This window comes from Hylobates moloch, unplaced genomic scaffold (assembly GCF_009828535.3).
Source record: "Hylobates moloch isolate HMO894 unplaced genomic scaffold, HMol_V3 SCAFFOLD_1, whole genome shotgun sequence".
NCBI lineage: Eukaryota > Metazoa > Chordata > Mammalia > Primates > Hylobatidae > Hylobates > Hylobates moloch.
The window spans coordinates 59305119-59521875 of record NW_026652276.1 but is presented as its reverse complement, the minus strand read 5'-3'; the positions used below and the strand labels follow the sequence as shown (position 1 = coordinate 59521875).

General features: G+C 37.3%; 2 protein-coding genes and 1 non-coding gene across 6 annotated transcripts in view; 1 reads left to right on the top strand and 2 right to left on the bottom strand.

Moving 5' to 3' along the window:
• Window positions 1-22371, bottom strand: part of FRZB (frizzled related protein) — a 39653-nt gene extending 17282 nt beyond the window's left edge. The window contains exons 1-2 of the mRNA XM_032755215.2: window positions 21693-22371; window positions 14175-14222 (exon numbers count right to left, since the gene is read on the bottom strand). Of these exons, the coding sequence (XP_032611106.1) occupies window positions 14175-14222; window positions 21693-22170 (526 nt within the window). The 5' untranslated portion in view covers window positions 22171-22371. The remainder of the gene's footprint in view (window positions 1-14174; window positions 14223-21692) is intronic.
• A 7072-nt stretch (window positions 22372-29443) lies between these two features.
• On the top strand, window positions 29444-29549 carry LOC116809764 (U6 spliceosomal RNA). Its single transcript, XR_004369949.1, has one exon. It is a non-coding gene; the product is annotated as a U6 spliceosomal RNA (small nuclear RNA).
• Window positions 29550-80119: 50570 nt separating this feature from the next.
• Window positions 80120-197123, bottom strand: NCKAP1 (NCK associated protein 1). 4 transcript variants are annotated; one of them, XM_032755210.2, is made up of 32 exons: window positions 196915-197123; window positions 183887-183904; window positions 182718-182828; window positions 162320-162412; window positions 162062-162118; window positions 161215-161357; window positions 161041-161131; window positions 154536-154673; window positions 153676-153724; window positions 147843-147999; window positions 144985-145041; window positions 142046-142142; window positions 141582-141688; window positions 140015-140147; window positions 137613-137694; window positions 135678-135736; window positions 126274-126419; window positions 122949-123081; window positions 120450-120569; window positions 115795-115934; window positions 114794-114925; window positions 111395-111613; window positions 111075-111205; window positions 110687-110784; window positions 100383-100476; window positions 93463-93545; window positions 92930-93010; window positions 88941-89034; window positions 87046-87162; window positions 86395-86504; window positions 82050-82139; window positions 80120-81050 (listed from the first exon to the last, which is right to left on the bottom strand). In XM_032755210.2, the coding sequence occupies exons 1-32, from the start codon at window positions 197020-197022 to the stop codon at window positions 80934-80936; spliced, it is 3405 nt and encodes a 1134-aa protein (XP_032611101.1). In that variant the 5' UTR covers window positions 197023-197123; the 3' UTR covers window positions 80120-80933. The 4 variants fall into 4 exon arrangements, with proteins under 4 accessions (XP_032611101.1, XP_032611102.1, XP_032611103.1 ...); XM_032755211.2 differs by having other exon boundaries at window positions 162320-162406; XM_032755212.2 differs by lacking the exon at window positions 183887-183904.
• Window positions 197124-216757: the final 19634 nt, after the last annotated feature.

The following is a 216757-nucleotide window of genomic DNA, read 5'->3' as shown; positions in this document are numbered from 1 at the left end:
ACACCTAATGCTAAATGACGAGTTAATGGGTGCAGGAAATCAACATGGCACATGGATACATATGTAACAAACCTGCACATTGTGCACATGTACCCTAAAACCCTAAAGTATAAAAAAAAAAAAAGTAATAAGGAGAAGCTGAGTTTATATCCACAAAGCTCAAATATGAAAGAACCTCCTCTCATTTATGCTTATTCAACCCAAAAATTCATATCTTAGGTTATTCATGAAAAGGGTATCTTAGATCAATAGATCTGCAACATAATCCTCATCTAAATTATGTTTACACACATCAACATATACATCCCCACAAGCCCAAGAACTGTGAAATTGTGAAGAATCATAGAGAGGTATGTTGCATGCATTAGCTGTCACCTTTTTTGTACCTGCTACCCTAAATCAGATGTAACAGTTTATTATTATTACCAATAGTTGATTTCTTGATACTCTTTTTGGGGGGCCTGTATCATTACCATCATTTCTTGTTTAATTGCTAGTGATCTTCCTCTCCCAATTTCCTAATGGCACAAGCTTTTTAGAATGGAAAATGAAATCTATTATTTACTGAGCTCTGCACAAAAACCATTAGATACTGATTTTTCTGTATTTCACTGTTGAGAAGAAAAGCTTATAAATGAATTAGCGTCTGCCTTGGTGCTTTATGTAAGGAAAAAAATATTTTAAAAGTTAAAGGAGTTGGTTTTGACAAAATAGGCTAAGAAGTGACAAAGAGATCTTCAAACAGGGACAGTTTTAACATTAGCAATTCATTTATCTCAAAGCCTGGAATTAATACAATACCTTCAATTGTGGGACAGAGTGCAGTGCTACATTTATGAGCAGCCATGGAAAGGACAGAAAACTATTTTCAGCTTAGTTCTTCCTCACATTCCCTCCACTCCTCTTGCTTGATTTTTCTAGTAACTCTCCTAATACTAATGATCTCCTACATATCTGCTAATGAAACTGGAGACTCTTTATTTCATAGTAACATGAGTTTATCACTCTAGTAGAAGTCTGAGTTTGAAAAGTTAACATGCCCAGTACTTCGCAGAAGTTAGTCTGCAGCTCAGGGGAAATGCCGCATGATACATGCAGTGCCCGGGCAGTGAACAGCCTTGCTGCCTCAGAGTAGCTTCTTATAAAAATCAAAATAGTTCAAAGGAGACAAGAATCTTAGCCTTCTTTATTCAGTTTTGCTCACACAAATATGCTCATTTATTTTTAAAAAACATAAGGATACTAGTATTTTTGATATTATCTCAGACGATCTAAAGAAGTCTAAGTCCCTGATACAGCCATGAAATATGATACTGGACCGTCACTATTTAATGCAACCTTGTTTGAGTTCAAGCTTAAGTGTGATAAAACTTTCTATCCCTGACCTTTGTTTGAAATTGAATGCTTTTGGGTCTTATCCAGAGCTGTAAGACTATAATTAACTTCATCAGATCCCCAAACTCTCATAACCTTTCATGTACCATGACTTTGGAGGACTACTATGTTTGAGTGGATATTTTTCTGTTTTGTTCTAGGAAAAAAACCCTTAGATCTGTGCTCAGGATTTATTGTCAAAAACTATGGGGAAGGAGAGAAGAAAATACAATTGTATTTGTGTTACAATTTCCTTTATAACTTTTTCAAGACTGACCCTTTCTAATCAGATCAGAGTTTAAATCATTTTAATTTTTACCAGATGCACTGTATGTCTTATATCCTGGCATTTGACCCCTGAAACCCAATTGTCCTCTTTTCCTCCATTTTAAAACACACAGGAGCAAAACACAACACATTTTAAAAGATATAAAAAATAAAATCTTATAATTTGAAGATCCAGGTCCTTAACTATGACTTTTTTACTGAGCTCTAGATCTATATTTCCAACTGCCTGTACGAGGTGTCTATGAGCAGTTTCAAAATTTTTAACAGTTCCATAATTTTTAACATCTGGTAACATCCATCACACCATGAATTTGTCTTTCTTCTATAGAACTGATAGTAGTATCCTCTGACTCCACAACTCTGGTGTATCCATGCTTCTGTAAATATGAGATGAGAAAGGGAAAGAGAACTAACATTTGTTGAGCCCTTTCAGTCACTTACATATGAATTCATTCATTCTGCAAATACTGGGCATCGGCTACATTCCAGGCTCTGTAATAGGCATGTAGGACACATGATGGGCACTACAGACAATCCAGAAGAGGATAAAGACATTGAACAAAGAAATTACACACAAAATAATTTGTCATATGTGATACATGATATGAAATTAAAACACAATGTATACGTGTAATAAGAACATATAACTTAATGACCTAAACTAGTCTGGCCTCCAATATACTGTGAGAAAATGATATTTAAAGCTTGAAACCTGAAAAGTGAGTTGTAGTTCTCTAGGCAGGAACTACATCTTTATATATAAGACAGAGAATATGGAGTCCATAAAGGAGACTGAGAAGGAGCATCCAGTGATGTGGAAGGAAATATAGGAGAGTGTGGAATTGAAAAATGGTCTTCCAACATAAAAGCAGGGTAGTCCTCTGTGTCAAATGACCCTCAGAGCTAAAATGAGTTCAGAGAGAAAAGGGTCCACTAAATTCAACTGGCAACGTGATGACTGGACCCTGAGCAAAAGAGAGAATAGGACTTTGAAAGCTAGAAGACTTTATCCACTACACAAGAAGGAAAAGGAGAGAAAGGTACTGATATTGACAAGTTTATAAATTGGTTGGTGGAATAATGAGGGTGTTCTTTCCAATGGCTTTTACCTTCTCACTGAAGAATGAAGTGAAGTCATCAGCTATGGGGAATGAGGGGCTATGAAAAGCAGGATGTGGGCATGTAAGTAAATAAAGTATAAAGCATCAAATAGAAAGGCAAACCTTATAGTGGGTAAGAATGCTTGGCAATCTTGATTGTCTATTTGAATTTTCTATCTTGAATTTAAAGTGAAACTAGTCACCTCAGTTGAGTAATTTTCTCAAATAACTGGAGTTGGGATTTGCCAGATAAGTATGGAAGAGGAAGAGAAAGCAAAGAAATTAAGAGTATTTTCAAGGGTATCAGTATTGCAGTAGACCATGATATCTCACATAGACAAGAAGGCCAGAGGCTTAGCAGATAGTAAGCGGTAGCTGATGGATGGGTAATCTCAACATGGTAAAAAAAAAAAAAAAAAAAAAAAAGGCAGCAGTGATGATACTGCAACAAATCATCTGGAAGGAAAAGAGGCAGCAGGCAAAGAGTGGGATTCTTAGAGTTAATATTACAATGCTAGCACCACTGAAAGGCCCAGAACTGCCCATGGAAGTCAGTGGCTGGGGTAGAATAGACAAGCAGGTTAGTAAAGTGAAGAAATTAAGGCACTAGATGGATCATCTACCTTATCATCGCAGCTATCAAAACAGCAGCAGGAATGGATGCCATTGTGGAACTTGTTCAGACAGCCGTTAAACAGAAGATGGGCAATATACCACTTGGCCATTCAGGAGGTCAGTTCCACTATCCTTCTAGAAACAAGGCGATGGTAAAACATCCCTAGACTCCACCCCATGGAACACATTCCGTCTTCCCAAAATTGCAAGCCATCAAATGGACACTTAATGGAAAACCAACAGGGTCTTATTGTTCCTAGGGCATTAACAAACAAACAAAACACCAGAACTCTAGAGTCCTGATGTCAATGATGAAAGGGAAAAAAACGAACAACAACAACAACAACAACACAACTCCTGCAGATTCAGAAATCACCTATATTAAACTAGGAACCATATAGAAGTCATATGGGTATAATGTTCATACAAGGGTGTACTTTTACACAATTAGAAATAAAATAAAATGATGCACAGAACTCAAAGTCTCAAAAATGCCATGGTATGCCAAAGCAACCAGTCCCAAGTGTGTACAGTATGCTTCCATTTACTTGAAGCTGAATAACGACACCAATCTATGGCAATGAAAATCAGAACTGTGCTTGCCTCAGGGCAGAATGGGTGATAGGACACCAGACAATTTAAAGAAATGTTCTTTAGGCCGGGGTACGGTGGCTCACGCCTGTAATCCCAGCACTTTGGGAGGCTGAGGCAGATGGATCACGAGGTCAGGAGATCGAGACCATCCTGGCTAACACAGTGAAACCCTGTCTCTACTAAAAATACAACAAATTAGCCGGGCGTGGTGGCGGATGCCTGTAGTCCCAGCTACTCGGGAGGCTGAGGCAGGAGAATGGTGTGAACCCGGGAGGTGGAGCTTGCAGTGGGCTGAGATTGCGCCACTGCACTCCAGCCTGGGCGACAGAGCCAGATTCCGTCCCTAAATAAATAAATAAATAAATAAATAAGTAAATGTTCTTTATATTGATCTGGATGATGGTTACATAAGTATATACATTTGTCAAAATTTAAATGCAGCATACACTTAAGATTTGTAGTATTTTACTGTAAATCATACCTTAATAAAGTCCTATTAACATAAAAAATAAGACATTTCTTTCATTTTTTATAAAATAAAGTGTGTCTTGACTTAGTAACCACTCATTACATATGTAAAACAATATTTATTTCCTAAACCTATACACAGGACAAAGAATATCATATTAAATTTTATTTTGGATTACACCAGTATGTGGAAAATGTGATGAAGTTGACTGGTGAACCTAGGCGATATAATAAGGCTTTACAAAGTAAAAGTAACATTTGCTCAACTTAGCTGTAAAAACAAACCTCAAATATTATAATAAAGGACTCAATTCATAGTAATTTGCACTTTGTAAAAGAAATTGCTTAAGACTGACAGAACTTACGCTATATTAATAAGAAAAGGAAATTCAGTTTATTCCTTTTTGTCTTTGGAAAATTTCAAATAAACTGCCTTTCACAAGTTTTCTGCATCCAAGAGTTATTCAGAATATCCAAAATATAGAAAGAGTCAATACAATTATGCTTGTTTTCCCTCATGACTTCTGAAGTGTTGTTTTGAGACAGACTCTAAAGAAATCAATTAACAAAAAGAAAAGGGGGCTTCAGAGCCTTTAGAAGATCATGTGTCCACTCAATGCCAAGTATTGAAAAGAAGTGAAAGAAAAGGGAGTGCCAGTCACCTATTTGCTCTTTCACTCCATGTCATTGGCACATATTGTGCCTGATACAAGTAAGTAATACATAATAGATGGACATATTTTCAGGGTACATTGATATTTTCATACATTCAGATAATGTGTAAATATCAAGTTAGGGGAATATCCACCACATTAAACACTCTTCTTTATGCTATGAACATGTGAATTATTGTATATATTGAAATGTACAAATAGATTATTGTTAAGTGTAGTCTCCATACTGATCTATCAAACACTAGGTCTTCAAACACTAGATCTATCAAACACTAGGTCTTCCTCCTAACTAACTGTATATTTGTCCTCATTAATCATCCTCTCTTCATTCCCTCCTTCACACTATCCTTCCCAGCCTCTGGTAACCACAAATCTACTCTCCAGCTCCATGAGATTCACTTTTTTTTGTTTCTAGCTCCCACATATGAATGAGAACGTGTGATATTTGTCTTTCTGGGCTTGGCTTATTTCACTTAACATAATGACCTCCAGTTCCATGTTCCTTTGAATGACAAGATTTCACTTTTTTTTATACCTGAACAATATGTCATTGTGTATATATACCACATTTCTTTATTCATTCATCCACTAATAAGCACTTAGGTTGACTCTACATTTTGGCTATGGTGAATAGTGCTGCAGTAAACATTGGAATACAGATATTCTTCAATGTATTAATTCCCTTTCTTTTGGATATATACCCAGTAATGAAATTGCTGGATCATATGGTAGTTCTATTTGTAGTTTTTTGAAGAACTGCCTATTGTTTTCCATAGTGGCTATACTAATTTACATTCCCACCAACAGTATACTAGAGTTCCCCTTTTTCCACAACCTCGCTACCATCCATTGTTGCATCTTTTTGATAAAAGCCATTAAACTGGGGTGAGATATCTCACCGTGGTTTTGATTTGCATTTATCTAAGTCGTGATGTTGAAAATCTTTTCGTATACCTGTTGGCCATTTGTAAGTCTTCTTTTGAGAAATGTCTACTCAGATCTTTTGCCCATTTTTAGATTAGTTGTTGTTTTTTGTTTTGTTTTTGCTATTGGATTGTCTGAGTTGCTTATATATTCTGGTTATTAAGCTCTTGCCAGATAGTTTGCAAATATTTTCCCTCATTCTATGGATTGTCTCTTCACTTTGTTGATTGTTCCCTTTGATGTGCAGAAGCTTTTCGGCAGGACTAGTCATTACATTTCTAATGAATGGTGAGCTCGATGGACTAAAACCAAACAAAGTTTCAGTACTAGGGACTTAGAAAAGCAATGTGTCACATACTTAAATGAGAAAGTTACAAAAAAGAAAGTTTTAATTAAACGATTACTTCAGGGCTGGGCGCGGTGGCTCACGCCTGTAATCCCAGCACCCTGGGAGGCTGAGGTGGTTGGATCACCTGAGATCAGGAGTTAGAGACCAGCCTGGCCAACATGGCGAAACCCCGTCTCTATTAAAAATACAAAAATTAGCCAGGCGTGGTGGTGGGTGCCTGTAATCACAGCTACTCGGGAGGCTAAGACAGGAGAATTGCTTGCACCCAGGACGTGGAGGTTGCAGTGAGCTGAGAGCGTGCTATTGCACTCCAGCCTGAGCAACAGAGTGAGACTCCGTCTCAAAAAAAAAAACAAAAAAAAACCAACTTCAGAAATTAAATACATTATTTTTGAAGTACCCAAAGAGTATCCAGGTAGAAGTGTTACAGGAGGGAAACGTGGTCCTAGAGAGTAATCACAACTAGAGTCATGAAAGTGATAATTCAGCCTATGTAGCTTGATGAACTCCAACAGGATGAATCCCTATGAGGAGAGAGGAGCAGAAGCCAAGCACAGAGCCTCAGTGACTGTCTATAGCTGAGGGACAGGCGGAGAAGAACTAGGACAATTTGGGTAATAGCTCAAGGAGAGAAATGCTTAGGAAAGAGAACTGGTCAAAAGTATCAGTTGTTGCAAAGTAACGGGGAAAAAAAAATCCTATAGTTTTAAGCTACTGTATAATCACAAAAATACTATTTGTCTATCCTTTTTTTTCCAATAAGGTGTGGAAGTTGGCTCTACAGTCAGTAAACATTTGTACCAAAGAAAAAAACTGAATTCCTTCCCAAAATTGGTAGTAAGCCAAAAGGGAGGAAAGAAGTGTAAGAGAAAGAAAGAGAGGGAATGGGTCTATACTACCCAAGCTAAGCTTAAATCATGTCAGCAAAAGAGGGAGTGGCTGGGCAGGCCTGGCAGCTGCAGTCACCAGGAATCTCCAGTTGCTCAGTGGCCACCGGGCAGCTACCCAGAGGAGCTTCTCTGGAGCACCTTTGGAACAGGGCCAAGAAAAGGTTAGTGAAAACTCTGGGAGAGTATCTGACTTACACTGATGTTCCCTAATTTAAGATAAACCAGAAGGGAACTCCGATCAATACAATCTGATTTTATATTAGGAAACAGGCCCCAAGAAATAATTTGGTCGCACTTATATATTTAGTGTCAGAATTTACCAACTCTATCTCCACTCTGGAGTAATTTGTGTTTTTCAAATGTACAAGTTCATAAATTGGTCACCATCACAAAGCAGAAAATTGGAAGAATTACTTTTTGGAATTATTTTAATAAAAAAAAAACCTTTACATTGGACCACTTGAATATCTGCCTTAATTTTCTGTGTGCTGATTTGATAGATCAAGTGACTAGGTGAAATAGAACAAAAATAGTTTTCCTCCATGTTACACACTATGGAAATAAAGAGCATCTATTCCTTATTACAATAGTGGATTTGCAACAGTAAAACATACAGTTGGATGCTGTTCAGAGTCATTATCTCAAAAAAAGAAAAAGAAAAAATTGTTAAGCTTTGAGGCAAAGAATAAATTAAGTAGAGTGAAAGAATTTCTTTTCCAAATTCCAGACAGAAACAGCTTGACACTTTGGAAAGAGGTCCTTATGTGGGTTATAGTGTTTTCATGCCTTCCTCATTTCCTGTTTTATCATGATCAACCTCAGCTGTTATAGTTCTCCAAAGCATACATTTTTGAGTGTGAACAAATTATAGTTTCTTTTCAGAACATGTGAATATGTTAGTGTTTTTTTCACAAACAGAATGAGCTTTGGTTTTGTCTATTTGTTTTCATCACTCTCATTATACCAGAGAACTGGAAAACATTTTTAAAAGAGGAACAGTAAACACTGACTCCGAGAACACCACATTCGTTCTAGGTAGTTTTACATGTTGAACTGTTTTTTGTATATTGTTGATAGTGTTGTTGAAGTGTTTTCTTTCTTGCGTACATTGAAGTGCCATGTTACTCTAACCATAACTTTGGAACAAATTGGTAACATATACATGTCCTTGGCCAGAAATTTTGACTCACCAATTGCAGTTTTATACAAATGAGCTTTTCAGTTCAGGTTGAGAAAACATAATAGAAGGAGTGACTCTTCAGATAGCAACATTACTGGACAGCAATGATTTCCAACTGATTTTATGATATTGAAAAATATTATCAATTACATAAAGTAACAAAACAATTCTAAAATAATTTTAATTTACCTAAGTTTTTAATGGGATAAATATTTGTTGGGACACCTTTGGTAGACAGTCCCTCAGATCAAACATATCACCATGATAAGATTCAGTAGAAGTCAACAGAGAAAACTGTCCCAATGTAATGAAAGTTGATATTTCAAACTCATTTACAACTTAATAAATGTTTCATTTCCACAGATAAGACACCTTATAAAGCAGGACATACTCACCAAAATCAGTGCAAAATACTAGAGGAAAGTGAAATGGAATATATGGTACTCATCACAGCTATCGTATTGTAGAAACAAATGCAGCATTAGTCATAGTAACAAAAACTGAAAACGATCCAAATATCCATAAACATTAGAATGAATAAAGTGTACCACATTCAATGATAGAATACAATATAGCAATTAAAGTGAAAAACTACTGCTATACACAGCCTAATGAAAAGCAAAGGAAGTCACATGCATACACAAAAATACATACTGTAGAATTCCATTTATATAAAGTTCAAGATCAGGCAAAATGAATCTATGGTACTAGAATTCCTGGGAGTAGTTACCTTTGAAAAGAAGGGTGGGGGTAGTGACTTGGAGGCTTCTGGAGTGCTGGTAATGTTACATATCTTGGTTGCAGAGAGTGGTTACTTTGTGAAAATGCACATTTATGATTTGTGCACTTTTCTGCATGCATGTTATACTTTAATGGTTTATTTTATGGTAAGATGGAATAAGTAGATTCTATCTTGTTTCTCTCACTGAAAGCATATCTGAAACCTGAACAGAGTGCATGAAGCAGCAACGTAAGAACTCTAAAGGGTAATACAAGCATAACAGGAAGACTGGAGGGAGAAAATAATACCATAAAACTGATAGTGGGTTCATCATTTTTTCCCTCTGGTATCCACCAGTCTGGTGTCAACACAACCTGTATCCTAGAGGTAAGCATTTTGCAGACAGAGTACACTCCAGGAGAAGCCCTCTAGTTCTAACTCAAGAAGTGGAAAGGATCTCTAACATATCAGCCTCTTGCATTCCATTCCTCAAGGCATCCTGGGATTGTGGTAACAGCAACAGCTGCAACAAGGGAGACCCTCAGGAGCCCAAACTTTGATGAAGGAGAGAAACTTACTCTCTGATTGGAAGACTTGTAGTTCCAAAAGACTGGGGCAAATCCCCATTACTTTCTCTCTCTCTCTCTGTCCTCCCACCACTTGGCCCCATAGGAAGGAGCAGTCACAAGAAGCAAATCACAGAGTGGGATAAAGCTCCAGCGTTCTAGCCAAAGGACCAAAACGGGGGAATTCCAAGGAACTGAAAAGTGCTAGGGAGATCAGAGAGATAAAGGAGCCTGGGAAAGGATTTTGTAAAGTTGTTTATGAACTACTGAACTCACCCCTGGTCATGTGTGACTCTGACATAAAACAGTGTATCACAGATTTCAAAAACTGCACTGTAGGATCAAGTATTGCTCTGACCTCATACTGGCCACTGAGTGGTGTACACGTGGGATAGATATGGAAGGTACTTCAAAGGCTTTGGAAATCGAACTGACATTGAAATCACAACCACAGAAGACTAGTCAGAATTTGCAGCCTAATCCTAACTAGGTTAACTGTTGCTAAAATTAAAAAAAGAAAATCAACATTTTCCATATAACTTTAAGTAAACAATACCCAAAGCTTTATTGCAGGATATTCAAAATATCCAGGATTCAACCCAAAATTACTCTACACATGAAGAATTAGGGGAAAAAATGTTAACTTGAGTGGGACAAGACAATTAGATGACACAGATGACTTTACGGTAGCTATCATTAAAATGCCTCACAAGGCCGGGCGCGGTGGCTCACGCTTGTAATCCCAGCACTTTGGGAGGCCGAGGCGGGCGGATCACGAGGTCAGGAGATCGAGACCACGGTAAAACACCGTCTCTACTAAAAAATACAAAAAATTAGCTGGGCGTGGTGGCGGGCACCTGTAGTCCCAGCTACTCGGAGAGGCTGAGGCAGGAGAATGGTGTGAACCCGGGAGGGGGAGCTTGCAGTGAGCCGAGATTGCGCCACTGCACTCCAGCCTGGGCGACAGAGCGAGACTCCGTCTCAAAAAAAAAAAAAAAAGCCTCACAAATTAAGGGTGAATACCCTTGAAATAAATGGAAAGATAGAAAGTCTTACCAAAGAAATACAAAATATAATGAAGAATCAAATGGAACTTTTAACTTTGAAAAATATACTAACAAATAAAAACTATCTGGATGTGCTTCAGAGAGTAGGAGATTGAACAAGACCAACGAAAGAGTCAATGAACTTGTAGCTAGGCCAACAGAAATTACCTAACCTAAACAAGAGAGAAAAAAGGTTAGGAGAAAAAATTAACAGAGCCTCTGGGGCCTGTGGAACAATATCAGAAGATCTAACATTCATATCATCATGGAAGAGACTATTGTGTAAGAAACAAGTATTTGAAGAAATAATTCCTAAGCACTTCTCAAATTTGGCTAATATTATAAATTTATAGATTCAAGAAGCTCAGTTAACCCTAAACAGGGTAAACTCAAAGGAATCAATGCCCAGACATGTAATAATTAAAATGCTAAAAACTAAAGACACAGAAAAAAAAAAAATCAAATGCAACCAAAGAAAACTGATGTATTACTTACAGGGAAACTATTACTTGCAAGACTGCCAATTTCCCATGAGAAACATTGAAGCCAGAAGGAAGTGGAATATTTTTTATGTGCTAAATGTACTGCAAACCTAGAATTCTGTATGCAGTGAAAATATCCTTTAGGAATGAAGGTGAAATGAGGATATTTTCAGGTAAAGGAAAAAAGAAGTTTTTGCCAGCAGAACTGCTTTAAAACAAGTACCAAAAATACTTAAGAAAGTTCTTCAGAAAGAACATCTGTCTGAAGAACAGAAGAGAAAGAATACCAGAAGGAAGCGTGGAATGTTGGAAAAGAAGGAAGAATAATAGAAATTAAAACATCTGTATAAATACAGTAGGCTACTATTCTCAAGTTGTTTAAAAGATATGTAATTGTTGAAAGAAAAAATATAAAATTATCTCATGAGGATATATATATATCTCATATACATGCGTGTGTGTGTGTGTGTGTGTGTGTGTGTGTGTGTGAGAGAGAGAGAGAGATTTAGTCCAAAAGAAAGAAGGGAATGTGAATAAAAAGGAGACGGCACAAACAGAAAATAAAATAGTAGATCTAAATATAAATATTAATAATTACATTAGCTGCAAATGGTCAAAACATACCAATCAAAAGACAAGATCAACAGTATGGATTTTTTTTAAAAGACCCAATTATATGATGTCTACAAGAAATGTATTTAAAACATAATGACTTAAGTATGTTAAAAGTAGGATAGAAAAAGATATGCCCTGCAAACACTAATCAAATGACAGCTGAAATAGTTATAGCAATATTAGAAAAAATAGAATTTAGAGCAGAGAAAATTACCAAGGATAAAAGGACACTACATAATGAAAACATCAATTCACCAATAAGACATAAAAAATATTAAACAAGTATGTACCAAACAGAGCTTCAAAATACATGAAGCAAAATTGACAGACAGAAAAAAGAAATAGAAAAATCCACAATATTTGAGACCAAATCACCCTTCTCTCAGTAATCAATAGATTTAGTAGACAGAAAATCAGCAACAATATAAAAGAACTAAATAACAGTATTAATCAACTAAATTGAATTGACATTTAAAGGACATTCCACCCAACAGCAAAATACTTTTTTCTAAGTGTACATGGAACATTCACCAAGACAGATTATATCCTGGATCACAGAATAAACCTTAATAAATCTAAAAGAATTGAAATCACACAAAGTATATTCTTCAACAGTAGAATTAGAAAAATAGCAAAGATAATAGGAAAATCCTCAAAAAGCAGCAAATTAAACAGCATAATCCCAAATGATGCACAAGTCAAAGGAAATATCAAGGAAAAATATAAAGTATTTTGAACTGAAGAAAAATGAAACTATCAAAATTTGTGAGATGCAACTAAAGTCATTCTTAGATGGGTATCTATAGCATTACATTATATTAGAAGAAAGGTCTCGGCCGGGCATGGTGGCTCACGTGTGTAATCCCAGCACTCTGTAAGGCCGAGGTGGGTGGATCACCTGAAATCAGGAGTTAGAGACCAGCTGGCCAACATGGTGAAACCTTGTCTCTACTAATAATATAAAAATTAGCTGGGTGTGGTGGTGCATACCTGTAATCCTAGCTAGTTGGGAGGCTGAGGCAGAAGAATTGCTTGAACCCAGGAGGTGGAGGTTGCAGTGAGCTGAGATTGCATCACGGCACTCCAGCCTGGGCAATAGAGCAAGACTCCATCTCAAAAAAAAAAAAAAAAAAGGTCTTGAAACACAATATAAGCTTCTACTCTAAGAAACAAAAGAAAAAGCAAAATAAACCTCTAAAGCAAGCAAGCAGAAGGAAAGAATCAATAAAATTGAAAACAGTAAAACAATAGAGAAAATGAATAAAACCAAAAGATGTTTTTTGTATCCAGAATATGTAAAGAACCCTCAGAACTCATTAAGAAAACAACCCAATTTAAAACGGGCAAAAGAATTGAACATTTTACCAAAAAGGATATATGTGGATAGCAAATAAACACATGAAAATGTATTCAGCGTCATTAGCCATTAGGGAAATGCAAATTAAAACCATGATGAGCTATTATCACATACCTATTAAAATGGCTAACAATAAAATATATTGATAATACCAAGGGCTCGCAAGGATATGGAACAACTGGAACTCTTATACATTACTAGCACAAAATTGAACAGCCATCTTGGAAACAGTTTGGCACGTTTTTACAAAGTTAAACATATACTTACCATATAACCCAGCGATCCTATTCCTACATATTTAGCCTAGAGAAATGAAAACTTACATTCCCACAAAAACCTGTACTGGAATGTTTATAGTAGCTCTATTCGCAATTACTCCAAAGTGGAGACAACCCAAATTTCCTTGAAGGAGTGAATGGGTGAACAAATGGTCATACATCCAAGTAATAAAATATTCTGTAATAAAAAGGAATGCACCATTGATATATGCAACAATTGGATAAGTCTCAAAAGCATACTGTCAGTCTGTCTATATGGACAATCCAATCTCAAATAGATAAAACTATAGTGATAAAGAAAAGATGAGTGATTGCCAGTGGATGAAGATAGGGGAAACTTGTAATTATAAAGGGATACAGCTTGAAGGAGTTTTGGGAGGTGATGGAATTGTTCTGTATCCTGATGTGGTGGTGGTTACATAAATCTATACATAATATTAACATTCATGTGTACCAAACTATATGTCAAAATAAAAGGCCAATTTTACTACATGCTAATTTTAAAAATAAAATTAATATAAATGAGGGAATTTTAAAAAGTTTACTTGTAAAATGTAGGGCACGAGCTTCCCCAAGAATGACTTGAGTATCTAAATTACATCAATGACTAATCTGACCACAAATGAAAACCAGGAAGATAATGATATACTCACCACTGCTTGCCCCTCTACAGTTTCCGTTACTAGAATCCATAGGAAAATCTGAAAGGAGGTGACAGAAAAAAGAACCATAACGTATTTATTTCAAGAATTCCTAAAGATAAAAATCTAACTCAGTCACAGGTTTGATTTGGGTAAGAATCCAGTTGTCTGAAGGAAGTAGATTTTTGTTAATGTCATGAGGTCGGCATTCTTATCATTCGTGGGTTGAGTATGAATGAGACCTATTTTTTCATGTGGTTATAAGGAAATACTCTTCTGAATACTCAACTGTGCATAAAATTTTAGAATTTAATAATTTATTTGAATTTCACAAAATTTGTAAATGATAAGCATCCTATCATAATAAAGCCTATGCAAATATCAGGCACTCATCCAACACTTATGACTTGATGACAAAGAAAAAAACAAATGCATCTTCAATAAATAGACATATCACACTGAACTGGTATATATTTAAATCCTTAGTTCCTAAATGAACACTCAGAAATCATTCTCATGTCCTTTAACTGCAGGCTAAATAGTTCTTCAACAGAAAAGAAACCTACTATTCAGGGACTATTCAAGCCAGTGCAATTAATAGATGTGACAATAATTAGAAATTGCTATTGATTCTTTTTAGGATGCCATAATCCCAGAAAATAGTAATGATAAAGGTTTTCTGTGTTCTAATTAAGAAAGCAGCCTCTAATGAATAACACTTAGTGCACCAGCAGAACACCATGCTGAGAGATGCTGTACCTAGCAATATATCCTTATCGACACTCCAATTTAGTACTTTTATATAAAAGTTTTACATTTGTAGTAACACTTTATGCTAAACTAATTTAATGCCTCTATTTATTCTAAGAGAAAATAGTATTCGTCCTTTGTCCTTTTTGTTTATAGGTCCTATCAAGAATAAATTAAATGAGGGGTTAATACTATTTTAGGACAGTAACACCCACAATTACAATTAATGAATTACTTTCCCAGGTTTAGTAATCATCAGCAAGTATTTAAAAAGCAATATCCAGGAAAAGATAGTAGTCAGTAAACAAACAGACAAGCAGGTAACAAACACTAATTCTGAAACATTTGGCTCAACTTGGGCATAAACTATTAATTACTAATACTTTCATTATATTCAAACATTTATTCATGATAAATGTACCCAAGTATTACAGTAACGTGCCAGTGGTTTTTCTATTTCTGAATAATCATGTGATAAACTACATACAAAAATAATGTCTTCATAAAGGAAGAAATTATATTGGCTCACATTTGAAATGTTTATTGTTCAAAGGTAGAAATAAGAGTGAAAAATAAAACTTTGCTTGGTAAAAGGGAATCACTTCAAAATAGCTAAGCCAAGGAGAGTGTTTTACTTCTTTCATTCTTACTCAAAGGAAAATGTTTCTACACTTTTACAAATGCTTAGAAGTCAGTTGTTAGAACTGTAAGACAGAAAACAAAAATTTTCTAATAATTGATCAAAAAATTATTGTCAGAAAGTTAAACTTAGGAATTCTAACAACAAATTACCCTAAATGAAAATAGATATTATTAGTAAGTTTTATGCCCCAGGATTTCTAGTGGAGGTCACAGAGATTTCCAGAGGAGCCCTAAGGAGTTAGGAAATGTGGGGAGAGTTTTCCAGATAGAGAGTAGCATTGCAAAGGTACTGGGGTGAGATGCCTGCAAATGTGGCCGAAACGAGAGCAGTGTAAGCAGAGAGAAACAAGCTAGAGAAGTCAGAAGGGTGAGATCACGCAGGCCAGAGGCAGATACCCAAGGATTTTAAGCAAAAGATTTGCATTTCAGAAAAAATATCTATTGGAATATGGAGGGGAAATACTGGAGATAAGAGAGACCATTGTCATCCTATGACCATAACCCGGTGAGAAATGGTGGGGTCCAAACTAAGAAAGTAGCATTAGAGAGGGAGGGAAGGGAATTTGAGTCAGAGTAGACTCAACAGCATGTGATACCTATTGAGTGAGGGGAATGAGGGAAAAAGGTAGAATCAAGACTGCTTCCCACAGCCAGGTGTGGTGGCTCACACCTGTAATCTCAGCACTGCGAGGCCAAGGCAGGCAGATCATCTGAGGTCAGGAGTTCGAGACCAGCCTGGCCAACATGGCAAAAACCCGTCTCTAACAGAAATACAAAAATTAGCTGGGTGTGGTGGCATGCATCTGTAGTCCCAGCTACTAAGGAGGCTGAGGCAGGAGAATTGCTTGAACCTGGGAGGCAGAGGTTGTAGTGAGCAGAGATCTTGCCACTGCACTCCAGCCTGGGTGACAGAGCAAGACTGTCTCAAAAAAAAAAAAAAAAAAAAAAAGACTGCCTCCCAGGCCTGGAATACTAAGGTATGGTGGTACCTTTCAACAATATGGAAAATACTAGAAAGAAACAAGTGTATGACGATGGGGAAATGATGAGTTCAAGCTGGAGCATGCCGAGACCAAGAGACTAGGGACATGAGAATCTGGAATGTATAATCTCTACTATCTCAAAATTGTAGTGAAGTCAAAATCTCTTATCTCTTTGAATCCATTGTCTAGAAACCACCTTTTATTCTCTTAAGCCATAGATAAGTGTGCTTCAAAATACAATGAGAAAACCTTTGTTCCTTTAACTGCAATCTGCTAGGCAAAGAATAACAGATTCTCTAGAAAGTTAGGAATTACATTTCTTAAGGGAGGAAGTGTAGTGTAGAACAGGCTCTGCTTTGAATTCTCCTTTTCTTACTAGCTCTGCTAACTTGGACAGTCACTTAGCTTCTCTATATGCCTTGGCTTCCTTTTCTCCAAAATGGGAATAATAGTGAATGTGCAAAATGCACTCAAGACAGCACCTAGAACATAAGTGTTGGTTGCTTTTATTGTGTTGCTGATGGTTCCTGTCCTGAGGATGACACGTCCTCTCCCCAGTGACGTTGTTGTTAAACATTTATATTGTGCTTTACCGTTTATCAGTAACTTCATATTACTATTTCTTTTGTTCTTCACAATCCCTAATGAATGTCAATGTAAAGTGACTAGTTCACTGTACAAAATTAATGGCAAATCTAGAATTCCAACTAAGGGCCTGTAACTCTAAAACTGTGGTTTTCTCTAAATTGAGGAGATGCAGCCAATTCTTAATTATTCAAAACTATGTCTATCTGTTGGCTCTTGGTCTCCTCATTCTAGACACCAAGTAGAACTAGAAGAGCTAAATATAACCTAGTCAGTTTTGCAATTTGTAGCAACAACTATTTTAAGGTTTAGTGGGAATGAGATAAAAAGTAAATTATTAAAATAAGATTTGGAGACTACCTAAGATTACATTACTCCTGATAATGGGGGTTGCTCTAAATAAAGTTAAATACTACTAACATAACACTGAGATACTCTTCCCTAACCCATCCGAGTGCCTTTCAGTATTTTACACAATGAAGGATCCTCAGAAGCATGTTTTCCCTTTAATTCTAATCTAAAATTTCCATTTCTCCTTTCCATTTTCCTCCTCATATCACACTAAATAATTCTTCCTTCTTGGTACTTGGCCCCTCAAATATTTGTAGACCAGGGCTAAAGAAAAGACCGCCTGTTTCTCTGAGAGTGGAGAAATGATTAAATGGCAGCTCCTGCATATGAAAGTTGGCATAGCTCTGCCAGGAGAGAGAAGGCCTGCAGAAACGTGTTGAGCAAGAGCTGGGGAGAAAAGTTAACACTGCCACAGAAGCCAGCACTGACTGAGGAGTGATTATAAAGCCCTTGGCACGGCAAACTGTAGGTGTTGTGGAAATAGCTGTGAAATATCATATCATAAATTTTCTTAACTGCTTGATTCCTGGGTTTCTGAGATAAATTATTTGTAATTAACTCCTCCACCAGACTCATTCTTTTTTCTGTCACTCCCAAAGGGATCTGCTCTTGAGCGTGAGGTCTAGGTCAATTTGTGTAAAATGAAATACTAACTTTATATATTTAGAAGAAATAAGATTTGTTTTTCCAGTTAGGTCCCAGGTGTAAAGCTTTTTTGTTTTGTTTTTCCCCAGAGATGAACTAATAAAAGTTCTAGGCTGCATCTGCATTTACCAACATAACCATTTCAAAAACAAAATAGAAAATGTTAGTCAATTCGTTATAACAGTGATAATAGTAAAACAGCAGCAGCACTTTTTTCAGTGCTTACTGGGTCCTAAAGCAATGCTTTATATGATGTTTAATTTCTTTTCTTTTCTTTTTTTTTTTGAAACAGAATCTCACTCTGTCGCTCAGTCTGGAGTGTAGTGGTGCCATCTCAGGTCACTGCAACCTCCGCCTCCGGAGTTCAAGTGAGTCTCTTGCCTCAGTTTCCTGGAGTAGCTGGGACTACAGGCATGTACCACCATCCCAGGCTAATTTTTGTATTTTTGGTAGAGACAGGTTTTCACCATGTTGGCCAGGCTGGTCTCCAACTCCTGACCTCAACTGACCCACCCGCCTCGGCCTCCCAAAGTGCTGAGATTACAGGAGTGAGCCACTGCACCAGCTTTAATTTCATCTATATCATGCCCTTGGGATGTAGATAGTTTTGTCCTGATTTTACAGATAAGAAAACTTTGAATTACAGAGGTCATATAATTTTCCTATAACAATAGTTGATGTGGGGGCAGAATCATTCAACACCTGGTGTGCCCCACTCCAAGCCGATCCTCTTTACTCACCACACAATATTACAGATTTGACTGAATGTCATCACTAACTTGCTGAATGACTAAATTGAGCTGAGTTTTCAAATAATCAGTTGTACATGTAGTCACACTATAGCAAATATAAAATGTGTAAGATGAATAATAATGGCCAGGATGGAACCCATTCTTTTCAAAAATATGTTTACCCTTAGTATTTTGAAGGCAAAAAGTAGTTTCAAGCATTTCTCCATTTCAGTAAGACTGCCTTGTAAAAGGTCCTAAGCTTGTTTGTGGAGTCATGATATACTACGAGAGAACAGATCCCCATGAATGGGTAGGATTTGAAAATCCTCTTGGCATCAAAAGAATGTGAAAGATTGTCCTATTTTATTCAGGGAGACCTCATTTTTATATCTAGTTGGACAGATACTAGTCAAAAGACACAGGGATTCTGTTTATACCCAATTGAACAAGAAAAAATCCTTGCTTTGTGAACTATCACCTCCTACCGAACCAAAGAGTATATTGGATATTGCATGGTAAATCACACTGGCCACATGTGGTTGTTCCTAAGTAATTCCAGGTGTCTGACAGTTTGACCCAGCACAGGGAATGTAATTTTCAACAAGCTGGCCCTGGAAGCCAGGAGACCCTTCAGGCTACAATCTACCCACTTCATTCCCAATTTCCACCTCCCCCCACCTTTCAGCTCCCACTACCGTCACAGCCTCTGGTTCACACTGAAGCTTATGGAAGGGAGCAGGGACGCCATCACTAACTATGATTCCAACTACTACCTATTTTTCTAACAAGGATGCTGTCAGTACAGCAAATATTCAGGCATTTTAAAGAAGCTTAGAAATCAGGTCCCATGAACTGATAAATTGTTTCCATGCATGTCCTATTTGAGTGCTTCAATGAGGCAACTGTTTCCATGTTTGTTCCACAGTGATTGGTAACTCAGGGACACTTAATGAAACTGCTTCCCATCCATATTGACTACGGCTTTTTGAGAGCCATTAACCTTGCCAAACCTCACTCACTCTAGGTCCACCTCTAAGGGAGGTTTAAGAGCAAGTTTTGTGCTTTACGGGGTGGAATGCATTTCAGCCTGAACCACTGCCACCTCATTCCTAGCCCTTGGTCTGAGAGGAGCACCTGCATTTAACTGATTCTAAGTGCCTGGCAAGCCAGAGTGGCAACAGCACTGAGCACTTCCAGACTCTGCAGTCTGTGACTTTGGTGAGCACGAAGCCTCAAGCATGCTGTTTTAGCAAAGATTAATAAGGAATACATTTCTGTGATGATTTTACACAATTAGCTTTTGGTTCTTGATTAAAATCAAGAAGACAATAGGTATATTCAAAAAGTGATAAACTAAGTGAGGTCACCATTAAAAAGTTCTTGAAATTTTTCTGTTCATTTTTTTTCCTTCAGCTATTTTTACAATTACTTCTCCTTCTCTCACTTTGTTAAATGAGTCAACGTACACAGAAAGTAATTTTTCCAAATCAATTTCCTGATAACTAAGAATTACTACCTGGAAATGGACTGGGGACATGCTCCTAGACTGTGCAAGTTGAAAGAGGAAGGAAAGTTGATGCCCAAGAAATAAACAGATGGAGGCAACCAAGTCAACACATCTAACAACAGAATTGTTGGGGGGTGGGGGTGTGGTATGAAAGAGGACCACTCATGAAAAAAATTGTCTTCTTTATAAAATATATGAAGGGTAAAATTTGAGGTTTGGGTTAGTTGGTAGAAGTAATACTAAGTTAGAATTAAATGGACCATAATGAAGTAGGTTTAGTTGGGGTCTTAAAGTTACAAATGTCATAATTAGACTAAACACTAGTGAGAAAACAACTTGTGATTGACTCCATTAAATTTAGAGCTGCAATAAAGTTTTATGGTAGGGAAAGATTGAAATGACTGTGGCTGGTGCACACACGGAAAAGGAGCATGAAATAAGGTATTAAAGACAATTTTTTTTGCAAAATATGAGAGTGGAATAAGGGGTGAGATTTAAAATAACATTACGTGAGTGTATGATAACATGCCTTAAATATAACTCCTTTCATCTGTATGCCACTTATAAAATGACTTGAAGGCATGTGGGCATGTGAAAAGAGCTCAGTAATTTCAGTCTGCCAGCTCTATGGCAAGCCACAGAAGCTAATTAACAGTGCATAGCAATGTTTCACAGTTGTTTCATTCCTGAGTGGAAGAACAATTTATCTCATTGAAAGGAGGGGGAAATTTAAGGTGAAGGTAATTGCTCAAATTGGATCTTGAGCAAACACATACCCCTAACATCGGTCGGTTAGAGTAAGGTTATTGAAATTATCTTGGCATTTTTAATTAGAAGAAAATGGGGCTTCAGTTTTCTGTTTCCTCCATACAATCTTAACAAGCATCTAAGACACTAAAGATACAGAAACCTGGTGACTGAGATTGCCTGAGAATCAGCAAAGAAAACCCAATGATTATAAACAAACTTTAAAAGAAAAAGAGCCTCACTTTACAAAATGTGGCTACTTCCACATGTAAAGAGTTGAAGTGAAGGATTCCTGTGGAGTAGAAGTGTGATGGGTTTGGAATGCATGGATTGTTTTAGAAAGATCGCCTATTGGGACAGAGTGCCAGAGTGCATCAGTTTGGAAGGTGATAAGGTGAGGGTTTTTTTGTTTTTGTTTTTGAAAAAAGAAGAAGAAAGAAGAAGGGTCTTTGATAGAGGAGCAGTTATGGGAGAGATTAAGATAAGTAATCCGAAGGGAAAAAAATTAGAGAGTAAAGTCTAGTAACAAGGACTCCAAGAAGTGAGGAGGCTGTAGGGTAAGGGAAGAGTGGGCCGTGTCAAAACTCACCAGCTCCGTCCGCAGTAACGATGGCCTCGGGAGAGATGCACACGCCCCGGTCGTACACTGGCAGCTCCTCGCAGGCCAGGCTCTCCGGCCACGAGTGGCGGTACTTGATGAGTATGGGCTCGCAGCCCTGCCGGGCCCGCTCGCACACAGACTTACAGGGCTTGATGGGCTCGTGCTGGAAGTCAATGGTGCAGATGGGCGCGTACATGGCACAGAGGAAGAAAAGCAGATCGGGGCTGCAGTGGGTGCCCAGCAGACCTTCGAACTGCTCGATGGCCAGGATGGCGTTGGCCTGAGTGCTGTGGTGCAGGTGGTTGGGCATCTTGGTCATGTTCCAGGGTAGGGACTTGCACAGGGGGATGCGGACGGGCTCACAGGCTGCAGCCCGAGCCCCGGGCACCCGGAGCAGGCAGAGAGCAGCCAGGGCAAGCAGCCCGGCCCGCAGCAGCAGCATCCCTCCCGGGCTGCCGCAGACCATGATCCCGGCAGGATGGGGCAGGGTGCAGCCGCGCAGTGGACGCCGAGAGGCCCGCTCCGCCGTCTCCGCCTCCCCCAGTGCAAGTGGACACAAGGATCTGGGAGCTTCTCCTCCCCCGGCAATCACCGCTTCCTTGGATCAAATTCCCCCAATGGGGTCCCACGAGCTTTACCGAGCTCCAGCCACCGCCCCTGCCGCCCAGGCTGCTCTTTCCCAACGTCTAAGCCTTCGGAGGCAGCAACATCTATTTATTCCTCTCCCTCTGGCAGAAGTATCAGACTTCGCAGATCAGTCAGATAAGAGGGACACGAGAGGAGGCGAGGCAGACATAAAAACAAAAGTAGAATTCAGCTGAGATAGTTGGAGCTCTGGGGAGTCACGTCCCCCAGATCACGCACACAAAAAGATGCTAAAGAAAGCATTAAATTCCCCAAAGTGAGGAGGACAGAGGGGTTAGGGGAAGGAGGAAGGAAAAGCTCCTAATGGGAGAGAAGGGTGCAGTAAGAGTTTGCAAGTCCTGTGGGCTAAGAGCTGCGGCCGCCGCTGCGGCTGCGACCCTGGCTGGCAGGAGGGACGCTCGGGAGGAGCCTCGCCGGGAGGTCTGTGCCTCGGCCCGGGCAGCTCTGCACTTTCCTACCTCCGGCCCGAGAGGGAGCTCCGCCCCTGGGGCAGTCTCTGCCCTCCAGTGCCGGCTGCTCTTCCCAACAATGGAGTGGGCGCCCGGGGAAGAGAAGGCCTGGGGGTCGCAGGCGGTGGGGCGCGAGGCCATGCGAGTGCGAGACCCCAAGACAGCGCCGAGTCGAGCCGCGCCCTCACACTAGGGAACCCGTCTTTGGCCCCAGAGACGAGCCCCTAGCCCCTTACTGAAGAGCCCATCCCAATTCCCTACGGAAAAGTCCCCCTAGTTTCCCACTTGGGAACCCACCAGAGACCTCCTTCCTGGAGGTATTTCCCTTAAGCAAACTACAGCTTTTCCTCTGCAATCACTGGCTCTGCAGAAAGTCAGACCTGGTGTGGGGAAAGGCTTAAGCAATGTTACTTTGTCCAAGTAGCGGAAAACACAGACCCCTGCGAGCAGCGGTGGAGCCATATCAACCCAGAGCTAGTGACTACAGAGGTCTCAATGTTCAATAACTGCGGGGGAGGAGGTGGGGGGAGGATTGCCTTTCAAAAAAAAAAAAAAAAAAAGATAGAAAGAAATGCTGCGCATGATTACAAATAGGCCACCAGAAGCAAGGAACAGGGGTTTTTTCCTTCTATTCCCCCACCCCCCACCCCCCGCCGCCCAGCGGAATTAGAACTTTTGAGCTTTGCTCCTTAAGGGTTAACGTGGAAACTAACAGCTCTAATACACTTGGACTTTTTTTTTCTGATTTTGCTCACGAATAACATGGCAGATATTATTTGTTATTCTCAGCAACAATTTTGCCCGACACTTTAAAAAAAGTGTAGGAAAACGACATCACGCAGGTAATAATGATGATTATAACAACAATCAAACCCTTTCCATCCAGATGAGTTCAATCTGGAGGAGAAAATGGAAAACAGATCCCCTCCTGGTCTGCTCCTTCCACTAATGAGCTCCCTCTTCCCCCCACCCCCGCCCCGCCCTACCCTTTCAGCTTATATTGTAAATCGAATGACCTGCAGAGGCCTTCACACTATGCCCTCTCAATGGGAAATCACTGAGCAAAAGGATTGCCGAATGTCAGAAAACACAGCCTTCATTGAGAGGAGAAGGAAACAAAACCTGAAACAAAACAGGAAGTCACCTTCGCTCTGCATCACTGAAATATTTCTCTGCTTTAATTTAGCCATCTCTCACCGTCCATAACAAGCAGAGAAATATGTCCCCACTTCAGAGCACATAGTGAGATGCTCATTTCCATTCCCTAGAGTGACTTGACAGCACTTATAAAATGTCAACGCTAACTTGAGTTATGGAATTTTATCTCTAAAATGACCATAAACAGCAGTTTGTGATTGCAGTAAATTTTTTTGGAAGGAAGTTTGTTCCACTTATGGTGGCGGGGGCGGGGAACACCAGATGGTAGACAGGGAGTCAGTTAGTATACAAACTTTGCCTGGTCTACAATTATCTAGTGTCATATAAGAGAACAAATTCAAAAATTGTACAAATGAATTTAAAATGATTTATCAAGTAAAATTTAGAGAAAAAACAACTTTAAAAGACAGTCAACATTAGAACATTTTGGGGCTATTTTGTATAAGAAAAATATAGCTGAGATTTTCAATAAATTAGAAGAAAAAACATCAGAAGTAGATGTAGCAGATTGTTTGCTAAATACATTTTTCTATTCATCTTAAGTCTTACAGTGTAAGAAGAAATGTGCCAATAGTTTTAAAGGTTCTACAACTATTTGAAACAAAGTCTGTTTTCCTTCTGCTGCACAAAAGTCAGCTATCCTCTTTGTCTAATAGGTCCCCTTACAACTTTAATCCAAATTTGTTTTTATAAAAGCCCCAAATAAATGTCACTGTCTTGAGGAAGCCTTTTGAGTACCTTGTCTAGTTGTGTTCATTTTTCTGGTTGGTTACCCTTGAACAGTGTTTGTTTTTACAAATTATTCTTTTATTTATTTATTTATTTTGAGATGGAGTTTTGCTCTTGTTGCCCAGGCTGGAGTACAGTGGCACTATCTTGGCTCACTGCAACCTCCACCTCCCGGGTTCAAGAGATTCTCCTGCCTCAGCCTCCCTAGTAGACTCACAAGCTCCCCACTTGTGAGTCTCCAAAGTCTATTATACCACTCAAAGATATGCCTTCTTGTACCCATAGCTTTGCTCTCATTTGTAAGTGAGAACATACAGTATTTTGTTTTCCATTCCTGAGTTACATCACCTAGTATAATGGCCTCCAGCTCCATCCAAACTGCTGCAAAATACATTATTTCATTCTTTCTTATGGCTGGGTAGTATTCCATGGTGTATATACACCACATTTTCTTTATCCACTCATCATTTGATGGACATGGACACTTAGTTTAGTTCCCTATCTTTGGTTGATGGGCACTTAGTTTGGTTCTATATCTTTGCAATTATGAATTGTGTTGCAATCTTTGCAATTATGAATTGTGTTGCAATAAACATATGCATGCAGTTGGCCTTTTGACAAATTGATGTCTTTTCACTTGGGTAGATACCCAGTAATGGGATTGCTGGATCAAACTGTAGATCCAGTTTAGTTCTTTGAGAAATCTTCATACTGTTTTTCATAAAGGTTAGGTACTAATTTACATTTACACCAGCAGTGTATAAGCATTCCCTTTCACCACATCCACACCAACATCTATTGTTTTTGTTTTGCTGAAACGGAATCTTGCTGTGTCACCCAGCCTGGAGTGCAGTGACGTGATCTCAGCTCACTGCAACCTCCACCTCCTGGGTTCAAGTGATTCTCCTGCCTCAGCCTCCCAAGTAGCTGAGACTATAGGCATGCACCACCATGCCCAGGTAATTTTTGTATTTTTAGTAGAGACAAGGCTCACTATGTTGGCCAGGCTGTTCTCGAACCCCTGACCTCACTCAGGTGATCCACCCACCTTGGCCTCTCAAAGCGCCGGAATTACAGGTGTGAGCCACTGAGCCCAGCCAAGTTTTGCCACGTTTCCCAGGCTGGTCTCAAACTCCTGGGCTCAAATGATCTGCCCACCTTGGCTCAAATGATCTGCCCACTTACAGGTGTGAGCCCCCACCAAATTATTAATTTACTAATACTCTGCTGGAAACAAAAAATCTATGGACACCAGATTCAAGGACTTCAAAGGGCTCCACACAATGCATATCCAGGTGAGGACACCTGGCTGTCTGAGAGCTGCAGCATAGCGCCCCCTAGCACCTAGCTGGGACTGACTATGGGTTAATTCTAGGCTCAACCACTGCTTAGGAAGTGCACCCAGATCCAGTGATGGCCAGTCAAGCTTCTTAGGATGAGTAATGATACCAGGACCATTGACATTTGGTTTAACTTCCTGACAGGTAGGTGTTCCTGTGGCGATGTCAAGAAAAAGATCATGCTAGAGTATATTACTTTGAGATAGCCATATTACCAAAATTCAAATTTGGCCAATTTCCCCCTCCCTGCCCCAATTTTGCAATGTCTTATTTTGTCAGTAATTTAAATATTCACATTATTTTTTCATCTGTTTAAATAAACTGTAAACCTATCCTAGGTTTGTGTTAATAAGTCTGCCCACATCTTTCCTGTAAGAAAATGTGTTTGCAAAAAATAAGAAAATATTGTTACATTTTCACAAGCGGAGCTGATATGCAGAATAGTTAAAAACTGGTACAGTTGAACTCCAGTGAGTCAGAATGGCTGTGGCCAGGCCCATTCTGTACTATCAGGGTATCAAGGAGCAAGGAATTAGTGTTTATTGAGTACGTGCGAGTACTTTATGTGAGGTACATAAACCACTTTTTAAGCACATAAACTGCTCAAGGTATTAGTTCCAAAGACGAAGAAAATAAGGCTCCATAAGATGAAGTTTCCCAAAGTTCTCACAGATAGATAAGGGCCTGGCAGAGCGGGATTTGATTCCATGCTCTTTTAACAATTCCAATCATCTGCTTCATAGGCAGAAAAGAGCCAGGGAAAGGGAAATACCAGGGATCTCTGTGAGCTTGGGTCTCAGCCTGCACCCTGACCACACCAACTGTCAAATATTGGCTCTATCTTCTTAAGAATAGAAAGATGTTGGCCGGGTGCGCTGGCTTACGCCTGTAATCACAGCACTTTGGGAGGGCGAGGCGGGTGGATCATGAGGTCAGGAGTTCGAGACCAGCCTGACCAACATGCTGAAACCCCGTCTCTACTAAAAAAAAAAAAAAAAATTAGCCTGGCGTGGTGGCGCATGCCTGTAATCCCAGCTACTCAGGAGGGTGAGGCAGGAGAATTGCTTGAACCTGAGAGGCGGAGGTTGTAGTGAGCTGAGATTGAGCCACTGCACTCCAGCCTGGGTGACAGAGGGAGACCCCGTCTCAAAAAAAAAAAAAAAAAAGAATAAAAAGATGTCAAGCCCAATGAGAAGCTTTGGTTTTCGGATGGGAAGACCTCCTTGCTCATAGCCTCTCCCTGAGGTATCCTGCAGACCTAGTAATTCCTTGAGTTCTGCCTTAGGAAGAAGATCTTACCCTTTCCCATCTCCACACAAACCAATAAAAGCTTCCCAACTGTTCAATGCAGCAACATTAGGGCAATGATTCTCAAACTGAATCATGCAGCAGAATCCCCTGGAAGGCTCCTGAAAACACAGGTTGCTGGGCTTCATCCAGAATTTCTGATAAGGTAGGTCTGAGAATTTGCATTTCAAGTAAGTTATCAGGTGACCCTAATACTGCTGTCCAAGAACAACACTTTAAAATCACTCTTTTGAACTAGATATTAAGCTCTGATTTACCCCAAGTAAATGCTTTTCATGCTATAAAGATTTCATGATTTTATCTCCTTTTATCTTTTCTCATAGGAAAATTGGAAACAAATTTTTAATAAAGCAACCTAATAGCTAAATGACTCTCTAAAGTTTGTCTAGATAACTCTACCACTCAAAGGTCATAATAATAGCCCCAGTGAGACTCGGCCTCACAATCAGCTGGCCCTCTGACCTTTATGTACCGTCCTAAGGGTCACAGCATCACTCTACCTCCATTGTAGAAGAAGAACGATAGATCCAGCTTCAAAGAAGTTCCAGAAGGAATCTTAATATCTTAGTGGTGGAATGAACCTCAACAATCTAATCCACCCACCTCTTTCACCTCTGCAACTTCCTAGCCCTCCACTCCATACCTTAATTTGAAGAGAAGACTCGAGATAAAATCACTTACCCACAATCATGAAGTTATGGCACGTATGGCAGACGTACCTACCAGCAGCAATAACTCAACTTAAGCATACCCTGAGAATGACCCTACGGTGTAAAAACAATGTGTGTTCAGAGCTGCAAGGTAAGGAATTCAAAAGTGACCAATCCAGAGATTAATTCATTATTTATGAGGAACATATGAACCCTCAGTCCATCCCATGGAATGCAGGCCATACAGGGGATTGAGGCTGTTTGTTTCAGGTTAAATGAGGGTTGTTAGGTAGGTGTTCCTAAGGAGAGGGTGCCAAGTGAAAATTCTGTATAAACAGCGTGCTTTCTACAAATAGTAGTGGTTCTGCTGTCCAACCTACTACCACTGGACTACCCTGTATGTAAGTTCCCTCAATAAACTCCATGTCTCATTTGCTGGCTCTGGGTCCCTTCTTCAGCTTCTTGAACATGGTACCATCCTTACTGAAGTCAATAGGGGCCTGGCATGACAAGGCAACTCATATGGTTTGGCTGTGTCCCCTCTGTTCCCAGCAAATCTCATCATGAATTGTAATCCCCATAACCCCTACGTGTCAAGGGCAGGACCAGGTGGAGGTAATTGGATCATGGGGGCAGTTTCCCCCATGCTGTTCTCATGATAGTGAGTGAGTCTCGTGAGATCTGATGGCATTTCCCCTGCTTGCGCTCATTCCATCCTGCCGCCCTGTGAAGAAGGTGCCTGCTTCTCCTTTGCTTTCTGCCAAGATTGTAAGTTTTCTGAGGCCTCCCCAGCAATGCAGAACTGTGAGTCAAGTGCTGGGATTACAGCAAATTCTATTTAATTTTCTAAAAATATCTGCATTTATTATTTTAACTAAAACATAAATATTGCCCCCACCATAACTAGAGACCATTCAGTGGTACCATAGCTAATCTGACAAGAGATTAAATAAAATTTTGGTGACTAATTAAAAATAGGATTATCCTAGATTATCCAAATAGGCACAACATAACCAACAAGGTCCTTAAAAGACTCATGAAGTAAACCTAACAATGCCATAAGTGTGACATTCTGGGACGAGGGAGAAATGTCAAGAGGCATTTTAGGCAACTTTCTACGTGATGTGTGCTATGTAAAACTTAGTATGGCCAGGCGCGGTGGCTCATGCCTGTAATCCCAGCACTTTGGGAGGCCGAGGTGGGCAGATCACATGAGGTTGGGGGTTCAAGACCAGCCTGACCAACATGGAAAAAACCTGTCTCTACTAAAAAATACAAAAATTAGCCAGGCGTGGTGGTTCATGCCTGTAATCCCACCTACTCAGTAGGGCTGAGGCAGAAGGATCACTTGAACCTAGGAGGCGGAGGTTGTGGTGAGCTGAGATTGTGCCATTGCACTCCAGCCTGGGCAACAAGAGCAAAACTCCAGCTCAAAAAAAAAAAAAAAATTACCCAGCTTTGTGCTCGCTTCACCAGCACATATACTAAAATTGGAACAATGCAGAGAAGATTAGCATGGCCCCTGGGTAAGGATGACACGCAAATTGAGAAGCCTTCCATATTTTTATGAACAGAAAGGAATAGCATCAACATTAACAAAAAGGATGTCCACACAAAAACCCCATCTGAAGGTCACCAGCATCAAAGACCAAAGGTAGATAAATCCACAAAGATGAGAAAAAAACAGCTTAAAAAGGCTGAAAATTCCAAAAACCAGAATGCCTCTTCTCCTTCAAAGTATCACAACTCCTTGCCAGAAAGTGACAAAAAAACAGGATGCAGACTGAGTATGATGAATTAACAGAAGTAGGCTTCAGAAGGTGGGTAATAAAAAAACTCCTCCAAGGCATCACGCTACCTGACTTCAAACTATACTACAAGGCTACAGTAACCAAAACAGCATGGTACTGGTACCACAACAGAGATATAGACCAATGGAACAGAACAGAGCCCTCAGAAATAATGCCGCGTATCTACAACTATCTGATCTTTGACAAACCTGACAAAAACAAGCAATGGGGAAAGGATTCCCTATTTAATAAATGGTGCTGGGAAAACTGGCTAGCCATATGTAGAAGCTGAAACTGGATCCCTTCCTTTCACCTTATACAAAAATTAATTCAAGATGGATTAAAGACTTACATGTTAGACCTAAAACCATAAAAACTCTAGAAGAAAACCTAGGCAATACTGTTCAGGACATAGGCGTGGGCAAGGACTTCATGTCTAAAACACCAAAAGCAATGGCAACAAAAGCCAAAATTGACAAATGGGATCTAATTAAACTAAAGAGCTTCTGCACAGCAAAAGAAACCACCATCAGAGTGAACAGGAAACCTACAGAATGGGAGAAAATTTTTGCAACCTACTCATCTGACAAAGGGCTAATATCCAGAATCTACAATGAACTCAAACAAATTTACAAGAAAAAAACAAACAACCCCATCAACTAGTGGGTGAAGGATATGAACAGACACTTCTCAAAAGAAGACATTTATGCAGCCAAAAAACACATGCAAAAATGCTCATCATCACTGGCCATCAGAGAAATGCAAATCAAAACCACAATGAGATACCATCTCACACCAGTTAGAATGGCGATCATTAAAAAGTCAGGAAACGACAGGTGCTGGAGAGGATGTGGAGATACAGGAACACTTTTACACTGTTGGTGGGACTGTAAACTAGTTCAACCATTGTGGAAGTCAGTGTGGCGATTCCTCAGGGATCTAGAACTAGAAATACCATTTGACCCAGCCATCCCATTACTGGGTATATATCCAAAGGATTATAAATCATGCTGCTATAAAGACACACACACACATATGTTTATTGTGGCACTATTCACAATAGCAAAGACTTGGAACCAACCCAAATGTCCAACAATGATAGACTGGATTAACAAAATGTGGCACATATACACCATGGAATACTATGCAGCCATAAAAAATGATGAGTTCATGTCCTTTGTAGGGACATGGATGAAGCTGGAAACCATCATTCTCAGCAACCTATCACAAGGACAAAAAAACCAAATACCGCATGTTCTCACTCATAGGTGGGAATTGAACAATGAGAACACATGGACACAGGAAGGGGAACATCATACACCGGGGACTGTTGTGGGGTGGGAGAAGGGGGGAGGATAGCATTAGGAGATATACCTAATGTTAAATGACGAGTTAATGGGTTCGGCACACCAACATGGCACATGTATACATATGTAACAAACCTGCACATTGTGCACATGTACCCTAAAACTTAAAGTATATAAAAAAAAAAAACTCCTCCAAGCTAAAGTAGCATGTTCTAACCCAATGCAAGGAAGCTAAGAACCTTGAAAAAAGGTTAGAGGAATTGCTAACTAGAATAAACAGTTTAGAGAAGAAAATAAATGACCTGATGGAGCTGAAAAACACAGCAGGAGAACTTCATGAAGCGTACACAAGTATCAACAGCCAAATCAATCAAGCAGAAGAAAGGATATCAGAGATTGAAGATCAAATTAATTAAGTAAAGCATGAAGACAAGACTAGAGAAAAAAGAATGAAAAGAAACAAACAAAACCTTCAAGAAATATGGGACTATGTGAAAAGACCAAACCTACGTCTGATTGGTGTACCTGAATGTGACACGGAGAATGCAACCAAGTTGGAAATCACTCTTCAGGATATTTTCCAGGAGAACTTCCCCAACCTAGCAAGACAGGCCAACATTCAAATTCAGGAAATATAGAGAACCCCACAAAGATACTCCTTGAGAAGAGCAACTCCAAGGCCCATGATTGTCAGATTCACCAGGTTGAAATGAAGGAAAAAATGTTAAGGGCAGCCAGAGAGAAAGATGGGATTAAACACAAAGGGAAGCCCATCAGACTAACAGTGGATCTCTCTGCAGAAACCCTACAAGCCAGAAGAGAGTAGGGGCCAATAGCCAACATTCTTAAAGGAAAGAATTTTCAACCTAGAATTTCATATCCAGCCAAACTAAGCTTCATAAGTGAAGGAGAAGTAAAATCCTTTACAGACAAGCAAATACTCAGAGATTTTGTCACCACCAGGCCTGCCTTACAAGAGCTCCTGAAGGAAGCACTAAACATGGAAAGGAAAAACTGGTACCAGCCACTGCAAAAACATAACAAATTGTAAAGATCATCAACACTATGAAGAAGCTGGATCAATTAATGAGCAAAATAACCAGCTAGTATCATAAGGACAGGATCAAATTCATACATAACAATATTAACTTTAAATGTAAATTGGCTAAATCCCCCAATTAAAAGACACAGACTGGCAAGTTGGATAAAGTATCAAGACCCATCCGTGTGCTGTATTCAGGAGATCCATCTCACATGCAAAGACACACATAGGCTCAAAATAAAGGGATGGAGGAATATTTACCAAGCAAATGGAAAGCAAAAAAAAAAAAAAAAAAAAAAAAAGCTGGGGTTGCAATCCTAGTCTCTGATAAAACAGACTTTAAACCAACCAAGATCAGAAAAGACAAATAAGGGCATTGCACAATGGTAAAGGGATCAGTGCAACCAGAAGAGCTAACCATCCTAAATATATATGCACCCAATACAGGTGCACCCAGATTCATAAAGCAAGTTCTTGCAGACCTACAAAGAGACTTAGACTCCCACACAATAATAGTGGGAGACTTTAACACCCCACTGTCAATATTAGACAGATAAATGAGACAGAAAATTAACAGGGATATTCAGGACTTGAACTCAGCTCTGGACCAAATGGACCTAATAGACATCTACAGAACTCTCCACCCCAAATCAACAGAATATACATTTTTCTCAGAACCACACTGCACTTATTCTAAAATTGACAACATAATTGGAAGCAAAACACTCCTCAGCAAATGCAAAAGAACAGAAATCATAACAGTCTCTCAGAGCACAGTGCAACCAAATTAGAACTCAGGATTAAGAAACTCACTCAAAACCGCACAACGACATGGAAACTGAACAACCTGCTCCCAAATGACTACTGGGTAAATAACGAAATGAAGGCAGAAATAAAGAAGTTCTTTGAAACCAATGAGAGCAAAGACACAATGTACCAGAATTTCTGGGACACAGCTAAAGCAGTGTTTAGAGGGAAATGTATAGCACTAAATGCCCACAGGAGAAAGTGGGAGAGATCTAAAATTGGCATCGTAACATCACAGTTAAAAGAACTGGAGAAGCAAGAGCAAACAAATTCAAAAGCTAGCAGAAGACAAGAAATAACTAAGATCAGAGAAGAACTGAAGGAGATAGAGACACAAAAAAACCTTCAAAAAATTAGTCAATCCAGGAGCTGGTTTTTTGAAAAGACTAACAAAATAGATAGACCACTAGCCAGACTAATAAAGAAGAAAAGAGAGAAGAATCGAATAGACACAATAAAAAATGATAAAAGGGATATCACCACTGATCCCACAGAAATACAAACTACCATCAGAGAATACTATATACACCTCTACGCAAATAAACTAGAAAATCTAGAAGAAATGGATAAATTTCTGGACACATACACCCTCCCAAGACTAAACCAGGAAGAAGTCGAATCCCTGAGAAGACGAATAACAAGTTCTGAAATTGAGGCAGTAATTAATAGCCTACCAACCAAAAAACGTCCAGGACCAGATGGATTCCCAGCCGAATTCTACCAGTGGTGCAAGGAGGAGCTGGTACCATTCCTTCTGAAACTATTCCAAACAACAAAAAAAGAGGAACTCCTTCCCTAGCTCATTTTATGAGGCCATTATCATCCTGATACCAAAACCTGGCAGGGACACAACCAAAAAAAGAAAATTTCAGGCCAATAAGCCTGATGAACATCGATGCAAAAATCCTCAATAAAATACTGGCAAACAATCCAGCAGCACATCAAAAAGCTTATCCACCATGATCAAGTCAGATTCATCCCTGGGATGCAAGGCTGGTTTAACATACACAAATCAATAAATGCAATCCATCACACAAACAGAACCAATGACAAAAAAGCAGATGATTATCTCAATAGATGCAGAAAAGGCCTTCGCTAAAATTCAACACCCCTTCATGCTAAACACTCTCAATAAACTAGGTATTGATGGAACATATCTCAAAATAATAAGACCTATTTATGATATCATACTGAATGAGCAAAAGCTGGAAGCATTCCCTTTGAAAACCCACACAAGACAAGGATGCCCTCTCTCACCAATCCTATTCAGTATAGTATTGGAAGTTCTGGCCAAGGCAATCAGGCAAGAGAAAGAAATAAAGAGTATTCAAATAGGAAAAGAGGTAGTCAAATTGTCTCTATTTGCAGATGACATGATTGTATATTTAGAAAACGCCATCATCTCAGCCCCAAAACTCCTTAAGCTATAAGCAACTTCAGCAAAATCTCAGGATACAAAATCAATGTGCCAAAATAACAAACATTCCTATACACCAATAATAGACAAACAGAGACCCAAATCATGAGTGAACTCCCATTCACAATTGCTACAAAGAGAATAAAATACCTAGGAATACAACTTACAAGGGATGTGAAGGACCTCTTTAAGGAGAACTACAAACCACTGCTCAAGGAAATAAGAGAGGACACAAACAAATGGAAAAACATTCCATGCTCATGGATAGGAAGAATCAATATCTTGAAAATGGCCATACTGCCCAAACGAATTTATAGATTCAATGCTATCACCATCAAGCTACCATTGACTTTCTTCACAGAATTAGAAAAACTACTTTAAATTTCATATGGAACCAAAAAAGAGCCCATATAGCCAAGACAATCCTAAGCAAAAAGAACAAAGCTGCAGGCATCACGCTACCTGACTTCAAACTATACTATAAGGCTCCAGTAACCAAAACAGCATGGTACTGGTACCAAAACAGATATATAGACCAATGGAACAGGAAAGAGGCCTCAGAAATAACGCCACACATCTACAACCATCTGATCTTTGACAAACCTGACAAAAACAAGGAATGGGGAAAGGATTCCCTATTTAATAAATGGTGTTGGGAAAACTGGCTAGCTATATGCAGAAAACTGGAACTGGACCCCTTCCTTACACCTTACACAAAAATTAACTCAAGATGGATTAAAGACTTAAACCTAAGACCTAAAACAATAAAAACCCTAGAAGAAAATCTAGGCAATACCATTCAGGACATAGGCATGGGCAAAGACTTCATGACTAAAACACCAAAAGCAATGGCAACAGAAGCCAAAATTGACAAATGGGATCTGATTAAACTAAAGAGCTTCTGCAGAGCAAAAGAAACTATCATCAGAATGAACAAGCAACCTACAGAATGGGAGAAAATTTTTGCAATCTATCCATCTGACAAAGGGCTAATATCCAGAATCTACAAGGAACTTAAACAAATTTACAAGAAAAAAAACTCCAACAAAAAGTGGGCGAAGGATATGAACAGACACTTCTCAAAAGAAGACATTTATGTGGCCAGCAAACATATGAAGAAAAGCTCATCATCACTGGTCATTATAGAAATGCAACTCACAATCACAATGAGGTACCATCTCACGCCAGTTAGAATGGCGATTATTAAAAAGTCAGGAAACAACAGATGTTGGAGAGGATGTGGAGAAATAGGAATGCTTTTACACTGTTGGTGGGAGTGTAAATTAGTTCAACCATTGTTGAAGACAGTGTGTCAATTCCTCAAGGATCTAAAACCAGAAATACCATGTGACCCAGCAGTCTCATTACTGGGTATATACCCAAAGGATTATAAATCATTCTACTATGAAGACACAAGCACATGTATGTTTATTGCAGCACTATTCACAATAACAAAGACTTGGAACCAACCCAAATGCCAATCAATGATAGACTGGATAAAGAAAATGTGGCACATACACACCATGGAATACTATGCAGCCATAAAAAAGGATGACTTCATGTCCTTTGCAGGAACATAGATGAAGCTGGAAACCATTATTCTCAGCAAACTAACACAGGAACGGAAAACCAAACACCACATGTTCTTACTCATAAGTAGGAGTTGAACAATGAGAACACATGGACACAGGGAGGGAAACATCACACACTGGGGCCTTTTAAGCAGGGTGGAGAGCTAGGGGAGGGATAGCATTAGGAGAAATACCTAATGTAGATGACAGGTTGATGGGTGCAGCAAACCACAATGACACGTGTATATCTATGTAACAAACCTGCACGTTCTGCACATGTATCCCAGAACTTAAAGTATAATAAAAAAAACTTACATTTTATTTAATTCTTTACTAAAAAAAATGAAGTCCATATAAAACAAAAAAAAGAAAAAGAAAATAAAAACAAAAATTACCCAGCTTTGGGTATTTCTTCATAGCAGTGTGAAAATGAACTAATACAGTAGTTAAGTGTGTTTGCCAGTTTGATCTAGTTACACAATTCTCCTTCTCTATTGGTAGTGTGTGTTTTTCTTATATACCTGGAAACAAAATGCCTATAGAAATATATCTGATAATTAACATAATGGTATTCAGTTTATGTAATACCTTAAAATAATCTAGACTTTTCAAGCAGTCCAAAAGGTTTCAGGGTCTGGAAGGAGACGTGTGGGGCACATCCAAGAACCCACACTGTAGGCTCTCCCCATGTCAATTGAAACCCCGATGATTCTGAATTTCTGTCTAATCTCCCTTTGACAAGATATAATTACAGATAATTTCTAAAACACCCTTTCTATCATCTTACTCTAGAATAGACCTACATGTTTTGCCACATCTTCTGTATTATCGTATCTTTTAAAGCCTTATTTTATTGCTCATTTCTCCTTATGGTAACAGAGGAGCAACCAAGTAGCATACAGGTCATTCCAACTGAGTTTTATGCCTCAGTTATCATGTAGACACCTAAACAACTCATTGTGACCAAGGCCTAATTAGGAACTAGCCTTAAAATGATCCCTCACAAGACAATAAATCCAACAGAACAATCAAAAGGGCTGGGCATGGTGGCTCACGCCTGTAATCTCAGCACTTAGGGAGGCCAAGGCAGGCGGATTACTTGAGGTCAGGAGTTCAAGACCAGCTTGGCTAAAGTGGTGAAGCCCCGTCCCCATAAAAATACAAAAATTAGCTGGGTGTGGTGGCATGCACCTGTAATCCCAGCTTCTTGGGAGACTGAGGCAGGAGAATCACTTGAATCACTTGAACCCAGGAGGCAGAGGTTGCAGTGAGCTGAGATTGCACCACTGCACTCCAGCCTGGGCAACAGACCAAGCCTCCATCTCAAAAAAAAAAAAGCAATAACCAGGTTAATCCTCATTCATCTATGATTTGTTAAATGTGAGTCATACATCTTACATTTAATCTGGAAGGCGAATCAGTCTCTTTCATTGATATATAAATAATGATAAAACTAACCTGCCAACTTGGCAACCGCATAAAGTATTAAATCCAATGCATTTTTTTAAATCTAAACTTTTGTCCTCAGTCTTGAAGTATAAATGCTAATCAGAATGTCAGAAGTGCCTATTGAAAGATTTTTAGGGGTAAAGTGAGACATTTCAAAATAAATTAGCCAATGTAAAGGACCTACATCTTAAGATGGATCCTCCTAGTGCTCACAGAACCTTCCCTGGGAATAGCTTTAGTGCCACTATATCACTAATCAACAAATTGGCCCCACCTTGGAATCCTGACCTGCTGCTCCTCTTGCTAATCCAAGAACATTAACCATCCTGTGCAATTTTTCCTCCAAGATATTTTCTAATTGAGGCCCTGATCCTCAAGGTGGCTCTCAGCTATCTATCTCATTCTTCCCATCACTGGGTAATAACTTCACCTCTGGCTAATACTCTTTCAATCTTTCTGTCCATTCTTCCATCACAAGGAACTGAATTATTATAATGTAACTCAGGCCAGAAAAGTGGGATCCACTCAACGCTAACATCCTTAGTAACTCAATAGTTAATTTAGTAGCTACAGAATTTCCTAATTATAAGTCTCAAAAGGTGAATGCAGACATCTTGCCTTTTTCTTGGGGTATATTTAATTGTATTTCACAGATACAAGATAATAATTCTTAAAATGTAGCTGTATGAGAAGGCAAATACAAATATTTTATTCTTCCTCTGTATTTTATTAACTCTCTGAAATCTACTCCTTAGAAATCCATTTTTCCTTATTAAAATTTTGGCTCCTGTTTTTCATGTGATTACTCACTCGTGTGGAAACAGAAAGAGTTGAAATTAAGTCAGCTCCAGAGGGTTATGCTTTGAATTTGGTAGCCTGTATAACAACAGCAAATACTTATATATTTAGGTTGGTGCAAAAGTAATTGTGGTAAAAGTAATGAGAAAAAAATGCAATTACTTTTGCATCAACCTAATAGCATTACTACGATTTATTATGTACCAGGCCCTGTTAAACCTTATATTTAATCACCACAACTCTAAAACATAGTATCATTATTATTATTCCCATTTTGTGAATGAGGACATTAGGCCACAGAATAATTTTCCCAAGATCCCATGACTTAATAAGAGGTCATGTCAGGATTAAAATCCAGACAATCCGGCTGCAAATTCTGTGCTCCCCGTCACAACACTGCATTTCCTCTGCATGGAAATTTACTCCTTCAGTCTTAACCCAGTGCCCACTAGAAAAAGTCTGGCATGTTTTAATATAAATGCCTCACCTACTAAATTGCTGCCAATCCCTCAGATATCTTTTTTTGTAACAGCTGCATTGAGACGCAATTTGATTTTCATAAAGTTTACCCTTTTAAAGTATATGATTCAGTGGTTCTTTGTTTATTCACATAGTTGTGTAATCATCACCACAAACAATTTCAGAACATTTTTATCATCCCCAAAATGGAACCTCATACCCATTAGCAGTCACTCCCATTTCTCCCCTGTACCTCCAGCCCTAGACAGCCATTTATCTATCTCTATGGACTTGCCTATTCTGGACATACACATATGCCTATTTATATAAAGAGACTCACTCATACAATTTGTTGTCTTTGTAAATAGCTTCTTTCACTTTACATAGTGCTTTTAGGTTCATCTATGATGTAGCGTATATCAGTACTTAATTTCTTTCTATTGCTAAATAAGTTCTACTGAATGGATATATCTCATTTTGCTTATCCATTTATCAATTGATAGACATTTGGATTTTTTCTACCTTTATGGCTATTATGAATAATGCTGGCATGAACACTTGTGTACAAGTTTTTGCATTAATACATACTTTCATTTCTCTTGGGTATATACCTAGGAGTGAAATTGCTGGATCACATGGTGACTCTATTTTAACATTTTTAGGAACTCTCAAACTGTTTTCAAGGTGATTGTGCCATTTTGTAGTCCTACTGGCAAAATATAAAAGTTCCAATTTCTCCACATCCTTGTCAACACTTATAGATACAACATTTATATAATCTTTTTTTTTATTATAGCCATCTTGGTGTAAAGTGGCATTTCATTGTGCTTTGATTTGCAGTTTCTTAATGACTGATGACGTTGAATATCTTTTCAAATGCTCATTGGCTATTTGTACAACTTCCTTGGGGAAATTGCTATTCAAATCCTTGGCCACTTTTTTTCTTTTTGGTCTGTGTTATTGCTAATACCTTTGCCACTTTTTAATTGAGTTACTTGTCTTGTTTTTGAGTTTTAAGAGTTCTTTATATAACCCACATACAAGTCCCTTATTAGATATATGATTAGAAAATATATTTTATCATTTTATGGGTTGTCTTTTCATTTTATTAATGGTAACTTTTGAAGCACAAAAGTTTTTAATATGGGTGAAGTCCAATTTATCTTTTTTTCTTTTGTCTCTTGTGCTTTTAGTGTCATATCTAAGAAGCCAAGGTCACAAAGATTGGCTCCTTTGTTTTCTTCTAAGAATTTTTAATCGTTTCAGCTCTTATCTTTAGGTCTATAATCCATTTTGGCTGAGTTTTTATGCATGATGTAAGGAAGTGATTCCACTTCATTCTTTTACATGCTACTATCTAGTTGTCTCAGCACTTACTTGTTCAAATATTGTTTCCCTTATTTTATTGTCTTGGCACCATTGTCAAAAATCAGTTTACAGGCCAGGAATGGTGGCTCACACCTGTAATCCATGCATTTTGGGAGGCTGAAGCAGGCTGATCGATTGAGTCCAGGAGTTCAAGACCAGCCTAGGCAACATGGTGAAACCCTGTCTCTACAAAAATATATAGAAATTAGCTAGGCATGGTGATGCATGCCTATAGTCCCAGCTACTTATGGGGTTGAGGTTGGAGGATTGCTTGAGCCCGAGAGGTGGAGGTTGCAATGAGCCGATGTCATGCCACTGCACTCCAGCCTGGGTGACAGAGATGGACCCTGTCTCAAAAAAAAAAATCAGTTGAACATATTTTTGGACTTTCAATTCCATTCCATTAATTCCTTAGATATCTTAATTCAATCTGATGATAATTCATAAAGACCTTAACACCAAGATTTGTTTGATCTTAGGAAATGTGTCTTGCAAAGCCTGTCACCCTTGAGCAATCTCTCAGGAAAGGAAAGGAAAGACAGGAAGATTGCAATTTCCAAATTCTACCTTGAACGTATGACTGATATGAGATCAATGCAATATTATTAACTGAATGTAACAATAAATAATTTCTTGAGCCTAAAGGAAAAATATCTGGTCAAATTGTTTAATTACTACAACATTATGATGTTACAGAATACGTCTAGGGGAGGATTATATCTTCCATCTTTAAATAAAAATCTGCTTTTACTTATTTCCTTCCTAAGAGATAGTTTCCAAGGCTCTCTAGAAAATTATATCCATGACTATAATTTATAATAAATATTTGTTTTGATCCTCAATCTTGGCTGTCAGTCTGATTATTATAATGTTGAGTTTGACAGAATAAAGACAGTAAGGACAAGTGAGAGTCTCAATTCTTTAACTGACTTGATGAGTCTTAGAATTTGATAGGACTTTGCACATAGGTCTTCTGAGAAACCTCCCCCTTCCCCCACAGTAACATGTCATGTAAAAGACAGCATAATAGGAGAGATTCCCAGAGAGAGAATCAGGAAAGAATGTTACCTGGAGTGACATCACTCAATTATTCTCTCTGAGGTGGAAAGAGAGATGAGGACAGAACATCAGCCATCCTTTCTCTTGGCCTGCTAAAGATAGAACCTGGCAAAGCTTTGAAAATAACACCCACATGAAGATAAGTTAAGGCCATATAGATTCTTTCAAAGTGACTGTGCCATTTTGTAGTCCTACTAACAACATACAAAAGTTCCAACTTCTCCACATCCTTGTCAACACTTAAAGATACCACATTTATATAGTCTTTTTTATTATAGCCATCCTAGTGGGTGTAAAGTGGGATTTCATTGTGCTTTTGATTTGCATTTCTTTTGCACTTTGAAGGCCATACACAATTTCTTTTTCTTTTTCTTTTTTTTTTTTTTTTTGAGATGGAGTCTTCACTTTGTCACCCAGGCTGGAGTGCAGTGGCACAATCTCGGCTCACTGCAACCTCTGCCTCCTAGGTTCAAGTAATTCTCCTGCCCTAGCCTCCCGAATAACTGTGATTATAGGTGCACACCACCACGCTCAGCTGATTTTGTATTTTTAGGAGAGACGGAGTTTCACCATGTTGGCTAGGTTGATCTCAAACTCTTGACCTCAAGTGATCCATCCCCTCCGCCTCCCAAAGTGCTGGGATTACAGGCATGAGCCACCACGTCCAGCCTGCAGTACACAATTTCTATAAATTCTTCATCTCACTTGATAGAAGTTCCAGTGTTGACATATCACTAGTAATTGCCAAACAAAAACAATTTGAATTCTTTAAATATTTTGCAAGAGTAAGAAATAGCATCTCTTTTTTTGGATTTCCTTTTTTCCAGTTTTGAAACTAGAACAAATTTAATTTGTAAGTAAAAATAATCTGCTTTGAATGAAAACATTCAAAGGTCTCCCAAGAGGGTATTGGAGTGGAACGTCCACTGGAGTCCATTTATACTGTTTTATTTTAATGTTTCTGATGATGATAATCATGGTGATTAACACAATGAAAATACAGCTATTAAGGTCTAGAATACTGTGTCTAGTAGGACCAAACTGGACAGGATACAGAAGAAACCATGAAGCCTCTTTGGGGAAGGAAGTGGAATATACTATCTGAGGAAGGTTTAAAATAATATTGTTATTCTGAAAAAGATAATTCACCCAATTCATTCATTGAACATTTATTGCTCACCTTCTAATTACCAGACAATTTTAGGTTGCTGAGATAAGGCAATAAACAAAGCAGGGTCTGGGCCATCATAAAACTTAAACTCTAATAAGTTTACTTTACAAGATGGAAAGAACTATAAACAGGTTGGTCCTATATCTTAACTGAGGGAAAACTAAGTTACGACGTTGTTTATGTTACAGTGGAGAAGATTTACACCAGATTTGAGGAATGTTCTAGTGTAGAGGTTGGTAAATTCCTGAACTTGATTTTTTAAAAATTAAGTTACATAGAATTAGAGAACACTTTTCTCTTCAAAGGGTTCAGACGACACCACCCTGCGAGCCAGGCCATATATATCAATCAGTATTCTTCAGAAAGGCCATAAACCTAATGTGCAAGGAGGGAGGTTGGGAGACAGGGCTTTAAAAGAACTGGCAGGTGGAATACAATTAATTGGGCATTTTTGATAGTGCCTATAAACTGCTTTTGAAAAACTGCTTACATTTCACCAACGTATGTCAATGTTGGCATATATTTATTTAGTCATTTTTCATTTAGTAAGAGCCTAAATGTGTATATTTGAAATAATTATTTGTCCTGCAGGTGACATATTTGATGTTTCATTTCACCAAGTTATAGGTCCATATTTTCATTTTATTTTTGTTTCTCATCTCACATTATCCATGAATATGCATTTTGCAGAAAATTGCATTTCCCCTTTCTAGGTAGAAACAATTTTTAACTGCAAGTAACTGTAAAACCACTATTGCCAGGTTTGCGTAGGCTTCAAGGAACTCTCTGTCATTTGGTGCCACATCAACAATTGGTGCTGCCTAGTGTTAAAAATATCATTTCTGGCGGAAGATTCAATGGGGGACTCTACAGTGCTTTACACCTACTGTGCATTTTGTTTTCGAGCCTGTTTTTCTCTGAAGAATGGGGTAAAGCCAACAACAGGCTAAAATTTTCCCTAAAGTATTTAAGAAGAACCAAACAGAAGGCTGGAAAATTATAACACTTAATTCACAGTAAGACTATGACAAAGGAACTAAAAGCAGTCAAGAAACGACTTTACATAGAAAAGGGTTTGGTCACATGTAGAAAAGAAAAAATTATGCAAATAGACTGCCAATCAATTGCTACTATCTAGCTATGACTACCTCTAGGTTCTGTTTATAAATGAATTTATTCTATCTTTTTAATAAATGTAATGTTCCTTAGGTAGTCACACATTCCATGTTTCAACCTAAATGCAAATTTACTTTTTCTTTCCTGAATACAGAGAATGACGATTTGTTTCATTTCACATATAGATCTAAAAATTTATAAATTACATATTTTCTTTGCTCTGGTAAGTGGGTGTAACCAATATTACTATTATATCACTATGGTTACTATACATGATTGAAATAAATTATTAAGAAAAAGGGCAGAGAAAAATGTTTGATGGCTTCCCATGATCAATATAGTATGAACCCCCAAGACAGAGAAAGACAGATGTGGAAAGAACAAAGGAAATGAAAAGAAGTGTAGCAAAACAAGATTGAAGAATGCTAGGGATGAGCTTAACGTTAATGAGGAAACAAGAACATATTTCCACAGAGGAGGAAACGTCCACTCTTCTCCCCAGGACTGAAAACAGCATGGGAGGAACCTGAATGGAGGTTTTTTCAGACCTGTATATCTGAGCGAAGGAAGACATCTGGGTTTTCTTCTCTCCTTTGGAACTCTTCAACACTTTTCAGGTGCCCTGTGTGGTCACTTCTAGGGGTGGCTTAGCCTGCAGAGGAGCCCTGCAGTGGTCCAGCACACCCATGACCGGGTACTTAACTCTTATGAATCCTGGGATCAAAAATTAGCAAGACCCGTTAGTCACATATCTAAAGCCAGATTCTCCAACCAACTTTATATTAGTAATAACATCAATAGTTAATCTGCTGTGATTTTTGTTTCAATTAGTTTTTAATTTGGATTGGTAAAAGAGGTGTTTGTTTACTGGGCCCCTTCAAGATTTACCAGGAGTCTAATTTCATCCCATTGCCCTCAGGGACTGCTGCGTACCCCTAGAGTCTAGTTCCTTTATGGTGTGGATGGTAATGAGACCTCTGTGCAGGTAATGAGGCTCTATGCAGGCCCTCTTAGGGAGACGGCACCAAAAAGGATACAATTCCAAAGAGATGCTGTGATCCTAAAGTACTATTCTTTACAATAATATTGGTTACTTTTTCTGAATCTTATTTTTAATTGACAAATAATAATTGTATATATTTAGGGTAAAATGTGATGTTTTGATATGGATATACATTGTGGAATGATCAAATCAGGCTAATTAACATATCCATCACCTCAAATACTTATCATTTCTTTGTGGTGAGAACATTTCAAATGCATTCTTTTAGCAATTTTAAAATATACAATGCATTATTATTAACAATAGCCACATGCTGTGTAATAGATCACGAAAACCTATTTCTCTTGTCTCACTAAACTTTGTACCCTTAGACCAAGTGCTCCCCTTTCCCATCTACGCCCGCCTCCCCAGTCTCTGGCAACCACCATTGTGCTCTCTACTATGATGACATGGACGTTTTTAGGTTCCACATGTAAGTGAGATCATGCGGCATTCGTCTCTCTGTACCTGTCTTATTTCACCTAACGTAATGTCCTGTAGGCCCATCCATGTTGTTGCCAATGACAGAATTTCTAGTTTTTTTAAAGGCTGAATAGTATTTCATCGTGTGTGTATATATATATATATATAATTATATATATATATATCACATTTTTAATCCATTCATCTGTTGATGAGCACTTTAGTTGTTACCATATCTCGGCTGTTCTGAATAATGCTGCAATGAACATGGTAGTTCAGACATGTCTATGACATACTGATTTCAGTTCCTTTGGATATATGGCCAGAAGAGGAATGGCTGGATCCCTAGTGGTTATTTTTATAAATAGTATCACAAAGAACAAATAAGTCACAGAATAATAGAATATAAAATACTGTTTACTAGGGCATCAACTCTTACAATTTTTTTTCTCTCATGTATGCCACGACCCTTCCCCAACCAATTTTCCTCTCTTATTACCGGTTCTTTGCTTTTCTATAGACAAAAATGCCCTGGAGATTAAGTACTACATACATATAAGATAAAACAGATGGTGCACTGAATAACCCCCATTCCCTGCATCTCTCAGAAAACCCAGGACTAAAGTTGCTTTTGACATACTGTATGTTTTTTATAAGGCCAAAGGTGTATTACACATTTTTATAATATGAGTATTGTTGGGAACCTGATATGTACTGTGGTTAATGCCAGTAAAATATTCTAAGATTCTGAGGCAAGGTCCATGAAAACGGCTGAGCGTTTCAGTGAATCTGCTTGTAATTCAACATGTGTCCTTCCAGGTTTGTAATACTGTCACCAAGACTCTCCTGCTTGTTTTATTTGCAACTCCCCACTGATAAAAATAATGAATTCCAAGCGTGTTCACATGAGCCTGTGAACCAAGACTTAAGTCATAAATATGTTCCCTGGTGATGTGGAATGGTTACAAAATCGTTATGTTTTGGGGTAAAAATGTCTATATACTTCCATTATTAATTAGTATTATACAACATTTATGAAGATTTATATCTGGGTAATCACTAACTGATTTCTCCCAATTTCTTTTTTTTTTAAGACCGTGTCCACACACAAATACATATTTACTAGGTAACAATAACATGTAATCCCAAAGGGAGTGGTGATCAGCATTAAGGCATTCTAAAATCCTTCATTGTTTGAAAGGATTATTTGCTTGTCTAATTATTGACATTAGACTGTGTGAGGTGAAATATGTCCTTCAAAATGTGTCTCAAGTAGCCACTACAATAGTGCACATAACTTAAACTAATAAAGGAGAACATACCTGAGGAGCAGAGAAAAACTGAAAGTAAAAACTTCAAAATGAATCTTTTTTCTTGAGAGTGGGCATGGTCTGGAAATGATTTACAGTTGCAAATGTTCCAGAGGTTGCAAAAGCCCTCCACCCTTGTGACCTTCGAACCCCATTTGCTCACCAAACCCAAGGTCTCTCTCTCTCTCTCCTCTTTCTTCTTTTTATCTCACTATGCATACGTATATATATACACAGATCTATATACTCAGTTGTTTTTATGGTCTCTACTTATTTTTAGATCAATACTATATCTACATTTTAAGTTCTTAAAAGACAGAAACAATTTACCCATTTCTATGATTGACTCTATATACTAATAAAGAAATTTGACTAGTTAACAAAAAGCTAAGCTGAATATAACTGAATTTTTACCCACCTGGTCGTTTGCACATGGTGTTAGGATTTTAAAAATTTATTTTCAATGGTAAACCAACTCTCAATGAAATTTTTGTAGCTTAAATCACTATTTGATCAGAAGTATATATTAATTTTTTCATTGGTGATAATTTAGGGTAAAAAGAGGAAGGAGAAAAAAGGCAGGTCATGGAGACATAGAGAAACTGTCCGGGATTGGGAATTAGTTTACAGCAGAAACAGGGAGAAGGAAAAAGCCTTCTCAGCCAGTTTCATCAGCTATTTATCAATACTGCCTTCTTCCTTCTTTCTAATTCTCATTAGATGGTCCTGATTTGACAAATTAATCGTCATAAGGTTAGAATTAGATTCCATGTCTCATTACTATGGCCTCTAGGAAAGACAAGACAGTCTATACTTGTGAATGATGCAATAAACTATAGCTAATATCTGCCTGTAGCCTTTATTTATGAAGCACAGTTTGATAGGAAGAGAAGACAGGAGCAAAATTAAATGAGCAAAAACAACTCTTTAGACAGATGTTCTATTCTAGAGAAAAATATTTTTAATGCTTAATTTATAAAACTCTTCAAACTCTGTGAATATCCAGCAACAAATTTTATACCTATTTGATTGATTTAAAGTAAATTAATTAGAAAAGCTTTAGACTTAGACTTCCCATTGCAGTATGATTAATTTACCAATCTTAATTTAAGATTCTGTAATAAATTATTCACATTAAGTATTTCTCCAAAACCCATTAAATATTACGTTGACTTGAAAATTCTCCTAGACTGCCGTTTTGTTTAACATGCCATATTTTTGTGTATGGAATGAATGCTCTTTGGTGGATGCATATTATGCAGTTTTTTTTCACGTAGACATAAAATATCAAATGGCTAAACTTAAGTAAAACCTGATTGCTACTAATTAAAGGTTCTTTAGTGTAATGTTTTGAAAATGTTCTAGAATTTAAAACCTCTAAAAAAATAAGCTTTTTGCCAAAGTCAGTATTGCTGAATTTGCCTAGTCCTAAAGGGATAATGTAGGGGTTATCTCCCTAAAGATTCAGAAAGCAAACAAACAAAAACTTAGATTAATTATACCAGAAGTTCTGGAGCTCATTCACTTCCTTTTAGTTTTGTTGGGTGGCAAAGACATGAAGTGAATGTTAAAATTTATGAAAACAGTCATAGAGTTTATCTTTTTTTTGTGAGAGCAATTATGACACTTCAGATACGTTCTGATGTTCAACTTAATCTTTCCAAAAAAAGGCTTTTGGTGTATATGTGCCACATTTTCTTAATCCAGTCTATCGTTGTTGGACATTTGGGTTGGTTCCAACTCTTTGCTATTGTGAATAGTGCCGCAATAAACATACATGTGCATGTGTCTTTATAGCAGCATGATTTATAGTCGTTTGGGTATATACGCAGTAATGGGATGGCTGGGTCAAATGGTATTTCTAGTTCTAGATCCCTGAGGAATCGCCACACTGACTTCCACAATGGTTGAACTAGTTTACAGTCCCACCAACAGTGTAAAAGTGTTCCTATTTCTCCACATCCTCTCCAGCACCTGTTGTTTCCTGATTTTTTAATGATGGCCATTCTAACTGGTGTGAGATGGTATCTCATTGTGGTTTTGATTTGCATTTCTCTGATGGCCAGTGATGATGAGCATTTCTTCATGTGTTTTTTGGCTGCATAAATGTCTTCTTTTGAGAAGTGTCTGTTCATGTCCTCTGCCCACTTTTTGATGGGGTTGTTTTTTTCTTGTAAATTTGTTTGAGTTCATTGTAGATTCTGGATATTAGCCCTTTGTCAGATGAGTAGGTTGCAAAAATTTTCTCCCATTCTGTAAGAAAATGTGGAACATATACACCATGGAATACTATGCAGCCATAAAAAATGATGAGTTCATGTCCTTTGTAGGGACATGGATGAAACTGGAAAACATCATTCTCAGTAAACTATCGCAAGGACAAAAAACCAAACACTGCATGTTCTCACTCACAGGTGGGAATTGAACAATGAGAACTCATGGACACAGGAAGGGGAACATCACACTCCGGGGACGGTTGTGGGGTTGGGGGAGGGAGGAGGGACAGCATTAGGGGATATACCTAATGCTAAATGATGAGTTAATGGGTGCAGGAAATCAACATGGCACATGGATACATATGTAACAAACCTGCACATATGTATCCATAAAACCTAAAGTATAATAAAAAAAAAAAAGGCTTTTAGAAGAAAATCTAACACTGCTAATAATGAAATCAGATGCTTTGAATAGAATAGTCTTAAAACGACCTATTGCACCAAATGCCTTATGCTCCTTTCCTGCTCAATGGAACACATCACTTGTTATTGGAATAAAATTATAGCTAAATAACTTTAACACTAGGATCTTCTATAGATCTTTATCCTTAGGATAAGCCCATGGACAATTTCAGCCCTGTAACTGACTGCAATAAAAAGAACAATTTGGGCCAGGTACGGTGGCTCATGCCTGTAATCCCAGCACTTTGGGAGGCCGAGGTGGGTGGATCATGAGGTCAGGAGTTCAAGACCAGCCTGGCCAAGATGGTGAAACCCCGTCTATACTAAAAATACAAAAATTAGCCTGGCACAGTGGCAGGTGCCTGTAATCCCAGCTACTCAGGAGGCTGAGGCAAGAGAATCACTTGAACCCAGGAGGCGGAGGTTGCAGTGTGCTGAGATGGCGCCACTGCACTCTGGCCTGGGCGACACAGTAAGACTCTGTCTCAAAATAAATAAATAAATAAAATAAATAAATAAATAAATAACTATTTGGCTTATTTAACAAAGTGTTTGGTCATTACTTTCTCCTTTGAGGCACACAGGAGCAGAGAGTAGCTGTATAAAACTGAACCCACTCTTTGAGGTTATGAAAAATGAATGTGATGGGACACATACCCAAATGATTTTTATTTTCCTACAAGTGATAGGAAGGAGACAGGAGACAGACACATTCCTAGGTAGGCAAGGACAGGTTCCCAGTGAAACCCAACATTCAAGTTAAAGAGAGCCTGAAGCCAGAAAACCGAGCTGCCAGTTTCAGGTGGAATACACCTGAAACTGAGTGAGTGAGAATTTCCTCCATGCATTTTAGCCAATGGAATGGTGCTTTTTCCAGGCCTGCCTATGGACCGATCAGCACGCACTCCCCCATTCTGAACCCATAAAAACCCTAGACTCAGCCTCACAGATGGCTACCTGCTTTCGGGCTTCCTCTCACACAGAGGGCTACCCACTTCAGGTGCCCTCTCATGTCAAGAGCTTTTCTGTTGCTCAATAAAATTCTTCTCTGCCTTGCTCACTCTCCGGTGTCCACATACCTCATTCCTCTTGTTTGTGGGACAAGAACTCAGAACAGCCGAATGGCAGGTGCAAAAAGAGCTGTAACATGCATTCCTGTTCCCCAAGCTAGGAAATGGAAAACCCACTGGGCACCATGCGTCACCATTCAGCAAGCAGTGGGTGGCAGGAACAAACAAGCTGTCACACACCCCCATCCGCCAAGCTGTGGGCATCAGAGAGAGCTGTAACACGCCCCCGTTTGCCTAGCTGTGGCATAAAGAAGTGAAGCAGTTGGGAGCCATTCCCTCCTGGCTGGCTTGCCAAACTGCAAAATCCACATTTTTGGGGGGCTCAGATCTCAGGACTCCCTGAGCGAGAGGTGTGACACCCACTGGGGCTCTGTGGTTGCTGGCATCTCTGAGTTTTCAGGTGCCACCGCATTCCCTGCATCTAGACTTTTGCACCCAATGTGAAAGCCACCCATGGCACACCTAGTCCAGCTGAGGGCTGCAGGCAGAGTCCCTGTTTGGAGGCAGGATCTGGGCAGGGGCACAAGCTGAGCACAGCCTGCGGGCCGAGTGGGTAGAGTGAGCCCCAGGCGCCAAGTGAGGCCCTGAGCAGAGGTCACAGCAGCTGCAGAGATTTCTGGCTGGTGAATTGGCACTGAAGGAATCCTGCCATACCAGGAAGTGTTCCAACCATAACATAACATGATGTGAGCACCAAGTCAGGGACCTTCAGAGAAAGGAGAGACTGAACTCCATCTATCTTGTTTCTTCAGTATGGTACCTTAAATACCATGGATGTTCAATAAGTGTAGATTGTAAGAATGAGTGAATGAGAATTAGTGAGTGAATGAAAAAATAGAACATGTGCCCTTTTTTGTTTTTTAGTTTAGCAACTTTCGTTCTTTCAGAATATTTCGAGGTACAAACTAATGCTTGTTTAAATTTCACAACACATTTTCCTAGTGAGGTGAAATTCAAGGTAAAGGGAAGAAATAAAGCAGCCCTTGGAAGTCACCATCTGTGCCCTTCATAGCGCTTCAGAGAGGACCCAGAAGGTCAGAGGGGCTGCTCAGACTCAATCTCCAGCATGAGGAGGTACCCAGAGTCTTGGTGTCCAGCCTTCCCCAAACTCATGCTTCTTCAAAGAGGCATAAGAAGTGGGCTGGGGCTGAAACTTATTTTTTGAAGTTTTAATCAAAGCCCTGTAGAGAGTTGGCTCAGGATCCTCAGACCCCTAACATTCTTTCCGTTTAATCCATGCTCCCCAGCCACCACCACCACACCAAGGGTCCTTCTGCTCTTCCATAGAACCCATTCTATGCCCCTTCCATAGAACCCATTCTATTCTTCTCTCCAAGCCAACACACAGCTGTTTCTCAATACTGCTAAATTAAACTAAATTTGGCCAAGGCCACCTCTTTACTTTGTTTCTGCTTCCTTACTTTGTTTCTCTGTAGCAAACTGCAGCCTAACAGCACACAAACAAAATGCAGGCTAACACTTGAGTAGCAAATAGCTGAATCTCAGCAAATCATAGTAGCCAAACTTCAGCCAATTACAGGCTGCCAACTAATCAGTCCATGCCCAAATAAGGCAAAAGCCAAGCTGTAACCAATCAAGCTGTTTCTGTACATTATTTCCTTTTTCTATCTATAAATATTGCCTGCCACGTTGTTCCACATTGCTGGATAGAGCTCTCTGAATCTCCTGGAAATCCTCATCTCCATTATTTCTAATTTTTTTTTGGGGGGGGGACGAAGTTTTGCTCTTGTTGCCCAGGCTGGAATGCAGTGGAATGATCTCGGCTCACCGCAACCTCCATCTCCCGGGTTCAAGCAATTCTCCTGCCTCAGCTTCCCAAGTAGGTGGGATTACAGGCATGCACCACCACGCCCAGCTAATTTTGTATTTTTAGTAGAAACGGAGTTTCTCCATGTTGGTCAGGCTGGTCTCAAACTCCCCATCTCAGGTGATCCTCCTGCCTCGGCCTCCCAGAGTGCTGGCATTACAGGTGTGAGCCACTGTGCCCGGCCCAGGATTTCTTCATGTTGAAGGGCCTCATGGTTCAGTCCTGGTTCTGAATGCTGTCCAATTCATGAATCATTGCTCAAAAAAACTCTGCTAAATTTAATTTGTCTAAAGATTTTCTTTTAACAACACACACTGTCTGCTCTGGCCAAGCTGATATATAAGCATGATCTTCATGAACTCTTCCCCAACCCTGGAAGCCTGCAGTAATTGCACTTACCACAGCTATGTTACTTAATCATATTAACCCTTAATGTGTATGCATATATTAATTTCTGGTGCTTCAAGGTTGAGGGCCATACTCTAACTCTTCATGTCCCACTATTCTTTGCAGTGTTTTGTTCTCATAGTAGCTTATTTGTATTTGCAATCGAAGTGAGAATATATTCTTTTCCTCTGGAACTGCCTTCTGTATCTTTTTTATTTGAGGCATGTTAATTCAAAGACTTTCTGAAACAATATGTGATAGTTGTAGAACAAGAGGTAGCCTCCTTGTTATGCAGAAGAGTCAGCTAAGTAATTTCTCCACCCAGAAAATTCACCACTCTCATAGATATGAAGGAGGTCAAGTGTAAATTTTCTCTGTAAAACACAATTACAACAAATTCAGTTCACATAACCAACATCACATAATAGTCATGTGGTCATGGAGGTGATGATGATGGTGGTGGTGGTGATGGCAGACCATTTGGATACCCTAGAAGATGACCCTCAAAATCCTCATCTCCATAATTTCTTAATGTTGGAAAGCCTCAGAGTTCAGTCTTTGATACGCTTCTTTTCTCTATACTCACTCCCTTGGTGACTTCATCCAATCTCACAGCTTTATATTCTATCTAAAAACTGTTAACGTCCAGATTTATGTCTCTAGCCCAGATCTTGCCCCTGAACTCTACTCCACATTTCCACTTGGATATCTAATAAACATCTTAAATTTAACATGCCCTAAACTGTGCTCCTGATCTTTCACCAGCACTTCCACCCCAAAACAAAATAATGAAAAATTTAAAAACTGGCCCACTAACAATCTTTCCAATCTCAGTTATGGTACTTCCTTCCTTTCAGTTGTTCAGGCTGAAATCCTTGGAGTCATTCTTCCTTTTAACTCCACCTTCAAAATATGTAAAATTCTGGCCATCTGGCCATCTCTCCATCTCTCATTACTCCATGTTAGCCCAGTGGTTCAAGTCTAGATTATTGCAGTAACCTTCTAACTAGTCTCCCTGCTTCCATTTTCAGCTCCTTACAGACTAATCTCAACACAGAAGTCAAATTGATACTTTAAAAACATAAATTAGATCAATGGGACTCCTTCAATGTCCTTTACTTTCACTTAAAGCAAACATCAAATTCTACAGTGGCCCGTAAGACTCTACATGACCTACCTCTTCCCTCTGTTCTCTGACTTCGCCCCCACTACCCGTCCCCTCATTCATTCCACCTTAGCACATATATTTCTGGCTGTGTTTTGAACACATTGGGAATGAGAATGCTCCTGAGTCATTGATTTTTCCCTTGCTGATCCCTCAGTCTGCAGTACTCTTTCTCCAGATGTCCATGTGACTCATCCCTATACCTCTTTAATGTTTTCACTTAAATGTTAACTTCTCAATGGAACCTACCCTGACTACCCTATTTGAAAAGGTAAACGCCCAATCCCTTGGCCCTCTTTATCCCTCCTCTTCCACTGATTTATTTTTCTCCATAACTCTCATCACCTTCTACATAATTCATGTATTTATTTTGTTGTCTACTTTCTTCCCCTAGAATGTAAATTCAAATGAAGACAGTGATATATCCATTTTGTTCTTGTGCCTATGAAAGACCCAGGCACCTTATAGGCATTCAAAAAATATATGTTGCAAGAATTAATTAATGAATGGCTGAGTCATTCATTAATTAGGTCATAATAGAGTCTTAATTAAGTCATAATACAGTCTTTACTCACTGTAACATAAAGGAACAGCAACATTAGAAGTTACTCAAAACTCCACCAAATATATAACATCTTGACCTTGGGTAAACCATTGAACTTCTCTGACCCTCGGTGTTCTCATCTGTAAAACAGACATAATAGTCCTTTCTCATTCTATATCAAAAGGCTGTTTTGAGGGTAAAATAAGATAAATGGTAAGATGAAAATGGTACAAACCTTAGGTAAGTTCTAGGCTTAACAATGTCAAACAAGTAATTTTAATAATAAAATTTCAGGGATAAGTCAACTCAATTCCTGAATTTCCTTACTGAACTTATTGTCTGTTTGACTTACTTAGCATTTTATCACATAATAGTCTAAAAAATTTCCATTAATTTCATTTATGTTTACTCCTTCAACTTTTCAAGCTTGTCCATTAAAATGAGATTTTTATTATTGCCTTTATTCTTATTATAGTAATAGTAAAATTTCTGAAGGACAAATTTTGTGATATATATTTTTATACTTCTCTTTTATATAGGTTGTCATACACATTTGATTGTTACATTTTTGTCAAGTGAACTTATTAAATAGATCCCTAGAAAAGTGAGCCGTGGTGAAGGTGGCTCATAAATATCGGCTTGCAGAACTCAGGTCCAACTGACTTAGACTTGAGATACACAGCAATATATAATTAACATTATAATATTACATAATTATGTTATAATTATATAATTAACTATAAATGGAAATAGAATATCAAACTGGTTGTAATCTTACATATTATTTTGTCTTGCCTTGAAGCAACACTGTGTTCAAACCATCATAAGACTAGTAAAAATATAATGAAAGATCATTATGTTTTTATAGCCCTGGGCAGACCAAGATATACATTTACATCAAGTTAATTACATATACCAGACTTATTTGATAATTATCTCACTCTAATTCACCCATAATTTTCAGGAGAAAATGCAGAGTTTTGATCTTTGTAATTATTTTCTGTCAGTTTTCAGGACAATAGCTTTGCACAACTAATGCTTATCCATAAAGATCATAGAAAAAATTATATTATCTTTCATTAAACCCAGTCTTGGCAACACTTCAGAAGCAAGTCTAGGGGAAGCAGCTGCTTCTGTTAGGCCAAAGTACCCAGGTTGGGAGTGGCAGCAGGGGTGGGCAGAGACCTGGAGGTGCTGTGGCCACAAGACAGGAAATCACACCTTCTTCTTAGTGATAACATAAAAACACAAATCTAGGAAACGTAGCCTAGGAGCTTCCAAAGCCTGAACATCTTCAGAAAAGAACGTTCCACACCCTCCTTCAGTAATGACTAGGGTCTGTTCCACAATTTAAATAGTCTGCATTTCCCGGAATTATCTGCTTATCTGCAAGACTTCCATGTACACCCAAACCTGTGCTCCGTGGGACCCTAGGGACACAGCCATCACCCCTGACCTATTTCTTGGTCCCAACTTCTATTCACTTCACTATCCCCAGAAATAAGCACCCAAGCTCTTTTCACTTAAAATGTGGTAAAGAGAATTTTTACAGGGAAATTGAGAAGAATGATGAGGATGGACAACATGGGAGGTAACAAAGTTGGCAAACTGCTCAAAGTCACCCTCCCAGGGGTGAGCTTCTGACTCCTTTTGGAATGGAAGCAGATGCCTGCTAGGATTTTAGACCTCCATTTTTTTTTCCTGAGGCTGGGACTCACTAAATTGGTTCCATTTCCCTTCCCCATCATTAGAGAAGGCTACCAGCTCCGTGTGTGACTTGAGCAAGTGTCTTACCCTTTCTCAGTCTCAGTTTTCTTCCCTATAAAATGACAGTGATAAAGCTACTAGACCCCATGAGGTTGTTGTGAAGATTAAATGTGTTAATACATATAAACGCTTAGAACAGTGCCTGGCACATAGTAAAGCCCAGTAAGTGTTAGCTATTGTTATTACTATTTGTCCTGGCAAGGATCTCTTCCCACCCTAGAGTCTCTCACACAGCACACCTCTCTCCCTTCTTCCCTTTTCCCTATCTTCTTTTCTCCTTCCTTCCTTTCTTCCCTTCCACCTTCTCTCCTTGACTCTCCTCCTCAGTACTGTTTATTACTCTACTTCTGTCTTACCAACACCACCTAATAATTTGCCCCCTCAATCTACTTTTTTTCTAACAAGTTCTAAGTGAATCAGTCTTTCTTAGCTCTAGTATAAATAACTGAGCTGATGAGCTCTGCCAACATAGGATTTAGGCGGCAGGGGTGGAGCTGTCCTTACTACATGGTAGAAATGCTGGTCTTCAACAAATACTGATAGGTTACAGCTTATTAGATTTAGAAATACCTGTCATTTTGTTTTTCCTTTCAAGGAAGGTAAAATACAAGGATATTTTAGTAGTCAGACAACATCAAGAAAATCAGAATAGGTGTGAGAATAGGAGAGAAGTTGTCGAAGCCACAGGTTTTGCAGATGGTGAGGGTTGGTTTTTGAGTGCTAAGGAGTACATAAATGTCATCTTTCTTTTTTTTTTTTTTTTTTTTTTTTGAGACAGCATCTCACTCTGTCACCCAGGCTGGAGTGCAGTGGTGTGATCTCAGCTCACTGCAACTTCTGCCTCCTGGATTCAAGTCATTCTCCTGCCTTAGCCTCCTGCGTAGCTGGGATTACAGGCACCCACCATCATACCCGGCTAATTTTTGTATTTTTAGTAGAGACGGGGTTTCACCATGTTGGCCAGGCTGGTCTCGAACTCCTGACTTCAGGCGATTCACCCACCTCGGCCTCCCAAAGTGCTGGGATTACAGTTGTGAGCCACCACGCCCAGCCTAAATGTCGTCTTTCATATAAAATGTTCTATTTTGGGCCTGAGGCGAGTAAGATACCTACAAGGTTATTTAAAATGCCAAATGCATCCAAAGCTAAAAGGAAAGGCTCAGCTAGACACAAAAAAGGAAAGCATCACCTCCTCTCCGATCCCCACAGGCCCTGCCTCTGCAGCACACCTAGGGCCTCCTGCTGCTGTGTCGGTGCACGTCCTATGCAGATAGACACACACTCACACACACTCGCACAGGCAGACACAGGCGTACACACTGGCACACCTTCCAGACTACCTGCTCCAACAGCAGGTCTCCAGCATTTGGGTTGCTGGGAACTGAGCTTTCGTGAGGCATTCCCAGAATGGCCCTCTGCCAGTTGGCTCAGCTGGGGCACGGTCTCTCCATCTGACCGTCATCACATCTTCCGCCCCTTCTATGTTGGAGTGAATTAAACCTTCCATACTATCTTACAAGATTGCCTGCCCTGTTTTTTTTTTTTTTTTTTTTTTTTTTTTGATTTTTTTTTTCTTGGGAACTGAATCTATTCAGTATGCCGGTATGCCCACAGAACTCAAGGGAACACATTTACTGCCTTATTACATAGTAAAGGATATGATAAAGAATACAGATGGGCAGCCAGGTGGAGAAGTATTATACATAGGAAAAGATTTGGAAGGGATGCAAGCTCAGGAACTTCTGTCCCATGAAGTTGGGGTGCACCACCCTCCTGGCTCATGGATGTGAGTTGGAAACTCTCCAAACCTGATACTTTAAAAGCTTCTGTCCTGTGGAGTTGGGGTGCACTGCCCTCCTGGCTCACGGCTGTGGAGTTGAAAACTCTCCAAACCGCATACTTTGGGGACTTTTTTTTTTTTTTTTGAGATGGAGTCTCACTCTGTCATCAGGAGTGGTGTACAGTGGCGCAATCTTGGCTCACAGCAACCTCTGCCTCCCGGGTTCAAGTGATTCTCCTGCCTCAGCCTCATGAGTAGCTGGGATTACAGGCACCCACCACTACTTCCAGCTAATTTTTGGTATTTTTAGTAGAGATAGGGTTTCACCATGTTGGCCAGGCTGGTCTCGAACTCCTGACCTCAAGTGATCCGCCCGCTTTGGCCTCCCAAAATGCTGGGATTATAGGCGTGAGCCACCATGCCTGGCCTAGGGACTTTTATGAAGACTTCCTTATGTAGGCGTGGTCGATTATTAACTCAATCTGGAGCCCCTCTTCCTTCCCCAGAGGCCCGGGGCTGAAAGTTCCGAGTCTAATCTTGGCTTGGTGTTTCTGGTGAATATGCAGAAGTCCACCAAGTCTTGCCTCATTAGAACAAAAGATGCTCCCCATCATCCAGGAACTTCCAAGTGACTTAGGAGCTCTGTGTCAGGAACCGGGGTCAAATATCAAATATGTAATTTTATTATGCCATATTATTATATGATAATAGAGCAAAAATTGGGGATGAGTAAATTCTGGAATATTGTAGACTTGGCAGAAACTTTAGGCTATTTTTTCCAATGTTTTGTGTTTATCAGAATGCTTTTACAAACAGTACAATTCCTTGAAGTCAATGAGTATTATCAGAAAATTTCATCTATATTTTACAAATTAATTTATGTTTTACTCACCAATTCCATTTCAAAGGAGATTTTGATATCGAGGAATTTATTTCAGTTTCTTTTTACAGGTCTCTTTTAAAACTTATTTTCTCCTGGTGACAGGAAATTGCCCGGGCAGCACTGAACTCTAGTAGATTAGAATTTGTTAGAAACTCCGAAATTTCTGAACAGCGTGACAAAATTAACCAGGCCATCATTAACCAAAATGACAGTTATCTTATTATATAGTTAAATGAAATTTTGGCAATATAGCTAAAATAAAAATAACTGGAAAGTCAGCTGACCAGGAATCAATTCTTGGTCTTTGCTCAACCCAATCTTAGTTTCTTACTTCAGCCAAATATTTAGTATTTTACAATACACCAAGCGTAACAACCCTTTTCACTCTCCTGCCTAATATAGAAAACATTGTTAAGTGGATGTCTGTGTGGCACTTTGAGCTGTTCAGATTTAAAAAGCTGCCTGGAAAAACTTAAGTAATGTTTGGTGTGAGGCAAGAAAGCAGGCCTACGGGTGGAAGTAGAAACAGGAACAGACTGTCTGGAAGACAAAGTGTCACTGAGAGGCAGAATCCTTATAATTTTGACTCATAATTCTACTTCTCCAAATTTATTCTAATAAATAATAGGTTATTGGTAAAATTATGCTAGTGGAATACTATACATTAAGCCATTAAAAATGATTCAGTAGACTGTACAATAGAAGAAGAAAATGGCATGGAAAAATATTCATGATATGTCATTTTTAAAAGTTATCAAACAGTGGGTATGGCATGATGGCATGTAAATGTATATATAGATATAAATACTGAGAGAGAGGCTGGGCGCGGTGGCTCACATCTGTAATCCCAGCACTTTGGGAGGCCGAAGTGGGTGGATCGCTTGAGGTCAGGAGTTCGAGACCAGCCTGGGCAACATCGTGAAACCCCATCTCTACTAAAAATACAAAAATTAGACGGGCGTGGTCGTGATGGCGGTGCCTGTAATTCCAGCTACTTGGGAGGCGGAGACACAATTGCTTGAACCTGGGAAGCGGAGGTTGCAGTGAGCTGAGATTGTGCCACTGCACTCCAGCCTGGGCAACAGAGTGAGACTCTGTCTCAAAAAATAATAATAAAAATAAATAAATAAAAAATAAATACTGAGAGAGAGAAAGAAAATTAGAGAGCTAGATGTGTATATACAGATGTAGATGCAGTTGTAGATATAGATGCAAATATAGCCATAGAAATACATATGGCTCTAGAACATATATATGTATGCATGTATATCCATATATAGATACATAGATTTCAATGGTTTAATGCATAGTATTCCATATTGCACACTTTTACATATACATATAAATATGATGGTAAAATATTAATAAAGACTTTCAAAGGTATGAGATTTGGGGTGATTTTTACTTTTTTTGCTTATCTCTATTTTTTCTGAATAAACATGGATTTTCTTCAATAAACATACAAGTTTTCTTCAATAAATATTTTGAAGAACTATTTTATAATATAAAAAATCATTTAAGTGAATGGCACTAGGAAAAAATAACATATATAAACTAATTACTAGACTGTACCATACTTACTTTAAAAGAAACAAGCAAATCATTATGCATATTTTTATGTACTCACACTTTTCAAGGTCAAATTCTACAGATGTCAATTTTTGACCTTTGGGCTTTATTGCAGGCTGGAGCTGTCTCTCCTGAGCCATATCGCCAGGTGATAAGGGAAGTGCATCACAGCCACCATCCCAGGCCACGGTCTCAAAATTACTCGAGACAACTGCACCAGCAGCTTTGATCTAGGGCTTCTTGAGGTGTAGTTGAATTTTCACACAAATTCTAGGTCACTAGGTCACCCATCATCTGAAACATGATAAGTCATTTAATGGTTGCTTGAATGTACTCTAAATTCGTTTGGGAACTATATTCAGATTTTCAAAGGAAAGAGGAAAGTAAGTCCACACTGAACCTTTATTTAGCAAACAAAATGAGATCCAATTTATTAGCCAAAGTACTAATAGCGGGGTAGCATGAGGAACAGGAAAATTTATTCTGGCATCCAACTCCTTCTTGTTTTATCCATCTGGGACTGCCTCCCCAGTTTAATAACAAAGAAGGAAATGTGGTCACCTCCACCAGGGAATATCACCTAGGAGTCAAATATTTCTGGTATAATATCCTCTCTGTAGAATGCTGGCTCTTAAGCAAAATGCTTTAAAGAAATAAATATGGAAATTTTCTTTTTTGGCTTTAGAAGATTGGTATTCAACCTAAGACATGACAGAAGGCCTAGATGTTGTGCACAAAAAACATAGAAATGAACAATTACTGGTATCTTTCTGTTCTTATTTAAGCTGCAGTAGAGTCTCTTTAGAAAAGAGCACATGGAATAGACACATATATATGCTAAAAGGTTCAGTGCAGAGTTCTCACAGGGGAAGATTCTTTCATATTTTTAAATTTTCTTGAATCTGGTTTGTGGCATGGAAAAATAGATTGTTTCTTCTTTGCTTTCTGATTTAAAAGTTAGCTTTCTGGTAACAATAATTAAAGAATATCTCTATCAAATTTCTCTTTTTTTTATTTTTATTTTTTTTTGAGATGGAGTCTCGCTCTGTTGCCCAGGCTGGAGTGCAGTGGCGCAATCTCAGCTCACTGCAAGCTCTGCCTCCCAGGTTCACACTATTCTCCTGCCTCAGCCTGCTGAGTAGCTGGGACTACAGGCGCCCGCCACCATGCCCGGCTAATTTTTTGTATTTTTAGTAGAGACAGGGTTTTACCGTGTTAGCCAGGATGGTCTCAATCTCCTGACCTCATGATCCGCCCTCCTTGGCCTCCCAAAGTGCTGGGATGACAGGCGTGAGCCACCGTGCCCAGCCTTCAAATTTCTCTTAAATCAGCTGAAAGAAACACATCATTCAGAGCACTGGGTATCTCTCCCTAATCTCCAGCCTCAGAAATTAGAGACTCCTTAAAAAAAAAAAAAAAAAAAGTTAAGCTAATGAAACATATTCCTGAAAGATCTAGTTTTTGAGCCATCTATTTTTTCTCTTCAAACTAATAAAATACGAGAAATCTTTGTTGTCTAATTTGCTCAATGGGAAACCCCATTGCATATAACCTTTCACATGCTCAGTGTCAAATGTGTCTTTTCTCTTCATTTCAATATCACAGTTGATTAACTGCTACCTACAGTGCAGACACAAGCTGTTTTTACGAAAAGGTGCTAAATATACAAAACAGCAGAGGCTATTTAGAAATACGTAACAAAATTTAATTTACTTGTTTCTGTTACAAGAGGCTATTGCAAACACCATAAAATATATTCACTTATGGTCATAAAAGGGGGATTTATTGTACATTTCCTGTTTCCACTGAGGTCTGGTTATAGTTCCCACAGGTAGACAAAACACAAGAGAATTTTAACTTCCCTTAATAATTGCTCAAACTGACTTTAGTTAATATAGAAGGAAATGGAAACAGGTTTTCAAAAACATGCTGGGACCTGAAAATTTGCTTTTTTCTTTTCTTTTTGCTTGTAGCTATATTGTACCTTCTGGATGGTTGGGAATCTCTGGTTTGTATTTCTAAGTTGGTATTTTATCCTTTAGGTTTTTTTTTTTTCAGTTGTTAATTGTGAGCTTTCTTTTCCTAAGCGAAAAAAAAATCAGCTACCTTATTAAATTTTGCATAATATATTGAACTACAGCATCAAAGCTAGACTTCCTAAGCTATATTTTAGAGTCTTTTCTCAGCAATGTACACTTACTTTTAAAAAAATAATAAAAATCCTTTTCCCAAGCACCCCCGTCTAAAGTTACAGCTGTATTTGGTTACTCGTTGGAGAGGAAGGCCGGTTGCCTTTCTTCTTGGTTTCCAAGCCTTGTTTCTGAATCCTTTCCACACACACAACTCTTATTTCAAAGAGAAACCCCACTGGGAGACTGGAAGACAGGACTGTGAGGGAAGGAAGTTATGTTAATTCCCCAACTCCAAAGACACCAGTGAGCACTTCAAATACTTAGGGAGAAAAAAAAAGAAGCTTCCTCCTAGATTGATTAAAAGTTTGGTTATCACATTTGCAAGTTTTCACAGCTCCACCATTACATCCCTCCTCCCCCACCGCACCAGTCACTTGCTTAGTCAGATAGTGGCGCTGCTTAAGGAGCCAAGTAAGGCTGAATGCGACCCCTGCTTCCCCGTGGCAGCCTGGGCCCCAAGGTAATTGAAGACATGACGGCTGTTGATTTTGGCTGAGACTCAGCAAGGACTTAATGTTTGGGGAAACCAATGTCACCACAGTAGGCCACAACCCAACCAAGTAGCTTCTCCAGCCTTGAGGAGTACTTTTGCCTCTGAAACTTGAAAGATTCCAAAAAAGGGAACAGGAAGCCCTAAGAAACAATTTTTAAAATATTTACACATCTGACAATAAAACAACAGACTCTTTGTTAATTGGAAGTTACTAATGGAAAAATCTTTCAAGAAGAGATGGTATATAGAGATTGAAAGAAATCTTTGAAGAGGAAATACGGTCTCCTGCAAGCATTCATTCAACAAATATTTTACATGTCATGCAATGCAATTATTCTTAATTTTTTCCCTTCCATTTGACAATCTGATAAGCAATAGAAACTATTTCCCCAGGAAAAGGCACACATGTATATAAATATTAGGCCTAGGCCGGGTGCAGTGGCTCATGTCTGTAATCCCAGCACTTTGGGAGGCCCAGGTGGGCAGATCACTTGCACCCAGGAACACAAGACCAGATGAGGCAACATGGTGAGACTCCATCTCTACAAATAAAAAATAGAAAAATAAAAATTAGTTGGTGGTGGCGCACACCTATAGTAACGCCTACTTGAGGGGCTGAGTGGGGAGGATCATTGAGCCCAAGAAGTCGAGGCTGCAGTGAGGCAAGACCGTGACATGCACTCCAGCCTGGGGACAGAGAAAGACCCTTTCTCAGAAAAAAAAAAAAAAAAAAGAATAAAACCCACATGGGGAATTTTTTTTTTTTTTTTTTTAGACGGAGTCTTGCTCTGTTGCCCAGGCTGGAGTACAGTGGCATGATCTCGGCTCGCTGCAAGCTCCGCCTCCCGGGTTCATGCCATTCTCTTGCCTCAGCCTCCTGAGTAGCTGGGACTGCAGGAGCCCACCACCACGCCCAGCTAATTTTTTGTATTTTTAGTAGAGACGGGGTTTCACCATGTTAGCCAGGATGGTCTCGATCTCCTGACCTCATGATCCGCCTGCCTTAGCCCCCCAAAATGCTGGGATTACAGGCATGAGCCACTGCACCCGGCCAACATGGGGAATTTTTTTAATCTTGAAAAACTGGATATAGTTCGTCTGCCTAACTATTTAAAAGTTCTGTATGGCTAAAAAAAAAAATAAAGACAAATGATAAATTTAGAAAACATTTGCCAAATATATGACAAAAACAATTTCATTAATATGTGTACATTTTTGTTAATATGTGACTTCTTACAAGTCAATAAACATACAAAAAAGATGTTCAACCTTACTCAGACAATATTTTTCATCTATCCAATTGACAGAGGTTAAAAAATTGGGTAATATCCATTGCTGGACCATGAGGACACAGGGATCATACATTGCAGATGGGAGTGTCAACTGGTACAACTGTTATTTGATAATGTACCATATTTCTGGGACTTTTTAAAGCATATATATTTATTCAAGTGCCCAAATATATATATTTAGATGTTCACTACTGTATTTTTTTAAAGAATGTAATCAGACTGTTCAATAGCACACATAACACATTTAGGCTATTTCAAGATAATGGTTTATTTTGACACCACCAAAAGGAATGTAGATCTCTCTGTTTTGACCTGGAAATAGATTCAATATACATTATATAAAATTTACCGTTTTAACCATTTTTAAGCATACAGCTCTGTGGCATTAAGCACATTCACGTTGCTGTGCAACAACCACCATCATCCACTTTCAGAACTTTTTCATCTTCCCCAACTGAAACTCTGTTCCCTTCATACACCTTCTCTTCATTTCCCTCTCCTTGCCAGTCCCTGGCAACCACCATTCTACTTTCTATCAATTTGACTATTTTAGGTACCTAATATAAGAGGAATTATACTATATCTGTTCTTTTGTGGCTGGCTGATTTCACTCAGCGTAATTAACATCTTCAAGGTTTATTCATATTGTCTCATGTGTCAAAATTTCTTTCCTTTTTAAGGCTGAATAATATGCCACTGTACATATATATCTCATTTGTTTTCTGATTCATTTGTTGATGGACACTTGGATTTACTGCCTTTTCTTGTATGTTGTTGTTTTATTTGTTTAAGTAAACAATCACTTTTAAAGCCAAGGTTTCCTTGAGAAGATATTTAGGGCACAGGGCACCAAAATACAAATAAGTCATCTAGAAATGAGAATTTTCTGTGCTCCATTTTGAATTTGATTTGTAGTTCTCAGAATAGAACAGGGAGCCCAACCTGAGCTGAGGTTCAAAATGAGCTTCTTGGGTACTCCTAAGAAAAACCCTTCCCTGGAATCCATTCTCAGCCACTGATTTAGATAAGGGCCAAATAGCCTCCTGATCCAAGGCCACAAATTCTGTCACATTTGGTGTTCAGACATGTATAACCAAGTCTGTTGGAATGGATGGGGTGGGAATTCAGTGAAGGCCAAAATACAAAAGAAAATGATAGGGTCGCAGACAGAAAGTTTTATTCTAAGGAGTTCAACCGCTGAGCCCTAGAGTTAAGGAGAAACAGTGGTTTCTGCAAAGCTGTGGTAGCTGGCTCTTTATCTGGTTCAGACTCTACTATCTTGGAGGCCTGCAGGTGCCCTGGTAGCCAAAAGGGCTCTAAGTTCAAACTTAAAGAGCTGCCTCACTAAACTCTACATCATTTTGGAGTCCAAGTAAAGCTGCTGTGGGACAACCCTCGCCACCCCACTCAAGCTACAGTTTTTGATTGAGTAGGAAAGCCAGCATGATTTGTGTTTCTGCATCCAGGGAAATGTACTAAAATTCTTTGAGAGATGAGAGGAAATATTTTTCAGAAGCTTGGAGGTCTGAGTACACATGTGGGGAAAATAGTAATTATAAATTGGGCATGGATGTTAATGTATCCTCATATGCGCCCACAAGAGTCGGAGCCTTGGGAACAAGGAAGTTACACTTCCTCGGCAAAGAAAGTGCTTTTCTCCACTGGACCTGCAAAGGAGAATCTCAGCTCTAGGACAGCCTCAGACCATTCAGGATTCAGAACCTAGGTAGATGATGCTGTGAGGGCTGCGGCTGTGCTCTGCACTTCTGTGTACATTGAACGAGACAATGGATGTGAAAGAGCAACCCTGAAGTTAGTCCATGTTTGGTGGAAGGGGTCCTCAGCACCCTCACAGGTCAGGCATCCTCAAAACCTTTTCTTCTAGGAAATTCCTGGCAATGCAATCTAATTTCTTCACTCCTCATCTTGAGGGGTAAGTGGGCAAACATCAAGAACATTGGCTTGTCAGCAACCTTCAGAGAAAGTTACTGAGAAGAAGGTGATTGCTAAGTATTTACAGATTAAAGACTCAACCTGTATTCATGCTCTGATGGTCCAACATTATAACGTGGAAATAAAAATAAAATCCTAAGCCCCCCCATCTGACTAAATAGACCCTCTCCTGGCCAAGAGGACTTCAGGGAAACCTTAAAAACTGAGCTCCCAGCCATGATGGGATGGGAGGTTGGGCACATCTCATTATACCCCCTCCTCACTAACTGCCATTAGGTGTTCTTTCCTAAGAGTTAAACAGAAACCAGCCCTTTGGAAAGACCTGTTGCACCTCTGACTACAACCAACCTCATGACTACCCCTCCCTTTTTGCTCTTTGACAAGTGACCAGCATTCCTTCCTGTTAAGGGAGTCCACTGACCATGGAGTGGTTCTGGCCAGTCTAGAGAAGACGCAGTGAGGGTTTTTGTGTCCCCTGCTTCACCTTTTGATATCAGAGGGCTGAAAACCTCACCCTCGGATCATGCTACCACCACCAAGCCTTACATAGTGGGGAATTCAAACACATGGGAAGGGGATTAATTCACAAAACAGCCTATACTATATGAATAAGACCAAAAAATGGCCATCAGTTCATGACTTTATTAACTTATATAGTTAATACGTTTTATATACTGTTATAAACAGACTATGTGAAAAAATTTGAAATATAAACTCTTAAACCATGAAGACATAAGTCAATATTCTGTTACTTCAAATGTTAAATATTTCAGTCATCTGTGAATGGCCATCACAATGATTTGAAGCTAGCAAAGTTATCAGTTAGGTTTGCTACATCCTTTTTTTTCTCCCAAGCTGTTTGAGCTTTTATATTAACACCTATACTACTACAATGAGAAAACAGATTGCTGTTGATGGGAATTATTAAAACAAAACAAACAAAAAGCTTTTAGGAGAAACTTGCCCTTATATACTCTCTTATAATTGCCTCAACAAATTCAAGATGGTTATACTTTTTAAAAAAGTTTTTCATGATTTTATTAGAAAGCAGTAACTGCATTTCTGGTAGGCCTTTCTGATAGGTCACTTGAGAATGACTTTTGCATTATTCATGCATTTTCCACAACAGACACTTCATGTCTTTGAATTCTTTTAGTTGGAGTAGGAAATGCAAACAAATCGGCAAATGGACTTAGCCCTTGAAAGCTTATGTCCAGCTGAGTAGTTATGATATCAATCACATCATGAAAAATTCCTTTTACCTAAAAAACTGCTGAAGTTCAGAGGTTGTAATTTTTTTTCTCAGCATAGGACAGACTGAAAAAGAAAATGAAGACCATCTTAAAACATCTTTGGATATTGGCAAAAATTTAGGGAGATTTTGATATGAGAAAAATACGCTTTTGCCTTTAAGGCAACATGTTGCCTATTACGTATTAATAAACTGGATTCAACAAAGACTTTCTTACCCATTGCTAAAAATCAACCAACTATAAACAGTTACCACAGTTCTGTTTTTGCCAGTGCCAAAAAGATTTCCAAATCTTTTCAGCTAAAAAGCCAGCAAAGATCAAAGAGTTTTCACATGAGCTCTCTATGTGGCAATGAGATACAAATGCCATCTTTTAGCATATTATAATAATCCTGTTGTGCAGTACTCCTTTCCAATGACCTGTAAAAATTATATATTCAGAAACTCATTTTTCTCAGCAAAAGGGAAAAAGTATGAATTAGGAAAGGTACATTTAACAAGCTCAATGATCTATTATAAGTTAATACACTTTTTCCCCATTCTGTGGAGTTCAGAATTATAAATGCTTGGCTAGTTAGCCATAATAAACATGGAATTTGAATGTTAGAGTGCAACCTGACAAAATGATTTATTACTCCTTCGTCATTGAAATAAATACATGTTCTAACCTTTATAGCTTTTCAGTTACTCTGTTATGCATGCCTTGCACCAAATTAAAATATGTGCACTAGCACAATACTATAGCCAGAGCTCAAAACCAAAGAAAGATAGAGGAAGGAAGGAAGGAAGGAAGGAAGGAAGGAAGGAAGGAAGGAAGGAAGGAAGGAAGGAATTCAGCCAGATGAACTTTAGTTAAGTGCAATTTATTTTTTTGCTAATGATATCATACTAATTTTCCAATGCATTCACCTATCCATTGGCCATGGTTACTATCATTGAAACTTTCAGGCCGGGCGCGGTGGCTCACGCTTGTAATCCCAGCACTTTGGGAGGCCGAGGCGGGCGGATCACGAAGTCAGGGGATCGAGACCACGGTGAAACCCCGTCTCTACTAAAAATACAAAAAAAATTAGCCGGGCGTGGTGGCAGGCGCCTGTAGTCCCAGCTACTCGGAGAGGCTGAGGCAGGAGAATGGCGTGAACTCGGGAGGCGGAGCTTGCAGTGAGCCGAGATCGCGCCACTGCACTCCAGCCTGGGTGACACAGCGAGACTCCGTCTCAAAAAAGAAAAAAAAAAAAGAAACTTTCACTTGAGCCTCTGTTCAGTTTTGACATTACCATGTTGAATAATCGTTATTTGTTTTACTGTCTGCCTCCTTCATCAGATGATGAGTAGTGACCCTAGTTTTACAGTCAAGATCAAATATGTAAAGTCTGTCTCCTCCACTATATTATCTCTGTGACATCAAGGACCAAATCTGGTTCGTGTACATGCCAAGCATTTAGGACACTATGTCCTGTGTATTTATTGATTCAACAAATATTTATTGAGGACTGCTGTGGCTTGAATGTGTCCCCCAAAAGTTCATGTGTTGGAAATTTGTTCCCCAGTGCAGCAGTGTTGAGGTGGGACTTCTGGGAGGTGATTGGTTCACAAGAGCTCTGCCCTCATGAGTGAATGAATTTACTTCTAGATTAATGGATTGATGGGCTATCAAGGGAGTGGGTTAGTTACCACAAAAGTGAGTCTGTTACAAAAGTCAGTTTGGCTCTCTCTGGTGAATCCCACCCCCACACCATGTGATGCTCTGTGTTACCTCAGGACTCTACAGAGACCCCACTAGCAAGAAGGCCCTCACTAGATGAGAACCCTTGACCTTGTACTTCCCAGCATCTAAAATGGTAAGCAATAAATTTCTTTTCTTTATAAATTACCCAGTCTTGGGTATTCAGCTATAGCAAGAAAAAACGAATGAAGATAAGGACCTTCTCTGCACAGGGCCCTTTTGATTGCCAGAAATATAATCTAGTCAAATTAATTAAAATGAAAAAATAGTCTATTTCCTAATTCTCATCCTCTCGTGCTTCTTTGCTTCTCTGTGTGTATCTGCCCCATTCTTTTTTCCTGATCAGCACTCTCTGAGGCTCTCTGCCCCCTAGCCTGTGGAAATACAGGAAACTTCACAATGGTGCATAGTTCATACTCCATGAAACTTTCTGCTTAAGTAGCCCCTACAACCCTCAGCCTCTTGGTTCTAACTTAGTGAGAAAACTCTGATAAGAACCCACCATTTACAAGCCATTGGACTAACTCCCCTTGGATCAGTTTTCTTCCCTCATTTAATCAGTTGTAGCCAGGAAGAAGTCACATATTGGTATCAGAGTGTGCAGTCACAGAAGGAACTCCCTTTAGCAGTATCTCCCCTTAAATGAAGTTATAGGTAGGGCAGGTAATCGTAGACAAGAATAGTTAAACTGTTTTTGGTTAGCTTTGTTTTGTATTTTATCACTCTGTTCTCAGTATCTAGCACATAGTAGGTATTTTAAAAACTATATTCATTGAACTGATGTTAGGATATGACATAATATATTATTTCTAACTTTTATAGTTTACGTGAAATGGGGAAGGCAAGTGGAGGGAGCTGACGTTTTGGACTCTGGACAGATACAATACATACCTGCTGCCAGGATGAATAGATTAAAGCGAGCAATTTATATTTCTTTAACTTTCCTACTCAAGCATTGTTTTTAAATGAAAACTAACTCAGCAAATCAAGCTTAAAAAAACCAATTAAAACAATTAAAAGAGGAAATGGAGATACTCTAGTATATAATTTATATGCAACCCATTGCCCACTATAACCATCTTTGAGTACACTCTGCATTTTAGAAGTGCCACAATAGCATATTCTCTCCTTTTCTGATTCCCCTTAAAATTTAAGTCACTTAGAATGACATGAGGGGTTCTATTACTAATTTGAAGAGTAAAAAGCAAAGGAACAAATTCCCCTCTAATAAATTACCCCCACAGAAAATATGCTGTGAGGTGGGAAAGGCTGATGGCTAGACCAACACTGCAGAGTTTCATTGGTAGAGATGTGCTTTGTGTAATGTTGGGAGCAAGTAATGATTTTTCCTCTTTGTTCTTGTGGAGGGATGCTTTGGGTGCTCAGAGAAGCATTGACTACCTTTTCCGCCCCTTCCTTTTTAATAAATCAGATTTTGTAAACAGTGAAAAAACCAAGAGCAGATGTGATCATTTAAGCTGGGAATGCAGCTACACCAGGTGTCAGAGCATGTTGTGAGTGCCTCTACCTGGGTGTCCCCCCTAGGGCTACAGCTGCTCTCAAGGTCACTTCCTCTCACACAGACAGGCAGTGAAACTCATGCTGAGGACTCATCTTCTGTACACACTTTTAGGAACTTCTACTTCCAAAGATACAATGAAGTTAATAAATGAAGCAAAGCAGATTTCTAGAATAGGCTTCACATAGGGTGGCTTGCAGCATTTAGAAGCTTTTCTCTAGACACTACACCTATTTTCCAACTGTAATATTCTGTATAGGATGCAAATGTTCAGACTTTGCTTTTCAAAAATGTTGTATGGTTCACAGCTGAAGAGAGAATAGTTGAGAGTTGAGTGATCTATCCTTCAAACTAGAGGCATGATATTCCTTCACTTGCCAGCAACCCTTGGACCTCTGCAAGGATGTGACAGGAATAGCAGAACTCACTAGAGCAGGTATCAGCTGCTCCCTCTAGTCACTTTCTGGGTGCCGTGACCTCCAGCAGCAGAGGCATTCATTCTCCAAGGGTGTTCTATGAGCCTTATTTGTCCTCCCTGTATGATCAGCTGCCAAAGAATTGCCAGTACAATCTTGAGACTAGATGAGGAGTTACACTGACGGGATAAAATTTCAACGCTTGCTAATCCTTGTGCATGATGACATGAGATCATCAGACCAGCTTGACTATAGGAGGCATTTCTGTAAAGGGGTAAGATTACAGTTAAGTGTCTCACAGCTCCTGTCTTTTCTATGAAGAACTGACTCTAGCTAGGGGTGAGTCACCAGAATAAAATGATCATTTATTTCAGGACAATGACCTGAGTAGTCACTTCGTAATTTTTCTGATGGCCTCTCTTCTTTGCTCTTGGCATTTTAAATTTTCAGATTTAAAAATTATTTTTCTGCTATGTGGAATGCCTTTTTGATCTATTGCCGATGCTTTCACCTTTTGTCTATTTATACAAGGGGCTCAGATTCTGCATCTTCTCCCCCTGACATCCCAGACAAGTGATTTGTCTCATTGGGAGAAATCTTAGAAACCATGTCTTTGGGGCAGTTTCCTCTCCCTCCCCGTCTCTCCGCTCCTGCTCCTCCCTCTCCCTCTCCCCCACTCCAACTCTCCCTCTCCCTCTGCCATTTAAGAAGTACCTTGCTTCCCCTTCGCCTTCTGTCAAAAACAAAAAAAAAAGAAAAAGAAACATGTCTCTGTGTCATCATTGAGCTGTTGCTATTACAGGTGTGGAAATCCCCAGCTGTCTGTATCTCTGATGCTTCTCCACAGGAACAAAAAGAAACAGAACCACTTGTTCCCAACATGAAGCTAAGGGCATCTGTACCAATGGAGGTCTGTAGCATCTGTCCAGCCACCGGCCTTTCCTACCTTAAAGTAAGATTCTGAGAGTTACACAGGGTAGGAAATTTGACTAAACAGACAGAAAGATGAAATAAACCTAGACCTTGACCTCAAGGCAGTCCCAGAATCAAAGGAGTCAGAGATAAATAATAATTACATTATGATTCAATATGTACTATAATAAATGCATTTATAAGGTTTAGAAGAAACAGGATGGCGTGCTAAGGAAAGGGCAAGTGATGTTTGAGCTTACTGTTTACATTATGATCAGGAGTTTGCCAGCCAGAATAAGAGAACATTCCATTCCAGAGATAGGAAACAGCATGTGGAAAAGCACAGAAGCTTCGAAGAGCAATTGTCGCAATTGTTCTGGATACTGCAATAACATTTGAAAACACAAGCTTTACATCTTATACATTTTTGTGTATAGTATATACAAATATAGTATAACATACATATAGTATAGAGCAGTCTTAAAATTAATTTTAGCATCGTTTTCTGTTAAAGTTACATGAGGGGGAAAATAATCTTTCCCATTTAAGATAAAGACTCCGATCAGAGCTAGAGAATAGACTAACATAAAATTGTCACATTTTCATGAATAGAAGTTCTGATATTATAATACTGATAAGAACCATGAAAAAACTCTTTGAAGGCAATTTTATAAGTGAAACCAAATAGCCTAATAATACTGGAGAAACTACCACCATTTAAACTGAATGCCTACTTTGTGGCAGCCTCTTCTTCCCCACCATCTCATCAATTTATATGCATGATCTTATTTTAATGCTCACAATAGCCCTTTAAAGTAGATATTATCCACATTCTACACTTAGGGAAACAAACTTGGAGAAGTTAAGTAATTTGTCCGTAAGTGACAAAGCTGGGATTCAAACCCCAGATTTGTTTGAGGCTGTGGCATCATACTTCAACTCATATCCACCTCCAAAATCCTACCAGGAACCAGTAGCTGTTTATTATTATGAAGACTATTACTGCATAAATATAAGATCAGCATATATGCCGCAACACAGCACAGTAGAAGGAACACTGTATGAGCAAAGAATCAAGCAGTCAGCCTTCTAGTCCCCACACATTGCCGCATATGTTAATTTGGTTAAATTACCTAACTCTTGAATAGGTTGAACCAGATAATCTCTAAGGCTCTTCCAGCTACAAATGACTAAAATGCTCCGTTATTACAATCATTGATACGTAATAGGTTGCCCATTCAAGAATTAGCTATTATCTTGAAAATAAGTTCATCTTTCATAAAGGCAGAATTAATCAATCAATCACATTTAGAGAGCTCTTGGCACTAACTTTAATATTAGACCAAGTATTATATGTTCCAGTGTAGGATCTCACTTCAACAGCTGCATTATCTTCAGAAAATAGTAAAAACCATTCTTGTTGACACAGAGTAAGTACTGTGTGAGCTTGAGATTTAAAACTAAAACAAATATGTTTAAAATTCACAAATATGTGACATACTATCTACTATATATGTGGGATAAGACAGACTAGGAAAGAAATCTGATTTACTAGAGATCAATCTGAGCAGGATCAGAGAGAAAAAGTAAAGAAGCAAAGAAGCAACTTAGAACCATGAAGGACAGAAAGTGGGCATAGTGTCCTTAAGCCCACAGTCATTTACCCAGGAAGTGTTTTTTAGTGCTTTGGGAAAGAACATGATACAGTAGAAAAAATATGGGCTGGAAATCCTAGAGCCTTAGGTTTTAATCTCAGCACTGTCACTCAAACTCAGTAATTTTATGACACTGGGGCAAGGAATTTAAAGTTTTATGAGCTAGTTTCCACATTCATTTACAAAAATCAAGACAACAATCCCTACTGAGTAATTTGGTTGTGGAGTTTAAATGAAGTAATGGATATGAAAATGTCTAGTACCAAGAGTAGCATAATGTAAGCCCTCAGTGTTATTTTTTTGTCCCTCATTGTTAATGTAAAGCAGTTTCAAATGCTACTGGATAGAATTTGATCCAGCAATCCTACTACTGGGTATCTACCTTTCAAAGGAAGTCAATATATCAAAAAAAAATCTGCATGTGTATATTTATTGCAGCACAATTCATAATTGCAAAGATATGGAACCAACCTAAGTGCCCACTGACCAATGAATGGACAAAGAAAGTGTGGTATATATACACACCATGGAATACTGTTCAGCCATAAAAAAGAAACAATGTCTTTTTGCAGCAACTTTGATGGAGCTAGAGGCCATTATTCTAAGCAAAGTAACTCAGGAACAGAAAACCAAATACCGTATGTTCTCACTTATAAGTGGGAGCTAAGCTATGTGTATGCAAAGGCATACAGAGTGGTATCATGGACTTTGGAGACTCAGAAGTGGGAGGATGGGAACGGGTCTAGGGATAAAAAACTACATATTGGGTACAATGCATACTACCTGGGTGACAGGTACACTAAAATCTCAGACTTCACCAATGTATGATTCATCCATGTAAACAAAAACCCACTGTACTCTAAAAGCTATTCAAATTTTTAAAACGTTAATTAAAAAATGCTATTGGTAGAAAAGTCCACACTCACATTTGAGAGATCTGAGACACAGTTTAATGAGAACACAGCTCTGAGGCCAGATTTAAATGTTGGCCTCTGCTACTTCCTTGTAGTGGTAGTTTGTAAAAACTGCTTTGTCTTTCCTGAGCTTCAGTTTCCATATCAATAAATGGGGGTCATCATGATACAGGATTACTGTGAAGACTAAAAGAGCAATATTTAGAGGTTTGAATTAGAGAAAACAGAGTATCTGGTACACAATGGGCTTTCAATAAACATTAGCTCTCATTATTATTCTAGTCAGCATTTTTGGCTTGATAAAACCACAATTATCAGTCAAGGTCAAATTTTCCCCTCCTAGCCATCACAAGTTCTGCCATCTGCGCCTTGCTTCAGACTGCAAAGACCCTTGTACATTTTGGCTGAAGGTTAAGAATTCAGAATGAATTGACATTCAGCATTAACCTGTAAAGTTGTGTACTACCTGCTCTTCAGCTTCAGCTTCAACCTTTGCAAGATCTAACAGTTAAATGGTTAAATGACTACCTACTTCAATGTGCTTTCTGGCAGCCAGAATTTGCATGCAATCAATAACCATGTGACTACATAAGTTATGGTCATACCTAATTAGTATGGCATTCTGATTATTAACTGGATATTTCATCTCAAATAAAGATAAACATTCTATATGTAACTTGGAATGAAACTCTATGTGTTTTATACGTTGAATGCTATCCATCAGTTCAAGGGTGAATATGGCTTTGGAATGCAAGTTTTTTTTTTTTTTTAATGTATTATCTTTTCTTTTTTTTTTTTTGAGACAGTCTTGTTCTGTTGCCCAGGCTGGAGTGCAGTGGCACGGTCTCGGCTCACTGCAACCTCCGCCTCCTGGGTTCAAGCGATTCTCCCGCCTCAGCCTCCTGAGTAGCTGGGATTACAGGCGCGAGCCACAAAGCCCAGCTAACTTTTGTATTTTTAGTAGAGACAGGGTTTCACCATGTTGGCCAGGTTGGTCTCAATCTCTTGACCTCAGGTGATCCACCCACCTTGGCCTCCCAAAGTGCTGGGATCACAGGGGTGAGCCACCGCGTCTGGCCTTAATTATTATTGAGACTGGCTCTTGCTCTGTCACCTAGGCTGGAGCGCACTGGTATAATCATGGCTCACTGCAGCCTCGAACCACCCCCGCCGCCAACCCTCCCCTTGGGCTCAAGCAATCCCGCCACCTCAGCTTCTCAAGTTGCTGGGACTACAGGTGTACACAATCACACCTGGCTTTTCCATTTTTCTATTTTTTTTGTAGAGATGGGGTTTAGACATACTGCCCAGGCTGATCTCGAACTTCTAGGCTCAAATGATCCCTCTGGCTCCGCCTCTCAAAGTGTTGGGATTACAGGCATGAACCACTGTGCCTGGCCACCAGTACTTCTTACATAATACTTGCTGTAGAGAATCTCTTTCTACTCAAGGGAAGATGCTAAAACTGGTGTTCACGCAATTAAAGATGATATGAACACAGACATTCAGAAGCAATACCGTCATCTTGAGAGCCACATCATTCCAGTGTCACATTTCTAGAACCAAAATATGAGTCCGTGTGGGCTGCTATAACAAAATGCCTTAGTCTGGTTTATAAAGTTTATAAGCAAGAACCGTGAACAATAAATTTGTTACTATAAAAAAACTTCTTGCTCATAGTTCTGGAGGCTGGGAAGCCAATCAGTGTGCTGGCATATTTGGTGTTTGTGGAGGGTCTGCTTTCTGGTTCATAAACAGTGGCTTCTCGCTTTGTCCTCACGTGGTGGTTGGGGCAAGTTGGCTGTCTGGGGCCCCTTTTACAAGGGCATTAATACCATTCATGAAGGCTCCACTCTCAGGACCTAATCACCTCCCAAAGGCCCCACATCCTGTCACACTGACGATCAGATTTCAACATATGAATTTTGTGGCCAGGGGGACACGAACATTCAGACCACAGCACAAAGGTTAGGGACAATTTCTTAAGTAACTGTGTGTTGCAGCAAACACATGCAAAAAAAAAAAAAAAAATCAGAAATAATGAAAGTAAACAAGGGCAACATTATCTTAGGTTTGTTTCTGAAAACATTCAGGACGCATTACTGAGTAGTGCAAAGTTTTAGTCTGTGAGCATGCTTCAGTGAAACTGGATCACCACTGACCACAAAATCTTCAAATCCGAGAGTTGAAGAAATACATTTAGTCAGTTACTAATGGAGAAAAAACAAATATAATTTGCTTGCAACCTCATAAGTTGCTTCCTGTTCTGTAATTTAAAATAACTATCTTAGTTTAATAAGTGAGCAATTTAGCAGCTGATAATGCTGAGAAATTAATGACTCTGCACTGCATTAAATTTAAAAAATGAGCTTTAATAAAATTACGGTAAATTTTAAATATGATTTCCTACTTATTCATGGATTCTAGAAGCTTATTTTATGATGGTAATCTTCAGTTTAGGTCTTGGCGAAATATTTCAAGCCTTAGCCATTGGCATTTGGTCAGTATGTGTATGTAAGTGTACTATGAATGTGACTCAGCCATATATTACAACTGAGACAAGGCAATCACCAAGGTCACATACCTAGTACAGCCCCATCTCCAGGCCACCCATTTACCAAGTTTGTGGCCCTCATGTAAGAGGTGACCAAGATGCACCTGCACTAAGAGCACCAAGAGGATTGTCTCAATCCTTAAGAGAAAGAAGAAGGTATGGGCTGGGGATGAGGGGTGCACTTAAACCAGAAATGAGACATGGCCCTCTGTGGCTAGGATCCTGACTTCAGATTGCTAATTTATCCCATTTTACTTAGGCCAAAATGACAGGCTGAATACTTTTACTGGAAATGAAACATTCCAGAGTTAGACATGTTTACTCTGGACAGTCAAGAACAGCAATGTGTATGGAAAGTTTGGTACATGCAAAAATGAATGAAATTTTAATACACTTAAAAGTTACTTCCCGCTCTGAAAATAATACCAAAGTAGAGTCAATAAATATTAAATTTCCTTCCAATTCCACAGGAACAATTAGCGAAAAACATAATTTTTATACTAAAGAATTAAAAATTTTAAATCTCAAATACTTTTTCCCAAAGGCAGAGGTCATGGCAAATCTTCAGATAAAGAGAGCATTTTGTCTATTTGAAAATTCAGGCTCAGGCCTTCAAATGAAATGATGGTTCATGCTGTCATTTCAAGTGACTACAAAGAAGAAATGAAAGAAAGATGTAAAGGAGTCACTACTTTAAGGATTATTCACAAAAGTCTTAGGAATAATACAGGTGAACTCTCAGAAAGGCAAGTCATTATAACAGAATGGGCATGGATCATGTACTAATCAGTAGGTTACAGTTCACTACCTTATAGAATTTGGGCTTCATTTAGAAGGCCTGATGGTGTACAACAGACTTTACATTTTCACATTAATGCAAGAGCCTGTCAGTAAATTCATGTTCATTTCCTTTATTAACCAGGCTATATTAGATTTGATTTGTGAACTCTGGCTATATAGGCAAAGAAGAAAGCAAGCAAGCAAGTGATCAGAAGAGAAAAAGAGCTAGCTAGCCCATAAGGCTCCTAGAGGGAACTCGAGCACTCCTCATGACAGACACAGATGACACACTTCTAACTTCTCAAACATGCCAAGTTTGTGCTTGCCTTCTGGGTCTTTGCCTTTATTATGCCTCCCCTCAGCCCACTTGTGGTTCCTTCTAATCCTTCACGTACCAGCTCAAATGTTTTCTCTTACACAGATGACATTTTCTAAAGTAGTTTCACCACTGCCTCCCCACATTATCCTGCATACTTTCCTGTCACTATCAGAAGTTTGCTCATGGCTGGGCGTGGTGGCTCATGCCTGTAATCTCAGCACTTTGGGAGGCTGAGGTGGGTGGATCACCCGAGGTCAGGAGTTCGAGACCAGCCTGGCCAACACGGTAAAACCCCATCTCTACTAAAAATACCAAAAATTAGCTGGGCATAGTGGCGGGCCCCTGTAATCTCAGCTACTCAGGAGGCTGAGATGGGAGAATTGCTTGAACCCAGGAGGCGGAGGTTGCAGTGAGCCGAGATCAGGCCATTGCCCATTTCCTGAGCAACAAGAGCAAAACTCCGTCTCGAAAAAAAAAAAAAAAAAAAAAAAGGAAGAAGCTGGTTCGTTTATTGTATACCATCATTAAAATCCAAGCTCAACTATAAAAGGGTCACCTTTTTGCTCACCATTACATCCAGGCATCTAAAAATACTTGCTTAAATAAATGAATGAAAAAGTAGTAGAAAGGAAGCAATTTTACTTCTGAAAAATTATTCTAAAAAAAATAACAGGTCAACTTTACCAAGATACAGATATACATTTATAATAATGAAAAGAAATTGTCTAAAAATCTATCCAATCTATCCAAATGAGTATTTTCTTTTTTTTTGAGACAGTCTCATTCTGTCACCCAGGCTGGAGTGCAGTGGTATGATCTCAGCTCACTGCAACCTCCTCCTTCCGGGTTCAAACAATTCTCCCACCTCAGCCTCCCATGTAGCCAGGATGATAGGTGTGCACCATCATACCTGGGTAATTTTTGTATTTTTAGTAGTGTCAGGGTTTTGTCATGTTGGCCAGGCTGGTGTCGAACTCCTGGCCTCAAGTGATCCAACCACCTTGGCCTCCCAAAGTGCTGAAATTATAGGCATGTGCCACTACACCCGGCCATGAAATTGTTAAATTAGTTATGGCATCTATAAAAGTATTAAAAAGAATATCAAAGACATTTTTTCTACTATTGAGTGAAATAAGCAGATTACAGGCCAGTATGTATGGTATGATCACATTAATGTAGAGAAAACAACAAAAATAGTATGTTGTTGTATAAGTTTAGAAGAAAATAAAAGAAAACAAACAAGAAATAGTACTTGTCAATTTACTTTTAACTTTTTCCTCCAAGTTACCTTTGCCACGCCTCCTCCCCCACCTTTGCTGTATGAGAAAAAATTTGGACAAAAACTTCAGGTGACTATGAAGGAGTGATTTTTTTCTCAGCCTAGCAGTGGTAGAGAATGCCTTATTTTCATCCTTATGCCCTTTCACATATGATTCCAAAGTGTACATATCTAAATGCCTACTTTACCTCTCAAGATATCACTGCCAACACAAGTTATTACCCCTCTAAGATCCTAATATTTCAAAACAAACAGCATTAAATCTTAGTTTTCACTGTTCACTGTGTAAACCAGACTATTCAGGTCTGAACTATGCCATTTTAAAATTTCCCTTTTTAAAAAATCTTTATGGAACAAGTACAATTTTTCGACAGATAGTGACAATTACTCCCTACTTTAAATACAGGCTGGACAAATCATACACAAAATAACAGTATAATCTTGTAGTACTTCAATTTCATTCTACTCTCTATGTTTGAAGAAAGAAAAACATTATAACTGAGTTCACAGCAGCTTTATCTTAACACAAGTTACCAGTGTATACATAAGAAGCTGTGAACAGAAGCTCTTTATGATATTCAGATACAAAGCTGTTGAGAAACAGTCTCAACAATGCCAATCAATGAGCAAAACATCGGGTTAGTTTTCAAACTAAATGAGCTGCTTTGCCCTCCATGCCAACTATTAAGCAATCGGCCCTTTTGTCTTTCCCATTCATTACTGACTAATGTAGCAGTTCTCAACATTCTCACTAGTCCCATGATCACTCAATTTTTTTCCCTATTCTTTTAAATAACTCTATTTGGTTACAGATAAAATGAGCAAGTTGACAGCATACAAGTTTTCTTTAAGTTCTTAATTTTTAAGAAGTACGGTGTAATTTTATTTTCTAATTTTGGTATTTTATTCAATAAAATATTTTTCAAAACATTTAAACAAATCATGTAATAGCTGACCTGGTATCGAATGCTGTACTTAGACATTCCTAAACCATTATTTTTTATATTTTAAACTAAGTTTAAACAAAAACTTTTTTATTATTGAACGAATATCCAAGGATCTTAAAGAAATCAATCGAAGTGTGATACAGTCTAGTGTTTATTTTATGTTATGGCAGGTACACTTGAATTTCAAAAATTTAAAACATATATAAAAAGTGGTTAGGGACTAACATTTGTATCAACAGTTGATAAATGTCTAAGATTGTTTATTATACAGCAGGGTACAATGGTAGTGCTAATGCCAACAGGGCACCATGGAAGTTAGTCTAAAAATTATCACTAGGCTTTATACAAGCAACAACATATGCTGCTGTTTTTAGAATTTTGGGAAATGATCTGCTTCTAATACTAAACAGTTCTTTAACATTTTTAAATGTTATACAGTGTTATAGTATGTAGTTTGGCAAATGTTTCAAAATAAAGTAGAAATGTATTCATAACATCACAGAAATGCACATCCAATTTTGTTTTCAGTAAGAACCATAGGTACAGATCAGAACTCTTCCCTATATGAAATAATTTACACACAGATGAATGCTATAATATCACTATCTAAAATAATCACTAAATACAATTCTTTTTCAGAAATAAACAAGCAAAGATTTTTTCATTATCAAATATCAAAAACATGTTGATAATGTATGTTTTTCAAATAAATGATACTTTAAAATTATAGGAATAATCTCAGTGAATTCTGTGAATGTGCAACCTAAATCAACCAAGTATACTGTAGTACAACCATACTAAGAAACCAATGATCAGAAAATACAACTGTATGAAAGAAATTTATAATCCACAAAACTTTTTCAGGTCTTAAGGTAAAATAGTTCCACAGTCTACAGGTAAAACCAAGGCAACAAAAATGCGTGCTTGTCTTGAATAAGTAGGTAATTTTATGCAGAAGATGTAACACTTTGTTTGTAGACAGCATGGTATGCATTTCTCAGCAAGACATAAGGAAAACAAGATTCCAAAAGATCCATTGTAAGGAATGGGGATTCTTGTACAATCTGTAAAATTCAAAAAATGCATCAAAACAAGTTATTTATAACTTGTTTATAAACAAAAATTATAAGTTATTTATAATGGGAACATTTATTGACAACCAGTAAGGCATAATTTCTACATTGTTCTTATTAGAAATAGACACATATTATTTTCCTTTTACTTAATCTAAAATGTAAATGTGCCACAGCGAATGTATATCAAAATGTTTAAAAAGTGCTACTTTTCAATTAAATTTATTTAATCAACAGGAATATATTGAGCACTTTCATTTTCCTCACTGATATGCCAGAAATAAAAGACAATACAAAAATATATTTTTTTTGTACCATCAACTCTACCTGGCAATCCAAGACTAAGCTTGGAAGCAAAACCAAACATAAGACCAACTATAATTAAATGGAAAGCTGTAAATTCTATAAGAATTCAAAACAGAAGAGAGATTAATGTAGGCCAAAGTAATCAAGAAAGACTATCTGGAAAAAGATTTGAGCTGTGGGGTGTGCTAAGTCATTAGGATAAATCCGATTTCTGCAGATAAGGAAAATAACTCTAAGTGGGGAAAGAGCCACATGGTAGAAACAAGCAAGAGCTGGTTCACAGACACTGCAGAGAGGGAAGTGACTAGGCACAGAGAATTACAGAAAATTATGAGAAATGGGCAGAACAGAGTTAGAATGTAGAAAACTCAGAAAACTGGAAGACAGGTGACACCAATACACCAGAAAAATATAAGGCCTAAGTATTTTAAAACAGGTTGAAAAACTGATCATAAAAGAATACCCGTAGTTAATGCTAACCTTTGATTTTGTTATTTTCTGATATTACCGAAATGATAAAATATGAGTGATGTCAGTCTTCTCTGCAAATTTTAGAAAGGTGTGGGTTACGTGAAGTGAACAAAAGGGATCAAAAAAAGTATTCAATGACTAAGATGCCAAGAAAAGATTCTCAGGAATGACTGGAACTTTTTTATTGTTAGTAAAAATTAAAATGAGACTTACCATATCTAGCAGTAAATAAACTGATTCTCTATTTCTTGTTGTAGTTTTATCTGTCTCCTGGCCAATTTTCAGTAGACTGGAGGATGCAAGCTTAAAAGTATACATACACATAAAGTGAGTTTGTTAATAAAAGGTTCATCGGTTACTTATTTTAGCTATGCTTCAACTTCCAACACATTTCAATCATTCAGTGCTAAATATAAAATAATGAGCAATTAAATAATAAGATGAGCTTAGATACCCTACATTCAAGCAGTAATTTAGAGAGTAATTAAGGCATAAAGAGACACTAACATAATAAATGTAATCAAATATTCTTATTGGTCTTTAAAACTGATTTTTTCAGAACAAGTCTGCTTTTTAAAATGATTCAAATTATTTTCTCTTATCCCATCCCATTATCTATACTGACTGTATTTCTTAGTTCCCAAGGAAGAAGACAGTTTCACACTGGATCTGACTTCACAGAAACACTGTAAGATTACGACATTAAACCCTGAGTGAAGGAATTATTTGCAAATGGAAACACTTAAATTTTATTTTAATAGGCTTTCCTTGAAATAGAAGTTATTTTCCCCTCAAGTTAGTACTATATTTGCATTTGTAATTGAAAAATTATTTTTTAAAAAAGCTGACAGGATTTATAACTGAAAAAGAAGTAAATATTCTAGAGTTCAGTATGCCATGGTATATCCTTCCTTTAAATAAAATATAGAAAAGGTTATATTAATAAAGAAAAGAAAGAACTACATTGACAGAGAAACTAAAAACCATGTTTCATGAGGCTACATTTAGCACTCCTCTCTTTTGGTAGTGAGTAGTATTTTTTTAATTATTATTATTATACTTTAGGTTTTAGGGTACATGTGCACAATGTGCAGGTTTGTTACATATGTATCCATGTGCCATGTTGTTTTGCTACACCTATTAACTTGTCATTTAGCATTAGGTATATCTCCTAATGCTGTCCCTCCCCCCTCCCCGCAACCCACAACAGTCCCCGGAGTGTGATGTTCCCCTTCCTGTGTCCATGAGTTCTCATTGTTCAGTTCCCACCTATGAGTGAGAACATGCGGTGTTTGGTTTTCTGTCCTTGCGATAGTTTACTGAGAATGATGGTTTCCAGTTTCATCCACGTCCCTACAAAGGACATGAACTCAACATTTTTTATGGCTGCATAGTATTCCATGGTGTATATGTGCCACATTTTCTTAATCCAGTCTATCGTTGTTGGACATTTGGGTTGGTTCCAACTCTCTGCTATTGTGATTAGTGCCGCAATAAACATACGTGTGCATGTGTCTTTATAGCAGCATGATTTATAGTCCTTTGGGTATATACCCAGTAATGGGATGGCTGGGTCGAATGGTATTTCTAGTTCTAGATCCCTGAGGAATCGCCACACTGACTTCCACAATGGTTGAACTAGTTTACAGTCCCACCAACAGTGTAAAAGTGTTCCTATTTCTCCACATCCTCTCCAGCACCTGTTGTTTCCTGACTTTTTAATGATGGCCATTCTAACTGGTGTGAGATGGTATCTCACTGTGGTTTTGATTTGCATTTCTCTGATGGCCAGTGATGATGGGCATTTTTTCATATGTTTTTTGGCTGCATAAATGTCTTCTTTTGAGAAGTGTCTGTTCATGTCCTTTGCCCACTTTTTGATGGGGTTGTTTGTTTTAGGACCTGATGGATTCACAGCTGAATTCTACCAGAGGTACAAGGAGGAACTGGTACCATTCCTTCTGAAACTATTCCAATCAATAGAAAAAGAGGGAATCCTCCCTAACACATTTTATGAGGCCAGCATCATCCTGATACCAAAGCCTGGCAGAGATATAACCAAAAAAGAGAATTTCAGACCAATATCCTTGATGAACATTGATGCAAAAATCCTCAATAAAATACTGGCAAACCAAATCCAGCAGCACATCAAAAAGCTTATACACCATGATCAAGTGGGCTTCATCCCTGGGATGCAAGGCTGGTTCAACATACACAAATCAATAAATGTAATCCAGCATATAAACAGAACCAAAGACAAAAACCACATGATTATCTCAATAGATGCAGAAAAGGCCTTTGACAAAATTCAACAACCCTTCATGCTAAAAACTCTCAATAAATTAGGTATTGATGGAACGTATCTCAAAATAATAACAGCTATCTATGACAAGCCCACAGCCAATATCATACTGAATGGGCAAAAACTGGAAGCATTCCCTCTGAAAACTGGCACAAGACAGGGATGCCCTCTCTCACCACTCCTATTCAACATAGTGCTGGAAGTTCTGGCCAGGGCAATCAGGCAGGAGAAGGAAATAAAGGGCATTCAATTAGGAAAAGAGAAAGTCAAATTGTCCCTGTTTGCAGATGACATGATTGTATATCTAGAAAACCCCATTGTCTCAGCCCAAAATCTCCTTAAGCTGATTAGCAACTTCAGCAAAGTCTCAGGATAGAAAATCAATGTACAAAAGTCACAAGCATTCTTGTACACCAATCACAAACAGAGAGCCAAATCATGAGTGAACTCCCATTCACAATTGCTTCAAAGAGAATAAAATACCTAAGAATCCAACTTACAAGGGATGTGAAGGACCTCTTCAAGGAGAACTACAAACCACTGCTCAATGAAATAAAAGAGGATACAAACAAATGGAAGAACATTCCATGCTCATGGGTTGGAAGAATCAATATCGTGAAAATGGCCATACTGCCCAAGGTAATTTATAGATTCAATGCCATCCCCATCAAGCTACGAATGACTTTCTTCACAGAATTGGAAAAAACTACTTTGTTTTTTTTTTATAATAAGCAATAATAAATAGCTCAGTTCAGGGAAATTATTCACAAACTAGAAAACTATATTCAAGGAATATATTCTTTTGATACTTGGTCAGTATTATCATCTTAGTTTTTTTTTCTTTTTCTTTTTCTTTTTTATTATTATACTTTAGGTTTTAGGGTACATGTGCATAATGTGCAGGTTTGTTACATATGTATCCATGTGCCATGTTGTTTTGCTGCACCCATTAACTCGTCATTTAGCATTAGGTATATCTCCTAATGCTGTCCCTCCCCCCTCCCCCCACCCCACAACAGTCCCCGGAGTGTGATGTTCCCCTTCCTGTGTCCATGAGTTCTCATTGTTCAATTCCCACTTATGAGTGAGAACATGCGGTGGGAAAAAACTACTTTAAAGTTCATATGGAACCAAAAAAGAGCCCGCATCACCAAGTCAATCCTAAGCCAAAAGAACAAAGCTGGAGGCATCACGCTACCTGACTTCAAACTATACTACAAGGCTACAGTAACCAAAACAGCATGGTACTGGTACCAAAACAGAAACATAGATCAATGGAACAGAACAGAGCCCTCAGAAATAATGCCGCATATCTACAACTATCTGATCTTTGACAAACCTGATAAAAACAAGAAATGGGGAAAAGATTCCCTATTTAATAAATGGTGCTGGGAAAACTGGCTAGCCGTATGTAGAAAGCTGAAACTGGATCCCTTCCTTACACCTTATACAAAAATTAATTCAAGATGGATTAAAGACTTACATGTTAGACCTAAAACCATTAAAATCCTACAAGAAAACCTAGGCAATACCATTCAGGACATAGGCGTGGGCAAGGACTTCATGTCTAAAACACCAAAAGCAATGGCAACAAAAGCCAAAATTGACAAATGGGATCTAATTAAACTAAAGAGCTTCTGCACAGCAAAGGAAACTACCATCAGAGTGAACAGACAACCTACAGAATGGGAGAAAATTTTTGCAACCTACTCATCTGACAAAGGGCTAATATCCAGAATCTACAATGAACTCAACAAATTTACAAGAGTAGTATTTTTAATGATGAATTTATCACCATTAATGGTCTTTCTCCAAAGAAATGGAAAAAAGTAAAATATGTCTTTTTAGAGGGAATAGCCTCTCTCTTGGCCTCAATTTTCCTTTGTTTTTTTCTCTTTCAATTCTAGGAAAATTTCTAGGGCAGTCCAAACATCAGCTTAGGGAAAAAGGGTCATACTGCAGAGCTCTAGAGTTGGGAAAGAGACTTCCGAGTCTAAGGGAAATAACGGACTGCCCCTCGATTTTAATGCCCCACCTTCACCTGTTTCTCCCTCCAAAAAAAGAAAATAAATAAACAAATAAAAATAAAGGGAGACTGAAATTCATATACCTGAGAAAATAATTTGAAAACAAAATGCCATTAGAGGACACTAAATAAAATGTAAAAATAAAGAGAATTTATTCTTACATTTCATAGTTGTGAATTTTAGTTTTCTTTATAAAATGTGATGAGTTTTGTTATTTGGTTATACATACCGCCAGAAATTCTTTAAGACGGTCTTCAATGCTTCCTTTGTGAATTGTAAACAAAGCTGCAGCAATCTGGTTGATGGCTTTGGCCAAGCAATGTATGTTGTTGCAATGCCCTGAGAAAATGCAAATAGGGTTGTGTAGACCCCAAAATAGGAAATAATACATAGAAGGCAAATCTTTAATGACTTCACAACCTGCATAAATAGTGGCATAATTAAGAGTAGAGTTGGGACATGACCAGACTTGCTCTCCTTTGACTTTCATGAATACTGATATTTTTAAAACTAGTGTTAACAGGAGAGTAACAAACGATCGTGTATATGTTAAACAGGCAAACACTTCTGAAAACATCTAAAAGAAATCACACATCACTTTTATAGTAGCTCGGAAACAAAAAGGAAGTGCTTAGCTGCTTTACAACATTTTATCATTCAATCCTTAAAATAATCCTATGAGTTGGATACTCCCTCACCGAAGCACACATGAGCTTACTTACACACATTCCATATATCAGGAAACTGCAGTTTAGGAAAAGGGAAACAGACTACCCCATGTTCCACTGCCAGTTAGTGGCAGAACTTAACTCATATTTTATTATAAAATACCAAAACCCATGATTTTTCCATTGCCAAAACAATTTTAAACCACTATTACCTTCTATAGCAGGGCTGTACTGAGACATCACATTACTGGCCAGTGTTGGCAAAGAAACTGCCACAAACACCATGAGAAGGCAGGCAATTTTATACTCTTCTTCTGGACTAATGTTTTCTAAGGGACAAAAATTAAGAATAAAATCAAGGTATTTCTTCAAGATTAGTTAAGATTTGATAATCTAAACTAAACAGATTTTTATTTTAAAAATTGTTTACTTTTTTTTTGAAATAGTAAAATATTTTACTAGCATTCTATAGAATTGGTCACAATTTTGTTATAAAAATATGAAGTAGAAACAGTTTATATTACAATTGACTATTATCAACTACTTAGGCATATTTCAAGGACGTCTGACAAAACAGTAAGGTAAGATTTTATTTATCTTAATTGTAAGATTATAGAACAAAAAATACAGTTAGGATAACTGCACTCCTACAATTTCCTAATTGAAAACTAATGAGGAATTACTACTTTATGAGACAGTTCTATTAACAATTTAGAAAATTTATCTAATATATTATTCTGCAAAATCACCAAAAAAATCTTACTTTTTGAAAGAGATATGAATATAATTTGAAATTTACTATTTAAAAGACATAAATGTGGAAAGTGGAATGGATTTTCAACCTCTCTATTTTAGAAGACAGAAGAAACTAGTCATGAATAAAAATATCTAGCATTGCTCTAAAGCTTTCAAGACATAACCCTTTCTAAAACAGTTATTGTGATATGTACTCAAATTGTGGGTTATTTAGGCTACTAATCACCATTAGATATAATTAAGAATTGAATGTAAGAAAAAAGCTGCAATATGTTTTAAAGATTTGGTTGACTACAAAAAATACAGCTGTAGCAAATCAAGTAATAATTATAATTATCCATGTGACTAAATGTAATATACTGTATGAATGAGGAAACAAAAAGCATTGTTAAATGAAAACAAAACAAAACAAAACAAAAAACTGATGAACTCAAACACCATGCTGCTGCCTCAAGGGGACAGAAGGGTCATTTCAGTAGTAGAAATAGATGAAATACTGTATTTACTTTGTAGACAAATCAAGAAATATCTACAGGATTCTGAGTACTGCATTTCTAAGGGCTGGTCTTAAAAATTTCTAAATGTTTTATATAACACTGTACAAACTCTTGATGGTAAATAACTCTAGTCCAATAAAAACACAATACCCTTTTCTAGATCTCAATTTTTTGCTATCTACTGGACCATCTCCCATCAGCATACAAATGCTGTAATCTCCTCCATCTTAAAAAATCCTTCTCTTGACTTTGCTCTTGCCTCCAGCTGCTGAGATTTTATTTCTTTGCTCCCCTTTACAGTAGAACTCTTTGAGAGAGTTGTCTTATAGTTATCTCCAAATCCTTTTCCTCCTCTTCTCCCTTAATCTCCCTTACTCACTAATCAGCCTTTTGCCCATAAAACCTCACTGACAGTGATCTTGTCAGTACCACCAATTAACTCTACATAGCTCATCATTTCCTTTCTATCTTCCTGGAAGCTACTCTTTCCTGGTTTTTCTTCTGCTTCATTGGTCCTTTCTTCTCAATTTCTCTAAATTTCTTTTTTGGTGGTTTTTCCTTTTCTCCCTGAGCTCTTAAATCTTAGAATGGCTCAAGGCTCAGACCTGGATCCTCTTCACTGCTGCATCTATACACACTAAATGGCCCAGTAATCTCATCCAATCTTAAGTTCCAGAAGCGGGATGTTTGTGTTTTATGCACTGATATAGTCCAAGTACCAGCAATAACAATAACAAATTTAAAAAGCTGAAGACAAAGCAGGCATTTGAATATATGGTTAAATATCATACCTATACCTATGCTGCCCTGGTAACTTTAACTAAGAGTATTAAATATTTACTAATGCATTTTACCCGATTTTTGTGAAGAAAGAGCTACGACCAATGCAGGATCAATCTCACAAGGTAATCCGGCAGCTGATGATAACTCATACACATTCATTGCAACCTGATAAAAACAAAAGAATTACAGAGCAATAAACAGTCTAACAAATTTCTGAGAAAGCTCACTGTTTATTAGCGTCTCCTAGAAGAACACCAGAGAATTTAGGAAACTTGGCTGAAGCAGAAACTACAGCATAACTAAGTATACTGAACAACTGATTCAATGTAGGTTGAATACTGTGAGGTGTTGCTGGTTCTAACTACATACTGCTAGGCCAAACAAAACTTGTATATTTTCTGTGGCACATTCCAACAGGATAATTCTAAAGTTATCACTTTGCTTGGAAGCATGAATATAAAATATCAAGTCAGAAAAGATGAATAAATGAAGAAAGTGAATCAATATTACTAGACCTGTGTTTATGTCCATAGTAGTTTAACGAAAAATTATAGTGGTTCAATGTCTAATCATATCGTATCTATAAATATAGCAAATTACTTATAATAGGTTTTTTAAGGAGTATTCATTTAAAAATCTGATAAGGGAATTTCTAATAACGAAAGTAATTTTTCTGTATCACACATAGATTTCAAATATTCAAAGCATTCTGACTGCTCAATAACCTCAGAAGAAAACTATCTATATAACTGGTTACCTCTGATATTGTGACAAAAAACCTTAGTATAAAATATGAAGTAAAATAGTATAGCTTAGAAAAACTGGGAACATGGCAGGGATTAAGTTCTAGATTAAAATGTTTGTAATCTATTACTCCACACACAAAAATTAACTCAAAATGAATCATAAACCTAAATGTAAGAGCTAAAACTGTAAAACGCTTAGAAAAAAATACAAGCACAAATCATCATGACACTGCATTAGGCAATGGTTTCTTAGATTGACACCAAAAGCACAAACAAACCCCAAAAACAGATAAAATGGACTTCATTAAAACTAAAAGACACCATCAACCTATATAGAATTAGAGAAAAGATTTGCAAATCATGAATCTGTTGATGGACTTGTATCCAAAGTATATGAAGAACTCACAAATAGAAAAAGACAACCCAATTTAAAATGTCAAAGGCTTTGAATAGTTATTTCTCCAAAGAAGATATAGCAATAACCAGTAAACATGAAAACATGTTCAACATAATTTGCCATCAGGAAAATGCAAATATAAACAATGAAATGCCACTTCACACTCACTAGATGGCTATGATTAAGAACACAGACAATTACAAGTATTAGCGAAGATGCAGAAAAAAGTGAAACCCTCATACAATGCTGGTAGGAATGCAAAATGACACACCCAATTTGAAAACAGTTTAGCAGTTCCTCAAAAGGCTAAACATACAGTTTTCATATGACCCAGCAATTCTCTCCTGGTATATACTCAAGAGAAATAATACACGTTCACACATAAAAACTTGTACACGGATGTTCACAGAAGCAGTGTTTCTAATAGCTAAGAAGTGAAAACAACCCAGATGTCCATCAATTGATGTGAATAAACAAAATGTTGTATATCCATACAATGAAACATTATTCAACAATCATTAAAGTACTGATATATGCCGTAATATGTATGAATCCTGAAAATATGCTAAGTGAAAGAAGCCAGTAACAGAAGACTACACATGACCATTTATGTAAGTGTCCAAAGTAGGCTAATTTAAACAGAAAGAAGATTAGTCGTTGCCTAGGGCTGGGGGTGGGGGAGAAGAAGTGGAATGGGGAGTGACTGCTAATGGGTACAAGGCTTCTTTTTGGGGATGATGAAAATGTTCTAAAATTGACTGTGGTGATGGTTGAAAAACTCTGTCACTACACTAAAAACCACTGAATTGTGCATTATAAATGAGTAAATTTTCTGATAGGTGAGTTATAACTCAATAAAGCTGTTTAAAAACTTTTTTTTTTTTAAAGTTAAGTTCTATTGAAAGTTTGCTGGAAACTAAACATGATTATGTCAGGTGAAAATTGAATGGTTGCTCAGAATATTAATTAGAATTCTTATAATTATGCACATCAGTGTCTTCTCAAGAACTGATTAGTTTTGTCTCCTTAACTTTATTTTTTCTGTAGTGTTTCCACTTAGGAAATCATTTTGAGCTATTTGTACATAGTTTTCAATCACAGAATCACAAGACAATCACTGATCTCAAATGTTTATTCTGTACAAAACACTGTAAGAGAAACAATAGCAACAACACCAAAAAAACAAAGTCTGGGTCTTCAAGATATATACCATTTGGTATAAATATAAGTAGAAAAATATAATTATAATACAAGGCAGATTATATTCAGCTCCACAGGAGATAAACAAGTTCTCTGATAACACTAAGAAAAAAGAAGTTCTTTATCACTGGAGAATCTAGGAATGGTTCTTAGAAAATGGCAATTGAATCAGGCCTTAAAATACAGGCAGGATTTCAAAAGGCAGAAAGAAAAAAGGTTGGTATTTTCAAGTAGAATAAATTAGAAGGTAAAACAGATAGATGTGAGAATGCAACAGAAAGATCTAGTTAGCTCACAGAATACCTAAGAGGGGCAGAGTAAGAAACAGAGTGAGAGAAGGAAGAAAGAAGTGGTAGAAGATAAGCCTCAAAAAGTTTGAGTGGCACCAATTTTTTTTTTTTTTTGGAGATGGGAGTTTTGCTCCTGTTGCCCAGGCTGGAGTGCAATGGCACAATCTCAGCTCACCACAGCCTGCACCTCCTGGGTTCAAGAGATTCTCCTGCCTCAGCCTCCCGAGTAGCTGGGATTACAGACATGCACTGCCATGCCCAGCTAATTTTGTATTTTTAGTAGAGATGGGGTTTCTTCATGTTGGTCGGGCTGGTCTCGAACTCCTGACCTCAGGTGATCCGCCCACCTCGGCCTCCCAAAGTGCTGGGATTAGAGTCTTGAGCCACCATGCCCAGCCTGAATGGCACCAATTTTAGAAGAGTCTTGGTGTCATACAAAGGAGTTTAGATATTATTTTTTTCACTCGGTGTTTTTCAAGATATGTGAAACAGAAACAGTCTCTCTAAGAAATGTGTTGGCTTAGAAAACACAAATGTGAGCCCTGATATAACACTTACTAGATGTATAACCACTGGTCAATCATTACTAGGATTAGATCAAGTTGGATTTCATGGCTCAATAGATTTTCAAAACAAAAACTGTAAGCTCACAGAAGGCTACCAACCTGCTGTTTTATATATATATTACATATAATAGAATACTAAAAATCTTAAAATTACAGCCTACAATTACATCCTTTTATAAGAAATGACTTAACATCTATTTTAAACTTATTGAATTTCATTGTATTTAAAACGACTATTATTTCATTGCCTCATCTTTCTTTTTTTTGAGACGCAGTCTCACTCTGTTGCCCAGGCTGGAGTGCAGTGGCAAGGTCTCGGCTCGTTACAAGCTCTGCCTCCCAGGTTCACGCCATTCTCCTGTCTCAGCCTCCCGAGTAGCTGGGACTACAGGCGCCCGCCACCATGCCCGGCTAATTTTTTTTTTTTTTTTTGTATTTTTAGTAGAGATGGGGTTTCACCGTGTTAGCCAGGATGGTCTCGATCTCCTGACCTCATGATCCGCCGGCCTTGGCCTCCCAAAGTGCTGGGATTACAGGCGTGAGCCACCGTGCCTGGCCACCTCATCTTTCTTAATTTTCTTTATCACCATGTATAAACAGCTATCCATTTAAGGAAAAAAAATCTATTTTTAGTCAATTTTGCATTGCTATAGGTGATCAAAGAAGACTGACTTTCAAAATGCCTAGGTAGTATTTTGGTGCTGAGCTCTCAAAGATTCAATTACAAAGGCAAGCATGCTAACTAACCACTCTAAAACAGAAACTTTATAGTAGTTTAGGATTTATTACATTTTATTGCATATGTAATTTAAATATTTCACTTTAGAGACTGTAAACCCCAACTATAAATGATATTATTACCTTCATATCGGTTTCCCTTGGAATGTGATCCTTAAAATCTTCAATTGAACTTACAAGAAAAGGAATATGGTAGGATAAGACCTAGGCAGGATAACAAATAAGAATACAGAATTATTTTTCAATGGCAACCCCTAAACTTACAAAATATTACCAATTGATTAATTTTAGTTTTCATAAAAATTATTGTACTTTATCTACTTTCAGTGATTTTTCAAAAATTTCAAGACATACGAAAATTAAATGCATTCAAAATTATTCAATTAAAGCCAGTATAGTCAAAATTGAAAATACTGATAATGAAGAGCACTGAAAAAGTAGTGCAATAACCACGCAAGTTATACTCTCCAAGTAGCAGTACCAAAACAAAAAATGAGCTTAAATAACTAATTTTATGTATGTTATTTTCTGTAACTACTAAAACTGGAATTTTAATTATATCATTGCTAAGTATGAATCTGAAACGTACTTTAAATTTCTGAGAAATTAAAAGGGATTGTTTGGATACTGAGTATCTACTTCTAAGGGTTTCTTACATCTCTAAGTGCTTCTTGTGCCAATGATCGGAAGGATAAAATTACACCAATTATTGTCATCCTCTTCAAGACACTGTCAACAGCTAAATTCAAAGAAACAGAAGGAGAAGAGAATAAAAAAGTGTGAACTGGATTCTTTCTTAACCTTGGAAAAAAAATCTAAATTTATTAAAGTAATAAAATTCCCATGATAAAAGGCACAATTAACAGTAATTTGATTACAATAATGATTAAAGAGAGAAAGATATTGATAGCTGATATTTAAACTGGTTAAACTTTTAAGTAACTATAGTTTCCATCAAATGGAGTACATTGTGTTCTTTTAAATGGGTTAGATGGTTCACAAGTAGCTAACTATAAATTATATTTATAATATAACTTTATATAAATTATATTACTATCTTCTGAAACCCTATTTCAGAAAAGGTAGGGGCAGAAAGAAGGGAAGAGAGACCAGGTGAGAAAGAAGCTGATCAGAGTGAACAGGAGTTAAATCCTCAAGCGGCCCAGGAACTCAGCAGTGCTAAATTCTTAAATTGTTAAGGTCTTGAGTTAAGAAACAAAAAATGCCTGTTGAGAACACAAGCAGTTTTGGCAGGACCAGTTTGCTGAAGCTGAACAGATTTGATCACTTACATATTGGTTAGAGAGCATTATTCTAAAAATTGTTAATAGATTTTCAAGGCTGAGCATGGTGGTTCACATCTGTAATCCTAGCATTTTAGGAGGCTGAGCCGGGAAGACTGCTTGAGCCCAGGAGTTCACAAGCAGCCTGGGCAACATAGCAAGACCCTGTCTCTACAAAAAATAAAAAAAACCAGTCGGGTGTGGGGGCATGAGCCTGTGGTCCTAGTACTCGGGAGGCTAAGATGGGAGGAGCCTTTGAGTTCAGGAACTAGAGGTTGCAGTGATCATGCCACTGCACCTCAGCCTGGGTAAAGGAGCAAGACCCCATCTCTACAAAAAAATAAAACTCTGTTAACAAAGTAGGATTGGAAGGGTCAATATGATGGTTCAATACCTTCACATTTTATAAAGCCAAAACAAACATTTATTGCATGCCATATACAAAGGCTTACACTGTGTAGTAAAAGAAGAAATATAAACAGAATAATGATCTAGACCTCAAATAGCAGACAATCTAAATGGGCTGTCATGAAAACTAAGAAATATAACTCCATTTATGTAAACTAAAAAAGATATATATACAGACCTATATTTGTATATACATAACAAATTTCTGGAAAGAGATGTATATACTACAGTAACTGTTAAAGTTACTAGTTGAGGAGTAGGAATAGAGAGAAGTGTTTTATTTTTGACTTTCTACCTTCTGTGTAGCTTGTTTAAACTTTGACCATGGCATCTTTTACTAAACCATACAAACAGGCCTAATATAAGCCAAATATGAATTAAAAGTCATGTTAACAAAATGATGTAAGGCGCAAATTTATTAAAAATTCCATGTGAGCAGGAACTACTCTTAATCTTTTCATCTACCTGTAGCACTCAGCACAGTGTCTGATACCCAGATGACCAGCAGATATTCAATTAAATGGTAATTCAAGATGAGACTAGGTCGGGTGGCTGAGGCGGGTGGATCATTTGAGGTCAGGAGTTGAAGACCAGCCTGGGCAACATGGTGAAACCCCGACCCTACTAAACATCCAAAAATTAGCCAAGCCTGGTGGCACGTGCTTGTAGTCCCAGCTACTCGGGAGACTGAGGCAGAAGAATCGCTTGAACCCAGGAGGCGGAGGCTGCGGTGAGCCAAGACTGCCCTGCCCCACTGCATTCCAGCCTGGGCGACAGAGTGAGATGCCACCTCAAAAGAAAAAAAGAGAGAGAGACTAGGAAATTGCTACTACCCAGAGAAGAAATGATGGTGAAAGAAAAGATTTCTCTGAGAAATGTTATCCAAGTTGGGCATAAAGGGGGATTAAGAAGAAAAAAGGCTTCCAGTCCAGAAAATAAAGCAGTAACAAATTCAGAAAAAGGAATGACAGAGAATAAAGTGAAGAATCAGAGAAGATTCAGTGTGATATAGCCATATATTTTCCAAAGTATGTTACCCAGAAATTAATCAAGTTCTCAAAGACTATACCCTACAACTTCATCTTGAATGTGTACAATAATGACACATTTAAAGTTCTAAGATACTTCACAGTAAGAAACACTGCTTAATGTATTGTGTAATGGATTATTTGCCAAACCATTTGACCACTGGCACTTCCCTTCACCCCACATAACATCCACTAACTTCCTAAGGAACTAACTCTAGAACAGAGGCTATGTGGGTCTTGGACCAGGCAAACAAATAGGTAGTGGGGGACAGGAAGAGAAGTAATGCCGGTCAATTATTTCATTAATCCAAATAATAGCTTTTGAATGTCATGCTAAGGAGTTTATATTGTATCCTTCAAGCAATGAGGGTGTTGTTCAGGGTTTTCAAAATATGAAGAGTTATATGAAAAAGAATTCTGTTTAGAAATGACTCTTCCCATTTTAAAAATAATGACCTAAATAAAAAAAGAATTTAATGTAGTATAGGGCCAAACAATGTATACCTTTGGACCAAATGTGACATACCGATTTGTAAACTCTCATCTATAAGACATAGCTACTGCACACGGAATATGAGGAGTGAAAGAATCAGAGAGGATGCCCAAGTTTTCCACTGTGAGTCACTGGATAGATGGTGAGAGAGGTAACAAAATAGTCAATAAAGAAAACATCAGGATTTTTCTCCCCACCTATTTATACCTGCCATGGAAGAGATACTTCCCATTCCAGGGACGTTGTGAAAAACCTGTGGGTCATATAGCTGAAAATATTTAACACAATGTTTCTAAACTTTTGTATGATTTCAAATGACCCCAAGGACTTGTTAAAACACAGACTGCTGGGTCTCAGCCCCAGAGATCTGAGTCAGCAGGTCTGAGGTGGGGCCCAATAATTTACATGCTTAACAAATGCCCAGGTGGTGCTGTTACATGGTTATACTTTGAGAAGCCCCGGTCAAACTAGTACTTGGTATTAAACATCTGGAGATCAACAGAAGAGAGTTAAGGCTGAAGATAAATATTGGATAAGGGAAGAGAAAATTTGGGATAAAATTTTTCCAATAGGATTGCAGAGTAAAAATGGAAGAGTAAGATATCACAAACTGACACTACGTAAAAGATGAACCTGCAAAAACGAGGAAGAGTAGAGATAAAAGTACTGGCAAATAAAGAAAATAAAGCTTTAATAAAAAGGAGAATAAAAGAGATAAACACTACGGAGAAATAAACAGAATGAGAGTTGAGGAAAAAGCACCAAATCTTGCAAATGAGTAGTCACCAACCTTTCAGAAAGGTTTCAGGAAAGTGGACATATTACAGCATACCAAGAGTGGACAGGTGGGACGATCAAACAGTGCATACAAACTAGTCAAAAAGTTTCAAAGTAAGACAGGTGGTAAGATGAAAAAGAGGCCAGTTTAACAACAGACTTAAAAAGTGTTATTTCACAAGCAGTACTTGGCTTTCAGGGTGCAGGAGACTTTCTAGGGATCAGGAAAACTGCTTTGTGGGAATGAATGTAGCAAAAACTCAAGGGTATGGCAGCATAAAGGAGAATGCACTAACCAAATTTCATAGTCCAGAATGAATAAAATACATAAAGCCAGGAATAGGTGATCAGGAAAGCTGAGAGGCACAAAAGTTTCAATAAGCTAGAACAAGGAGTTCAATCGGTGCAAAGGAATGGGAGAGCTAGAAGACATGGCTACGATCTGAGAGATGAATTTCAAAGTTCAAGATTTTTACTGGTGGAACAATTTCAGGAAATAATAACATCCAAAGTACTGCTAAAGTAAAGATCTTCAGAGGCAACTTATAGGTTTGTAGACGATGGCAGAAAGGTATAAGTGAACAGAATGAGTTTTCAAAAGAAAAAATTGCTGTAGGAAAACTAGAAATATTTTTAGTCTGGAATCAGGGAGTCAGTAAAGCGATGAACCTAGTCCCAGGAAACAGAATGTCAGAGAATAAAAAAATATGAAAGAGACATAAGGAGATTTGCCCAAGTCACACAGAAGTCTTAAAACAGATAATAAGGCCAGGCACGGTGGCTCACGCCTGTAATCCCAACACTCTAGGAGGTTGAGGTGGGTGGATCACTTGAGGTCAGGAGTTCGAGACCAGCCTGGACAACACTGTGAAACCCCATCACTAAAAATACAAAAATTAGCTGAGTGTGGTAGTGCATGCCTGTAGTCCTAGTTACTTGGGAGGCTGATGCAGGAGAATTGGTTGAACCAGGAGGTGGAGGTTGCAGTGAGCTGAGGTTGTGTCATTACACTCCAGCCTGGGTGCCAGAGCAAGGCTCCATCTCAAAAAATTAAAAAATAAAGATAGATAAAATAAAATAAAAATAAAGTAATAAATTCCAGATTGCCTCCCAATTCAGACCTACTTTTAATAAATCATAATGCTTTATCTTTTAAAAAGAATGTGCTTGTTGACTGTGAAAAACTCCTTCAAAAACACATTGACTTCTGGATATGGACATGGGGAGAAGGAAGCACAAAAATAAAAAAAAAGAGAGAATGTTTTGGAAAACAGTTCAATTGCTGAAAAAATAGTTCTCTCTACTCTCCTAAATGAGTCACTCTCAAGTGAATCTTTTCTTTTTCCAAATTATAGGAAACACTTAATAAATTATATTTAAAGACAAATTTGATATATATGGGTCATTAATATTCAACAATTTAGATTTTGGTTTTGGCCAATTCCAAAATGGCCAATGAGTTAGAGGTAATGAGTCACCACTAACTATTATACACAAAATTCAAGTAAGCAGAATCTTGACAAACGACTATGAATTTTATTTTGAAAACTTACAAATTCTGTTTGGAATTTTACCAAATTCCATTGTTTCAATTCCACAAATGAGAGTTAAATAAAGTATTGAACACTGCAGTGGATTGTTTGCTTCTAACTAGATGGTACAGTCAAAAGATTGTTAGTAGGAAAGTAAATAGGGTTAAGGCCAATGGGGTTGTCAAATGAGTATTAAAAAATGGGAGAAAACATGAAAAAAACAAAAATAATAAGAATAAAGGAGTAGAAAATATAAGTAGCTAGTAAACCAATGTACAATAACAAAAGAAAGATGAAGAGAGTTTTAAAAAGTAATTTCCTACTTATTCGTACTCCTTCTCCCTATAATGCTACCAAGTCTATTTTTTTTTGTTTTTTAAACTATCATATAATAAAAATGACCTTTTCTTTTCCTTTTGGTATACAGCTCCATTTTTTTTTCTTTGAAATAGAGTTTTGCTCTTGTCGCCCAGGCTGTAGTGCAATGGTGCTATCTCAGCTGACTGCAACCTCCATCTCCTGGGTTCAAGCAATTCTCCTACCTCAGCCTCCCGAGTAGCTTGGATTATAAGCATGTGCCACCATGCCTGGCTAATTTTTGTATTTTTAGTAGAGACAGGGTTTTAACATGTTGGCCAGGCTGGTCTGGAATTCCTGATCTTAAGTGATCTGCCTGCCTTGGCTCCCAATGTGCTGGGATTACACGCCTGGGCCACCGCACCCAGCCCCAAATGTTATCATGTACAGATTTGTGTTACCACTATGTAACACATAGTGATACGTGTCGTATGACACATATGATAGGTTTGTATCACCACTATGGTGAACAGTTTCATCACCCTAAAAATCTCCCTCATTGCTTTCCCTTTATAGTCCTGGCAACCACGGATCTGTCCTATAAGGTAATCTTTAATTCTTATTCAATAAGAATTAAATAAGTTTTACAGGATAAAATAGCCTAATAAGTGATTCTCTACAGCATTTAAGAGAAAAATGTCAAATGTGAAGTATGTTAAATACATGTATGGCTTTAGTTTTCTTCTGGATTATTTTTTGTTTAGGAACATAAACTTGTCCTCTGGCTTTCTCAAATACAAAGAATATTTTATTAGGGATTTCATTTTTCTTTTTAGTGTTGAGAAGGCTTTTAAATTAATCAAGAAGTATGACTTTAAAATAATTTTTCATTATAACTTTAACAGTTCAAGTAAAAAAAGCAAAAGAAAATAACATTAGATAAAGTATATCTAAAACAGTTATCTGGCTGAACACACTTTAATACTTAAGATTCACTGTTATTTCACAATATACCTCCCACAAAGGATCAATGTCAAGAAGACATTACATTTATTTTTTAAGTTGTAGGTTCAGGTTTTCATCAATCTTAGATAAGAACAAAAAGAAACAAATTACTGATCACTTAACAACATGGATGAATAAATCTCAAAAACATTATGCTAAGTGAAAGCAGCCAGACACAAATTTAATCTATAGTGACAGAAATAAGATCAGTGGTTGTTTGGCCTGGGGCCAGAGACTGGGGTAGGAGACCAACTACAAAGAGATAGCAAACAATTTTCAAACTGATGGAACTGTTCTATATCTAGACTGTGGCAATGGTTATATGAATGTATCCATCTGTCAAAATCCAAAATATCATTTGCTTAAATGGTACATTTTATTGTATGTAACTTATACGTATAAAGTTGATTTTCAGAAAGTTAATAGGCTCAGAAACGAATCCTTTTAGTCTAAATTAATGTAGATTTACTGTATTAAATTTAATGGGTTCAAAACCAAATTGATACTGGTAATATTCATGAACTAGCAACACATAGTAGACTAAGAGTATGGTTAAGAAAAATTGTGAAACAGATAAGCCACACACACACTTATATGATCCTTTGACTGCAAAAATGTTCTCGTTCTCTTCATAAGCTAAAGAGTACTTTTCATAATTTACTACTTGTATTTATGTTACAAATTTTGAGCCAAAGCTAAATACTGAGTATCAAGATCTTCTTATGTTTATAAAAAGTATCATGAGTTACCCACATGATAATCTTTTAAAGAGTGCAGCCATCTGGTCTGGTTTGTCAAAGCTGGTCCTCATTTGTGTTAACACATCAACATTCTCCACCACAAGTTTCTAAAAAAAAGAAAGATCCTAGGTCAGGCACAGACCTCTTTGTGTTAATGAGATAAGAGCATGCTTGGAAATTACAATCTGGCAAGTAGGAAACACAATTCATGAAATCCAGATGCTCTATGCTATATATTTTTTGTTGTTGTTTCAATAAAAGAATCTGAAAATTATTTATATAAACTTAGTGTTTCCCTTCAGTTTACAAATTCAAGAAGGAAGGAGTTCAGGAAAAGCAACAAAGATAAGTAGTAGGATAAAGAATCATCTTATGCTTAGACGTTGAACGGCATCAATAATAAAAAATAGACACTAAAATGGACATAGCAACAAATTCCAGCTGAAACAAAAGAACTTGCTAAAGTTAAACCTGGCCAAAGGCAGGCTACAGTATGTCTGTAGACAATGAGTATTACTGGATACATACAATCAGAGGGAGAATGACTTGTTATGGTATGGTACCACTTGATGGGGATTATATAATAGTAATGTTTCCCAACAAAAATTATAAAATGGAAGTATAAACTATCTACTTGTCTTTCACAGACCACTGAGAAAAGGGAAGAGAAAAGAAGGAAGACATATAAATAAGGGAAGGCTGTGAAGGATAACTATTCAAGAAAAGTATAACTCATTGAAGAATGCTCTCCTCGAAAGAAACATTACAAAGTAATTTAGTTTAAAAATTGTAACACAAATGTAATTAATTTCATTCTGTCAGAGATAAGCCTACACAATAAACGGGGTTTCTAAAACAACAAAGAGAGAAGTGAGAGAGACATTTTGCTCTTTGTTGCACTGTTACCTGTGCGGTCGGCTTTCACCACTAAGGTCACCACTATCAACGCTTCCCAGTTCTTTCAAAACGTAACTGAAGTTTATAATTTAATTTCTGATCTCTATATCTCTACAAAGTTCTTGTAAATCAAAATTTTCTTTACTTTTGTTCTCTATAATGGTTCTCAGCCCTTGTACACATCATAATCACCTGTGATGCTCTTTCCAAATACACATATCCATGCTTCATTCCTGGTTATTTCAATTGAGCAGACCTGGTTGGGAAGGTGCAGCAAGCATATAAAGTGCCATGGTGGTTTTTTACAAACGAAAGGTTGATAACATCTGATTTAAGGGAAAAAAACTATGCAGAAAATCTATAAAAATAATTTTTTTGAAAACGCTAGTATAAGTTTTGTTTAGGTTGCTTGATGTTACTACTTCAGATTGTTTCTTATTATGCTGCTAATCAGAAGTTAAGCTCTAGTCACATTTATTTGCTTTATTTGCTGAATTTAACTTCTATGGTCTCTGATTAGGCTGCCTGCTCTCTCTGGGCCAAAACAAAACTCTAAACCTAAAACTGGATTCAATACACACTCAAACTCTATGCCCAAGCCTGATACTGACCATGCACTTTACACACAGTATCACATATCAGTGAATCAACACCATCGAATTTAAAATGCACCTTATTCTATGTGTCACTAAAAGGAAAAAAAAAAAACAACTACTAACACTATAAGATACATACAATTTCAGAAATATTGATATATGTTTAATAATGAGCAATTATAACCATTTGTTAAGCTCTTATACAAGGTAATTTATAATCATATTTACTATAATCCAATTAAGGGAGGTAATATTCCAAGTTTACAGCTGAGGAAACTAAGGTCAGAGAAGTTGGATAACTTGCCCAAAGTTACAGTGACATTCAACAGTTAATTTGGAATTTGAATTCAGGTATGTCTCATTTTAAAATCCATGTTCTTAATCCCTAAAGAAATGGTCCCCCATCTTTTGTGCGCATCCAAATTCTCTAGAGGACTCCTTACAAACACACATTGCTGGGTCCCAGCCCCAAAATTTCTGATTTAGCAGGTCTGAGACAGAGAACAAAAACCTGCATTTTTAACCAGCTCCAAAGTAATGTTTCTTCTGCTGGTCTGAGAAGTAAAATTTGTGAACCATTACCCTAAATTATTTGCTGGCTTACTATTCTTTGCTCTCTATAAAGTTATTGACTAATCTCACTGACGAATAAACTGAAAGCTGGCAGTAATAATAGGAATTACCAATGAAATGGTTTAGAATAAGTTTAGACAAAGCAAGTGAAATAAATCAAGATTTTTTAAAAAAGTGTTTGATATAATTTACTTGGTATTGTGTTAAAAAGAAAGTGTTAAAATTCTTGGCAAAATTCATATTTAAATTTCCTACTTCATTTGAAAAAATGTCTTTTAGGATCCCATGAAGAACTAGAAGAACTGATCTGTAAAATGCCAAAACAATTCTTTTGGCAGACTGGAAGGAGAAATGGACTCAACAGGCACAACCCCAATTAAAACACCCAAGAATTTTAGTAGAAAAAAAGATGGTTGCTTTCTTCTCCTGAAAGGAATAAACATGTTTCACCGTAAGTACACGTACATAGTGTTGATTATGTCTGGCACACAGTTTATTCACAACCATCAAATATAAAAAAGCTCTACTTCTTTAATTAGCACACAAATTACTCTACAAAACAAAAAGGTCCTCAGCTAAAACAGGAACTAAAATAATTAAGGTCACCTTTAAGATAAAAAGATACAATCAAATGATATTTGGTTTATATCAGTTTAGGTTGGAAATAAAAGCAAAGTGGCCAGGCATGGTGACTCACACCTGTAATCCTAGCACTTTGGGAGGCCAAGGTGGATGGATCACCTGAAGCCAAGAGTTTGAGACCAGCCTGGGCAACACAGCAATATTTCGTCTCTACAAAAACTTTAAAAGGCTGGGCGCAGTGGCTCACACCTGTATCTCAGCACTTTGGGAGGCCGAGGTGGGCGGATCACCTGAGGTCAGGAGTTCGAAACTAGCCTGTCCAACATGGTGAAACACCATCTCTACTAAAAACACAAAAATTAGCAAGGTATGGTGGCAGGTGCCTGTAGTTCCAGCTACTCAGGAGGCTAAGGCAGGAGAATCGCCTGAACCCGGGAGGCAGAGGTTGTAGTGAGCTGAGATCGCGCCATTGCACTCCAGCCTGGGTGACAAGAGCGAGACTCTGTCTCAAAAAATAAAAAAACAAAAAAAAAAGCTTAAAAAAAAATTAGGCACAGTGGTACACGCCTATATTTCTCAGCTACTCAGGAGGGTGGGCCCAGGAGTTGGAGGCTGCAGTGAGCTATGAACGTGCAACTGCACTCCAGACCAGGTTGACAGGAAGACCCTGTATCTTAAAAAAGAAAGAAAGAAAAAAAAAACAGCAAAGAAATTACAGAATAATCTTTAAAATATTACAATTCCCCCCAAAACACAAAACACTGTATATACTAACTCCAAAAAGACTAAGATGCTATTAGAGATATCACAATGTTCTGCTGAGGAGAGTGAGAACTACAATATTTTCAGAGGGATATTTGATAACATAAAAAAAAATTAATGTTTGTATTCTTTGATCTACTTTTAGAAACGTTTCCTATCAAAATGCTCAAACATGCTGGTGAGGTTGCAGAGAAAAAGAAATGCTTATGCACTGCTGATGGGAATGTAAATTAGTCTAGCTACTGTGAAAAGCAGTTTGCAGATTTCTCAAAGAACTTAAAACAGAATTACTACTCAACCCAGCAATCTCATTACTGGGTATACACCCAAAGGAATACAGATCATTCTAGCATAAAGACCCATGCATGTGTATGTTCACTGCAGCACTATTCACAACAACAAAAAAGACATGGAATCAACCTAAATGCCCATTGACAATAGACTCAATAAAGAAAATGTGGTACATATATATCATGAACTACTACACAGTCACAAATAAGACTGAGATCATGTCCTTTGCAGCAACATGGATAGAGCTGGAGGCCATTATCCTAAGGGAATTAACACAGGAAGAGAAAACCAAACACCTCACATTTTCACTTAAAAGTGGGAGCTAAATATCAAGTACACATGGACAGCGCAGTGGCTCACGCCTGTAATCTCAGCACTTTGGGATGCTGAGGTGGGTGGATCACGAGGTCAGGAGACCGAGACCATCATGGCTAACACGGTGAAATCCCGTCTCTACTAAAAAATACAAAAAATGAGCCAGGCGTGGCAGTGAGCGCCTGTAGTCCCAACTACTCAGGAGGCTGAGCCAGGAGAATGGCGTGAACCTGGGAGGCAGAGCTTGCAGTGAGCCAAGATCATGCCACTGCACTCCTTGCCTGGGCGACAGAGCGAGACTCTGTTTCAAAAAAAAAAAGGGCGGGGGAGCAACACACACCAGGGCCTACTTGAAGGTAGAGGGTGGGAAGAGGGTAAGGGTCAAAACACTACCTATTGGGTACTTATGCTTATTACCTAGGTGACAATCTGTATGCCAAACCCATGACATGTCATCCGCCCATATAACAAACCTGCACATGCACCCCCTGAACGTAAAATAGAAGTTGGAAAGAAAAAAAAACGCTCCAACAAGTATGTAAACTATGTAGAAGTGCTGATTAAATGTAGAGAATTTTAAATGTCTAAAACTGCTCCTTTCAGAAATCCACTCAAGTCAGAGGTAAAAAAATAAAGGCATAAACCTACCCCCCCCCCTAAAAAAAAGGAAACAGCAGAAAAAACAAGATCAAAGGAGAAAAGTCAACAAATTTCTGGAAGATGGAAACTAGAGCAAAGAATAAGGAGAGGTGAGAAATCTGATTAGCAAGTTCTTATAATGGAGATACAATGTAGAAGCAAGTTAAATCACACCTCAAGAGGGAGGAAAGGAGGAAGGGATCAGAAATTGAAGGCAATGGCACAGAAAGAAAGGCTTGAGGCTGAAAACAAGACATTAACTTAATCATGGCAGCCTTCCAGATATATAAAACCTCCTACCTCCACTCTGCACTAATCTCCAAAAGACTTCCACTCTCCAGCTGAAGGTCACGTGCTTGATGAATTATTTGCAGGAATCATCTGAAGCCTAGGATGAGGATACCTTTCTCCAGAGAAGATCTGTGTTAGCTTCTGCTAAGTACGTTGGGGTACTACCAACCTAGGACCACATTAATCCAGGTCCAAGGATTGAGATGCCTCAGACAAAGCATACAACATAAACAGGGCTGCAAATCCTGGGGAGGGGTAACTCATTTCCAGTTCACCCTTACCCCGAAGTTAGACAGTGTCTATGTAAAGAGGGCTGGGGAGAAATTATGCAGGCTTCTCATGCCCTACTTTGAGAAGGCTTTACTCCAGGTTTTTGACTACTGACATCCTTGTTTCACAAGGCCACCAGAATTCAGCTTAGTTTTACAAATGTTACTTCTGCTTCAGTACACATGCCTGGGTGAAAAGTGGCTTCCAAAGCTGGGCTTATGTCTCTGATTTCCCAGGTTCTCCTTGGTGTTAGCCTAGAAAGACTTCACTATCTTTTTAGTTCTTCTTTAAAGAAGATTATTTTATAGAGATATATATCTCGCTCCAGCTTTTTAAGTTGTTCTTTGGAAATAAGGAGATCTGCATTACCTAGACTACCAATACTGGAAGCAAAAATCTGTAAGTTCTTTTGTTCCTATAATTTCAAAAATTAGGTTATTCTAAGGAAATTTTACAGGACGCTAAACAAATTAGAATCATCACTGACAGAATAACTTTTAGAGATTTATTTCAATGAGACTAGTATACAACACACTGAATTTATCTATATGAAACATCATTATGATCTGTAGGATTTCTTACGTAATAAAATACAAGAATACGTATGAAGTATGCCTCAGTACACAGAGGCTGAGAAAACAAAGTCACAAATAAACACCTTCTCAAGTTCTTAATAATACACAAGTAGTTGAATACTAAACAATCTGGATTACATCTTGAGGTTATTAGGAGAGATCTCAAACAAAATCACTATAAAACATTATACAATTCCAGAAAATGGAATCCTTACAACTAACCTTGTTTTGAAGAACTAAATGATGAAGGCACAATATTAAAAATATAAATATTTCATAGGAAGCCTTCTGAAAAACATAATCCTTAAATAAGTCAGGATTTAGTATTTGAAAAGCAAAAAAGTAAAAACGAGTACCAAAAATAATAATTACTACAATATTAAATCATTAATAAAATATGGAAGTTATTATGAAGGTAAAATGAAAAGTCAAGTAAGAAAAGAATCACATAGGAGATTACTAGAAAGCTAACATCAAAAGTTTTCAAGAAAAATGTTTTAACATCCTTAACCATCTTGGTTAAGGATATTTAAAAAGTCAACATTGTTTACAGTAGTTCCGCATTCCCTAACTTTAAATTTTAATATCTGAGAGAGAATATAGCCACTCCCAAATATAAGAGAGAAATGTTAAAACATAAGCACCTTCCATTTCTTCTCAAGAATGAGAGTATATTTGATAACATTCATACTTAGAGACAAGGCTAAAAAGTTAAGTTTATAAAATAATTGTTAAAAGACTAGGATAAAATCTGTACTCAAAAAAAGACCCTAGAATAATGGACAATACCTAACAAGATAAACTTTACTAAGAAAAACTACGAAGCACACACTCAGGTCTAAAAATTTCACAAAATATAAGATGTGGAAAGCCATGTGTTTAAGGTTAGCATAAATGAAAAAAAGAGACAATTCATCTGATTGCAAGTTGATTGTGAAAACAGTATGGCATAGCTACCAAATGTGTTCATGCTATCTTAAACTGTGTAAGTACAGTATCCAGAATAGATAAATGTACTCTCACTCATCACACCTTATCTGAAACTCATTCTTGGTTCAGGGCACTATTCTCTAAGAGTAACAACAACAACAAAAAACAGAGTTTGTACAGAGGAAGGAGTGACAAAGATGGCAAAGAGACTGAATATGAATACATTCCACACGAGGAAGAGAAAGATGATACATGAAGGGAAGCAGTTTTTAAATATGTGAAGGGTGATCTCGTCAAAGGCAATCCCTGCCTCTTGATGTAAGAATGAGGACCAACAAAAAATTACTACTTAGATACTAAATCAACATAAACTAGAGATGTACAGTAATTGATAATATGGCCTCATTTTCAAAAAGACCAGATAATATAGCTAGAAAAATGCAACATGTGCTCCTTCATCAGATAAGAGTAGGTCAGATGACTGCTGAGATCTCTCTCAGTTCTACAGGCAGTGTAGCATGGTACTAGCATAATCTGTGGTGCTAGACAGACTGAGTTCAAATTTCAGTTTCACCACTTACTAAAATGTGAGCGTGCATAAGTTATTTAACCTTTCTTGGCCTCACTTTCCTAATTTGTAAAATAAGGAAAACACCTCTTTTAAAAATGTAAAGGAGTTAACAAGATAAGCGAAGATCTTAGAAAAGTCCTTGAATAAAACAGAGTTAAGAAAGCTGGGGCCAGGCACAGTGGCTCGTGCCTGTAATCTCAGCACTTTGAGGCTGAGGTGGGTGGACCATTTGAGCCCAGGAGTTAGAGACCAGCTTGGGCAATATGGCAAAACCCTGTCTCTACAAAAAATTAGCTGGACTTGCTGGCACATGCCTGTAGTCCCAGCTACTCAAGAGGCTGAGGTGACAGAATCACCTGAGCCCAGGGGGGCCGAGCTAGCAATGAGTCATGATCACACCACTGCACTCCAGCCTGGGTGACACAGCAAGACTCTGTCTCCAACAAACAAAGCTAGCTATTTTTATTTTTGCATCCAACAAATATTTACTAAGCGCCTACTATGTGTTAGGTCTGCAGCAAGGTTTTAACAGAGTTTAGAACTGCGTTTATACTCTAGTGAGAGTGACATAAACAAATACACTGCATGAGAGGTCACAATTAAGATACACATACAGCTGAATGAAGAGAATAAAAAGTGATGTTTGCTATTTTAGAAAGCTTGGTCAGGAAGGACATTCTGATATGGTGACATTTGAAAAATACATGAATGTCATGAACAGGCAAGTTATGACCATGTCTTAGTGAAGGGTGGTTTGAAATGACACAACAGCAATCAGGCCAGCCGCGCTGGAAAAGTGAAGGAGGAAGGAAAAGCAGAAGGCCAGATCCTTGCAGTATTAAGGAACTGTTCATATAAATGAATTCAGAGAGACTCAAAATAGGCTAATTTTTATTACTGTACCATGATGCTGTATCCATCAAATTAAATAACAAAAAAGCAAAAAATAATACAGATAATTCTGTAAGTGCCTAGTTTATTCAGTCTGAAATAAAAAATAGCTGGCTAAAGTAAAATTTCAGAGCTGTAATTCTTCTATTATCTCATACTGAAGGAACACAAGAAAAAAACTGGAGATGATAAATTTGTTATTTGAGAACAGTAGGATAGAAAAAAAATTATGTATTTACAGGAGAATCAGTCTAATAAATAAGAATGATACTGCCTGTAAAGAACCAAGACTAGCATTTCAATGTTTGTATATTTACAACCATATAAAGTTTATAAACTTTATATTTTAAGGCATCTAAAAGTTGACTTTTATACAATAATTGCAGAAAACTTTAAAAATAACAATGAGAGGATAATGATATGATGAATACTAAAATAACAGACATTATGCTGAGTACCTAAAAGCTTGACATGCATGATCTCATAAAATTCTCTCAAAGTAAAAGCTTAAACATTTGCCCGAAATCAAAGTTTGTAAGTGATAGGTCTGAAATTCAGGAAAACCTAACTTGAAAGCTTGAGTTTTTTCTTTTTCTTTTTTTTTTTTTTTTTTTTTTGGGACAGAGTCTCACTCTGTCATGCAGGCTTGAGTGCAGTGATGTGATCTCAGCTTACTGCAACCTCCACCTCCTGGGTTCAAGTGATTCTCCTGCCTCAGCCTCCCTAGTAGCTGGGATTACAAGTGCCCACCACGACACCCAGCTAATTTTTGTATTTTTAGTAGAGGGGAGATTTCACCATGTTGGCCAGGCTGGTCTTGAACTCCTAACCTCAGGCAAACCGCCCACCTCGGCCTCCCAAAGTGCTGGATTACAGGCATGAGCCACCGCGCCTGGCTGAAAGCTTGAGTTCTTAACCAATGGGTAATATTGCCTCTCCTTAAATCTTTGACTATACTAAGCTTTTAGTCACACTGACTCTTGCTATTTATTCACTCAGCAAAATACTATTAAGTTTTTGGAAATTAACTTGTTCTATATATTTGCTCAATTTTCAGTAAATCAGATTACCACATTTAGAACTCTATGTGCTACATCTGAACTGTAAGCTACTTACCAGTACCGTCTATCATTTTCTTAAGAAACTAAAAATTGGCCAGGCACGGTGGCTTGTGCCTGTAATCCCAGCACTTTGGGAGGCCGAGGTGGGCGGATCTCTTGAGGTCAGGAATTCGAGACCAGCCTGGCCAACACGGTGAAACACCATCTCTACTAAAAATACAAAAATAACCCAGGCTTGGCAGTGCGTGCCTGCAGTCTCAGCTACTTCGGAGGCGGAAGTTGCAGTGAGTTGAGATCGTGCCACTGTACTCCAGCCTGGGCAACAGAGTGAGACTCCATCTCAGAAAAAAAAAAAAAAACAACACCAAAAAGCTTTTACAAAGAAAATGTTTATTTTAAAACATGACTTCTCTATTCTGCTTGTAAGTTCAAAAGAATTTGAACCCAAGTTCAAATTCTTTCAAAAACTACATAGTTATTATATATACAAATTCATTCAATATAAATCACCTTAGCTCTAGGATATTTCTAAAAGGCTAAAAAAAGGTATTTAAAATGTTGTTGCTTCAGTTGCTTTACATCTTTACTGAAACATTAAGCATTCTAAAGGCATTTTTCATCCAACTTAGAGGGCATAAGATAATTTAAAAGATTACCTAAGAAAAAGCAATAAGCCCGATAATTTTTGTATTATAATCTATGGAAAGCAAATACATTCAAACTGCAAGTGTGAACAAACTTTTAACTTTGGCTGGAATTTTGAAGCTGGTATTTCAAAGGAAACATCATGATTCAATACTATGAAGGCTTGACCACAAGCCAATGACCCTGAGGTTCTGCCCCCTTTACCAAGTCAATTCACCTATTTTGGCTTTCCATTTTCTCACCTACAAAATAGAGAAAACTAAACTTAGATGCCATAAAAAGGCCTTGCTAGCTATTTAATTTCATTTTCATATTAGTACTTTCATGTTGGATTAAAACAATTAACATTGTAGGCTTGTTGCTCATATCCCTGAAATGTTTTTCAGGAATTAATGTTTAAAAGCTAAAATTAATAAAGACTATATTACCTTAAGTTCAGCAACTTGTGATGAAATATGCCACATAAGGCTTTCACTTAGAAACTTCATACCATACGGGCCTAGTAGTTCTGATAGTGACCTCATTTCTGAAAGAAAACATACTTAATTTTATACTTCTGACAGAGCAAATATTTTAAGAAAATGCACATTAACACAATACAACATCTCATTATAAAAACTAATGTAAAATCCTGATAAAAGTCTCTAGAAAGAAAGAGAGAATACAAAATGCAAAAGTAATTCTAAGATACAATATGCAGTTATGCATATAATTGAATGAAATAGTCACAACAGAATCAAAAGTCAAAAGAATCAAGACACTAGCAAAAGAATTAAGTGTTCTTCATTCTCTAAACCGTGGTATAGTATTATTCACCTGATATGTCAGAATATTCTTCTGCATTGAATGTTAATTCATTTTCTGTCGGTAAGTTCACAAATGCTTTCATTGCAGGAAAATATGCTATATGGCCATTGCTGACTTGTCGTAACAAAGTTTCCAAATACCTAAGGAGAAACGTAAACTTATAACTGGAAGAAACTGCTTAATTCAGAATGTATCATGATACACATTCCTGCATATAATTTTAAGTTGACTGATAATATGAATAAGTACTTATTCACAAAAAATTAATTTTCCTAAGTACTTCATTACAAACTTTCTGCTACTACAAAATTTCTAAATGCATTCCTTACCAATTTGTGTATAGACTTGTAATGGTTGGCTCTCCATGACTATCTAAATGTTGTGTTTGTTGAAGAAGCACATTATTAAATACTCTTGTAATATCAATCTGCACATAGTTTTCTATTGACTGGAGTACAGTCATGTATGCTCTTACACTTGTTAGAAGTTCTGAAGGTTTTGCAATTTCCTGTGTGGCTTGATTATACATAGTCATCCCAACAATTGACCTGGGGAGAAGGGGTAGAAGAATAAGAGAAGCCTCTGACTTTTCCATTCACGTAAAATAAACCACTCAACCTACTGTTATCTAATATTAAACAAGCAACAAAATTAACTTTAAAAATAATTTATTACAAAGCTGTAAAATTACTGTCATTATCTTCCCAGGAAACAATGTAAAAAAAGAATGAAGGCCGGGCATGGTGGTCCACGCCTATTGTAATCCCAGCATTTTGGGAGGCTGAGGCGGGCAGATCACTTGAAGTCAGGAGTTCGAGACCATCCTGGCCAACATGGTGAATCCTTGTCTCCACTAAAAATACAAAAATTAGCTGGGCCTGGCACACACCTGTAATCCTGGCTACTTGGGAGGTTGAGACAGGAGAATCGCTTGAACCCAGCAGGCAGAGGTTGCAGTGAGCTGAGATTGCACCACTGCACTCCAGCCTGGGCAACAGAGTGAGACTGCCTTAAAAAAAAAAAAAAAGAAAAGAAAAGAAAAAGAAAAAGGAAAAAAAAAGAAAAAAGAAAACTTAAAAACTACAATGAAATGTGAATACAAATGATTAAAAACATTCTAAGAATATCAGTAACAAAAATGATTTAAGTATAAAGAGGGTTTTACAAATTGCTTTAACATGGTAAGTTGTTTGTAGCAAGGACAATGAACTATTTAGTCTACAGCTTGAATTTATTTGACACTGTTAGGTACCAGTAGTTTTTGAGGTTTTATATAAATTACCTACAATCCTCACATTTAATAAACCTACAATGTACTTATCACTATATTTCCCAGAGGAAAAAAAATAAAGCTCAGGACTCACATAAATTGATAAGGTTTTGTTGGGAAGTGGTTATGACTAGGATTTGACCGCAGATCTACCTGACTTAGTGCTGCCTCTAAACAAACTGTATGACAGTCAAACAAAATAAGGCAACAAACAACTTTATTTTCTTTAATCACTCATAGCACATAAAACACAGTTCTGTTTATATCTCAAGAAACTGTGTAAGACTAAAAAGGAAACACAGATTTTGAAAATACTTCCCTAAATGATCTTATCCTACACTGGCCACCCCTATTTCACTTTCTTTAAAACTCCCTGAGCATTAGATCTGTAAAGATCTTAGGCTTGTATTCGTAAGGATGAATCCTTAAAAGACAACCGACAAATCCCATCACTAGAAACAGGCCAAGAAGAACCAACTCAAGACGAAAACTGCTATCCTAGTGTATAATCCCTAAGTCCTAAGACTGTGCTCAGTTGATTGACAAAAACCAACCCACTAATATTCACAAGCTATCTGGCTAGCCAAAATGGCGAAACCCCGTCTCTACTAAAAATACAAAAATTAGCCAGGCATGGTGGCACACGCCTGTAGTCCCAGCTACTCAGGAGGCTGAGGGGCAGGAGAATTGCTTGAACTCGGGAGATGGAGGTTGCAGTGAGCCGAGATTGTGCCACTGCACTCCAGCCTGGACGAAAGAACAAAACTCCGTCTCAAAATAAATAAATAAATAAATAATATAAAATAAAAAATCTTTCCAAGGTAAACAAGCTGTTCCCCTTGCCTTGATCCTAATCACTAAGTAGATGTTTGGTTAAAAAAAACAAATTGCTTCTCTGTGGATTAACAAAGCAGACTGTTTACAAGGAAAACAAGGGAGCTGTAAACTGAACTCTCCCTTCTACCTACCAATCTCCCACCTCTAACCCACTTGAGAATAATAAACACCACAAGGCACAATGTCCCTTTGGTCTAAGTTCTAGGGCATTCTGGGTTTTACTGTCAGGATGCCTGACTTACTAAGGAGAATAAAAGCCAGTTCATCGCCAGACTCTTCTGAAGTCAACTGATAATTTAACACTCAACTTAGTGCCAAATTATATACTGTCATATTGTTCTCTAATTCTTTTAGTCATCTCACCAGCTACAGTTCTATCTTTATCTCATTATTACCTAGAGTACTTAACACAATGTTAAGCATACAGTAGAAATACAAATACCACCTGTTAATGACTACAGAAACTTTGAAAACCTTTTGGCAAAATTTTGTTTTATAAATTGCTTCAAGGCTTTGAAGAAAAAAATTGTCAAATAAATAAAAATTTTCATGAATAAATATTAATATGTAACTTCAGAAAAAGGTTAAAACAATATCTATAAAGTTGAAAGGTTTCTGACTTATCAATGCACTATTTCATACACATACATAAAATATATATTTATATATAACAGGAAATTCTAATTAGAATTGAGAATTCAAGAATCTAGAATTCTATTGGCTTATTTAACAGCGACATGTGAATTCAGAAAACATGTAAGGGTTTATCTAGTCCTCAGGTCTTCAAACATTTTACTGTGACCTACTGCATGACACGAATCTTAACACTGCAAGTCAACACACATGCATACATGCAACTGAAATATTTCACGAAGCAATATATATATTTAATGCACACAGTGTACTGGGTTTTTTTTTTTTTCCTATTTTTTTCTTCCTCTTGTCCTTTCTTTCCCTCCCACTTCTTTCTCTAAACTTTGACTACAACCTAATAAACTGATTTCATGAACCTATTGGGTTGCCACCTGCAAGCTGAAATACATTGATTTGCTCCAATCTTCTCACTTTGTATATAAGGAAGCTATGACTCAGAGATATTAACTGGTTTGCCTGGTGTTACTAGTTAATACTAATAGGTATGAGAAAAGAATCTGGGTATCTTAAGTAATTTTCAGTTCACTATTCTTTGCATTTCCCAGTTCATTATTCTTGAGACAGAGTCTTGCTGTCACCCAGGCTGGAGTGCAGTGGCACGATCTCGGCTCACTGCAAGTCTGTCTCCTGGGTTCACACCATTCTCTTGCCTCAGCCTCCCGGGTAGCTGGGACTACAGGCGCCCACCACCACGCTCGGCTAATTTTTTGTATTTTTAGTAGAGACGGGTTTCACTGTGTTAGCTAGGATGGTCTCCATCTCCTGACCTCGTGATCTGCCTGCCTCAGTCTCCCAAAGGGCTGGGATTATAGGCGTGAGCCACCACGCCTGGCCCAGTTCATTATTCTTAACACTAATCCAGTTCTACTAATGCTTTTCCTTATAAAACACTGTATAGTCATTAATAATTAAATAACAAACTCATTACTGAGTCAACAAACAAAAAACAGTTAATATTCTTTCTTACTTGGTAAAGCGTATTTCCAGATGAGAAGTCAAATATTCTCGTGGGGTAAAGGTATGTTCCCATACCACCATGTTTGGTACATAATTTATAGAGAAGCATAACTCAGAAAGTGCAGTGTGCAATTTATCAAGGCTGAAAAAAACATTAATAAACAGTTAAGTAAAATGTTCAACATGTCATCATAGGCAATACAAAATTAATTTTATAAATATATCAAGCTTTTTTGGAGATAATGCTTAGAGAATTTCACTTTTTAATCTCCTAAACTGAGAAAGTTCAAAACCTTTAAGGTTATAACTAACACATAAGAGCAATATTCTAAAGATGGCATCATTTGTTTCTACCTTTAGGTAGTAACGAATATACTGACTTAATACACAAAGGTAGAGCTTATTCTGCACTCATAAAGATAATCACTTCCAATTCCTGAAGTACTTTCTGTTATGAGAGAAGGAAAGTTGTCTAAGAAAGGGCAATGGCTTGCTCAATTTAGCAAGAAAGTAGGAACTATACTTTAAGCAAAAAATATTTACCCAATTATTACCCACCTACACCTCCCCTGCAAACAATGAAGCAAGCAAAGATCCCTGAATGCTACCTGGTCTGTTATTTCTTTTTTATAATAATGACATTGGGTATGTTCTAATATATCACAAACATGCCAAAATAAAGTCTCCGCTATCTAATTTTAAATAAATTAAAAATTACAGATTGCTTATAATGTACCACACAAAATTTTTTAAACATATAATTGGCCTTCAGTACTTAGTATAAAAAGACAAATATCACCTATTACATATATTTTCTTCCAAAGGCCAAAATCTGTATTTTGATATGAAATAAGCAACTAACAGGTTAATTAAGCTCAGAAATATTTTTAAAAATGGCTGGAAAATGAAGAATATACAATTATTAGCATTTCCTCAGTACTAATGTCATAGAAAAAAATGAAATAAATATTTTACCTGGAGCAAAAAGGTATAATATAAGTGGACACTTACTTGGTCACAACCAGCCTGTTTTTCCTCATGCTCTCAACACCTGGTTTCTCCCTTTCAGGTTCCCCTTTCTTACCAGTCTGCTTTTTTGATTTCTTATTCACTGCTTGACTGATAGTTTTGGCACAATGCTTGGGCAGCAACTAAATTTAGAAAAGAATGAAATCTTACATTACACCAATTACTCTGAGAGCATACTAACTATTCAAGCAAACATTAGCTGAATCCAGGCTATGTTGTAAATATCACAACAATATTAAAAGACAGAAATATAAGTGAGATACAGAGCTTACTTAGCTAGCTTGGGTAATGCACATAGTTTGGTGGAAAACAGAAATGGGTAAATCTTGTGAAGAAACACATCATAGAGTAAATTCATAGATGCTTATTTAAATTACTATTAAAAAGACAAGTAAAACCATACCAGGCAAGCAAGGAATGAAAAAGAACATTTCACTGGAAAGATTAAATGGCCTTTGGAAAAAAACTATGTAAAGATATGATGGTTCAGAGCTGTAGTTAAACTAGTATGTGGTGGAGCATAACGTGTAAGATAAAGTACAGAGGTTTCAACTATTCGGAAGGGCCTTGAATACCAAGCTAGAGGTTAGATTGTAAACTGCAGGCAAAAAGACAGCTACAATTTTTTAAAACAGCCACAGCATGAGGAGACATTTTCTTTTCTTTTCTTTTGAGACAGAGTTTCACTCTTGCTGTCCAGGCTGGAGTGCAATGGCACGATCTCGGCTCACTGCAACCTCTGCCTCCTGGGTTCTCCTGCCTCAGCCTCCTGAGCTGCTGGGACTACAGGTGACTGCCACCACACCCAGCTAATTTTATTTTTATATTTTTAGTAGAGATGGGGTTTTGCCATGTTGGCCAGGCTGGTCTTGAACTCCTGACCTCAGGAGATCCACCTGCCTCAGCCTCCCAAAGTGCTGGGATTACAAGCGTGAGCCACCATGCCTGGCCATGAAGAGATATTTTCTAAGGATAACTCTGATACTGGCAGAAGAAAACACTGAAAAAGGAAAATTATAACAGAGCTGCTAGAAATAGTTCAGACAAGGCATGAAAAAGGCAAGTGTAATAAAAAAAAATTTAATGGGCAGATCTGAGACAGACTTCTGAGATAAAATTGAAAGGATTCAGTAACTTAGACATGTGAAAGCAGCAGGAATCAAGGATGACAGAGGTTTCTACCTAACACATTGTTAAGACCAATAATTAAAAAAAAAAAAAAAAAACACAGGTACAAATAAGAAATAATTGATTTCACTTGACAGGTAATAAAGCAGGCAAATGAGAAATGAGAAATAACATTTTAGGTAGAAGGAGAGCTTCACTGTACATTACAGTAGCCACATGTGAAATGTGCCCAGTCCAAATTCAGCTGTGTTATAAGATAAACACCAGATTTCAAAGATTTAGCATAAAAACTATATAATATTTCATTCATATGATTACATGCTGAAATAATAACATTTTGGGGTATATCGGGTTGAATCAATGTTTTTAAAATTAGCTTTACCTGTTTCTAAGTTTTGTGTATGGCTACTACAAAATTTTAAATCACATATGTGGTTTGCATAGTATCTCCATTGGACAGTGCTGGGCCAAGGAAAGTTATTTAGTCATTATACCTAGACAGTAACTAAAGCCATGGGATTAGTATTTGGGGAAAAAAATGCATAAGAAATTACACTGCATTTGTATTGTGACAAAGGAGTTCCTTCCTAAAATGAAAATTTCTACGGACATTTGCAACTTCAAGAATATTAAAGAGACCAGAGTGTTGAATATTTATAACACTCTTCATAAGAGACGGAGCTACTAGAAAGGCTGGTACATCTTGTCACACCAGATAACAAGAAAGCTCTCAAATGACTATAACGACTCCCACAAGCTGGGCTTCATCCCTGGGATGCAAGGCTGGTTCAACATATGCAAATCAATAAACGTAATCCAGCATATAAACAGAACCAACAACAAAAACCACATGATTATCTCAATAGATGCAGAAAAGGCCTTTGACAAAATTCAACAACCCTTCATGCTAAAAACTCTCCATAAATTAGGTATCGATGGGACGTATCTCAAAATAATAAGAGCTATCTATGACAAACCCATAGCCAATATCATACCGAATGGGCAAAAAACCAGAAGCATTCTCTTTGAAAACTGGCACAAGACAGGGATGCCCTCTCTCACCACTCCTATTCAACATAGTGTTGGAAGTTCTGGCCAGGGCAATCAGGCAGGAGAAGGAAATAAAGGGCATTCAATTAGGAAAAAGAAAGTCAAATTGTCCCTGTCTGCAGATGACATGATTGTATATCTAGAAAACCCCATTGTCTCAGCCCAAAATCTCCTGAAGCAGACAGGCAACTTCAGCAAAGTCTCAGTATACAAAATCAATGTGCAAAAATCACAAGCATTCTTATACACCAATAACAGACAGAGAGCCAAATCATGAGTGAACTGCCATTCACAACTGCTTCAAAGAGAAAAAAATACCTAGGAATCCAACTTACAAGGGACGTGAAGGACCTCTTCAAGGAGAACTACAAACCACTGCTCAATGAAATAAAAGAGAATACAAACAAATGGAAGAACTTTCCATGCTCATGGGTAGGAAGAATCAGTATCGTGAAAATGGCCACACTGCCCAAGGTAATTTAGAGATTCAATGCCATCCCCATCAAGCTACCAATGACTTTCTTCACAGAATTGGAAAAAACTACTTTAAAGTTCATATGGAACCAGAAAAGAGCCCACATTGCCAAGTCAATCCTAAGCCAAAAGAACAAAGCTGGAGGCATCACGCTACATGACTTCAAACTATATTACAAAGCCACAGTAACCAAAACAGCATGGTACTGGTACCAAAACAGAGATATACACCAATGGAACAGAACAGAGCCCTCAGAAATAATGTCGTGTATCTACAACTACCTGATCTTTGACAAATCTGAAAACACAAGCAATGGGGAAAGGATTCCCTATTTAATAAATGGTGCTGGGAAAACTGGCTAGCCATATGTAGAAAGCTGAAACTGGATCCCTTCCTTACACCTTATACAAAAATTAATTCAAGATGGATTAAAGACTTATGTGTTAGACCTAAAACCATAAAAACCCTAGAAGAAAACCTAGGCAATACCATTTAGGACATAGGCATGGGCAAGAACTTCATGTCCAAAACACCAAAAGCAATGGCAACAAAAGCCAAAATTGACAAATGGGATCTCATTAAACTAAAGAGCTTCTGCACAGCAAAAGAAACTACCATCAGAGTGAAGAGGCAACCTAAAGAATGGGAGAAAATTTTTGCAACCTACTCATCTGACAAAGGGCTAATATCCAGAATCTACAATGATCTCAAACAAATTTACAAGAAAAAAACAACCCCATCAAAAAGTGGGCAAAGGATATGAACAGACACTTCTCAAAAGAAGACATTTATGCAGCCAAAAGACACATGAAAAAATGCTCATCATCACTGGCCATCAGAGAAATGCAAATCAAAATCACAATGAGATACTATCTCACACCAGTTAGAATGGTGATCACTAAAAAGTCAGGAAACAACAGGTGCTGGAGAAGATGTGGAGAAATAGGAACACTTTTACACTGTTGGTGGGACTGTAAACTAGTTCAACCATTGTGGAAGTCAGTGTGGCGATTCCTCAAGGATCTAGAACTAGAAAGACCATTTGACCAAGCCATCCCATTACTGGGTATATACCCAAAGGATTATAAAACACGCTGCTATAAAGACACATGCACACGTATGTCTATTGTGGCTCTATTCACAATAGCAAAGACTTGGAATCAACCCAAAGGTCCAACAATGATGGACTGGATTAAGAAAATGTGGCACATATACACCATGAAATACTATGCAGTCATAAAAAATGATGAGTTCATGTCCTTTGTAGGGACATGGATGAAACTGGAAACCATCATTCTCAGTAAACTATCGCAAGGACAAAAAACCAAACACCGCATGTTCTCACTCATAGGTGGGAACTGAACAATGAGAACACATGGACACAGGAAGGGGAACATCACACACTGGGGCCTGTTGTGGGGTGGGGGGAGGGGGGAGGGATAGCATTAGGAGATATGCCTAATGTTAAATGACAAGTTAATGGATGCAGCACACCAACAAGGCAAATGTATACATACGTAACTAACCTGCACGTTGTGCACATGTACCCTAAAACTTAAAGTATAATAATAAATAAATAAATTCTTAAAGTTGGAAAGGAAAAAAAAAAAGACTCCCAGTGCTGATGACGGGGCAATCTGAGCTTCAATCTGAATTATAAGTACAGTGGATTGAAAATCACCAAATATGCTTAATTCCAGTTCTTTTGCAACTTTCAATGAAATAGCAGAATCAGGTGCTAACACTACACACACATAAAAACTACACGTGACTCCTGATTAAAGAACACAAACAGTACGTAGAGTCTTGCCAAAAAGTTTACATCTAAGAAATTATACCTGTTAATGGAGTTTCACAGTAGAGGTATGAGGTTTACTAACAGTGTGGGAACTAAAGAATGGAAAGTAAAACAACTGGCTAAAAGCACATTTTCTTGCCTTCACACACAAATTTCCTATCTGTTGGAAAACGTTTAAATCATTACCTGGTCACTAAGGGTACACTGTTCTGTGCAAATATCAGTGATGAGATTTCGAGCTTGTTTGGCCATTTCATCTAGGAACATATTACATAAGGAAAGGCTGCGATCTCCTATATGATGTCGCTGTGAAGGCAGAATAATAATAATAATAAAACAAGTTATAAAGAAAGTACTTTGAATTAAAAAGACTTCTAAATAGACATGGAAAATTAGGCTAAAGGTACATTCTGCAATAAGAAGTGAGGGTGGGAGATGTTAAAAATTGCTTTTGCCTCTTCTAACAACTAACTCACCATACGGTATTTGAACATAAATGACAAAGTATTTGGTGATTATGAAAGCAATGTATAGCTGGGAGGAGTCTTGAAAAATCAGTATTTTGCTTAACATGAAAAACTATGTATTTAATTTTCAAATTCCACAAAGTCCTATATCCAGTTCTTAAATGTCAAAATATTAAACATATAATGTGAAAGGAAACAGATTTGGAGTACTGTTTCCAATCTTATTTCATTTAATATCTGTGTCTCTATAAATGTACAAATTGTGACACAACTTTGTAATTGTATAAACAGGAAAGAAGAGCTCAAATATTTAAATAAAATGGTGAGAAATCAATTTGGTAATAGAAAGTCCAAGGCATTCAAATCTCTAAAATCAAACCCCACTGCTCCCAGGAAGAGAGAAAAAAAAAAAAGCTGATCATGCATCCATCTCTACAGGATTCTCTTTTTAGTTTTAGTGGGTTGCAATCGTTTGATGGTTTTTTTCTTACCTATGGTAACTGGAATGTTAAGTATAAAACACTGTAAATTTCTGCACTATACATTTGTAATACTTTACAAAGAAATAAAATTTTTAACAGTTTTCCTGCCCTGACCTTCCATAACCATATATGTAGAGCTTACATACAGTATTTCTATGATGAAATAAATGTAAAATACATAAAATATAAAAATACTTCAGCATATAAAATAACTTTTCCTAGATCTATTATGATATCTAATGTATTTTATTTAAAATGCCCTGTAAAACTTTAATAGAAAGTCAAACCAAAAAAAAAAAGATTTACAACCTGATATAATTAAATATTGGTTCACCTTAGGAAAGATTTCAATTAATAAACACTTAGTGTTTTGTTTAATCAAATTCTGACTCCTGAAAGACATAAATCTTCTGCTATTAATTCTTCCTGAAAAAAGAATACTGAATTAAGACTGCTCAAATTTGTTCTTTACAGATACTAACTTACTTAAAATACAAATCTGATTTCACTACTCCCTTTCAATAGCTCAGAAATGCTGAGATGGAGAAAAACTAAGGTTCAACATGTCATACAAATCTCTCTTATTATCCGACCTCTGCCTTTGGCTACGGTGCTGAGAATAAAGTTTAGGAGAACAATGGCAGAAGTAAAGAGACCACTTAGGTAATCCAGGCAAAGATGAACTCCATTTAGAGTACATATGAAGAGTACCGTAAATCTGAACTGTAATAATGACAATAGCAATGGAAAGTAGAGGATGGATTCAAGACATGACATATAAATAGAAGGATTTTATGGGTAATTTAATGAAAAGAAATTTGATGGTGAGGAAACAATAATACATCTCAGGTGTCAAGTTTGGGAGAAAAAATCTATTAAATCTAAAAAATTCATATATCTATTAAAATTGGTGGTATTAATATCCTCATAGGTAGAAATTCTAAAAGTATTCCCTAATAAACTTCCTGTAAGCTAACTTCTGTCTCAAAGTTGGCTTCCCCTGGAATACTGGCATACAATCTGCAACAGATGTTGTCTAATGCTTAAAGAAACTGACCACGACAAGTTCTGCAATTTTAAGCAAAGGGACTAAACACTAAGTTAAATTATAATAAAGAAATACATTATTTAATCTTTATATTCTTATGACAGTTAGAAAATATTTATTCTTTAAAGATTAGAAGAAACACTGAGTACATTTTTCACAGATACTTGGCATCAACAAAACTACCAAGCAGTTCAATTACTCTGCAACTGTGTGTGTATGCACATGCATGTATGTATCCCACAAGTATCAGCAAATCTGGATTTTGCTTAATATATTTATTAACAATTTAGTAATAAGTTAGTGAATCTCTCTGACTTGTTTATGTTTATTCAGTAATCCATAAATTTAATTTTTGAGTCCTTTCCATGACAGTTTAAGAGGAAAATTAAGTATACAAAATCAATTACTATATACATCTTTTCCACAGATATTAATACCTAACCCACCATTTATCTTAAAAAAGGTAATTCCAAGTGACTTTATGGTATGTTCTTATTATACTTATGTTTATTTATCCATATATATATTAAACCTATGTATCTATTCAAGCACTTTTCTGATTCTGCATAGAGATGTATTTGATGGGAAGCTAAGTTAGGTAATTATGACTGTAAATATTTGGTTGGCTACAGGTTTGATCTAGTTTACTTTGCATACCATATAACTCACAGTAGTACACTATAATTACCTCTTCTGGACACAGTTCATGTGTGCAACTCATAAAATGAGTGCAAAGTAGTGGAAATGCAATTGAGTATCTTGATTGAGAGGGTAACTCCAAACACTGTTGAAACATCTTCTCAAAAGCACGACTATAAAAACTATATAAACAAAAATCAGAATCACAAGTTTTATATTTAAAGTTAAGTTTTCTGATATACTACCTTACAGTTAATTTGATTCAAGTGAATGAATGATAACTGGTAGCACTGATTTAAGAAGAGAATATTTTCCCCCAAAGTATCTTTTACACACCAATAATTATCCCAGAGAAATAAAAATACTATTTGTGTAACATTAACAACATTTTAAAAAATAATAAACCATAATCTATGGCCTCTTACATAATCAAATTTCATCAAAGCTAAGTCACTATAAATAGGAAAAAATACCATTATTATGGCTTGGTGTGGTGGCTCACACCTATAATCTCAGCACTTTGGGAGGCCGAGGCAGGTGGATCACTGGAGCCCAGGAGTTTGAGACCAGCCTGGGCAATGTGGCCAAACACTGTCTCTATTTTTAAAAAATAAATAAAAAAAAAAGAGAAATATTATTTTATGAACCACTAAGAAAAAAAAACATTGCCAATTAAATAATCACATGCCATCAATTTTTTTTTTTTTTTAATTTTTTTTAGACGGGGGACACTTCGTTGCCCAGGCTGGAGTGCAGTGGCACAATCACAGTTCACTGCATCCTTAACCTCTTGGGCTCAAGCAATCCTCCATCTCGGCCTCTCATGGTGCTGAAATTACGGGTGTGAGCCATGGCACCCAGCCTGCCATCAGTTTTAATTTGCATCCACATTTAAAGATGTTAAATCTAAATGTGAAAGAATGTGAGTCAATAAAACACTATATATCTTAGAGTAATAAGACAAACAGAAGTAGTAAACATTTCTTTATTTTGGATGTGACAGGCAAAAATAGAATGCAACTATGAAAAAATATAAATATCATTAAAAAGTCAGGAAACAACAGGTGCTAGAGAGGATGTGGAGAAATAGGAACACTTTTACACTGTTGGGGGGACTGTAAACTAGTTCAACCATTGTGGAAGTCAGTGTGGCGATTCCTCAGGGATCTAGAACCAGAAACACCATTTGACCCAGCCATCCCATTACTGGGTATATACCCAAAGGACTATAAATCATGCTGCTATAAAGACACATGCACATGTATGTTTATTGTGGCACTATTCACAATAGCAAAGACTTGGAACCAACCCGAATGTCCAACAACGACAGACTGGATTAAGAAAATGTGGCACATATACACCATGGAATACTATGCAGCCATAAAAAATGATGAGTTCATGTCCTTTGTAGGGACATGGATGAAACTGGAAAACATCATTCTCAGTAAACTATCGCAAGGACAAAAAACCAAACACTGCATGTTCTCACTCATAGGTGGGAATTGAACAATGAGAACTCATGGACACAGGAAGGGGAACATCACACACTGGGGACTGTTGTGGGTTGCGGGGAGTGGGGAGGGACAGCATTAGGAGATATACCTAATGCTAAATGACGAGTTAATGGGTGCAGCAAAACAACACGGCACATGGATACATATGTAACAAATCTGCACATTGTGCACATGTACCCTAAAACCTAAAGTATAATAATAAAAAAAAAGAGAATATGAAAAATGAAGAAAGAAAGAAAAAAAAACAAAACCTATGAGAAGCCATTACTACTATAAAAAAAAAGAAAAAATATAAATAAAATTTAGGTATGACTGAAAATTACAAATTTCAAACATTATTCAAAGTGCTTTTAGTTCCAAGAAAGGGGATAGGACTTTCTAATTGTTGTATTCTTCTTTTAGAATAGGATCCTTTGCATAGCTAAAAATATCTAAACATATAATGTTCCGTGTTCTACCTAAGGTAGACTTTGTGCCAGATAGACAGTAGTCCTGGGCTCCAAATAATCTTAAAAATTCTTGCAAATTTGACCTGTGATGTGTTTAAATCTAAAAAGTATACTTCCTAATGTGTTTCATTATTTCCTTTAAGAGGCATGCTTTCTCTACCTGGTGATTTGAATTTTTTCTGCAATACTGCTAATTCAAGCTTTCCTAACAAACTGCCAAAATCAACACAGATTATTTTCCAAAATAAATACAGTAAGAAGCTTTTCATGATGATCTCTATCCAATACATAGAAACTACTATCACTATCCACTGAGATCACTTCAGCATTTTAGAAATCAAGAGACATACTAGGTTATTCCAGTCCTCTTCCCTAAAGGAAAAAAAGGGCCAAGAAGCAGAAAACAGAGTCGATATTAAACAGCTTGAAGCAAGAATACTTGAGTTTGAATCCTAGCCCCACTGTTATTTATTTATTTATTTATTTATTTATTTATTTATTTATGAGACAGTCTCACTCTGTCACCGAGACTGGAGTGCAGTGGCGTGATCTCGGCTCACTGCAACCTCCGCCTCCCAGGTTCAGGCGATTCTCCTGCTTTAAGCCTCCCAAGTAGCTGGGACTACAGGCACGCACCACCACGTCTGACTAATTTTTGTATTTTCAGTAGAGATGGGGTTTCACTATGTTGACCAGGCTGGTCTCAAACTCCTGACCTCAGGTGATTCACCCACCTTGGCCTCCCAAGTGTTGGGATTATAGGCGTGAGCCATCGCGCCTGGCCACCACACTGTTTATTAATCTGATCACAACCAAGTTGACTTATTCATTCAAAGATTTATTAAATAACTACTATGACAGACACTAACAAAACAAATTATAGCCATTAAGGACCACATTTTCTGGGAGGAAGAGACGGAAGAAAAATAAACTGAGTATAACAAAAAGACTCTAACAGAAAAAGAGGAAAATGAAGCACAATGCAGGAAGTAGTCACCACACCATCTTAATATTAAATTTAACATCATAGAAGTGAAGTTACCAGGCATTTAATTTCCAACACTTGCTCTATTTGACCCTGATCCACAAGATTTCTTTCCCTTTAGTCTAATCATGCAAAGAAGGGCCTTAAGGTAACTTGGAGTGACCGTTTTCAACTCCTCAAAAAAATGTTAAGAAATAAAAGTCCCATCAGTAAGTTGCTCTTTTAGAGAATTAAAAATAGACATAAAATCCCAACTTGGTTAAACTTCTTTTTGTTGGCACATTTAATAAAAGTCCACTATTCCCTTTATTCTTAAGGGTCTATTACTGAACTGTCTTAAGCACTATGCTAACACAAAAACAATCAAGAAACATATATCGCATACTAAAACTTTCAAATCCAGATTTAGAGAAAATTACAACATACCAAAATATGGAGAGATCTGATGTTTCCACCAACATTTCCACCAAGGAATCTACCATTTTTGTATGAAAAATTATTGTATTCATCATCTTTCCAAGTTCTCTGTGATCTGCAAGGCCAAGTGAAGCCTTAGAGACACTAGTATATGCCTATAAAGTACAGAAAAAACAAAAGTTGTTTAGATAGACATAAATGACTTTGGACTTGTCATTTTACAGGGGGGAAAAAGCATCATTGAAAGATATTTAAACTATCTACTGTGACACTGACAGTAACATCTATTGTGTTAGTTGTCTGTAGTGACCCTACCTTGAAATTCCTATCAAGAATTTATTTAGTAAACTGAAATACTAATGGCCATAAAACAGTGTCTAATATATGAGTCATTCACACTGAACCTCAAAGGAACTGAAGTTACCATATCAAAAGTGTAAAACAATTAACTGTCGTATTAACTATACCAAAAGAAATCTTCAACCTAATTTAAGAGACTAAACACACACAGGAAGCAATCAGATAAAACTAAGTACTGCACATGTTGATTCAATGAGGTTTTAGAGTATACTGATTCACTAAAAACTGGATCATATAATACACTGTATTAATTTGACAAATTCTAGAAAAGTACTGAAGATAGTAAAAATTGGTGTAGTTTGGCCAAAAAAGTGATACAACTAAATGAAAATCATTAAGATAGGTCGTGGGGAAAAAAATTCTACAACTGGGATACCAAATCACAAAAAGCAGATCATGTCCATGGATAGGGGACATTTCAGAAGGGCAGAGAGTAAGAATAGAAGGGGTGCCTACAGAATAAATACTGTTTGTTATGGCTAGAGTTTGAGTGCAAAGAAGAGAAGGTTAACAGTAAAACATGAGATTCAACCAGATCGTGAACAGCCTGTATACCACGTTAAAGAATTTAAACTTTTTAGTGAAGCACTAAGGGTTCTATGTGGTGGCCAGTTTTTGTTTTAGAAAGATTACTCTGTATAGTGAGGAAAATAGGGAAGCATGACTGGGGAAGGGAAAGGAAGCAGAAATCTATTAGAAGGCAGTAGTGGCAATAAGATGGCATTACAATGTTCTGGTTTCAAGTAATGGTAGTTTAAAAGAGTTTACTCTGGGAAATAATTAGATATAGTGGGAAATAGAAGAATTATAGATGATGATCAGGATTTTGGCTGTTGGGAGATAACTCCTGCATGGGTCTCATGCTCCCACACATCTTGCTGGGTATGTCAAGAAGGCAAAGCCTGAGTCACTCATTCTCTAGACCACTTCTTAGGGTTATACTTGCAGCTATCAAATTTGAGGGATGAGGTAATGTCTCCCTTCGAACAAAGAGCAAGTATGCTTATGGCTGATGATAAAATAGAGGGTTCCTCAAATTTAGTGTTCCTTATCTGCAACACAAACAGACTGCATGCACAGAATTCATTTTGGCTCCTCTGTACCACACCTGCAGAGCTTAGGGAAATAGCAGAAATAATGCATATATGCTGATGCCTATGCTGCTTTCTGTGCAGTGAATGAAGTCTTTTGTCTCTTGTCGCTGACCCAGGAGCTCCATATCTTCTTGCCAGCATCCATGAAATAGTAAGAGAGTAAATTATCACCTTTTAAGTAGGATAAAAATTAAATCTCAAACCCTACCATGGCAAGGGACCAATAGGTGGATGATGTTACTACTCAATGAGACAGTGACACCACAAAGGAGACTTTTGTATTTTGTTGTTTTTGTCTACCAGAAAAGAAGAAGGAATGAGGAAGAATGATGTCAATATTCTGATGACAAAATATACTTGACATTTATCACAAACTAAGCCTAAGGAGTTTTACTTACCATTTATCAGCTTTAGAGTATAAACAGGAATTAGCTATAGCTGTGGCCATGAATTCAATAAAGAGTTCCATTAATCATCCCACATTTTTAAAAAGCAGAATTTACTCCTCTCATCAGAACATGGGACATTCTCCAGGAGAGACCGTATGTTAGGCCACAAAACAAAGTTCAACAAATTCAAAAAATTGAAATCATATCAAGTATCTTCTCTGACCACAGTGCAATAAAACTAGAAATCAACAAGAGGAACTTTGGAAACTAACACATGGAAATTAAACAATATGCTCCTGAACAATGTAGAAATTAAGGAAATAAAAAATTTACTGAAACACATAAAAATAGAAACACGATATACCAATACCTATTAAATACAGCAAAAACAGCAGTCAAGAGGAAAGTTTATAGCAATAAACACTCATATTAATAAAGTAGAAAGACCAAATAACCTAATAATGTACCTTAAACTTCGGAAACTAACACATGGAAATTAAACAATATGCTCCTGAACAATGCAGAAATTAAGGAAATAAAAAATTTATTGAAAGAAATAAAAACAGAAACATGATATACCAAAACCTATGGGATACAGCAAAAGCAGTAGTTAAGAGGAAAGTTTATAGCAATAAACACCTACATTAATAAAGCAGAAAGACCAAATAACCTAATAATGTACCTTAAAGAACTAAAAAAGCAAGAATAAACCAAACCCAAAGTTAGCAGGAGATAATAAAGATCAGAGCAGAAATAAAGAAAATTGAGACTAAAAAGAATACAAAATATCAACAAAATAAAAAGTCAGTTCTTTGGAAAAATAAAATTGACAAACCTTTAGCTAAATTAAGTAAGAAAAAAAGAAAGAGGACCCCAAAAAAATCAGAAATAGAAAAGGAGACATTACAACTGATACCAAAAACTTCCAAGGATTAGAGATTATGAGCAACTATATGTCAAAGCACTGGAGAACCGACATGAAATGGATACATTCCTAGACACATACATCCTACCAAGAAGAAACAGAAAACCTGAAAGGACCAGTAATAAGTAATGAGATAGAGGCAGTAATAAAAAGTCTCCCATGAGAGAAAAGCCTGGGACCTGATGGTTTCACTGCTGAATTCCAGCAAATATTTAAAGAACTAATACCAATTCTACTCAAACTGTTCCAAATAATTGAGGAGGATGGAATACTTTCAAATACTCATTCTATGAGGCCAGCATTACCCTGATACCAAAACCAGACAAAGACACAAAACTACAGGAAAAGAAACTACAGGACATCATCACTTATGAACATAGATGCAAAAATGCTGAACAAAATACTAGCACACAGAATTCAACAACACACTGAAAATATCATGATCCAGTGAGATAAATACAAGATGGTTCAACATATGCACATAAGGACAAAACTGTATAATTTTAATAGATGCTGAAAATGCATTCATAAGATTCAACATCTCTTCATAATAAAAACTCTTAACAAACTAGGTATGGAAGAAAACATAGCTCTTAAAAAACTAGGTATGGAAGAAAACATACCTCTTAACAAACTAGGTATGGAAGAAAACAATAAAGGCCATAGATGATGAACCCACAGCTAGCAACACACTGAATCGGGGAAAACTGAAAGCATTTCCTCTGAGATTTGGAACAATACAAGGATGCCTGCTTTCAACACTTTTATTCAACACAGGACTGGAAGTCCTAGCCAAAGAAATTAGACAAAAGACATAAATAACAGGCATCCGAACTGGAAAACAAGTCATCAAATTGTCCTTATCTGAAGAAAATATGATATTGTATTTACAAAAACCTAAAGACTCTATTAAAACTGATCAACCAATTCAGTTTCATGACATAAACTCAACATACAAAAATCAGAGGCATTTCCATGGGTCAACAGCAAACACACTGAAAAAGAAATAAAAAAATCTCATTTACAATAGCTACCAAAAAAAAAAGCCTACGAATAAACTTAACCAAAATGTGAAAGATCTCTACAATGAAAGCTATAAACACTGATGAAGGAAACTGAAGAAGACACAAAGAGATAAAAAGATATCTCATGTGCATGAATTGGAAGAATTGATATTGCTAAACATACCACCCAAAGTGATCTACAGATTCAATGAACTATCTATCTAAATACCAATGACATTCTTTACAGAAACAGAAAAAATAAATCCTAAAATTCATATGGAACAAACAACAACAAAAAAACTAGAAGAGCCAAATCAATCCTGAAAAGTACAATCCAAAAAGTACAAAGCAGGAGGAATCACATTACTGATCGCAAAATCTACTACAAAGCGATAGTAATCAAAACAGTATGGTGTTGGCATAAAAGCAGATACAAATATCAATGAAACGCAATGCAGAACCCAGAAATAAATCCACACATTTACTATTAGCTCATTTCCAACAAAAGTGCCAAGAATATACATTGGGGAAAGGACAGTCTCTTCAATAAATTGTGCTGAGAAAACTGGGTATCTACATGTAAAAGAATGAAACTAGACCTCTATCTCTCATCATATAAAAAAATCAAATCAAAATGAATTAAAGACTTAAATGTAAGACCTGAAACTATGACACTACTAGAAGAAAACACTGGTGAAACATGCCAGAATATTGGTCTGGTCAAAGATTTCTTGAGCTAGACCTCAAAAGCCACAGGGAACAAAAGCAAAAAAATGGATAAATAGGATCACATTAAGCTAAAAAGCTCCTGAACAACAAAGAAGGAAACAATCAGCACAGTGAAGAGACCACCTATAGAATGAGAGAAAATATCTACAAACTATTCAAAAGACAAGGCATAACAATCAGAATATATAAGGAACTCAAATAGCCTAATAGCAAAAACAAAACAAAACAAAAAAAAGCCTGGTTTAAAAAATGGGCAAAAGAGCTAAACAGACATTTCTCAAAAGAAGACATACTGGTGGCCAACAGATATATTTTTAAACCGCTCACCATCAGAGAAATGCAAATTAAAACCACAATGAGACATCATCTCACCCCAGTTAAAAAGGCTATTATCAAAAAACAGAAAATAAATGCTAACGAGGATGTGGAGACAGGGGAACTCTCATATACTGCAGGTGGGAATGTGAATTAGTAGAGCCGCTATTGAAAACAGTAGTGTCTGAGGTTCCTCAAAAATTTAAAAATAGATCCAGCAATCATACTGCTGGGTATATATCCAAAAGAGAGGAAATCAACATACTGAAGAAGTATTTGCACTCCTATGTTTATTGCAGCAATAAGTCACAATCGTCAAGATATGGAACTCAACCCAAGTGTCTATCAATAGATAAATGGTAAATAAATACACAATGGAATATTATTATGCCATAAAAAATGAAATCCTGTCTGTTGCAACAACATAGATGGAACTGGAAGAAATTATGTTAAGTGAAATAAGCCAGGCACAGAAAAACAAATGTCACATGTTCTTACTCCTAAGTGGACGCTAAATAAATTGATCTCATGGAGGCAGAGAGTAGTATGATGGTTATAAGAGGCTGAGTAGGGAAGGGAGGAAGTGGGAATCAAGAAGGATTGGTTAATGGGTACAAAAGTACAGTTAGGAGGAAAAAGAACTAGTATAGCACAATGGGGCAACTATAGTTAATAATTTTCTGCATCTTTCAAAATAACCAGAAGAGTAGATTTGGAATGTTTCCAATACGATGATATGTGTTTGCGGTGATGAAATATTCCCACTACCCAGATTTGTTCATTATACACTGTATGCTTGTATCAAAATATCACATGTACCCCATAAATATGTACAACTATTATGTATTCATAAAAATTTTAAATTAAAAAAATTAAATCAGAATTTAAAGAACATTGTGAAAACAAATTCAGAAGAAATGGATGGTAACAAAACAAGATAATGATTTAACTGCTTGACAACAATGGGGGGAGAAACATGTTAAAAAAGAATAGGTTTAAGTAAAAGAATATGAACAACTTGAATAAATTAGAAGACAGACGAGAAAAGATATTTGAAAGAGCAACTAAAAATGCTTAAGGGACTGATGGAATACACAACAGCATGAGATCACTTAGGAAGTAGAAAAGAATGACAAAAATACAGAGAGAATTCTTAAGAGTAGGAAAAGGACAGAGAAAGATGAAAGTGACCTATAAAAAAGCAACGACCGTAAAACCAAACTAAATAGGACACCAGTGAAGGCACAAAGTACACTACTAAAATTCTCCCAAAGGCTTATTCTTCTGGTCTGCTCTACTCAACCACTACTGGCTATCTATAGAACTCTTTACCACTCTCTGGCCATGTGGTTTTACCTAACAATTCTTGTACATCTACCTGAAACCAAAGGTCAGTGATCAAAGTCAGATCATTCATAGTTCTTGTGAATATTTTCCCCTTCTTACAGTAATATTTTATACTCAAAAGTCTCTTTACTTGCTCTTTACTCATTGTTTGTCCTTTTCTTTTTCCTATTCAAAGCAATTTTAACTTGAAAAATGCTTTATCCCTTCTAAGATTGAAATTAACTGATAAACATATTCTATGAAATCTCTTAATCTTTCAGATTTTCAGCTATTTTTTACATTTTTTATGCTTTGTCTCCATAGCTAGATTATAAAATCCTCAAAAGATGAATGTGCTATTTTTCTACAGGTTATATAATACTGCTCAGTATTTTATCTTCTGTACCCTACAGTCTAATCTATAGGCTTGGAACTTTCACCTTTGAGCTGCTCTTCAACACCTATGTAAACCTTCTAGATTCTGGACCCTGCCTGCTACCTTGCACTTTTGTTCTCTACTTCTAGTGAATACTTCTCTGGCTTAGTGTTATGTCCCATTCTTTCCTTCCTTTGTATGCATTTTCCTGTTGTCACTAAAAAAAAAAAAAAAAACAACAAAAAACAAAACAAAAAAAATGGTCTGTATGCAGTAGAAAGGGTCTGAGTGACTGCATGTTCTAAACGTGGTTAACAGCAATGTTATGCATTGAATTGTATCCCCGAAAAAAAGATGTGCTTAAATCTAACCCCCAGTACCTCAGAATGTGACCTTATTTGGAATTAGGGTCTTTACAGAGCTAAGCACATAAAAATGAGGTCATTTGAATGGGACCTAATCAAATATAACTGGTAGCCCTATAAAAAGGGAAAATTTGAACATGAAATATGCAAAGAGGAAAAATTATGTGAAGAAACACACGGAGAATGCCTTTAGAGTAATGCAACTACAAGCAAGGAACAACAAAGATTACCAGCAAATCACCAGAAGCTAGGAGAGAGAGATTGAAGAGGTTCTCCCTTGCAGTCCTTGAAACAAACCAACCCTGCCAACACCTTGCTTTCAGACTGCCAGCCTTCAGAACTATGAAATAATACATTTCTGTTGTTTAAGCCATCTAGTTGGTACTTTGCTATGGCAGCCCTAGGAAATCAATACAAGTAGGTATAGATTACATGAAAAAAATCACATAGCTAGCTAATAATGCTCTTACAAAAATCTTACAAAAACTTAAAAAATCTACACATAGGAATAATCAGGTCTATATTCTTCATGTTCACTCAATGCTTTTTATTTTGCTGTGATTGAAAAAGGCTAAAATTCTCACGTGAATACTTCAAATGTAAAGGTGCATTTGAAATGCATCTAAATCTCTAAAATTCTCTGAGCCCAAGTATTGGTTTAGGCACTCCCATAAACCAAAAACAGGAGATTGAAGCAGTTCAAGCTTTGTGACAATGACTTTCAAAGTTTTAAACATGTATATCCTTTGGCAGAGGAAATTCCACTTCTTTTTTTACATTACAAGTTCTACTTCTGTATTGTTTCATCGCCTTTTTAAAAACAAAGAGGTGTCAATTTTAAAACTTTATTTGTAATAAGAAAATAACCTATAATATATACACATTTAATATTTTGGGATGCTGGTATTTCAAGTGTACTTCCCTGATCTCCCACTAACTGGTAAGTTATTTAATGCTTTTATTTATAAAAGTCTTCATTTCTAAAAATAAGCTCCCTAGAGAATACAGAACAAACAAGAGAAAAGTGCTCATGCATTTTGAGGTTGCAAGGAAAGAACCTAAGAAAAGCAAAAGCACCTCAGAGTACTAAGCAGACCGCCAGAAAAGTATGGTCATCCTGAGAGTCATTCCTGAGACTGTATCCATCTAAAAATAGCTTCCACAAACAAATACTTCTTATATTTTCTCTTTTTAATTAAACAAATAGAAATTTTATTTATTTATTTTTAATAGCAAAACAGGCCAGGCACTGTGGCTCATGCCTATAATCCCGGCACTTTGGGAGGCTGAGGTGAGAAGATCACTGAGGCCAGGAGTCTGAGATCAGCCTGGACAACATAGCAAGATTCAGTCTCTAAAAACTTTTCTTTTAATTAGCTGGTGTGGTGGCTTGCACCTATAGTCCCAGCTATTCAGGAGGCTGATGTGGGAGCACTGCCTGAACTTACGAGCCTGAGGTTACAGTGAGCTATAACCATACCACTGCACTCTAGCCTGGGTGACAGGGCAAGACCTTGCCTCTAAAATATAAATAAATAAGTAAATATTTTTTTAAAAAGACAAAAATAAACAGCAAAACAGTACATAGTACTATCTAATTTACTTGTTTGAACATCTAAAAAAATATAGGCCAGTTATTAAAAGTGAGTATTTCTGGAGAATGAACTGGGAAAGGGGCAAACTGAATGTTTTGACTTCACAATGAGTCAAATGACTATATTATGATATAATGACTATTATCATTTAAAAATATACAGATTTTTAGAACATGCAGATTATTGAGAACACTGGGCCATTTTCCCATAATTACTTAAAATATTTACAGGGCAACTAATTTTTATCATTAAGGTTACAGTATACACCAAGGTGTTAGGCTTGCATTCTTAATGCCTTTAGGAACTATTTATATGAGACTTATATATTAAATGAACACTCTAAGTCTAATAATATTTATTTGTTTGTCAGAAAATGGAAGTTTTTGGTACAGATCGTGGTGGTAAACTATGGCCTGTGGGCTACCTGCTTGTTTTTATAAATAGTTTTACTGGAATACAGCCATGCCCATTAAGTTATGTATTGTCTACAGGTGCTCTCACACTGCAATGGCAGAGTGCAATCATGATGACGGAGACTATATGGCTGCAAGCCTAAAATTTTTTATCAGCTGTTTCTTTATTAAAAAAAAGTTTGCTGATGCCCATAGTAGATTTTAAATATTTTCTCAGAAAAGATTTTGTGCTTTCACTTTAGAATCAAATATTTGAATCAGGATAATCAAGAGAGATTGGGATTTAAATTTTCAGATATTTTAAAATTATAATAATCTATTCAAAAACTCATATATTGGCTTAAGTTATTAATATATTTATCCAAGTTTAATAATTAGTACAAAATGTTTCTTTTATGGTTAATTATACAAAAGAAATATTTTCGATAGGTATATAACAATGACTACTTTATAGTTCTGTTATAAAATTTTTCATGTTAACTAAAATAACAAAACAGAATGACAATAAAAGGTTATTCTTACCTGTAACCTAAACCAATCTAATCTCATTCCTCTGAAATCAAATACTTCCCCATCTTCAACTGTAGTAGTAGAAAAAAAAAGATCACAAAGCAAATTAATGTTTTCACAATCTATAAGCCCATTTTAAATTTTAAGAGCTAACACAATTCTACTTCTGAGTATAGCTAAAAGAATTAAAGCCAGGGTCTTAAAGAGATACATGTACACCCATGTTCAGAGAAGAATTATTCAAAACAGTCAAAGGTAGAAGCAACTTAAATTTCCATTGATAGATGAATGAATAAACAAAATGTAGTACCTAAATACAATGGAGGCCGGGAGCAGTGTCTCATGCCTGTAATCCCAGCACTTTGGGAGGCCGAGGCAGGTGGGTTACCTAAGGGTCAGGAATTTGAGACTAGCCTGGCCAACGTGGTGAAACCCCATCTCTACTAAAAATACAAAAATTAGCTGGGTGTGGTGGTGTGTGCTTGTAGTCCCAGCTACTCGGGAGACTAAGGTGGGACAATTTCTTGAACCCGGGAGGCAGAGGTTGCAGTGAGCCGAGATTGCACCACAGCACTCCAGCCTGGGCAACAGAGCGGGACCAGGTCTCAAAAACAAAATAAATAAATATCATGGACTATTATTCTGCTAAAAAAGAAAGGAAATTCTGACACATGCTACTATGGCTGAATTTGAGGACATTAAGCCTAGTGAAATTAGCCAGTCACAGAAAGACAAATACTCTGTAATTCCACTTATATGAGGTATCTAGAGTATTCATGCTCACAGAAACAGAAAGTTGAATGGAGGTTGCCAGGGGCTAGCAGGAAAGGAAAATGGCACACTGTTGTCCAATAATCATTAAAAGAATTTGTTTTGCAAGATGAAAATGTTTTGGAGATTGGTTGTACAACAATATAAATATACTTAACACTACTGAACTATACACTCAAAAGTGGTTAAGATGGTCAATTTTATGTGTATTTTACAATTAAAAATAAAAACATTTTAAAATTTAAGAGTGAAGACAGTGAAACAATTCTCAAATCCTGTAAAGATGATGATAAAGGAGACAGTTGTGCTAAGGGAAGTAAAGCCTTTTCTCCTAAGCTCTCTGACTCTCGGTGTGCTTACATGTCAATTTACAGGAGTTTCAATGGAATTTGAGAGCTCCTACGAATAGAAACTTTGGACAGCATGCTGAAGTTCCACAAAATAACTCTATATAAACCAAATATCACCAGAAAAAATTATTTTAGTTTCATTACTTAGATGTGGTAGCAATAAAGATTGAACTAAGAAAAATGTTTATATATTTATTACTCAGAAGTTTTCAAGGTTTCTGATATCCTTTATTAAAAGACTACAAAACTAAAACACACTATGAATCCACTAGAATGGAGTGTCAAATAATTGCAAGGTGATTATATGACATCAATTTTTGAGATTGACAGATTTGAGCTCAAATTCCTACTCTTGCTTAATAGCTATTAGAGCTTGGCAAATTATGCTCAATAACTGAGAGGTTAACCCTCAAACCCAGAGTTTCCAAATCTGTCAAAAGTAATAACAGTGTTGAAAAAAGAATGTGGAGTAAATGGGATAATATATATGTAAAGTGCCTGGCACAGACTAAACATTTTATAAATGGCATTAAATATTGTTATTGGTATGCTTGGACCAAATATATGATTTGCTACAAAATGCAAATGTTTTATCGTTTTTGTTACAAAATGCTTTTTTTCCTGCTTAACTAGAAATATAAAACTGTAATTATTATTTTTGTAAATAGCATCACAAACCCATTTTGGAAATCTTTGCTTCAGAGAACAAAATTAAGATTAAAGATAATAGATCATTAGCCAAATTAATTGGTAAATTATCTTCTTAATAATCAAGTTTGAAAATCTCATTAGAAGAAAATATGCTTTTATTTAAAAGGCTTATTACCTTGTTTTACACTTAGGGAAGTCATAGTGTTAACAAAAGAGGACATGATGATTGATTCATCTTCAGGACAAACAGAAAGATTCTGAAAAACAAACAAAAAGTAACGTTAAAAACATCTAGTTGGGAAACAACTCAGGTCTATCAATTAGTGGATGGATAAACAAGCTGGTATACCCATACCATGGAATATTTTTCAGTAATAAAAAAGAAATGAAATTTTAACACACACCGTAACATGCATCTCAAAACCATTACGTTAAGTGAAAGAAATAAAAAATAAATAATTTTGTGTAAAAAAGTACCTTTTTCATACACTATATAGGAAAATTTATATGAAAAAGTATTTTTAAGGCGAAAGTATAGTGACAAACACCAGTTGCTGTCAGGGGCTTATGAAAGAATGATAAAGGTGTACCATAAGGGTGTATAAGTAAACTTTTAAAGGTGTTGGAAAAGCTCTGTCTTGAATATGGTGATGGTAATAGTTGCACAAATGTATACAGCTACCAAAATTTACAACATGCACTGAAAATGAATGATTTTTGTTGTGTGTATGTTAGGCCTCAATAAAATTAAGACCTAAAAACCCTTTTCAACCTAGCTAAAAAAATGAATATTTGATAAACTGTATTTAAAGTGGATACTAAAAAATAAATTCCTTTTAAAAAGTGGATGCTTAGCTTACAAACAGTATAAATAAAACACATTTTCAAAACTTTACAATGTGAGTGAACTGTACACTTAAAAATCATGAAAATGGTAAATTTTGTTACATATATTTTACCACAGTAAAATATTCACACCTATTGCCATCAACTATGCTAACAGGTTTACAACCTTAGTTCTAAATTTATATGCTAGCAAATGGTGAAAAACATTGTGAATATACTTTGCAACAGAAGAGGGTGGTAAAATGCTCAGGCTTTGGAGTCAAAACTTGAGTTTGACTACTGGCTTTATTACTTATGAGCTGTATTGGTGATAAGGAGCAAATTACATAAGGCATTTCTTCTTCAACAAATAATGATAACTATATCCACTCTCACAGAGGTTTTCTACAGATTTGGTAAGACACACTATCAATAAATCTGGCAATTACTAATATCAGTATGATTGCTGCTGATACTATACTATTACTATAATTTCAGAAGAAATGCTAAGGATTTTCTCAGTATTAGTAAACTCCACTTTATATAAAAATAGATTAAGTAACTCAGGAATTCTGGTTTACTTTTTAAACTGTACGCTAGTATGAATAAATAATAAACAGTAACAAAAGCTTCTGGCTTATCTGGTAAGTAATAACTATTCAAATAAAATTATAGTAAGGCAATAATACCCCAGGTTTTCTGTTCCCTTTTTAAATGACCATGGAAAGGATGTATCTGAGCTCCATCTAGTGGATAAAAGAAGAAATAAACTATAGAGTTTAGAATACTAGCTTGTAACAGTATATAATTCAAGGTAAAAAAAATTACACGAACAATTTTTTTCCTTATTATATTTTTAGGTTGATTTGAAAAAAATGAGAACTTCAAAGTATGGTTATTTCTCTGGAAAACTAGCAGCTTTAGAGTAGTCTTTATATCAAGAGGATTCTTAACTGTTCTTTCTTTATACTATATATTAGCTTACAGTCATTTGAAACGTAATTCTATAAAGTGAAGCAAAATAAAATATTATTTCCTTAGGGTCAGTTTATTTGGAATAAAAATTTTTTTTCATTTAAATAAAGATGAAAAATATTGAATAAATTATGGAAAGCAAAAAAAAGGCTAAAAACCAATTAAGGAAAAAAAATTGGACATTTAAATGGGAATATCTATATGAAATCTTTATTTACCGGCCATCCTCTAACAATCTTCTTCAAAAAGATTTTTATTCTACTTTCCCTCTAATACTTAATTATCAATTATATTGTCTCTATCACCTCTTCTGAATCTCCATAGCTACTGCCCAAGTTCAGACTCTCATCACCTCTCATCTAGCCTACTACAGTCATTTTTCTTCTGGTCTCTCTGCCTCCTCATTTGGTTCCCAGCAATCTATCATCCACACTGAACCAGGGTGATCTTTCTAAGTAGTACACCTGATTTATGACTAACCTCCTCTTTCCCAGGGCCCTCTGTATTTGGTTAGCATGCACCTCCATCTTCGGGATTAAATAATTGTGTCTTTCCTTGTGTTCATTCTGAGCTTTATATACACTTAATGCACAACACCTATCACATCGGACTACAACTGTTTCTTCCCTTCTAGGTAATGATCTCCTCGACAAAATATAAACATGATTTATCGCTTGGCACATGGTATTTCATAAATGCTTGTTGAACAAACAAATCAAATACTATCAAAGGTGGGAAGGAAGGAACAAAAGGGAAATAGTATGAGATAGTTTTTACCTGCACGAGTTCATTGAGGACAACAGCATCAAAGCCAGAAAGGTACTGCACGTAATACCTCTGCATTACAGGTCCGTATTTCCTCACATGTGCTCTAAGCTCTTCCATGTAAAATATTAATTCGGCAATGTGCCTTTTTTAAAATTTCAAGAAAAATATTTCAAATAATAAATTCATCATTATTAAAGAATATATTAGATGTCCTTGATCTATTTTTAAAAGTGTTTTTCTTGTAAAGGGCATTGTTTAATACTTAATGTCAATTACTTCCTTTTTAAATCATTTCATGAATAAAGAAATCATGGAAAGTAAAGAAAAAAAGAAGAAAGAAAAAAAGCTAAGGCTAAAAATCAATAGCAGAAAATCCAAAGTGAAAATAAGCAGGGCCGGGCACAGTGGCTCACGAATGTAATTACAGCACTTTGGGAGGCCAAGGCAGGCTGATCACTTGAGGTCAGGGGTTCAAGACTAGCCTGGCCAACATGGTAAAATCCCATCTCTACTAAAAATACAAAAATTAGCTGGGCATGGTGGTAGGTGCCTGTAATCCCAGCTACTTGGGAGGCTGAGACAGGAGAATCGCTTGAACCCAGGAGGTTGAGGTTGCAGTGAGCCAAGATGGCATCACTGCACTCCAGCCTGGGTGACAGAGTAAAACTCCGTCTCAAAAAAAAAAAATTAATTAAAAAAATAAACAGGACATGTTATAAATACAACATCAAAAAATCTCAAATAAAAGAGGATTAGCAAGAAATAAAATTTTTCTGTAAGCTCTTATTTCTCTGCTCCATTTTTCTAACTCTTATTGAGAGACTGAACTAAAATAAGACAGACATTTTAATGACACACTGAGTTGCAACTCTACAAACAGGATTTTTATTTAAATGTTTTGTGTAGTAAATAGTTTTAAAATATGAATTCCATAAGAAATATTACTGAGCATAGCAAGAAAACAAAAACTTTATCACCACAAAGCATACTACGAGAAAACAAAAGCCCTAATTTAAAACTAAAGTTGATTTTGCAGTCTAATTAATATCATCTAATGATATATTACAAATATTCCAAGCTCTTCAAAATAATTTTGCTTCAAATATAAGTCTCCAGATTCCCCAGCCCATAAATCAGAATACAGATGGTGCACAACTTACAGTGATTTGAATGTACTATCTTTCTAATTTACAATGGTGCAGACGCAATACACATTTAGCACAAATTGTACTTTGAATTTTGACTTTTTTTCCAGGCTAGCAATAGACAGTATGATACTCTCTTATGATGCTGCTGTAGTTCCCAGTCAACTATGTGATCAGAAAGATAACCAACCTATACTCTTCAGTGTACTATGTTGCCAGATAATTTTGCCCAACTGTAGCCTAATAAAAGTGTTCTGAGCACATTTAAGGTAGGCTAGGCTAAGTTCTAATGTTCAGTATATTAGGTGTACTAAATGCATTTCAACTTAACAATATTTTCAACTTACAATGGGTCTATCAGGACATAACCCCATTGTAAATCAAGAAGCATCTATATACAGAAAATAATTTTTTTAATGTTGCTAACTTACTTATCTATAAAGTCGTCTGCACTCTTCTTTGGCATGTTATCTGCATGACGAAGTAGCCAGATGATTTCATCACGGGCAAAGGATAATGCCATAAAAACAAAAAGTGCCTGTTAAAAAAAAAAAAGTGTTTATTCTTATTCAAAGATTAAAAACAAAACTGGTAATCTCTTTCTATGTGAAAAGTCATTGGCAAGAAGTGATAATATCAATTCAAAAGAGTGAAGAGACTAACAGGAGAGGACACAAGAGAACCTGTAAGTATGTATGCGAGAGAGCATGCATATAAGGGAGAAGAATGCAGGGAGGTACGATGTATGAATGTCAAGTCAGCAAATTCATTCTCTACTAAATATAAAAATCCTTTTATGTAGTCCCTGACTCAAATTTCAGTAAAATTTCATTTAGAAATGTTTTTTAAAATTTTAATATGGCACAATTATTGAAATAATAATTAAATGAATTACCTTGGGACCTAGCAATCCAGGTTGATCAGAGAGGACAGTAGCCAATTCCTTTAGTGCAGATCTTAAAAACTTGCGTCTTTCTCTGTGCATTGAACCGCTACGGGGAAAGACACCATAATAGTTTATCTGCTTATACTAAAATTATTATTGGCAGTTAAAGTAACTAGCATTACAGGTTCAACTTCCGAAGTCTTTTTTTAGGAAGCCAAAGTTCCTATAAAAATCATCTTCTATGTGTCTATCGTTAAGTGAGTTTCTAATCTTACATTTATCCTGCCTTTCTTATGTTGCTTTTTAAACTATGTTTCTTCTGTTATTCTCCATCTATCAAAATCCTACCTAACCTTCAAGACCAGCCCTTCAAGAAGCATTTCCCAACATCTAGCTATTTATTTATGAATAATTTCTCCAATTTTAGTACCATATAGCTTTAAGCACTTTATAAACTATGAAATTCTTGATGGTGACCAGGCACAGTGGCCCGTGCCTGTAATCCCAGAACTTTGGGAGGCCAACTTGCACAGATTGCCCGAGCTCAAGAGTTCGAGACCAGCCTGGGCAACATGGCAAAACCCTGTCTCTACTAAAAATGCAAAAAATTAGCCAGGTGTGGTGGGTGCCTGTAATCCCAGCTACTTGGGAGGCTGAGGCAGCAGAATCACTTGAGCCCAGGAGGCAGAGGTTGCAGTGAGCTGAGATCATGCCACTGCACTCCAGCCTGTGTGACAGAGCAAGACTCCACCTCAAAAAGAAAAAAAAAAAAAGAAAGAAAGAAATCCTTGAAGGCAAAAACTGACTAACTGTATACATTTTTGTCACTTCCATATAGAAATTAATAAATACAACTTAAATATCTGGTTATCTATATTCTTATTAAGTTATATTCCTATTAAATATACAAAACTGAATACACAAGAGCTATAGTCAATAAAGGTATTGGGATGAGATCTACTTGGCACTCTTGTTCAAAAATAGAAAGATGGGGAAAGGAAGGGATAATCATAAATATTCATATACTACGTATTTTAAAATTAAGATTAGAAAACATTCTCACATATTAACAGAAGGAAAAAAAATCATAAAATGTTCTAAGTATTCCAACTCCTCATACTACACAAAATATACACTGCTCCAAGTTTTAGAATTTAGATAGGTGCATAAATGTGTGTGTGTGTGTGTGTGTGTGTATGAATGATGCCTATGCCAAAAACCCAAGTATAAAGAATACACAACACTAGTAATTTTGCTGTGACACAGTAGATCAGTTTCAGAGGACTCAAATTAAAATCCATCCTCTCCCTGCATGACCTTAGGTTCCAACTCTAAGTTTCAGTTTTTCATCTATAGAATAAGTATGATGACATCTGTCTCAAAAGATGCACAATCTTTCATGATGCCTGATATATAGTGCTTCTGTTACTTTAATTTCAACAACAAGCTCTTTCTACTGACAATAATAAAGTCATTGTGTCACTTCCAAGAAGAAAATGAACAAATGTTATTGATTATTTTACTTCACAGGATTACTGTGAAGAGTCTGTGATGGTTATTGAGAGAAAATGTCTATAAAGTACTTGGGCCTGGCACATGGTAATGAGTCCTAGAAGTTACTACTGCTTACTACTTATAATTATTTTATTTAATAAACAGAAGAAGGAAAATAAAAATACCTTACTTGTAAAAGATCTTTATAAAAGATAGCTATGCCTATATGTCTGCCTATAGTAGGGTCTATCCCATGAAGAAATAATAATTATGTACATTTCTGCAAGTCTAGAGAGGAATTCTAACAAACTCCAAAGTACGTTATCTGCACTAGAAATCATTTTTGAAAAATTAAGCACATGTACTTCATTCAAGTAAATAAAATATGCATGAGGAATGATATAGCACAGATACGATGAGTAAAGATGGTTTAAATTCCCAATATCTATCTTATAGCCTAAACTGAAATTCTAAAACTTCCTGTGGTTTTATAGTTTTCTCTATGGAGTGATGCTTATCTTCTCTCTGCCTTATATAGAAATATTGATAGATCAAATAATATTATCTGTATATAGTACCTAAGTTCACTGGAGAAAATATTCTACATTAAGTATATCATATATGTAACAAAGTGAAATATCAAATTATTTAGAATTATTTTATGAGAAAACTGGAAAGTTGTTCAAAGATTTAAAAAACACTAATTTCTCGCTTAGGATATCTATATATTTACTAATATAAGAAACTAAAATTGAGAAAGAGGTGTACTCTTAAAAGTAAATATGTGCTGGGCACGGTGGCTCATGCCTGTAATGCCAGCACTTTGGGAGGCCAAGGAAGGCTGATCACTGAGGTCAGGAGTTCAAGACCAGCCTAGCCAACATGGTGAAAACCTGTCTCTACAAAAAATACAAAAATTAGCAGGGAATGTACGGCGGGTGCCTGTAATCCCAACAACGCAGGAGGCTGAGGCAGGAGAATTGCTTGAACCCAGGAGGTGGAGACGGCAGTGAGCCGAGATGGCATCACTGCACTCCAGCCTGGGTGACAGAGCAAGACTGTCAAAAAAAAAAAAAAACAAAACAAAAAAACAAACAAACAAAAAGGTAAATATTATCTGGAAGAGTTATAAGGATATATCAATTTTCATGTAGTACAAAAATCATATTGGTATGCAGAGCATAGTGGCAGTGAGATTATACCCAAAGTAAGAGTCCTTTGTGTGATACTTCCTTATAGCATTTTATCAACACTTCAAAAACATTTAAAACTGACTTCACTAATTCCAAGGTTCTACATATTGAGGCAATATACTTAATATTTCTCATTGACTGAAAGTCCCCCTCTTCTACTACCATATCTTGCATACTATTAATCTGTACTCACTTCAACAAAATGATGCTTTAAGAATTTTTCTTGATTAAAGCTACCACAGATAAAATAAAACTACTTACGCATGTGACACGGCTGCCTCCTTGCATTCTCTTATGTCATTAATACGTTTATTATAGCTAGGTGCAAAAACAAATTAGAACATTAGTTTAATTTGATCAATAACTGTCAAAATGAGTAAGTCTAATACTAGAAGTCAATTAAAAATGACATTATCAATTTAGAAACTGGCCCTCAAACTGGAAGTGCATGGAAGAATCTACCCACACTTTTTCCTAGCACTTAGATGTCTAGTCAAGACTTCCTTAAAAAAAAAAAAAAAGTAACATTGTATTAAATCCAACAATAAAATTAAACTTCACAATGTAGATTTTCATTTTATTAAATGTTATTACTTCCTTAAGCCCCAATGGAGACACTGAAATTATACTTCTGATGTAACTAACATCAGAAGTGATTTCCAAAAATCTGAAGTACTGACAAAGCTATCATTTCTGACTTTTTAATCAAGTCTATCTTTAAACATGAAAAAATTCTGAAAGGATATATATTAGTGATCAAAAGTAGTGACTGTTTGGATAAAAAAGTTTTGTGAAGGAGAAAACTGAGACAGAAAAGCATTTGCCGACTTTAAATTATTTTAAGAGAACTATGTATGATTTTAAGCTATGTATTTTTTTAAAAAAACTTGTTTTTCAAATAAAAAACATTTAATTAACATCAGCTTAAAGACATACAAATGCTAATAAATAATTTCATGAATAGATATAAAAACTCAAAATTCCTAAAATGTTAAAGAAAAAATATCTTCCTGACAACCTCTCTAAAAATCTCTTACACTATGGCTGGGTATGGTGGCTCACACCTGTAATCCCAGCACTTTGGGAGGCCAAGGTGGGTGGATCACTTGAGGGCAGGAGTTCAAGATCAGCTTGGCCAACATGGTGAAACCCCATCTCTACTAAAAATACAAAAATTAGTCGGGTGTGGGGGCAGGCACCTGTAATCCTAACTACTCGGGAGGCTGAGGCAGGAGAATCGCTTGATGCCGTGAGGTGGAGGTTGCAGTGAGCTGAGATCACACCACTGCACTTCAGCCTGGGTGACAGAGCGAAACTCTGTCTCAAAAATTAACAAAAAAATTAAGTAAATAAATAAAAATATCTTACACTAAAATGAACTCCAACTTCTATATTTAAGTGGTCTAAGATTTATGTATTCTTTGGGCAAATTTCCAAAATATAATAATTCTGTAATCATCACTCTCGATAATTAATATACTTTTATACTTATGGTTTGACTACGATAATTCATATTTTAAACTGAATGATCATTCACAATTAAATTAAAAATGGAAACCTCACAACTTTAAATACAGAGATTCTCAAATGATAAATTTATTATTAATAAAGCATAACAAGGACAACTGGTTTCACTGTACCATTAAATTTACTTGCACCATGCATAAGTTCACTCAATATACAGAGGCTAACTGGTTTTAAATGTTTACATATATTTAAATATGATTCTACAATGAGTTTGTCAGTATGCTAGTACATGATATTAAGAGTTTCATGATTTTCAATCTAAATCAATTAGAAAATGACAAAGCCCATCTTGTATATAATATTTCAGGGTATTCCACCATCTAAAATAAGAGCTGAAAAGTACATAGGGCACTATTTATCATATGACTGACAGATCACTGGCATAAGAATATCAGTATGGTGACAGAAATCAGAACGGTAGTCACTTGAGAAAGGAGTGGGGGGAGTGGGGACTAGGCATGGCCGTACTGACCAGAAAGAAGCACAAAAGAATTCTCCAGAGATGACGGAAATGTTCTTACATCTTGATTTAAGTGGTGATGACGCCGGAGTTTTCATTATGCAAAGTCACTGAGTTATACAACTAAGATGTATGTATTTTTCTGTTTGTATATTTTCTCTCAAAAAAGTACTCGGGAAGAAAAGGGCGGATTCCTTTAACCTCTCCAAGATACAGATAGAGGAGGTTAGAGGTGATGCTCAGGAACCTGGATTTCAATTTGCATTTCAGGGTAATTCTTATGTACACTAAAATGTGGGATATATTGGCTTAAATTTAGTGTCAGACATACACACATACATTCAAATATCTAGAAGTTTTATTTCATTTCAATTTCATTAAGTCATTATTCAACTGGATGTGAAATAAATATAGGCAAATTTCATTGTTATCTGAAGCTAGGAAGCCCAACATAAATATTCAACATAAGTACAGCAGATCCTAGATATTTTTAAAAGATTTCATAATTGCCACCAAGTCTGAATTCAGTTTGGCTTTTATATACTGGCTACAGAATCTCAAGTGGAGAGAAATAAAGTTATTAAAAATTTCAAAGAAACACATTTCAGATAATTATTTGCTGAACTGGAAATAAATGAAAATAAATCATGCGGAATACTTTCTATTATTTAAATAAAAACAACATGATTTCCTACATGCAGTGGTATGACTTCTGTAATGGTTACAATTAATCCAATTAACTATTTTTTATTGCTTCATATACTTTTACAAGTACACCCTATTCTAAAATAACACTTATAAACATTTTAAACCTCTAACATGTATATGGTACTTTCGCATCTAAAATCATATATGACTTGCAAAGGAAGACATATCTTCCTTCTCCTATATTACATGTTTTGAAAGATCAGGTAACCTCAGTTTTTTTGTTAATATGTGAAATTACCTGTAAAAAATACGATTATTAACTATCAGGATGACTGTTAAAAACAACTTCCTGGGATCTAAGTCAGATGGTATAGGCTGTATCTTCCTGCACAGTGTGACTATTCCTTTATCCCCAAAACTTCAGTAAAGATAACTCACTCACCACCCTTTTCCAAAAAAGACAAAATAAATGAAAATGCCATACCCTCGTATGTTTACAAATAAGTCTTCTGCAGCTTTGTGAATGTGGAAAACTTCATCCCGAAAGAGAGAGAGGCAAGAGCTACTTTGAAGAGCTAGTTTCCAAAGGTTCAGTGCTGTAGCGTCAGTATTTAGGATCCCATGGCACAAAATAAAGCCAACTTTAAATAAAAAGAAAAGCAAATATAAATGTAAATGTAAAAGTATTCCAATGTTTGGTGACAGTGTAGCTTTTGAAAAATACAGAAATGTAACCACGATCACTAAATTGAGGCTTCTGAGTGACAGTAACAATACATATGTATAAACCATGGTAACAACATGTTTCTTTTCCAATTATAATTTTCTGTATTCTGCAAAACCAGTTATTTGAACCTGCACTGACAAAATGGGAAAAATGTCACTTCTGGGTTATGAACCAAGTCATTTTAATAAAAGTAACATTTATAAAATATTTTCAACCAAAGATCAGAAATTTCTAATTAACTTATAATACAGTAATCATTACAGTTGTTATAATAACTTAAAAATAAAGCTTATCTTGGGGCCCGGTGTGTGGCTCATGCTTTTAATCCCAGCACTGCGGGAGGCTGAAGTGGGAGGATTGCCTGAGCCCAGGAGGCAAAGGTTGCAGTGAGCTGAGGTTGCGCCACTGCACTCCAGAATGGGTGACAGACCCTGTCTCAAAAAAAATTTTTTTAACGGCCGGGTGCTCACGCCTGTAATCCCAGCATTTTGGGAGGCCAAGGCAGGCAGATCATGAGGTTAGGAGTTCAAGACCAGCCTGACCAACATGGTGAAATCCCGTCTCTACTAAAAATACAAAAATTAGCCAGGAGTGTTGGCGCACCCAGCAATCCAGGAGGCTGAGGCAGGAAAGCCGCTTGAACCCGGGAGGCAGAAGCTGCAGTGAGCCGAGATCATGCCACTGCACTCCAGCCTGGGTGACAGAGCAAGACTCTGTCTCAAAATATATATATATAATTTACATATATATATATGTATACATACATAAAGAGAATCTACTTTCCTAATCATGAGAATAAATCATAGCATCTCACATCCTCACATTTTTAATAGCAATTTATAGTTTATTAAGTCTTCTCATATATATTATTTCAAATGATTATCCTGTGTAGTAGACAAGACAGGTGGTATTCTTTCTTTTTTTTTTTTTTCTGTTTTTGGTAGAGATGGGGTCTTGTCATGTTGACCAGGCTGGTCTCAATCTTCTGGTCTCAGGCCATCCTTCCACCTCAATCTCCCCAAGAACTGGGATTATAGGTATGAGCGACCACACCTGGTCCATATGCTTCTTATAGTTGAAGAAGTGAAGGGTCATTTACTTTACTAAAATACTATTAAAGTAATAAAGCTAGGACTTAGCCCCAATTATTCATCCTTAAAGTCCAATACTTTCAATATATTAAGTTGCTCTCTATTACATGAATTCTAAATATCTTTTTTACCTTTTGTTATCTAATCTGGAAATCCTATAGAAATGTATAATTTTATAATGCTGACTGATATCCTCTCTAGTCTTCTATACTAGGACGTAAGACCTCATCTTTCATTCACTGAACATTTACTCAGAGTCTACTATACACAAGGTTCTGTAGTGGGCCAGTTAGAAACCAGTCCCATTTTCTTTGAGACTTCCCTATGATTCTCAATAATCACTCCCATGTTTAAACTCCTATTATAGCTGTACAACTATCTTGACACTTTAACATAAAACTTGCCATTTATCTTTTGATTTTTAGTTCAAGCTTCCTTCTTGGGTCACTAGAGAAGCAAGCTAACTCTGTAGGTAGGCATATATTGTAGAGTCATACACACATATTTAACTTCTTTGACTTGAACTATACAAAAATATTTTTCATATAACAGGGCCCCTAAAACAAGCCAATTATTCAATCTGGCACACAATCAAAGAAACAGAATACATGTATGGAAGATTAAAGAGCCCTCAAGAGAAATTTTGTTTATAAAACATTATCCTCTTATGTACTTGACTTTCCACCCTAATATCAAGTGAAATCAGATTTCACTTAATGTCTTACACCTCTTTGTTCATTAACATTTACAAAATACTTGCTACTACTAATACAAAGTTTCTCTGAAAATTTTTATCACTTACAAGTTAAAAGTGTTTGTTTTTAACATACGTGTTAGGAGTTAAAGTATATTTATTTGTTTAAATTGGACCAAAAAAGGCAAATGAATTTAAAATAGACTGCCCAGGCTGGGTGTGGTGGCTCACACATGTAATCCCAACACTATGGGAGGCCAAGACGGACGGATCACTTGAGGTCAGGAGTTTGAGACCAGTTTGGCCAACATGGTGAAAACCCCATCTCTACTAAAAATACAAAAATTAGCCAAGCATGGTGGTGGGCACCTATAATCCCAACTATTTGGGAGGGTGAGGCAGGAGAAATGCTTGAACTCGGGAGGTGGAGGGTGCAGTGAGCTGAGATCATGCCACTGCACTCCAGCCTGGGTGACAGAAAAGACTCAAGTCTCAAAAAAAATAAAATAAAATAAAATAGATTGCCCAAGATTAGGGGGATGACTTATTAATTAAACTACACATCAATCTCCTTTATCAAAATTAGAATGAAAGGACAAAAAAAAATAAAAAATTTAAAAGTAGCTCTTAAAACAGAAGACCAAGTCTTGACAAGAAAGTTAAAGAAAATCTTTGAAGGCAGAAAACAGATAAAATTGTACTATCAATATAAAAAACAAGGCAGAAATTAGTAATCCAAAACTCTGGAGATAAGGAAAAAAAATCTTTCCTAAGGAGTCTCCCAAGTCCAATCAATAGACCCAAAAATGAACCCTAAAATACGTATCAGGATAATTAATTTTACAACTGTACTTCAAGTGCTGGGTCCTCAACATTCTAGGTCCTGCACAACTCTTAGCATCGGGCTATAATCTAGAGCAGTGATTCTTAAACTTCAGCTTGCACCAGAATCACTGAGAAAGTACATTAAACAGATTGTTAAGATCCATCCGCAGAGTTTCTGTTTAGTAGGTCTTGGGTGGGGAAGATTCTGCATATCTAAGAAGCTCCTAGGTGTTGCTGATGTTGCTGGTCCAGGAACCACACTTTGAACTAATCCAGAACAAAGCTCCAAAGAAAGTAGACTACCTACTGAAGAAAAATCCTAGTCTGGGTAGTAGTTCCAAAAAGAGAAGTGCAGAATTTGAGGCAACTCCTAACCTCCATATTAGCTCTACTCAGGGTTCAAATACATGAAAGAAGCAAAATTCATTCCTTATTTTGGCAACTGTGGTTATCCCAAATCTGCCTTCTCCATGCCCATATATTCCCCATTAGGGTAGCCTGCTTCCTGATCGACCTACTGGCTCATTACACAAACTCATGCCATCAGCATTCCCGTTTAAAATAAAGACTAGTAGGAAGTAATCCTGTGTAACTCCAGAGGTCACTAATGACAGCTAACTCTACTAATTAACTCAATTATTCAGCTGTACATCCATAAGCACAAAACAACTAACAATTACCACACAACTGAGCAAGATCAAAACTCTGAAAGCTGTTTTTCTAAATAAACTATGAGACAAAGCATGAAAATTTCATTTATCTTTATAGAAGAAAATATAAATATCACAAACCTGGTCAATGTAAAAAATAATATAATTAATAAAAATAGCTAAGGCCAGATAGTATTGTTAAATTTCCCCTCTTTCATACTAAAAACAACACTACTCAAAGTATCAATCCATAATGAGACTAAGTATTGGAACAGGGTATTTAGAAATTTTCATAAATATTTCACGGTGATTTTGGAGTAGAAACCTAATAATCTGTTAGACTGAATCTAGTAATAAAAACTATGAGCTTGTATTTTATGTCTTTATTACTTCATTTTTCTGGTAATTCTAGTAATTCATTTTCTTTATTTTATTAAAGGATCAATCTAAAAAATATTAAAGAAGAAAAACTAGTCCTTCACCATAGTTTGAGAAACACTGTAATAAAAAGTCAACAAATACAGTCATCTCTCAATGTAGGGGATTGGTTCCAGGACCATCAACAGATACCAAAATCTGTGGATGCTGAAGTTCCTCATATAAAATGGTGTAGTATTTACATATAACCTACACACTTCCTCCTGCATAATTTAAATCACCTCCAGATTACTTGTAATACCTAATACAATACCTACACATCACTTCAGTTGTGTGAACTGAATGTAATACTCATTATGCAGTAAGTTTTGCTTTTTGGACCTTTGTGAAATTTTTTCCCGTATTTTAATCGGCTGTTGACTGAATCTCTGGATGCAGAACCCCAGGATATAAAGGGCCAACTCTATTCTATAAAGGTTAATAAATCAAAAACAAAACCTGTAAGAATGAAAAAACACAAACACTTCAAAATTATTCCCCTGTGGCAGTGAGCTTAGGGGTGAGTAGGAGGAATTTATCTATATTACAGAAATTCTCATTCTGTATTAAACCTGTATGTCTCCATGGAATAGTACACAGCCATAAAAAAAAATGAAATCATATCCTTTGCAGTAACATGGACGGAGATGGAGGTCATTATCCTTTGGAAACTAAGGCAGGAACAGAAAACCAAATACTACACATTCTTACTTATAAGTGGCAGCTAAACACTGAGTATACATGGGCAAAAGAAAGGAACCATAGACACCAGGGACTACTTGAAGGTTGGAATTTTAAAAAAAGACCTATTAGGTACTATGCTTACTACCTGGGTGACAAAATAATCTGTACACCAAACCCCCATGACATGCAATTTACCTATATAACAAACCTGCACATGTACCCATGAACCTAAAAGTTTAAATAAATAAAATCTCTTTTGAAGCTGATAAACAGCTTAAAAGCAAATACAACAAGCTATTAGAAGTCATAGAAACTTGGTAGTAGATTTATGGGTGTTCACTCTACAATTATTTCAACTTTCTTGATGTTCACAATAAAATGAAGGAAAACAAAAAAAACTTGTGCCTATTTCTCATAGTTTGTAACCTTCTTAGAAGCAGAAACTAGTACTTTTATCTCCTATGCATCTAAAAAAACTGCCAAACATACGAGTAATTTATTAAATTGAAGTGAATTAAAACCAAAAACTTTAAGTGAACAGATGTGATATTTAAATAATCATTAAAAGCAAAACCAAAATTTAGTTTTGAAGGTTACATTGAAAGGCAATATAACGTAGCCCATGAGCCTTGGAGTTAGGCTGGGTTCTTATCTTGTCTTTGTCACTCACTAGCTGTGTGGCCTAAACTTTAGATTCCCCAGCTTTAAAACAGACTACCTGGCCGGGTGCAGTGGCTCACACCTATAATCCCAGCACTGTGGGAGACTGAGGCAGGCAGATCACCTGACGTCAGGAGTTTGAGACCAGCCTGACCAATATGGTGAAACCCCCGCCTCTGCTAAATATACAAAAATTAGCCAGGCGTGGTAATGTGTGCCTGTTGTCCCAGCTACTCGGGAGGCTGAGACAGGATAACTGCTTGAACCTAGGAGGCGAAGGTTGCAGTGAGCCGAGATTGTGCCACTGCACTCCAGCCTGGGTGACAGAGCAAGACTTCATCTCAAAGCAAAAAAAAAAAAAAAAAAAAAAAAAAGAAAAAAAAGAAAAAAAAGAAAAAAAAAACCCACAGACTATCTACTCTGATAGGATCAATATGAGGACTGAAAGAGGTAATGGACATAGATGGGTTAGCACAATGCTAAGCAGAGGTAGTAACCACGTCACCTGCTATTTTTCTCTAAACCATAAAGCCTGGGGAGTAATCATAACACTAACCCATTTTACTTACAGATAATCCACTTTTCCATTGCATCCAAAGAGAGGTATTCACAAGGCATCTTAAAAAGAGAATATACACATTTGCAGTTAAAAGAAATTCTAAAAAATATTCCATATTCAGCCACTCTCCTCTCTTTCTCCTGATAACTTACTACCCAATTCTTCGCCCAAACACTACCACAACAAGTTTAAAGAGTTGGATAAAAGTTTTATTATCTATACTGAAACTTGCAGTCAATAAATAACAATGAGAGGTGTGCCCCTTTCACATCTGCATACCCGCAAACCTCTTTAAAAAACACTGTTGCTAATTATCTTTAATCCGGTAAATGACAACTTATCAATGTCTCAAGCCTATTTCAAAGTTTACAATATTCCAAAAGATAAAATTTTCATCAAGTTAAAAGACATTTATGTGTCTGAATGCTCACTGTCTCACCAAAATCAGTAGCTATGTGTGTGTATTCTCCATATGTGTGACACCTATGTTCATAAATACAGAGAATAGACTGAAAAAATATAATGGAATATAACAAAGATTTTGTCTACTTGGTTCTACTTGGTGAGATTTGGGGTGATTTTTGTTTTTGCTTTATACTTCAAATTTTTCTACCATGATAAAGCAAAACAAACTTTTAAACTTTAAAGAAAAAAGTACTCATACTATTCACCATATTAATTTATCACCAGTTTTCATTAACACTCTAAAGCTAAAAAGTCTGAACATTATGACTTAAGTAATGAACATTTTATAATGAACTTCAACTAATAAGCTAATGCTAATTAGAAACAAACTGCAACAGCACTGCTGAACTATTATTTTTTTAAAGTCACTTTATTTTCATTCAAAAGAGAAAAATAGAACCATACAGTGTCGGACTGCGCTGGATTAAGCATTGTACTAGGTGCACTGATGAGGCTCAATAGCTGGGCATTTCTCCACTGGTCAGCTGAAAGATTCCTTCGAGGATATACCATTTGAAGAGAAATTAGTGCATCTGAAAGAGACTAATTAAAATACGAAAAAAAAGCTGAAGAATAATTTTTTTCCTTTTCTGTTTACATTCCAGCTATAATTGCTGTGTGCTTCTAACTATACCATCATAAAACAACACAGTCTAATTATAGCCATGCTCCTTATAATATCTGAGTTGGGTTGTGGCTCCTCTCTAGAATTTTTTTACTAATGTTATAAAAGCTACACAGATTCTGCGTTTTTGAGCAAAAGCTTAGGTCAGAAACTCATGTGATTTTCTTAAAGGTTAAAATATGTGGCAATCTTGGGAACTTTATTCCAAAAGGGATAGAGAGCCCACTGTCATCTTTTGGTCAATACAAGTTTCCATTCTGATAGTTCTAAAAGCAAAAGACTTCAGGGTTATACGACTAAGCGTTAATAAAACTCAACATGCTTTATATTTCTCTAAAGAATGTCTTATAAAAATAGTACACTGTACCTCATCTTAATAAATTACTTCTCTTTATCAACAGGTTTGTTGATTACAGCTTTATTATCAAGGTATTTAACGTTTCATCTCAACTGTTTCATAAATGTCTTTTGCTATTAATCCCTGCTTCCTAAAAATTCTGTAAAGAGGGATTCTTTTTTTTTTTGAGACGGAGTCTCGCTCTTTCGCCCAGGCTGGAGTGCAGTGGTGCGATCTCGGCTCACTGCAAGCTCTGCCTCCCAGGTTCACGCCATTCTCCTGCCTCAGCCTCCGGAGTAGCTGGAACTATAGGCGCCCGCCACCACACTCAGCTAATTTTTGTATTTTTAGTAGAGACAGGGTTTCACCGTGTTAGCCAGGATGGTCTTGATCTCCTGACCTCGTGATCCGCCCGCATCGGCCTCCCTAAGTGTTGGGATTACAGGCGTGGGCCACCGGGTCTGGCCGTAAGAGTGATTCTTTAATCTGACTGCACACAGAATGCCAGAGAAGTCTGTTCTGAATACAGAATACAGGGCTCCAACTGAAATTTAGTAAACCTGAACCTCTGGAAACAGAACCCCACAATCTACCATTTTATTAAGCTACACAAAGTGATTCTGATGTAGCCAACGAAGAATGTTTTAAAAATTAAATAATGTAGTTTTTTAAATCCTGGGAAATTTGGGAGGTTGTATGTTATGGGAATTTACCACTTCCTCTAGATTTTCTAGTTTGTGTGTACAGAGATGTTCCTAGGAGTCTCTGATAATCTTTTGTATTTCTGTGGGATTAGTTGTGATACTACCTTCTCATTTGATTGTGGTTATTTGCATCTTCTCTCTTTTTTCCTTGTTAATCTAGCTAGGAGTCTGTCAACCTTATTGGCAATCCTTTCAAAGAACTAACTTTTTGTTTCGTTGATCCTTTGTATGGTTTTTGGGTCTCAATTTCATTTAGCTCTGCTGTGATTGTGGTTATTTATTTTCATTGCAGGCTTTAAGTTTAGTTCATTCTTCTTTTTCCGTTCTTATAAGTGCAAGGTTAGGTTATTAATTTGAGCTATTTTTATCATCTTTTTAGTGCCATAAACTTTTAACACGGCTTTTGCCACATTCCAGAGGTTTCAGTATGTTGTGTTGCTATTTTCATTTGTTTCAAAGAATTTTTTTATTTCTGCCCTAATTTCATTATTTACCCAAGTCATTCAGGATAAAATTGTTTAGTTTCCAAGTATTTGTGTGGATTTGAGAATTCCTCTTGGTATTGACTTCTATTTTTACTCCAGTATGGTCTGAGAAGATGCTTGGCATGATTTTAATTTATTGAGATTTGCTTTATAAAACCAGGAATAAACAGAAATCCTGAACAGACCAATAATGAGCAATTAAATTGAATCAGTAATAAAATATCTACCAACCAGAAAAAGCCATGGGCCACACAGATTCACAGCTGAACTCTACCAGACACATAATCCTATTGAAACTATTTCAAAAAGTTGAGGGGAAGGGGTTCCTCCTTACCATTCTATGAGTCCCAGTATCGTCTTGGTACCAAAATCTCGCAAAAATACAACAACAAAAAAAGAAAACTACAGGCCAATATCCCTGATGAACATAGACACAAAAATCCTCAACAAAATACTCACAAACCAAATCCACAGGACATCAAAAAGTTAATTCACCATGATTAAGTGGGCTTTATTCCTGGGATGCAAGGTTGGTTCAACATAAGCAAATCAATAAATGTGATTAACCACATAAACAAAAATTTTTAAAACACCACATGATCATCTCAATAGATGCAGAAAAAGCATTTGATAAAATCCAATATCCCTTCATGATAAAACTTTCAACTAACTAGGCATCAAAGGAACATACTTCAAATAAGCAATGCCATCTATGACAAACCCATAGCCAATATACGAAATGGGCAAAAGCTAGAAGCTTTCCCCTAAGAACTGGAACAAGACAAGGGTGTCTGTACTCCTACCACTTCTATTCAACATAGGACTGAAAGTCCTAGCCAGAGCAATCAAGCAAGAGAAAGAAATAAAAGGCATCCAAATAGAAAAAAAGGAAGTCAAATTATCTCTGTTCACTGACAATATAATTCTATACCTAGAAAACTAAATGACTTCGGTGAAGTCTCAGGATACAAAAATCAACATACAAAAACTAGCAGTATTTCTATACACCAATAACATTCAAGCTGAGGACTCAAGAATACAATCCTGGCCAGGCATGGTGGCTCACACCTATAATCCCAGCACTTTGGGAGGCCAAGGAGGGCTGATTACCTGAGGTCTGGAGTTTGAGACAAGCCTGGTCAACATTATGAAACCCCATCTCTACTAAAAATACAAAAATTAGCTGGGTGTGGTGACAGGCACCTGTAATCCCAGCTACTGAGGAGGCAAAGGCAGGAGAATTGCTTGAACCCAGGAGGTGGGGGTTGCGGTGAGCCAAGAGCCAAGATGGCACCACTGCACTCCAGCCTGGGTGACAAGAGTGAGACTCCATCAAAAAAAAAAAAAAAAAAAAAAGGAAGGAAGGAAGGAAGGAAGGGCAAGCAATCCCACTTACAATAGCCACAAAAAAAAAAAACCAACTAGGAATACACCTAACCAAGGAGGTGAAACCTCTCTAAGAGAAGAACTAGAAAACGGTGCTGAAAGAAATCACAGATAACACAAATAAATGGAAAAGCATTCTATGCTCATGGGCTGGAGGAATCAATATCATCAAAATGACCATAATGCCCAAAGCAATTTAAAGATTCAACACTATTCCAATCAAATTACTGTCATTTTTCACGGAATTAGAAAAATCTATCCTAAAATATATATGGAACCAAAAAACAGCCTGAATAGCAAAGGCAAAATAAAGAGACAACTTACAGAATGGGAGAAAATAACTGCAAACTATGTACCCAACATAGGACTAATATCCAGAATCTATACGGAACTTAAATCAACAAGAAGAAATCAAACCACCCCATTAAAATGTGGGCAAAGGACGTGAATAAACACTTCTCAAAAGAATACATATAACCAGCCAACAAACATATGAAAAAATGCTCAACATCACTAATCATAAGAGAGATGCAAATCAAAACCACTGGTAAAATGGGATACCATCTTATACCAGTCAGAATGGCAATTATTAAAAAGTCAAAAAAATAACAGATGTTGGCAAGGCTACTGGAGAAAAGGAAATGCTTATACACTGTTGGTGGTAATGCAAATTAATTCAAACCCTGTGGAAAGCAGTTTGATGACTTCTGAAAGAACCAAAAATAGAATTACCATTCAACCCAGCAATTTCATTACTGGGTAGATGCTCAAAGGAAAATAAACTGTTCTACCAAAAACACACTTGCACTCGTATGTTCACTGCAGCTCTATTCACAATAGCAAAGACATGGAATCAACCTAGGTGCCCATCAACACTGGACTGGATAAAGAGAGTGTGGTATATATGCACAATGGAACACTATGCAGCCATAAAAAGAAACAAAATCATGTCTTTCTGCAGCAACATGGATGGAACTGGAGGCCATTATCAAAAGCGATTTAATGCAGAAACGGAAAACCAAATACTGATTGTACTCACTTATAAGGGGAAGCTAAACATTGGGTACACATGGACACAAAGAAACAACAGACACTGGGGACTCCAAAAGTGGGAAGGAGGGGGATAAGAACTGAAAAACTACCTATTGGGTACCATGTTCACTACTTTGAAAACGGGATCATTAGAAGCCCAAACCTAGCATCACACAATATACTCATTTAACAAACCTGAACACGTACCCCATGAATCTAAACAAGAAACAGAAAAACAAACCCTGGCAAATAAACAATAGTGTTTTATAAAAATTCTAAGGTATCATAGAATATTAGAAAAAAATCAAGATTGGAAAATAAGTGGTCTAAATTTGAATGAATTGTCCTATGTAATTATCAATAACCTACTATATACTGAATATGTTAATGTGCTAATGACTATATAGAACTTAAAAAGATAGCTGAGAGCCTAGCTTGGAATTTTCAAGAGGCTGTCAAGGAAATTTTCAACACCTAAGTGGATAAAGAACCAAATCTAAAATAGCTAAATAAAAACAAGACCATACATGATTAGGGAAAAATCCTAAACAGATCCAGAGAGAAAAGAGGAGCGGAATAGAAAAGACAGTTCCGGGTGGGGAAAAACCACTACTGATATTAGAGATAGGAGATGACCATAATATGTGCAGCATTTTGAGGAATTCTGATACTTCCAACTAAAATGCTGATTTTTTTAAATTTCAAAACTGATGCCATCTACTAGCTTCTTACAAACTAATGATTCAACCAGTTCCAAGACAGAAAACCTATATAAATTTGTGTATAATGTAGCTATGCAAATCTGGAAAAAATTATTCAGAATTTTCATGGGAGTAAAAAAATTCAAAGAAAATTATTGGTGCTAACTGTATGTCAAGAAAAAAGCACAGTGGCCAGGCGCAGTGGCTCATGCCTGTAATCCTAGCACTTCAGCAAGCTGAGGTGGGTGGATTGCCTGAGCTCAGGAGTTTGAGACCAGCCTGGGAAATATGGCGAAACCCTGTCACTACTAAAAATACAAAAAATTAGCCAGCCATGGTAGTGCATGCCTGTAATCCCAGCTACTCTCGAGGCAGGGGCAGGAGAATCACAAGCCCGGGCGGCGGAAGTTGCAGTGAGCTGAGATTGCACCACTGCGTTCCAGCTGGGGCGACAGAGCGAGACGCTGCCTCAAAGAAAGAAAAAAGCGGCCGGGCACGGTGGCTCATGCTTGTAATCCCAGCACTTTGGGAGGCCGAGGCGGGCAGATCACGAGGTCAGGAGATCTAGACCACGGTGAAACCCCATCTCTACTAAAAATACAAAAAATTAGCCGGGCGTGGTGGCGGGCGCCTGTAGTCCCAGCTACTCGGAGAGGCTGAGGCAGGAGAATGGCGTGAACCCGGGAGGCGGAGGTTGCAGTGAGCCGAGACTGCGCCACTGCACTCCAGCCTGGGCGACAGAGCGAGACTCCATCTCAAAAAAAAAAAAAAAAAAGAAAAAGAAAAAGAAAAAAGCACAGACTCACACAAGGTAAATCGTTTAACTTTCATGATTCAAAGAGAACAATGTAGACCAAGATCCTAGTATCCTGGGCTTCAGTTCTAGTTTTGCCACTATTGTTACCAAATGACTTACCTTGTCATGATACTGCTCCAGACCTTAATCCTTAGCTATAAATAATGAGATTGGATGAGATACCTATGAATTTCCTTGAAGTGTTCAGAAACTACCATTCTGTGAATCAGCCCTTCTGCAGAGAATCCATAATGACAAGACTACTTACAACCAAAATTATTTCATTAAGAACTATTTTTAATATCTCTTAAAAGATAGTCATTTCAAATCATTTTCATAAAACCCCTGTCTTTTTTTATTAAGAGACTATAATAAAGTTAAAATTTATCAAACACTGTACTTTTTAATGAATTCATTTAATTCTCATAAGAACCATATGAAATAAGTGCTATTATTATTCCATTTTTACTGATAAGAAAACTGAGGTATCATGAGGTTAGTTAAGTAACTCGACAAATATTATACTATAATTTGCAGAATTTCTATTAAAACCCATTAGTGTGAGAACAGACCCTCTCAAATACCATATAGTAAATCCTATTGTTTAGTGCTATATTAAAATCTAAAAAACTATAATGAAATCAATCAATATATTCTTGAGTCTCTATATACTATTCTGAATCTCATTAATTAGTTCTGTCTATAATTAGATAAAAGACACATAACTATTACTTATATTCCATTATAGTATTTTTCAAAAAGAAGATTATCCCTTTATCCAACCATCCATCCTCATGCTATGTTATATGCCCACTCTCTCATATGCCTAACAACTGCCTCTTACCTTGCTATGGGGTACAAATTCTTCCATCATCTTCTTTAAAGGGTTTTCATAATCCACAATCATCTGGCCAAGGCGTGGGTATTCTCTGTCACTTAAAACAGACATATCAAATTTCAATGAGTTGTAATCCATCAAACCGAGCATTTTAGAAAGACTTTTATAATGCACATCTACCTTGCTCCATGAGTCATTTCATGGGCATAGTTGTATAATCCAATGATTGCCTTCCTTTCTTCAATTCGAGACAGCAGTATCATTAGTGTTGTATAGGTTATAATTAAATCTAAGTAGTTCTTTGTTAAATCAAAGTTTACAGTCTAGGAGAAAAAAAAATCAAGTTCAACTACTTCCTATTTCTTAAAATTTTAAACACATACAAAATCTTCATAGAAGCTATTGAGAGCTAATAATTTTCTGTATTTATTTTATCCCCATTCTAAAATGCTAATTCCTTTCACTAAAAGCACATCTAAAATTTGACAGTTACAGATAACAGCTTTGTGTTTGACACAATTCTGTGGATGAAAGAAAAAGAGCTTGTATCACTATATTCAAACTGGTAACGGTTCAAAAGAATAAAAGCCAGAATAATAAGGAACACTGGTGTCAATCTCACGAAAGAGGAAAAAAATTATTCTTTTTAAAGTTCACCATTAAGTAAATGGAGACAATTTTCACTTTGACTTCTTTTATCTAAAAATTATCATACTAAGAAAGAGTCCATCAAGTATGCCTTTTACAGAGAAAATATTGTCCACTTAACTTTTCAAAATTGGGCTTATTAAATAAAATACTAAAGTTAACGTGTATTTCCCAATATGTACAAGACTTATACTCAGTGACAATCAAAACAAATAAAAAGAATACATACTTTACTTTTTAAAAAGCTATAAAACAAGCCAAATTAATAATGCTAAAACTTTATATGCTAGTTACATAATCTAGCTAAAGAAGAGAAATTGGTCCCCTGAGCTCTTCTGGAAACAGAATAATTGGACGTTTTTCGGAAAATGATACTTACAATATCAAAGAAGACTTGGCAAACGTCAATAGTATTCAGCAACTCACAAACATGGTCCTGAAAAGAAATACTTATTTTAATCTTTTATCTGTATAAATCTGTTTAAATTCATAAAACACAAACAAATAAGATATGTTTAAACTTCAGTTCTGGAAGAATTTCTATTTTATTATTTACAAGTGACACAGCAATTCACACAATTAATAAACATTTAAATCTACTTCTGAAATGTTAAATATTATATATTACAATACGTACCTTAAATTCCATAACATCTACAAATGTGAAGTAATATAATGCCAGATTTTTCAGAATCTCTGATTTTTCTTTCTGTAGTTGTGCAAGCTGTTGCTGTAAAAACAAAATTAGAATGCATTGCTCATAGAGAACAAAAGTATTTAATTTTACTACAAACTATCTTCTTTTATGACTGCTATATGGAAGCACAAGCTTTTAGAATATTTCTAGATGATTACAGCTTTTTAAAAAACCAAAGTACTCGAGACGGCAACTGCTAATAGTGATCAGCAACTGACAGTGTGAGGCTATAAAACAAATCAAAGCATATTAGTACCAAATTGCGCTACTATTAAGGAAAATCTGAAAGTGTTAGGGAAAAAAGTATCAAATGAACTCTTAAAAAATTAAAAACAAGTCATGAGCATGATCACATTACTAGAAGTGGGAGAAAAGAAGGTGAAAAACATTACAACTCACACTACAAAAAAACAATATGCTATATAAATTTGGAACTTACCAAAAAGAACATCCAGGTAAAGCCACGTTACGCATGCAAAATAAAATGTAGATACAAACATAAAATACGGTAACGGTTCCCTGACCAGATCCACAAAACACAATAATATATTAAACAAAAGCAAAAACCACAACAACAAAAAAGAAATGAGAAAGAAGCAAAACTAGAGTTAAGACATGAAAGAGGGAAATGTGAAAGACAAATAGTATTTTAATCAACTGTATAATTAGATTTACAAAAGTCCCAATTTTTCTTTTAAAATCAACTATTGATATAATTTCTAAAAGAATCTAGCTATTTTTAATGCCTTATAAGATTCTCAGAATTCCAGTAAATGATCTAGAACCTTGACACTCTTGAGCGTAGTTTATTGAATAGCCACTCCCACATCATTTAGGAGCTTGCTAGAAAAGCAGAATCTCAGGCCTACCTCAGATCTACTGAATCTGAATCTGCCTTTTAACAAGATAGCCATGTGTTGTAAACACATATTAAATGTGTGAGAAGTTTATTCAGAACATGAGAAAACTGGAAAATATAAGTGGCTCAAAATAGCAGATTTGCTATCAAAGCCCATACAATGCTGAGGCCTCCATATAGTTCTGAATTACACTCAGGAACATTAGGGGGAAGATGCATCCATACATAATTGTACTGAACCACTATGATAAGTCAGAAAATTTACAGCAGTGAGCCTAACATCAGACGAATATATATATATATATATATTTTAACCACGAAAAGCCTATCTAAAACAGCACAGCAGTCTGGTAGACCCTACTATTATAGGGTAAACCACCCTAAATATTGCACTCCCTGAAGACATTTAAAGAAGTAATTCTATCTAGAAAATATTCACACTCAAGTCTGTAATCCCAGCACTTTGGAAGGCCAAGATGGGTGGATCACCTGAGGTCAGCAGTTTGAGACCAGCCTGACCAACATGGTGAAACCCCGTCTCTACTAAAAATACAAAAATTAGCTGGGCGTGGTGGCGCATGCCTGTAATCTCAGCTACTCAGGAGGCTGAGACAGGAGAATCGCTTGAACTCGGGAGGAGGATGTTGCAGTAAGCCTAGATCGAGCCACTGCACTCCAGCCTGGGTGACAGAGATGAGACTCCATCTCAAAAAAAAAAAAAAAAAAAAAATTCGCAAATGAAATATTTCATTACTACCCCTAAATACAAGACAAATTAAGATATATACTTGTAATGACTATTTTTAGCTTCATCTATGAGAGTAGCTGACTCTATTTTGCACAACATAATCTGTTTCAGAACGATTCCATGTTTATATGCACATTTTAATCATTACTACTCCAAAAACATCAAGTGAATACTTACTACCTTATTCGACAACATTAAACATTTAGAATTGATGCCTTAGTCCTTTTTCCTGCTTTTCAGTACTTTAAACTTGAGTTTCAAAATGCAATAGGTGAAAGTACATTCATAATAGTAAGATATGAAGGGTATAATTTGGTTTATATTAGGCTTAATAATCCCAATTTATTTTAGTTGTCCTAGTGTAATTTTACTAATTGTGTCCCCTTTCCTTCCAACTTCAGTGTCCTAGTCTGAACAATAAATAAATACGGTCACCATCTTACTATGAGCCTTAAATGGTCTTAAATACAAACCTCATTTTCCATATTAAGAACCTAAGACATACAGACCTTAAAAGAACCTTCTTAAAGTTACAACTACTTAATGATAGAGCCAAGATTGGAAATCTCATCTCTTTACTTCTGAAAGTGTTCTTTCTACCATTCTGCATGCCCATTGTCTCCCTTTTTTATAAAATCTCATAGGCTAAATTTCTCATTCAACTTTATTTCCCCCAAAGCCATATGTAACTAGACTCTACTTAGCTACAAACATTTATCAAACAACTACTAGATACCTAAATTCAAAACAGTCAAGCTTTCAAGGCCCTCCAAAATCTGGCCTTAACTTACTTTTCCAATCTACATTTCCCCTACATGTATTCACACACTACATCTGGTAGCCAAAACAATCTATTCACTATTTTCTATACACACCTCCTGCTTTCTTACTGTTTCCTCTACTGGAATGTCAGAATCCCACCATTTAAACATGTCCAAACCCCACTATTCCTAAAGCACTTAGTTTAAATGCTAATCCCATTTTCAGAAAACCACACCTGATTGAACTCCTTCCCTGAAATGCTAACATTTCCCTCCTCTAAACATGTACAATGTCTAACAGCAGCTATCACTTTCTATCTTCTATTATAGCTATCTCCAGCACAATTAGTGTACCAAACTCAAGTTTTAATTTCCCCAGTCCATACCATACAGTTCTGGACACAGGAAGTATCCAATGCAAACATCTATCAGATAAGAGATTATAATGACAAACTTCAAAGACTATCAGTGTCAGACGATATGTTTTGGTAGGTGATGCTAGAAAGCATACCTTATTATGCAACCATGGTTAAATGACTTAACATCTCTAGCCTAACACCCTCCTCATCAAAATGGAAGCTGATGTGGACAATTAACCAAGACAATGTACATAAGAATATGTAGCAATGCCTCACAGCCAGAAGCTGTACATTAAATATTAAGTGAATAACAAAGGAAGCTTGCAGATCACTTCTTCAAAATAAGTATAATAAAACTTTAATATTCCCCAATATTACCCATAGTATTTCTAATAAGAGCTGATATTTACTGAGCATATATTGTGTGTCAGGCATCGATTGTTCCAAACATTTTACAGGTCTCTCACACAATCCTCTCAGTATCTCTATGCAATCACGTTCCCCATTTTAGTGAAAATAAATTCCATAAAGCCAGGGTGAAAGAGGTCAACTACAACAATGAAGAACAAAAGTGTCTACAACTCTCTTGCTTCAACTACAAAAAATGCTACATTTTAATTCCTAAAGTGAGGGAGAGTATACTACCAAAAATTATTAATATCTAGAACAAAGTTTTCTTAATTCAATCTCATCGTTTTATAGAAAATAAAAAGCAGAAAATGGCCTAAGAACATAGGTAACACGTTGTTTGAAGTTATACAGCAGAACATTAGAAAAGTACTACTGTGAGAAAAAACTGATTCTATTCACTACACTAGTATTTTAATTATTTATTTTTGGGATGGAGTCTTGTTCTATTGCCCAGGCTGGAGTGTAGTGGTGTGATGTCGGCTCACTGCAATCTCTGCCTCCTGAGTTCAAGCAATTCTTCTGCCTCACCCTCCCAAGTAGCTGGGACTACAGGCAGGCACCATACATCCAGCTAATTTCTTTGTATTTTTAGTAGAGGCGGGGTTTCACCATGTTGGTCAGGCTGGTCTCAAATTCCTAATCTTAGGTGATCCTCCCGCCTCGGCCTCCCAAAGTGCTGGGATTATTATAAGCATGAGCTACTGTACCCGGCCTCAATACACTAATACTTATAAAAGCATATTCATGTGATACATGCAAATATTTTAGCAAAGAATTTGTATAATGCTTTCCTTAAACTTTCTAGCTATGGGTCATTATTCTAAATATTCAAGTAAAATATGTAAAAACTGTAAATAAACAGGATAAATATCAGGCATGCTTATGGCAAAGAACTTATCTCCATACTGAAAAATCCTGGTAATTAATCTTTGTTCAATTAAGAAGTATTTTCCACACAAATATAAGTATCTAGAAAATTGACTGAAATTTATTATTTATTCTAAATCCTAAAGTATTTCATTCTTCCAAAGAAAAAGCAATGGCAAATTACCATAATGAATCAGTGCCTACAGAGAATACAAAGGAACATGGGTATAGTTTTTATTCACTCATTTCAATTATTACCTTCTATTGTTATTGAAACTGCTTATTCATAAATTATTTTTCTTAATCTAAGTTTTGCTAGTATTTTGTTCCTCTTAAAAAACAACCAAATTCAGAAGTTTGGTTTCAAGGAATGCTTTGTTCAAATTCTTAGTATGATATTCTAGGCCAGGCTGTTTAAAATAAGAGTGTACTGAGATGCTATTTGGGTAAATCTCTGCCTAAACTGTCCCAGCTACCACCCTAGTCATCAACTCTCATGTGGACTCCTACGGTAGCATCCTAACTGGTCTCTGTACTTCTGCTCGTGCCTCTTCAATCTTCTTCACATAGCAGCAGCACAGTGAATGTTTTTTATTTTTGTTTTTGTTTTGTTTTTTTGTTTTTTGTTTTTTTTTTTTTTTTTGAGACGGAGTTTGGCTCTTGTTGCCCAGGCTGGAGTGCAATGGCATGATCTTGGCTCACCGCAACCTTTGCTTACCAGGTTCAAGCAATTCTCCTGCCTCAGCCTCCCGAGTAGCTGGGATTACAGGCATGCACCAGCACACCCGGCTAATTTTGTATTTTTAGTAGAGACAGGGTTTCTCCATGTTGGTCAGGCTGGCCTCGAACTCCCAACCTCAGGTGATCCACCCACCTCGGCCTCCCAAAGTGCTGGGATTACAGGCGTGAGCCACCACGCCCAGCCACAGTGAACATTTTAAAGCACCACACTACCCTAAAAAAACTGATTCCACTGATGTTATGCAAGATGTTAACAGCACGTGAAGAATATAGGAGAATTCTCTATACTATTATTGCAAATTTTTTATAAGTCTAACATTATTTCAATACAAAAATCATTTCTTAATTCCAACAGTTTCACCTCACAATTAGAATAAAATACAAAATCTTTACCAGTGTCTCAGAATAAAGTCTAAATCAAAGCCCTTGTCTATCTCTAAGACCTCATCTTCTTTCATGCTCCTCCACCCTCACTCAGTATAGTTATCATATTGGTCTTCCTGCTGTGTTTGCATTCACCAAGTATGTTCCCACCGCAGAGCCTTTGCATTTGTTCTTTCTCATGTCTGGGGTGCTCTTCAACATTTCTTAGCATAGCTTACTCCCTCACCTCACTTCTCTTCAGTGAAGGAGAGTAGATACTACCAATTTTAAAATTTCATTGCTAGTCATAAATGAATTTGACAGTAGGTATAAATTCATGTCTCAAATGAGTTTCTAAATTGATTTAATCCCTTGAATAAAATCCCCAAAGTTGGGTAAAATACTTCACATTATGTCCTTCCAGCATAGGAAAGCATAAAAGAAATGAGTGGCAACCAAAGAGACTGACATATACATATCAAATATAAGCAAATCTCTTAAGATTACCTAAAAATTCTAATTAACACAAAGAATAGTCATGTTTTAAAAGAACCTTAGAATCCTATTTAAAATCTTTTGTAGTATATTTCTTTTTTCATATACAAAGTGATTTTACTGGCAGTAAATATTTCAAAAATGCATTTTTCTGAGGAAACGGTAGTAAATACATTTTAGGAAAATGTTTCCAGGCCAGGTGCGGAGGATCATGCCTGTAATCCCAGCACTTTGGGAGGCCGAGGTGGGCAGACCACCTGAGGTCAGGAGTTCAAGACCAGCCTGGACAACATGGTGAAACTCCATCTCTACTAAAAATACAAAAATTAGCCGGGCATGGCAGGTTAGCCACCTGTGGTTCCAGCTACTCTGGAGGCTGAGGTAATAGAATCACTTGAACCTGGGAGGTGGAAGCTGCAGTGAGCCAAGATTGTGCCATTGTACTCCAGCCTGGGCAACAAGGGGAGGAGGAAAGGGGGGGGAGGGGGAGGGGGGAAGGAGGGAAGGGAAGGAGGGAAGGGAAGGAGGGAAGGAAGGAAGCAAGCAGGCAAGGTTGTTTATCCTAACACTAGCCTAGTAAAATATGCATTACTGAATTACTGAGTGTTTAAGATGTATACTAAATTGAATCCTCTTAATACTTTTTCAAGGTACATTACTTTTCTTATTGTGGTAAAATAGACATAACATAAAATTTGCCATTTTAACCTTTTCAAAGTGTGCCGTTCAGTGGCTTTAAGCACATTTGCACTGCTGTGCAACCATCGGCACCATCCATCTCCAGATGGTTTTCATCTTCTCAATCAAAATACATTTTAATCCTCATTTTCCAGATACAGAAACAGACCAGAAAAGGGTAAGATGCCAATCCGGGTCTATGAGATTCCAAAACTTGAAACACTTCTTCAATACACTTCAACATTCAAGTTGCTATACAATGACATAAAAGTAGTGTAGGGACAAGCTAAATAAAACATTTGTATTTAATTATAATCAATTACACAGACAAACTTCTAAAAAATCTAATTCAACTCTTTCACTTTATAATTAAGGTTATATTTCTCTAAGTTCACATTGCTAGTCTTCTGTTTAAATTAATTCTGGAATGCACAAAGAGTTTTCTATTAAAGAACTGAAACGCAAAGGAAAAAAAATTTAAATTTGTGTCCATGCCTCCTTGCAATAGAACTCTACTGCCTCTCCCATTAAGCACTGTTGTCTATTTTCCCACCCTTCCCATCTTGGCTGGCCTTGTGACTTGCTTTGACCAATAGAAAGCAGTAGAAACAACGAGTCACTTCTAAGTCCAGGGCAAGGTCTTATAACTTCTGATTTTGCTCTTTTGGAACACTGCCCTGACATGCTGTTATGTGAAGAAGCCTGAGATATCGTATCACATAGAGAAAGGGCACTTCAGCATCCCTGCTGTTCCAGCTGGGCCCATCCCCCAGAATGCACCAGTGGAATGCACTGGGGTAACCTAAAACCAGTGAGACCAGCAGAGGAACTGCCCAGTCAACCCACAGAATCGTAAGAAACAAGCTGCCATCGTTTTAAGCCACGAAATTTAGAGGTGACTTGTTATGCAGCAATAGGTAACTGAAACAATTAATATCAAGTTCAGCAATACAGATTAAAATAATTTCTATTTCACCACCTGAGCACATTAATGTGCCTCAGCTAAAACTTTTGGAAATTTAAGATTCTGGCTATAGATGGTCAAATTAAAACAAACTTGAAATTAATTTTATCATCAGTACTACAAAAATCACTAATTATATACCGTGGTATAGTGGGGTTGGTCAAGTGTAACATTTTTGTATAAAAGGTATCACATTGCATTAATGATAATACAATTTACCTCATTTAATGGCACTATTTTCCATTACGAATAGAAATATAAATAGGTTAGTTCCTTTATGTTCAATTTTAATAATTTTTTAAAACCTTTCTAATATGTGATTAACTTACTTTCAAAACCAGTACACCAGGCATAAATCAAGCTTTTCTTACTGATTAGATGTCATCATTGTAATTGATAATTATACAGATTTATTTATGTCAAGATGGCCTCAGATGCTACTGACTTGTACAAGATAATCTGACATTAAATGGTCCTTGCCTGCTATACTTAAGAGTTTTTATTTCTCTGTCAATTATCATTTGCTCCTGATGAGAGTTCCTTTTAATGTACAGTGTTAGAAAATATACTTCTTACAATTTTGCCTAACTGGACTCAACAAGTTTGGTCATAGGAGAACCAAAATGCTTTTCTCTGAATAAACTTCATTTATTCTAGAATATGTTTCTACTTGTTCAAAATCATTTGGTTTTTTACAGCTTTATTAAGGTACAGTTTACTTACCATGAAATTTACCCATCATAAGTGAAAGATAATTTTAGTAGAGTTGTGAAACTCTTCACTCTATCCAGCTTTACAACATTTCCATCACCCCAAACCTTTGTGCCCATTTACAGTTAATCCTGCTGTTACTCCCAAGACCTTATCAACTACCGATTTGCTCTCTGTATCAATAAGCTTGCCTTTTCTAGACATTTCCTATAAAAGAGAATCAGACAATATGCAGCTTTTTACATCTGGCTTCACTTATTCACTTTATAGCGTTTATCGTAGTTTGTTCCTTTTAATTGGTGAATAGTATTCTGTTAAATGTACACACTACATTTTGTTTATTCATCCATCAGTTAATAGGCATTTGAATTGTTTCCAATTCGGGGCTATCATGAATAACAAATTCTGCTATGAACATGTCTTTGGGTAGACATATTTTCATTTCTCTGCAGATAAGTCCCAGAAGTGGAATTGCTTTCTTCCTAACTCTGAGATGTGATTCAGACAGGCAAGTGACATGAAGAGTACAGATAAGTGAAGAGTTACTGTAATAACATATTATTCATTTAGACAACAAATATCTTAACCTATTATATTACCAGGCATTGTGGGAGAAGCTGAGAAAAACTATGAATAAAGTACTGACCCTGCCCTAAACAAGCTCACTGTCTAGTGAGGGATGTGTATATAGATGTACAGGAAACTCCCAATTGTTTTTTGTTTTTGGTTTTTGGTTTGGTTGGCTTTTTTGTTCTTTTTAAGGTAAATATCCAGTTTTAGAAGCTGATTAACTTCTAGGTGCAAGGTTTAAAGATGGTAAAAACTACTATGATCAATTCCCATGTTCCCTTCAAGACAAAGGTTTTCACCAACTGGCAATAACATGAAAAGGGTAACAACAAAAACAAAATCTACATATTAGTGTGATAAAGACCATAATAAGAAAGGTCAGAGCTTCTAAGAGTGGTGAAAATGCTGAGCAAAACAGGGAAGTTAAAGGAGAGGCTGCACTGAGTAGGTACCCATGAATGATTTTTGGTACATGAATACATACTGACAGAGGGCATGACAGCTGATGTTAAGTTTTCTCAAGCCTGTAAACAGGAATAAAGTTGATGTTTAAATTATCCTGGCTTCTGTCTGGCCTTTTTGGACATCTGTTGTTCTTGGGAGATTTGGAGACAAAGTGAGGTGGCATCACTGGGAGAATAATTCCCACTTAAAATCTCTAATACTCTGCCTCCACAAATTCTTTCAACACAGAGGGACCTCCTATCCATTCACTGTAATCCTCTTATGCCTTTTTTTTTTTTTTTTTTTTAAAGACAGAGTCTCATTCTGTCCCAGAGTGTAGTGGCATGATCTCGGCTTAATGCAGCCTCCGCCTCCCAGGTTCAAGTGATTCTCGTGTCTCAGTCTCCCCAAGTAGCTGGGAAAACATGTGCATGCCACCACATCTGGCTTTTTTTTTTTTTTTTTTTTTTATTCTTTAGTAGAGACAGGGTTTCACCATGTTGGTCAGGCTGGTCTCGAACTCCTGACCTCAAGTGATCCACTCACCTCAGTCTCCCAAACTGCTGGGATTACAGGCATGAGCCACTGTGCCCAGGCCCTCTACTTTCTTATCCATCTTAACTTTAAATGGCCCATCATTATAATTACTGCCTTGTCCTTCCCCTCTCTTTCATAACTCTCTGATAAAACTTACAGTAGCAGAAAAGCATATACTTTGCTGACTTTGATCTCAACCTGATTTCATGATCATTGACCATAACTGAGGAGTAATACTACTCAAATTTCTCCGTCAATTCATTTTCCTACTGTCCTAGATGATTATTCCATTCCTTTCTCTCTCTCTCAAATCCCTCAATAATCTTCTGCAACTTGACAGCTTGAACCTAACCTGAGATCTAGATTCATATAAACAATTGGCTATTTAATATCTGCACTCAGATTTCCAGTAAGCCTCTCAAACTTAACATGTCTTACTATTGAGCTACTGGGTTTTTCCCCCACTGCATTCACTGTACTACTCCCACTGCACTACCCCAAACCTATTTCTCCTGTTCTCTCACTCCATTATATCTTGACATGTGTTCAAGCCAAAAACCTTCAAGTCTTATTTCTCACTGTCCATACACCCAACACCCAATTCATCAGCAAATACTATAGGTTCTGTCTTCAAAATATATCCAGAATCTGAACATTTCTCACCTCAACCACCCTAGTCCAAGCCACCATCAGCTCTCATCTCAATGATGGCAAATTTCCTAACTATTCTCCCTATTTTCACCTTTGCTCTCCTGCAGACTATTCTCTACCGAATAGCCATAGTGATCACAGTCATATCACTTCATTCCTCTACTACTCCCCTCCTATGGCATCTCAACACACTCAGGGTAATTAGCTAAGGTCCTTACTATGGTCCAGAAAGCCCTATATGATCTTTCTATTCATTACAACCAATGGCACTTCATGTCCTACCACCGTCCCCTTCAATCATCTACTCTGCTCATAATGCCCTCCTTGTTTCTGAACATGCCAGGCATACACCCACCTGAGCCTTTGGAGCTGCGGTTCCTTCAGCACAGAATGCTCCTCCCCTAGCTAAATTCACTTCCTCATATCTTCAAATCTCTGCCCTAATGCTTTCTTCTCAGTAAGGCCTTTCCTGGTCACCCTAAGTAAATTAGCATCTGCCAGGCAATAGTCTTATGCGTTTACCCTGCTTTGTTCTTCCTAGAACTCTTTACCTGGTATTATATTCTTATTTGTTCATTATTTATTTCTGTTCAACATAATGTAAGCTCTATAAGAACAGAGACTTCTATTTGTTCACTGCTGGAATCTTCTTCCAGAACAGAACTCGGCTCATAGAAGGTGCTCGATAAAGGACTTATATAAATAAATGAATAATCAGTGGAGAATGTGATGGAAACATACATATGCAGAACTTAAACTAATTTGGAAAGGTCAGGGAAAGCTTCTCTGAATGGTGACATCTAAGCACAGACCTGAAAGACAAGTTAGCCTAGCAAAAGAACATGGGAAAGAGAGACTATTCCAGAGAGTAAAAAAAAGTCCAGAGGCAAAAGAAACATGGCCATTTGTTCAATGAAAGTATAAACATACTTTCCCCAAATACAACACTGCTTTAAAAAAAATAAAGCAAGCAAATATATTTTCCTTAGGTTCCACATTCTATCCTACACTAGACAATGGGAACTAACATAGTATACTAGCCTGCATACTCTTGGCCAGGGACCATTAATGTACCTATTTAAAATATTCTTGGCCAAGATGAGTACTAGGAAGAATAAAAGAAACTAAGTACTCTGCAACATGTGTTATTTATTCCATTGTAGTTTTTACTGTGTTATTTTCAATCTTGGCAATTAACTTTACATCTGACAAAAGGTAGTATTGAACCTGCCATGAAGAAACAATGAGAAGATAACATGCTAAAGGTACTTAAAAGGTACAAGGTTAAAAGTGGCTAAAGGCCCCAAAGAAATGACCAAGGAAACCAAAGTTAAAGGTCAATAGGTGATTAGGTAGTGATAATGTCCTCTGCTACTATGAAGGGCATCAAAATCACCACTGCAGCCAAACGGACTAACAACTGTTTGAAAGCTGAAAAACTATCACTTAGAGGCAAGATATAACTTCAGGAAATTTGAAAAGTATGGAAAAATGATTACAGATGCCAGAAGTGTATACACTTGAAGGCTATGCTATGGAACCCTAGGGTAATGCTCATTGGCAGGCTCATTTCCAGGAAAGCAGAAAGTCTCTTTGAGTTGAAGACGTTATGAATATAGTTTAGTATGACAAAAATATATAGCACATAAGATGCACAAAATAATATTCTGAAACCACAGGTAATTATATAAAAAGGATAAGGAGATGTTTTAAAATAGATGTGTTTTGGGATCATAAGAACCACCCTTGAGAATATGAAAAAAAGCTTAATAATTCATTCACACACAAATTCTATATGCAACTTTAGGGTATTCTCAAACTCACGAAAATTCAGTGGAAAAGCACAGGTAAAATCATTACACTGAAGACAAAAATATAATCCATAATGAAAGCTACACAGCAGGCTTTTACAAATTATCTAGATTGATGTTAGAAGACAGAAGGTTAGAGGAGAGTAGGCACCAGGAAAAAAAAAAAATTATAAAAAGGTGACATGATTATCAGGCCAAATAAATTTAAAGAAAGTAAAAAGGCTTATAACTATAATTTCAGAAAGTCGTGGTATAACTATGAAACTGTAAAATAATTTTAAGTAAACGACAGAATTTAGGAAGAGAGATTCCTTTTCTCTTTAAGGCTAAATATATTATTCATCTTACAGCCCCAAGTGTGACAACGGAATGAAGAAATGCAAACCAAGCACTTAGGCCTTTACTAATATTTAATTTTTTTCAACCAACATATAATAAATATAGTATCAGAACACTGTATAATTACAGAACCAAAAAAAAGCATTAACAATTTTGACAACATGAAAACAAAACGATAAATGGATAAATAACCAGGGATGAGGATATTAAAAAAAAAACTATAATAAAGTTAAAAAAGGAAGTAATCAATGATCCAAAAATACTAACAAAAAACACTGGGAAAAAGGCTTGAGAGGGGAAGTAAGGGGAAGTAAACTGAGCAAGCTAAATCCTCATCTTTTGCTGCATAGGAGAGAGACTGTCTAAAGTTGGTAACTGAAGTTATAAGGGAATAAGCATATTTCTAGCAGTAACCTGTAGAAATTCTAAAAATAGAAGTTCCCTCTGAGGAATATGACTAGGGTGGGAAAAAGTAAACTAGGAGATATTCACTTTTCATCCTAAATTCTTCTGGACTATTCATTATCATGTATTCATGTTCTTTAGGCAAAATAAAAAACAAAAAATTTAAATCACTTTAGGTAGGTCACCAGTGCTGATGCAATTCCCTGCCACTATTTGACCTATTTCAATTACTTTCCAAATATATCAAAGCAAGGCTTACTTGCATCTCCTGAGGAGTTCTTTTATTTATTGTTTGTTCAAGATAGAATTAAAGACTTTTACATGTCTAAGAGTCATTCACAACTCAATACTGATGATACCTTTTTAAAAGAACATTGACATTTCAGTTAATTCTCACTGTATCAAAATTCTTTAAATCCTGGCAATGCTTAATTGGTCAGGACCAAATATTCCTTTGAGTTTCCATTAGGTTATATATATTTATTCATGATGAAGTATGTTGTTACAACTCCCAGTTACATTATTTTACGGTAAGGTGATTCCTTCTAAACCAAACTCTTATTTGTTGGCCTACTACATGCCAGTCAACAGGGATTCAAAGATGAGTGCGTGGTCCAGGAAGTTGCAGATGTGGGGTACCTCAGAGAAAGTGATTGTTTTTTGTTTTGTTCTGCTTCCCCTGGTGGAGGTTGGAGGGAGAGAGGAAGGGAAGGCGAAAGTAGGAGAGATTGGATGGCATAAAAATCAATGTTTGGATTAACATGGCATTTGTCCCAGCAGGAAATGCAGACCTGAAGGGGATAAATTCAAATGACATTATAGTGGGGAACCCGGACAAGTCGTAAATGACCAGTTTGATATTTTTTACAAGTCAAAAGGGATTCTGAAGGTTCTAGTTTAAATAACCAAGTGGATGGTGACAGCTCAAGGGGGGAAACACAAAAGAGAAAAAAAAGGTAGGATAATCACATGTTCCATATTGGATAAAAAGTTTTCTGTTTAGCTTGTAGAGCTGTCCAAAGGCGTAGCTAGAATTCAGTTCTAGAGCAGCAGTCCCCAACTTTTTTAGCACCAGGGACCAGTTTCATGGAAGACAATTTTTCCATGTACTGGGGTGGAGGGGTGGGGGATGGTTTGGGGTGACTAAAGCACATTATATTGATTGAGCACTTTATTTCTATTATTACATTATAATATGTAATGAAATGATTACACAACTCATCATAATGTAGAAGCAGTGAAAGCCCTGAGCTTGCTTTCCTGCAACTTCATGGTCCCATCTGGGGGTGATGGGAGACAGTGACAGATCATCAGGCATTAGATTCTCCTAAGGAGCTCGCAACCTAGATCCCTCGCGTGCACAGTTCACAATAGGGTTTGTGCTCCTATGAGAATCTAATGCCACTGCTAATATGACGGGAAAAAGAGCTCAGGCAGTAATGTGAGTGATGGGGAGTGGCTGTAAATACAGATGAAGCTTACTGTACTACCACTCACCTCCTGCTGGGCAGCCGGGTTCCTAACAGGCCACGGACTGGTACCTATCTGTGGCCTGGGGGTTGGGGACCCTGATCTAGAGCACAGAATATAGGAGATCGTATATGTACTTAGTTGAAGCCACAGCAGTAAGAAGTGTTTTCATACATATACACTACAGGGGGGAGAAGTCATTTAGGAATACCCACATTTAAAGGGTACCCAGAAGAAAAGCCAGCAAAGTAGACCAAAAAGTCAAAGAGGTAAATGTTAACAGCTTCCATTCTTCAAGCGCAATTTGTCACACACTGTACTATGTGCTTTAGGAAACAATGAACTACTCCTTGAGATTGGTATTATCACCATTTTAGAAATAAAAATAATGATACCTGGCCGGGTGCGGTGGCTCATGCCTGTAATCCAGCACTTTGGGACGCTGAGGCAGACGGATTGCCTGAGGTCAGGAGTTTGAGACCAGCCTGGCCAGCATGGTGAAACCCGTCTCTACTAAAAATAGAAAATTACCCGGGCATGGTGGCAGGCACCTGTAATCCCAGCTACTCGGGAAGCTGAGGCAGGAGAATTGCTTGAATCCGGGAGGCAGAGGTTGCAGTGAGCCAAGATCATGCCACTGCACTCCAGCCTGGGCAACACAGCGAGACTCTGTCTCAAAAAAACAAAACAAACCAAAAACAAACAAAGAACAATGATACCTTAAGATGTTAAATAATTTGCCCAAAACCATCCAGCTAATAAGTGGAAAGACCAGAACTCAAATTCTGGTTTACTGAATCCAGAGTCCATCCTCTTAACCAGTATGTTACTATCTTAATAGGAGTCATGACAAAACAAGGAATGCCCTCTTAAAGACAAGTTCAGGAGGAGTTAAATATGCCTACCATTTCCTTCTAAGTCCTTACCAAACCACAGTGCACGCATGTGTCAAGGGCCTCCCTACACCTGTCACCAATTCCATCACCCCACCCCTAAAACACATTTATGTTTTTAGGATCTGAGACTCTTGCTCTATTTCTGGGTTACTTTCAATAATACCATTAATACGATATATTTGAATAGTTCTACCAAAAAGTACAATCTTTTTTTAGCTAAAATTAACTCCATAACTTTTAAAAAGTATCGATAAGTTCAGGTCCTGACATAAATCTAAGGCAATGTTTGAATACAAGTGAAAGCTGGTTATGTTAGAGTGTATCAAATAGTTCCATTCATTAATAGGACATTTATTTAGTGCCTCTTATGTATCAGGCACTAGGGATAAAACATTTTTAAAAGGCTCTATTGCTACGCCTCTGAACCAACTTTACTGTTGATTGTTACACTTAGAGTTGCTTTGTCTTTCCTAGAGTGACTTTATAAGCTACTTAAATAAAAAAAAGTTTTACATAACATCTTATAATTCTATGTTCCTTGGGAGAGGGAATAATACCTATAACATAAAAGATTCCTCTAACTTAGGAAAACATAATGTTCAAATTATTTCAACAATAGCCCGTGTCCTAGTCTAGAATCCCTCTATCACTCTTGTGGCACTCTACTCGCCAGCAATGTCCCTATTCTTAAAGACTTCAAGATCTAATTCAACATATATAGGATAGTAAGTTTTATCATTTTCCCATTAATTTGGAAATCAAATCCAAAATTTTACATTAAAATGTGCAATAGGCTAATTCCATAATAACACTATTGTGCCAGATAATATTTTTACTGTTTTAAAAAACACAAACTACCTTTTAGATGTAACGCAATATAGGAAAGAGAAAAAAAATAAGTTTAAAAAATATTGGAAAAAAATTAGAAAAGTTTTAACATACACCTGAATATTTGCTTACATTGCCTTTTAGGTTTCCTGAGCCAAATAATTTTTATGTGTTAATAAAATAAGAAAGGAGTTTCTACTATTTTCTTCATCCAGAAAAATAACAGATTCCCCTCCATGTACTCTTAAGAAACCTACAGGAAACAAATTTCATTTGAGAGTTACACTTTCAAAATAATGAAAGCATTTATGTTATAGATAAATTAGATAATCTTTCAGCTCAAAAATACTTTGCTTAATCTGAAATTAAATGAGGAATTCTGTTAATACACATAACCTGGCACACATTAGATAACAAGTGGCTGCTATAATTATAAAACTGGTATGGCTTTTATTCATTTTGAATTTCATTTAATCAGCTTGCTTTGAAGCATATGAGGCATTTAGTTCAACATCATGACCCAAGGAAAAAACCTCATTCCTTGGTCCCAGATTTTCCCTAAATCTAGAATTGGAAATACAAAACTTGTTACAACTGGTCACAAACAAGAAAGTAAAAATGACTCAACAGAGTCCAACATCACCACTGTAGAAGTCATGCTATGTACCAATCCTGCTACCTGTCAGCAGTGCCTTCCTTTGTTGCATATCAAATAACTATGTGCTCAAGGATTCTTTAGGGATTAAAAAGCATGGAGGTGAGAGCAGTTACTAAAACAAAACAAAACAAAACAAAACAAAATAAAAAATCAACAGTTTTTTAGCTGCAAGATAAGAGCAGAATTTTGCAAGAATCCATTTTAGAAACTTCAAAAAAAAAATATTTTGAGGCTGGGTGTGGTGGCTCAAGCCTGTAATCCCAGCACTTTGGGAGGCCAATCTGGGAGGATCACTTGAGCCCAGAAGTTTGAGACCAGCCTGGTCAACATAGCAAGACCCCATGTCTACAAAATATACAAAAAGTTAGCCAGATGTGGTGGTTGTGCCCCTGTAGTTCCAACTACTTGGGAGGCTGAAGCAGAAGGATTGCTTGAGACCAGGAGGTGGAGGTTATAGTGGGCTGAGATTGCTCCACTGCACTCCAGCCTGGGCGACAAAGCAGGACCGTGTCTCAAAAAAAAAAAAAAAAAATTATTGCATTTTCACCAGAAATCTGTTTTTATGAGTACCTTTTCTGAAACTGGGGGACATGTGTTACTTGTAAGACATGAATCAGAGTAGAAATAGTAATAACCTAGGTCCCTGAGAAAAAGTAAGCATGTTCTGTTTCACATATTTACATAATAATCCAAAGCACAAGAATAAGAAAAAAAGAAAGAAAAGACTGTGATATCAATACCACTTCTACAGTGCACTTAGTAGCCAGAAATCTGCAACCTCCTATCAATCCTAGACGCTACTATCTTTTCCAGTCTTTAAGCTCTATCAACTAATTCAATAAGTTAAAAAATAATAATAAAACTGAAACCTCACTTCTCATGTCCTGATCAAAGCCAGCTAGGAACTTCTCGCCAAAATTTTAGCAGACCCAGATCAAAACTGAGATCACAAGACTTTATATATGCCCAATACATAGTACTTCAGCAGGTAAAAAAAACAACAGAGTAGCATTACAAAGAATAGTTGTAAAGGCAATGTGAAAAAACTCAGGCTTTGCAAACAAAACAAAGTAAATACTACAAGTAAGTCATAACATTCAACAACATTGTACAATCAATTTTATAGGTTAAGCACAGAATTACCACACCACCCAGCAATTCTTTCATAGGTTTATAAAGCCAAGAGAAATGAAAACATATCCATACAAAAACTTTCACATAAACGTTTATAGCAACATTATTCATAATAGGCAAAAAAGTAGAAATAATCCAAATATCCATCAACTCATGAATGAATAAATAAAATGTGGGATATCCACACAACGGAGTATTATTTGGCAATAAAAAGAAATGAAGATTGGGCACAGCAGCTCACAGCTGTAATCTGAGCGCTTTGGGAGGTCAAAGTGGGACGACTGCTCGAGCCCAGGAGTTTGAGACCTACCTGGGCAACATAGCCAGACCACATCCGGATAAAAAATTTAAAAAATTTTTTAAAATAGCTGAGCATGGTGGTGTGCACCTGTGGCCCTAGCTACTCAGGAGGCTAAGGTGAGAACATCATTTTGGTCTAGGAGTTGGGTGTTACAGTGAGCTATGATGGCGCCACTGCATTCTACCCTGGGTGACAGAGTGAAACCCTGTCTCTTAAAACAAGAACAAAATACTGATACATGCTACAACTTGGATAAACCTTGAAAATACTATGTTAAATGACAGAAACCAGTCACAGAAGACCACATATGATATTATTCCTGATGAAATCTTCAGAATAGGCACAGAGACAGAAAGAAAGTACCTCAGTGGTTGCCTTAGGGCAGGGGTGTTGGCAGGAAATCAGGGGTGACTGCTAATGGACACGAAGTTTCTTTGGGTGGTGATGAAAATGTTCTAAAATTAACTGTGGTACTCGATGCACAACTCTGTGAATGTACTAAAAAACATTGAAACTGTACACTTTGAATGGGTGAATTATATGGTATGTGAATTATATCTCAATAAAACTTAAAAATATCGATTTTGTGCTTCAAAAGTTAGAAAGAGAACTATTAAAAAACAAAAAACAACAGCATGATAATAAATAGTTTGCCTGGCATATCAAGAACAGCACCAGATATTTATAATTCTAAGGAAAGACCTGATATTAAGGAACAATGCATATTCTCACATATAAGTTTACACACAAACACATATGTAAACTAAGCTTCAAAGATTCTCTGAAGAGCTCATGTCAGAAATTTTATGAGCTGTAAGAAAAAGAAGTGTATATAAAATTAATATAAGATAGATTTTCATAACAAAATCTCTCTTTTAGAGTGAGTATATAATCTCTCAGATAAGGTAGCCAATTAATGTCAGTAACTAAAAAAGAGTTCTCCACACAAATAAAAGTGTTAAGAAGTGCAAGTTTTGAATCACCTATTTTGCAATCAGGAACTAATTATAATGCTTTAACATACTGATATAATTATGAAACAATATTGCTGGCTGGGCAAAGGAGCTCATGCCTGTAATCCCAGCACTTTAAGAGGTCGAAGCAGAAGGATCCCTTGAGCCCAGGAGTTCAAGACCAGCCTGGACAACATAGTGAGATCTCGTCTCTACAAAAACAATCTTTTATGAAACCTCTACTAACCTGTACTCCCCAAAAACAGACTTGATTTTTTTTTTTAAATGCCTTAAAAAGCACTTTATCTGACTTATTTTTATTGGTTCTTACTAGCATTTTCTTTCTACATGAAAGTGTTTTTAAGTAAAAGTAGTATCAACAGGCTAAATACAAATCTTCAATGAACATACATGATTTGAGAAAACAAAAAGGTGACAATATATCTTTTTATTTTTAAACTAGTCAAGTGCAGTAGTGAGAAGGGGGCAAAGAGTAGAACAAGGAGCTGGATCTGTAACTGATGGGGAACAATCAATTGAGATAACTCACTATTTTTGGACCAGCTGACGACATATCTTTACAACAGAGCTTCTCAAAATTATGAGGATCATATGTGAGAGGAAATTTCTAAACTAAATTTCTATGTAAAGCAAAAGAGGCAGCAAAGATAGTAACAAGAAAATATCAGAGAAAAAAAATGAGAAGATAAGCAGAAAGATTCTGAGTCAAATTTATATAAAAATGCCACACTGAGGCGAAAAATAAATCTAATTTCCCAAAAGTAGTTATCCGTAGAAATTATTATAAAGATATGTAAACATATCAGGAAGACTCTGAATATGACCATTCTTCAGTATACTAAGAAAAAACTTTCCCACATGAAAAGTAATATGGGGATAACAAAGACCCTAACACAATCATTTACTTGTACTATTTAATCTTTAGAAATCATTCTGTCAATTATGAAAATACTAGAAAAACAAATACATTTTAAAACTAAATACAGCTAACTACTTAAAACAACAGCTCTATGCAGACATTTACTAACTTCAACAGGAAGTTTATGACTATAAGAAACAAAAATATCCCAAGTATTCACAAAAGAATTTGGAATATATACATATCTATTACCTTACTCTTGTTGCAATTTGAAAGGGAATAAATATACAGGAATCTAAGATCTTATCTTTTCCATGTTGCTAAGAGTTATTTTTTCCGGTCTCAGACATAAGAATATTGTCTCAAAAAAACCCTTAAGGTATATAATCTAAATATCAAAATGTTAAAAATTAGGTAAATAAGAGCTACTATAAGCACTGTGTTGACCACTGTTTCTCTAAAAGATGGTTAAAATCAAGTAATAGAAAAATTTAGATAACTTACATTGTTGTTGCGGGTTTCTACAGCAGGGAATTTTCTGACTATGAATTTCACAGCAGATTCCAGGTTTTTGTCGATAAGGTAGGATGGTTTTGCCTTGGGGTCTCCACATGCCTATAAAACAACAGTAATAAAAAAAAAGTGAAATGCACCCTTCTTCTAAAATCAAAAATAGCAAATCTGCAATTAGAAATTAAAGAGATATTTATTGTTTTTGGTGAGCAGGTGATAAAATGAATAGGCAAAGTGCAGGGATTGTCACAGCTGAAATATGCAATGGGAGACAGTACAGAGATGTTCTTCTACTGAAAAAAATGCATGGAAAGTTTCAAAGCAGTTAGCGCAGAACAGCAGTGAAGGAAAAAGCTCAAACCTAAAAAAAAGAAAAGAAAAAAAAATTCTTGGTTTGAGGTAGGATTGTATTCATCTGAAGCTAATAAAATATTACAAAATTAAATATTCAGTAGAGTACTAGACATGTTTCTAAGTGTTATAAAATAAAAGCTTATGTTTAAATGTCTTTTCCAAAATGTTTTCCTCATTCACTTTAAACATTTTAATACAAGAGCCCTAGTTCAAAAGAACTGGAAGCTGCTAAAATTGTCTTTATAGTGCTAAGGTGTGTTGCCTGATTCTCTGGACATCTGAGTTACAACACTGTTTTCCATCATACCAGCAGCATTTCAAACAATGAATCTACATCTGTTCTATATATCATAAGCACAGAACAAATGGATATGTTTACGTTTTGACCATATCAGCAGTACAGCATTCTCTGCAGTAAACTGTAAGGCACTATACAAATGTAAGGTATTATTATTAGAAAGAACTTTCTACCTGAACTATTACAATACAGAATATAATCTTGAATATTGTTCCTGTTTCATTACGTGACATTTAATTAACTGCTTGCTAGCGAGATGCTATTCCTTAGGGAATTACTAAAATTACAACATTTCTATTTAACTTCTTTTTATTGCATTTTAAAAAGGATGTGTCCTTTGAAAAGTTACATCTGTCTGCCATGTGTGAGGAAATACACTACTGCAATTTTATATTTTTCCATTGTTTACTATGGCTATGTTGTGGATTGCAGAAAGAGAAGTTATGAAACATGAAACTGATCTGAAAGCGGGCAAGCGGGCAGAGGGAAGGTGAAAAGCTTTGCAAACCTTCCAAACTTGTCCTTGCTGGGGAAGCATTGTAATAAAAAGAGAGAAAATTACGTGTAAACAATGATTGTCAAACTATGATATACGTTTCAGAAGAAAATTTATGCACTGCAGACTATGAATAACAGAACAAGATTAGAATTATATGGTGCTACAATTTTAAAAGTATTCTAAGTAGCGAGTTTTAGTATAAAATAAATTTATAGAGTTTATACTGTTCATATAAATACTACTGTGTACGTGTACAATCAGGTCAGTTTCTTGGTGCTCTTTCTAAACCAACTTAAAATAATACTAGAAAGAAGGAAAATAAAGACTACATGCAGCTATAAAAACAGGAGCAAAACCATCAGTGAAATTTTACATACCTTAAAAAGAAACGGTAGCCGAGAATAAAAATAAATCGTTATTGGATGACTTTTGTATTTCAGCTCAAATTGTAACTATTTTTCAAACATCACCTAACTTCCTACCATGCCAAAGTATAAAAATCAATGTTAACATTCCTATATTTTCCAAATGGAAATAGGAATGCAGTAAGAAATCTCTTAACTCTCAAATATAATTAAATAAAACAAAATCTTCAGAAATTTAGAACTTCATAATCTTTAACCAGACTGACATTACTACCATGTAAATTCCATTTCAACATCATAAATATTAAAATATATCCAACTTTCCTTGAGTAGACTATCATTTCTTTAAAATATTCTTAAAATCTTCCAATTTATATTCTTCCCCCAAATATTATATAATAGCTAAGAATAATAATCACATACTAAAAATTTGCCCAAATAGCTATACATTAGCATTGCCTTACATAATCACATAATAAAAATCAAGTGTCATAAACATGCTTGAGGTAGTGCCAAATCCTAAAGTGATTCCAAATTATGTTCAGTTTTTTCATATGTATTGTCTTTCATATTCTAACTATTGAAAAATTTAGCTATCCATTCCTCTATTAGGGACTATTACATATAATGAAAATGACAGATCACCATATCCATTTCCCACAATCACAAATTTTACTGTTTAAGAATGTAAACATATAAACAACTTCTTTGGTTGATAACCAAACAAGTGTGTGTGTGCATGTGTGTGTATTCACACATACACATATATAAATGAGCAGCTCTTCCTTCTTACACTGAAAACAAAAAGAACAGAATTTCATTTTGTCCGAGTCCAGTGGCTCACGCCTGTTAATTCCAGAACTGGGGGCTAAGGGGCTTGAGCCAGAAGTTGGAGACCAGCCTGGACAACATAGCATGACCCTGTCTCTACAAAAAAATGTTTTAAATTAGCTTGTAGAGAAGTAAGCTCAGGGCTTTAAGAGAAAAAAAAATTATAAGGGTGCGGTGGTGCACAACTCTACTCCTAGCTACTTGGGAAGCTGAGGGAGAAGATCACTTGAGCTCAGGACTTCAAGGCTACAGAGCTATAATCACACCACTGTACCGCAGCCTGGGCCACAGAGTGAAGCTGTCTCTTAAAACTAAAATCTAAAAAAAAAATTCAGAAAAAAATAAAGGACTATATAATCTGCTTTCCCTGGAATTGATTTACCTTTTCCACACTGCTCAGTGGACCTTATCTAACATACTTAATTGGGAGGCAGTATGTCTGAAAGGTTAAAAACAAATATTCTGGAATAAAACTGGCTGAGTTTCAATTTTCATGACTTACTAGCCATGGGACCTGGAATATATTACAAAATATCTCCTAATCTATGTTTCTTCGTCTGTAAAATGGGGAAATTAGTACTTACCTCACAGGGTTATTATAAGGATTAGAAGAGAGATAAAGAAACCATATAAAGCATTTAGCAAAATGATAAGCACATAAGTGCTCTAAAAATGCTAGCTGCTTTTTAATAATAGCTATAATGATGATAATTATCCAAGTCTAATATGAATAGTAATCATAGTAGTAACAGTCTTTATCATAATATATATAGAACTAGCAAGTTAGTGTTAACTTCCTTATGCAACTATTAAATACAATTCCCTCTCTTAATCAAATATTTCCTTTATTCACTTTAAGCCTAAACATCTAAATATAGCCTAAATACAGCCTAAAGTCTACATTTGTTGTAACTGTACGGAGTTTAACCTAATTGTTAAGAGCCTGAGTTTCAAGACAGGCTGTCCATGTTTAAAATCTTGGCTCCATCACTTAACAGCTGTGTACCCATGAGCAAGTCATTCTCCCTATCTGTGCCTTGGTTTCTTCAACTGTTAAACAGATAATAATTACAACCTATGCTAAAAAGTTTTTATGTTCACTACATGAAAGTGTTACCTGTAGACTTTACAAGAGTATTTGGCATACCAAGAGCTCCCAAAAAATGCCAATTAAAAATAAAAGGTTAATAGATACAGAAGTACTGGGCCCCATCTTATCTTTTTCTAAAATACACTTACTTGATTTATTTGCTTAACAACGAGAGACACTTGTATGGGGAATACTTAGGCAAAAAAGAAGTATATGAAAAAAATAAACTGACATGACTAAAAGTTATCAGCTAGGTAAAATATATCCTGGCAAAGAACCATAACAAACAATTCAGGTAAGAAGGCTGATTGGGCATGGTGGCTCACAACTGTAATCCTGGCACTTCAGGAGGCTCAGGTGGGAGGATTACTTGAGGACAGAAACTAGAGACCAGCTTGGGCAACATAGCAAGATCCTATCTCTACAAAAAAATTTTTAAAAAAACTTTAAGGTTTCCTACTATACTAAAACAGTATAGGAAAATTCCAACTAACCAGAAGTTATAGTTTATAAAAATTCATCTTATTCCCCACCCAAACTCAAAAAACTTTCATTTTGAGGACAAGAAAATCACAACTTGCATTTTCAGAAAACAGCCTGCTACTGGTATACTTGAAACCATATATCTTCCTATTACATCTACAATATTACACAAAATTAATCCTTAACTCAAAAGTTATCACCTTTTGAAGTATCAAATTTTTAAAAACTAAATACATGATTAAACTTAGTTATCAAAACATTTTAGACTAATATATTTCAGAAAGGCTTACCAGAAAGACGTAATCAAAAGATTTAACAAATTACCAATTCAATTAAACATTTGAGCACTTCTATGTCCCCATACTCCCAAAAATAGAAAAAAAGGAAAGGTGAATACAGTGTAAAATGATGTCTAAATCCCTGAATTTTGTAGCCCTACCAAAAAAAAAAAAACTTTTGCAGAGAATTGACTAAAAGAGGTATTTCACTACAGAAAGAAAACTATGTATAAAGTACAGAATTGAAAAAACAAAAACTCCAAGTACCCTGTTTTACTTTATTTGGAGTCAGCATATTTTCATAAAATACTATAATTTCAAATTTCAGAAGATCTAAAATAAATTTAAATATTTATATACTTAAATTTCCAGTTCTCAGAATTGGAACTCTATTCTCCATGAATATTCTAATTATAATATTTTAAAAGTCAGGATTATTTTATGTGGCAGATAAAATTATAGTGATGTTAAAGGATACACTTAAACATAGTAATTAAAACCCTTGTCTCTTGGGTCAAGTGGATAACAGCCTATATGACCTTAGGCAAGTTGCTTAACCTCTCAGCCTCAGTTACCTAACCCATAAATAGAGGATATTACTACTACCTACTGCATAGGGTACGCTGTTAAAATATTTAAAAGATAAGATACACATAAACTGTTTATTTTGGTGCCTGGCACATATGTAGTTAATAAGTAAGTTCCAAATAACTTTTTAACTAAAACTTCTTTATATACATGGATATACATAGTGAGTTCTCAATTATGGAAACAAGATTTTCCATAAAAACAATTCTAGGCTGGGCTTAGTGGCTCACGCTTGTAATCCCAGCACTTTGGGAGCACGAGGTGGGCAGATCATCAGGTCAGGAGTTCGAGACCAGCCTAGCCAACACGGTGAAACCCCGTTTCTACCAAAAATACAAAAAAAAAAAAAAAAAAAAAAAAAAAAAAGCCAGGCACGGTCTGGCGCCTGTAATCCCAGCTACTAGGGAGGCGGAGGCAGGAGAATCGCTTGAACCTGGAAGGCGGAGGTTGCAGTGAGCCGAGATCGTGCTACTACACTCCAGCCTGGGCAAGAAGAGTGAAACTCTGTCTCAAAAAAAAAAAAATTATAGGTCAGTAGTCAATTCAATATCTCTAAGTTCCTTTTAAAATACAAATCTGATGTTATTAGTAAAAATAAAGGACAAGGATGTTTCAGAAAACTACACAATATATTATCCAGGCCACAAAAGAAACATCTTTGATTAGCAACATCAAACCTAGGCCCTATGCCATTTTAAAGTATGACTTTAAAACAAATCTTTCTGCCACTCTACCACAAACCGCCATACTGAGGCCTTTCCTCAAGCTGTTATAGCATAAGATTACATACCACAGCTTAACTTTACATGGTTAATGTTACTATTTTTCCAAGAACTTACCATGATGACAACAAAAAAACACAGATTTTTAAAATTTCTCTATCTAGTCATAAGAGATAAAGCAACAATCAAGACACAAAAAAACCAGACTGCTCAAGAGCTCACACCTGCAGTCCCAGCACTTGGGGAGGCCAAGGCAGGAGAACTGCTGGAGCCCACAAGTTTGAGACCACCTTGGGCAAGAGGGAGACCCCGTCTCTGTAAAATATTTAAAAATTAGCCAAACGTGGTGGTAAATATCTGTGGTCCCAGCTACCTGGGAGGCTAAGATGGAAGGACTGCTTGAGCCAGGGAGGTTGAGTCTAAAGTGAGCCCTGTTCACAACCACTGCAAACTCCAGTCTAGGCAAGAGTGAGACCCTGACTCGAAAAAGAAAAAAAAAAGAGAGAAGAAAAAAAACAACAAAACAATCAAGATACAAAAGGTGTTGGAAGTAATAAGATTTACTGTGCAATTATTGTGTGCAAAACACCTGTGCTTTAGAAATTATCTAAACTATCACTCAACAGAAAGGAAAGGAGCTTCTGAAAAATTAAGTAACTTGATCAAGATTTCACAACTACTGACAGGACCTACAGAGAAATTCATATCTGATTCCAAAACACTATCTAAAAATATATGTCCCCTCCCAAAAATAATGTTTAAAAACATGCTCCACTTATTCAAAACCTCAGCTGCTTAAAACCTCAGGAAGCAGTTGCTATCACGGTAAAAATCTGATCAATTCAATCTGTTTTATTTTTTTGAGACAGCATCTTGCTATATTGCCCAGACTGGACTTGAACTCCTGGTCTCAAGAGATCCTCTGCCTCAGCCTCCTAAGTACCTGGGATTACAAGCACGCACTACTACTGTGCCTAGCTTCAGTTTTATTTTTTAATTTCTATTCTAACTCAGGAATAAAACACATTCCTTTGCTAAAATATGGAAGAACAATTATTTTCTAGTACAATAATTGGAAAAACTGCCAAAATAGGGAAGAACAAAATGATTTTCTAGTACAATGAATTAATTGAAAACATATGAACAATATAATATCTCAGGAGTCAGAGTGAGAATGCAATTTGTGAGGGCACACAGAAACCAGCCCCATCTGAATACTGTCAAGGATGAGGAGAAAAATACAAAATGTAGATTTATTAGTATAAATCTAATTTATACTAGAAAGAGGAATTTGACTTAATAACCAAGAAACACCACACGTTTTGCAAAATTGAAGGAATAAAGGGACAAAGATTCTTCCCTGAGTTTTCAACAAATTGAAATTAATACCTAGAAGAAGAACAGACAGTACCTGAAATTATGGAATGTAAAAGTAATATATACCTATCATTATCTTATGTTCCAATTTTTTAAATAATGAAAATTTTACAGTATGAAAATTGTCCATAAGTACCGGAAAACCTTGTATCAAGAGCAAAATAAGACTCAAATTCATCAGTAGTTAGCTTTCCGATTATTTTTTTCCTCCTGTGTTATGATGTATATTTTGGCCAACCGATCTGCTTTAAGTTAGCACTTTCCCTCTATCTTAGGTAGGTAAAAAGAAAAGAGAGCAATCTACTGCTAATAACTTGGATTAAGAGGCTTGATAACAAAGTATACTGAAATTATTGGAAATGCTTTCAAATTAATGTAATTTTATCAATAACTACCTCTTAATTGGAGCCAATAATGAAGATCTAAAAGTACAGAAATCACAGTTATTGTCCTTTAGACACAAGTTCTGAGAAAGTCATGAACTTGAAAAACTTCAACCCATTATACACTTCAAAATTATTAAAAATTTTAGTGATTCAAAAAAGAAGAAAAAAATTTAGTGATTCAAATGAGTTATTAATTACCATTCCATTTACAAGAAGATATATATGTCGCTGTTGCCTTTAAACAGTTTTCAGCTTCCAATATACAGGATCATCTCAGTTTATGAAGCAAAGGTGTTTCTGCAGTTTTTTTAAGTATATATATTGTCACACCTTTGCGGTTAAAAAGAAATTGTTATTTAAAGGACTACTGTGGAACACATACTTCTGAAATACAAACAATTATTTTGTCTTAGCAGTAAGTAGATATCAAACTGTATCAGGCAGTAAAACAGAATAGTGAGGAATGTTTCCTAAAAGGTAGTCGTGAGCTTAATTTAATCTGGGGGTGGGGGGGTGGGAAATGAACATTTATTAAGTGTCCACTATGTTCCAAGCCCCAGAAATAGAACTAGTAACAACAGCCACCATTTACTCAGCTCTTACGCTTGTTACAAGGCACTGTACTAATACTTCCTATGGATTAACTCATTTAATTCTCCTCTTAAACTATGAGGTTAATAAAAGCGTATTCCAAAAACGTGAGATAACTGGAATATCTATTTAAGATTACAAGAGTTAGAATCAATAAGACTAGCAAGGCTTAGAAAGCCAAAAAATAGAGCTTGAAGCATAACAGGAGCTGAGAGCAAGTAAGTACCATGGAGCTGGTTTTGCTAGTAGAGAGCCAATGTGCAGCCTTCCAGAAATTTAATTATAACCCAGACAACTAAATTAAATCACTACAGTTAATATTAGCAGGAAAATAAATTACAGGTATTTAAGAACTTACATTTCACTTATTTCAGTAGTTAACATTGGAACAATTTCCGGGATTTTTTTCTGTTCAAGTTAAGTTTGGGTCAGCATCCAGATGTATGGAATTTGTAAAAACCTTCCAAGATGATTCTATTATGTATCCCTGGCTAAGAACCACTGATCTCCTCACTTTGTAAGTAAACTACAGCCCAGAAAGGTTAAATAACTTGTTCAAACTAAAAAAAAAAGTATCATAGCATTATCTAGAATCTAGCTCTCTCAACTCACAGAATATTCTGCAAGTACGGAAAATGTTTAGAAAATAAGTGAAGTTTAGAGGTTATATGCCTGCAAGAAGAGCATTACTATTTTATACTCTAACACAGTCACGCATTGCTTAATGTCATCAGATGATTTCGTCATTGTGTGAACATCAGAGTGTACTTACATAAACCTAGATGGTACAGCCTACTATACACCCAGGGTACATGGGATATAGCCTACTGCTTTCACGCTACAAACCTGTACAATGAGAATACTGTAGGCAATTGCAACATAATGGTATGTTTTTCTGTATCTAAATGTATCTAAACATAAAAAAATACAGTAAGAATATAGTAGTATCTTATGGGACTACTGTGTATATGCAGTCCATCATTTAAGTGTTATGTGAAATATCATTATGCAGAATGACTATATTTTGTTATCTTTATACAGATGCTCCTCAACTTAACAATAGGGTTACGTTCCAATAAACCTGTCTTTAATTGAAAATATCATAAATCAGCCAGGTGCAGTAGCTCACACCTGTAATCCCAGTACTTTGGGAGGCTGAAGCGAGTGGATCGCTCGACCCCAGGAGATAGAGACCAGCCTGGGCAACACGGTGAAACCCCAACTCTACAAAAAAAAAATACAAAAATTAGCCAGGCATGGTGGCATGTGCCTATAGTCCCAGCTACTCCGAAGGCTGAGGTGGGAGGATCGCCTGAGCCAGGAGGCAGAGGCTGCAGTGAGCTGAGATCATGCCACTGTACTCTAGCTTGTATGACAGAGCTAGACCCTGTCTCCAAAAAAAAGAGAAGAAAATGCATTTAACACACCTAACCTACCTAACATCATAGTTTAGCCTAGCCTACCTTAAACACTTACATTAGACTACAGTTGAGTAAATTATCTGGTAATACAGTACACTGCAGAGTATCAGATCACAAGAAAGTATCATACCACTTCCTACTGCATGCCATAGCTTCTGTGCCAACAAGAAGTCAACAAATTGTTAAGTCAAACCATCACAAGTTGGGGACCCACTGTATATTCTACTGAATAAAAACTCTGCAATCTGAAATAGTAACTAGTTAGTTTCCATCAGTGCCTGCCTGAAGTTTCTATTCATACTTCAAAACTAAGTACAAATGTCACTCTCCTCTTTACCATCTCTCCCAGATTATAATCTTTAATTCCCTTCTCAAGACTCCCACAATCCTACTTACACACTGCATTTTAGTTAAATATCTATACATCTCTCTCCCCACTAAGACACTAATTTCTTGGCACTAGAGACTTCATCTTAATTTACCTCTATTTCCCTCATGCCAGGGAACACATTCAATAAACGAAGATTAAATGAATAAATTAAAAGGGAAAACCTCAATATTTGAGAGTAACTGAAAGAATAGCTCATATGATGGCTTATAAAACAGTTTTAAAGATGCAATTTTATTACTATCTGAAATAATCAACCATGCAATAACAAAGTATTTTCCAGTATAGGTTCTTCTACTTAAAACAAGAGAATCATTTCAAACTGGCACATATACAACCCTCCTTACAAACTAACAATTCAATAGCTTATAAAGTTATAAAGATGGGCAGAGAGTGAATTTTTGAAGTCACTCATTTATGTTATGTTTGAGTTTTTGACAATAAACATATATTCCTCTGGTAATCATTTAAAAATTTTAAAGTTACTTAACAATTCCATAAAGGAAACAAAAGATGGATTATTTACCATTGCTACTTAAAAATTAAAAATAATTATTTTTCCTAAGCATCTCTGGAAAATGCTTCTGCATCTGATTGACCAAAAGAGAAAATAATGCCCTAAGTGGAAACAAATACAATACTGAAAGGGAAGACTAAAACCAGTTCCCCTCCCTTTACCCTGCACTGCTCCCTTCACAAACATCTTTTCTTCCCCCACTAAATAAGCAGATACCGGCTAAAGACTTTCAATTTTACAATGCTATTCCTGTTAAATTTTTCCTTAGAAAATAAATTTATCCAAAATAATGAGAAAAGGATAGAGAAAAAAAGAAAAATATTCCTCTAATGTTTTTAAAGAAGTAAAACTGCATTTAAACCACCACAATACTCCATTTTAAAAAGTTTGTAATAGTTGTATGGGTTTTTTTTTTTCCTCGTTCTCTGTCCTTTACAGTACAGGCAAAAATTTAACAAGAGGAAAAGATGCAGGTATTAACTGAGATCTTTTTAATACAGAGATCAATCTCATGTTGGTAATGGTGAAGGAAAATAAAGGAGAAGGAAAAAAAGAGTAAACCACACACAAAAATTTAACTCAGCAAAATGTTTTCTTTGGGTATTTGGCAGTTTTGTTAAACAGCCATACAATTTCAGAAAAACAATGTTGCCCAAAAAAGATGCTCAGATTCCTAAATACTATTTTCACATATTATCATCCTCTATCTTCAGAAGCAATTCTGTGAAGTAGGTAGGGCAGGCATTATGCTCCCTACATTACAGAAAACTAAACTGAGTTGTTATTGTTTAAAACGAAACATAATTTCTACTCTACTACTTCACCATAAACTCATAAAGATAGAGCTGGAACAGACTTTAGTGTTCCTTTTACAGTTAATTTTCCCCGTTTTACAGATGAGGAAAAGTGAAGCTCAAGAAAGTCAAATTACTAACCAATGTTACAGAACTCTCAGTGACAGCATGAAGATTGGAATGCAAGTCTGTTAACTTCTGGCCCAGTGCTCTTAATCCCACCACCACACAAGTTGCCATGCTAGAACCTTTAAAAATGTTACAAATCTCTACATAAGTGAGTCACATTATTAGGTCTGGAAAAGGGAAACCACATATTTAAAAAAAAAAAAAAAAGGAATTAAGCAACAGGTAAATTTAAATGTAAAGCTACCAATTACCTTCAAGTCTTTTCCCTAAAACCTGCTTTTATGTGTTCTTACATCCTCCATCAAACTACAAGTTCCCTAAAATTCCCATAAATTGCAAATATTAAGATCTCAAAATTTTTGACTGATGAAATTAAAAAAAAAACATTCTTCAGTAATCATGCTCCAACTTCCCTAATAAGCGTCAAAGCATATTATTGACAATAGTAAGTTATTTTACTTAACTATTTTTCATTGTATACGTTCAGTAAAATATCATTTCCACTGTATACTTCCAATTGAAACAGAGTAATTAGATCTGGTGGACAATCTAATGCACATGCTTTAATGAAAATGTGATAATTGATTGGCAAACATGTATTATGAGGTGGAAGTTTTTTTTTTAAGACTAGAAGAGGTTGAGATTGAAAAGATTATGTGGTTTATAATGCAGTAAGAATGCAGACAGCATGAACCTAATAAACACATGGTGAACAGATCTTACTCACTTCTTTGGCAAGATATTTGAACAAATGTTTCAATTCCTAGCCAGCTGGGAAGATATGCCAGACTCACAGACAATTCTATAGGCTGAAAGATCCAAAATCTTATCTGATTCATTTACATGCAAAATTACACAAAGGGAGCAAACCCAAGGGTATTATTATTAAAACTAGAGCACACAGGTTTTGAGAGAGAGGAGGGAAATAATTCATTTATTTCATCCTGGCCTAACTGAAGGCCTCGAGTATCAGATAAGGCCCTAAATACTCTAGTAAAATTACACTGTCCCTGCCCAGAGAAAATTCACACTCAAGCAAGGTAAGCAATGTATTTCTTAAGAAACTAAAAATATGAGGCAAGTGCTAAAATATAACGTTTCAATAAATCAAAATACTTGACATGGATATAATAATGATCACATTCAACGCATTTCAACTTTCACAAGTTCAATAATACAAGAGGCTGAAGCTTCCCAAAACAGGAAGTGAAAAAAAACAGTGCTTTTGAGAAAAGGCAATGAACTGGAATTATGAGAGTTCAAATGTCCAGAATTTCATTTAATCTTATTTACAAAGGTGGGATATTAAAGTTTCATTGCATTTATCCTACAAAAATGTTTAATAAATGCTTAGAAAAGGTATTTTGCCCAAATACCCAAATCACTTTTGATGTTACTCTCACTTCCTCTTTTAGAAACCATCAAAACCATTTCCTTTAAACCACAATACCACAGGTCTAGTAACTTTTATAATATTTGACTTGCTCGTTTTTGGGCAAAATTCATATAGGAATCAATTTCCAAGTTTTTTAAGCAGCATAATCTCTCCAAACAGTTCAGGTCAACGCAACCTCTAAGTAATACTATTTAAAACTGAATTATTCCTAACCTATATAAATTTATAACCTAGGCTCCTTGGTAAATGCAGAGGGGCTTCTTTGTCATGACACTAAGCTCCCGCCACATAAAAGGTAACAAACTGAGTAAGCATGTTGCAGTTACTCTCCAGATAGCACTGGGTTTAGAGTAATCAATCCTTGCAATTAGGTGAGCGACCAGATTTTGTCCTTATCCAAAATTTATCATCATTAAACCAGGACACTCTTTAGAATTAGTGTCTACATCAAATTGTAAAAAATAGATCAATTTTACACTCAACCACTTGGAAATGAATTTCCAAAAAAAAAAAAAAACAAAAACTTTCTTTAGAAGCCCTCTCAACCTACAATCTATTGCTATGATTAAACTAAAAGGTAACATTCACGATATATTAAAAAGCCAACAAATATAGTTACGAAGATATGACATCAAAGACACATTGGAAACTCAATGGATCTAAATTTTCCAAATATCTCTTTTTCTCTTTATCAAATTGTTTAAAACTTACCAACCTTGCTTAAGAGGAGAGATTTTGTTTTGTCCTAGGATAATGAATGTAGTATTTATACGTTTTATCTTTACATGGACTTTTCTAAACTTCCAGTGGTCTTCCACTCCTTACTGTACTGAGAACAAGTAAAAGCCTTTAAATGGGCCTATTAGCTATAGTTGCTCAAATTATCAGACTATGCTATAAATCAGCAGTAATTGCAACATTTTTACGGTTTTTATTTTGTACAGACACCGAACTTTAACAAATGGTAATGGAAAATCTAACATGAGGAGGAGTACAGGGGAAAGGGTAGAAGGTTGTTATTCCAGTTCTAGTGACTCACAGCCTAGAAGTATTTCAGAAAATTGGTTCCACCCTCACTTCCCCCTCCTCTCCACCTTCAAAATGAAATAATCCCAAATCGTCAACATACTCTCAATGGCTTTTTATTTAGCAAAATAAAATAAAGTGGCAAAGTGGAGGGGATACGGGATTCATCCAATCAGCCCTTCTCTACCCACATTCCCACACCAAAAAATGGGGATGTGGGGTGTAATCCCTGTTCACTGCTGCCATCTCCACAAGAATATGGAATACTCAAGTTTTCCTATCCACCTAGAATTTCGCCCACCCACCACCCTCTCTTTCCTGTGGGCCCCGTCATGGGGGTGGGGGCGCCGAGGAGGGGACAGCTCTCGGCTCCCAGCGGCGCCCCCACCCCGTGCCAGGCCCAGCGCCGGATCCCGCCGCCGGGAGCCGGGAAATGGCTTCTCTGCCTTCGGCCGGCCGGCGAACCACAGGGAGAAGGGCCCGGGACTCCGCATTAGGCCGCGGCGCATCCAGGCGACCCCGTGCCGGGCCTCGGGCGGCGACGCCGAGATTTCTGCACCCGGCGCCTCCCGCCGCCCCCACCCCACGGCCTCCCTTGCCCTTCATCCCTCCCGGGCCTGCCCGCCTCGCCGCGGCCTCCCCGGCCCGTGCGCACCTTCTTGATGTTGTAGAGGCGGGTGAGCATGCCGACGCCCCGGTCGTTGAGGATGGTGAGCTTCTCCGCCAGCTTCTGCTGACTGGGCTGCAGCACTGAGCGCGACATGGTGGTGGTGGTGGTGCCGCCGCCGCCGCCGGCCGCCTCGCACCCAGTCACTGGCCCGCGGCCTCCGCAGCAGCCTCTCTCGGGCCTCCTCCCCTCCCGCCCGCGACCTCCGCCTTAGGAGAGCGCGCCCATGGCCCTCGCGCCCCAATCCCGCGCCGGCGACAGAGCGAGTCGCGGCGGACGCCTCGGAGCCCCTTCTCCCGCAGCAGCCCGCGCCCCGGCAGCCTCCTGCCTTCCGCCCGCCGCCCTTCCGCCCCCACCCCCGGCGCTCTCCGCCCCAGCCCCCAACGAGCCGCCTTCCCCGGCTCCTCCACTAGGTGTGGCGGCGGCGACGGCGGCGTCTCCGGCGGCTGAGAACGAGGCCGCTTCCCGCAGCCCCGGACGGGCCCTCGGTCACCTGATCGGCAGCGCCGGCGCCCCCGCGAGGCCGGACGGGGAACTGCGGCCTACGGGCCCTCGGCCTGGCCTCGCCGCCGCGGCTCTGGCCCTGGCCCTGGCCCGGACCGCCCACTACGCCTGATGCCGGGATGGGAGTCCCAAGCGGGGACTGAGTGGGGTCGCGTTCTGTGTGCTCTTTCCACTTCGCCCCACACCCCACTCCTTCAAGTTCCCAAAAGTTGCCTTTCCGCACCACCTTCCTAAAGAAACCGGCAGAAACTCTGCTGGGAGGCGGGGTGTTTTCCAGGCGAGTTTCGCTGAAGACTGGGCTGGTGGCTCCAAGCGCTTTTTCCTCCCACTGCTTGACAGGCGCTCGCCGCAGAACACAGCAGATGTTGTGCTCCGCGAGGCGGGGATCGCCTCTGCCAGCCTCCCCAGCCCATCCTCAGTCTCCCTGCCTGGAGCCAGTTTGTGAGAGAGGAGGTCGGAAGTGAGGGTAACTCAAGTCCTTGAGATAATCACAATCTAGACTGTCGGCGAGGAGCACCCATCCGGAGGAGACGCAGTAGGTCCTGGCATGTGGAAGGCAAAAAATAAATGTTTGTTCAATGCATAAAAGGAACCGCTCCCATTTTTTTCCAGCCTCCACCCTAAATCCCACTTCTTCTTGGAAACATTCTTCTTTGCCATCTCATTATTTTTCCTGATCAATTTCTTCTTAGCGACACTCCAAGGCTACTCCCTTGTCAAATGTATTAGACATGATTCCAAAAGTGAACTAATTGAGGACTTACGTAATTGGGGTGAGAAACTTCAGCCAAGAGGACTCAGGCCTCTGATATTTTTGGCTTTGCCTTTTCTCGATATGTTAATTTTTTATATTATATTCATTAATTTTAAGTCAGTAACAAAATGTCCGGCCACATTCAATAAGACATTCTAAGAGTAATAAGCCATCACTGGATTTATCAAAACTCTTGAAGAAAAGGAAATTGTAATGAATAGCTTTACAATATTTTTTAAAGCTACTATATCTACTATTCGTAAGGAAATCTTCATTTTAATATTCCAACAAGGAAGGAGTGGACTGAATGGATTTAATCTAAGGGGCATTTAAAAGAGTCCTGTTCCCACCAAAAAAAGTCATAATCATACCTGCCAGTGTGCCTGAAATTCTATATACAAAGCTGCAGTAACTTGAATGAATGCTTTGTACCTAAAGAGTCTTAAAAATACAAACACTTCAGAGAGATCATCTATCGAGCTATTACTAGTCATTAACTGGTCAAGGAATTTAATTTATCTGGTTACTTCTTAGCCTGATACTTAACATTTTAATTTAGAGGAGGCAAGCTTGTGGGGCCTGGAATAGTAAGGGCAGACCTGAGAAGGGGAGGCTGCAAGGAGGGGTTTGGGGTAGCCAAATAAGAAAATTTAAAAATAAACACTGGGGGAAATATGTGCTCTTTTAGGGAGACTGCAAATAACTAATTCTAGATGCAGAATTACAGAGTGCTACCAATAAAAGATTGTCTCATTTTCTAGTTTTTAAAAACTGCTGTATGGGGAGAACAAGAAAATGGCACTGTATTACAAATTTGAACACAATTCTTACTCCCCAAGAAAAACTATCATGTTGCCATATGAACTTGAATACTAGTAGCTGCTTATAACTCAGGGAGTACCCAATAGGAGAACGTTGTAGATAGTAGTCTCATTATTCAATATTTATTGTCACTAATTCATAGACATACTGGCCCTAGACTGTGATGAAATGTGTCTATTTGTGTAAAAGAGATTAGATGTAGATGAATTACAATTTTTCTCTTTCTCTACATTTTGCATTAAAAAGAATAAGTATATTGGAATTTTTCTTAAACTTTTTAACTTTTTTGTAGAGACAGGGTCTCCCTGTGTTGTCCAGGCTGGTCTTCAACTGCTAGCCTCAAGCTCCATCACACCTGTAACCCCCACACTTTGGGAGGCCAAGGCAAGAGAATTGTTTGAGTCCTGAAGTTCAAGACAAGCCTTGGCAACATAGGGAGACCCCCATATCTACAAAAATTTAAAAATTAGCTGGGGGTGGTGGCGTGCCTGTGGTCCCAACTACTCTGGAGGCTGAGGTGGGAGGATCACTTGAGCCCAGAAGGTAGAGACTGCAGTGAGCTGTGATCACACTGCTGTACTCCAGTCTGAGTGACAGAGCAAGACCCTGTCTCAAAAAGAGAGAGAGAGAGAGAGACGGAAAGGAAAGGAAAGGAAAGGAAAAGAAAGGAAAGGAAAGAAGGAGGAGGGGAAGGGAGGGGAGAAAGGAAAGAAAGAAGGAAGGGAGGGTGGGAGGAAGGAAAGGAAGGAAGGAGAGATGAAAGAAGGAAAGAAAAAGAAAGAAAGAAAAAAGAAAGAAAGAGAAAGAAAGAAAGAAAAGAAAGAAAGAGAAAGAGAGAGAGAGAGAAATTGAGGCCAGGCGTGCTGGCTCACACCTGTAATCCCAGCACTTTGGGAAGCCAAGGTGGATGGCTCACCTGAGTCAGGAGTTTGAGACCAGCCTGGCCAACATGGTGAAACCCATCTCTACTAAAAATACAGAAATTAGCCCAGCATGGTGACGCATGCCTGTAATCCCAGCTACTTGGGAGGCTGAAGCAGGACAATCACTTGAACCCGGGAGGAGGAGGTTGCAGTGAGCCCCATGACTGCACCACTGCACTCCAGCCTGGGTGACAGAGTGAGACTCTGTCTCAAGAAAAAAAAAAAAAAGAAGAAAAGAAAAGTACATCCGTCATCCAGCCTCCCTTGCAGTTTATGTTCTGACCAGTAAGATATAAGCTGTCAAGAACCTTCCTAAAGAGACCGCTGCTGCTCTCCATTTGCCAGTTCTTCCTCACTTCCTTCATTCTGCCACACCTAACAAGGATGCAGTGACCACTATCTTGAACCAGGAAGACAACAGCCACTCAGTAAGGATGACAAAACATAAAAATGGAAGGTGTATGTGGGCTTCTTAGAACACAACAGCCATGTCAAACGTGGCCTGTCTAGACCTGGTTTTGTACGAAAGAGAAATAAACTTTTAGCTTTTTTTATTTTTTTAATTTGTTCTTTTAATTACTTACAGCCAAACGTGATCCTCAGTAATAAGTTTCTGTGGCCAACTTTATAATATCTCTAATAGGAATAAAATAAGGGATGATAACTAGATTTAATAGTTATGGTTTTTGCATTGTGTCAGATGTTGTTACAATTTGAGCTACATTTTCTCATTTACTTCTTTCAAAAACCTTTAGAGATATTATCATCTTTAATTTTACAGATGAGAAAACTGAAATGCAGACAGTTTTTTTTTTTTTAATTGCCAAAGATCACACCCATAGAAAATGGTAAAGCTGGTATTGGATCCCTTATCAGTCTGACTCCAAAGTTCGTGCACTACTGTGACAAGACGGTTGGATGGCACTACATTTTTCATGCATCCAGTGAACATGATTCTATAGTTTCCCCTGGAGTCCTACAACCCTGCTCAAACCTTTAGAAACAGTTCCTTCACTTAACTTTCTTCAATTCACAGTTAAGAGTCTGCCATATATTTTCCTGACCGATACATCAGCTCTTTTAGGTGGCTTTCTTTAGCTTTGCTTTCTCCAGAAACTAGCATGAGAATTATTTCTGTAATGTCTTTTGCTAATCATAAAGAATGTTTATGTGTTCTTTTTTTAAAATCACTTAGTTGACCCAACCCACTGTTGCTTCTCTATATAAGGCAAGAAGTGAGAAAAGTTGATTAAGCGTATCTCTATGAGTTCTTAGGATAAAGCCCTTTGATTAGGAGGTCTGCCATCAAAGGCAGTGTTCCACTTGATCTTAAAGACAAATAGAATGTTTTTCCTTCCATTAAACTTCTAACCAGGTGTTACTACCTAAGTATGACTAGAAATGTATGAACAAATTTCTCAATGAAATAGCCTGGGAATTGAGAAGTAGACATAGTAATTTTGTCTGTCCTTCATCCCTTCCTTTGGGAAGCCGCCACCTTCTGACAAAATTGAGTGCAGAAAGAAAAAGGGCCCAAGCTATGGGAAGAGTCAGACATAAGTGAATAACACATTAATAGAGCTTTTCAAGGAAGTGCCATTCTAAAAAGTTGCATTTGGTGAGATCATAATGGAAACAGAGAAACCAACTCTGGGTGAACAACAGTGGAAAAGGACAATAGATTTCCCTGTAGTTTAACAGTAATTCAAGTCCTGTTCTTCTGCCTGGCGAAGACCACAAGGTATGACATTTATTCCCCAAAAAATTATTAAGAAAGAGAATGAGGAAAAGACAGGGCAACAATGAGGGAAAGACAGGGCAACAGTATCCATAGTAAATGAAGGAAGGAGTTAAGACTTAGCCAGAGATTGCAACTCAGTAGAGCAGAAGAGTAACTGATACCAGCCTAAAGAAACATGAGGTATCTCCAGTAGTCAGTAGAAGAGATGCCAGAAATACAGCTGATCCGAAAAGTTAAAAAATTAAAATAAAATAAAGAATTAATTACAGCCTTGATCTAGACCACTCACATCCAATTAGATTCATCTTATAGTCTGCCTAATCTTTGGTAATATAACTCACACATGTTTGTTTGCACCTGCTCTACAAAACCATAGATTTAGCTTTCTTTTTTTGTTGTTTTTGCTTTTTGTTTTTTTGTTTTAGAAATGTATTAGGCTAGACTTATGCATGAATAGTATATGATGGAATATATATCAGTGAATACAAATATTGGTTGATCATTTTAGGTTTATAATTTTTTAACGTTAAAATGCTACATGGAAAATAGGCAGTATCAATCGTAGAACAAAACGAGTTAGAACACAGGGTTAGCATTTTGATGATACCAACTTTCAGCTGAACAAAAATAATCTATTTACATTTTTACATTTTTATATTTACATCAAATGTAAAAACTCCAGAGGTGAATATTCACTCCAAAGGTGAATATTCTTTCAAAAATTTGAAAATATATTGAGTCTTTTGAACTGGACCTCCAAGGGGAGGCCTAGCATACAAATTTGAAGTTATCAGAATTTGGGTATTATTTGTAGCCATGGGAATAAATTGAGATACTTTTTGGAGAGTATTTTTTTCAAAAGGAAAATAGTGTGTAATAGAAAGAAAAGAAAGAAAGAAAAAGAGAAAGAAAGAGAAAGAAGGAAAGAAAGAAAGAAAGAAAGAAAGAAAGAAAGAAAGAAAGAAAGAAAGAAAGAAAAAGGAAGGAAGGAAAAGAAGGAAGGAAGGGAAGGAAGGAAGGAAGGAAGGAAGGAAGGAAGGAAGGGAAGAAAGACTCATGAGATGTCAGGCCTCTGAGCCTAAGCCTGCACATATTCATCCAGATGGCCTGAAGCAAGTGAAGAATCACAAAAGAAGTGAAAATGGCCAGTTCCTGCCTTAACTGATGACATTACCTTGTGAAATTCCTTCTCCTGGCTCATCCTGGCTCAAAAGCTCACTCACTGAGCGCCTTGTGACACCCACCCCTGCCATCCAGAGAAAACCGCCTTTGACTGTAATTTTCCACTACCTACCCAAATCCTAGAAAACAGGCCCACCCCTCTATCCCTTCGCTGACTCTCTTTTCAGATTCAGCCCGCCTGTACCTAGGTGATTAAAAAGCTTTATTGCTCACACAAAGCCTGTTTGGTGGTCTCTTCACACGGACGTGCATGAAATTTGGTGCCATGACTCAGATCGGGGGACTTCCCTTGGGAGATCTATCCCCTGTCCTCCTGCTCTTTGCTCCGTGAGAAAGATCCACCTACAACCTCTGGTCCTCAGACCAACCAGCCCCAAGGAACATCTCACCAATTTTAAATCAGGTAAGCGGCCACTCTTTACTCTCTTCTCCAACCTCTCTCACTATCCCTCAATCTCTTTCTCCTTTCAATCTTGGCGCCATCCTTCAATCTCTCCCTTCTCTTAATTTCAGTTCCTTTCCTTTTCTGGTAGAGACAGAGAAGACACGTTTTATCTGTCAACCCAGAACTCCGGTGCTGGTCACAGACTCGGGAAGACAGTCTTCCCTTGGTGTTTAATCACTGTGGGGCGCCTGCTTGATTATTCACCCATGTTTCAGAGGTGTCTGATCACCACGAGGATGCCTGCCATGATCCTTCACCCTTAGTGGCAAGCACCACTTTTGGGGGGGCAAGCACCCCCCCGCCCCTTCTCTCCGTGTCTCTACCATCTCTTTTCTCTCCACTTTCCTGGGGGGCAAGCACCCCCACCCCTTCTCCACTTTCCTGGGGGGCAAGCACCCCTCACCCCTTCTCTCTGTGTCTCTACCCTCTCTTTTCTCTGGACTTGCCTCCTTCACTATAGGCAAACTTCCACCCTCCATTCCTCCTTCTTCTCCCTTAGCCTGTGTTCTCAAGAGCTTAAAACCTCTTCAACTCACACCTGACCTAAAACCTAAACACTATTTTCTTCTGCAATGCCGCTTAACCCCAATACAAACTCGACAATGGTTCCAAATAGCCAGAAAACAGCACTTCCAATTTTTCCATCCTACAAGATCTAGATAATTCTTGTCGTAAAATGGGCAAATGGTCTGAGATGCCTGACTTCCAGGCATTCTTTTACACATCGGTCCCTCCCTAGTCTCTGTTCCCAATGCAACTCGTCTGAAATCTTCCTTCTTTCCCTCCCACCTGTCCCCTCAGTCCTAACCCCAAGTGTTGCTGAGTCTTTTCAATCTTCCTTTTTTACGGACCCATCTGACCTCTTCCCTCCTCCCCAGGCTGCTCCTCGCCAGGCTGAGCCAGGTCCCAATTCTTCCTCAGCCTCTGCTCTCCCACCCTATAATCCTTTCTTCACTTCCCTTCCTCACACCCAGTCCGGCTTACAGTTTCATTCCGCAACTAGCCCTCCCCCACCTGCCCAACAATTTCCTCTTAAAGAGGTGGCTGGAGCTAAAGGCATAGTCAAGGTTAATGCTCCTTTTTCTTTATCCGACCTCTCCCAAATCAGTGAGCATTTAGGCTCTTTTTCATCAAATATGAAAAACCCAGCCCAGTTCATGGCCCGTTTGGCAGCAACCCTGAGATGCTTTACAGCCCTCGACCCGGAAGGCTATCTTATTCTCAGTATGCATTTTGTCACCCAGTCAGCTCCTGACATAAAAAAAAAAAGCTCCAAAAATTAGATTCTGGCCCTCAACCCCCACAACAGGACTTAATTAACCTAGCCTTCAAGGTGTACAATAATAGAGTAGAAGCAGCCAAGTAGAATGTATTTCTGAGTTGCAATTCCTTACGTCCACTGTGAGAGAAACCCCAGCCACATCTCCAGCACACAAGAACTTCAAAATGCCTAACTTGCAGAAGTCAAGCATTCCTACAGGACCTTCTCCATCAGGATCTTGCTTCAAGTGCCAGAAATCTGGCCGCTGGGCCAAGGAATGTCCACAGCCTGGGATTCCCCCTAAGCCTTAGTCCCATCTGTGCAGGACTGCACTGGAAATCGGACTGTTCAGCTCACCCGGCAGCCACTCCCAGAGCCCCTGGAACTCTGGCCCAAGGCTCTCTGACTGACTTCTTCCCGGATCTTCTCAGCTTAGCAGCTGAAGACTGATGCTGCCCAATTGCCTCAGAAGCTTCCTGGACCATCATAGACACTTTGGGTAACTCTTACAGTGGAGGTTAAGTCCGTCCCCTTCTTAATCAATATGGAGGCTAGCCACTCACATTACCTTCTTTTCAAGGGCCTGTTTCCCTTGCCTCCATAACTGTTGTGGGTATTGATGGCCAGGCTTCTAAACCTCTTAAAACTCCCCAACTCTGGTGCCAAATTGGACAATATTCCTTCATGCACTCCTTTTTAGTTATCCCCACCTGCCTAGTTCCCTTATTAGGCCGAGACATTTTAACTAAATTATCTGCTTCCCTGACTATTCCTAGGCTACAGCCACACCTCATTTCTGCCCTTTTCCCCAGTTCAAAGTGTCCTTCACATCCTCCCCTTGTATCTCCCTACCTTAATCCACAAGTATGGGATACCTCTACTCCCTCCTTGGTGACCGATCATGCACCCCTTACCATCCCATTAAAACCTAATCACCCTTACCCCACTCAATGCCAGTATTCCATTCCACAGCATGCTTTAAAGGATTAAAAGCCTGTTATCACTCGCCTGTTACAGCATGGCCTTTTAAAGCCTATAAACTCTCCTTACAATTCCCCCATTTTACCTGTCCCCAAACTGGACAACTCCTACAGGTTAGTTCAGGATCTGCACCTTATCAACCTATCCACCCCGTGGTGCCAAACCCATATATTCTCCTATCCTCAATACTTCCCTCCACAACCCATTATTCTGTTCTGGATCTCAAACATGCTTTCTTTACTATTCCTCTGCACCCTTCATCCCAGCCTCTCTTCGCTTTCACTTGGACTGACCCTGACACCCATCAGGCTCAGCAAATTACCTGGGCTGTACTGCCGCAAGGCTTCACAGGCAGCCACCATTACATCAGTCAAGCCCAAATTTCTTCCTCCTCCTTTACCTATCTCAACATAATTCTTTGTGAAAATACACATGCTCTCCTTACTGATCGTGTCTGGCTGATCTCCCAAACCCCAACTCCTTCTACAAAGCCACAACTCCTTTCCTTCCTAGGCATGGTTAGATACTCCGCCTTTGGATACCTAGTTTTACCATCCTGACTAAACCATTATGTAAAATCACAAAAGCAAACCTAGCTGACTGCATAGATCCTAAATCCTTTTGCCACTCCTCTTTCCATTCCTTAAAAACAGCCCTAGAAGCTGCTCCCACACTAGCTTTCCCTAACTCATCCCAACCCTTTTTCATCACATGCAGCCAAAGTGCAGGGCCGTGTGGTCAGAATTCTTACACAAAATCTGGGACTGCACACTGTAGCCTTTTTATCCTAGCACTCATGTCTGCGTGCGGTGGCGGCGGCTGCCGCTGCCTTAATACTTTTAGAGGCCCTCAAAATCACAAACTATGCCCAGCTCACTCTCTACAGTTTTCATAACTTCTAAAATCATTTTCTTTCTCACACCTGACGCATATACTGCCTCCCTCCACTACCTCTCAGCAAGTCAAACTCATTGCCTTAACTTGAGCTCTCACTCTTGCAAAAGGACTACGTGTCAATATTTATACTGACTCTAAATATGCTTTCCATATCCTGCACCACCATGTTGTTAAATGGGCAAAAAGGGGTTTCCTCACTACACAAGGGTCCTCCATCATTAATTCCTCTTTAATAAAAATTCTCCTCAAGGCTGCTTTACTTCCAAAGGAAGCTGGAGTCATTCACTGCAAGGGCCATCAAAAGGCATCAGGTCCCATTGCTCTGGGCAATGCTTATGCTGATAAGGTAGGTAAAGAAGCAGCTAGCATTCCAACTTCTGTCCCTCATGGCCAGTTTTTCTCCTTCTCATCAGTCACTCCCACCTACTCCCCCACTGAAACTTCCACCTATCAATCTCTTCCCACACAGGGCAAATAGTTCTTGGACCAAGGAAAATATCTCTTTCCAGCCTCACAGGCCCATTATATTCTGTCGTCATTTCATAACCTCTTCCATGTAAGTTACAAGCCGCTACCCCACCTCTTAGAACCTCTCATTTCCTTTCCATCGTGGAACTCTATCCTCAAGGAAATCACTTCTGAGTGTTCCATCTGCTATTCTACTACCCCTCAGGGATTGTTCAAGCCTCCTCCCTTTCCTACACATCAAGCTCAGGGATTTACCCCTGCCCAGGACTAGCAAATTGACTTTACTTACATGCCCTGAGTCAGGAAACTAAAATACCTCTTGGTCTGGGTAGCCACTTTCACTGGATGAGAGAGGCCTTTCCCATAGGGTCTGAGAAGGCCATGGTAATCATTTCTTCCCTTCTGTCAGACATAATTCCTCAGTTTGGCCTTCCGACCTCTATACAGTCCAATAACAGACTGGCCTTTACTAGTCAAATCACCCAAGCAGTTTATAAGGCTCTTGGTATTCAGTGGAACCTTCACACCCCTTACCATCCTCAATCTTCAGGAAAGGTAAAATGGACTAATGGTCTTTTCCCAAAAACTCACCAACCAAGCAAGTAATTATGCTGAACCCCCTTAGTCACTCTCTAATTGGATGTCCTGGGTCCTCCCAATTCTTAGTCCTTTAATACCTATTTTTCTCCTTCTTTTATTCAGACCTTGTATTTTCCGTTTAGTTTCTCAATTCATACAAAACCGTATCCAGGCCATCACCAATCATTCCATATGACAAATGTTTCTTCTAACAACCCCACAATATCACCCTTTACCACAAAATCTTCCTTCAGCTAAATCTCTCCCACTCTAGGTTCCTACGCCACCCCGAATCCTGCTCAAAGCAGCCCTGAGAAACATCGCCCATTATCTCTCCATACCACCTCCAAAAGTTTTCGCCGCCCCAACACTTCGACACTGTTTTGTTTTATTTTTCTTATTAATATAAGAAGACAGGAATGTCAGGCCTCTGAGCCCAAGCCTGCATGTATTCATCCAGATGGCCTGAAGCAAGTGAAGAATCACAAAAGAAATGAAAATGGCCAGTTCCTGCCTTAACTGATGACATTGCCTTGTGAAATTCCTTCTTCTGGCTCATCCTGGCTCGAAAGCTCACCCACTGAGCACCTTGTGACAGCCACCCCTGCCAGCCAGAGAACAACCCCCTTTGACTGTAATTTTCCACTACCTACCCAAATCCTATAAAACGGTTCCACCCCATCTCCCTTCACTGACTCTTTTTGGACTCAGCCCGCCTGCACCCAGGTGATTAAAACACTTTATTGCTCACACAAAGCCTGTTTGATGGTCTCTTCACATGGACATGTGTGAAAGGAGGTAGAAGCAAATCATAAGTAAATGGCATCTCAGGAGCCAGGGGAAGAAAGTGTTTCAAGACGATGTGGTCAACTGAGTTGACTACTGCTGAGAAATGGAATAAGAAGTAAACTAAACAGAAACGTACTCACTGCATTCAGCAACCTGTAAGTTTTTGGTACTTTGAGAAGAATAGTTTCAGCAGAATGGTAGAGATTAATTAAGTATAGAATGGGAGAAAGGGATGTGAAAATAACATATACAGATAAGCCTTTTGAGACTTTTGATTGTGAAGGGAACAAGAGATGGGCAGTAACTAGAGGGTTAAGGGAAGGTTTTTGTTTATTTTCAATGAAAGTTGCCAGATTATCCAGTAGAGAGGGAGAGGTTTATGATTCAATAGAGAAAGAAGGAATAAGTAAAGGAGCGGAGGCCCTGATAGAACAGGGAAGAGAGATGGATGGGAAGCAGATGGTATATGTCCAGACTGATTTTTGATTGGTTTTGGGGGGAAGTACCGGGAGGAGACAAGATATGATATTAGCTAACATCTATTGATCACTTTCAATGTGTCATGTCCTGTCCAAGTGTCTTAACATGTATTAATATGTTTCATCTTCATAACAAACTCTTAAAGTAGTGCTGAGACCAGCTTGGTTGGGGAGACTCTAACCCAGTGATGCTAGAGGAATTAAAGACACACAGAAATATAGAGGTGTGGAGTGGGAAATCAGGGGTCTCATAGCCTTCAGAGCTGAGAGCTTTGAACAGAGATTTACCCACATATTTATTGACAGCAAGTCATGAGAAGTATTGTTTTTATAGATTATAGATTAACTAAAAGTATTCCTTACAGGAAACAAAGGGATGGGTCAAAATAAAAGGATGGGTTTGGCTAGTTATCTGCAGCAGGAGCATGTCCTTAAGGCACAGATCACTCATGCTATTGTTTGTGCTTTAAGAACGCCTGTAAGCAGTTTTCCACCCTGGGTGGGCCAGGTGTTCCTTGCCCTCATTCTGGTAAACCCACAACCTTCCAGCGTGGGCATCATGGCCATCTTGAACATGTCACAGTGCTGCAGAGATTTTGTTTATGGCCAGTTTTGGGGCCAGTTTATGGCCAGATTTTGGGGGGCCTGTTCCCAACATGTCCCCCCTTCTTTGATTTGTAAAGCGATAAAAGCAAAAGCAGCTTTGTCACGGTTAGCTACTTCTTGCAGGAATCAGGATCTGCATCTGCAGGCTATACAAAGACAAACAACACAGATTAAAAGCACAATCATCATTGAAATCACAGAGCTTCTAAGAGTTTTTATCCATTTTAATGGGTTACTGGCTTCTAATCTATCTGCAGCTCCTTCAAGCACTCCAGTTCCTGGCATTAAGGTCAGGTGTGCCTGGGATGCTTTAAATATTTGTTCTTTTAATTTTGCAATATCCAAAGACAAGTTTGTAGAATGTCCTTCTAGATGCTTTTTTATTCTTTCCCAAATTTTGTTCCTATTAAGAGCTATTAATAGTTTCCACAAATCCTTACGTGTAGCTCCTACAATGAATGGGCCATATCATTTGAGGTTGAGGTGCCACTATACCGCCATGATTCCAGATATAGGAACTCTTGTCATACTTCTTATCATTTCTACCATCTGACCATTTTGTTCAGACCAGCTGAACATAATGTGACCGTGGCATGCAGACTGAGAGGTGCAATTCAAGCTAAACATCCCCTTAGGGGACCAATCAATAATGATTCCATAGGAATCATTGCACAGCACCTCTGCCTGTTCTGCAATGCAGTCTTCCTAAACAAGTACATTCATTTTTTCTGACTGGGTCCAATCCTGTTTACAAATAGGTTTTTGAGGACAGTATGCCTCAATTATAGGAGCAGATTTATTATGGTAAATACTGAGACCAGAAAGCATGTGTAACTGTGTCATAGAGTGATTACATCCAAGTATTATTGCCAGCCAAGATTGATAAATATGCCCAATAAGTATAATTGTTCTCTGTGTCAGCCCTTGTTGAAGGAATACAAACAGCAATGGTGATCACCGCTATCATAGCTACCATTAAATTACTCATTATGACTGGTTGTCCTGCTTTCCTCAGGTTTTCTTCTGCCATCTGTGACAGTTTCTTGATCTGTCCCCAGGTGGGTGGCTGTGTTCGATGGGTGTTGCTCATAACAGTTGGGGTCCTCCTCAGTGTCAGCCTTTACATAGCTGCAACCAGGAGGTCCTCAGATTTCTCCCGGAATCTCTTCCTCAGATAATTGCTCTGGAATTACAACTTGTGCTCCCCATTCTTGTAATAAATCTCTCCCCCACAAATTTATAGGTACAGAAGTTATAATTGGTTGAATAGTCCCAGGTTGTCCATCAGGCCCTTCACATTGCAAAATATAACTACTTTGATATACTTCAGGAGCTTTACCAACTCCAACTATGTTAAATTGAGCAAGTTGAATGGGCCATGCGGATGATCAGTGCTGTAGAGAAATGACTGAAATGTCCGCTCCTGTATCTACCAAAACTTTAAATTTCTTTCCCTGAATAGTTATTTCACAGGTAGGACGTTTATCAGTAATTTGATTTACCCAATAAGCTGCTTTGCCTTTTTTATTTGTGCTTCCAAATCTTCCTGTTAGTTTAATTTCACTTTTCCCCATTTCCACATATGGCACAATCAGGAGCTGTGCTATACGCTCTCCTGGCTCTGCTTTCCAGGGAACAGAAGTAGATATAACAATTTGAATTTCCCCCTTGTAATCTGAATCAATGACTCCTGTTTGTATTTGTACCCCTTTTAAATTTAAACGACCTTCCTAGAAGTAATCCTATCATCCCTACTGGCAAGGGTCCAGAGACTCCTGTTGGGACCTTTTGTGGGTGTTCCCCAGGCAGAAGGCTCACAGGTTTTGTGCAGCATAAATCTACTGTGGCACTACTGGCTGTGGCAGGGAACAGACATTGTACAGGAGTGAGGGAATGGCCTGAGCCAGAAATGCCTGGATTTGGAATGGGGCCCGGGACAGACCCCTCATAGTGTTTCCTGAATTGAAAAGGAAAAGGCTCAAATGTAGCTATAATATTCCCCTGTTGATCTAGGGGGGCATATTCTAACAGGGAACTGCCAAGCCTCTGTATCACCCTCTCTTCTAGCTTGCTGGATTCCTGCCTGAATAGAACTGACAGCGGTCGCTGGAGGCACTGCTCAGTCACTGGGGCAACTACTTTTCACCCAGTGTCCTCTGGAAAAGAAACATCTGGAGGGTCAGGCCACTCTTTTTCTTCAAAATAAGGATGGAGTGCAGGAGGGTAAGGATGAACCTCTCCCTCCTTTGCCACTTTAGCTTCAGCTGGCAAACAAACCTGCTCTGTAACCTCTTCTGTTACTTCATTATACTCCCCTTCCTCCTCATTATCAGTGTGAAGAGCTTCCAAGGTGGAACAAACCAGAGTCCACACTTGTCCCACTGTTACCTTGATGCTTCCGAGCTCCCCTTCTTACTCACCATGGGGATTGCTTTAACAGTACTCAGGTGTCCTCCAGCTTAGTTCCACGTTCTCTGTCACTCCGGTGACCCTTCAACCTGGATTCAAGCCCCCACATATGGGCACTGCTTGCCGAGACCAGCTCAGTCAGGGAGACACTAACCCAGCTGTGCTAGAGGAATTGAAGACACACACATAGAAATATAGAGGTGTGGAGTGGGAAATCAGGGGTCTCACAGCCTTCAGAGCTGAGAGCTTCAAACAGAGATTTAGCCACATATTTATTGACAGCAAGTCATGATAAGCATTGTTTTTATAGATTATAGATTAACTAAAAGTATTCCTTACAGGAAACAAAGGGATGGGTCAAAATAAAAGGATGGGTTTAGCTAGTTATCTACAGCAGGGGAATGTCCTTAAGGCACAGATTGCTCATGCTATTGTTTGTGGTTTAAGAACACCTTTAAATGGTTTTCTGCCCTGGGTAGGCCAGGTGTTTCTTGACCTCATTCCGGTAAACCCACAACCTTCTAGCGTGGGCGTCATGGCCATCATGAACATGTCACAGTGCTGCAGAGATTTTGTTTATGGCAAGTTTTGGGGCCAGTTTATGGCCAGATTTTGGGGGGCCTGTTCCCAACAAAGTAGGTACCCGTAATCATTCCTGTTAAACAGATGAGTGTCTAAGGTCACAACTGGTAAGGGCAAGAGCTCCACTGCAGTGCACTGCAGTAGAACTGGTTTTGAGAAGACGAGAATTTCCCATTTTCTCATATCTTCTATTTCTCCAATGAAATAGAAATATTTCATAATCCTAAGAGGAAGGTCATACACCAGAAAATGTTAAATATTCATTTGTGCTTGGTGTCATGTACTTAAATGGTTAGCAGAAGAAAAGCCTAGAGTCTGGGGTCAGATTAACAGAGTTGAAAACCTGGCTTTGCTATCACAGTAATGTGACCTTGGACATACGAATAAAGCTCTCTAATCCTCAGATTTTCACCATAAATGGGGATAATTGTACCTACCTCACTAGATTGTCATGAGGAATATATGAGATAATTTTTAGCATTGTCTCTTGTGTGGTTATACTAGCTATAAATGTTGCTTTTTATTACTACTCTTAAAATTATTGTTATTATTATTATCACTCCACTCTGCTCAGTTTTGTGATTTTCTATGTTGGTACATGGCTTCAGGCCCAGAGAAGATAGAGGGTTATGGATTTTTCTTTTTTTACATGAGTGTAATGGAGGGAGAGAGTGGCGAAGAAATGACAGTAGTAACTAGAGAATAATGGTCTACTTTAAATAGCCAACACATTGTGTTTTAGCATTCAACCAAAAGAGAATTAAAAATCTACTTAATTGTATTAAATTGCTGTGCTTGACAAACTCCTATTTCAAAGTAATAACTTCCAAAAATGACATTTTCACTATTTCACGTTAAGTACACACCATAATCGTTATACTTCTAAACCTTGATTATGTGCAAATATTAAGGACATTTTTTCTTATTATAAAAATATATACTATGTTAAAGTATTATAAACTCATTATAAGATTATTTCCCCCAGTAAGACATTGCTGAAATCCAAATGTTTACAATAAGTCAGTTGTTCACTGACGTTTAAATTCAACTTTGTAGTCCCACTTAAATTAAAATCCAGGCCAAATGCAGTGGCTCACACCTGCAATCCCAACTCTTTGTGAGGCAGAGGCGGAAGGGTCACATGAGGCCAGGGGTTCGAGACCAGCTCGGGCAACATAACAAGATCCCCTCTCTACAAAACAATAATAATAATAATTTAAAAAATTAAAATTCTGGCCAGGTATGGTGGCTCACACCTGTAATGCCAGCACTTTGGGAGGTCAAGTTGGGCAGATTGCCTGAGCTCAGGAGTTCGAGACCATCCTGGGCAACATGGTGAAAGCTTGTCTCTATTAAAAATACAAAAGAAAAAATTAGCTGGGCGTGGTGGCACTTGCCCATGGTCCCAGCTACCTGGGAGGCTGAGGTGGGAGAATAGCTTGAGCCTGGGAGGTAAAGACTGCAGTAAGCTGAGATTGCACCACTGCACTTCACCCTAGGTGACAAAGTGAGACCCTGTCTCAAAAAAAAAAAAAAAAAGTCAGTGTTAATTAACTACAGTCATACAAACTAAGCTGCTACTATAAAATCACGTTTTTCTTTAAAACTATGAACATACACTGCCCCACCTGGATTGTTTGCATATTAAAGTTTTACCATTTCATAGATTATTTTTAATTGCTTCAACTCACTACTCTTTGCACGAACCTTTAGAATCAGAATTTATTCACATTTTCTACAACTACTTTTTACATTTCTTATATTCCCAATGGTCTTCATTTGTGCTATATTTGAAATGAAAGGATGAACAATTTACTTTTAGTTTGTGAAGAGAGGAAACCCACATTTCCTAACTAATGTCCAATTTATTTATATAGTTGATTGTACATGTAAAATATTACGAACACATTAAAGCAAACTTTAGCATTACATATGTACATATAAATACTTTCTTATGTCACATTTTAATTATAGAATTGTTTTACTTGAGCAGAAAACATTTGTAAGTTGATTTAAATAAAAATATGTTATCTAATATATTAGCCAAAAGTGCTAGTAGCTCTGTTATATACTATATTGGCTAAAAATGCGCCTGCTACTACATTACAGACTATGGGACTTAGAAACATCAGAAGAGTACTTTGGCTGTGCAATTCTGGAAATAACAGAATTAGCTTAGAGCACCCTCCTGTTTTAAAAGACAGTGAAAGACTTAAAGCCCGTGAATTGAATCAGAAGAAAGGAATGAAGTGAGCCACTCATCTTTATTCATTTTCCCCATGGAGTCAAAGAAGAAATAAACACAGAGCTGAAATCATTTTTTCTTTATGCTGGTATTGGCCAAATTAATTTTTGGTTACAAGGTTTCTAATCAGCTTTTTTTTTTTGACAGAGTCTTGCTCTGTCACCAAGCTGGAGGGCAGTGGCGCGATCTCAGCTCACTGCAATCTCCGCCTCCCGGGTTCAAACAATTCCCCTGCCTCAGCCTCCCGAGTAGCTGGGACTACAGGCATGTGCCACCAGTCACAGCTAATTTTTCGTATTTTTAGTAGAGACAGGGTTTCACCATGTTGGCCAGGATGGTCTCGAGATCTTTTGACCTCGTGATCCACCTGCCTCGGCCTCCCAAAGTGCTGGGATTACAGGCGTGAGCCACTGCACCTGGCCTCTAATTAGCTTTGAGTAATGGATCCCCCTGCTGAAGCTGTGCATCCTACCCATAAAATATATACAAATATTGTAGTACAATTTTAAATAGTTTATGGTTTCATTAAGCCTATATAAAGCTCCAGAGACCCTAGATTTGAAACCACTATGCATTGTAATGAGTCTATCAAAAATGGCACAATAGGAGTGATTGTATACCCTGGTAATCACGTGCTAAGCATCCAGGTTTAACCTGACATAAATGTTAAAAAGAAAACTTTTTATGCCGGGGGCAGTGGCTCATGCCTGTAATGCCAGCACTTTCGGAGGCTGAGGTGGGTGAATCACCCGAGGTCAGGAGTTTGAGACCAGCCTGGCCAACATGGTGAAAGCGTGTCTCTACTAAAAATACAAAAATTAGCTGGGCATGGTAGCGGGCACCAGTAATCCAGCTACTCAGGAGGCTGAGACATGAGAATTGCTTGAACCTGGGAGGTGGAGGTTGCAGGGAGCAGAGATCACGCCACTGCACTCCAGCCAGGGTGACACAGTGAGACTCTGTCTCAAAACAAACAAACACACAAAAAAAGCTAAAACTTTTTAGAATGTCATCTGGATCTGTAAAAGAGCCTTTTTCCTAATGAGTTCAATGCATTACCCTATGGCAATCCTTCCATGACAGTAATAGGGTAGCCTCTGTTATCAACATTTTATCAGGACTAAATATTCCACTGTAGATCATTTACTCAAATGCTCTCTTTATCTGCCTCCTTCTGGCTGCCAAGACCTTTGGCACCTCCAACAGAAGGTGGGAAGGAGAACTGAAAACATGAGACTCAAACTGTGTTGTTTTGCTTTCATTTGAACACCTTAACTAAACAGTTTCGTATAAAATAAGGAATGGAAACTGCTGATTACCAAAAAGTCTTTTAATGGTCTGCAAGTTATCATTTGTCTACATATCCCTTTTTCTAATTGTTATAAGTAATAAAGGGTTGGATGTTTCCTTAATGAAATGTACAGTGTTTTAAAGAAATCCTGTGGCTTCTGCACATTACATAAGCCATAGTTAGTCTGCCTCAGAATGATTGCAGAAATATTGTAAATTTAGTCTCAGAAACTGGCTGCTAATGTAGGCCCAGCCAGCTTTTCAGCTTTCACAACTGCTCTGTGTAAAATAGCACATTTGGAAATCTGTTGCTGCTACACCCTATTCATACCATACCCTGTTCCTAAGAAGTAAAACTTAACATGAAGAAGAAGCATAAGATATGTGAAAGGGTCACAAAAATGGAAGAAGCAACAGGTTCTAAAAATATTTGGTATTGGTTCAGCGTTCAAATACCTAGACATTAATGTCTTTGAGTGTTGACCATATTCTCTCGTTAGCAAAATACCTCTTCTCTTGATTTCAGTGCTAGCTGGCAAACTCCCATTCCATGGATGTACAACTGGCGTCTGTTTCATACTGCTTTTGTTTTTGTGAGGAAAAAGTTAATATAAGGTAAATATCACCACCACCGCCACCATCATTATTTAATGTTAAATATCAGTTTGACACAAAGCAATGGACTTGACTACAATGATCAGAGTTAGTTAAGCTGCCTCAGATTTTTTGTGGAATGAGGTCATGGGAAAATATAATCAAACACTGTACTAGAAATAAGGAATTTTTTTCCTTCTCTCCATGGGAGACAGATGAGCTTAATTCATGTGAAATTGTTTCTTTTTCTCTTATGTCCTTTTCATTTCAAGAGGTATTC

Bases quoted from the DNA above. Each gene is read 5' to 3' on its own strand.
- NCKAP1 (XM_032755210.2), bottom strand. From the start codon at position 197,022: ATGTCGCGCTCAGTGCTGCAGCCCAGTCAGCAGAAGCTGGCGGAGAAG. The intron at 141,689-142,045 runs GTAATTCATTTA...TTTTTTTAACAG, and splicing joins CTGGATTGCTAGGTCCCAAG to GCACTTTTTGTTTTTATGGC. The intron at 87,163-88,940 runs GTAAAATGCATT...TTTGTCCCTTAG, and splicing joins TCTTTCTTCACAAAAATCGG to AAAACATTAGTCCAGAAGAA.